The 214446-nt window shown below is 38.0% G+C and overlaps 2 protein-coding genes and 1 non-coding gene across 8 annotated transcripts; 2 read left to right on the top strand and 1 right to left on the bottom strand.

Moving 5' to 3' along the window:
- Positions 1-39102: 39102 nt before the first annotated feature.
- On the top strand, positions 39103-39206 carry LOC117801251. Its single transcript, XR_004623776.1, has one exon. It is a non-coding gene; the product is annotated as a U6 spliceosomal RNA (small nuclear RNA).
- A 30152-nt stretch (positions 39207-69358) lies between these two features.
- Positions 69359-152678, bottom strand: METTL8 (methyltransferase like 8). Of its 4 annotated transcripts, XM_034654727.1 has the most exons (12): positions 152462-152678; positions 122476-122534; positions 115203-115357; positions 97371-97462; positions 88729-88809; positions 87201-87568; positions 85015-85064; positions 80694-80757; positions 78911-79050; positions 74758-74864; positions 74571-74636; positions 69359-73861 (listed from the first exon to the last, which is right to left on the bottom strand). In XM_034654727.1, exons 2-12 carry the CDS (start codon positions 122506-122508, stop codon positions 73671-73673), a joined length of 1347 nt encoding a protein of 448 aa, XP_034510618.1. In that variant the 5' UTR covers positions 122509-122534; positions 152462-152678; the 3' UTR covers positions 69359-73670. The 4 variants fall into 4 exon arrangements, with proteins under 4 accessions (XP_034510618.1, XP_034510619.1, XP_019660071.1 ...); XM_034654728.1 differs by lacking the exon at positions 122476-122534; XM_019804512.2 differs by lacking the exon at positions 88729-88809 and having other exon boundaries at positions 87201-87454.
- Positions 152679-152792: 114 nt separating this feature from the next.
- On the top strand, positions 152793-193070 carry DCAF17 (DDB1 and CUL4 associated factor 17). Of its 3 annotated transcripts, XM_002923913.4 has the most exons (14): positions 152793-153267; positions 153675-153778; positions 161135-161225; positions 164733-164869; positions 166022-166100; positions 167096-167185; positions 169361-169465; positions 169761-169866; positions 176808-176950; positions 180245-180354; positions 183185-183275; positions 183986-184069; positions 185634-185789; positions 186560-193070. In XM_002923913.4, exons 1-14 carry the CDS (start codon positions 153142-153144, stop codon positions 186704-186706), a joined length of 1569 nt encoding a protein of 522 aa, XP_002923959.1. In that variant the 5' UTR covers positions 152793-153141; the 3' UTR covers positions 186707-193070. The 3 variants fall into 3 exon arrangements, with proteins under 3 accessions (XP_002923959.1, XP_019660068.1, XP_034510621.1); XM_034654730.1 differs by lacking the exon at positions 153675-153778 and having other exon boundaries at positions 153131-153267; XM_019804509.2 differs by lacking the exons at positions 169761-169866; positions 176808-176950.
- The last annotated feature ends 21376 nt before the right edge of the window (positions 193071-214446 follow it).

Here is a 214446-nt window from a genome sequence, read left to right on the forward strand (position 1 = left end):
CCTCTCTCTGTCGAATAAATAAATAAAAAATCTTAAAAAAAAAAAAAAAAGAAATAATATTCTTTCATCCAAAATCCCTGCATGACTTAATAACATTATAATTTTAGAATGTGACAAGTTGTAGATAAAAATGTATAAAAGTGAGAGATGCTATTGTGAAAGGACATGTTATTATTCACACTTTATAGGGAAGGAACTGAGGCTCAGAAGTTAAGTAACTTGGGGGGCGCCTGTGTGGCGCAGTCATTAAGCGTCTGCCTTCGGCTCAGGGCGTGATCCCGGAGTTCTGGGATCAAGCCCCACATCAGGCCCCTCTGTTGGAAGCCTGCTTCTTCTTCTCCCACTCCCCCTGCTTGTGTTCCCTCTCTCACTGGCTGTTTCTCTCTCTGTCAAATTAATAAATAAAATCTCTAAAAAAATTTTTTTAAATAAAAAAATTTTTTTAAAAGAAGTTAAACAACTTGGGGCACCTGGCTGGCTCAGTTGGAGGAGCATGTGACTCTTGATCTTGGGGTTGAGAGTTTGAACCCCACATTGGGTACAGAGGTTACTTAAAAATAAAATCTAAAAGAGAGGGGAAAAAAAAAAGAGTGGTACCTGGGTGATTTAAGTAAGTTAAGTGTCTGACCCTTGAACTCAGTTCAGGTCTTGATCTCAGGGTTGTGAGTTCAAGCACCACATTGGGCTCCACGCAGGGTGTGAAGCCTACTTAAAAAAAAAAAAAGAAAAGAAAGAAAGAATTTGTCCAAAGTTACAAGGACTGTAAGTGAAAGAACTGAGATTTTAAGCTATGATTCTGAGACCAAAGCACATACTTTCCCTACTATGTTGCTTTCTAGGAAATAGTAATCTTTATAACAAGAAGGGACGTATTTAAAAGGTAAAAACTAAAGAATCAGAATATATTTAAGGGCTAAAGTGTATAGTACAGAAAAAACTATAAAAGGAAGATATCAATGTGGTGTATCTCTCTCTCTCTCTTTATTCCTTTTGAGAGAAATGAAATAGCTGCACGCCAGTTGAATGCATTCCTCACAGACAGAATTACCTGTTGAGTACAGTTTTGGAGGAACTCACCAGATGGCATTCCAAATGAGAGATGCCCACATGGACTGTGAAGGTATAACGGCTTTCAAACATCTATGTCTGTCTCTCTGCAAATAATATTGCTTTGAAAGGTGGATTTTCCCCCTTTTTGGAGGCTATGTCCACTTGTAAAGAGAGGTACATCTGCCTTATAGTGACTGGATCTGTGTAAACATCAGATTGTGTGTGGTAGTTAAGCCAATGATATTGGGTGATTCTGAGGGCAGAGGTGCTCTAGCCAATTTTATTGCTCCTAATATTCTCATTCTTATTTCTTCATAAAACAAAGGGATATAATTTTGCAAGGAAATATGTTATTTCTTGATGTAAAATTGATGATACCTAATTCTAATGTTTTTGGCTGTATATAACAGAAAACTCAACAAAAGTGCCTTAAACGGTAAGGAATTAATTTTTCCATATAGGAGTTCTGGAGATAGAGCGATTTCCAGGTTGGTTAATTTAAGAGCTCAGCAGTGCCATCAAAGACTCTTTCCATGAAAAATGTGGCCTCTTTCCATGTTTTCTTGCTCCCATCCCCAGTGTGTTGGTTTTCGTCCTCCTGCTTTTCTCATCATGGTTCCAAGATGGCTGCCTCATCTCCAGGCATCTTTCCCTCATACAGCAATGTTGAGATATCAAAAAGGGGCAGTTTTCCCTCACAATGGCAGAAAAACCTTTCCCAGAAGCTGTCGCAGAAAAGTTTCTTTCGAGTTGTGTTTGCTAGAATTATGTTACACATCCATTCCTGAAGAGTCAATGTTGAGAAAAATGGAATTTCCACAATAGACTTACCACTCTTTGGAGCTAGAGAAGGTCTCCTTCACTGAGCACATGGCCATGATAAGGGTGAACCAAGTCAGGATTCTGTTGGTAAGCAATATTGGAGGGACCTGCTGTTGATAGGCAACTAATGGTACTTGCAACATTTAAGCCCTGGTGGACAAGGGAAATGTGCTAACAGTTATTAGCTAGGTCAGTTGTTTGAAGAAGGGGGACTATCATTATTTAACCATCAAAGTGCTATGAATGACATTTTGGTTTTGACTACAAATATGTTAACTTTTTCAGTTCATGAAGCTTGAATCTATAATCTTAAAATAGTTTTGTCTGCTCAAAATATCATTTCCCCTCCTTTCTTTCTTTTCTTAGATCAAATTTTTCACCACTCCAAACAAATGAATCTTTTGGGCACTGCTAATCCCTTTACCTCCTTCCCTAACCATAGAACTGAGCATGTGACTCAGCATGGGCCAAATATACGCATCTCTCTGGACACAGTGATTGGTTTCTGATGGGCACACGTCCCAGACTAGGTCACTGTCTTTCTCAAGATTTATCTAACTGGAGATGAAAGAAAAGAATAATTTTTTGAGTGTTAGGGTAGAATTCAAACACAATTATAAGCCTACACACAAAGGCAGCCATGATTCTAGATGCACAATTATGGCTGGCTTGAAACAATGAGTGCACATGCAGAAAAAAACAAGCGAGATATGGAGTAGTGAGAGGGAGAAAGAAAGGACAGAGACAGAGACATGGTAGCATTTAATTCCCTAAACCCCTCATTTCTGCCCCTCTTAAGACTTCAGGATTTGAACTTATGAATTCTTTTTTGTTTAAGCTAATTTGAATGAGATTACTCTTAATTGCAACAAGAAGAGTCCTAATTGAACAGAGTCTTTAATTACCTAAAGTATAGTTAGTTAAACTATACTTGGGGAGGATCCATTGTACAATGGAGGAACTGTATCAGTCAAGATTCAATGAGGAGGTAGAAACCACACAGTAATTTGAACAGAAGAAGTGTAATATAAAGAAATTTTTTTTTTTATTTTTTTTTTTATTTTTATTTTTTTTTTATNAGCTAATTTGAATGAGATTACTCTTAATTGCAACAAGAAGAGTCCTAATTGAACAGAGTCTTTAATTACCTAAAGTATAGTTAGTTAAACTATACTTGGGGAGGATCCATTGTACAATGGAGGAACTGTATCAGTCAAGATTCAATGAGGAGGTAGAAACCACACAGTAATTTGAACAGAAGAAGTGTAATATAAAGAAATAATTAACCATAACAGAGAATCAGAATAATGAAGGAATGGCTAGTAAGAAGTAAAGGGAGCTCTAAATAATATAGGAATAGCAGCTATCATGGAGGAGCCCCTACCCCAAGGGCCGAGATAGGGTAAATGTGGAAGAATCTCCTAGCCTGTCTAGGTTTAGAGCCAGAACTTGTTGGAGTGGGTGGGGCAGGGAACTCACTGAAGGGCAGAGAAGTCTCTGTGGTGCCATGTTAGTGCAACCTTCTGGAAATATACCCTGCTAAGAAAAGCTGTTAAAGAAGAGGTATCTTGCTGGAAGCATTCCACTACAAAACCACCTGAGTGGGATGCTAAGGGAAGCTGCTGGCTACTAGGTACCACTGACTGCCGTGCCCAGCAGTGGTCTAGTTCTGGAGAAAACTCATGTATTGCTGGTTGCCAAAGTTGCCACCTACACCCCAGGAGCCTGCTGCAAGGCACACAGGAACTTGGAAGGAAAACAGCTTCTTCCTGCAATGTCTCTCCAGCAGTTCCTGCTGTCAAAGCTTGATGTTGTGTCAGTTGGAGATATATATATAGATAGATAGATAGATAGATAGATAGATAGATAGATAAAATATTTGAATATTAAAAATTGAATATTAAAAAGATCAGAGCCTGATAGGAATTTTTATTAGGCTTTCTTCCCTAAGTTAAAATGAAACAAATATTTTAAATATATTTAAAATATTTGAATATTAAAAATTGAATATTAAAAAGATCAGAGCCTGATAGGAATTTTTATTAGGTTTTCTTCCCTAAGTTAAAATGAAACTATGTACCCAGAGGGCAAGAAAAACCTTCCGAAGCCTTTATGGAAGAATTTACTAAAACATTCAAAAGACAAACGGCTCTAAATCCAGAACACAGAAGTCCTTTGATTTCTATCTTACTTGGAAATCATCTACCTGATATAAAGAAGCAAACTGAGGATAATGTAATCGGATGGATGGATCAACGTGTGATGTGATATAAGTAGAAACCAAATTCCTGGAGGAATTGAAATCAACTATCCTTATCTTACAAATCTTTACAGAACCAGAAATTCAGCTCCAGACATTATTCAAATTCTGCCTATCCTTTATACCAAAGCCAAAACCTCTCTTACTTATCTCAAAAGGCTTGTAAAAATTCTGGCCTAGGAAACAAAAATTCTTCCCCCAGGAACTTGCATTCTTTCCCTGTGCCTTTGAGATGTAAATGTTCTACCTGGTCTTCTCCAGCAACTCTTATCTAGGTCATCTCTTTGAAATACTAACTTCAGAGAGATAATCCTTATCAGGAGAAAAACAATTGGGAAGTTGATGCAAATGAAAAATCTAAAGTGTCCTTTTCACAAATAATAGAAAAAGCTTTAGCCATCGAGCAGGTTAACTTATTCCAACTGTTCTTTTATAAGATAGTGAGTTTTGCATTAATTATACATGTCTCAGGGCTAGAATTTCAAAATGAAAACTATAAGGTCTCTTTATCTGTCTGCAAGTTTAAATGTATCTCTATACATGTGTTGCAAATGTGTGGCATTTTCTACTTGGGATTGAACTGTTAAAATTAATTTGTAGAAGAGCTCTGTTTAATTGGCTTAAAGAAAACTAAGTGCTTATATGAAATGAGTATTCAAAAAATTCTCAAGAATATAATAAAAACTAACCCAAATGTTTTTCAGGTTCATGTGATATTGGAAATATTTGGTATTAAAGCTAATTTAAGTTTGTTGGTTTAATTAAAATAAATATGTCTCTGGAATTATTAACATTAAATATAATGGAGATACACAACTTTTCTTCCACCTGGATTTATTAGTCAAATAAGTTCATGTTATCACTTTTATGAAATTTGTCATCAAGAAAAATAACACTGTTTATGATATGCTTAAGTTTAAAAAGTTTCCAAATCTTTTTGGTAACCTAAAACTTCAAAGTTTTCTAAATTAAGTTAAATGACAGATGGCTAATGAATGTCTATATAATGTCCAAGTAAGATAAAATACGGAACCCCTAATTCCTGAACATAGGTTTATCCACTTTTGGTTTTCTTCTACAGACAAAACAAAAAATAATTTATATTAGGAAACATGTCAGGACACCTGGGGGTTCAGTCAGTTAAGTGTCTGCCTTCGGCTCAGGTCATGGCTCCTTGCTCATCGGGGAGCCTGCTGCTCCCTCTGCCTGCCAATCCCCCTGCTTGTGCACGCTCTTTCTGTCTGACAAATAAATAAAATCCTAAAAAAAGAAAGAAAAAAGAAAGAAAGAAAGAAAGAAAGAAAGAAAGAAAGAAAGAAAGAAAAAGAAAGAAAGAAAGACAAAGAAAGAAAGAAAGAAAGAAAGAAAGAAAGAAAGAAAGAAAGAAAAAGAAAGAAAGAAAGGTATCTAACACACCAATACTGGAAAATGTACAGGTGAGTATGCATTTCTAAAAATTATAGAAAGAATTTACAGGTCTGCCAATCCACAGACAGCTAATGTTTAGAGATAGCTCACAGTAGTTTTCTTCTTAATTTCCACTAGAAATCAAGGTTTTTAGGGGTTAAGAATTCTAGTATATGCAATTAAAGCTACTAGAAATATTAGGGGAAACATCTCCATAGGCAAGAATCTGTGTTTTCAGTAAAAGAAATGATGAGGAATGGAGATGTGTCCTTGTCAAGGGAAAAGAGTGTAGATTTGTCCTAAAGTAAAACTGGTTATTTCAGAATGCGAAAGAATAAAATACAATGGTATAGAAAATTAGGAAGAGAAGGGCTCCTGGGTGGCACAATTGATTAAGTGATGGACTCTTGGTTTTGGCTCAGGTCGTGAGTCCTGCATCAGGGTCTGTGCTCAGTGCAGAGTCTGTTTGAGTTTCTCTCTCCCCCTCCCTCTGCTCCCCAAACCCCTCCCCCCGCCATGCTCTCTCTCTAAAGTAAATTAATAAATATTTTTTTTAAAAAAGGAAGAAAATTGGGAAGAGAGAGAATTTTATCTTGTGAAGTCAAATTGGCTAAAAATGGCATTTTATTATAAGGGTTTAAAATATAAGCTTTAATATCAATAGTGTACTTATATAAAACTAAAACTTTATTTTTTCCTTTTTTTTCAAGATTTTATTTTTTTAAGTAATCTCTACACCCAAATGGGGCTCAAATCACAACCCCAAGATCGAGTCGCATGCTCCCCCAACTGAGCCCGCAAGGAGTCCTTAAAACTTGATTTTCTTTAATTTGCAAAAAGGACAGTTTTCTTGGGCAATTGAGCTGTTCCTGATAAGAGATTGCAAAAGGTTTCTCTTTGCCTTTTAAGTAATCTGCCTAGAAAACAAGGAGTTTGTGTTTTGTCAAAATAATTTCCTATACTTTATCAGGTCTCTGGTTAGTTTTGCTCACAAGTGTGTAACCTTCTGTATTTACCTTTGAAGTCTTTTATTGTCACTTCGGTTGAATAGATGATTACATACTGTTTCATAAATCTGTAATCCTAATTAGTCCTATGTCCAAAACCTTTTGATATTTTTGACAAATTTCCCAAATTCAAATTTTAAATGAAGTCCTTTTGACCTCAAACTAACTGGGATTTTAAAGAGCCTGTCCCTGGAACATCTCAAAAGATTTTTTCTCCCTCTTCATAAAAGAGAGATGCTAAACAAATTGGCTTAATTGATATGATAAATTATGTTAAAAGCTTTGTCAATTAAGTAATGCTAATCTTTAGATTCTATTTGTGTAGATATATGTTATGTGTCCCAGAAATTGAATGAAATTCTAGAAACCTGATATGTCCTGGTACAATGTTTTCAGTCATAATTTTAGTACTATCTTATGATGTTGTATGTCACAGAAATAACCAAATGTCTTTGTCAATTGCATTGTAATGAACTCTAATCAGATCTTTAACTGTGGCCATTTTTAAGTCTTTGTCATTTATAGAAGTTAATGTTTTACTCTGATGTTTTTGCGGGTGTGTTTCATCTTCAGAGAGAGATTCCTAGAAAGAACCCTCCTAAGTACAGAATTCTCGTATCTTTAAGATCATCCCATTGAGCTGAGTAAGAATTTACAAAACTCTAAGGGAAAACTTGATTCATGGAACTGCTAGCAGCAGAACAAGAGTTAATAACATGGGATTGAATGGACTGATTTAGGATGATTATAACTTGTTATGACTTTTTGTTTGAAACACTGCTGCTGATCCTTTAATGTTTTGTTTTTCCAGATTTAAGGAAACTTTTTTCTCTTTTCTCTTAACCTATCTATGACCTACAGCAATTTGGTAAAGTATACCTTTGTGAACAAAGATGAAATAATTACTTTTTCCCCACACCTGATCCCCCAGAACTCAGAACTAAGATCTTAATGAGTATTCTTATTTTTCATGTCAACATAGTTATTTGCATAAATCAATAAGAATCTGTTCTCCTTGTAATGGGACACAGTTGGAAACATTGGTTATATTACCAAGGCTTTGGATGGAATGGCAAATTTGAAAATGATGTGCATAAAATCAGATACGATCAGTTTAAATAAACCAAGGTTGACTTTACAGAGCCAATAAAGCCACTTGGAAAAACAGGCTTGTATCTTGCTTACAGAGTTCTCGATAGCCTTACCAGGTGAGTAAGAAAGGTCACTTCCTGGAAGATGCAAGAACCTCAGGATATTTGGGAGACCTTGAGCAGAGAGAAATTCACCCAAATGATAGGTATTGCAGCAAAATCTAATGGCAAGTCCTTGGCTTCCTAACCTCAAGAGACTTTAAAAAGACCAATTTGGGATTCCTTATGAAAAGTTCCAGCAAAGCAGATTTAAAAGACTCTATACAGGGATGCCTGGTTGACTCGGTAGATCATGCAACTTTTGATCTCAGGGTCATGAGTTCAAGTCCCATGTTGGGTGTTAAGCCTACTTAAAAAAGAAAAAGAAAAAGAAAAAGAAAAAGAAAAAGAATCACTATTCTTGCTGCACTCATGTAAGTAATTGGGATAAGTTTATTGAAACTAGACTTCTTTTGTAAACAAATTTGTCTTAATCTGGCTATCTCTGGTAGAAATAAGGGTGGCTTTAAAGAGAAAAATTATGTTTCAGTACAAACTATAATACATACTTGTGGATATTAGATTCCAGTTCTGTTCATTGCCTTCAAGATTTTTTTTCCTGCCTATAAACTGAACTGGATCCTAAATTTTAGTTTCCTCAAATATCAGGCCACAACTCTCCAAACTAGCATTTCCGTTTGCTCCCATCGTTCTGATTTGGAATTGCTACAAACAATGACTGCCCTTCAATCTCCTAGGATGGTGCTATATCAGTTTTCCTCACTACCCAAATGGCGGCTAACCTCAGGGATTTGAACCACGGTTATACATCTCGCAGTTAGAAAAGGGTCCACCTGACATCTAGTCCTGTGTGGACACCAGAGACCTCCAGATCACATTGACTAGGAAGAGAAGTAAGTGACATCAATGTAGCCCTCTTCTACACAAGATGCTGGGTCAAGACTTCATACTTCAACTAAACACAAAACCCTTTCTTTTTCTTTCTTCCCTTTACTCTGGCATTGGCCTGAAAAGATCATGTCATCGTCTGTATCTCCCAGACCATTGCTAAGGGGGGTAACTCAGATTGCTGGATTTGTCTCCAAAAACTCTGATCTGTCCATTAACAGTATCACCTTAGTGGGAGTGGCTTGTGCCCTGACAGGATTTATCTTTGTCTGTGGTGGTTATCATTCTCCTTGGGCCTATAAATGCCTCGATGACTGGTGCATAACTGGGCAATGCCTCCTAGGTTGCCTCACTGTGTCCCTAACCATTTGTAGACAAAGACAGCTCTTTCAACTCCCCTAAATTTACATCGTCAAGTTAGAAAAGACCTACCAGGAGACATTTGTGATTCAGGATTCACTTACTTTGCCAGGGCTCTATTTCCTTTGTTAGGAACAAATGTAAATGAGGCTATGATCAGGAACTTCTCCCAAACTTTTGAAGATATTGCAGCATCTGCTACAAAAGCAATAGCTACCCAATAAAAATCCTTAGACTCTCTGGCCAAAGTTGTTCTTGATAATAGGATAAGTTTTGATTGTCTTTTAGCTGAGCAGAAGGTATCTGTGCTGTGGTGAACACCGCCTGCTTCACCCAGATTAATACTTCTGGGGAAGTTGAGACTCACAGAAGATGACTGAGCAAGCCACGTGGCTTAAAAAGGTGACTCTTTGAGCAAGATCTTTCTTTGACTTCTTAATTCTTTAAAAACAATTATTTTTAAGTACACTCTATACCCAATGTGGGGCTCAAACTTACAACCCTGAGATGAAGAGTCGCAGGCTCCACCAACTGAGCCAGCTAGGCACCCCTGATTTATTTGATTTATGATTGATTTGAGTCTTGGAGACCATGATTCTGAAGTACACTCTAGACATTGTGAATTATCTTTCTTACAACACTCATAGTAGATCCCCTGGTGAGCTGTTTTTTCTTAAAAGTTTTAAATGTGAGATGCCTGGGTGGCTCGGTCTGTTAAGCTTCTGCCTTCAGCTCAGGTCATGATCCCGGGGTCCTAGGATCGAGTCCCACATTGGGATCCTTGCTCAGTAGGGAGCCTGCTTCTCCCTCTGCCTGCAGCACCCCTGCTTATGCTCTCTCTCTCTAACAAGTAAATAAATAAAATCTTTTTTTAAAAAAAGAAAAGTTTTAAATGTATGTTTGTAGCTGCTGATCACCAAGCAAGTGATCTCCCTAAGACTAGAACATCAGAAAAGGAATGAAGAGAACCACTGCCTTAAAAAACATGTGAACATGAAGTCAAACCTTAGACTACCATAGAAATTCAACAAAAAAATGCCGTGACCTGTGAATACCACACAAAGGATCAGCAAAAACTGCAAAAACTTCAGAGTGGTAGCTGAGAATGGTGCTAATGCCTTAAATTTTGGTCACATCTCTCAGTTATGCTGAGAGTTTTATCAAAAGGGGGGAATTATTTAAAAAGAGATAACAGGTCCAAAATGGAGTCACTTGTGCTAAGCCCCCCATGCCAGCAAATCAAGACTTAATACCTGACCTAACTGCAGTTTCAGTGCCCCCCAGGAATATAGTCTTAACTAGTCAATCTGGAATTACCTGGTTAGCACTAGTAAGGTAATCTGCCTGATAGATGGCCTTCTTCCCCCAAAGGAAGGTGACCTTGCCTGAAATAATCCACTGTTTGCTAGAATAACTTCCTTGCTCTACCTCTTTCTGCATATAAAAGTCTATAGAAATTTTGTACAGCTCCTTGGAGCTCCTTTCTATCTGTTAGATGGGATATTGCAGATTCATGAATTGTAGAATAAAGCCAATTAGATCTTCAAATTTACTCAGTTGAACTTTGTTTTTCTTTAACACTATGTAATGGACATTGTGCAGGATCTGGAGTTGGACAGCCTGAGTTTGAATTTTCATTTGGCCCTTTACTAGCTATGCACAATACTCAACCATTCCCTTCCCTATTTCTTTCATCTGTTAACTGATGATAATAGTACCTCCCTCAATGGTTGGTTTGAGGATTGAGTAAATTAATATGCTTAATTGCTTAGAACAATTCCATGCCTCATACTTAGTATGGGGGAGGAAAAAGAATTTTCCCTCTACCCTTCTAGATTCTTGGCTGAGACATCCCTGTGATAAAAAGTCAGATTAACGGGAGAAAAATAAATAAAGGTTTAATAACACACATACCTCCTGTGTATGTAGGATAGAAATCCAGGAAAACTGAGTAACTCTCTGAAATGACCCAGGCCATCACCTTAAATGCCATCTTCAACTGATGACAAAAGAAAGACATTGGGGTTGAGGAGCCACTAATGGGAGTTTACCAGGAAGGCACAGTAAACAAGGGTACGATTGCGAAGCATATTTGTCTCAGTGCCTTCTCCATCACTAAGAGTCTCCAGAGATTTGGTCATCTCCCTATTCCTGGTTCAGACACCCTCACAAATGGAGATTTCCCTTATACATTGTAAATGTCTTTTACAAAAGGGTAACTTCTTGGTTTTCAGAGCTTCTCCCATGACTGTTATTATTTTTTTTTAATAACCAGCTTAAAATAATCAATATGCCAAAGAGGCATATTTTGGCGTGACAAATTCTGCTTCCCTTCAGTTGATTTTATTATGAAAATCAAACCCTGGAAAATACAACCACCAGAGGCCTATAAAAGAAGACAAGGCTGAATTATTTGCAAAACCAAATCCTCATGTGCTCTAATTCTTGACACTTTCCTCTACCAAAAGAGCTTTCCTAAGTGGGTAAAATAAAGAAAGAATAGAGGAGACAAGAGAGACAGTCAGACAGATAAAGAGAGAGACACTGCAGGCCCCATGCATCAAGTGTTTTCTCAGTCCCTCAGCCAAGTGACCAGTTTCTGCTCTATCCTCCCATGCTCCTGATTAGGCTCTACTTGACTGAAGAACCCACCATTCTTTGATTTCTATAGTGAAGCCTGGGTCAGTAGCAAGAAGAGTCCATCCTCTTTGGTTGATGCTTTCTTAGAGAAGCTCTGTTCTGATTTTATTATGTAACAGATGATTGATAAAGCAAACAGTCATCGTGTCAGTTTAAATTACGCCCTCTAGCCTGACCCTAACCAAAAATTTGGAAAAGATCTTCTCTTCAAATTGCTATGATCAGAAGTGCCCTCTCTGTGAGGCTTTCCCTTCTATTCACAGGCACCAAAATGGAGCAATGGGACTGGGGGGTGGGGGACGGGTGGAGGGAAAGAGCCTGGAAAAGCGTAGGCCTGTGGTAGTGGGGGCAGGGCCTATTTGCAGACTGAAACAAGAAAAGGACTGACTGTACAAATTCCAGGTTGCAGAACAAAGACCCAAGAGTAGAAGTGAAGAACAGATTTTGACTGAATATAATGTGAAATTTCCTAGTAGAGTCACTCTAAAACAAGATAAGCCATCACACTAAGTAGTGATTTCTCCAAAGTGGACATGTTCGAGCTCAAGTAATAGATCTTGTAAAGCAGATTCTTGCTGCGGTAAGAAGAATGGACAAGGTGACCTCTAGACTTTCTATGAGTTCATGGCACTTGATGCTACTGAGTTAAGAGACAGCTGGGGCTAGGTAGGGAGAAATAGATAGGGGGCTAGGTGATCAGGCCACAGAAATCCCAAAAATGTGGAGGTGTGGGGAAACCAGAGATAAGGGAATAAACCAGACCACCCTGTCCGAGGCATGTGGGATGGGTGTCTTTTTTTATAAGAGTCACCTGTGACCAACAAAGAATAACCAGACCTTAAAAAGAAGTAAGCCATTAAAGATGTTATCACCAGTCCTTACTCAAGCCAAGACATCACAAGAATGATAAGGCCACAAGCTCCTTGGTCAATTCTAAATAGCAGACTGTCAGTGGAGGCCCTCATCAGCAACCCTGTCCGGACCCCTCTCACTCTTGAGAGCTTTTTCTGTATCCTCACATAATAAAACTCTGCAGCTTTACTCACTCTCCTTTGTCCACAAGATTCATTTTTCAACTCCATGAGACAAGAACCTTGCTCTCCTGCTTCAGATCAAAGGGACAGCTATGCCCTGAGAGTCAAACTTATAGAGAGCTACTTGGCAATGGTCACTTGTTCAAAAGCTAGGCCATAAACCAATTCTCATCTGGGTATCCTGACTCACCTGACATCATCAAGGCTCTCATTATGCCACTTTTACAAAATAAGCAACTGAGGCTCGGAGAATTTAGGTTGCCAATCTCAATTAGAATCCAGTCTTGTCCATCTTTGAAGATTGTGTTCTTAAACACTTTACTAAACTGAAACACTGGTAGCAAAGGTGTAAACATATTTTCGACGCTATACAAAATCAAGCAAACTTGAAAGGTAGTCAAACAAGTTGAGATATTAGACATTGTTACTAACTATGCCCTGAACAGCCACCCTTGAACAAAAATCTTGATTTTTCTCTTCCGCTTTTCAGAAAACCTTCCTGTCCACCGCCCCCAACCCCAGTTTTACAGCTTCCAGGCCTACGGCATGCTTTGAATAAATCACTCTTTAAAGGTCATCATAGACATTACAGGGTTCCTCCTTTTGTGTACGTTAATTTAGAATTATGAATAGTAAGACTTCCGTGTCTTTAATGACATTACTGTTGCTCTTATATCTCCTGTCTTTGCCCCTTCTAGAAGGTTCCTGTTTAGAAAAAATGTCATGTTCTTATCAAACCTTCTAGGCTCTGTGGCTGGTCTAAGAATTAAGTTTGACATAAAGCAGATTAACAGCGGTTGGGGTGAGGTTCTTAATTACAGGCAGGGGAGCCTCCCAAGGATAAAAGACTCAGCAGGCAGCCAGGTGACTGAGACTTGTATACCATCCCCATCCCAAGCTATGAAAAAGGATTAGGGTTTGGGGCTTCTAGGTGGTGGGGGTGTGGGGAGGCAATTTATAGGAAGGTGAGAGGAGGAAATGCAGGGTAAGTAAGATACCTTGTTATGCAGATAATTCTCTCAAGGGGAAAAAAGTTATCTCTGGTAGTAACTCTCTTCCTGGTCCAGGTATCCTTTCTAATGGAAATTTCTTTTATAAATGTAGATTTACCCAACAAATGGGGAATTTTATACATACTTTTCAGCAGTTCAGAGGGAGATAAAAAGCTTCTAAAACTTCTGGATCTTCATTCTCTTCAGTTCAAAATAATCCATAAGCCGGACTGGTATGTTTTGGGGTGGCATGTTCTGGTCACCCTTCCCTTTCCTCATTTTTTTTTTCCTTCTACTACTGTCCAAAGTCTGTCTAACCAATTTGTTTCCTTTAAACCAGGAAAAATTTACTCTAGTAACCAAGTTACTAATTCACTCAATTAACTTCCTCCTTCATCACTTCCCAATTAGCTTAAGTGACTTCTTCGCTAAACCCTGTGGTTTTATAATCTGCTCTGGCCAACCTGAATCTTCAAAGAGACTTTTTTGCTTAATTAAAATACTTTAAATACTTCTCAACAGAATAGAACCATTTAAAAAATAAGTTATGCATGGTAAAGGTATAGGGATAGGTAGATCTATACACCTCACTTGATTTATATTCTCAAAAATGATGCTGTCAGTAAAAATGATGTAAGTTGAATCTGATTTTCCCCTTGGAAGCCATAGGAAGGAGATGAAGCATCTGACTAAGGGCCTGACGCCCATGATTTAATGAACGCTAGGAATTCATTAAAATGAAAGAAGTGAGAAACTAGAAGGAATTTTAAAAATCAACCAGAGACTCCATTTCTTCTATTTTACAAATAAGAATAGCAACCTCACACTCCACAGTCAATAAATCATATATTTAATGCTGAATAGTGTATAGTTTTCAAAAATATATGTAATCCAAATACAAATTCATCACACACAACTTCAATTTTCATGATAATAACATATTAACACACTATAAAGTCTTTTTAAATATTCTTCATAATTTGTTCCTTATTTCTACCATAGCAAAGCAGAAATTGAAGATCCTTACACCTTGAGCCAAGGAACTAAAAACAATTTCTAAAGGAGATGTTGAGAAAGCTTCTTGGGAAGGTAACTTTGGGGAATATTTGGGGGAGAGTTTTAGATACATGGTTTAGGAAAGTTTGTTTCATTGTCTAACTTCGTAGCTTTATAACTGAAATTAATGGTGCTAGACTGACGTACAGTAATAATGTATTTGGTCTTTGCCCTCAGTTCCTGGCACAGATCTCTTAAAACCCTTGGTATTTCCTGAGTGACGGGAGTGTCTTTTGTTGATCATAAGGAGCCCCTTTTAAACATATCAGAGTATATGCTGACGAAATGAACGAAATGAATGCCAGGTGGAAGCCCCTAGAGAGCTTCAGGATGGGGGCTGGTCACCAGAATGAAGATATGTGTGATTAAAGACTTAGAACTTTCAGCGTCCCCTCCTTTCTTGTGAGGGGAGGGGCTGGAGATTGTCACCAATGGCCAGTGATTTAATCAACCACATCTACTTAATGAAACTTCAATAAAAACTCTTTTTTTTTTTAAGATTTTATTTATTTATTTGACAGAGAGAGAGACAGCCAGCGAGAGAGGGAACACAAGCAGGGGGAGTGGGAGAGCAAGAAGCAGGCTCCCAGTGGGGGAGCCTGATGTGGGGCTCAATCCCATGGCGCCAGGATCACGCCCTGAGCCGAAGGCAGACGCCCAACGACTGAGCCACCCAGGCGCCCCGAAACTTCAATAAAAACTCTTGAACAATGAGATTCAGAAAGTTTTGGGTTGGTGACATCGATGTGCGGGGAAGGACAGCATGGGAGCTCTACACTGACACGCATTCACACCTCCGGAACCATTCCATATGTATCTCTTACATTTGGCTGTTCCTGAGTTGCATCCTTTATAATAGACCAGTAAACATAAGTAAAGTTCTTTGCTAGGTTCTATAAGTTGTTCTAGAGAATTATCACACCTGAGGGAGGGTTACAGGAATCCCTAAATTTGTAGCCAAGTTGGACAGAAGTGCAGGTAGCTTGGGGATTTAGGACACTTGACTGGCATCTGAAGTGGGTAGTCTTGTGGGACAGAACACTCTGGGTGATGATGGAATTGAATAGAATTGCAAGACACTGAATTGGCATGAGAAAATTGTAGAATTGGTGTTGGAATAATGCATTTGTTGTTGAAAGAACCCACAGGTTTGGGATCAGAAAAAACACACATGGGTAGACGCAAGGTTAGGATATATTATGGCTAAATGTTTGTGTCCATGCAAAATTCATGTTGAAGTCCTAACACTGCGTGTGATGGTATTTGGAAATGGGGCCTCTGGGAGGTAATTAAGTCATGAGGGTGCTGCCCTCCTCAATGGGGTGGGATTAGTGCCCTTTTAAGATAAAGGGACCAGAATTTTCTCTTTTAGCCATGTGGGGATACAAAGAGAAGTCAGCAGTCTGCAACCTGGAAGAGGGTTCTCACACTGGCACCCTGATCCCAGACTTCCAGCCTTCAAAACTGCGAGAAATCAATTTCTGTTGTTTATAAACCACCTAGTCTATGCTACTTTGTTATAGAACAGATTAAGACAGGTTCCATTTTCTCTCCCAATTGGTCAGATGATGCTACATTGCAGCACTTGTAACACGGTGTTGAACCGCTTGTTTCTTTGTCTGACCTACTACACTCTGAGCACTTGGAAATGCATCTGTGTTCCAAAAGCTGCACACCAGGGGCAAATCTAAGTTCTGTGGACCTAAGGCTTATGTGGTTTGTGGAGGGGAGGATCCTTCAAAAGAATGCAAAATTAGGTGGGAAGAAATCACAACAAACTACAAATATTAAGATCTGATTAAGACCACAAAATTTATAAAAATGAAATATTTTTATGTAACTGCACAACAGCTCTGTAATGCATTTTTTCCCACTTTTTTGACTCATACTTTTTGATTGCCTCTTAGGACAATAATTTAGAAGTTCATCTTCTATATAGGGATTAGATAGTTCATGCTTTTCTCTAGGATAGTTGATCAATAGGTTTTCTATTACTGATCATTTTAAAAAGGTACTTTTGGTTTCCCAACTCATTAATGACAAGTCATATACATTTCTAAGAATGTTGGCTAATTTGAGAAAACCTCTACCAGGTTTCTTTCAGCTATGGGCTGATATTTCAAGCACTTCAAGTTTTGTTGGGCAGTGACTAATCTTAATTATCGTTTGAATTGACCATACTCTCATTTATCAGTGTATGTATCATCAGTGGCCCTGTACCTTCAGGTCACAACAAGTGAGCTGGCATATTAAAGGGGAGGAATATTCCTACAAACCATTCCTAAGCTGGGATGGCCAGCCATAACTGAACTATTCACAGAAATGACTGCCAAGTGCATAAAGGTATCTCACTAAACTCAAACAAAATGTATTCCTAACATAACTTCCCTTAGATGGGTCCCTGAAGTGACCACAGATTCTGTAAGGCCATCAGACACAAGGGGAAATTATGGTATCAGACTGAAAAGAGATAACAACCCTAACCAATTGTGGTTAAACTGTTTTGCAAAAACATATGATCACGTGGATATATTGCTAGGTGCCCCATGAAAGAATGAGTCCCTGAAGATCAAGTTTTTTGGCTTCACATCAAATTCTCCTCTCCCTCACACAGTGCCAGGCACAAAATTGGTACCTAATAAGTACTTGAAAACTGCATCAATGAGAGAGGTCACCTGTGTGCAGCCTGTCTAAGGACAGTAACTACAACATGGGGAAGGGGAGGAGGAAGTAAGTGCTTTGAGTTCATTATTCTAAGTGAGGACTGTCTGAGCTTTCCTTTTAAACATTTGTTCCAATGTAGTAAAAAATATAATAGGTTCCTCTGGTTGAAAACAGTGAAGCGATTAAATCCCAACAGCTCTGAAAATAACTTTTGCAGCACATACCTCATGCTCTTTTCTTGCTGTGTAAAAGCAAAGAGAGGGCTGGCAAGTCCTTTGGGGGATAGGGAGCTCTGCCACATCCCTGCTGCCCTGATTCTGAATATCCCTCTAATCACTTAGCCTCATCGCCCTGGTGAGTATCACCATACTTTGGGGCAAAGTTCTTTAAAAATTTTGATATGATAAGTTCTTCCTCATCTTCAGATCAGGGCTTACAATAAAAATGTGAAAAGAAGTTTTTAAAAATTTAATTGGCACTCAGGCACCATCAGGAAAATGCCTTCACAAACTGTTTAGGGAACATTTCTGATCATGAAAATAGCAAACATTTCCAAAGTTTGAAAGAATAACTTTAAGAGTTTCTATAAAAACATGCCCCATCCTAATCATCTAGGCCACTTATATCCCAGATGGAAAATGAACTACATGCTAATATTATGGAGTATGGCAAAGGTCTATATTACTGTGTAGCTTATTGTTTCTCTTATAGCCTCAATTCTGGGTTGTGCCCCAAGTTGTGACTTATGGGTACGAATAGTTGTGACTTCATTGGGAATCAGACTGGGGTGTCAGACTGGCAAGAACAAGTCCAACGTTGGAGAAAAGTAAAGCTAATAAAAATAGGCTATATAAAGGATAAGAAGTCACAGATAGGAACCCTGGGAACATACCCAGTTAGGGGCCAATCCTGTTGGATGTGTATCTGTAGTTTGTCCAACATTAGGGAGGCAATTCCCCTTAAAAATTCTATGTAGGAGATATTTACTATTGCTGGGCTACTACTCATCATCTGAAACTCCTTCCTGTGTGTGCGGAATGAACGTCACTTTATGAGTTTTGGTGGGAAACGTGCCTACTTCTCACTGTAGAAGCAGGAAATTCCAGGCGCTCATTTCCCAGTTTCCTTGCGGGGAGGTTGTGTCACAAAGTGGGCAAGGCCAATGACAAATACCTGCTTTAGACTTTGAATCAGTGATGGAAAACATACATATTGTAGAGGATCTTTGTGTGTGTGTGTGTGTGTGTGTGTGTGTGTGTGTGTGTGTGTTGGGGGGTGAGGCGTGGAAATATCACCAGCTAGACCGTACAACCTGGCCTTTACCGTCCACCTGCTTGTACTCACCTTTGTCTTACATTTTCCCCTGAGCTCTTCCTAAAGGTTTTCCTCTTAACGCAGGCAAATGAAACCCCAAAACCACCCCCTGGATGATGGCAACTGCCGGGGACAAAATCTCCTGCTGGCCCAGACCACCCAGACAGTTGGACCTGACTCAAACCGGGCCTGCGCAGATGTACCATGGAGTGACCTCTGGAATGACCTACAATTATCTTTACTTCATTATAATACTGGTATCTCCACCTAAGGACCCTCAGCCTCATTTACATAATACACTGTATGTATAGACATTTCCTTAAGGCGCATATGCGACCTTATGCCCATCTCTACATAGGAGGCCTCCCTATCTATTCATCCTAACCCTAAACAAAAGGAACCCATTCTCCCTTTCTCAGGGAGTCACAGCTTTGGAAGCCATTCTCAGCGATCTCCTTATTTGCTGCAAATAAAAGTTTTCTTTGACGACTCAGCCTGATGCAATTTCTGACTCAAGGAGCCAACTCAAGTTGGTTCGGTTACAGCAACAGTAGCAACATCAAGTGGGGGGCAGTGTTCGATGACATGGTTTTGGCCATGGTCCTGGCTGTTAGGTTTTTTCTCGTCGCTAATGAAATCAAGACCGCAAAGGCAAACGTGGTCCAGAGGATGAGCTTTATTGCAAGCACCCTTGGGCGAGGTTCCGCAACTCGGGAGGGGGGAGTTGGGGAAGTCACACCCAGGGCAGGGAACGAGGGTTTTTATTGGGCACCGCTGGGGGTGGGGGAAAGTCTGTCTTGGAGAGTCGTGGCAGGGTTTTATTGGGTACTGCTAGGGGTGAGGAAAGTAGGTAGGACGGGTTTCGGTTTCCCGCTTAGGTTTTGGTTTACTGGGGTTGACGTGGCTGCTGCAGGATTTCTGGCGGGAGATTCGGCCATCTTGGGGGTCGGTTTAAATCTTGGTGGGAGAGTCGGTTATCTTGGCGGGAGAGTCGGCCATCTTGGGTGTCTTGGCCCCTTTTCTCGGCCAGCCCAACAGTGGCAGCTTTGTGCTCTCCTTGTTCTTACTCATTTTTCAAGCCCCGGCAATGGTAGGAGTTATTCAGTATTGTTTCAATTTTTTTTTTCTCTCACACTTCCTTAATTTTTTTTTTTTTACTTAAATCACCCAGAATTACTTTCTGTTGTGTGAAACTTGTGTCCAAATTGTAGCTCTGACACCTTGTTCACAAGTAAACTGCTATTTTAGGGGGCTTAAAGGGCACTTTGAAATTTTGAATAGTTCTCCTTAAGTATTTACATATAACTTTGCTTTGCATTTTAAACTTTAAAAAAATGTTAACATCAATTATGATCACTGACCCTCATAGTAACACCTAAATAATTGGGGCACATATTAAGAATATAACTTTACAGCTTAGGAAACTGAGGCAGAGAGAACCAAAGTGCTCTGCCCAAGTAGTAAAATCCATTTAATGCCAAAGCTGAGAGTGTTGAAATCTGGTCTTAGATCTTTCTTCCTTTTTTAAATAATTTTTATTGTGAAAGCAAAAGAAAAGCGGAGAGAATGGTACAATATCATAACTCAATTCATATAAAGAGCAGAAAGGGAAAGACCAGTATCAAAATAACTTGACTTAGCTCCTTCTGTCAAGACAGCCCCCAAACTCTGAAACTGGGTCCAGAAGTCAGCAGAAAGGGGCTTTCAAGTTCCTCACTTGTTTTACTGCTCAAGACCCAAATCAAGAGATTCCTCTTTTCTCCGTGGCTAGCTCAGACTGTGACCAACAATGGAGGGCAGTCACCAGATAACCCATCATCAACTCTCTCTGTTTAAGAATGACCTCTGTAAGGTTATCTTAAGGGGAGCGATGGCTGCTAAAAACACTGCCATGGAGTAGTCATCAGAAAGGCTTTTTCTAGCACAATTCCCAAAGGAGATATTTGTACCGAGTAACATATTTAAAACAAACCTACACTGAAGAATACATTTCAGTTCCCTCATAAATGCTTCTGCTTTATATAAAACTCAACTCTGTAAAGAGTAACTTGAATAATCACAGCTCCCAGGATATCAACCCCAAACCGGTAATGTGCATTTAATGAGAACTTCAAGGAACGTTCCTTCATTTGGAAGAGATGCTGTCTACAGGCAATGGTTGTGGTTACTGCAGGCAACCACTGAGAGTTCAGCTGTTGTGTTAAAAATAAAAGGTCGGATTCCATCTTGGAGTTTCTCACAGATGATGTTCTATTCACGCTGACAAATAACAGAATGCTTTGCGAAGTTGATGCTTTTGTGTCCGCTGCTTTAATTCTGGTTTTTGTCTAGATTTAGTTTAAAAATGTCTGGCTGCTCATTTATATCGTCTATTAGCTAGCCGCAGAGACTGCACGGCAAATCGACCATAGCGTCCATAGCAACCGCTGCCTCTGCCTGTCGCTGGAGGGCTGGGGGAGAAGTCAAGCAAAAGGGAAAGCCGACTTTTTTCCTTTTGAAGAAGCTTTTTATTTTAAAACAGCTTTAGATTGACAGAGTCATTGTAAATATGGTACAAAGAGTTTCCATATACTCCTAACCTATTGTTAACGTCTCGTATTAGTACCTCTGTTAGAGTTAATAGACCAATATTGATATGACTATAAAACAGGGTCCACAGTTAAGTCAGATTTCCTCTGCGTTCCCCTAAAGTCCTTTTTCTGCTTCAGGATCCCACCTAGGACACCACATATTTAGTTGTTGTGTCTCTGAGGGTCTTGGCTCTGAGAGTTCCTCAGTCCTTCCTTGTTTTTGAGGACCTTTTGAGGAGTACCAATCAGGTATTTTATAGAATGTTCCTCAAATGAGATCTGAGATTTGTCTGATGTTTTTTCTCATGATGAGATTGGGCATATGGGTTTGGGGGAGGAAGAACACAGAAGTAAAGGGACATATCAGGGGTACATACCATCAACATGACTTCTCATGTTAATGTTAGGGTAGGCGCACTCTTTCTCCCACTCCTCAGTACTTTTTTCCAGGTCTCCAAATAACACTGACTCGCTTTCCATTCTGATTACTTAACTATTGTAATTTCTAAAGTAAAATTGAAGATTTAATATTCAAAGGTAGAGAGAGTCCCTAACGCTGGCAGGAAGTCTATAAATTCCAGACCTGCACCCAAGGAGAAGGCAGGGAGAGACCTTTTTGTCTGAGCCTCTGCCTTCTCATTGTTCCCCCGACAAATCAAATCACCCCAGACTGAAGAGACTCTTCTCACGTCAGAATATAAACCAGGTGATACTGTCAGTAAAGGACAAGAGAAATTGCCAATCGTGTCAATCATATTGTCCAGTAGATTTTTATACAGCTTTAGTTTAGCTAAATATAGTTGTAATCCGTTTCTGTTGCTAAGCGTTGTATTTTTATTAGGCAAGTTACTCTATTTGAAAATGCAAACAGAGTCTGGGTTTTGTAGCGAAGTGCCTGGGGGAAAAGGGGACTAAATGTCAATGACTTTGGTCAGTTTGAGCTCCCAGAATAGTGTGGTACAGTTTCCTAAATCCACCTTACAAATGAGTCCAGGGAATGACCTGCTTTCATCTTGCAGCCTACTTTATTTTATTGCCATCTCTGTATGTCTTATTTCACAGATCTTTCCTGTCAGCGACAGAAAGGCTGAGCTACGGCTATGGCTGCTGAGCTCTGTCTATCCACAGTCACATGGTTCAGGTGACAACAAAACAAATGGCTTACTCAGATGAGCAAGGGCTCTCCAGAGCAGAATCATCTATAGGAGAGGGAAACAAAAAGCTATTTAAAATCCTTTCTCATGAGGAGACTCTGGAAATATATTAGACAGTGCAAGGAGTCTATGGGTTGCTAAAATTGCAGCAGGTGACCCAGGAGGTTTATGTAGAAAATTCTTCTCTGGCAGTTGAAGAAAAGCAGAATGGGAATTTGTCTATCTCAGTGCCTTAAGAATAAGCTTCTCTTAAAACAAGCATAGACTAAATGTATTAGTCAGTGTTCTTAGTTGCAAATGAGAAACCAACAGTAGGTTGTTTGAGCAGAGAAGGAATGTTTTTACTGAGGTCAGCAAATGTGACCTGCCATTTATTTCTCAAACTAAAAATAATTTAAAAAATTTGAAGGAGTATTTCATGACCCATGAAAATTATACGAAACTCAAACTTCCACGCCCATAAGTAAAATGTTATTGGAGCACAGGCACACTCATTTGTTTATATATTGTCTATAGCTGCTTTCTTGCAATAGTGGCAAAACTGAATAGTTCAGACAAAGACTATATGTCCTATAGAGCCTACGATATTTGCTAAAGTCTTGGTCAAGTTGGCTGCATAACAAAATACCACAGACTGACTGGCTAAAACAATAGAAATTTATCTTCTCACATTCTGGGCATTAAAAGTCCAAGATCAAGGTGCCAACATGTTTGGTTTCTGGTGAGTGTTTTCTCCCGCAGTCACCGACGGTGGCCTTCTTGCTGGTCCTCACAGAAAGGAAGAAGAGCAAGATCTCTGGTGTCTCTTCTTATAAGGGCACTAATCTGGTTCCCACTCTCGTGACCTCATCTAATCCTAATTACCTCCCAAATTCCAATTTGAAATATCCTCACATTGGGAGTTAGGGTTTCAACATACGGATTTTTTTGGGAGGACACAATTCAGTCCACAGACCATTCTATAAACTACCCCTTTACAGAAAATTTATGCTCATCCCTGTATTAAAAGACATTAGGAGACACACAGATTCTCCAAGAGAGCCAGAGTATCATGCTGTATACACACTGTGGGAGGCAGCACAGCCAGGACACTGGTTCAGGGAGACCCCACTTCCACCACCCCAAGAAGCTGCTAATACATCCAATGCCAGGCACTGGACAGAACTCTAGGAGCCTCAGCACTGCTGCCTCTGTAAACTGGAATGTTGCTCTTTGCACCTCACCAGTATAAATGCAGCCAGTGCTTGCTACTTGCACACGAACGTTTGATTTAAAGTCTGGTGGGGTGGGGGGAGCCTGGCTGGCTCAGTCAGAGGAACATGCGACTCTTGATCTCAGGGTCATGTGGTCAAGCCCTACGTTGGGTGTAGAGATTACTTAAACAAACCAAACAACCAACGACAAACTATAAATAAATAAATATTTGAAGTCTGGTGTGGGTGGATCTGATTAGTGTGTTCCAGATCACATGTCTATTACAAACAGCTGCAAGGGAGACTGAGACAATGAGTAGTCTGGTTTTCGCAGTGATGGGGGTAGGGAATCCATAGTGTGGGAATTCCCAAAATATGTAACAGTACTATCTAATAGCAAGACGCAGTGTTAAAATGACTTGCTTCTGCCTTCTTTTTCCTTCATCATTTCCCCTGACGATTGTTACACAAGCACAAGCACAAACAAATGAAGCACAACAAAACAGAAAGCTATAGTTAATAAGTTAACAAAGGAGATAAAATGGAATCATAAAATATACTCATATAATCCAAAAGAAGACCCCCCCCCAAAAAAAAAAGAGAGAGAGAGAGAAAAGAGGAATCAAGAATATAGGGGTCAAATAGAAAGCAAATAGTGAGACAATAGATTTAAATCTAACTATGGCAATAATTACATTGTATATAATGGACTAAACACCCTAATGAAAAGGCAGAGAGTGTCTGGTTGGATAAAAAAGCAAGACCTTCCTTTATGCTGCCTAAAAGGAATCTGCATTACATATAATGGACACAAATAGGTTAAAAGAAAAAGGAGGGGAAAATATGCACCGTATTAGCATGAGCCAAAGAAAGCCAGAGTGGCTATATAAATAAATGAAATGTAGATTTCAGAACAAAGAATATTGCCAAGGGTAAAGAAGGTTATTTTATAATGATAAAGGGGTCAATTCATCAGTAGGAGAAAATGATGAGCTGCAAGGAGAAATCAACAATTACATCCAGAGATTTCAATAGCACTCTTTCAATAACTGATAGAACAATACTAGCAACCAAGACTTAATTGGCATCAACAAACATCATCAAAATAACATTCTTTTTAATTGCATACAAAATATTTACCAAGGTGGACCTTGGTATAGGTCTATATAACAGGTCTCAATAAGTTTAATAATTTAAATATATTTTCTCTGACCCCAGTGAATTTATATTAGAAATCAAAAAGTTCCCAAATATTTGGAAATTAAATAACATATTTCTGGGGCACCTGGGTGGCTTAGTCATTAAGCAGCTGCCTTCGGTTTGGGTCATGATCTCAGGATCCTGCGATTGAGCCCCACAATCAGCTCCCTGCTCAGTGGGGTGCCTGCTTCTCCCTCTCCCTCTTCCCTTCCCCCTGCTTGTGCGCACACACTTTCTCTCTCTCCCTCTCTCTCTCAAATAAATAAAATCTTTAGAAAAAAAGGAAATTAAATAACATCTTTCTAAGTAACCTATGGGTCAGAAAAAGAGTCAAAAGAGAAATTAGAAAGCTATTTGACTGGGATGTAAATACAATATATCAAAATTTGCACAGTGCTGCTAAAGATGTACTTAAAAGACAATTTATGGCTCCACATGCCTATATTAGAAGGGAATAAAGGACCCAAATTAACAACTTTACTTTCCACCATAAGAAATTAGGAAAAGAAGAGAAAATGACACTCAAAACAGGCAGAAAATCAGGTATGATAAAGATCAGAATGGAAATCAATGAAACAGAACACAGAAAACCAATAGAGAAAAATCAATGAAACCAAAAGCTGCTTATTATACTTACTTGAAAATAGAGTCTTGCAAATGGGATTTGCAAAGCTTATATCTGACAAAGGACTTGCATGTAGAATATATTTTTTAAAAGCCTTCAAAGCTCAATAATCAGAAAATAAGCAGCCCAATTTAAAAAAATGGGCAAGAAATTTGAACAGACATGGATGGCAGATAAACATATTTTAGGGATGCCTAGGCGGCTCAGTCGGTTAAGCATCTGTCTTCAGCTCAGGTCATGATCCCAGGGTTCTGAGATTGAGTCCTGGATTGGGTTCCCTGCTCAGCAGGAAGTCTGCTTCTCCCTCTGCCCCTCCCCCCCATCATGTTCACTTGCTCTGTTCTCTCTGTCAAATAAATAAATAATCTTTAAAAAGCATATTTTAAAAGATGATCAGCATCATTAATTATTAGGAAAATGCAAATTGAAACCACAATTAAATACCACTATACACTTACTGAATGGATAAAATTAAAAGGACCGACCATACCAAGTGTTGACAAGGAGGTAAAGGAACTTGAACTCTTACATACTGCTGGTGGGAATATAAAATAGTAAAACCACTTTGGAAAACAGTTTGTTAATTCCCTAAAAAGTTAAACATATACCTACCATATGATCCAGACATTCACTCCTAAGTATTTACTTAGGAGAAAATAAAGCATACATCTACGTAAAACTTACACATGAATGTTCAAAGCATCTTCGTGTGTGATAGCCCCAAGCTGAAAACAACCCAAATGTCCATCTATAGGTGAGTGGATAAACAAACTGTGGTATATGGACCCAATGGAATACTCCCCAGCAATAAAAAGGAATCAACCACTGATACATTCAACAACAGGGATGAATCCCCAAAGAATTATGCTGAGCTAAAGAAGCAGACAAAAAAGAGTATGTACTGTATGAGTTCTTTTATATAAGAGTCTAGAAAATTCAAACTAATGTATAGTGATAGAAAACAGATTAGTGGTGCCCTGGTGGATGAGATGGGCAGGTACAAGAAGAAGGGATTACAACTGGGCATGAGGAACCTTTTGGGGGTGATGGATATTTAAACAATCTTGATTGTGGTGATGATATTATGGGTATATTCATATGTCAAAACTTATCAAATTGTGCATTTCAACCATATGTTATTTACTGTATGTCAGTTATACATAGTAAAAATAGAGGTTTAAAAATAGTAAATATCAGTTATTAAAAAAAAATCAGTGTTAGGCATCATCCATCCTGTGTCTGATCTCCTCCTGGGATTCTTGAGTCATCACAATGGTTCGTGCCCAGAACTGGTAGTTCTTTTGTGGAATTTGGTCTGTTCTCTTAGAGCCATGTCTTTGCAAACCATCCAAGGTGATAAGAAGAGGTGGGGGCCATACTGTTGAGCTTTTGCATTTCTCTCTTCAAGGCAGAAATTAAGGACCCTTGGGTCCTTCCAATCACAATTCTCTTATCTCATTCGAGTCATTGCAGGCAGGTTTCTTTGTTTTATTTTATAGAAACATAAAGAATGAGCATGATTCCTAAACAAAGTAGGGTATTTGTAGATGTTCTTGTCCCTCAATGCAGATATAAAGCCTGTCTCGTCAGAACGGACACAAAGATTCATATGTGCCTTGCTTGAGAACAATAGACAGATGTCTCAGCTTGTTAATTCCATCTGCCTCCCGCGAGAAAAAAGTAATTTTACAGTGAGGTGTCAGAGGGTCTTCAGGTCCCACGGAAGGGATTTTCCTGAGGGGATCCCTTAACAACCTTCCTGTGTATTTAAGCTAATATGCTCTACCTCATGGGGTACTTTGCCTTATCTCTAACTGCTGAATAAAAGGCTTTGTCTTATCAAGAGAATTTGAGGCATGGGGACAATGGAAAGTATTTTGGTTGGTGGGGGGTGAAGTCACATGGTTGCATTCTTCCTTGGCCATGATGAAATCATTTGTGTAGGGGAGAAACATTCAAGGTAAAGTGCTGTCAACCAGCATATTTCAGATATCATTAGCTTCCCTGAGGCATTCAGTGACTGGAGCAGATAAACTGCTGGCCGAAGATAGTAAGGACCATAAAAAGCAAACGGGTTCAACTGTGTAGGCCATATTTCTCCATTCTTTCTTTTCTGGATTAGTGGGGATATGTTTGCATAGCAAGGGGTACCACCTTTCCCCTTCCCTAGCAAAATTTCCCAAACCTCGGCTGCCTCCCAGGCTGGAGGGCCTCTATCCCAGCAGGCCAAGAGGCAGGCTACTCTGCAATGTGATGTGTGGGTGGCCAAAGGGCTCCCACCCAACAAACCTGCCTTCCTTTAGGATGATTCTGGCATTCTTTCTAGTCTTCTTCACATGTGGAGTGTGTGAGAGGAATCCTCGAGGGAGAACTACTCAGGATTGAAGACTGTACTCCTGGCACGTTTCCCTGACAGGGAACTGGGTTTTGGCCCCAATCAGCTGGATGGGGCTGGAATGCATTTTCATACCCAGGTTCCCAGCATATGGGCTCCTACTTCATGAGAGTAAGGAACCGAGGGTCAGCTCTATGGTTGGGGATATGTGTGAAAAAATTGTGTAGGCATTTTGTATTGTGCCTGAAAATTACTATGCAACTCTAGGGCGACCCTCAAAAATGAATAAAAAGACCACTCGGTCTTTTAGTAAATGTAAGCTCTCCTCATAGGAAGCACCTCAGAGAATATTTTCAAAGGTAAGATCTGAATAAAGTGAGAAGTGTTACTTTATCCCTATTACTTGATGGGCAACATTAAGCTATTCTATTCTTTAAGGCCTAATCATCAGTCCCAGAAATCTTCTGAGTACAGGAAAACTTTGGGTGGACATAAAACATTAAAAAAAACTATATTGATCAACCTTCAGTAAAACCCAACTCTGTATTTTATTGTCCCTCAAAAAGTACCTAGTGAACTAGTTTGAACAAAAATGACCCCCAAATGTAATTCAATTGAAAAATAAATACACAAACATGAAAAAGATTCAACAATAAAAAAGGAGACTATAATAAAAGTAGTTTTTCATCTAATCTCTGTCCCTTTTTCTCCTGTCCCCTCCATGGAGCATTGTTAACAATTACTTTATACATAATCTATGCACGATGTTGATGTATACATTGTGTGTATACATATATACACACACACATACACAGAGCAGATTGAGAAATAGGTATATAGATATCTCTTTTTTATGATTTTATTTATTTATTAGAGAAAGAGTGCGAACAAGTGGGGGGAGGGGCAGAAGGAGAAGGAGAAGCAGACTCCCCACTGAGCAGGGAGCCCAACGCAGGCTCAATCCCAGGACCCCGGGATCATGACCTGAGCTGAAGGCAGATGCTCAACCAACTGAGCCACCCAGGTGTCCCTGTAGATATCTTTTATATCCTTTTTGTTATTGTCAATTTCTTCATACTGACAGAAGAATATAATGTATAAATGATAGACAAAGATTATGACTCACACGAACATTGTTGTATCAGTCATGGTACTGGAAACAGGTGGCATGCTTAAATGGAGAAATTGAGTAGAGTTTCATAAAATAACTATTTACAAAGTTGCAAGCCAATTTAGGGAAACCAATAAAGGATAATGCAGTAGTGAATGGTTTATCCAGGTTTTGTGGGGTCTAAGGCATACTCAATTTTTAAAACCTTCTTCAAGAAAAAGAATGCAGGGGCGCCTGGGTGGCACAGCGGTTAAGCGTCTGCCTTCGGCTCAGGGCGTGATCCTGGCGTTATGGGATCGAGCCACATCAGGCTCCTCTGCTGGGAGCCTGCTTCTTCCTCTCCCACTCCCCCTGCTTGTGGTTCCCTCTCTCGCTGGCTGTCTCTATCTCTGTCGAATAAATAAATAAAATCTTTTAAAAAAAAAAAAAAAGAAAAAGAATGCAAAGTCATTGATATAAAAAAAATTTAGAGGTCAAGATGAGAAGGTATATCAAATCACAAATCTATAAAACTACAAATACTACATGTCACAAAAGCTAGATAATGCCATCCTCATATCATTATTAAATGTATGACATCCTTTTTAAATTAAATGTATCACATCTCTTTCATACTTTTTGCCTACATTTTTGTTTTTGTTTTGTTACAGGCTCTTCAATCACCACTTCATATGGCATTGACATTATCCTCTATGGAAAGAAGAGAAAGCTAATTTAGTCTTTCCTCTAACATAATCTCTGTCTGGATTTTCTACTCTGTTCAATTGGCCCATGAGTTCCTCCCTACAAGAGAATGAAAAGAGTCCAGTGTCACAATTGGAAAAATAATTTATAGCTCATGTCCTGCCAAGCATTGCTGAGACACCTTTTTTTTTCTTTTTAAGTGCAAAGGCCAAGGCATTTTACAAAGCTGAGGAAACTTAGTCCACCTTCCATGCCTAAGAATGGTTTTGCCACTTCCTTGTGCCAGTGGCTCCTTATCACTTCAGGATAAAATCTAAACTTTTCTGCATGAGCAATTAGGCTTTTCTTTTCTTTTCTTTTTCCTTTTCTTTTCTTTTCTTTTCTTTCTTTCTTTCAAAAGATATTTATTTATTTATTTATTTGAGAGAGAGAGAGGGAGAGGGAGAAGGAGAGAGTGAGAGAGAGAGAGCAAGCACAAGCAGGGGAGAAGCAGAGGAAGAAGAAGACTCCCCACTGAGCAGGGAGCCCGATGCAGGGCTCAATCCCAGGACCCCGGGATCATGACCCAAGCCGAAGGCAGATGCTTAACCACCTGAGCCACCCAGGTGCCCCCAAATAAGGCTTTTCATCCTCCCATTCCTTCTTACCAGCCTAGCCTCCTCCCTGAACACCTTTCCACCACCTCCACCTGTTCTGCATAGGTTATACGGTAGTAACTTTCAGCTCTCTATAGTTCCAGAACATACTCCGCTCAGTCCCATCCCTGAGCCTTTGCACATGATGTTCTCTCTGCGCGGAATACCCTCCCCAGCTTGTCCACCTGGCAAACCTCCCCCCTGCCTTCTGGTCACAGACGAAATGCTATTCCCTCAGTACAGCTTTCTTTGACTCCCTCAGACACATTTCAGGTTTTCTTCTCCTTTGTCACAATCCCATTGACACAATGATCTTAACCTCATCCATAGCTTTCTGGAGATCACAGACTGAGACTTCTCATTTTTGTATCCAGGTACCTAGCACAGGGCCTGGCATGCAGCAGGCACTCAATGAGTATGTTTTCAATGAATGAGCACTGAGCAAACTTCTTTATGCCTATCAATGTGTTAAAATGTTATCTCATTTTTTGCTTATAACAATCCAATGGAGAAGTATTAGTATCCTTTTTTATGGATGAAGTAACTGAAGCTCAATGAGTTTAGATAATTTGCCCATAGCTACTTCAACCCAGTTCTAATGCCAAAAATTTATGTTGTTTCCTCCATTATGCTATTCCCCTCACAGGTAAATTGTGCTGTTTGGGTAGCACTTAAGCTAGCTGCATATGGCATGCTGATCCAACTTTTTCTGAAAGAACGTGTTCTTCATCCCTTGAGAGATCAAAACCCCATTATGTTTCTGAACAATTCACCCCCACTGAAATTGTTCCTTTTTCAAGGTCATAAGTGATCTCCTTGCTGCTGAATCCAATGACCACGTTTATCTTTTTGACTCTCAATAGTTTTCTACAAAGTTGACTCTTCATTCTGGAAATAAGTTACTCTCTTAGCTTTTGGGACAAACCATTCTCTCAGTTTTTTTCTTGCCTCACTGGGCACTCTGTCTCAATTCCGTTTTCTCACTCTTTCTCCTCTTACCTACCTCTAAGTACTAGACTTTTTCAGAATGAGGTCTTAAACTAGCCTCTCTTCTCTGCTCACTCATTGCCCTAAGCAGATTCACAGTCCCAGGAAAGTAGATAGGAGCCATATGCTGCTTGCCAGTAGCATATCTCCAGCCCAGTTGTCTGCTCACACCCATATGTCCAACAAACTACCTGACATCTCTACTCAATTGCTTTACGTTATGCCCTCAGTTTTCACTGGCATCTCTTAATTTCTCCCCTCAAAGGTGTTACTCTTCCAGTGGTCCAGTTACTGTTTTCTATGTGACAAACCACTTCAAATCTTCATAGGTCAGGAATTCAGACAGGGCACAGTAGGAATGACTTATCTCTGCATCAAGATATCTTGAGACCTCAGCTGAGAAGACTCAGAGACTTAGAGGTAACTTCACAATGCAGGGCTGGAATTATCTGAGACCATCTTCATTCACACATCTGATTGCAGATCCTGGCTGTCAACTGGGACCTAAGCTGGGGCTGTTGACTGGAACATTTACACATGGCCCCTTCATGTGCATAGGCTCCTTCGTAGCCTACAGAAGCCTCAGGGTAGGTGGACTTCTTACATGGTGAATCAAGCAAAGTTCCAGCAGAGAAGGTATGGACTTTAATGGTCTAAATTCAGAACTTCCAGGGTCAATTCCACTGTTACTCTATTGGTAGAAGTAGTCACAAGCCTGCCCAAACTGAAGGGTTGTAAATCCCACTCCTCAGTGGGATAAATAGATATCCCTAGCACAAGTCACCATTACCTTGCACCTCCTAACTGGTCTCACTGCTTCCATGTTTGTTCCATTCCAATATACTTTCAATATAACAGTAAAGTGATCTTACTAAAATGTCAAATCTTTTTCTCCTGCCTCAAAGCCATCAGTGATTTCCTAGTGCACTCAGAATAAGATCCTAATTTTGTATCTCTCTAACCTCATCTAATGTCATTCTTCCCTTACCTCATCATACCACACTAAATGTACGTTCCTTCTTTTCTTCTTTTTGACCTTTGTACTTGGTATTACTTCTGCCTGAAATATTCTTTCCTTCCCTTCCATATGGGTAGCTCTTTCTCATCTATCAAGACTTGGCTCTACGTGACTTAACCACTAATTATAGTGAACTTTATTCACTTTAGTGACCTCTTTATTCATTCTCTCATCATCCTGTTTATTTTCCTCAGAGCTCATTTACAAACTATAATATTAGTGTACTTGTTTATTTGGGGACTACTCTAGTAAATGTAAACTTCATGAGGGTCTCTTTAACGGCTTTATCTTCAGCACCCACGGTGCCTGGCACATAATAAATGCTGAAAAAATATTTGCTGAATATAATAGATGGATGGATGGATCATCTATTTATCCAATTGGCAGCAAAAGAAGACACATTTCCTCCTGAGTGCTGTTTTAGCCAAGAAGAAAAATAATTTCCTTAAGGAGTCCTCCCCAGAGAGAGGCCAGGTCCAGTTCCCCCCCTTCCTGAGATTCCCAGGCTTCTTGAGATTCTAGACATCAGATCTAGGACCTACAATGTATCTGGCATCTTGGATCACACTCTGCCCCTGAAGGGGAGGTATGCTTGTCAAATGATGATAGCAATATATCACCTGCTCTCTCTTAGAGGCAGTGACATCATTAAACCATGCCAGTTTCTGCAGGTCCGAAAGGTCTATAATGGGTTTCCTAAAATCCCCATTTTCATTCAGGCAGCCATTTGAAGACAGGCCTGACTGCCCACCTTCAGATCATCATCTTTGCAAACATCTTGCAGTTCCAAACATTCACAAACACAGACACAATGGCTTCCAAATACTTTGAACTCATCATAATACCACATCTATGCATTTTAGTCCCTGCTCATCTAAGACCTATAGGCATCTGTTTGATTTTCCCAAACACAGAGAATCAGAATGAAGTAATTTAGAAAGTTTTTTCTTTTCTTTTCTTTTTTTTTTGAAAATTTTGAAAATTTCTTTAAACTTAGTAAATAGCTTCAGGTGTCCAAAGACCAGCACCCCAGATTACCCATCTAAAGTCTTCTTGACAATCACATCAGTACTGAAGGTTGGTTTATCATTTCATTTGGCCTTATCAAGATTTTTCCCCCCTTTTATTCACACTGGATCTCAGCCAAGGAAATGTACTTCCAGTTTCCACTCAAGGAAGATTTTGTTTTTATTGTTTTCACTTCACTTCTTTTTCTTTATTTTTTCTTACGTTATGATAGTTTGCCATGTTCCCTCTATAGTTTACTCTTAAAACAGTATTTAAGCTTTTTGCAACTTGCGACCTTTATTGATAACAAAATGGAAGCTTATTTGTCTCTTCACTTTGAAACTCAGGAAGGATTTGTCAAGTGTGATGTTTAAAAAAAAACCAACAAACCAACTGTATCTGTTTGGCAAAGATTCACTGCTGCATTTGTGATTCTCTTCTCTAGTACTTTTCCTGGGACTGACAGTTTTTTGGTCTATTTCACTGGCTGCTGTTAACATGTTCCCTTACACTGTCTCATTCCCAATGCTTTGGTAGCAAGTCTAGGATGAATGGATCTGGTGAACTGGAAAATAGGATTAACACCTGGAGCCCTCCACACTTTCCCCTCGACCATTGTTAGGCCCCTTCTCATCCTTTACCTGTTGCAAAGAGCCAAGCGAATACTCTAATACCTATTCAACTATCTACAAGTGGAGATTGTGAAGCCTTTATGCGTGCAAAACATGGCTGCCATATGTGGGTTTTTCTCTTCTACGTTTTCCCCTTGGAGAGCTTAAAATTTAACTTTTCTGATATTTAAAGGATAGTTTTATGGTGAGGAAAAAGAGAGAGTGAATGTTAACAAGCAACATTTTTATCAATTCTCTCAGGCTTTCCCCAAACCATTCAACTATCTTTATTTCTAAGAATTCTACAAAGTCTTTTCAGATGGAAATCCTTTGGACTGGTGCCTTATAGACCAACCTTGAGAACCATTTAACGTGACAAGGCTTTTAGTGTTTTCAGTTCCTTCAAAGAAAGGCAAATATTTACTACATTTGATACTTTGTCTCTAGTCAACTGATTTTCTAAAAAGACAGGGTCTTTTTGAGCACTTTATTTTCTTCTAAGTACTCTGAAAAGTATTCTGTTTTTCAGTGCTCTTCGTAATGTTCCATCTGTTCTGATTTTTCAGAGGCTTTTTTTTTTAATCTCCTCAGAAAATTCAATGAAAAAAGGTAAAGGCTTTACTGCCAGTAAATTTTTGTTTCTCTTCTTTCTGGGAAAGAGCCAGTTTGAGTTTAAAAATAGACCTGAGAAATGTCTACAGCTTGAGATTCATTCAATCCACTAATATTTGCTCTAGAATAATAAGGAGATTTGATACATCTGAACTAAAATGATCCCCATATTTGTCACCTTTCCATTTCACATCAAATAAAACACCATAGCAGCCTTCTGTCAAAGCAAATTCCATTATGTTAACCACCCCCTCTCTCTTATTTTTAATTTATCCTGAAAAATGTGAAGTTGGCAGTATAGGTCATTCTAGTGTCCTATTTTAAACATTTATCAATTGATGCTATTTATTATTAATTTCCAATAGCAGTTACTGTGGTCCTAATATCAGATATCCACTGGAATAAAATTATTGGGACAATAAAAAGAATGACTTAATTTTTAAGTTTTTCTTAAAAAATCAGCATTATTGAGGTATAATGGACTACAGCAAAATTCACAAAATTGAAGTGTACAACCAATTAATTCTAAGTGCATATATTTGTTTAACACAACTGGGGGATCTGTGTGGTGCAGTCAGTTGAGCATCCGACTCTTGGTTTTGGCTGGGGTCATGATCTGAAGGTCATGGGATCAAGCCCTGCATGGAGCTCCGCACTCAGTGTGGAGTCTGCTTGGAATTCTCACTCTTTCTCCCTCTACCCCTCCTTCCCCTACCCCCCCNCCCCCCCCCCCCGATTCTCTCTCTCTCTCAAATAAATAAATCTTTAAAAAAGAAAAAAAACCTCTCACAATTATATGGCATAGAACATTTCCACCAAACCTCAAAGATTCCCTCCTGCCCCTTTGCAATTCTCTTCCCATCTCTGGCACCAGGCAACCACTGGCCTGCTTTTAGTAACTCTAGTTTTGACTTTTCCAGTATGTTACATAAATGAAATTACACTGTGTGAATTTTCGTGTCTGCCTTCTTTTTCTTAGCATAACGCTTTTGGGATTCATCCATGTTGTTGTGTGTGTGAGCAGTACGTTCCTTTTTATTTCTAAGTAGTATTCCACTGTATGGACATAGCACACATTGTCCATTCATCAGTTGGTGAACATTTGGGTGATTCCAGTTTTCAATGACAACAAAGTTGATAAACAAAATTGTTAAGAATACTCAAACTTTGAGTGAAGTATGTTTTCATTTCTCTCAGGTGACTATCTATGAGTAGGATTGCTGGATCAGGTGGTAAGTATATGTTTAATTTTGTAAGAAACAGCCATATTGCTTGCCATAGTAAATGTACAATTTTGCATTCCCACCAACAATGTACAAACATTGTGGCCATTCCACATTCTTGCCAACACTTGGTATTGTCAGTGTTCTTTAATTTTAGCCATTTTAGTGCCTGTGTAGTGGTATTTTATAGCCATTTTAATTTACACTTCCCTAATGACTAATGGTATTAAACATCTTTTGATGCATTTATTTGCTATGTTCTTCTTTGGTGGCATGTCCTCATATCTTTTGCCTTTAAAGAAGTCAAATTACCTTCTTATTCCTGAGGTTTAACACTTTTTTATTCTGGATATAAGCCCTTTATCAGATTTATATTTTGGAAATACTTTCTTCCAAAATAATGATGTAGTTAGCTAAAAATCAGAGGATTTCTGATAAGCTGATAAATCTAAAGTTGCGGTTTCTTGAATTTCTAATGTCAAATTAGAGCTCTAGATATTAATACACTGATACTTTGATGTAGACTTAGGAACAATGTCAAAAAACTTCTATAATAAGATGATTTGGATGCTTTGCCCTAGAAGCAGTTCATTTATGCTTATAAAATCAATTCTAAAGTTGCTGTGGGTAAATTCCCATATAAAATGTTTCCAGAGTGAAGTAAATATTCCCCACAGTGGGGATGGATTTAAATTATGGCAACTCTAATGCTTACAGGAAAAGTAGGGTGTACTTTAGGAAGAGAGGCAGATAAAGGACACTTAGGCAAGCTCCTGTATGTCCTCTTCTGGTTTTTGTCTTACTCTCCTGAAAACACATTTTTTCCTCTTTTTCTTGTTAACTTTAAATTTTTATAATTTCAGACTTACAGAAAGTTACAAGAAGGAACTCCTAAATACTCTTTATCCAAATTCACCAATTTTTACTTTTTGTCCTAACTTCAAATAAATTTTACATTTAATTTTTCAAATATTTCATTAAAAAATTAAGGCCTGGTTCTTTTTGAAGCTTTTATTTCCATTTATCTTTAGCCTAAGTGGTAGAAAAAGTAGCAATTAACACTCCAATTTTATATTCTGGCAGACAGAGACACAAAGAATCCTGTCACAGAACTCTGGTGACCCAGCACTTTCTACAGCCACCATAATGAAGCCAACCACCATTCTGCTTTGTAGTCTAGCTTTGCAGCCATTTCCTGACCTCTTTCTGGTATCATTGGCTCCCACCTAAAGCCCTTGTACTTGACTCTTAGTTTTGATAATTGATATTGCTTTTATTAACCTAATCTTTGATGTGTCCTTTACTGTTGGTAATTCTGGGAAACAGACAACCCAATTCAACCCACCAGGGACCTTAACCTGGTACTCTGCGTTGCCTAAGCCCTAATAGCAGGCAACCTGACAAGCAGTAGTATTTTCAAGTATGTAAAACTAATGATACTAGGTATCCCAGCACTGAGAATCAGAGAACCAAGACATATTAGCGCTGAAAGGACCTTGAGATCATTCAGTACAATTCTTTCATCTTCAGTTGAGGACACTGAGACCCCAAGAGATTTTATCCAAGGTTACAAGTAAGTTGGTAGCATAGCAAAGGCATGACTAAAATTCCAGTTTTGTGGGTTTTTTTTTTACAATATAATGCTGCCTCAAAGAGTTATTATTACTAATAATTTTCAGGTGCAAAAATGTATGTATTTGCTCATGGAGTTGACATATATTTATTAAGCATTTATAACATGCTATGCACTATGTATACAAGAGACTTAATCTGCCTTCCCAGAGCTTACTTTCTAGCCAGAGAAATAGAAGATTAAAATGTAAGTACATGGGGTGCCTGGGTGGCTCAGTTGGTTGAGCATCCAACTCTTGATTTGGGCTCAGGTCATGATCTCGAGTCGTGGGATCAACCCCATGTCAGGTTCCACACTCAGTGCAGAGTCTGTCCTCTCTCTGATCCTCCCCCTGCACACACACATTCTCTCTCTCAAATAAATAAATAAATAAATAAATAAATAAATAAATAAATAAATAAAATCTTTTAAAAAATGTAATGATGTGCAGCAGAAAACAGTATAGACGTTCCTCAAAAAATTCAAAGAAGTTCCACTTCTGGAACTGAAAGCAGGGACTCAGAAACCTGTATACTGTATTAGTCAGTTCAAGCTCCCATAACAAAATACCACAGACTGAGTGGTTTAAACAACAGAAACGTAATTTCTCACAGTTTTGGAGAAGTCCAAAACCAGGGTGGTATCAGGGTGTATTTCTGGTGATATCTATCTTTCTAGCTTGTAGACAGTTGCCTTCTTGTCTGCATGCAGACAGATCAATCTCTGATCTGTCTCTTCCTCTTCTCCTAAAGACACCAGTCCCATCAGATTAGGGTCCTAACTCTATGATATCATTTAACTTTAACTACCTCCCTAAAGGCCTTATCCCTAAATATAGTCATATTGGGGGCTAGAGCTTAACATGAAGCTTGTGGAGACACATTCAGTTCATAACATACACCAATGTTCATAGCAGCATTTAGTCATAGCCAAACGGTGGAAACAATCTATCCATTGACAGATGAATGATAATAAAAATGTGGTATATACCCACAATGGAATATTATTCAGCCTTCAAGAAGACAGAAATTCTGGGGTGCCTGCATGGCTCAGTTGGTTAAGCATCTGCCTTCTGCTCAGGTCATGATCTCAGGGTCCTGGGATAAAGCCCTGCATCAGGCTCCCTGCTCAGTGGGGAGTACACTTCTCCTTCTCCATCTCCCCCTCCCTCCCCTTGTGCTTTTTCTCACTCTCTCTCCTGCTCTCTGTCAAATAAATAAATAAAATCTTAAAAAAAGAAGAAGAAGAAAGAAATTCTGACGCGTGCAACAACATGGATGAGCCTTGAGGATATTACACTAAGTGAAACAAGGGGTACCTGGGTGGTACAGTTGGTTAAGCATTCACTTCAGCTCAGGTCATAATCTTGGGGTCCTGGGATTGAGCCCCACCTCAGGCTCCATGCTCAGCTGGGTGTCAGCTTCCCCTCTCCCTCTGCTGCTACCCCCACTCATGTTCTCTCTCTCACTCTCAAATAAATAAAATCTTTGCACTAAGTGAAATAAACCAGACAAAAAGGGACAGATATTATATGGTTCCATATATATAAGGTACCTAGAGTAGTCAAATTAATGGAGACAGAGAACAGAACAGTGGCTTTCAAAAGCTGAGGAGAAGAGGAAATGGGGAATTATTGTTTGATGGGTACCAGGTTTCAGTTTGCAATGATGGAAAAGCTGTGGTGGTAGATGGTGGTGATGATTGCATAACAATGTAAATGCACTTAATGCCACTGAACTGTATGCTTAAAATGGTTAAATGTAAGTTTTATGATATGTATATTTCATCACAATAAAACAAAAAAATAATTTTGACTTCAGTATGTGGCCATAATACTGAGAAACTGGACTTACTCTCTCCACTTAAAATTGAGAAACAAGTGCTCACTTCAGCAACACATATACTAAAATTGGAACAATGAAAAGATTAGTATGGCCCCAGTGCAAGGATGACAGGCAAATTTGTGAAGGGTTCCATTTAAAAAAAGTTGGGAAAAAAGACAAAAATATGAAGTAATGGTTTTCAGACATTGGACACATGAAATCTAAGACAGTAATCTCTCAGAGAAAAGAAATAAATGAGGTGAGTCCTATGATAGCCCTAGTTTAGTGCCTAGAGAGTTTCCAGGCTCTAGCATAGGGAGGAAAATCCCAAACAGAGCCTGGTAATCTCCCTGAGTTGAGTAGCCAGAGCTGTGAGTCTGGAAGAGGCAAGGTAGACAGAATTCACAGGGCAGAGTGCCAGAGAGGAGAGAGTGGCACAGAGAGAGAACAAGGGCTCCATAAAACTGGTTCCTTTTCAGTCTTCGGTAAGTAGCCCCTGGATACATGAATCAGGAATCTACCCAAGTAAGGGAAAAGACCCACTGGAAAGGAGTTCACAATCTTCAGACGTCACACGGGGCCAGGAATAATTTATGTTCCTAGCACTCAGAGTGGAAGAACCTTGTGCTACACTGGTTATCAAGAAAAAGGCTCAGAAGGGTATTGTTTTGGTATGGCCAAACTCATAACCCTAATCTAATCATGAACATGAACCAGATAAAATCCAAAAGAGGGGCATCCTATTATAACCTAACCAGTGCCTCTGAAAACTTCAAAGGTCATCAAAAACAAGGAAATTCTGAGAAACTGTCACAGCCAAGAGGAACCTAAGGAGACATGACAAATAAATGTGATTTGGTATATTAGAAGAATCCTGGGGGAAAAAGTATATTAGGGAAAGATTAAATCTGAATAAACTATGGACTTTAGCTGATAATAATGTATAAATATCGGTTCATTAACTGTAACAAATATACCATACTATTGTAGGATGTTTATAATAGGGGAAACTGGATGTCCAGTGGGGGTGAGTGGGATGGCTAAAATGGGAACTCTCTCAACTATTATATTAGCCTTCTACAGTTGTCAGAACAAATACCACCGATTGGGCAGCTTAAACCACAGAAACTTATTTTCTCATTGTTCTGGAACTGGGAAGTCCAAGATCATGGTGCCTTCAGGGTTGGTTTCTAGTGAGAGCTCTCCTCCTGACTAGTAGACAGCTGCCGTCTCACTGTGTCCTTGCTTGGCCTTTCCTCTGTGCATGCGTGTAGAAACAGTTTGATCTCTGGAGTCTCCTCCTCTTCTTACAAGAACACATGCCAGGGCCTCATCCTTATGATGTCACTGAACCTTAATAACCTTCCTAAATGCCCTATTTCCAAATACAGTCACACGGGGGTTAGAGCTTCAACAATACGAATTTTGAAGGGACACAATTCAGGCCCTAACAGACAGGAAAGAGATGTGAGGACAAAATATTTTGAAGAAAAAATGGCTGAAAATTTTCCACATTTAAGGAAAATCCTAAGCCCAGAGATCTAAGAAGCTCAACAAATGCAAGCATGAGAAACAAGAAGAGAACTACACTGAAGCACACATCAGAATCAAATTGTTCCAAACCAGAGGAAAATCTTACAAACTGCCAGAAAAACAAAGATAAGAATGACAATAAACCAGTGAAGTTCTTGTCTGAAAAAATGCAAACCAGAAGACAATGAAGCAATGTCTTTAATGTACTGACAGAAAAAAACCAAACCAAACCCAACAACAACTGTCATCCTAGAATTTTATACCCAGCAAAAACATCTTTCAAAGTGAAAGGACAAATAAAGCCTCCTTCAGATATACAAAAGTTGAAAAGATTTGCCCTAGCGGATCTGCACTACAAGAAATGCTAAAGGACATTCAGGAAGAAGGAAAATTATACCACATGGAAATCTGGATTGTACAGAGGAAACAAGAACACCAGCAATGGTTAACTTTGTGGGTGGATATAAAAGACGTTTTTTTAGTTATTATTTTTTTTTAAATCTCTTTAAAACATAATTGATTATTTGAAGTAAAAATAATAATACATTGTGGGGTTTTGGTAAATAATTATAATAAAAGTAAGTTCAGAGTGATGCTACGGGAATGACCCAAAGCTGTGAAATAGGGGGTGCTGTAGGAGTTTTAACTAAAACTGCTTGCTTATTCCCTCACACAGCTTACAAAATAAGCCGTTTCGAAGCTCTTCCAGCATTAGTTTGATCACAAAGTAAGATGATTATGTTTCATCTGATCTCTTTACCACTTGTCATACCCTTTGTATAGTGATCGCTAGGCTCACAATTCCTCTGGAAATAAGACGCCATTTTAAATAACATCTGTCTGGGAAAACTGGTGCAGCTCAGAGTCCTTTACTGATTTCAAACAGGAGTCATTTAAAATAAACTTAGGCTTAGCTTCTAGTACAAACGTACTCCTTTTTTAAAAAAATAAATTAGAAAGGTGAGCTAGAAGTATCTCTTTAAAAGTTAGAGGCAGGGGCGCCTGGGTGGCTCAGTTGGTTAAGCATCTGCTTTCAGCTCAGGTCATGATCCCAGGTCCTGGGATTGAGCCCCACCTCAGGCTCCCGGCTCTGCAAGGAGACTGCTTCTCCCTCTCCCTCTGCCTGCTGCTCCCCTGCTTGTTCTCTCTCTCTGTCAAATAAATAAATAAAATCTTAAAAAAAAAAAAAAGTTAGAGGCAGACATTTGGTTAGGGGCATCATACATGGCACAACTAACTACACTCTTTGTCAAGCAACTCGAGGTAATGGAGGGACGGAGGGAAAAATTGGACACAATAGGCTGGGTTAAAGTTGGGACAGTGGGTTTGGATTTGTAAAATGCTCTGCATTTTTCCTTATTCCCACATATGTCCTTATTGGAAGCACCACTCTGGGTCACTTTTTAACAGTCTTATCTTTTTGTCTTTTTCCCAGGAATATGGGTCTTGCTTCCTCACAGAGAAGGCAGACTCCTTGATGGTAGGGATGCCACTTTGGCCTCTGAAAGTACAGCAACTACTCCATGATAGGTGTGGCAAAATGAACAAGGAGAAAAAATGCTTCATATATATGTAAAAATAAATGAGTTAAAAGTGATTTTCTGTATGAATCAGCACTCAGAGTTGGAGAGGGTTGGGAAGAAATCAGTTATATTTGCTATCAGTTTGTTTTTCCAAATTTTTGAGGTGGTATTCACAAATAAAATTGTAAGATATTTCAAGTGTACATTGTGATGATTTGATATATGTATACATTATGAAAGGATATAATATGCTACTTAATAAAATAAGCAGATAACAAGATAGTGTATAATGTCAAAAGATAAATATTCATCAAGTTGAGTGGCGTGATTTTAGACTGTTTTCCCCCTTGTTTGCTCATTTGTATGTTCTACTTTATAAGAATATGTTTTATTTATAAAACTAGGGGAAAATTACACAAAGTTTTTTTTTTACTTGAATGAAATTCTGGACTCTCATTGAGAATTTGTACACCCAAGAGAATTTTCTGAATTATCATCTATTTTCAATCGTCCAGGGGTGTTCTTACCTGGTGAGAGGTATGTGAGTACATTCCCTTCAATAGAAAATAAGCCACCCTTCCAATAGCCCAGGAAGCTCTTGAAAGTGTGAAGCTAAGGAATCCTCAAGAAACCAACAGAGAAGTCTCAGGAACATTGGAAACAACCCAATGGTCCAGTGTTACGAGGTTTTTAAAACTAAATTATGATACCTCCAGATAATTGGAATATTTGCAGTCATTAAAATCTATGTTCAAAAGAACATTTAATAACATGGGAAGCTGCTCAAATTTTAACATTAAATTTAAAAATTTACATGCAATGTTATGCTATTTGAAAAGAATTATATGTGTAATTTAATTTCTAAAAGGAAATAGACCCAAATATTAATAAACCTTATCCCTGGGTGATAAAAATATGAATAATTTCAGCTTCCAGCTTCTTTACTCCTCTGGTTCAAAAATTCCTACCATGACTTACTTTTATAATTAGAACACACACAACATTATTATTATAATTATTTTTAAAGAAGTTGGCTTGTAGAGCTGAAGAGTGGTTCATTGCATGGAGCAGTGTGAATGTATATCCCGGTTCTGCCAAGCAGGCAAGCCACTATCCCTTTCTGTGACTCAATTTCCTTTTTTTTTTTTTTTTTAGATTTATTTATTTGAGAGAGAGAGAGAGCAAGAGCGTGTGCGTGCACATGGCGGGGAGGGGCAGAGGCACAGGGACAGAGAGTCTTAAGCGGACTCTACGCCCAGCACAGCACCCAACACAAGGCTCCATCTCACAGTCCTGAGATCACGACCTGAGCCAAAACCAAGAGTCAGTTGCTCAACTGACTAGGTCACTCAGGCGCCCCATCTGTGCCTCAACTTCCTTATCTTAAAATAGAGATAAATGATAGCACCTACGTTATAGGGTGGTTGTAAGATTAAAAGAGTGAATTCATAATAAACTGCTTAACACAGTACCTGATGTATAGTAAGCACCCTCAAATTAATCTGTTGTTATTGTTGTAGGTTAAAAGTTCTAATCTTCTCCCAATTTACAAGTTCTGTTATTTCAAAAAAGGCTTTTTTCTGAGTATAATCACAGACTTCCAAGCCTCAGTGAGGCCTGAAGACAATATTTATTGCAAAAAACCGTAACAATTTTCTTAAGGATCAGGTATTTAGCTTGCTGAATTAGGCAATGGAGAGCAAACTAATTAGACGCCAGCCTCTGGCTGCTTTTCCTCTTTCTTGATGGCTTTAATGCTGCAGGTGTGATCACTGAGTTACACTTGTTTATTCAAAGAAAAGAAGGTTAAAGGAGCCCTCCCTGAATTTTTCCTTGGTGGGCTCCAAATTTAGAATATATCTCCACTTCTCAGAGTTTGATTTGCTCCCGTGATCCAAATTTGGGAGAAAAGACTCCATGCCCAAGATCACCCAGCTAATAAGGGGCAGATACAGGACTTGAACTTATGTCTATCTGGCTCCACACTTCCGTGTTTAACTTGTAATACTTTCCAACTGAAAGAAGAAAAGCTTAAAGGCCATTTTATCCATCAAAACCCAATAGTGCGGGGCGCCTGGGTGGTGCAGTCCTTAAGTGTCTGCCTTCGGCTCAGGGCGTGATCCCAGCGTTCTGGGATCGAGCCCCACATCAGGCTCTTCCACTGGGAGCCTGCTTCTTCCTCTCCCACTCCCCCTGCTTGTGTTCCCTCTCTCGCTGGCTGTCTCTATCTCTGTCAAATAAATAAATAAAATCTTTAAAAAAAAAACCCAATAGTGGGACATGAAGAAGATCAGTTTGCTTCCCATTTCTTATTCCTAAATGTCATCAACATAAAACAAATCAAGATCCAGCATGGCATCAGTGCAAAGATCAGCTCCTGACTCTAAAACAGAGCACAGAGCAGAAGAGACCTACTTCCTTCATAAAACAGAGCATGAATTATAAAAAAGGCCCCATGTGCACCATGAATTGGGCTAGAAATCTGTGTCCTGATGTCATTATCTCAGGGAAATCAATTTTCTCAGTTGAGGCAACAACTCCAGGTGAATGCATAGGAAGGGAGGGGAACCTGCTCTGAAAGCCTGGGGTTTCTCTAGCTCCTGCAGCACTTATAGTCTGTGCTGTCCACACCTACCTGTCTGCCTGTTGTCTGTATCCCTATTTGCCCGGTAGTATCTCTTTGACATGCCTTTTTCCTGCTTTTAAACTAGAATGCCATCACTTCTGTGAAGCCTGACCCTACTCTCTGGGGATAGCTAACCATTCCCCCTTCTACTGAGTTTACTGTGTATGGTTAACACAGTAACCATATGTTACTGTCCTATGACAGGACAGAAAACAACCTTAACTCTCTGAGTTCAAAGATTACAACTTTACTTTTTAGGGTTGATGGGAGAGTAAATGAAAATGATGTAAGTAAAGTGGTAGTGTCTGGTACATAATAGGTGTTCAATAAATGTTCTGCTTTGTTGGTTCTCCCATTTGAATACCCAGGACCTAGGGCAATTCCTTCAAGGCCATGGTTACTAAACAGATTTTTTTTTCTTTCTTTTTTTTTTTTAAGATTTTATTTATTTATTTGACAGAAAGAGAGAACACAAGCAAAGGGAGCAGCAGGCAGAGGGAGAAGGAGAAGCAGACTCCCCACTGAGCAGGGAGCCCCAGAAAGGGCTGGATCTTAGGACGCCAGGACCGTGACCTGAGCTGAAGGCAGACGTATAACTGACTGTGCCACCCAGGCACCCCTTCTTTTTCCTTTTCTTAAAGATGTATTTATTTGAGGAAGAGAAAGACAGAGATTGAATACATGTGCTGGGGGGAGGGGCAGAGGAGAAAGGAGAGAGAGAATCAGTGGGGAGCCTGATGCAGGGTTTGATCTTATGACCCTGAGATTATGGCCTGAGCCAAAATCAAGAGTTGGGCACTTAACTGACTGAGCCACCCAGGCACCCTAAACAGATTTTTCTTGAATGAATGAATGAGTAAATTAACAAATGCATTCTACCTCCTGCCTCCAAGGCAGGCATCATATCTTACAGTGATCTATATCTCCTCAATATCTTCTTTCTTTTATTCATATCCTCTGAAATATCCATAACAACACTGGTCACATGGCTGGGTACAGTGAAAAATTTGGTTGATTTTCTCTTGTCAAAAAGGATATTGATAGATTGACTATTTACCTCTGGGGCAGCTATAGGCAGCTGTATGTCTCACATTGTCTGTTCCATCTTGAATAGAGTAAAATTGCCAGGGGTCTTATAGACAGAACTTTCAGTCTCTCTAGTAAAACTTTAGCTTAACCTACTTGCCAAGGTCTGTTTTCCTTTGTTTCTTTTTTTTTTTTCTAAACAGTTAATAGCCAATATAAACTCTAGAGGAATAAGCCCTCCAAAGTGAGAACCTGCTGACATTCAAGTATTTATTGTTATGATCCTAAGTAAGGCTTGGAGAGTCTCATTTATTTCTATATCCCCTGTGCCAGCCTAGTATTTAGTACATAGTAGGTACTCAAAAATCACTTCTTTAATAAATGACGACTATGGACTATGAGAAACAAACTGAGGACTTCAGAGGGGAGGGGGGTGGGGGAATGGGATAGACTGGTGATGGGTGGTAAGGAGGGCACGTACTGCATGGTGTACTGGGTGTTATATGCAACCAATGGAGCATCGAACTTTACATCAGAATCCGGGGATGTACTGTATGGTGACTAACATAATATAATAAAAATCATTAAAAAAAATAAAATAAATGACATCCCTTTTAAAGAAATAAAGAGAAGTTACAAACTCTATAGTGCAATTGTGGGTCTGTGGCCTTAAAGCCATACAGTACAGAGGAGAGGTGAAAAAAATAATAATTCACATACCTGGAGCATTATGCACTTGTAAAAGCATTTTCCCACATGTTATATAATATTACTTACACAGCATTAATTGAACTCCTATTGTATAATAGGTGATTTAAATATCATTGTGTCTAATCCTGACAAATCTTAAATTATGATAATGCCCATTTTACAGTTGGAAAAAATAAGCTGCGATGAACTAAATGATTCACCAAGGCCACAGACTAATAGTGATCCCCCTACACCCAATTAAAATGTGAGCTTCACAAGGACAGCCTCTCTAGCACCGAGAATAGTACCTAGCATATAGTAGATGCTAAATATATATTTGTTGAGGAAATGTTGAGGTTGGGTGACTCCAAAGCCTTTGTTCTTTCCATAACATCACCTGTTACTCTGTAAAATGGTCTTTTAAAGCATCCAGAGAAAGCACTACATCTTTTTACACCCGTGAGGAACTGAGGTCCTGGGAGATGAAGTTAATTTGCCTACAGCTCACAAGGGCGGCTGGGCCAGCACTAGAACTCAAGGTTCTGATTTCCTAGCAGGATTTTCTGTTGGCCAGTCTGCATAGAGGCCATAAGGCACAGACAAGTTGTGGCCCAATTCCTTTCCCCAGGAAAAGCCAGGGAGACTGGCCTAGAGTTATATCCAAGACTTTCTGCCTAAAAACCAAAAGGCATCCTGATGCTGGAAGAAAGTTATGTTCCCCAGTAGATGAGTGGACATTTTGGAGTTACTTTTTTATTATACCAGAATCTGATGTTTTGAGATAGGGCTAAGTCTTGTGATGATGTCCAACCAGGCAGCTGCGCCCTGACAGTAGCTACTTCATCACACTATTCTTTCCTCTTAATTGCAAATTTTATTTTATTTTTTAAGATTTTATTTTTAAGTAATCTCTACACCCTGCATGGGGCTTGAACTCACAATTCCAAGATCTGGAGTCACATGCTCTACTGACTAAGCCAGCGAGGTGCCCCAATCACATCATTTTAAATAGGGTGAACTTACCAAGTAAGAGATATGTGTTCAATTAAACATCTTAAGGTTAAACAGACTTCTCATATATATATTTTCTGCCAAATGGACTTTTTCCGGGGCGCCTGGGTGGCACAGTGGTTAAGCGTCTGCCTTCGGCTCAGGGCGTGATCCCGGCGTTGTGGGATCGAGCCCCACATCAGGCTCCTCCGTTAGCAGCCTGCTTCTTCCTCTCCCACTCCCCCTGCTTGTGTTCCCTCTCTCGCTGACTGTCTCTATCTCTGTCGAATAAATAAATAAAATCTTTAAAAAAAAAAATGGACTTTTTCCTTCTCTTTTTTCATTTTATTTTCAATACCAAAGAAAACATCTCTGTACATCCTACTATGGCAACTCTCTTATCTATTTGCAAAGCACTCAACTCATTATGTCCTTATGCTGGGTACAGTACAAAGTATGTAAGTAAACATATACATAAATAAGTAAAAATGTATAATACTCCATATAGCATTAAGGAGGCCACGTAAAACAAACATATACCAAACCTACAGACAATCAAATAAACCTATTATTATCTGATCTAACATACAATGAAGTTTTTATAGCTATAGTCAAGGGACAAGCCCATCTCAATGCCATTTCTCCTTTGCTTTCAGACTGTCTTTCCTCTTTCCTTCTATTGCTTCTTCTCGTTTTAGTCTTCTAATATGTTGCCTATTGATCTTTTCAGAGCATCAAAATCTGTGGAGACAAGCCAAAGTGTATTCTGGTTACATTCACCTCTGCAATCCCCGAACTGAAGTTTCTGGTCACAGCTTGCAGAAGAGCCACACAGACTACTCCCAGTGGGGAAATAAGTCATTGACCTTCCCAGCAGCTCATGTGCTGACAAAGCCACCAAAAGAGAGATTATGTGTGGTTATCATAGCACATGGATATGCCTTTTGTAGCTGACGTATCAGTCCCTGTACTCTCACGCTGTTTCTGTTGTACGCCCTGGCCAAGCTTACTTGGAGGACGCCATGGAGTACTGGAGCCATGTTTTCTTTGGCTATTGTTCCTTTCCTCATCTCCACACTTAATAACACCACATTGTGCACTGAAATACTTGGCAAAGTAAGAAAGAAATCAAGCCTGGATGCCAGAGGCAGCTCTTGTCATCGGAAAGGATCTGTGACTACCTCTTGCCCTTCTGTCTCCTCCTCGGTGCACTTTTGCTCTCCTCTAATTTTTCCATCTTATACATCTTTTATTGTTTTCTAAATATAGACATGCTAAAACCTCAGTGGAAAGACCATCTATTGAAACCAGAGTGATAGCAAGTAATGTGCCCAGCAGGCAAATCGCAAAACAAATAGAGGGTGCACTCAGCACTTTTGCTTCTGCTGCACAAAAGAACCCAAATAAGGCTCCTGGAAACATGGGTTGAGTAATCAAGTCCTTTTCCTGGATGTACAACAGCACAGCTTTGGGAGATAACGAATTCAGCTCGTGTAATTGTACACCCGTCTAGAAGACCAAAAGGAAGCACAAAAAAGAGAAAAAAGGCGAGTGGGCCAAACTTTTAACTGCTTGCCCTCCTTCTGCACCTGCCATGACTTGCAAGCATAATACTGTGTCCCAGCTGGCCACTTGTCCTGAATTCTGAGACCCCAAGACACCCATTGCCCTTGGAATTAAAGAATTACAAATGGAATTTTTGCACCTGCAGATAAAAAAAAAAAGATAGTGAGAGAACTTAGAAAAGATCCTTTGAAACATTTCTATCACCCTTGTCAGGCTGTTTTCTACCCCTGGTGAATACTAACCAGACATATGAGTAAGGACTCCGGAGGACAATTTGGCTGTTTCACTGAAATTAATTTTGGTTCCTACAGATTAACTATAAAGACACGCATAGGCTGCAGGTGTGCCAAAGCCAGCATTGGGAGCAAACCCAGCAAATTTTGCAAAGATGGTTAATGACTCCTGCAAAATTAATTTAAATTGAAATAGGATAAGAACATATGGAAAAAATCAATCATTCCCCACTTTGAGTGAATATTATTTTAGCATTCATAGATTTGATATATTTTTCTTTCTTTCCCTTAAGGGTCAGGATATACTCACACACTAAGTCTTTTTGCAAAAGAGAAGTGTTGTTATTTTTTTTTTTCCCTCCCCAGGAAAGAGGAGATATGTGTTTCATAAATCTTTTTCCTTGTCTGATGCTGAAACATACATCTGTGGCTCCACAGACACTGATAAAAGCCCTTCCAGAAAACATAACTCTGTTCTTTGGGTAATTATGCTTTCCTAGTGTCTGGACACTGGTTCTGGCTTCCATTTGGAATAAGATCTGGGCCCACTTATTATGCATGTCCACATTAACTGGACGGTTTATAGAATTTAAATGTGAAATGAGGAGAAAGCACAGAGGCAATGGCAACAGAATGGAAAATATAAAAGAAAAATATTTTTCAAGTGTTTGGAAGGAAATGACTACATTAACAAAAACCCCGCAGCCACATGTTCACACTCTTATCCTCCCATTTCAAAGCCATCTCCAAAGTTCGACTCCAGTTTCTCTCGAGGGAAAAGAAACAGAAGTAGGCACACCCATTCTAAGGGATGGGTTCCCAGAGCAGGAGTTACACCAATGCGGTCTCTTCTCCACAGACATTCTTCTATTTATAGTCTGTTTACCTAAGCTACTTATACCTTGGTCCAGGAAATAGTCAAAGTAACATTATTGATATAAATCCTCATCTATATCACCCAAAGATAGTTAATCATATTTATTAAATGATATTTATTCATTCTGCATTCAACAATATAAACTAAGATTTGTTCTGTACCAGATACTGTGTGAGGCACAGGGGAGTGGATGATACAAAGAAGGACAAAAACTAGTCCCTATTCTTGAGGACCAGATAATTTTAGGAATAAAACCTATATGTAACCCCCTAAATTTAAATACAGCAACGCTGTTCATGCAAAAATGATCTACCGATCTTTTCCCTCTTTTTTCACTTCAGAATTATTTTCACATACACTTATTGGACATCTATTATATGCCAGGCAGTATGCAAGGAATTGGGGATACAAATTTGGATACATAAATCCAAAGAAGAATTTCAAAACAACATTCCACAATTCTAGGGACAGCAGAAAAGAAGTCAGAAGACATCTATTTGTAAATATCTGTACCAATGGAAGCGGAGCAGAGAACTAAGAAAATACAAAAAAAAAAAAATCATTCCTATGTGGCTTTGGAAGAGATCCTAAATTTTGTGGAGTGGGGGGGGGTGGGAATAGGGAGTGGTGAAGAGCTAATGACTGTCTAATTCAGCTTTCCTCAGGCTAATGTTACCATGAATCCCTGTTCCCCAAGCCTTCGTTAGCTGGGGGCGGGGGCTGGTGAGGAAGATTAAATCCAGATTCCAGTAGTCAGGGTTCAAACATTAACTCTACAAAATCCACAAAAGAGACCATCTCGAATTAGCTGTAATTATTTATAAATCATACAACGTAGGGAAAGAAAGGGGACAAGAGACGGCGAGAAAAGGAAGTCCCCAAGGGAAAAGGAAAGCTGGAGGAGAGTAAACTAAAAGAATCAGATAGTAACAGACCAAAAGAAGAGTAGTCTTCCAGGATTGCTGATTAGAATCCTGGTGTCAGCACTTAACCAATCAGTGTAATCAGTTTATGTGCTCTGTCGGCCTGCTAATCCCCATGGGGCTCTCACTGTGCTCCGGTGGTCCTGTCTCCAAACCTCAGCACAGTACCTGGCCCAGAGTTGGCCTTCAGTAAGAGTTGGTTAAGTAGATACAACAGTGAATCAAGTGAAGACAGAAATAAACATGCACGTGTGTTCTGTACGTAGGAGGCTTTAGCTGCATCCCATAAGTTTCGGTGTGTTGAATCTTTATTTTCATCATCTCATTTCTGATTTCTTCTTTGACCCATTGGTTATGTGTTGTTTAATTTCCACACCTCTGCGAGTTTCCCAGATTTCCCATAGGGAAACGATAATGTTAAACTACATCAGTTTGGGAGGTCCAAGATGAACATGATTTGGAAAGGACATGAGGACCCACAGTAAACACAAGGTTTCCTGGTGACCTCTGCTTAGACAACTCATCCATATAAACTTGCCCTCCAGCTCTCCATCCAGAGAACACAGATGCGGTCAGTAAGTGCATATTCTTCCAAATTACAGACGAGAAATATATGTCCAATTGCACATGGTGCAGGCATGGTGAGGGGGCACATGGCAGAATCAGGATTCCAGGGTGGGCCACAAAGCATCATGACATCAGATTATTCGTCTGTCTGTCTCAGTGTCTTCATCTCTATAAGGGGGTTCAGAAAGACACTCACAAGGACATTATGAGCAGATGAATTAATACAGATAAATGTCTTTACAATAGTGCCCCACCCACAGGAAGCAGGGACCCAATCCCAGCAGTGATGAGATTTAAATTTTGTTAAGGAACCAGACAAGAACCAATGAAGAGACAATGAAACAAAACAGTTACAAATTGTGAAAAGGGCTATGAAAGCAATAAAATAGGGCTGAAATAGAGAATGGGAAGGGGGAACCTAATTAAGATATTAGGTGATGAGGGAAGCCTTTCCTGAAGAGGAAACATTTGAGCTGAGAAACATCCTAATCTCAACCCTGGCAAGAACTGAAGGAATAATCTTCCAGGCATAGGGAAAGGCCAGAAGTGTATTTCAAATGGAATCCCTAACATTATGTACAATTGCATAATTCTTTAGCATAAATATATCATGTTTACAGAAACATGATATAACATGATTAGACATGAGAACACGGGCAGATACACATGCTTGAAACTTGCCAGGCATTTCACTGAGCTATGCACATGTGCTACAGTGGTCTCCTAACACATACAATTTTTTTAAGTGCACATGTATAGACCTGAATTTTCATAAAAGAGTAATACAGATGGAAATCCTCCTAATTAGTGATACATTCAAGACATTCAAATAAAAGTAAAGAAGAGGCAGGGGGACTCTTATTTTTAGGCTTGCACAAAACCAATTTTACCTGGCAGCACAAGTTGATGGTGACTTATTTCCCATGTGCTAAAAATGTTGATGTATAACACAATTGAGTGTACATGTTGTGTTTAGCAGAGAATTTCAATGATTATATACATATACAGATATATGACACAAGAAGAAATGGCTGTGGAACTCCTAATTTCACTAAACTCCTAGTGTCACAGAATAGTTTGAAAAGCACCACTGCAAAAAGATCCCAGGTGGGGAAAATACTATCAGTGTCCCCATCGGTTAGTTTTATCTGATTCAGTCATTTAACTTTTATCGAGCCCCGTGTTGGTTATTCTTTATCCCTTGCCCCCTTCTTGCTGTGATCAATACTCTTCTCTGAACTGCCTAGTGCCTTGGGAGGTGGGAGGTGACCTCTAAGGATGGCATCATTCAGGATCCCTTGCCCTCTGGCTCTTGATTCTCTACAGCCAGTGGGGAGCACAACAGAAGATCAAAGGCAGGTTGTGTCCCTGCTTGGTTCCATGCTTCTGGCAGTGACTGGGTCCCTCTCTAACTTGAGTTCCTGCTACCTGATTCTCTAATGTACCTCCAGGGCTCACCAGCTCTAGTGACGTCATCTCCTCCCATTGTTTAGGCTGAGCTGCTCCCCTCTGTTGCTAGTCTCTTGATGCTGAACCTTTGTGGATTTCCTGCCCACACTTCTGTAAATTGTCCCTTCATTAACATGTCTTCAAAATCCAAAAGTGGAGTAGATTTTCTTTTTGCTGCTAAGACCCTGACTTGAACAAGCCTCTGCTAGGTTCTAAACCAGTCCTGTCCAATAAAAGATATAATGGGAGTCACATATATAATTTTAAGCTTTCCATAGTAAAAGAAACAGATAAATTTGATGTTTTATTTAACTCAATGTATCCAAAATATTTACCATTTTGATGTGTAATCAATATAAAGATTTATTGGGGCGCCTGGGTGGCACAGCGGTTAAGCGTCTGCCTTCGGCTCAGGGCGTGATCCCGGCGTTATGGGATCGAGCCCCACATCAGGCTCCTCCGCTATGAGCCTGCTTCTTCCTCTCCCATTCCCCCTGCTTGTGTTCCCTCTCTCACTGGCTGTCTCTATTTCTGTCAAATAAATAAATAAAATCTTAAAAAAATATATAAAGATTTATTAATAACATATTTTACATTCTCTTACGGATATGTCAAACTGTATTTTGTAGTCGAAGCTTGTCTCAATTTGAATTAGTCACATTTCAAATGCTCCATAGCCACAGTTTTAGCTACTGTGTTAGGGCTGGAGATACAGAGATGAAGGATAATGTCCCTACATCACAGAGTTGATCGTCCAGGAAGAATGATGGACAAGCAAATCATCACAAAACAATATAGTAAATGCATTATTAGTACTACGAAGAAGATCCTTTGGAAATAGAGCCCTTTCTAAAATCCAGTGGTGCTTAGGGGGAGGAGATAATAGGCAATACTTGTGTGGATCCTGAATGCTGATTAGCATTCCACCAAGAAAAAGAGTGAGGGACTCCTGAGTGGCTCAGGTGGTTGGGCGACTGCCTTCTGCTCAGGTCATGATCCCAGAGTCCCGGGATTGAGTCCCATGTCTCTCTCTGGCCCTCCCCCTTCTCTCTCTGGCCCTCCCCCTTATCCTGTGCTCTCTCTCACACACACTCTGTCTCTCAAATAAATAAATAAAATCTTAAAAAAAAAAAAAAAAGAAAGAAAACGAGAGTGAAGAGGGCAATGCAAGCAGATAAAGAAGGCCCGCCTTTGCATCTGCCCTAGCTACATCTGCTCTTCTTTGACCCTACACCTAAGATGGATATGCTAACCACCGAGGATACACTTGGATCTCCCAGTTATTCCCGCCCAGATTTGGGGAGATCTCCACAGTCATTAGCACAGGCTCTGGAATGAGAAGTTTTCAAAGGAAACTCAACCAGGAAGTAAGGGAGAGGGTGCTGGTGAGATATATGTGTGTGAGGAAAATCCTTATAAACAGACAGGTTGAGAAAACCTGGATCCATTTTCCTACGGCAACATAAATCTGGCTGCTGATTGGCTTAGTTGGCTCAGGTTCCTAGGCACTAAAGCTCAGCTTTATTTTCTTCATCTCATCTGTTTCCTTTGCTATTCAATAAGCATTGTCACTGGACTGATATGAAAACTTATTTGTTCCAATCCTTTGGAGATGCTTCTGTTGTTTTTGTTGTTGTTTTTCATCTATTGTCCTTATATAAACCTATTTCTCTAGTGGTTCCGAGTTCTTAAGGACCAAAATCGACATTCCCAAAGTCTGTCTCTCTTATATTAAAATCCTACTGCCTTTAGCCAAATATGTCTGTCTTTTTTCCATTTCAAAACACAGACTCTCAATAGGACAGCTCAAGAAGTTCTTACTTCCTGTCTGAGAGACACTGACAGTTCTCTGCCCTTTGAAGGGAGGATTTAACTTAAGTGACTTTAAGGAATGGTCACATCTTTCCTGCCTCGACTTTCTTTCTCAGTATACTTTGTTAGAAATTTTCAGAAGATTCACTTGACTCTCCTGAATCCTCCAACTTCTGTTTTCCAGCATAAAAGTATTTCACACATATAACATTAATGAAATAGAGCACCCACCTTTCAAGCCTAGGACCTCAAGTGAGGTTCCTTTGATGCTCTTTAGGAAGTAGTACAGTACCCTACTGATCTCTATGGGTGACTCCACAGTGCTTAAAAGCTGGTGATAACAGCTTAATAGATTGATTTTGAAGGATACCCAAACAGTAATGGGAGAGAAAAGGAGGATAAGGTACTATTCTTAGATTCTAAAAAAGAAGTATGCACTTAACTCAGACAAACATTCTGGCGCCTGTCTGTATGAGCAGAGTTCTGATTTCCAGGAGGTTGGAGAGCTATGGCTGTTTACATCCTTTGTCTGCAACAGTCAGATCGTATACACTGTAGCCTTATTTTCCTTGTCTCCTTAAATCAACCATAAATCATTTTCAATGCCGAGCTTTCCACAAAAATTCCCTGTGGTTTCTTTTGGTCTCTCACTCCAACTATCATATTGCGATTCCCATTGGCAATAATGTCAGCATCTGTTCTCCATACCGGCACTATTTGCAAATACTTTGAGACCAAGTCCTTGATTACCACTGAAAAGTTCAACTTCTGTTTTCTCAGAGCCAAAACACATACTGTATTATCCAGTTTAAACAGTTTCCAATCCTCATCTGAGCAGTGGACTTCTTCAGTCCTCCCATTACTCATATTATTATTTTTTTTATTGCTCTTTATCCTTTTCCTTCAATTTGTTCACTGTATAGATGATTAACTTTGGTCTTGAACATCACTAACTTTCCCATTCTCAGCTGTGCTTCCTTCCCTCCCTAAGGATCTCTTCCATCCATGATGTTGTGGAATCTAAGAGGTTCTTTTATTCCCAAAGGCAATTTATTTATTTACTTATTTTAAAATTTATTTAAGTAATCTCTACACCCAACGTGGGCTCCAACTCACGACCCCAAGATCAAGAGTCACATGCTCTTCTTACTGAGCCAAACAGGCACTGCCCCCACCCCCCGGAGGCAATTTCTTGATGCCACCTTTTTGCTTTTCATTTGAGTGGTCTAAGTTAGATCTCAGTATGCCAGGAATCAGGCAACAGTTGCACACAAAGAATCAATTACTCTTAAAGAGAAATTTCCATGGCTTACATCTGCCTTTCTCCCAACTCTCTGGCTTAAAACAGCAACAGTTTTTGTTTGTCATGTGCATGGATGTACATGGTTTGTTTTTGGTTTTGGTTTTGTGAGTGTACGTATGCGTTTGCTTTTGGTTTTGTTTATTTGTTATTTTTCTAAATGACTTGGCTGAACAGTTCTTCAACAGAGCTGGGCATGCCATTCTGAGAATGGACTGCAGTCGGCATTTTTGGGGGCTGACGCTTTTGCCCTGACACTGTATTTCTGGACTTGTGAGAAAACACAAACTCATATGCTCATGTGTGTGTGCATACACACACAGACACACACACAGACACACACACACAACTCATGGAAATTAAAATAATGATCCCAAAGGATCATTGTTTTACCAAACCCAGCAGAACAAAGGAGTCACATCTATATTATATAAAGAGCTCTTTTATAGAAGTTAGTCAAAGATATGTATGCGTTTATACAAGAAAAAGAAGAAATCATTTAAATTATTAAAAAAATGACTACTATCCTGTTTTACAACTAATACCAATGTTATTACCAGCACTAATACTAGCATTTTTTAAGGTTCTCCACATACCAGATACTATTCTATATGCTTTACATTTAGAAATCCATTCAATCCTTACAACAACTCTACAGACAGGAACTATTATTATCCTGTGTACAGATGAGAAAATGGAGCCACAGAGAGGTTAAGTGACTCATCTATGGTTACACAGCCAGATAGATGGCAAAGGGCAAAATAAGACAATTCACAGAAGATAAATTGCAATCACAAATGGAAAAACATTCAAGATTGCCAGTAATCAGAGAAATGTGCATTAAGACATTAAGTATAATTTCATACCTCATCCTTGGTGAGGCTGTGGTTAAGCTGTCACTCTCAAATATGGTGGCAACGATGTAAATCAGTGCAAGCTTTTAGGAAAGCCATTTATTTGTCAATACTTACAAACAACCATAAAGAGGTTCCCTTTAACTCAGTAATCATATACCTAGAAATTTATTCTTAGAAAGTTATTCAAATGAAAGTCACATGAATAGAAAGTTTGCCGCAGCATTCTTTACGTTATCAAATATTGAAAGCAATCTAAATTTCCAAATACAGGAAATACTTAGGCAAACTTTGGTACAGGAATGACATGGAATATCATGCCGCCATTTAAACTATCATTATGGGTGATAATGGTAATATAAGGATGCTATGTAATATCAAGTAAAGTAAGCCAGATATAAAATTTTACCTATTTTATGGTTGCAATTATGTAAAACTATGTATACATAGGTTCAAAGACCAGAATAGAACATAAAATGATACTACTTGAGATGTTAGGATGGCATCTTAAATCTTTTAATCTAATTTTAATTGCCTTTGTTTCTGTTGCTTTCCATATGTTGGCAAAACCAACAGTTGAGAAAAAATAGAAGCCAATGTTTTTGTCCTTTGATAATACATAATTTAGCTGAGAATTCAAAGAATCATTGAATTTTAGACCTGGAAGGGACCTTAGTGAACTCCCAGCACAACTTCCTAATTTTGCAGCTAAACACTCTCAGGCAGAAAAAGACTGACTTTCTCAATGACACGTACTGAATTTAGAGCCAGAACTTACAACCCCAAAATGCAAATCAGCCTTGGGTACATTTAGGGTACACTTCTCAATGAGAAATTAAATTGTTAGGACCCTATCTTCAAATATATCATGTCAATAAAAAAGACTTTTTTATCTAATTCTACTCTCTTACTGCACTCTCAGCTGCCTCATTTCCCTACCTGAAATAAGCTTTATGCCAAAGCAAGAGCCCTGTTTAATTCTTGACTATATAGTACACATCATGCATATTTTTGGCATTTAAGACATGTCAAAATATTTATAAAGAAGATGAGTATTTTAGTAACAATGGGAAAGCTGCTAGTCATTTGCCTGTGATGGTAACAGCAGGAATTCAATTAAGATTTGATAAATCAATTAAATTGAATTTCACTTTGAAACATTTAAAAAAAATGTTTTCCAACACTGACTGACTAAAAAAATCTACTTAAACCTCTTAAAAACTAGTTCCTGGGACAGAAATGAAGAATATGGGTGAATATATAAATGTTTAGTAAGCCTTGCTGAGAGGTCCTCCTCTACTCACCTGTGACCACAGAAGAAAAGCATGCCTTCCGGCAGAGACCCATGTGTCAGGTGAAGCTCTCTACTCTTAAACCCACTTAGATTACGATAGATTTTGGCTGGGCTCTTTGAAAGGACACATGGAAAACAATAAACACAGGGAAAGGCTAAAAACATTATGTAAGTGGCAGATTGGTGTGGGGATACTAAAGTTGTCCCAGTTTGGCAAGGGGGCAGTTTACATCAAGCCTACAAGGCTGATTTGCAAGGAGTATGTAAAAGGACAACTCGAGGCTATTGTATGCTTACTACCAGGATTCAACCCTGCTTGGGCAGAGTGGCATCAACCCAGTAACCCCAGCAGCCAAAGTCATAGCGATGGCTGCTCCCACTAGTACCCTGTACCTGAGCCTTGTCAGCAGCAGGAAGCAGCACCAGCTTTGGGCACTGGGACAGGAGGGAGGCCTTCTCATTGGGCTTGGTGGAAAACCCTGGATGCCATTTAACAGAAGTTAAGAGAGCCGTTGAAACACTTTAAGGACTGAGGAAATAGAAAATAAGACAAAAATAAGGAATAAGAAAGGAAGAATTTAAGGAGACGTTACTTACAATCGTAGTTTCAAGTTAATATTCACATATTTAGGTTAAGAAACCTATTCAAATTAAACAATTTTACTCTACTTTCTTATATCTCTAAACCAGTTTAAAATTCATGGAATTCTCTGGGATACTTTCCTTTAAGTTATACTCTAACTCAGTGATTCTCAGCTCTGGCTAAACAACGACATCTATGAGAGAATAAAAACCAACCAACCAGGGGCACCTGCCTGGCTCAGCCGGTGGAGTGAGCAACTCTTGATCGCTAGGTTGTGAGTTCCAGCCCCATATTGGGTGTAAAGACTACTTAAAAATAAAATCTTAAAACAAACAAACAAACAAAAAGCCAACCAACCAATCAATGCCCAGCCTCCTGGTAGATGGATCAAATCAGAATCTGGTGGTGGGAGCCTGGCATCAGTAATTTTAAGAGCTTCCCAGATGTTTCTAATGAACAGCTAAGGTAGCGATCCATTTGCTCCAGTGGGAGCAGTTAGACATTTTCTAGAACAGTTCTAGATTTAATATGTATATAAATTACCCAGGAGATGTTGTTAAAATGCAGATCCTGATTTGATAGATCTGGGGTAGGGCTTGAGATTCTGTATTTCTTTTTCTTTTCTTTTTTCTTTCTTCTTCTTCTTCTTTTTTTTTTTTAAGATTTATTTATTTGACAGAGTGAGAGAGAGAGAATGCTTGAGCTGGGGGAGGTGCAGAGGGAGAGGCAGAGCAGAGCAGACGCCCCACTGAGCAGGGAGCCCAGTTTGGGGCTTGATCCCAGGACCCTGAGATCATGACCTGAGCTGTAATCAAGAGTCGGATGTTCAATTGACTGAACCAGCCAGGCGCCTGGAGATTCTGAATTTCTAACAACCTCCCCTGGTGATGCTGCCACTGCCAGTTTGCAAACCACCTTAGAGTACATAAAAGATTTAGGAAAATTAAGACTAGTGGTTAATCACAGAATAGAATGGGCAGAGATAAGCAACCAACCAGGGATGGTTCAAAAAAAGTTCAAAATAATGAACTTTTTACAAAAAAGGGCAAACTAAGAAGGATATATGGTCTCCTCTATACAGTCAAAACTTTTAGCTTGATCACCTGATCTAAATATTCTTTAAAGCCAAGGAAATATTAAAATTGGTACCATGGACCTTTTTATATTGCTCCTCCCTCCCAGGTTGGCCATCTATGACTTCTGGTCATGCCCTATCTGTTCAGAAGGGCCTGCTGGGAGTGACACTCTCTGGAACCAAGCTGTCGGCAGCACAGCTGGAGGGGACACTTGGATTGAAATAGGGAAACTGAGGTAAGAGATAAGCATGAACTCTGAAAGGAAATGAAAGGTCAGAAAAAGGAAAATGAATACTCTGGTCAAAAGGTATGAGGCTGGGAGCTGGAAGAAATCTAATGCCTAGAATTCCAAGTTAAGGCCCTCAACAAATGCTAGGGATCTTCTTTTATGTCATGCCAACACACTGTGTGGGGAAAGTCAAATGTAACACCTTTGCTTCTGACCCCCTCCATCACTCCTAGACATGGGGATTTGTGAAAGGGCTGAAACTTTCCCAGGTTTGCTTGGTGAAGGGTTTTGACGATCCATACTTAGGGGTGGAAAGTCCCATGGTGGTGGAAGCCCAGGATCTTCTGTACTTAAGTCCTATCTCCTGGGACCAGGCAATGATTGTGTATGGAAACTGCCTGGCCAAGTCCAACTGGGCTGGGCAAGGTGAGGAATGACAGGAGACAGGCTGGTGTGTGTGGACAGAGGGTGGGAAGAGCAGAGAGCTAGAGATAGAAGGCAGCAAGTTCAAGATTTTGGAAGGCTAATACATAAGGGCTAATACATAAGGGCCAGTTTTCTTTTTCCTTTCTAAAAATTTCGGTAAAGTACACCGAACATAAGATTTGCCATCTTAATCATTTTTAGTGTACAGCTGAGTGACATTAAGTGGATCAGTCACATTGTTCTGCTACCGTCACTATCAGTCATCCACAGAACTCTTTTTATTTTGCAAAACTGAAACTCTTCCCATTAAACAAGAACTCCCCATTTCCCGTACCCCAGCCCCTGGCAACCACAATTCTACTTTGTCTCTATGAATTTGACTATTCCAGGTACCTCAATTGGAGGTGGAGTGGAACCATACTGTGATTGTCCTTTTGTGACTTGCTTATTTAACTAAGCATAATGTCCTCGAGGTTCACCCATGTGTCAGAATGTCCTTCCTTCGTAAGACTGAATAATTTTCCTTTGTATGTACGCACCATGTTTTATTTACCTGTTCATTTGCTGATGGATACTTGGGTTGCTTCCTCCTTTTGGTCATTGTGAATAATGCTGCTATGAACATGGATGTACAAATATCTCTTTCAGTCTCTGCTTTCAACTATTTTGAATATATATCCAGAGGTGGGATTTCTGGATCATATGTAATTCTATTTTAAAGTTTTTGAGGCACTACCATAATGTTTCCATAAATGCTGCACCATTTTACCTTCCCACCAATAGTGTGCTTGCATTCTAATTTCTCCATATCCTTGCCAACAGTTGTTATTTTCTGAGTCTTGGTGATAGTCATTCTAATAGGTGTGAGGTGCTATCCCACTGTGGTTTTAATTAGTCATGTCCTACATCTTTTCATGTGCTTACTGGCCATCTGTGTAACTTCTCTGATGAAATATCTACTTAAATCCTTTGCTCATTTTATAATTGGGTTGTTTGGTTTTTTGTTGTTGAGTTGTAGTTCTTCATATATCCTGGATATTAACCCCTTACCAAATATATAATCTGCAAATATTTTCTCCCATTTTGTGGGCTTTTTCACTATGTTGAGTGTGTGCTTCGATGTACAAAAGTTTTTAATTTTGATGTAGTCTAATCCATCTTTTCGTTGTTGTGCTTTTGGTACCATATTCCAAGGAATCACTGCTAAACTTGTGTTATGAAGCTCTTCTCCCGTGTTTTCTTTTAAGAGTTTTATAGTTTTAGATCTTACATTTAGGTTTTTTAAAATCCATTGAGTTCATTTTTCATGTTTTGTAAAGTAGGGGTCTAACTTCATTATCTTGCAGGTGGATATTCAGTTTTCCTGACACAATTTGTTGAGAAGATTGTCCTTTCCCTATTGAATGGTGTTGGCTTCCCCCTGCCTTTTTTTTTTTTTAAGATTTATTTATCTATCTGAGAGAGGGAGAGTGCATGGGAGCAGGGGGAGGGGCAGAGGAAGAGGGAGAAGGAAAAAAGCAGATTTCCAGTTGAGTGCAGAGCCTGACGCTGGGCTCCACGTGGGGCCTGATCCCATGACCCTGAGATCATGACCCCTAAATTCACAACCTGGGCCAAAATCAAGAGTCAGATGCTCAACTGACTGAGGCACGTAGGTGCCCCAGTGTTGGTACCCTTTCAGAAAGTCTTCTGACTGTATATGCAAGGTTTTTTTTTTCTGGGCTCCACAAGGATAAGTTTTTGAGATAATATGAGGATCGGGTGACAACCGTGACAAGAGACAAGCCAGATCAGGTTCCCAGTTTGAATGACTGACTCAGATGAATGGGGCATGGTGCCAGGAGTAGAGCTTTGTAGCACTTTCAGAGTCTTGTAGATCTTTTGAAGGCAGCCAAGATTTCATCTCAATTGTGACCAGTTAGATGGATTGTGGTGATGTTGAATGGTGCTGAAAGGCATTGTGAGTGAAAGCCCTAAATGCTGTGAAGGGCGTGGTCTGTGTAGAGGTGGCATTATTAGAAGTGACTTTGGACATCAGAGGGCATATGGTGCAGGGGCTACATTTTGAGGACTTGTTTCACGTGCTTTGTCTGGCTTTCACTAGGTAGTACATGACTAGATTTGTTCACGGAAGGCCTTGGAAAGGGTCTCAAAAATGAGGATGCCAATGGATATGGTACAGTAAGGTAGACTGTGGCAGTGCTGACTAATGGAACCAAGCGGTTTAAGTAAGTGGTCAGTTGGAGCCAGGCAATTCAAGCGGGAGATACTTACCACATTTCAGATAAATGGGCATCCATCCTACATTGCAGGCATCTAAGTCTTATTCACTCTAGTACTGTCAGTGTCCAGCACAGTTTCTGGCACACAGTGCATGCTTAATAAATGTTTGAACAGAACTGAACATAAGTAAAGGAAATAGCCATGACTTTTTTTTTTTAAAGATTTTATGTATTTATTTATCATAAAGAGAGAGTACAAGCAGGGGGAGTGGCAGGCAGAGGGAGAAGCAGAATCCCCACTGAGCAAGGAGCCCAACTCAGGAATCAATTCTAGGACCCTGAGATCACGACCTGAGGCAAAGGCAGACACTTAGCCTACTGAGCTACCTAGGCGTCCCCAGCAATGACTTTCTGAAATTAAAAAAACCTCAATTCTTGGGGCGCCTGAGTGGCTCAGTCAGTGGAATTTCCAACTCTTGGTTTCGGCTCAGGTCATGATCTCAGGGTCACGAGATTGAGCCCCGCCTGAGTTAGGCTCTGTACCAAGTGGGACGTCTGCTTGAGATTCTCTCTCTCTATCCCTCTCCCCACTCGTGTAAATGTGCACTCTCTTCAGGTAAGCAATATCATCTTCAATTTATAGTTGAGGACACTGAGGCTCAGAGATGTTAAGTATTTTGCTTAAGGTTACACAAGCAGCAATAGCAAAGCTAGGATTCATATCCAGATGGGTCCCATGTTTCTTCTCTGAGAACCCATTTTGCCTGTTTCTACCTGGGAGCTATCATTCTCATCTTCTGGTGTGCTCTTCTTCTAGAATGAATTAACACATTTTCTTCAGCTTCTAATCATCTATCTCTGGCCTTCCCTGACTTCTCCATGTTCTTTGAGTTCGGCATCAACTCAGTCTTTAAAATACCATTCAATAGGGAAAAAAATCACAAGTTTGACTTTAATAAACGAATAGAATCATCTCCCTTTCCATTTCAAATTAGCTTAGAAACTATTAAGCACCTATTCACAAAAAATCATTTTTAAAAAAGTGAACAAAAGGAAACAATAACTACCAGGAATCCTGGTGAGAGCTGGGTGATGCGTTATGGTTTTGTGTGCTTAACACAGCCACCTGCATGTAAAGGTACCAGGAAGAGCCTGGAGCACCTGGACTAAGCATTTTCTAGGTGGAAGAGCGCGGTCCTGGCAGAAGATGCCCCGTGGTGAAGAAAGACCACAGGGTTCAGGAGATGAGGCCGATCAAACACTGTGATGTGTTGTTTTAGTCTCTCTATGGTCTAGAGTCGGGCAGCTCAAGGGGTGGGCTGTGGGCAGGCGCTGGTCTGTTTCATCTCCAGCCCATGACAAGGTAAGAAGAGTAACCAAATCAATTTACATCTGTTGAATCTAATAAAAATCTTGGGCTTGTCTATTGCCTATCTTTATTTTTTCCTGCTCATCCCTTCACTTCCAAACACTAGAGCAGGGCCTGACATGTAGCTGGTATGCACTGGCTGCCTGGGAGATCATAAGGAGAGATTGTTGGAGAGAGGGCAGAGACCAGAAAACACAATGCCAGCAACTGGAGGACACCCTTTTTTTTCCTCCTAATGATTCATCTTTGTAAAGCATTGGTCTACGACAGGTTGCACATGCGCAAAACAAAACAAAAAGCAACAACTGGTCCTTTACCTCAGGTAATTTGAGAAGTGCTGGTCTACAGCCAGTTATTCGTTTTGCAAGTGAATGTAGAAACGGTGCCTGGCAGAGTTGCTAGACCTCCTGGCCATTTATTTAGCAGTCTGGTAAAGATTTAAGTGTGGTAAGCTTCCCAGAATAAGTCACTGGTAATACCTTTGGAAACTCACTTTGATTTTAGTGCCCCATATACCAACCACTGACATGTGTCAGTGCATACCCTGAAGATTCCATCCATCACTAGGGCAGATGCTGATAGACCACAGGCTTATAGGTAAATGCTGAAGAACTACTGATGGTCTATCTCTCTAAGCAGACTACTCAGCAAGTCTAAAAGGACATAGGAGAGTCCACTCCACATTGCTCTAGCCCTGGTAAACGTGACATAGGTTTTACTCAGCACTTCTAAAAGGTTTAGGTAATTTCACTCCTGTTGTTTCTTGCCATGTGGAGGGACCCACCTGGACTCTTTAATCCTGCTCTCTTCATTCCTGGGAGAGGTGCCTTAGAGAAGTGAGTTTGGGAAATGAATTAGGCATGTTTAACCCAGTCCTCCTCACCCTCTCTTGATAACTGGCTACTCTGGACAAGGCCACACAGGGGCAGACCCCTGTGAACACAGTCCTGCAGCTGTTCAGCTGTGGGTCTCGATTCTTGGATTCAGTAGTAGGAAAGCCATTGTTCCCACGTACCCTGAGACATTTTCTCCAGTACCAGCTTCTCTCAGCTGGTTTACAGTTTGGGCAGGAATACAGAGATATTACTTTGGGGGCTTCCCTCAAACCTCACCAAATGGCAGTGATCGTACACTGAAGCCGTGTCTCATAGGCTATGCTGGCCTATATTCTTCACTTGCTTTTCATTAGTGTTCTCGCACAGGATCACAGATCATGAGTCACTCACTTGGTGACTACGCTATATTGATACCTACTCTGCACCTTCTGCCAAGGAGAAGCCAGACCTTCCTCTGCCACACTGGTGAATGAGGGCAACCTTCTGGCTCAGTCAATGCCCTTTTTGCCTGTACCTTTCTGGGTGTGTTTCTCCTAAAGTTGTGTCTCATCTTTCCAGGTTTTTGAAGATCAATAAACACGTACTTTGTGACATATCATGATGGAAAACACAAGGGCTCTGGAATCAAAAGAAGAATCAGATAAAAGTGAGTCTTTGCTCTTCTAAAAACTATCAAGAACAAAATGTCTTACCAGCCATTTCTATGATACACTTCAGGTAAACAGAAAAAAAGTTCATGGCCTCTGCAGCATTCCCATTTCCAAGGCCCAGTTAGGGCTCTTTCTTTGGCTCTTCCTGAGCTAGGCCAGGGGGCATTAAAGCTTATAGTTCATTTCTCCAAGATTCAGTTACAAGTCGCTCTTGCTACAATTCTCTCTGACCTTCCATTTTTCTTTGGGTCACTAGAGCAGTTTTTGGCTAATCTGCCTGTGAACACTGCCTACCTTCACTAAGCCAGAACGTGGCTTGCTTCTTCTGGTAGCCCTTCCTTGTGGTGACTATGCCTGGCTGACCTGGAGGAATGACTGACCCTAGATTCTTTGTCACCATACTGAGAGCAGTATGCCTCCTCAACTAGACCTTGTCTATGCCAATAGCTTTATCTTTGTATTTTCCCCATCCCCAAATATGTTATTATATTTGTGATATTACTTTATATTACAGATTAAGTCCTTAAAGAAACAGTAACCACCCCCTTGATGTAGTTAAGATCTTTGTCAGTGTTTTTATTTTTATCATTCAACTTTGCTAGTCCAGGGGCACCTGGGTGGCTCAATTGGTTAAGCATCTGGCTTTGGCTCAGGTCATGATCCCAGGGTCCTGGGGATCAAGCGCCACTTCACATTGGGTAGCATGGTATTGGACTCCCTGCTCAGCGGGGAGTCTGCTCCTCTCCCCCTTGCTCTCCCCATCACGCTCGCTCTCTCTCTAATAAATGAATAAAAATCTTAAAAAAAAGGGGGCACCTGGGTGGCACAGCGGTTAAGCGTCTGCCTTCGTCTGCCTTCGGCTCAGGGCGTGATCCTGGTGTTATGGGATCGAGCCCCACATCAGGCTCTTCAGCTATGAGCCTGCTTCTTCCTCTCCCACTCCCCCTGCTTGTGTTCTCTCTCTCTCTGGCTGTCTCTATCTCTGTCAAATAAATAAATAAAATCTTAAAAAAAAAATCTTAAAAAAAAACTGAACAAACTTTGCTAGTCCAAACATATTTTAATGTAAAAATGAATAAATATAAAAAAGTATAGGCTTCCAGTTTAGATAGCCTACCTCTTTGGAAAGTTACTGACCTCATAAGAAACTATGAATAAATTCCCCATGGTAGGACGAACAGAAAGTAACTTATACTCATATATAAACATAATTAAGTATAGATACAATTGCATAACTAGAATGAAATGTAATGTAAATGTGCCAAAGAGAAGAAAGCACAAAAAATTTATAAAACTTACATGAAATAAGAAAATATTCTGGTTTGGGTAATAACCAGAAGTCTTGGGGACCTAGAAAGTGAGGCAGCACAAGCCAAATTCCTTTGGTGTTGCAGGTCCTTCTAGACCCAGGCCAGCAAGTGGCAGTGGAACTGGAGCAGGGGCAAGCCCACCGTGTGGTGCGCAGCACACTGTATTGTAGGTAGAACCCAGCAAACAGGGAATTCATTATTCTTGAGCTTCCCTGTGTACATGATCAGCTTCTCCCAGCACTTGGAGGAGAGACAACCCTATTAAAATGCCTTCTAAAAAGTTAAAGCTAAATGACTAAACATTAACACTTTGAGGAATGGGGGGGGGGGAACCTATAAGGAAAACGTCAGCTTGCTTATCCAGGAATAGCAGAACTTAATTCTCATTCCAGCATGGGGCTGCTGGGCACCCCGCTCCTTCCACTCTGGGTAGAAAACAAATCCCCAAGTTGCTACTGAGCCAAACTTTAAAGGCCAGTCAGGAAATGAGCAGCACTCCCGAACGGGAAAGACTGGATCAGTGTTTTTTTCTAAAGTAAACAAAAGATCTGCAAAAGTGTTTCCTTGCACTATTTGGCAAGAGAAAGAAGCACCTGGAGAGTGAGTTAGGATGAGAAACCATATAAGAAATGGGAGTAAAACAAGGATGGTTGTAATGAAGCTTTGTCTCGCTAATCTCCAGAGCCCAAGTGTTCTATTAGGAAACAAAGCTGCAAATGAAGAGACAATCAGAAAGCCTGGTTGATTAAGAATACATTCATGGAAAGGAAAAATAGAATAAATACTTCTTCTGGATCCTGAATTTCATCTTTCATTTGGATTTTTAAAAAACTTTAAAAATACCTTCTACAGAGTCAAAGTGGAATCTATACATTAAAATAAATGAGGGCTGTGGAGGAAGAAGTATGAGCAACGAGAAAAGCAATTATCCTTGGAGACAGAAATTTCCGTGCTTCAGTGCAGCACGTGATGCAGGCAATTTCAGCCATTCTCTTTCAGGGGATTTTCAGTGCTCGTTCCAAATGCTGCTTGAGGGGACACGGTCTCAGCTCACCTGAGGGACTGGGGCAGAACTAAAGGTGTATGGAGAGCTATCAGATTCTTTACGTCAAACATTCTGTTCAGTAGGACAGCCTCAGGAGGAAGACAAGTCACCCTCAGGAGACAGGTAAGAGAAATGAGGCAGCAACCACATAGTGTTGCCTGTGTTAAATACATAGCATTAACCACCCCCCCCCCAAAAAAACCAATGCAAATGACTCAATGGCATCTTGTCGGTAATTTTATGAAGTCACACAGTTTTAGCTCTTTCTCCCAATGAAAAAAGGCTTAAGGACTTGAAGGGTGAGTGCCATTCCTCAATGGGTTTGAAACAACCAATCATCAATACAGAAAGATTAACTGAGAAAGAAAATTCATTTCTGCTTTTTCTGCAGTGAGCTAGGAAGTATCACATAAAGGAGCAATAGACTGAAAAAACTGCCAAAGAATTTGTATAAGCATAACAAAACTCATAGTTTCCCTAGACCAAACCCATCAGCCCAAGCAGGAGATGATGCTTGGGGGTGCTTGGGGGCTTTTTAGGAGGCGATCAATGGCTCACTTGATTTGGAAGGCAACATCCAATAGAAAGGCATCTATTTTCTGGGGCCCAGGCTCAGCTTAGTGCCTATCTGCTGGAGAAAATCAAAGATAAAGACGCAAATCCCTGGGAAGCCAGGGACACAGCTAACTGGATGCTATTTGTGACTATTTGAAGTCCATGAGTTCCTCAAGTATTGATTTTTTTTTTCCTCCTTATGAAATGTTAACGTGTATTTTTATTCATTCACCTGCCTCTAGCTCTTCCTTACGAAAGGTTAAGTGGTTGTGAAACCCCATGCACTACAGAATCCAAAGCAGCTGTTTTAAACTCTTGAACAAGGAGTAGTGACTCGTAGCTCCAGGGGCAGCTGAGGGTGGGCTCTCTCTGACCATCTGGAGGTCTGAACGTGCTCGGTCCAGCTCATGCCAGCATGGCTGGCCGAGTTGGGGTCACTGTGCTGGAAGACACTTCAGGGGGTGCTCGAGGGGCTGTGCTCTGAAGCCTCCTGGGCCTCTCCAGCAGGTGCACTTGCATTTTCAGTTTGAGGCTGTTTTTCTTACCCTCTGCAGGCACTCATACACAGAGCTGTTATTACTGGTTACTGCATGCTGCTGATTCATACTCAGAGGGAAAAGTAATTTTGTCTTCAACACCTCTTCCCTGTCGTGTAAGGCATATGTTAATGAAAGACAGATTTTGGCATCCATTCTCCTCTGTAGCTTTGCAGCCACAATATAAGATTCATTATAAATGAAGATGCAACTGTTATTTTACTTCTATTTATATTTATAACAACACCAAAGTCATCTTGCAGGTACCTTTGTGCCTCTCAAATCCCAAACCATATTCCAAGAAATGCTCAACATTTTATGCTTGAATTGGCATTAATGTGGCATTAATGTACATACAATGTTTTAAAATAAAGATGTTTTTACTCATATTTTATTACTGACAATCCTTGAATTCACATATTTTAGATTATACTAAAGCTAAATCCCTTGGAAGACATTTTAAGGGCTTTTTCAGACTGCTTTTTTTCTCCCCCTGTAAGTGAGGCGTGTGCAGGCGATGGGTTCTCAGGCTCTCTCCCTCGGAGGGGAGCCAAGTGGAAGCCTGAAGGGGGTGGGGCGGGAGCAGAAGTAAACATACGCAGAATGCTGAAAAGAACTGATTGAAAGCTTTTGCTTTGTCATTCCCCTCGGTTCCTTTCCTTCTTTTCCTTCCTAGTTTGTAACTGTGGACCAGTGCAATGTACTTATTTCATAGAATCACTGGATCTAGAATGAGCTGTCACCTTGCAGATTGTCTCATCCAGACTCCTACCCATTGCTGTAATTCTCCGCTTGATTCAGGAGCTCTCTTTCTTCTCCAGCAGCTTTCCCAGCAGCATGCAAGCTATCGATTAAAAGTGCGCTGATGAGACTACAGGTTTTGGAATCCGACAGTTGTGGGTCCAAACTGTGGCTCTGCCACGGATTGGTGGTGACATCCTGGGCAAGTTACCCCAAATCTCAGAGCCCCAGTCTTATCTATTAAGTGGTCAGAACAGAAATGAATTCATAGGAGTATGAAGATTACATGAAGTAATAATGTAATATATAAAATATGGTATATAAAAGACTCAGCACTGGTTGCTAAATTAAGAGTAGCTAAGTGGTTCAAGAGGAACCAAGACCTATCTTTCTGATTGACTCAGGTAATACTTTTCCACCGCACCTTACTGTCTTTCTCACAAGGTCTCATAAAACCACTGAAAAAGTTTCTGTTGCAGGAGTACTCTGTATGCTGCCTTGTAGACTGTAAATGTTGGTATTAATAACAATACTTCACATATATTCAGTGCTTTAGAATTTACAACACTTTCACAAGTGGGGGGGTGGGGAATACCCACGCCAACTTGCCGTCTGCTGATGACTGATAGAGGCAGAAAGCAGGAGCAGCAGAGGTTCTGAAAGAGGTCTATTAGTGATGCAAATGTGAAGTTATCTGCACTTGTGAGGAGCATAATAGACATTAAAACCAATTAGAAGTAACAAGGAGTGATATATTCAGGCTTCAGAACTTGGCTTTGAGGAACTGGAAAATGATAGGAATACAGCATAGGACTCTGGGGGCAAGAATTTAATTTACCTGAAGTTTAGCAGTCTAAATATGGGTCAGTTTTCACATACAAACTAGAGTACAGTAATTATTTAGACTCCAGAATGGTAGAAACCTCGATGTGTTCGTATTTTAGAGACAAAGCATATGGAACTGAGTCAAGCAAAGCAAATAATTTCTCAGAAGTCAGCATTAACCGGGTGTTCCAATACGATAAATGTGTCATACTGAATGCAAAACTTTTAGTAATAGAAACTGTTACCTTGACTTTCTTAAAAACTTCTGAAACAGTTCTTCATGTGTGAGAGCTTTACATCTGGAAAATGCTCAAAAGTGAATTTTTAGAAGTAGAGAAAAATGGACGGTGCGTTTTTAATATAGAATATTTCATTGTTTCTGTATCGTAAGAAGAGGAAAGAACATCTTTTTCTGCTAGAAAGAAAATGGTCCTTTTGAAATTCAGCTCCCTCAGAAGATGAAGTTTTAAATCTCAAACTCTGCCTAACTGGTCCTAGCTTTATGTTCATAAGGAAAAAATTAGAATTTCATGCAGCTATCAAATATTTTAAACTAATACCCAAGCAGATACATTTGCAATGCTTCATGATTTTTTAGTATCTATAGGCAATATTCCAAATCAGGTCTTTCTCTCTTTTTTCCCGCCTCTGCCAATAATCTGCATTTTGTCTAGCAGCAAACTTTAAGTAGGGGGCTGATTTAAGTGGGCTAAGCAAGAGAAAGACTGACCAGACAAGGAGAAGACACTGGTAGACATGGCCCTACGGAGCAGCCATGTGGCACAGGAGGTCTATGCAAGACAGAGCCCAAAAGAGCCCAGTTTGTGTCTCACAGTCCAAATTTGGTTGATGTATTTTTGAAGTTTCTAAAGGTTAACTACATGCTATAATACGTTATAGAAAGACACAAAGCTGAATTTTACTGTGCCAGTCAAAAGCCTGGCTTGAATCTGCTACTTGGGACTGAAAGAGAGAGAGTACAATTTACATGTGTGAGAATGCGAGAATGATTTTACCTTCTGTTGTTTTTAAAACCACCTTAGGCCATGATTTTTAAATTGAGACACAAGAAGATCTGCTGGGGTTCCCATAGCAACATTAACTTACCTATCTGCCCTTGTTGTATGTAATAGTTTCACAACTAGTTTGGCTTTTAAATGTACACTTTAATTACGAAATACAACAGAGACAAGAGTCTCTGGCACATTTTAACTTCTGCATTTATTGACTGATGCCATGTTTAAACAGACACCTTGATATCGTACTTCTGAGGAATTGCTACCAAGGCAAGTGTATGCAAAAAACCTTTATGTGGTCTTCCTTGCTCTGATATCTGACCTCACTGCATTCCATTCCATATAGGATGCCTCAATCTCTCTACATATATTTATAATATGCCATGGGTATGATAAAACAGAAACAAACAAACCTCAGATTGCTCCAGACTAGAGACTAGAACCCAATGTGCCCTCTATTCAAGGCTGTCTAGAAGCTGACTCCCCACCCCCATCTTTTCTCCATGATTCCTCATCAGGAATGGCTCAGACCAAACACACTTGTCTTATCTCCATCTTTGGAGAGCATATGTTCAAGGACTAACCTGACACCCACCACCCCCCAGAACCCTGATGCTTCCCGCTTCCTTCCCAGCAGCTAATCTTTCTCGCTCTTTGGAACCGCTATTGCTGCTGCTACCACTACTATGTGACACGCTGTTTGTGACCCGGCAGCATCCCTCCTCTTTTTTTTTTTGACAATAGTGTCTTCATTTTCCTTTGAGGAACTTTCCTCCACTCCATAAATTCAGGTGGCACCATCAATGAAACTGCCCTGCCCCAAACTGTCAAGAGATGAATCCATGACCCAAGTTGGACCAATCACATTCTTCCAGAAAAACTAAATTTTAAGTGATTTCAAAAAGGAAAAATAGTGGCAACTGAATTTTTCCAATGGTGGTCCTTTAAGAGATTATCCATTTCTTCTAGATCTCTGTGGCTCATAACAAAGTCTGCTAGCTGATAAGTTCCCTATTTGAGTACCTGTTTATATATTATCTGAGATCGTGATTTAGAGGCTTGGGATGTACACGTTTTGCTTTGCCAGCCAGATCCTATCTATGCTTTCTGAAGACAGGACTGGATCTGTATTTATTAGTCCATGTAATTTAGCATAATGTAAGTACTCAATATATGTTGTGTAACAAATGAAAAACCAATCTTAGAAACTCCATTTTTACAAAGCCCAATTTGCAAGCCAACTTATATCCTTTTTTGGTAAGGTGGTAAATAAATTTTCAATTGCTACAATTTAAGAATTTTTTTGGGTATAACAGTTGTCTAAAGAGAGCTTACAACAACTTGTACACCTAAGAAAAGCCTGAAAATAATGCTAGCATGGGTCATACTTCCCCAATTTTAGGAAAGGAAAGAGAAACTAAAATTCTATTTCAGACATTAGTCTCTGAATTAAAAAAAAAAAAGTTTTGGCAAAAACAGACAACAACAAAACAAAAAATTCACCTAGGTCTTGTGACTTGCCAGGGAAACAAGGAGTGCTGCCTCTCTGCTAATCAGATAAGAGAGGAAGAGAGTTTAACTGTGTCAGACTAATGCATAAACAAATTTTTTTTACACTTCTAAAAAATGGCAGGGCATGGTTTCTCAGAATCATCTGACTGATATCAGTAATTTAGTCAAATGCTTATAAAATTCACAGAACAAATAAAATGGTTAGACATAATAAACCCAAACAAGCTTGTGCATATTAAGTTTTGAAAACACAGAATATGGTACACTCTTCCAAATCATTTACGAGTGCTTAAACAAAAGCGCTTACCCATGATAAACAGCAGGATATACAAATTCTCTTTCCTTCTGATGGTCCTTTCAAAAATGAAAGATCTATAGAAGTCTTTGTACGGTGTAGTCTTCTGATTTGTACCTTAACATGGTACATACTTCAGCCATGAGAAAGGAGTGAAAATACCAATTTGGAGGTTTTTTGAGTCAAGTGTAATGGTTTCTGGAATTTGCCTTGAACCCACACTCGTTGCATTTTTACTTGTTTTTTCCTATTCACTTGTAAGCGACGATCAACCAGATTTTGCTTCTCGTCTAACCCAGCCTTGCAGAACATATTGTGGACTTCCCCTGTGAGACAAAAATGGCAATCAAATGTATATGTGACTGGGGCATGGTGGTGAGGGAGAGCGGGCAGTCAGGAACAATGGAATATTAATGGAATAACTGACCATCTAAATTTCATTTATACCAAGAAACTCCCTAGTACAAATTGGTTAAGGAAACCTGTGAAACCAAGTGGATTTCTTCTACTTCACAGAAATATACCAAGTATAAACAGCTTAACATAGCAGGCATAAACAGGTATACAATACTACTGGTTGCAGATTTCAATATTTTGAAAGGTGCCCTCTGTTCTGAGTTTTTGTTGGTTTGCAGAGACCCCAAATGGCACATTATAAAAGTATTCACATAAGTCTGGAGAAAATCCTTGAAAGTAGAATTCATTTTAAATGCTGCTTTTTTTTTTTTTTTTTTAATGAGAAGTCACAAGAGATTAGTAATTTTCTATGGACTCTTAAAATCAAGTTCCCTCCTCTCACTGTGGCATGCATTTTTTTCATATCTGGGCTAACAGTGCTTCCAAAATGGAACAGACTACACCTTCGTTTGGGTATAAGGATGAAACAAGTGATTCTTTAAAGCAGTTTCAACTGGAAAAAGATTAAAAGACAAAAAGGCCATTTTCAAGCTTTCACACAGAACAGTTACACTGTGGTTACAGAGTAACCAAAGAGAGTTTTTACAGCTAATTCTTTACCCTTAGAGATAAGCGTACCTTTTGTAAAGAAATATGCTCTGGTACCATCTCCTCGAACATAAAAATTTTCAGATAAGCAATGCCCTAAAAAACATAATTGTGATCAGAGAAACTTAGTATTCCTTAAAACAAAACAAAAACTTGACACAAAATATAAACAAGATGTTCTTTAAAACACAGGGAAAGAATTCCAAACTGAATATACCCTTTTTAAAACGAAGCTGAGTCTTATCATATCTTCCATAGTCCCGAAATAATAGCATTCCTCCGGGTTTCAGTAAGTTGGACAGTCGGTTTACAACACCTTGCATCCTTTGAAAACAAAGCAAGATACTGTCTGCAGAAATCTTGTTTTACATGCCACATTTAACCTTCTTAAAGATAAAATAAGGAAAGCTCTATGGGGCCAAAAAAATCTCACCAAAAACAGAAGGACAACAAAACCAAAAATATTTTGTACAGAAAGGAAAAAGGATACCAAAACTTGCTAAAGGATCAGATTCAAAAGACCTGAAGTATTAAGTAATCACCCAAATGCCCAGAGTGGTGACCTCTCAGAGCTGGATATATATGACAAAGCTGCACTGCAGAACTGCATAGATGGTTCCTGGTGTTTCTATCAAGTTAGGGTAGTTTCAAGGCAGATAAACACTGAAGTCGCCTCATCTTCTTGCAGGATAAAAAATACGGTGGAGCCATCCCAAATTGCACATATCTAAAAGAGATCACGTTTCCTCCAAAACTAGCTCTTTCTCCTTTATTTAGTTCAAAGGTACCATCATTCACTGAAGTGTTACATCTCAGAGATATCTTTAACCCCTTTTCTTTTCCTCCTCTTTCACTAGCCTCTCCACAACCATTTGGTCATCCAATTCTAGGTTTTCTTTTTTAAAATGATGCTTTGTCTCCTTTCTGTTTCCCTTTGGTAGTCTTTTAGCACCAGTTGCTACCTCCTTAGGCCTGGAAACAGAATACTTCCTAACATCCTTTATTATCCTCCCCCCCCCCACCCCGTTAATTCTCCTTGCCTATCAGGGAGGATTTATTCTGCTTAAAATGATGGTTTTGTCAAATCATCCCTTTGCTCAGAAATGTTCATGATTTTAATCCATAGGATAAAATCTCAGTTTCTTAGTTGGGCCCTTAAGATCTCCTACAACTGGCCTCAATCTCTCCAACATCTTTCCCACCACGGCCTGATGTGAAGCATCAACTCTGACCAAACTGTTACATGCTTGGCTCTGAAGCAGTCCATGCCTTTGTTCACGTGGTTTCCCCTCAGAGAATTGTCTCGTTCTTACTTTCTGCCTATTTAAATTCTATTCACACTCCAAGCCCCAGCTCAATACTGGGAAGACTTTACTTTCTATTATTTATTCTTTTCATCTGGCTCCCAATCAAATATGACCCCTTGTGACTGCTCTTGACTTAATGTTTTTGGTTAAATGTTCATGGTCTTATGTGTGATTATGGGTCAGAGATGGCAAAGATTTCAGATCTCATATCAATGCCGAGTGACTGACTCTGGCTGCCTACAGAGCTCACTGGGAATGACAATCAGGGTACAAAATCAGTTATGACTGTCTGCCCTGAGCAGAGAACGGTAAATGGCAGCCTGGGTGCTGAGTTCCTGCCATCTCTGCCTTATCCACACTACTTAAAGCTTCTAGATTTTCTTATTTTAAAAATGAGGAGTTTGCATCAGATAATCTGTAAATTCCTTCCAATTAAAACACTGTTCAGTGTAATAAAGGAGTGAAAAGCCAGATTTATGTCAGGTTATGAAGGAAGTAGATAGTGAGAAATGAAAGTAACTATGAAAACAAGATACAAATATAACAGAAAGAGGTGGCATAATTAGATGAAATGCTCTTTTAAAAAACTGGAACATAAGTACACGAAAGGGAAAAAAGAAAAGTATTTTTCCTTGTTTATTTTGTTATTGGTTATTTTCACACTGTGTTTATGGCCTTAGGCTTTGGCAATTAAAGAAAACCATATCTAAACCTTAAAATATTCACTTTCAGGATAAATGCCTTACGTACAGAGAAAAATATCTTTCTGCAATTACTACTAAAACAAGTATGAAACATAAAAGCAGAAAAACAAAGAGCTAAATATTTCAAAATGCAGCCATCTCCCTCTGCAAATCCTTTCTTCCCAACTACGCTTTAACATCTGGGGTTGTGGGTGAAGGCCAGGGTGGGGAGCTGCTTTTCTTCATCAGCCCATCTTGCTTGCCTCAGTGCCAAGTTCCAGAACCAGTTCCTGAGGACTGCAGGTGGGTGTGGGCTGGGGAAGATGGACAAGAATGGGAGAGGACCCCCCCTTTTCTTTCTCTATCTGTCTTGGGCCAACTTTGCTATCCTCATCTACCTCTAGATGGAGGGCGAGGAAAAGGAAAAGAAGAGATTAAAAAAAGGAGTATTTATTGATTGCCTACTCGATGCTTGGATCTGTGGTAAGCATATTGTACTTTCTTTTATTTCGGTGATAAGGACAATTAGCTCTTCTTTTGTACGCTCTTGGGGTTTACTCCCCTTTAAGCTGGGACCCCCAGACTCAAGGTCTAGCAGAACTGCTTGCCATTCATTTGTGCATGGGTTTTCCAAGCTGGCAAGAAGCCACTTTTCTAAAACTTTCATAGGGCTGAATAGATCACCACAGTCCCAAATGACCCTAAAGATACTGTCTTTCCACTTACTATTGCCCTCCTTCTACTCATTCACCTTATTTTTAGATCACTTCCATATAGGTAAGAAAGTGGCTAGGGACATGATACATCTGAATTTATTTTATAATAAATAAATAGAATGAACATACTATAGGATAACAGTAATCTTTCCATGACATCTGCTTCCCCTTCTTCTTAACATTCAGTGCAAATCATGAGAAAATACATTATCTAAACTAATTTCAAGTAGTGTTTTTGTGGTCTTTTTGGAATTTAAACATTTCCTGTTATAGGTGTCAGATAGAAAATCTTGTTCTCTATCCACCTACTCCATCCTTTTAACTATTCATTCTTTTAACTATGAAACACAATACATAGACGACATCTCTCTACCAGTACCTGAATGATGCCTATATTCTAAACAGTTTAGCAGAAAGACACAGATTATAGAAACTGGGAGGAAAAAGTAGCTTCATGGAATGTGATATATCTCACCAGGTGCAAAAATATGTTTCATTCAGATTTAATTTGTCTTTCAACAAGCAATCAAAGTGCTCATCTCTAAATGAGAAGTAAAAGGACTGTAAAGGGTCCTAGTGAGTTTGTAATTGCAAAGGAAAAAGCACACGTTAACTCAGTTTCTTTGGGAAAGGGTCACATTCATCAAAGACTGGTTGATGCCAAATCTGTATCTACCAGCAGAGGAACTTTTCTGGGGCTGAATCTACTACCACAGCAGAAAACCCAATTTTAAGAAAACTTACAAATGCACAATCCTTGATACCACATGTGTGCCTTAATACATGAGGTGGCAGAATTTTAAGAGAAGTGATCATTTTAACGGCTGGTAATATCTCTTTCTGCTTCCTCTCTGGACAAAAGGTATGTTGATTGTTTCAAAACATTGTGTGAACAAAAAATTTAAGTCATAAATATTTAAATGATGGCACTAGCCAATCTTTTTTTTTTTTTTTAAAGATTTTATTTACTTGACAGAAATAGACTGCCAGCGAGAGAAGGAACACAAGCAGGGGGAGTGGGAGAGGAAGAAGCAGGCTCATAGAGGAGGAGCCTGATGTGGGGCTCGATCCCAGAACGCCGGGATCATGCCCTGAGCCGAAGGCAGACGTCCAACAACTGCGCCACCCAGGCGCCCCGGCACTAGCCAATCTTAGACTACAAAGGTCCAAGGTTAATCTGGCAAATCTTGAGTACCCCTAATTCCCTGGAAGACTTCTTTAAAACAAATTTTTTAAAGCCCATTGACAGACCGGTGTGAAACCAAACAGATTCACAGCCCACCTCTTCACGAACATTCAGTAAGATGCTAAATCAAAGATGTTTGTTTCTGATCACCAAGTACAATTTCCCTCTTGGGAGTCTATTAGGCTGTTCTGAATTTGTAATTTCCTTGAAGCACTGTCACTTTTAATAGGTATGTGTCTTGCTGGAATATGCTCACTTCACTCTGACAGTGATAGAAAGCTCACTAATGAAGCAGTTTTACCAGTTTCTTTCTCAAAGTCTGAAGAAAGGAAAAACTGCATTTAAAAGGCTGCATGTTCTACACAGTGTAGTTCTAAATAATAAATTCAAAAATTGTCACTTTTTTTTTGATAGTTCTGAAAACCACGACTGATAAAGGGGCTTTACACGTTTGCTTTGCCCTTTTGTCTTCGGTTACCTGTCAGGATGAATGGAAGAGAGCACAAAGACAAGGAGAATGACGTCCAGGATCCCATCTGGAAAAGGGTAGGGTAAGCCCTCATCACAGACGTCATGAACAAAGGCACAACACTGGGCTGCTCTGTAGGACGAGTGCAACTATCATGATAAAGGAATAAAAAGGAAAAAAGCCGTTAGCAGACTTCAGCATTTTTCTTAAAATAAAAAGGTCAAACTTTATATTTCTCCCTAGTGCCTTTCCTCTGTAAATCTGAATGCACTATATTTCAGATTCAGTATTCTGTTAGTTTATTTCAAGCTGCCATAAAAAACTAAGTCTTGCGCTTGGACTCGATAACAAATATTCTTCACAGTCCCTCTTTAGTTAAAAAGAGTAGGGCAGGCCTTTGAGTCAGTAGGCAGCGCTGTTGGAAGCGTACCCAATGCTATTTCAGAGGCACTGAAATGGTCCTCAGCTCTCTCTCCTACTGCTTGCTCCATGCCTCCTTTGACATAAAATACAAATATCCTCTACTACACAATCAAAAATTAGATAATGGTAATGATTGCACAACTCTGTAAATATACTAAAGTCACTGAATTGTATATTTAAAAATGGTGAATTCCATGGTATGTGAACTGTATCTCAACAAAGCTGTTATTTAAAAAAATTAGAGTACACACACACACACACACACACCTGCCTACAAAACAACACCAGAAGGATATACACCAAAATACTAACCTCAATTCACCACAGGACTCTCAGAAGTGTGATTATAGGTGAATTTTATCTTCCTGTTTAGGCTTTTCAGTATTTTAGAAAATGTCTACCACAAATAACTATTAACGCTTAATATCAGAAATTCAGTTCCATGTACTGGCTACACATTGCTGTTAGGAGACTTTCCATTCCTTTTCCATCTCTAAAAATACTTTTTGCTAAGGTAATGCTTACTAGCTTTTGGGATTGGTGAAACAAGTCCAGGCTCCCCACTGCTTTCCCAACAGTCTAGGACAGTTTACATTTGTATCATATGCCTTCTCAAATTTTTTTAACTTTAAAATTTTTAATTTAATGAGTGCCTCCTATGTGTCAGACTGTGTGTAAGGCTCTAGGGACATAAATATGAATAAGATTACCTTGTAGGGGGCACTTAGGTGGCTCAGTCGGTTAAGCGTCTGACTCTTGGTTTCAGTTCAGGTCATGATCTCAGGATCCTCAGATCAAGCCCCATCCTGAGATCAAGCCCTGGGTTGGGTTCCACACTGGGTGTGGAGCCTGCTTAAGATTCTCTCTCCCGGGGAGACTGGGAGTTGGTTGAGTGTCTGACTCTTAGTTTCAGCTCAGGTCATGATCTCAGGGTTGTGAGACTGAGCCCTGCACTTGGCTTCACACTCAGCGGGAAGTCTGCTTGAGATTCTCTCCCTCTCCCTCTGTCCCTCCTCCAGCTCATGTGCAGGCTCTCTCTCTAAAATAAATAAATAAATCTTAAAAAAAAAAAAAGATTCTTTCTCCCTCTCTCTCTTTCCCTCCACTCTTGAAAAAAAAAAGATCACCTTGTAGGAGCTATTGACCTTTCTAGATGTACCAGTGCCTTCAACTTTATCTTAAATTCAAAACAACTTCTATCATTTTAGGGTGTATCTTAGGCATCAGCTGATGATATGATTCCCAGAAACAGGAAAAGCTCAGTTAAGAATGGGCACAGATAACATGTGAAACATTTCAAAATTATCACATCAGCAGCAAATAAATTAGATCCTTACCTGGCTCTCTTTAAAGAAAATATGAGACATACCTTTACGAGCTCCACAGCTCCAGAAGCAAAATCACAACAGTAAAGAAAGGACTCTGGAGCATTCCTAGGAAAATGGAAGCAATATTTAAATCTAGAGTTCAGCTATGCTCAGGTTACAGAAGAAAGGAAACTGTAGGCTTGAACTTGTTAAAAAAAAGTATTTCTTTAATAGAATTTTGGATGACACCTGGCTTGTTGTTTCTTCTCTTTAGATGTTGTTCGTTCTCTATAATAGTGTATGGGTGCCTTCATGTTGCTTCTAAAACAGTACTGTCTCAAATATTTACCATTAATTACAGGGTAACTTTCAAATTCCTGTCCTGGTTTTGAAATTCTACATTATGTGAGCCTACCTGCCCTTACATTCCATCATACTCTCACATGGGAAACCTCCAAAGCCATCCATCATCATTGCTCCATCTTCCTCCTGATCCCCTCACCTCACCACACTCTTTCCAGGAAGGCCTGTAGCTCCTCATAGCTTAATCAAGTTCTACCCTTGTGCAAGGACTCTCAGACCCTTGTGTCCTTGGTGCTTCAGTCCCCTTTCTATGTATACAACCCATTTGGTTCTTGGGCCTCTCAGAGAGGCTCTGATACCCCTAATGGAATAGAAATATATACATATATATTACGAGCATGTAAATACAACTTCTAAAAAAGAATAAAACACTAATATATTAATTTTTTTCAAAGTATGGTCATTTATTAAGCTTCATGTATGTACCAATCATTAGAATACATGGTAGTAAATGAAATTGTCTAATAAAATAGTAAGAGCATAGATTTTGGAGCCAAATAGACCTGTGTTTAAATCCTGAATTTACCATTTATTAACTCTGTGAATTTGACTTAACTGCTCTAAGACTCAGTTATTTATAAGTAAAATAACTGAGTTACTGTCATTTTTTGGCAGGGGACGTTTATCCATATGAAAGTCTTGAGTAGTTTTAATTGGCCTCCACTGAACTTAGACAAGTTCTATTTGGCCTTTACCTGAAATTCAGTAACAATGTCTGGACCATGGTAACTCACGGGCACACACATACTTTGAATTTTGTGGGCTAATGCCCTTCCTTATTATCCCTCGTATGCTGGTATCAAATAATTCTTGCATCATGTTACTTAATACCATGTCTGAATCACAGAAAGAAATTGGTATATCATTAAACAATAATTATAACTATGGTCCTTGCTCTTGTGGGTTTTATAGCCTACCTGAGGACAGGATTGGTTTTATATAGCTTCTATAACGTTGTGGATAGGGCAGAAGGGTAAATAGTATAAGGGCTTAGAGATGGAAGTCCTATGTCAGGGATGAGAAGCAGAGTTGATTCCGAGAGCTAAAACCAGTATGTAGCAGGATATGCAAGTGGGCCTTAAAACACATAATTAGAACTTCTAATTTAGTTCAGGAGACTTTTCAAGCAAGGAGGACTACTAAATAAATATGAAATAAAGCACAAATATGTATTCCACAAACAAAATCTCACCCAGGCTCACATTATACTCTTAAATGCTACCCATTGATGGATACTACATTCATGTATAACGCATTCATTCTGTGGCATTGGGGATTAACATTCTATTTAAGATCAGTTAAAATATGATGAATAGGATTTGGTTATGACTTGCACTGCTTGCCATTTTCATCTGTCCTATATAAAAAAACAGCGCCTTACTGCAGCTGATACCCCTACCGTTTCCTACGAAATCCATATATTTGTGACCCCCTAACTTGCTGGGTGGTAACATGTGTTCAAAATTTTCTCAGGAAGCACTCAGATGCATATAGCCCTACGTGATAGGATGGCTAAGGGCAAGGGTGGAACCAAACTGCCTGTGGTTTGAATCCTGGCTCTACCACTCAGTTGAGGATCTTGGAATAGTTACTTAATTTCTCTGTAACTCCATTTCCTCATCTATAAAGCAGAGATAAATATGGCATCTAAGGTCATTGTGAGGATTGAAGGGATTCATATAAGTTTCCAGAAAGATGCCTAACTCAGAGTAAGCACCTAATAAATGTTAGTCATTATAATTGTTGTTGCTATTGCCATTATTATTATTATTACCACCATATTATTATTATAGGAAGATCTGCCTCTGTTGTCTAGGAACTTAAAAACTTAAGAACTTATCACAGTTCTATAAAAACTTCCATATAACCCAAAATGCTTCTCTGGATACTAGCACATCTACCTGATTATAAAAAATGCAGTCAACCTTTGGGCAGTGGTTACTAAACACCCACAAGATACAGAATAGTCTAGTAGCTAAAGGAAATCATGTGCCATCTGCCATGTTTCCTACCAGGACGGCAGCATGACCTCTGGGATTGAATTCCCACTGCAACGGCAGCCCAAGTTGAAGTCTTGTGACCACCCAATAACTTTCCAGAGCTTTTCTGTAAAATCAGCTGACTGCCTTGGCCCTTCTCCCAGCAAGCAGGTGTAAATATCACTACTACCACCACACCATTAAGCACTCTCTTGGCAGGGGTTAAGCATTAAATGATCCTTGGAGAATGATATGACCTCTCAATTCCAGAGGTCTAATTATGGTAAAATATTCAGAAAATGTAAAACATTAATCCTATACTCTCCAAAAGTAATAAAATATAATTTCTTAGGTGGGGAAAAAAGTCTAATTCTCCCTTTGGAAGGCTAATAATCACTGGTTGCCTTTTAAAGATGAATTAATTATCTTAGGTTATCAAGCTACAATGATTAAAACAACAACAACAACAACAACACAGAGCCAAGAAGTATCAGGGAGTGAGGAAGTAAGTGCTTGCAACTATCCATTGGATGGAGAAGTAAAGAGGGAAAAATAGAACTAACAAGTGGGAATTCAGAGACATTAGCCAATATATGTTGAGCTCTATCTGTATTACACTATTAGGCTACCTGGAAAATCAGATTAGGGTAAAATATGCTTTCTACTTCAAGGAATATAAATAGTGGTTGGAGAGACAAGACTTAAAGAAATGATATGCTAAATAATACCTTGCGATGAGTCATAAAGTAACACATTATCAATTGCCAAAGTAGTAAATTTATGTATACTGTAAGTTCAGAAATTACTGGGGTGAAGGAAACTGGGTATGTGGTATAAAAGAGCAGGAAATACTGGCCCAGAAATGGGGAAGAGGGAATACAAAGAAAATAAATACAAAGAGAGAAAGGCGATTCAGAACTGCAAATTTGCCACCATCACTTCTGCCTGGCCACTTCAACTGGTAATCTAATGGTATTAGGAAATTACTATTTATTATGTTAGGTTTAGAATAGTAATGAAGAATGTACTGATATTTTTTTGGACCTACATCATAAGTATTTAAAAATAAAGTGTCATGATGTTGGCATTGTGTTAACTGTTAAATTGAGGTGGTGGGTATATGAGAATTCACTGTATTACTCTTTACCTTTCTGAATGCTTTTACATTTTCACAAGGAGAAGCTAAAAAAAATAGCATCATTAAAATGTAAAATACACATAGAGAAAAGACTGAGAGGAATTAAAACAAAAATGCTGACAGCAGCTATGTTAGGATGATGGGGATGATGGGTGATTCCCACCCTCCTTTCCTCTAATGGAAATGTTCTGCAATGTGCTCATGTCAATTTTATAATAGAAAAATAATGTGAAAGCTATTGTGTAAACTTGGAGACAAAAAAAAAAAAAAAAACAACAACAAAGACCAGCCATAGGTAAAAGGTGCTAGAAAAAGCTTTGTGAGGAGTGTCATCTTCATCATGGAAATACCACAACATATACGTGAAGCAGTGAAGAGGAGAACACCTCTGTCCCTACCATCTATGTCTGCTTTTTTGTCTTAGGGTTAGTTGCTGTCACCTCTAAACAATTTCAAGAGTAGACACAATCATTTGACAAAGGGAGGTCTTATACTGGGTGTAGCCCCAGAAGTGATGACAAAATAAAATAAGGGTTAAAGTATAAGCTTTAAATTCAATTCTCTGTGTAAAATGGCACCACCATACCTGGAGGAGCAAACAGATCTCTGAAGTTTAGCAATTCACAGCTTAGTGGAAGAGTCAAATCTCTTGCTCTTTTCTTATTCTCTCATCCACACACACACAAGCTTAAAAAATTACTTCAACCCATAACACTCTTTTCAGAGTAATTCCTAATTCACATAAAATTAGACACTAAGACTAAGACAATTCTTTTGAAATTTGTTTAAGTCATTGTTTATATGCGAACAAGAATACTACTGGCATATACATGACATTTTTCCAGAATTTCTCAACGCCCCATATATATGTAAAATTTTGCAAGAGAAAACTTTAAAACTCACTGTAAAGTGTTCAAAATTGGAAAAACACTATTTCCAGCTCCACAGCCAACCTAAGAAATCAAAAGAATAAACAAATATCATGAAAACCAGGTTAAATTTTCCTCACCAATGTTAGATTGTTTTATTTTCAAAAACTAGGAAAAAATGTACTTGGATCTCTGTGTTGGATGGTTTCCTTCCTTCCTTCCTTCCTCCCTTCCTTCCTTCTTTCCTTCCTCCCTCCCTCCCTCCCTCCCAACCTCTCACCCTCTCTCCCTTTCTCTCTTTCTTTAAAGATTTTATTTATTTGACAGAGAAAGAGAGCACAAGCAGGGGGAGCAGGAGAGGGGAAACCAGGCTTGACACTGAGCAGGGAGGCCAATGTAGGGCTCGATCCCAGAACCCTGGAATCATGACCTGAGCTGAAACAAACGCTTAACCAACTGAGCCACCCAGGTTCCCTATAGGTGTCCGAAGGTTTTCTAAATTCAAAAGCAAGGGCGCCTGGGTAGCTCATGGGGCACCTGGGTGGCTCATGGGGCACCTGGGTGGCTCAGTCATTAAGCCTCTGCCTTTGGCTCAGGGTGTGATCCCGGCCTTCTGGGATGGAGCCCCACATCAGGCTCCTATGCTGGGAGCCTGCTTCTGCCTCTCCCACTCCCCCTGCTTGTGTTCCCTCTCTCGCTGGCTGTCTCTCTCTGTCAAGTAAATAAATAAAATCTTAAAAAAAAAGAAATAAAAATAAACTCAAAAGCAATGGAGTAAGTCACAAGAATAATAATGACAAATTTAACTATGAAAACATTTAAAATTTTTTCACAACAAAACTCAAACCAAATTAAATGGTGACCAACACACTGTAAAAAAAATTGGTAATAAATACAGTAGAATGGTAGAGTTTGCTTAAAAAAATAAAAGATAAATAAGCAAAGAAAATAAATAGAATACAAAAGAAGTGCAAATAGCTCCTAAACATTTGAAGAACTATGTGACCTAGTTAACAATCAAAGAAATGCAAATCAAAACGAGGTACAATGTTCATCTGTCAAAGAGGAAAGCACTTAAAATAAGAATTTTTTAAAAAATATCTTATTTATTTATTTATTTGAGAGAGAGAGAGGGAGAGAGCAAGAGTAGGGGTGAAGGGCAGAGGGAAAGGGAGAAGCAGACTCCCTGCTGAGGAGGGAGCCCAACACGGGACTCAATCCCAGAGCCCTGGGATCATGACCTGAGCTGAAGGTGGACGCCTAACCAATTGAGCCACCCAGGTGCCCCTAAAAATATGAATATTCTATCCCATGAGGGTATGATGAAACAGACATACAATGCCATGAATTGGTATTAATACAACTTCTTAGAAAGTGCTTTGGCAATATATTTAAGGGCATTAAATTTTTAAAATAAATTATGAGCCAGTAAATCTAACCCAAGATAATAAAAGGAAATACAGAAAAATCTATACCCAAAGATATTTTCTGTAGAAAACATGAAAACAATTTAAATGCCTAGTATTGTAAAAACAGATAAGCAGATTAAAGTACTTTCCATAGAAAAACATTTTGCAGCCATGAAAATATTTATAGAGAATTTTTGAGTTAGAAAAAACTGCTTTGGTTGCTTATGTTATAATGTTAAATAGAAACAAAGCAAAACTCCAAAATACAGGTACAGTATAGCTCAACTGTATAAAATAGTATAAACAAAAGGAGAAAAGTCAGTAAAATGTTAAGTGTGGTTAACTCCCTTGTATGTGGGATGGTAGATAATTTTATCTACTCTTTAGCAAACTCTCTAATCAATATATATTACCTTTATAACCAGAAGGAAGAGATTTATTTTTAAAAATAGAAAGTCAAGGTCTATACTGGATTACAGCTAATTATATATCTCACTTATTTCTATTTCACTTAAAAAGGGTTAATAACAGAAAGAGATAGCAATTAAGGCCAAAACTTTATTGGTATTTAAAACTGCCTTCAAGTTAAAAATGAAAACAAATGAAAAAAAAAATTAAAATCCAAACTTAGAACCTGATGATAGACATGAGTCCCTTAAATATTTTTAATGCACAGAAGTATGCTGAACACTTATTTAGTTAGATTTGATCATTTTTCCCCTAAAAAAATCTGGATTATTAATAAAGACATATAGAATATACATTTCAAAGTTATTTGCCACCTCCCATCTTCGCCCCGGCTGGACAGTACCTCTAGGATTCTGAAAGTGGCGTTGCTACCAGGAAACAATTCTGTCTTCAGAGGTCCTTTTCTGTGTTCTTTAGAGTCTAGGTTGGAAAAATGCAATGCTGCTTTGCTTTGACTATCTGAGGAACCACACCTTTCCTCATGATTTTTTTCTTGAGGCATGGTAGGGCGGTGCATTCTTGAGAAACCATCTGCAGCACTAGTTTTTGCATGATCCCAGGATAATTCTCGCAACTTCTGTTCAGTTTTCTGATCAACTGGAATAATTTCAGGAAATTCCCTCAACAGCCAGTTACGATCCTTGAAAAACTTATTCTTATGAATCTTATAAAATGTGTCCCAATATTTACTAGCTTCATCCTCATACTTAACTAAAATAAAGAGGGAAAAAAAGATTTATTTTACTATGAGTTATGTTTACTATTAGTTACTATTTTAATAACTATATTTGATACTATTAAATATATTACAGACGTTATCATTTATAACAATTACATTTATTATTGAATAATTTTAATATTAGAGTTTTTATTAATCTGATTTTTTTTCCTCTTACAGGTTAAAACTAGAGTACTGATTCTCTCAAAATGTGTTAATGTGTGGGGTATTAGGTCCTATCCCCATAAATCTGCTTCTGCCTTAATCGTTTGGCCAATAAATTTTTGTGAGGAATATAATCATTGCAAATTACTTTCTATAGTCTAAATCTTGGATTCTTAATAATCACATTTTCACCAATAACCTGTAGGGCTCTTTATCATCTTAAGGAAAGGACACCTCATTTTTAAATTTCTCTATAAATGCAGTTTCAACACGACGAATATCTTATGCAAATTGATAATCAGAGAGGAAACTGCAGAATTATAAATGACATAAACTTAGAGCCAGAACTGCCCTTTGAAATAATCTATTCCAACTCCCTTGTTTTGCATTTGAACAATGAAAAGCACAGAGCTATGAACCCACTTGTTCCAGGTCCTGGAGCCCTGTCACAACAGAGCCAGGACTCCTGGAATCTAGGGGCCATCCCATTCTTCCCCTACTTCCAGAGGAATCTCTTCCTACTGACATTTCCTAGTATGAAGCCTTAAAGAAATATGCCTTTTTAAAAGACATTTGCATTTTATGATGTCCCTTAGATTTCCCTGGTCCCAGGGTCAGGGTTAGGTCAACAGTCTCAGAACTTCAGACAATTCTTAGTTTTCTGCCTCTTTTTATTGTACCTTAAATTAATAAAATAATTAATTCACTCACTCCTTCACTCAACAAACATTTCTTGGTCACTACTATGCACCAGGCCCAATCCCTGGGTTAAGAATTATTCTCATCCAATATAGACACATGACATTTTTAAAGTGCTTTCAAAGAATAAAAAAGGCCTTCCATTGATATAATTTCAAGATTTAATGATGGGTTAAAAAGCAAAGTGTAGAATAGTATGTCTATGACACAATCATCTGCTAGGAAAAAAAAGAAGATAAAGAACACGTGTGCATATACAGAAACATAATGCATGTATACATATACTTACTTGTATATGTGCAGAATACTTCTGGAAGGAAAATCACATAATCAGTAATACCAGCTGCCTCTAGGAAGGGGAACTCGGTGGCTGGGGGCCAGGGTTTGTAAAAGAATTATTTGAATTTTGATCTGTATGAAATAACTACTCTCCAAATAAATTAAATTACAAATAAAAACAATGGACTCATTTCTTTCATAATTTTAAAGAAATCCCAATCCTCGGATCAAGCAGTTGCCTGAAGTCAGGTTCATTTTTCTTATAGAATCTTGTATAGTTTTCCTTTTCTTTCCGTTTTTATCTTTATGGCCTTGTACATGGATCTCCACCCATCTGGCCACAAGACTTCCTTCCCATCAAGGCTGAATCGTATCTGGCAGCAGCACTGCTATAAAGACAGAAACTCCCTTCTGTATTTAAGGTCTGAGAAATGAAAGTAGATCTCTGTAACAAAAGAATTATGTGAAGTTGAAGTACAAAACATGCTCACATCTGCACTAATGGAAGGAGGCCATTTACGGTTAATCTAAAAATGTTATATATTATCTTTAAAACAGTTCTATCTCTACTTTTAAGAACTGGAGTGTACCTGTTATATACTGTGTGAGAAAATAAAACAACATTCTGAAATCAGATTCAGGAGGAATTAGGAAACTATCAAATTTCCCCAGGGTCTTCTCACACCTTCTTCCTTTTACCTTAAAAACTCTGTTACTCTATGCTGGTAAAAAAAAAAATTTTGTTTAATAAAAAGCAACCACCTAAGAAGAATTACATTTAGTCAAATCTCTAGTATCTGAGTTTTCAATACCAAGCTACTGTGAAGTGAGTTTGAACCTATCACTAACTAGAATGTAGTATTACACCTCGATTAATTTGTGGAAATATTTCCCTAGAAATTAAGTGGGGGGAAGGGCATAAATAGCAGGACCGCAACTTGAAAGAAAAGATGTTCATAGCAGTGCTATTTAAAATAGGAAGAGGGGCGCCTGGGTGGCACAGCGGTTAAGCATCTGCCTTCGGCTCAGGGCGTGATCCCGGCGTTGTGGGATCGAGCCCCACATCAGGCTTCTCTGCTGTGAGCCTGCTTCTTCCTTTCCCACTCCCCCCGCTTGTGTTTCCTCTCTCGCTGGCTGTCTCTATCTCTGTCGAATAAATAAATAAAAAAATCTTTAAAAAAATAAAAATAAAAAATAAAAAAAAAAATAAAATAGGAAGAAGTAGGAAATAACTTAAATACTCAACAACATAGCAATGACCAAGCAAGACACGCAGGTCAAAGCAGAGCAATTTTCCGTAGCAATTAAAATTTAAAGGATAATGGTATTAACAGAAAACATTCACACAGACTGGTCTATACACTGATTGTAACTCTAAAATTTATTTTATACTGATTTATAATAATCAGATGAAAATTTAGAGCGACGATAATAATGTAATGATTATTAGGTAGTTCTTTCTTTTATAAACGTTTATTTGTATATTACACACAAAAACAGAATCTTAGTTGAATGCTTCATTCAACTTGCCTATGGAGTCTCATTTGATGAGGGTTGAATAAGGTTATCTCTATGTTCAATGTCTAAGAAGTCTATGTACTTTCTTATTAAACCCCATGAATTTATGGAGAACACTGAACAGTTTCAGTTCTACAAACAACAAAATCTTGGATCAGATTGCTATCTTAAATATGAGGCTGTGCTACCACCGTTTTAATTTCTACAGCTTATAAAGAAGGTGAATGTGCAGCAAGGTGACTGGAATCTGGTTCAGGTTCCAAATATATAAAGCATCTCTATTCAACCAGATTATGCAATCTTTAGAAAGGATCTGATTACTATGAGAACACCATGGTCAAGGGCTGCTAATATGTACACTCCAAGCCTTTTCCAAGTATTTCCCATTCTTCAGGAATTAAGAGAAAAAAAACAAAAAACAAACATAAATTACTATACGAATAATAACAATAACACATATTGAGCGTTTATTATGTGCCAGGTACTATGTCAAATGCTTTACTTGGATTTTTTTCCCCATTTAATCCTAATAATACCTCAGACATATTATTATTCCAATTTACAGACAAAGAAATTCAAGGTCAGAGGAGACAAAAAATTTTCCAAGGTCAGCTAGCTAAAGCCAGGACCTAGACCATGTCTATTGGGCTTTAAAGCTCATGTTCTTGGGGCGCCTGGCTGGCTTAGTCAGAAAAATGTGACTCTTGATCTTGGGATTGTGAGTTTGTACCCCACACTGGGTGTAGAGATTACTAAAAAAAAAAAAAAACAAACTTCAAAAAAATAAAGCTCATGCTCTTAATCATTACACTACATTGCCAACCTAACACTGAATCAATAGTAGACCCCTTCAAAATATCTCTGAACATAACCTAGTTTTTCTGATTTTGTACTTTCCTCTCATTATGAAGCATCAAATAGAAATTAAAACCCCAGTGTGACATAGTCAGTATAATTAAACTGAAAAATAATGCTAATTGGAGGGAACCTTCATAAAAACAGATCAGAAATACAGAATTCAACACCATTTGATTTATATAAAATATAAACTATGCAAGATTTTACGATGAAATTATGATGAGCAATGGAAACATAAAATGTTCTGTGAGAATAGATTGGTTTGTGGGATAGAAACAAAACAGAAACAGCACCTAGCATGGGTTAGGGTGAAGGCTAGTGGGCTGGACCTTTTTTGTCCTTTGCTTTCTAAGTTGTGCATTCAGCAGTTATCTCAATCAATGCTGGCAACTCATAGTTACCAGTAAGGTGTGACAGCTTCTGAGATGCCACAAAAGCTCAATCAAACTCACAATTATGGTTATGAAACAAGGTAAACACCGTCAGCATATGAGTTGATTTCCTGAACTTTAAAGGTATCTGTGATAACGGGAAGTGGAAGAGCTATTTTCCTGACCATGAGTGAAATATTTAGTTTCGACCTGCTGTTAACTCATCTCAAGTTCAGGCCAATAAAGTTAAATACAGTGTGGAGAAATCTGCCCTGTGTTAATCTTGTCCAAATGATTTTCTATTTATTTATTTACTTATTTGCTTATTTTAAAGTAAAGTCTACCCCCAACATGAGGCTCAAATTCATGACCCTGTGATCAAGAGTCACATGCTCTATCCAACTGAGCCAGCCAGGCGACCCAACCAACTAATTTTTTTTTTTTACCACCTGATTTTCTAAACAGGTATATTAATGATCAATTTTTCTTGGAGAAGCAGTTTTTTCCTTTCATTTTCCTAGGCTGTGGATTCAGAGCTAATTGGTCTATGCCAATGGCAGTAAAGGGATGCAGTAATATATTTAACCACAGACAGATGAAGCAAATTCTCAATTATTCACTTATTAAATTCAATACTGCTGAGGGAAGAGAGAATGTGACATACTAACTATACTTAAATACTCAGAATTCACCCTGAATCACACTGAATATCACAACTAAGAAATTGAATTAAACCATTTATGTATCTGCCATATATATGATTAATATTAATTATGAAAAATTATCCCATTACAATGTAACAAAAAGCAATTTAGAGTTATTTTTGCACACCAATTACGCTCTCAAAGTTGGAAATTTCCATGTATCACTGATAGAAGTTCATTGTCTAGTTAAGAAAAACCTCTTGGGGCACCTGGGTGGCTCAGCTGGTTAAACAACCAACTCTTGGTTCTGGCTTGGGTCATAATCTCAGGGTCATGAGATGGAGCCCCCTGTTGTGCCCCCGCCCCGCCCAGGGCTGAGCGTGTAGTCTGTTTGACATTCTTTCCCTTCCCTCCCTCCCTCACTCTTGTGTATGCACTCGCTCTCAATCTCTCTCTAAAGTAAATAATTAAATAAAACCTTAAACAAATAAGACTATTACGAAAAGGGTGTGCGTGTGTTTGTGTATATAATTTTAAGATTTTAAGTAATCTCTACACCCAACATGGGGCTCAAACTTACAACTCCAAGATCAAGAGTCGCATGCTCCACTGACTGAGCCAGCCAAGTGCCCTGTGAAAAGTATATTTCTAACAATAATGCATGAAATTTTAAACAACCAAAGCTTACTTAAAAACAAGTACTCTAGATTTATTAGTGCACAAAACTTACAACGACTTTTTTTTTTTTTTACATAGGACACTTTGAAGTGGTAAAGGAATTCACAAGGTAAGGTATAATGGAATTCTTTTACCACTTTGGTGGACATAGATAACTCACCCTAGGTAGGTAATTATTCGCAAGAATATTTTAAAGTAAAAATAACAGCTGCTTTCATTATTAAGTTTTAAAAACCCATTACATTTTCTAAATAACCGGCTGAGATATAACACACTGGAGATGTTTTTAGGAAATTATAAAATATAATCATGTTAACTCAAAAACTGCCAAATGTATTTTCCTTATTTCTCTGAATTAACCCGCTTTTAAAAGAAATTTGAGCTATCATAAAATGCAAAAGAAATTACCAAAAGGAAATGTGGAATTAAAATGATTAATCTGGGCATCTAAGTGAAAGAAAAATTGCTAACGAGAGCTTGGATGTTATACATTTTAATCACAGAAATGAAATGTCAACCATCTCACAGCAAAAGACTGTACTACTGGTGATGCTTAAGCTCTTATTTTCAGAACTGTGAGGGTGTTTCCTGACTTCAGTTCTCACAACATCTGAGACAATAGGTGAGAAATGAGAAATGGGAGTGACAGGAGAGAGTGACACACACAGAGACCAAAAGAAGTGTGCTAGAGAGGAGGCCAGCAGGGCAGAACAACCAGTATTTCCTCCCAGTGGCATTACAATTAGTAAGATAAGATCAACAGACAGTGTTTATGCTGTATAATGTCTGCGAATGGAATGCTCTGTGATGGGAGAAAATGCACTCTTTCAAAGACTTAGGACTCTCCTGGATAAGAAGAGATGGTGTTTAACTAACAGGCACAGAAAAAGAACCGGGTCAGAGCTTCCTTTGGGTTTTCACAAAGTTTGTGAGTGGAGCTTTTTCACCGATCCATTCACCTTGACCTGTATTCATCAGAGATGCTAATTATCAAACAGGAAGCCTCGCCTAGGGCGTCTGCAGCCCAGCAGGTCTCTGATCCCCGGCTGAGCCGGCAGGGTGGCTGGGAAGGTATTTACTCTCGCTGTAACGTCCTGTCCCTCAACATAGTTCCTCAGGACAAAAGTTCCCTTTCTTTGCCATCCTCACAGCAGCCTCAGTTGCTGCTCTCTGCATCCTCACTTACACGTGACGACACAGTCACCGCATGGTGGGGTCCTCTCCTTGTGCCAGTTCCCTGACCTGTGTGAAGCCCACTGCACCAAGTCGTGCTCCAGGGCGGGGTGGGGACCCAGCAGAATCCTTCCTCACCTTGAGCTATTTTAAAATGGAATCTTTAGTTCTGTGTCTCCACAGCAGCCAGAAAACTTGCTTAGAAAGTGACTGGACGTGCTAATAAGCAAACCAAATGCTTCAAAGCAGTATCATCAGTCCTCTCCAGCCTGCTTTTCCTGCTTCTGTAGAGAGAGGCCAGTCACCACCTTTCTATTTCAGTCACACTATGGTTCTGTGGGAACTGTCATTTTCCTTTACTGCGGTTTCCAAGGCCCTAAAATAACCTTCTCATTAGCTTCACTCAAGTTCATTGTTAACATAAATAGGCCAAAATAGGCAGCCTCGTACAGCGCACTTTAAGGGAACATTATCAGCACTGCTCATCTATTTATGTCCTAAACAAATATTCAAGAGAGCATGAAAAAAAAATCCTTGGTTTTTCATATCAGGAAATATACTGTAGATAATTTTTAACTTCCCGGAAATGAATTAAGATGACTGATAACTTTTAATTCTGTTTAGGCTTGACGCTCTCTGTCACATCCAGGTGGCCACTAGCAGAAGCTTGAGTAATGTGGAAAATATGTCTGTGCAGCTGCTGGCAAAGAAGCAAAATTATACTTCCTCAGAAACAGTGTGACAGAGTTCCTGCAGAGGAATGCAATGTTGGCTGATTTGTAAGCAGAACTGCCACTGGTATGCACCCTCAAATCCAACCCCAACACTCCCTGGCCATATCCCACTCTGGAACTGCATGGCTGGAGCTCATAAAAATAGAATGGTTCCATTGCGGATCAGGTGCTTGTCTTTGCTGTCCACCCTGCAGGACACATTCATGCTTAGGATAAGGAAGGAGAACTAGCTCTAATGAAGAGCAAACAATGCCAGGGGATAAAGTAAGTCATCGATGGTGGCAGAGGGTAAGATAGGGCAGAAGTGCCCCCTTCACTGCCTGAGAGCTGTCTCATTAGCTCAGTGTCCACAGCTACCTTTGCTTGCAAACCTTAGCCACAAATGTAGACTAAAGTCACTAGAATAATAGTTAACTTTATCAGTGAGATTAGTGATTTTCACTATGCTTGGCTTGCACAGAGGAATTCAAACATCTTTCCCAGGGGAGTTTCAGAACATAGGATCAATCTGGAAATAAAATCCTATCGCAGGGGTTGGCAAAATTTTCTGTAAAGGGCCGGATAGTAAGTAGTCTTTGTGGGTTATGTACAGTCTCTTTTAATCACTACTCGACTATATAGATAGAGCCCAAAAGCAGCCACAGACAATATGTAAACAAATGAGTATGTCTGTGTGCCAATGAAACTTTATTTATAAAAACAGGCAGTAGGCTGGATTTGGGTCCTGGCCATAGTTTCTGGACACTCGCTCTAATAGGTACACTGATACTGCTCCAACAGTGATCAAGAAATCATGATGACCAGAACCAAGCTGTTCTGGTAAAATCAATCTAGGGTATTAGAAGCCAGAATAATAGTTGCTTTTTGTGGGGTCAGAGGGGTTGGGGGAAGTATTGTTGTTGGGACAGAAAATGAGGAAGTTTCTGGGTTAATGGTAATATTGTTTCTTGATGTGGATGTCGGGACAATTCATTGAGTTTTGTGACAATTCATTTAGAAGTTGTGAAAATTTCTGTGTATGTTTGGTACTTCAATAAACTTTTTTTTTTTTTAAAGAAAAAAGAACCAACATGTTTTAAGGGGGAAATCATTTTAAGAAAAACAAGGTAGAAAAGCTTATCTCGAGAGTACATGTGTTGGTCAAAGTGTATATGGGTTCCTAGCTATGGCAGTGAGGACACAGACCAAATTTTTTTTAGTGTTCTTTAAAAAAAAAATGTGGTAAGAAATACACAACATAGGGGCACCCGGGTGGCACAGACGGTTAAGCGTCTGCCTTCGGCTCAGGGCATGATCCCGGCGTTCTGGGATCGAGCCCCACATCAGACTCCTCTGCTGTGAGCCTGCTTCTTCCTCTCCCACTCCCCCTGCTTGTGTTCCCTCTCTCGCTGGCTGTCTCTATCTCTGTCAGATAAATAAATAAANACTCTGTCAGATAAAAAAAAAAAAACTTAAAAAAAAAAAAAAAAAAAAAGAAATACACAACATAAAATTTGCCATCTTAACCATTTTTTAGTATACAGTCCAGTAGTGTTATGTATACTCACTTGGTTATGAAACAGATGTCCACAGCTTTTTCATCTTGCAAATCTGAAACTCTGTATCTGTTAAACAACAACTCTGTGTTTCCTCTTCCCCCCAGCCCCTGGTAACCACCATTCTACTTTCTGTTTCTATGAATCTGACTACTTTAGATACCTCATATAAGTGGAATCATATAGTTTTTGCCTTTTTTGTGACTGGCTTATTTCATTTAGCATAATATTCTCAAGGTTCATCCATGTCATAGAATGTGACAGGATCTTCTTCCTCTTCAAGGCTAATACTCCATTGTGTGTATATGCCACATTTTGTTTATCTATTTATCTGTCAATGGACATCTGGGTTGCTTCTACCTTTTGCCTGTTGTGACTAGTGTTGCTATGAACACAGGTGTATGAATATATCTTCAAGACCCTGTTTTCAATTCTTTTGGCTATATATCGAGGTGGGATTTCTCAATCATATGGTAGATCCATTTATAATTTTCTTAGGAACTTCCATACTGTTTTCCATAGAGGTCGCACCATTTTACAATTTTACCAATTCCACAGCACCTAAGATTTCTCCACATCTTCACCAACGGTTGTTATTTTCTGTTTTTGTGATAGTAGCATTAGCCAATTTTTTTTAGAAGCCAGCTTTGAAGGTTGACAAGGTCTTACCTCAATTAAACTTGCAATATCAAAAAGCCTCCAAGAAAAGTACCTTGAATCCTTATGAAACTTGATGTTTAGCCTAAAAGGCCATAACATTTGGATATGACTTTACCATATTTGCTCAAAGTTTCTGAATTTGTTAAATACTCCTGTTAAATACAATGCACAACAGCAGACTAAAAGATGTATAGCAAGAGGGAAATTTTAAAATTTCCTTATGTGTATCTCCCAGAAAAAGGTAATACTATGGTTACCAAAACGGCAACTAAAGAGTCAATCCATAATTAATTTCACTAACTTTGGTCCCACTACACTAGAATAATGGAATTCTCCCAAATGGAGCAAGTGGATTGGCATGGGTAGAAGCCAAAAACTCTCCAGAGCAATGACACAATTAGGAGGAGAACATGTGAACTGAATCAGTGGAAGGCTGAACAGAAAAACCAGCCTCCAGGAGCTACAACATGCAGTTGCCTACCTTGTTCTTCCAGAAGGACTCGCACAGCTGAGTTTTCCTCTACTTTTTTTCTGGCTGCTGCTTTTTCTTCTTCAGACCATTGCATGTGATCCCTATCAAAAAATGAAAAGGTTGTAAAACCTGCTTCATAATTGAAGGCAGAAGAAGGGTGACAAGGGATACATCTTTCATTCTAAAATAATCAAAGGCAAATGATACAAACTAATTCCATGTTGAATGACTATATTTTGTGTTAGATGTTTCTTCTGATAGTGCTGGTACAACCCTGGAACTCCTACAGTTCTTCTGTTAAAATGTGGCTGTGTGGCAAGCCCCAACCACCTTTTGGAAATAACTGCTTAAGTCATGTCTCAGGAGCACTATGGCGCATGATTATTTGGGTGCTAGTATGGTTTGGTGTATTTTACTCTAAGGCTAAATTTATTTGCCTTTTTGTTCATTTATGAATATGGCATTCTTTAGTAGTTTTTTAATCTTTTATAATACTTATATTCTAATGCTTTACTATCAAAGAGATATGTTTTAAAATATTTTGTACTTACCCTCATTTTTTAAATTACGTTTAGTCAGCCAACATATAGTACATTATTAGTTTTTGATGTGGTGTTCAACAATTCATTAGTTGCGTGTAACACCCAGTGCTTATCACCACAGGTGCCCTCCTTAATACCCATCACCCTGTTACCCCATCCCACCCCCTTCTGTAACCCTCAGTTTGGTTCCCATAGTCCAGAGTCTCTCATGGTTTTGTCTCCCTCTCTGATTTCTTCCCATTCAATTTTCCCTCCCTTCTCCTGTGGTCCTCTGTTCTATTCCTTATGTTTCACATGAGTGAAACCATATGATAATTGTCCTTCTCTGCTTGACTTATTTCACTTAGTATAATCCCCTCCAGTTTCATCCATGTCACGCAAATGGTGGGTATTCAGCCTTTCTGATGGCTGAGTAATATTCCATTGTATATACGAACCACATCTTCTTTATCCGTTCATCTGTTGAAGGACATCTCAGCTCCGTTCACAGTTTGGCTATTGTGGACATTGCTGCTATGAACATTGGGGTGCATGTGCTCCTTCTTTTCACTACATCTGTATCTTTGGGATAAATACCTAGTAATGCAATTGCTGGGTCATAGGGTAGCTCTATTTTTAATGCCTTGAGGAACCTCCATACTGTTTTCCAGAGTGGCTATACCAGCTTGCATTTCCACCAACAGTGTAAGAAGAGGGTTCCCCTTTCCTCCACATCCTCACCAACATTTGTTGTTCCCTGTCTTGTTAATTTTGGCCATTCTGATGGTGTAAGGTGGTGCCTCATTGTGGTTTTGATTTGTATTTCCCTGATGGCTAGTGATGTTGAACATTTTTTCATGTGTCTGTTAGCCATTTGTATGTCTTCTTTGGAGAATTGTCTGCTCATGTCTTCTGTCCATTCCTTGACTGGATTATTTGTTTTTGGTACCCCCAGTCTTTTAAGTAACTTTAGATTTATCTTACTGGTTCCCTTAATTTCTGTAAATGGATTCTTTAACATTTAAATAACAGAATAGTTGATATAGTATATAAGAAGGTCAACTTTCCAAGATCTGGCACTTTCTATAAGTATTTTCAGTTTCAAAATTTATACTTCCTATGTGAGACGATATTATTTTCTGCTGCTAAAATGTCTTCACGGAATAGAAGCAACATCTTCATACAAAAAAGGTGGGGGTTTTGGGGGTTTGTTCTTACAAAATTTGTATTTCCTTTTTTGCAATAGGTAAGGTTATAAATGAGTGATGTAATTTCCTGAATAAACCATTTTCTAAACAACAAAGAAGCCACATATCCAAAATTCAAGCTCCATGTAGCCTACTGATAACTGTAAGAAAAATCTCTCACATTATTATCATATACGTGTAGCTATCTCACTGATGAAAAGAGGGTGAAATATCAAATTCTTGACATGTATCATAATGGTGGTTGACAAACATTAACTGAGCACTTAGTATGATCATAATTATTATGATAATTACTATTATTATTGATTATATTGGTAGGCATTGTGCACATACATATATGTCTTATTTAATCCTTTGAAAAACCCTATGAGGGGTTTATAATCATTCTCATTTTGCATAAGAGGAAACAGAAATTTAGGAACTTATTCAAGGTCATATAGCCATTAAGTGACAGAGCCAGAATTCAAACCCAGTTTTGTCTCACTTCAAAGTCCATCCTCTTGACCAGTAGTCTATTACTGTCTACTAAGACAGTGGGGGATACTGAGAGATTTAAGACTTAATCCTTGGCCATAATGGGGTTTATATGCTCCTGATACAGGCAGATTAACAATGTAATAATAATACATTGATATCATCAATGATAATATGTAAATTATAATACAATGTAGCCCACTTGGTGAGCATCTATTGTATGTAAATGTAGCCAATTAACGACAGCTGGGGCAAATAGGAAGCCTTGAGAAGGAGGTGAGTTTGGGCTCAGGTTAGGGGGAAGGGAGTTGGGGCAATTTATACGTTTCATTATGAAGCTGGCAGCTGCGTAATGGTCAGATTCCAAAGATCTTAAGTGTGAATAGTTTAGTAATGTATAAGATAAAATGAAGTGGGGAAGGATTGGTGGAAGGGAGACAAATGAAAAGTCTGTTGCAGTGGTCTAGGAGTAAGGAATCCCAGGACCAAGGTGGTGGTGACTGCAAACAGAAAGGCAGAGCAGAGGGGGAGCCACTGTGACAAAAACTGGTTTCTGTGACCAGTATCTGTGACCTAGCTGCTGGGAGATAAAGAAGAATAGAGTCAAGAATGATTCTAAGGTCTTAAAACAGAGTACCAAGGGACAGTGTGTGTGTGTGTGTGTGTGTGCGTGTGTGTGTGTGTGTGTGTGTGTGTGTGTGTGTGGCAGGGGGGTAACCAAGACAGAATAAGGAGTTGCTTTGGGTGGAATGATGATAAGCTTGGTACTCTTTTAAGTCATGTTTATGCAATCAGATATGAGAGGGTATATTCCAGTGACCTGGCTATAAATACACCACCTAAAGATAGGAAACTGCTTTCCTTTAAGAAGGATCAAAACTGATATATTGAAATTTCAGGAAAAGTAAATGATAATGTTAAAAAATCAGAGTTCCAAAGATGAAAATTTAACTACCATTATTTCAAGTAAAAATCATTCACAGCCCAAATAATTATTAAGCAGCTTTGTCCACTTGCTTTAATGAGAACAGATTTTTGGGGGTACCTGGTGGCTCAGTCAAGTGGCTGCCTTTGGCTCAGGTCATGATCTCAGGGTCCTGGGATGGAGCCCTGTATCTGTCAGGCTCCCTGCTCAGTGGGGAGTCTGCTTCTCCCTCTGTCCCCCCCCCCACCCCGGCTCATGCTCTCTCTCTCTCAAATAAATAAAATCTTAAAAAAAAAAACCCAGATTTTTGTTTTGACTTATTTTAATATATGTGAGCAATCACATACATAACTTGGAGCTGGCAATTATATTTTATACTCTGTATATATAAATACATACAGAGTGTTATTAAATGATAGTTATGATATTAAAGGCAACAAGTAATTTATTGAAAAAATAGGATTACTAAGGCTGGGTACAAGTTTCTCATCTATAAATTTCTACAGCATATAAGAAAGAAAATAGAACAATCCATTTCCCTGTAAAAAAAAACACCAAGCTTTGAGACATTAAGCATATATATATATGGCCGTTAGCTTACGCATTTGTTTTAAACTGTTAAACTTGCTTCTTCCTTAGTATTTAATAGATTTAGTTATTTCTTAAATTGCTCTCACTTCCGTACACTGTTCTTTATGTTGCTTCATTTTCTTAACTGCTAAGTGAGGGGAATATTATACCTTAAGCCCCTGCAGAACAGATTTTCCACTGTATAGTTACAGAATCCCTACAGAAACCTATAAAACATTCCTACTATATTTATGGAGACTTCCTTTAGACCTGCTGCTTTATGGCATTTCTTTATATTAGAAGAGTCTGATTCACATATACAAAAACCCAACAGACAGCAATAAGAACCATTCGGGTTTGTAAGTAATAAATACAATTTCAATAGAATTTAAGCATAGAGACAAATAACTAACGAACTGAAATAATCAGGTATTTAACAACCACTGCCATTACCACCAAAGGAAAAAAAATGGTTCATACTATTTGACCTATGAGTTGTGCTTCCGGGAATTAGTATAACAAAGTAACTCAAAAGAACAGAGAAATTCTATATAGAGAAGTACCTGTAAAATGATAATCACTAGAATACCAAATATAATAGCAAAAAATTGGAAATAATCTCAGTGATAGGGTAAGGAAAAAATTACGGTAACTTAAAGGAATATTATGCAGATATTTAAAATGATAAATATGAAGCTTATGTGCCAACATGGAAAAGTGTTTATGAAACGTGAGGTTAAAACAGCAGATCCAAAAATTGTATATGTATTATAATCACAACTAAATAAAACTATAGAGACATTGGGTAAAATAAAAACAAGTATGTTAGAATGGTGGAATTAAGAGATAACGGTCTTAAAATTTCCTTAATATTATAAAGCTGCTTCAACTAGAGGTAATTTTTTTTTGGTGGGTGGGTAGAGGGGCAGAGGGAGAGAGAGAATATTAAGCAGGCTTTATGCCCAGCATGGAGCCCAATGCGGGCCTTGACTTCACAACCCTGAGATCATGACCTGAGCCAAATCAAGAGTGGGACACTTAACCAACTGAGCCACCCTGGTGCCCTTCAACTAGAGGTGACTTAAAAAAAACTATATATTAACAACTGTCATTAAAGCTTTATATCATCCTTAAGAGAAAATTCAGCAATCCATATAATAAAAAAGAAGATATGTTTTCTTAAAAAAAGAGAATTGAGTAGAAAATATAAAATATACTTAATATTTTTCCTGAAAACTTGAATTTGAGAAAAAGAAATCTCAAAAATAAAAGACAGGATTTTTGAGCAAGAAATTTTTATAACATGGTTTGTAGAATTTGTCCTATAATTTTATAGTAGTCGTGAGTCTTAATGACCTCAGTTCATGAATGTGCATATGTATTTCCTATTCCTTCTATATGTAAAGTGTAATTGAATGATGATTCCTTGCTTTCCCAGTTGATTGCAATAATAGTCTAAATAACTGTGCATTTGGTTTGGTTTGGAAAAGTTAAAACACACAGACACATACATAGACCCCAATTGTTTAGCTTGGGTACTAACATATTTGAGGATCCTACATATTGAAAATTCTGCCAAATGTGGTGCCGTGTACAATTATAATTTTTAATAATCACATATAAACCAAAGTACCCAGTGCAATCTATATGGATAGAATGTTTTCCTGTCTTTGACATTTACTGTGTATATAAAAGTCTCATTATAAAAAAAAATTTAAAGGCAAATTTAACAAATTTTAGGTAACTAATGAATTAAAAATAAGATATTCTTCCTGGTGGCACAGTTGGCTGGGCGTCCAACTCTTGGTTTCAGCTCAGGTCATGATCTCAGGATCATGGGATTGAGAACTGCATCAGGCTCTATGCTCAGCATAGACTCTCTTGGGACTTGCTTGGGACTCTCTCCCCCTCTCCTTCTGCCCCCATCTATGTTCTCTCTCACTCTCTCAAAAATAAATCTTTAAAAATATATATTCCTAGGTAAAAGGATGAAATGGAGGTTATTAGTTTCAGCTTAAAATTAATTCAATAATCCTTAATTCCATAACAAAATCATATTTATTACACAGTTACATTTATATTACACAGTTACATTTATAATAATGGAAAAATTTAAAAAGTTTTACCTTTCATTTTTAATATCCTAACAGATTAACAGTTCTTAATTTTTCAAGTTCCTTTCCTATATTTGTGTACATATGTGTATATACACAAACATTTTTCTATATAGCTATAAAATCATAATTATTACTTAGAACTGCTGAATAGGACTTGTAATTTTGGCCATGACAGAGTATGTCATAATGGGTTTACCCTCCTACCAAAAACAATGATAAAACTGGAAAAAATATATGAAGGAATTGTTTTAGGCACTGGATTACACTTCAGACAGTGCAGGACTGTGATCCTTAAAAGAAGAGAAAAACAAAAGGTCAGTCCCCACATTCACCCTCGTTTTCTGTCAGGAACATGTTCTAGACTATAGTGCATAGGTAGAGCCCAAGCAGAGAGTGGCTGTCTCACTGAGTGGCACTTTTGTGAGCTGGAAGGCAGAGATCAGGGTTCAGAGTCGCTGAGGTGGTAAGACTTTGTGCATTAGAATACTGAAGAAAAGGGGGCTGGACAGAGGGGTAGGCTCCTAAAATCTGCAAGGGAGTTCTCCTAGTGTTTAACTAGTGCTGGCTATTCACCAACAGGACAGACTCCACAGGTCCTGATGTACAGAGAGGATTCTGGGGGTGAAGGTAGCAAAAAGAGAACTGACCGGACATAGGCAGTGCGTTGCTTGGCAATACATATGAAACTCTTAACTACAGGAAATAAATTGAGGGTGGCTGGAGGGGAGGAGGGTGGCGGGATGGGGTAATTGGGTGATGGGCATTAAGGGGGGGCACTTGATGAAATGAGCACTGCTTGTTCACTAAATTCTACCCCTGAAGCTAATGATACACTATATGTTAACTAGATTGAATTTAAATTAAAAAAATTTAAAAATTATATCTCACCTGACCAAAAAGATTTGGCAGTAATTCAACCACTTGCCAGAAAAAATTCAATGCCTTTAAAGTAAGAAAACATAATCCAGATTCCACATAAGATATCATCCATAATGTCCACCACACAATCAAAACTATTAGCATGTGAAGAAGTAGAAAATGTGATCCCTAATCAAGAGAAAAGGCAGCCATAAATACAGACTAAGAAAACTCAAATGTTAGAATTAGCACACAAATGTTAGAATTAGTACAAAATAGCTTTTTAAAATGTTCAAAGATTTCAAAGATTTAAAGGAAAAGATGGACAGAATGGATGAATAGATGGGGACACCTCTGCAAAGAAATGGAAACTACTAAAAGGAAATTCTAGAACTAACCCATATAAAATATCTGAGATGAAAAAAAGGTCAGTGAACTTAAAGACTTGAAGGTGTAGAAATTATCCAAACTGAGAACAGAGAAAAAAAATTGGAAAAAAAATGTACAAGTCTTTATAATCTATGGGATGATACCAATTGGGTCTAAGAAACATACAAGTTGAAGGCCCAGTAATAGAAGAGACAGAGTGAATAAGAAAACAAAAACAAAAACAAAACCTGAAGAAATAGTGACTAAAGTTTTTCCAAATTTGATTAAAAAAAATAAATCCAGGAAGCAAAGCAAACCCCAGGCATGATAAATACACAGAAAACTGCTAAAAATCAAAGATAAAAAGAAATATTAAGGGGCGCCTGGGTGGCACAGCGGTTAAGCGTCTGCCTTTGGCTCAGGGCGTGGTCCCGGCGTTCTGGGATCGAGCCCCACATCGGGCTCCTGTGCTGTGAGCCTGCTTCTTCCTCTCCCACTCCCCCTGCTTCTGTTCCCTCTCTCTCTGGCTGTCTCTAAATAAATAAAATCTTTAAAAAAAAAATATTAAGAGGAACTATTATAGACAGGCCAAAAGCAATGCAAACACCAGCTGACTTCTCATTAGAAACAATGGAGGCAGAACACAAATGAATGACATCTTTAAAGTACTGAAAGAAAAAAGTCTGTCAATCTAGAATTCTATATGAAGTGAAAATATCTTTCAGAATTTAAAAATAAAAACATTTTTGGATAAACAAAATTTAAAAGAATTTGTTGCCAGCAGAATCGATAATACAAGAAATGTTAAAGAAAGTTCTTTAGGCTAAAGGAAAATGGTACTAGATGGAGACTCAGATGCATAGGGCAGAATAAAGAGACCAGAAATGATAAATATGTGTTAACTATAAAAGACAATGTTTTTATACTTTTTCTTAATTTCTTTAAAAAATTACTAACTATATGTAGCAAAAATGGTAACAATGAATTCTAGAGCTTACAACATATATAGAAGTAAACTATATGGCAACAGTATAACACAGATTGAATGGGTAAGTAGAATCATATTATTGTAATCTTCTTACATTTATATTATGTGGTACAATAGTAATTCTTTTTTAAGATTTATTTATTCTTTAAGAGAGAGAGAGCATGGTGGGGAGGGAGAGAGGCAGAGGGGATCTCAAGCAGACTCCATACTGAGTGCGGAGCCGACATGGGGCTCAATCCTAGGACCTAGAGATCATGACCTGAGCCAAAACCAAGAGTCAGACACTTAACTGTGCCACCCAGGTGCCCCTCACAATATTAATTCTGAGTAGACTGTATCAAGTTGAGGAAGTAACTTAAAATAATTACAGTAACACTGTAATCCTAGGACTATGGTTTCAAAGTTTTGTCCACCCTTTCCAGTGGTTCACTAAGTCAAAACTATTCTATATATGCTATTTGCCTTTTTCACTGTATTGACATTTGCACTGATAGTATAAAAACAATGGTGGTGCAACAAAGTGCAACTGCCCAGTATGAAACAAGACAGTGGCACCAAAATGTACCAGTGGTCATTGATTCTAGACCACCAACCAGTGGGTGGTAAAGAATTCACCAATTTTTGTTTAAAAAGTCTAATTCACTGAAGAAGTGGCTGATAAATCAGTAAAAACTATTTTATAAAATACTGACCCTTGGGTAACATGTTTAATATTCAAACAAAACAGGAGGCACGCATAAAGGACTTTTGCTGCATTCTCAAGTACAATGACTGACTTGTAGAAAAGCATTTGTATAATTGTTTGCACTGTGAACTGAATTATCTGCTTTTTTTGTTTTTTGTTTTTTCGGAGAATGCTATTTTTAGTTGAAAGAGGAACTGTAGACAAATTATAGTTATTCAGACTTGGGTATCTGGCATGTCTTAAAAGTAAGTAAAATGAGGGATGACTGGGTGGCTCAGTCGGTTAAGTGTCAGACTCTTGATTTTGGCTCAGATAATGATCTCAGAGTGGTAGGATTAAGCCCTGCATCAGGTTCTGTGCTGGGGGTACAACAGATGGGATGCACAAGCAAAAACGAGAATCCAGCTTATTCCATTAATCCAGCATTAGAGATGGGGCGCCTGGGTGGCTCAGTTGGTTAAGGAGCTGCCTTTGGCTCAGGTCATGATCCCAGGGTCCTGGGATCAAGCTCTGCCTCGGGCTCCCTGCTCAGCAGGGAACCTGCTTCTTGCTATCCCTCTGCCTGCCCTGCTCCCCCTGCTTGTGCTCTTTCTCTGTCAAATAAATAAAATCTTAAAAAAAAAAAAATGCTACTCTTTTGGGGGAAACAAACAGATATTTTCATTAAAATATGTAATTTATGTGACATGCAATGGATTGATAATTGTTGTTTTATAATGAATTAAATATTTTAATGTCTCAGTTTTAATTTCTAATAAGGAAAAAATCAATAGATACAATTCAGATAAATAAGTTTTTTCAGATCCTCAAAGATTTGCGTGAAAAGGGGTTCTGAGACCAAAATTTTGAAACTATTTTTCTAGAATAATATGTAAAAATAATATAAATATGTATAGCTAAAAAGCTAGTAAATAAAAGAAATGAGACAAATAAAAAAATCTCGAAAGATAACCAGATTATATTAATTTACAATGCTAATCAGGATTGAGTGTTATTTGAAATTTCTCTCTTTTTTTTTTTTTAAGAGAGAAAGATAAAGACAGCAGGGAGGGGCGGAGGGAGAGCGGGGAGAGAAGAGACTCTTAAGCAGGCTCCATGCCCAGGGTGGAGCCCCACAGCTCCATCTCCTGACCCTGACCTCATGACCTGAGCCAAAATCAAGAGTTGGATGCTTAACCGACTGAGCCACCCAGGCCCCCCACCCTCTTTTTCTTTTTGATACTATTTTAATAGATATAAAAGGGAACTTATTGTTTAATTTGTACTCCTTTTACTGTTGTCTATTTCCCCATATGTTCAATGCAACTTTCTCCTGGATCAACTTCCTAAGTCTACTGTCCATTTATCCATATAGCAAAAGGTTTAAATGCTTTTCTGACAATATAACAAATATTACATATGTTAACTTCGATATATGGTAGCGAAAAATCATTTAAATTTTATGTCTCAGTTTTTGTATTAGTAAAATAAGAGTTATAATTCTCAAAATGGTATATAATTAAGTACTTTGAAATTATAATTATTCTATTTCTTCAAATCTAAGATACCACTATTTTCTGTACCAGTAAGAAAGGAAAAAACACTCCAATTACAATTGTAAGATGTATCATGATTTCAGAGATGTTAATCAGTGAAACAAATGTGAGCCTCGGATGCAATACAGTTGTTATAGGTATATCAGCTAATAATTTAACTAATTTCAATTAAATTTGTTCTACTATTGACACTAACTCATACTTATGACTCCTGGCTGCCCACTTCTCTTTTTGGCTATAAAAAATATTTGCATTGATTATTTTTATTAGTATATCAGTTTCTTACTTAGGAATGAATGACTTACAAAAGACACAAAGGTATAATGCCTTCCCATTTCTGCATATAATGGAATAGAGATCACGGCTGCTGGAAGAAACCAGTACCCACTTCCCTCATTAAACATTTATTGAGAACCTATATCTTTCAGGCACTGAGCTGTGAACTGGAGACATAAAGATGAAGAAGATTTGGTAGAACTCAAAATTGTTAATGAGATGAGGAGTTGTAATTGGTTATTAAAGAATAAAGAATTTATCAGGTAGATAGTGAGACAGGAACAGGTACATGGAGGGCATTCTTTAGAAAAAATTCAAACAATACTAATGCATATAAAATATAAAGTTTAATCTCTACTCTCTCTCATCCTCATGCCCATTCCTGAGATAAACACTTATCAGTATGATGTGGACATTTCCAGACTTCTATGCATATAAAAACAAAGATTTATATACACATGTAGCACATGTACAAGAATTCCTTAATAAAAATGAGACCAACTAAAGATACTTTTCTGCAACTTGCTCTGTTTAATGACATATCATAGCCATCTCTTGATATCAAAATACATAGATCTCTCTTATTTTTATTAACTGCTATATTATTTTCCAAAGTATGGATAGAACCATATTTTTCATGATTTTATTGAGGTATAAATGACATACAGTAAACTGCACATATTTAAGTGCACAATTTGGTAAGTTCTGAAATACGGGGACACTCATGAAACCATCACCATAATCAAGATAATGAATACATCCATCACCCTCAAAAGTTTCTCTGTTAGGGGTGCTTGGGTGGCTCAGTGAGTTAAGTGTCTGACTTCAGCTCAGGTCATGATCTCAGGGTTTTGGGATTGAGCTCCGCATTGGGCTCCCTGCTCAGCAGAGGAGTCTGCTTGTCTCTCTCCCTCTACACCCCCCCAGTCGTGCATGCTCTCGCATGTTCTCTCTCTCGCTCAAATAAATAAATACAATCTTAGAAAAAAAAGGTTCCCTGTGCATCTTTATAATTCCTCCTTTCCAGTCCCCTCTTTCATATCACCACCCCCCAACTCCACTGACAACCACTGATCTGCTTCCTGTCTCTACATATTACTTTGCATTTTCTAATATAGTACTAAGAGTATAATATATACTCTATTTTTAGTTTCTTTCACTCGGCATAATTATTTTTAAATTCATCCATATTGTTGTTTATCAATAGCTCATTTCTTTTTTTTTTTTTTAAGATTTTATTTATTTATTGGACAGAGACAGAGACAGCCAGTGAGAGAGGGAACACAAGCAGGGGGAGTGGGAGAGGAAAGCAGGCTCACAGCAGAGGAGCCCGATGTGGGGCTCGATCCCACAACGCCGGGATCACGCCCCGAGCCGAAGGCAGACGCCCAACCGCTGTGCCACCCAGGCGCCCCTAGCTCATTTCTTTTTATTACTTAGTATTCTATATATATAGTACACAGTTTGTCCATTATTTGTTCATGGGCATTTGGGTTATTTCCAAATTTAGCTATTAAAAATAAAGCTGCTATAAATAATCATGTATAAGTATTTGTATGGACATACACGTTCTTTTCTCTTGGGTAAATATCCAGGAATGGAATAGCTGAATCATATTTCACACTTAGGTTTAATTTTTTAAGAAACACTCAAGCTGTTTTCCAACGTGGTTATACCATTTTATATTCCCACCAAAAGTATATAAAAGTTCCAGTTCCTCTACATCCTCTCCAACACTCAGGGCAGTATTTTGAATTTAGCTATTCTAGTAAGTTTGTAGTGGTACTTCATTGTGACTTTCATTTGCATTTCCGAAATGACTAATCCTAATGATCATCCTTTCATATGCTTATTACCTGTGTATCTTCTTTGGTGAAGTGTCTGTTCAAATATTATGCCCATTTTTATTGGGCTGCTTGTTTATTGATTTTGAGAGCTTTTTATATATTCTCATTATAAGTCTTTGTTGACTGAATTTTCAGAGATTTTATATATTCTCATGAGTTTTATATTAACAATAAAAAATGAGCAAATTATTGATAACATGCAACAACACAGATAATCTCAAAATAATTATACTTAGTGAAAAAGGCCAGAGGAAAAAACAAATACATAAGAAACTTAAGTACATGTTAGAAAATAATAATAATATGATAGCTAATTCTTATGCATTGCTTATTTACTATGTGCATACCTTTTATATTTTTTATATTAATTTAATCCTTACAATAGCCTTTTGAGGTAGATAATACTATTATTATCCCATTTTAAAGATGAAGAAACCAAGGCACAGAGTAACTTCCCAAGGTTAACAACTAGTCAGTCAGTGCTCTCAACATTTAGACTACTTCTCATGACAAATGTTATAATGGAGACAGATAAAGAAAATATTTATTAACTGTATTAAAGAACTATGTATGAAACAAGGTAAGAGGAATCAGATAATACATAAGGAAAATTCAGACCATATAATAAGAAAGATATCCTGATAGTTAACTCTATTGGAATTCTGTAAATAGTCTTTTATTTTAAAATAGGAAGTCATGTTGCAGCATACAGGTCCTATGCTGGATCTACAGAGAAAGGTTTAGCTCAGTATTTTTTAAACTAAAGGTCATGATCCTTTTAGTGAGTCATAAAGTCAACTTCATTAATCTAACCAACACTTAAAATGAGAAAGAAACAGAAATGGAGTAGAATAGAACAAATGGAAGCTATTAGTGAATGTCTCACATGGTAAAACTGTACAAGAAGCTTTTGTTCCTGTTTCATATATGTGCAAATGTTATGTTTACATGTTACCTGTCCATGATATAAACTGTACCTCTTACTGTGGATCATGCTAAAAAGCTTAAAGCCACTGGCCTAGGTGATTTAGTCATATAATTATATGTGTTTATTACTTCCTTATAAATTTCCAGGATCTTCTGAAAAATAACTACACACTTAAACCAGGAGCAGTGTAAAATAAGGAATGATTTTTCCAAGTAACTGTAATTTGCTGACTATAGACAGATCTCTGGTAACACGTCTTAAAAGCATTCTGAATATAATTTTACGTTAGTTGCTCCCCCAAATTAAAAATTGTGCTAAGTATAATTAAAAGACTTTAAGCAGAATGTAAAATGTTTCAGTCACTGTGGAAAACAGCTTGGCAAGCCCTCAAAAAGTTAACACAGAATTATCATATGACCCTGAAATTCCATTCCTAGGTATATACCTCAAAGAACTGAAAACAAAGACTCAAACAAGTTCATGTACATGCATGTTCACAGCAGCTCTAATTACAAGAAGCAAAAGGCAGAAATAGCCCAAATGTCTGTCAGTGGATGAATGAATAAACCAGTTGTGGTATATACACAAATGGAATATTATTCAGTCATAAAAAGAAATGAAGTAGAGACAAAGGCTACAATGTGGATGAACCTCCAAGACATTATGCTAAGTGAAAGAAGCCAGACACAAAAGGTCACATATTATAAGATCCTTTTTATATGAAATATCCAGAAGAGGTGAATCCATGGAGCTAGAACACAGACTGGTGATTGCCAGGGGCTTGGGGAACGGTAGCATGAAGATAAACCGCTTAATGGGTAAGGGACTTTACTTGGGATTGATGGAAATGTTTAGAATGAGACACAGGTGCTAGTTACGTAAAATCATGAATTTAATCAGTGCCACTAAACTGTTTACTTTAAAACAGTTACTTTTATGTTATGTGAAATTCACTTCACTAAATTATTAAAAAATAAGACTATAGGGAGATGTAAATACTAGTAACCCAAATATACAGGATCTGGAGGGCAATTCTTTCTCAGTATATTAGAAACTGAATAAAAAATGGGTACCTTTATTTTTTCCTCAAAAAATATTTTTATTAAAAAGAGAGCCATATAGAAATAGTACTAACTAAACTAGAGGCTAAACGGAAAAATAAATTGTAGACAATTCTACATCTCTGAGAGAAAACTGACAGGTATAGTAGTTTTCTAGAAACACCTTTTAAAAATCAAAATTCAGCAAGGGAAGAAACATTATTCTTAAACACAAAGGAGAAAATAAGGAAGTCAGAACTTTTGGACAGAACTGTGGACCTGAAGGAAGGGGAAAGTCAACCACTCTTCTGGTTTTCAGTTTAATTTAAAAATCTTCTCTTTGAAGAAAACAAACAAACAAAACAAAACCAAACCCCCACCCCCCAAAAAAACAAAAACAAAATGCAACAAAACAACAGGTAATTAAGGAGATGACAGGAAGCAAATACTTTCCTCTTCGTTTGGAGGAAATTATTTTTATTATTACAGTATGAATCTGCCTTCGGAGAGAGTTCACTACAAGTATCCTGGCACAGGCTGCATACCCTTTAAGGGGGTATGCTGTGGAGGATAGCTCTCGGGACTAGACAAGGTTTTTCAAACTTTGATCAACAGAACCCTAAAAATCCATGAGGCTGCTACAGTGAGGGGGTGAGGGGAGAAATGGGAGGTGGAGCTGTTGATGCCCCAGGCCTCTATACCTACTTCATTAAGACCAGGTTTGTTTTTACCTTTTAAATATTGGGATTCCATGTTAGGACTTCACTCGGAAAAAAATTCTACTGCTAAAGAGAAGTGTGAAAACCACTGGACTGGATCAAAGATTCCTAAACCTGGCTGCTCAACAGAATTACTAAAAGAGCTTTTTCAAATTATGAATTCCTGGGCGTCTAGACCTAGTGAAATAATAACTTCCCAACGGATTCTTGTGCAGCATCCCAAAGCTAGCCCACAGTGCTTAAGGGGCACTGACCCATAGGACCCTTGCTTCCCCGAGAACCTATGACAAAACAGAACTTAAATGGGTAGGCAGGAACCTTAAACAAAAGAGTTCGTGAAGTAGACAGAAAAAGAGAACACAGACTGCTAACTCACTAAACTCTAACGAAGAACCAAAAATTGGTGAACGAAGAGCTTGCCTAGGACCAGCAGTTCCTGTGGAGGTTTAATTGCCTGGCCATGATCTCACGGCCTACTGTAACTGTCCATATTGGTGATGGCAGGCAAAGTAGTTTAATTCAGCAACTGTCTGAGAAAGTATAACGTCAGTCACAGATGTAATTTAAAATTTTCAAGTATCCATGTTTTAAAAAGCTAAAAGAAATGAAATATTAATAATATATTTTAACTCAATATGTCCAAAATAGTATCATCAACATGCAGTTCAGTATAAAAATAGTTAATGATATATTTTACCCTTTCTTTTTGTACTATCTTTTTTTTTCTTCAGCTAAGACAGAAGAGATGATTTATTGTACATGTGTTATATTCTGCTACAAATGAAAACAGAATTAGTCTTGAAAGTCACAGGTCCAGGGCAAAGGACCAAAAGGGAATGTTTTGGTATAAGCAAGGTGGGTCTCTCAAAGGTAGTCCTTGAGATCAGATGATGGTTGTTCTAGAAAGTAGATACGCAGTTCAACAATTTGTACCAGCGTCTCTGGCCTCTGGCTTTCCTTATTTCTGCTCCTGTGGCTTCCATGGTTGCACAAGCTAGAGGTTTACTTGGACCTCTGCCTTATCTTTCTTCTTTTACACTTCAGCCTGCACATTTGCTTCTTTCTCCACTTGGCTCTCATGGTGCAGAGGTTTCCAAAAAGATGGCGCTAAGGCGGAGAGAGCCTGTACTAAGTCTTCAAAATGTTACAGCACATCTCAATTCAGATTAATCGGGTTTCAAGTGCTCAATAACCACATCTGGCTAGTGGCCACATACTGTATAATGTGGAACTAATTAGTAAGTTTCCATTAGTCATCTAGAGTCAAAACTTCACAGCCAAATGTTTCCTTTTCCTTTCTACAAAAGCATCAAGTTCTATTTATTCTTCCTTCAAAATCTCTCTCATTGGCACCTTCCTGCTTCTAAGTTACACCTGCTGATCTGTCTAGTTAATACACTGTCAACCAAATACATACACAGTACTTAATAGCCCATGTATAATGCCATTTCTCTTTAGTGGCTCTGTAATGCCTTCTGCTTCAGCTGTGAATTCAAGAATTCACACAATCTTGCCCCCACCGCCACACCCGGCCTATATCATTCCAACTTTATCCCTATAAATCTCCTAGAAGAGTATTATTTTAGACAAACTATCCTGTTCACGGTCTTCTGCATATGCCTTATACTTCTTTATCTCTGTGTTTTATGACTTTCTACCCACCAAGAATGCCCTTACTCCAGCCTGAACTATCCAAGTCATTATTTCACAAATATTTGTGTCAGGTACCATACTATGTACTGGAGACAGAATAAATAATCCTGATCTCAATTTCTCCACTTAAAGAAATCTTCCTTTATATATCAATAAAGTGGAAACGGAAAAAAGAAAAAAAAAGAAATCTTCCTATGTCAAAACAGGAGTGGTTTTGCACTGTTTTTTTTGGTTTGTTTGTTTTTGGGTTTTTTTTGGTTTTTTTTTTAAAGATTTTATTTATTTATTCAACAGAGAGAGAGACAGCCAGCGAGAGAGGGAACACAAGCNTGTTTGTTTGTTTTTGGGTTTTTTTTGGTTTTTTTTTTAAAGATTTTATTTATTTATTCAACAGAGATAGAGACAGCCAGCGAGAGAGGGAACACAAGCAGGGGGAGTGGGAGAGGAAGAAGCAGGCTCATAGCAGAGGAGCCCTGATGTGGGGCTCGATCCCATAACGCCGGGATCACGCCCTGAGCCGAAGGCAGACGCTTAACCGATGTGCCACCCAGGCGCCCCGGTTTTGCACTGTTTAATTGTTCTCGTAAGACATACAGAGTATACGCTTTATAAGAACACATTCGGCACGTACAATTTGCTGCCATGTATTGCTAATTATCAATTTTTCCTATAAATAACTATCTTTCCAAATAGAGTACAGATTTCCTGAAAGCACAGACTAGGGTCATACCAGTGTGTTTTCCTTGGTCTCAGTAAGCAGCAGATGCTGAATACATATTTGCTGACGGTCAAGTAGTTGTAAAAGGTGGAAGGGCCTGCAGGGCAGGAGGAGGGCTCTACCTAGAAAAGAGCCTCCCTTCCCACCATATGCTGGCAAATCAGGACCAGAGGTGGGCAGGGAGGGTCTGCAAGAACCCCAAAGCTGAGGAAAACACTTGGGAAACGTCATTTTATCAATTCCATTTGCAAAGAAATTCAGAATTGGCAACACTTAAGTTAGGACCCTGCCTTTTGGACCTTGACAACACTGATCAACTTTAAAAATCCTTTCTTGGCTCTAAATGAAAATAATAACACTGTTAATGTTTAGTATACATATGTAACATCAGACCTGGAAAGATAACTTACCACATGTTATGTTCAAAAACTTTGGCTGGGTCAGTTAAAATCCTTGATCCCAGAGGGACCACTGGGTGATTACCACTTTGGTATCTATGTGGCACATTTCTTATCCTTAGACAGGAAACAGAATTTCTCCAAATCACATTCATCCGAATCAGTACCTGGAAAGTTACAAATGATTAATCAGTCAGTATGGATTACACAGTGTATTATTTACCTAATAGCCAAAAAGTGGTCCAAAAGGTTTACAACCTGAGAGAAGACATGAAAACTAAACATTTTTAAATGAAAGGTGGGCATGACAGCTTCTGTCCTGAAGTATTTTCAGGCCAAGAGAAGGAAAAAGAATATTTAGAGTGTGTACCACTGGCTGACATTCTTCATAAGTCACAACCTTGGCCAACTTTGCTTTGTTTGGTATTTGTTCATTTAATTTTTAGCACACAGCCAAAGCATGTCAGCCTAGGATCTGAATTTTGTGTATTAAAAGTTTTTTTTAAAGTGATTTTATTATTTTGGTTTGGGACTTCTAAGTGAACATGTTTCTTGGGAATATTTTATGACCACTAGAACAAAAACCCAAGTACAGTAGTAGCCAAATAAGAAAACAAGCCTATTAAATCTCCTTCTCTGGGCTGAATTGAACAGGATGAAACTGAGTCAAATAATAAGTAAATACTGAAGATATGATCCAGCAATTCTTAGTTCTAACAACCCTGTACACATATATTTATAAGAAGAGTAATACATTTGTAAAAATAGATTTTTGCGTACGAAAAATATACAGTCTTGGGGCGCCTGGGTGGCACAGCGGTTAACCGTCTGCCTTCGGCTCAGGGCATGATCCCAGCGTTATGGGATCGAGCCCCACCTCAGGCTCCTCCACTATGAGCCTGCTTCTTCTTCTCCCACTCCCCCTGCTTGTGTTCCCTCTCTCGCTGGCTGTCTCTCTCTCTGTCAAATAAATAAATAAAATCTTTTAAAAAAAAAATATACAATCTTGGCTCAAGAGGAGAATCATCAGTTGGTTAGTCAAGTCCATCCCAATTTCTGGAAAAACTTAAATATTTAAAGAGTATGTCATCTTAATTATGTACTGACAAATATGTTGGCTTACAATCCTTATGGAAAAGTATAAAAAGAAGCTCTGAAGAGCTTACTTTTTCTAATGAAAATCCATTGTAAGACTGCTCAGCATTTCATCCCCATTCAGTTGTTCGTCACAACATTCAACCTAACGCCGTAAGCTGCCAGGTAGAAACAGATGCTAAAAGGTGTGTAGATATAATACATATTAGAGACTACCTAAGGTACTATTTTGTGTAAAAATGACATGTATTGCACATCCTTTACCAACTTACTGAAAGGCAATGGATTTTAAGATAGTGATTTCCAAAATGAACTGCAGAATGTCAAAAACATCTCATTGTGCTTTTAAACATAAAATTCAAGATATTCCTTTTGAAAAAAAGTGTTTAGTTATACACCAAAAAGATCGTAATGGTTCCATTCAAATGTAACTAACAGTGATGAAAAAGGAAACACTCAATAGCTAGTGCAGATCTCCTTTCTTGTTTGTTTTTCCTTCTCTGCTAAATGCAAGCTCCTTCGTGGAGGCAGAGATTAAATGCTCTGCCAACCACTACCCTTCCTCTGAGGGGCCTTTGTTCTTATCTCCTGCCTGTGTTCCACGTAAGACTATAACCAAACCTTACCGGCACAATTATTATTATTATTTTTAAAGATTTTATTTATTTATGTGACAGAGAGACAGCCAGCGAGAGAGGGAACACAGCAGGGGGAGTGGGAGAGGAAGAAGCAGGCTCCCAGCGGAGGAGCCCGATGTGGGACTCGATCCCCAAAAGCCGGGATCACGCCCTGAGCCGAAGGCAGACGCTTAACGACTGCGCCACCCAGGCACCCCAGGCACAATTATTTTTAGAGCTCTTTCTGCACTGACTGTTACTCATAAAATCTGTATGCTGAAGAGTAAAAACTGATTATACCTAGGAAGAGACAATTCATGCTCAAAAGTGTAAAATGAGGTAAATGTTTTCCACCCAGGAAAGTCAAATCAAAATAAAATTTTAATCTTCAAATAATCATGTGATACTTAACTATATCTATCTTATATAGAGAAGAGGAAGACAGGGAAAAGAAAGATATGAGTTTCTCTCACTATAAATGATCAAGATCTCCATAGGAAGCTGTTTAGGCAGCTGTTTTTCTAATTAACTACAAAAACACCTTACCTCACTTACGTATTATCTGTAACAGTCACACACAGCCTTGTATTGCTCTTTGTCTTTTTTATTATATAAAAATGATACATTTATATAATAAATACAATACAGAAAAATACATAACAAAATTATATAAATGTCTTCTCAACTAAATCGCAAGCTTCTAAGGGCAGCACCAAGCTGCTTGGGAATTAACTGTTGGGCTGATAATACCAAAATGATATTTGTCCGAGAAATTTAATTAGAAGGAAACTACTTCACATTTTTCAGGGTGGCTCCTAAGATCGTTACAGTGAGGAAGAAGGAAGTGACAGAAGAGTGTGACAGTAAAAAGGCAGCAATCCGGTTACATGGATTACAATGATTTAAAAGTGTGTGATGAGAAACAAAATACTCAATAGCTAGTGCAGATCTCTTTTCTTGTTTGTTTTTCCTTCTCTGCTAAATGCAAGCTCTTTGGTGGAGGCAAATGAGATGTTACAACTATCATGTTAGCTTAATGTCTACTAAGTCATGGTTCCATTTTGTGATGGGAAAAGAAAAGATGGGCAGGGTCAACCCCAAACAGAATTCTGATAGAGAAAGTTGATTTCTGCCACCAGATGGTTCCACTCTCTTTGTGTACCCTCTCTTCACTCTTTTTTGGCATACCCTAACTTGAATATAAGTTTAACTAAGATATTATCTGCATAATGAAAGTGTATGAAGAAGTAGTATTTTTGTTTGAAATAAAACAAATAAGTATAGCTAAAAGTATTCCAATCACCCAAAAGAAGGCAGGAAAGGAGGCACAGAGGAACTAAAAACAAAAGGGACAGTAAGAAAACAAATACTAGGATGGCATATTTAAACCCAACTATATCAATAATTACATTAAATGTAAATGGAGTCCAATTAAAAGACATAGTTGGTCAATTTGTATGAAAAAGCAAGATTCAACCATACACTGTCTATAAGAGAAGCACTTTATTTATTTTTTTTTAAAGATTTTATTTATTTATTTGACAGAGATAGAGAGAGCCAGCGAGAGAGGGAACACAAGCAGGGGGAGTGGGAGGAAGAAGCAGGCTCATAGCGGAGGAGCCTGATGTGGGGCTCGATCCCATAACGCCAGGATCACACCCTGAGCCGAAGGCAGACGCTTAACTGCTGTGCCACCCAGGCGCCCCGAGAAGCACTTTAAATATAAAGACACAAATTTTTTAAAATAAAAAGAGATACTATACAAATGCCACATGAGAAAACTGGTGGAGCTATATTAATAATATTACAAACAGGGACGCCTGGGTGGCTCAGTCAGTTGGGCATCTGCCTTCAGCTAGGGTCGTGATCCCAGGGTCCTGGGATTGAGTCCCACATCAGGCTCATTGCTCAGCAGTGAGCCTGCTTCTCCCTCTGCCTGCTGCTCCCCACTGTCTATACTCTCTCTCTCTGTCTCTGACAAATAAATAAACATAAATGTTTTTTAAAAAAAGAAGTAGGTATTAAAATAATAATAACAATAGTAATAATAATGTTAAAAACAAAACCACAGGCCCAAAATGGCATCATTTAGGTTGAGGCCCCAAGTCAGTAAAACAAGACTTAAAACCTAACACATCTGCTGTTTTAAAACCCCAGAAATGTAACCTTTAACCAGTTAACATGAGAATGTCCTGGTCAGCATTAAGGACTTTATTGAGAGGCCCCTTCAGTTCCCCTTAGGAGAGCAACCTTGCCTAAAATAATGGATTCTTTGCTAATAATTTCCTTTTTCTGCTCCCTCGTTACCTTTATTTATTTATTTAAAAGATTTTATTTATTTATTTGACAGAGAGACAGCCAGCAAGAGAGGGAACCCAAGCAGGGGGAGTGGGAGAGGAAGAAGCAGGCTCCCAGTGGAGCAGGAAGCCTGATGCGGGGTTCGATACCAGGACCCTGGGATCACACCCTGAGCCAAAGGCAGATGCTTAACGACTGAGCCACCCAGGCACCCCCCACCCTTGTTACCTTTAAAAACCTTTTCCTTTCTCTAGCCCTTTGGAGCTCCTCTCTACTTGCTAGATGGGATACTGCCCAATTCGTGAATTGGTTAATAAAGTCAACTAGATCTTGAAAATTTACTGTTGAATTTTTGTTATTTAATAACAAAATAGACTTAAAAAAAACAAAAAGACTGTTACAGAGATAAAAGGGAATATTTACTGATGATGAGCCAATTTATCAAGACATACAATCCTAAATGTGCATGTACATAATAACAGAGCTTCAAAATACATGAAGCAAAAATGGACAGAACTTTTTAAAAGGAGAAATTAACAAATGCCCAGTAATTCTTGGAGATTTTAATACCTCTCTCTCAGTAATAAATAGAACAACATTAAGAAAGCAAACCATCAGAAAATCAATAAGGATACGGAAGAATTAAACATTATCAACTTGACCTAAATGACATACAGAAAGAACACTGCACCTAATAACAGCCGAATGCACATTTTTTTCAAGTGCACGTGAAACATTTGCCAAGGCACACCATATATGCAGGGCTATAAGAGAAGTCTCAGTAAATTCCACAGTATTAAAATCATAGAGTATGCTTTCTGGCCATAACAATATTTAATGTTAGTATTTTTGATGAATTGACTCATTAATAGATATTCTTCCTTATATCTGGTAATAGCTATTTTCTTGAAGTCTACTTTGTCTAATATTAATATAACTCTACCAGCTGTCTTATGCAGTGTTTTATATGTTATATATGCATTTTAAATGCATTTGTGTGTTTACATTTAAAGTGCTTCTCTTTTAAAAAAATACATAAAGTGTTTCTCTTATAGGAGCATAATGTTGATTCTTGCTTTTTTATCCAAACTTTAAATAAAAAGATATCCAGAAAGTTCCCACATATTTGGAAATTAAGCAGCACACTTTTTTCTTTTTTAATATTTTATTTATTTATTTGAGAGAGAAAGACAGAGATAGCAAGAAAGAGGATGAGCGGGGAGGAAAGCGAAAAGCAGGCTCCCCGCTGAGCAGGCAGCCCAATGTGGGGCTTGATCCCAGGACCCCGGGATCATGACCTGAGCCAAAGGCAGATGCCCAAACAACTGAGCCACCACCCAGGTGCCCCAAGCGACACACTTCTAAATAACCTATAGGTCAGACTTACATGAGTAAGTCTTAAGGTAAGTTAGAAAATATGTTGAACTAAATAACAATGAAATCTTAAAATATCAAAATTCATGGGATGCAGCTGGAGCAATGTTTAGAGGAAAACTGATAGTTTTAAATTTCTATTAGAAAGAAAGATCTCAAATCAATGATCCAGTTTCAATCTTAAAAAGCTAGAAAAATAGTAAATGGGATGCAAAGTAAGTAGAAAGAAGGAAATAACAGAAACTAAAGGCAGAAATCAATGAAAGAGAAAATGGACAAAACAGGGAAAATCAAAGTCAAAGCTGATTCTTTAAGAAGACTAATAAAACGAATAAGCCTCCGGCAAGACTGATCTCAAACACTTGTGTTTCAGAAAACACAGATTTCTAATAACAGATATAAAAGAGGTGACGTCACCACAGACCCCACAGACACTGAAAAGGTAATAAGGAGGTATTATGAAAAATTTATTCCATTTATTAGATGGGATAAATGCCATCAAAACCACAATTTACCAATAATTACCTACCAAAGCAGCACAAGAAAAAAAATTTAAATAGCCCTAAATGTGTTAAATAAATTAAATTTGTAATTAAAGGCAAAATTAATATCATGCCCATTAGGATGGCTATTACTCAAAAAAATGTATTTGTGAGGATATGGAGAAATTAGAACCTTTGTGTGTTGCTGGATGGAATGTAAAATGATGCAGGTGCTGTGGAAAACAGTACAGCAATTCCTCAAAATATTAAGCATGGAATTACCATGCGATCCAGCAATTCTACTTCTGGATATATACACAAAATAAGTGAAATAAGGGACCTGAAGAGATATTTGTATATCATGTTTACAGCAACATTATTCACAATCGACAAAAGGTAGAAACCACCAGTGTTCACCAAAAGATGAACAGATAAACAAAATGACATACATGTAAAATGGAGTACTATTCAGCCTTTAAAAAGAAGGGAATTTTGACACATGCTACAACACGGATGAGTCTTGAAGACATTACGCTAAGTGAAATAAGCCAATCATCATAAAAGGAGAAATGTTGTATCATTCCTCCTATACGAAGTTCCTAGAGTAGTCAAAAATTCACAGAGGTCGAAAGTAGAATGGTGGTAGGCTGCCAGGAGGGGAGAATGGGAAATTTAATGTTTAATGGGTATAGGGCTTCAGTTGGGGAAAATGAAAAAGTTCTAGAGATGGATAGTTGTGATATTTACATAACAATATGAATATACTTAAAGCCACTGAACTGTACACTTGAAAAAGATTAAAATGGTAAATTTTATGTATATTTTACCACAATAAAAACCAAATAAACAAAAAACCTGCCTACAAAGAAAACTACAAGCCCCAATGGCTTCACTAGTGAGTATCAAACACTTAAGGAAGAAATAACACCAATCTTACACTGAGTCTTTCAGAAAATAGAAGAGAGAATACTTATTTTGTTTCATGAGGCCAACATAACCCGGATAAGTAGTACAATTGTATGAAGTAAAGGTCTGAATATTGGCCAGATAGTTACAATGCAGTTTTTCTCACAGACTTAGTGTTTCTCATTATAGTTTCAAGTTATCAAGGGTTTGTCAGAAATAAAACTTGAGGATATCTAAAAGGGAGAAACCTAGGTAAGAGTTTTCTAGGCATGCTTTAGTGTGCTTTAAATGCTAAGGCTGATACTAAGTTTGAGTTCTTCGAGTTCAGAGCAGAGAAAAATGAAGGTAACAAAAATCTTCACAGATCCTTGTTTGGTGTTTGAAAAGGTTTTATGTACTATTGGAAGCACCTGAAGAATTTTGTGATCCTCATCCTTCATTTAACTTAGCTCAAACTAATTCCACTATATCAAATTCTAGTCCATACAATCAAATGGTATTTCTTTTACTTACTTTGCCTATAGGTTCCCAATTGCAGCTCACCATCTTTTAGTGGTTCTTCCTATCAACTCCTGTCAAGGTCAAAATGAAACAGAAATGAACATGACTTTAGGGCAACGGATCTCTAAGATTTCAATGCTGCGACTCAGTCATGAGTAGTTAACTGGCTGGAGAAATCCCAAAGGAACAGATCAAGAAGGGAACTGAAGCTCATACAAATGCCAGAGTGACAAAATTTCATTATCAATAACATTTACTATACTTATTAGTTATAATTATACAGAAATATGCCATGAAATGCTGACAGACTTCCTGCTACTTAGATATAGCTAAGGGTGCACTTATTTTAGAATGCAAGGAAAAGCACAAATATACAAAATGATTCAGATTCCACATACAGTATGACAAGCCAAGGAGAAGATGATTTTAATATTACTTTTCTGGCCTCATCACTGCTACCACATTGTGCGTAGCAAAAGCAGCAGCCTTGGTATAGGAAGACTTAGGAGGAAGAGATCTCTGTCCTACCTCCAAATTTTGGCTAGATGCTTTGCTTTCTACTAAAATGGAGCCCTTTTCACAATGATTTTACCTATCTGTCTTACCATACCAACAAACGATACCATTTCCTATCAGAATATGTAAGGTGTACAAGGATATTTCACATTACAAACATGAAAAAGTGTTTCTTAAGTAACTGCAAATTTAATTTTCGTAGAATAATAGTTTTGAGTACTTTTTAAATAAAAAGGATAATTTCAGTTGAAGGAAATACTCCATACTAAATTTTGAAAACTGAAAAAGTCTTTGAGGAAGTAAAAGCCCAATCCCAATTTATCTTTCATGTAAATCTCAATTAATAAAAAAGTCAAGTATTTGCCATGTGTGAGGCCCTGTTCTTTTTAAGAGAGAGAGAGTACATGCAGGGGGTGGGGCAGAGGGTGAGGGAGAGAGAAAATCCTAAGCAGGCTCCACGCTCAATGCAGAGCACCACATGGGGCTTCATCTCACAACCCTGAGATCATGACCTGAGCTGAAATCAACAGTCCGATGCTTAAACGACTGAGCCATCCAGGTGCCCCTGTGAGGCCCTATTATAAGCACTTTACAGTATTATCTTTTGGGTTTTTTTTTTTTTAAGATTTTATTTATTTATTTATTTATTTGACAGAGAGAGAGAGCACAAGCAGAGAGAGTGGCAGGCAGAGGGAGAGGGAGAGTGGCAGGCAGAAGGAGAGGGAGAAATAGGCTTCCCACTGAGCAGAGCCCAAGGTAGGGCTCCATTCCAACCTGAGCCAAAGGCAGCCGCTTAACCAACTGAGCCACCCAGGCGCCCCTACATGTATTATCTTATTTAACCATCATTTCCCTATCAAGGGGTATTATTTTTATACCCACATTACAGAGGAAAAATCCATACAGGATGACATAAAATAATATGCTTAAGGTCACCCAACCCATAACTGATGACACTTCAATTTGAACCCAATCAGTCTAACTGGAGAGTTCATGCTCTATCTTTCCTCGTTTTGTTTTTTTTTTACATCTTTGTTATTCACATACATATAGTTCACCTATTTGCTTTCTACTTTTGTACACCACACATGCAAGAAGGATCACAGCAGTGATTCTTCAGTCTTTACTGGAGTTGTTAATTTGTTGTAACTGATTTAAGGAGACGCAGAATTCCTTCTCTCCCTTTACCCCCTTCACCTTTTGGGATTCTGTTTCTTCTCTTTTGCCTTAATTAAACAGTAAGTAATGCCAATGGGAGACACTAGTGCTCAGATCTAGGAAAGCATAGTTATTCTTTTTCCAGTATTCAAATTTCAAGATAGAGACAAAATGCTCTTGCATCACCTAAACAATGGAACATTTTAATAGTGGTCTTCTACTTTAACACAGCTGAGGAGCAGAGGCAAAGAAGGACTTACTTCCCCTCTATCTAAGCTTGATCCTAGGACTGCTTTTTCACACAGCTCACTACTACTAGAAGAGCACCAAAGAACTAGAGCAAATAGTACTGCTGTTTGTGTGAGTCTGTAACAATTACCCTTGAAGCAGTCAGCTGGCTCCGAGCAAAAACTATTTGTTAGGCTCCCCAAGAATGACTCCCAGTTGTCTCAGCTCACTGAAATCTCAGGAAAAGAAACCACTGTTAATCACACACTAAATGCTTGCCCTCCATTTAAAAGTTAACTCTCCTTTGATGTTTCCTGGGTTCTGAGCATCTTTTAAATAAATAAATTAGTGAGACATTTGTGTTTTCTCTTTGTAACTGTTTAGCTTTTCTTCTCAGCTGGGAAGCTGGTACAAAGGTTTCATTCAGAGGAACAAACATCATCTAGATAAAACTGCACTAACATTACCTGAGAGGCTAGCATTAATGAGAGCAAATTAAAGTGCTATTGTTGTACTGTTTTTGGATAGTGAAAGCCTACAGGTAAGAAACACTTAAGTATCAACTACACTGCAGTGAAGACTGAAGCTTCAATTAACCCTGGCAATTTCGGAGAACTCCAAGGGTGACCATCTGTGAGGCAAACAGCTCAGAAAACTCATACATCTTGTTTTCATCTTTGTTTGGATGATTATAATTTCAGGGTATAAATAAGGCTATTAGCAAGAACAGAACAACAACAATAATTACAGTAAGTATTTGCAGAGCACTTTGATCACACTATGACATCAGTCACTCTGCAGCTTCAAAATGGAAAGCTCACACTCGGTGTTTGCTCACCATGACCACCCTTAAAGGTGGCCACACCATGTACTAACTAGAGGCTAGTGGGATTCATAAGTTTTCTTTAATGGATTTCATGTCAACCCATCTCAAAGCAGCCTCAATCCTAATTATCTGAAGGATATACCATTCTAATTACTCTGGAAGTTGTTTCCAAAATCATGATGCTGGATCAGAATGATATCTGTTTTAACTCATCCACTTAGCATTTCACATTTGTGTGCACTGTAGTAACTTCTGGAGACATTAATCAGATTTGGTGGGCTGAGAAAGGATATTAAGTTACATGCATACTTTATGTGTATCAGTCCTTATAAATTCTAGTAAAAAAATGTGCATGGATGAGATTAATGTAGTTCATCCCTTAACGAGACTTCCGCTTTCCTGTTCATTGCAAAGGTCTCTATCCCTAGGTATACTAGATGGCAGGCAGGATTTACCCACTCATGTTTTGGACTAATGTATCAATAAGGCTGCCCTGTTATAAAATGGAATATTATAAAAAATCCAAATCATAAATGATTAAGATATAAAAAATCTGAAATATAGAATCAGTGAATAAAGGTGTCCAAATGACTGTATTTCCATAATTTCAAAACAAACACGGAATTTAGGTAGGTAGAAGCTATAGCACTGTGTAAATTCTATTTTAAAGAAACACAACCAGTTATAACTCGCAAAAAAGCAAGACAAACTGCACCACGGACTATCAGGAAAAATTCTGACTGCAAAACCATAGGAGGCATGATAGTTAGAAAAGGGGCCAAAGAACAAAAAGTAAAATTCACAGGAACGGTAAAATTTCTACATAAGAAGACAAGCTGAAAGTTTCCAGAGCAATACAGAATTCTCTAGGATTTTAGAGTGGGTGACCAGAGTAAGTTAGATTCCTCAACAGATGAACCTGCGCTTTCCACCTATAACGGTCAGGTGCTGCTCCCACTGGGATCACTCATTTTCTCCTCTTGTCTTGAAGAGCCTTCTCGGACTGGTCTTGAAGGCCTTCTATCCTTAGGTCTTTTATCCAATAGGAAACAGATCCCTGATTTCCTTGTGGTCTTGTGATTACTTGGAACATCTGTGATTATTCCAACATCTTGTTCTCATTCAAAGGATTAGTCTTCCTAAAAACTCAGCTTTCCAGTTTCTCTTGCAGTTGGAGGAGACACAGTACCAAGTTCTGGATGATAGAAGTCTGCTAAGGGACTAAAGTCTTTGCTTCCCTATGGAGGGAAAGGGGCCAGAAGATAGCTTGCTGGTACAAACTCACCCTATCTCTTTCCTGAACTTAGATGTAATGCTGTGTGCAGAGGAGAAAGGGGGTCTGATTCTTGATGCACCACTGAACAGGTAAACCAATGTCAGTTACCACCCTCCCTCTGGACTTCTTTGTAGGTAAGAAATATAGATCCTTATATACTTTAGCCACTCTTAGATTTTCTGTTACTTTTCATCGAAGAGGATTCTAACATACAATATGCACTCCTGTTAAGTCCTGGGAATCCAGAGAAAAATCCATTTGGTTTCTGCCCTCAAGAAACTTATCATCAAGTGAAGAAGAATGAAATGCAAATAAAGAGTCCTGATACAGGTATGGTAGAGGTGGGTATAAGGTGCTATTAGACCACAGAGGAATGAATGATTACAGTCCACTGGCAGTGGCCAGGGAAAGTTACCTGATGGAGGCAAAATCTGTGCTGGGTCTAGAAGAATGAGTGGCAATATTTCAAGGAGATAAGGACAAAAACCAGGGCATCTCGGACAGAGGGACTAGATCAATTAAAGACAAAGAAGTGTGAAAGCATATGCTACATTCAGTAAATAAAAAGTAATTTGGAAAAAGATGGTAAAGTAACTTTGAAAATGAGTTGGGGTCTTTAAGACTAAAGGCAAGAAGAAGTACAATAAGCACTGTATTCCAGCTGAAAGGGGGTTAACAATTCTGAAACCACTATAAAAATATACCAGAATTGAACAATTAAGAAATAGATAGTGGATGGTGGGAACCAGGTTTCTCACTGGGAATGGAAGGTTACAAACAAATGAGGGGAGAAGGTTGAAATGATCCATGCGGTAATGGATAAGAATTGCAATCATCAGTATGAACTTATGTTTAGCTTAATATAAATACACATATTATATGTAGAAATATTTGTAGCTATATATATACACAAGTTAGTATACACACATATATTTCCTTACTCTGCTAGAAGCAACCACATCCCAGTACCAACAAGCATATGAAGCACCCAGATCTTGGTTTCTAACACCATTCTCAAATAAAAGGAACTAGGGCTCCTTGGAAAAATGACTGATGCTAGCTAGGACTGGTGCAGGGAATATACAAGATGAGCCTGTAGCATCTTTTAGTGCCAGAAAGTAAGGAAGTGCTCAAAAATAAAACAAACAAAACCCCAAACCCCACAATGATAGAGGTATGTCAAAGGGACATGTGAGCCAACTGAAAGTGCTCTTAATGCCAAAAGCTGAAACACTTGGAGCAACAAAACAGTTTTGGGTTATAATCTCCCCAATAAAATAAATATCTGTATGTCCATATGGATATAAATGATTGATTGAATAAGTAATAAATGAAGAAAAGGAGACAAATCTTCCATTCAGAAGAATTCCTAATAATTTATGTAAATACTTTACCCTCAAGGAGGTGGACCATAACTTCTCACTCCTTAAGTGTGGGCTACACACAGTGACTTCCTTCTAAAGAGTACAGTATGAAAGAGGGGGGGAACTTAACTCTGAAGTAGAGAAACTTGACCAATACTACTCAGTCAGGTGATCAAAGTTAAGTCAACAATGGATGTCATGTTGACAGCATGTATTCTTTTTTTTTTTTTTAAAGATTTTATTTATTTATTCGATAGAGATAGAGACAGCCAGCGAGAGAAGGAACACAAGCAGGGGGAGTGGGAGAGGAAGAAGCAGGGCTCATAGCGGAAGAGCCTGATGTGGGGCTCGATCCCATAACGCCGGGATCACGCCCTGAGCTGAAGGCAGATGCTTAACCCCTGTGCCACCCAGGCGCCCCGACAGCATGTATTCTTGATAAGATGTAATGAGAATGGCACTTTGCCTCTCTGTGTTCTTCTTCCTCCCTCAAACACATAACCCCAGTCTAATCATAAGAAAAACATCAGACAAACCCCAATTTAGTACCATTCTATAAAATACCTGACAGTACTCCTCAAAACTGTCAAAGTCATCAAAAAGCAAGTTAATCTGAGAAACTGTCAGGGCCAAGAGGAACCTAAGGAGACATGATGATTAAATGCAATGTGGTGTTGGGGCACCTGGGTGGTGCAGCCGGTTGAGTGTCCTTTGGCTCAGGTCGCGATCTCAGGGTTCTGGGATCGAGGCCCCCTACCCCCTGTCAGGCTCCACACTCAGCACAGAGTCTGCTTGGGATTCTCTCTCCCTCTCTCTCTGCCCCTCCACTCCGTGCTCATGCTCTCTCTCCCTCTCTCTCTCAAATAAATAAATAAATCTTTAAAAGAAAAAAAAATGCAATGTGGTATCCTGAGATCCTAGAACAGAAAAAGGATATTAGGTGAAAACTAAGGAAATCTGAGTAACCTATGTACTTTAGTTAACAGATAACACAAATGTATCAATATTGGTTCATTAATTGTGACAAATACACCATACTAATGTAAGATGTTAATAATAGGAGAAACTCAGTATGGAGTATATGGTAGTTACATGATTTTCACAATTTTTCTATAAAGCTAAAACTGTTCTGAAATTGAAAGTTTATATAAAAAAATTAACTTTGTATGCTTACAGCCTATGACGTGAGGGGCAGGTGGGGGTGGGGATGGTGAGGTGTTTATAAGGCTGGAAATTCACACTGGAGCCAGATAGTGAGGAATCTTCATATCACATTAAGCAGTTTGAATGTCCTTCCTCCCTCCCTCCCTTCCTTCCTTTCCTTCCTTCCTCCCTCCCTCCCTCCCCCCTTCCTTTCTTTTTTAAAAAGATTTATTTATTTACTTAAGAGATAGATTGAGAGAGCACATGGGAGGGAAGGGCAGAGGGAGAGGAAGAGAGAGAGAGTCTCTGGCAGCCTCCATGCTGAGCCCAGAGTCCAAGGTGGGCTCAATCCCATGACCCTGAGATCACGACCCAGCCAAAAAACTAAGAGTTGGAAGCTCAGCCGACTACACTACCCACATACCCTTAGGCAATTTCTACAGGCATTGACAACAACTGAAGAATTTTAAACAGGTGAGCAACATGATCAGATCTGTATTTTATAAAGATTGTTACGATGGTTTTATACCACCAAACACGGGGTCCTATACCAGACTAGTGAATCAAAGCTCTGGGACTGTGCATGTATAACTTTTTAAATCTTCACATGTGATCCTGGTGCACATCAATGACTGAGAACCACTCCTATACAGAATTAATTAAAGGAGAGCTCCAAATAATAAGAATTTGTCAGAGATCATGGGAGCCAGAGAAGACAATAGCACAAGAATCAAGGAAGGGGCCAAGTTAAGGCACACTTTAGAGGCAGAATCAATAGATCTTTTGAAATGACTAGATATGAAAGCAGGATGAAGCCAAATACACAGGATGAAGCCAAACATGGAACAAGATCTCTGGCTTGGGTAGCTGGGTAAAGGATGAGACTATTAAGACAGAGTTCAGAAAAAAGATAGATAATGTGGGATGGTGGTAGGAAAGAGAAGATAAAAAGTTCAGTTTGCACATGACAAATTTTAAGGATCCCACAATATATTTACATGGATATTGCCCACAGGTAGTTGGAAATGAATTTAGGTAATTGGTAGGCATTGGTACAGATGTCACTTTGGGAGACAAGTCACTGGTTTACAGGTGGTGGATGAAGTCATGATGAATTGATTGAGAAAAAAAAAGAGACAGAGGGAACTCATGGTAATACAACACTTAGGAGACAGGAAGAGGAAGAGAAGCCAGCTTATGTGATCAAATACTAAAGAATGCTAAAAGAGAGAAATTAAAAATAAATAATAGGTTTTGATCTTTATCAAAGTGTTTTGATCCTGGTTGTGCCAGCAGAGGGAGAGGTGTCTTGCAGAAGGCAGAGCTGAGGAATAAGTAGGTCAATGGGGTAGGGGAGGTAGCGAATGTAGATGACTGTGATGAGCAGTAGAAAGGAAAAGAGAAGTTGGATCACATCTTGAGGTGTAACCTGATCAAAGAAGAGTATTTGTTAAGATGCAAAGAATCTTGAGTATCTTTGTAGAATGACAGACAACCCACTGTTGTTGAAAAATAGACTGAAAATACTGGAAAGAGATAAACTGTTGACAAGTTTTAAGAAGTGGGAGGAAGGGAGGGGACACCAAAAATGTGTCAGTCATGTAAGGTGTCAAGAACAATCTCATCCTCTCATGAGTGAGAACAGGTGACTTTGTAGTTGAAAGGAAGATTGTTCAATTGTTCAGTGAGCCCTTTGCCAATGTTATATTCCTTGAGAAAAGAAGAGGCTGCAAGGTAGGGAACTTGAGAAAAGGAGGAACAGAGAAAAAAATGGAAAGGAAACTAACAACATTTGAGTAAAGGAATGTTAACAGCTAATTGGCCCATCTGAAGTTGCAACTCAAGTAGCAATCACTTATTGGTTGCCTCCTGAGCACTCACTCCCCATTAAAAGCTCACGGATTTGAGATCATTGAATTTGTACAGACATGGAGACATGACTGAAACCAGAAGTGGACTGCTTAGCCTGTGGTAAACCAATCAGCTCATTCCAAACTGATGGGCATAGTGATTGGTTTAGAATAGACTACTAAACCTGTCCAACAGAGTGCATCTTAAGTCTAGAGATTTGGGGACGAAGGTGGTTTCTTGTACTTCCTATGCATGAAGGAGGAAGCATGAAGCCCTGACGCTGCTGAAAGCTGTTACTAGTTAGCTCAGGCTGCCTAGACGGTTTAAACAATAGATTTTATTTTCTCACAGTACTGGAAGCCAAAGTTCAAGATCAAAGTGGTATCAAAGTTAGCTTCTGGTGAGGTATCACTTGCTGGCTTGTAGACAACTGTGTCCTCACATGGCCTTCCCTCTTGCATGCTGTGGACAGAGGTATCTCTCTGGTGTCTCTTTTCTTACAAGGACACAGTTTTATTGGATTAGGGACCCACCATTATGATCTCACTTAACTTTTATTACCTTCATAAAGGCCCTATCTCCAAAAAACTGTCACACTGGGGGCTGAGGCTTCAACATATGAATTGGGGTGGGGGCAGGGTCACAGTTTAGTACATAGCAAAAGCCATCTTAGAGACTTGAGTGGCCCTGGCCTCGGGGTGGTACAACTTTAGGATGAAACTAACTCTGAGGAAGGAAAACTGGAAAGATAAAAGGAAGTTAGGTGCCATTGTTAAGTAGCTGGATCACGTTTCATTTGAAGCCCACCTCTGGCTTTTTCAGCCATTAAGCCAATACATTCCCTCAATTATTTAAGCCAATCTAAGTTTTCTGTTATCTGCAAACAAAAGTAACCTAATAGACCCATTATATTATTTCCTCTACCACCTGGCAGGGGGCAATATATCTGTTTTTATCTACATTAGGCCTGCCCAGGCTGGTAGTACAAAAAGTAGTGGCGATATAGAACAGTGGAATTTAGGGACAATATAACTGATGACCACGAAGTAAGCCCAAAATGACCAAAAATAAAATATAAAGAGGACAGAGGAAAAGGAGGGATGAGGGTGGGGTGCAGCTGATGGACCTGATGTGGCTTAAGTCTGGGTTAAATAGAAATAAGGGAAGGAGGGGGGCTGGCTGGCTCAGTTGGTGGAACATACAACTCTTGATCTCAAGATTGGAAGCACAATTTTGGGTGTAGAGATTACTTAAAAACAAAATCTTAAAAAAGAAAAGAAATAAGGGGAAGAGAAGAGAGATAGAACATACTGGTTAGCAATTAGGCCTCCTGAGTTTGTTAACCCATGTCACCTAGTAACAAAAACTGTGACACTATAACAATGAGAAGGAAATCCTGCTTTGAATGAGAAGCTCTTAAGTGTGGCTAGAAAGAACCACAAGGTTATAACCACCTATGAAAGAAAAACACTTTAGAGCAGACAAAAGCTAAAACATGGACTGCCACTTACCACCTCACTTTAACCTTCTTAAGATCATTATAATAGATCTCCATCCCTCGCTCTTCAGTAACAATCTTCCACTGGACACATCTATTAAAAAAGGGTTTGGGGCACCTGGCTGGCTCAATCAGTAGAGCATGCAACTCTTGATCTCGGGGCTGTGAGTTCGAGCCCCGTGTTGGATGTAGAGAATACTTAAAAAAAAAAAATAACCAAAAAACCACGTACACATTAAAAAAAACAAAAACAAACAGGGTTTGTTAAACTAAGGTCCTAAACTGACAATTTTTTAAAAACGTGTTTTTATTATGATAATGATCTAAAAATAAAATCAAAAGGAGCAAACGTATCTCTGCTACTTGATTTCAGTGCCTACGTTTGCATTTATGATCTTGTTGGCAACAAGCAGCACAGATATGTAATATGGAAATGGTGCATCTGAGTATACTGTAAAAGATTCTGCAGTATTTTGACCTGAGATAAAGCAAAAAAGACACACAGCACACAAAAGTAAAGCTGGGCTAAAGTCAAAAGAACCTGTGTGGTGGAGGTCAGCACTTGTTAATAATGAGAGCTGCAACTGAGTTTTGGTAACACATCAGCAGTCACATTATGCTGTTAATTTGAATTTTATTGGCTTTACGGTTATATTTGTACTTATTTTGATTTTATAGTTGAATAAGAGCTCTGTGCACAAGGAGCTTTTACCTAGATTTGTGTAACAATATAAGTCAATTTAAGTCAACCCAGGGGTCTGAGAATTTTTTTTCCCTTTAAATGGAGGTTTATATATTTTTCAATATTGAGAAATACTACATTAGGAGATTCTGTTTCAGAGAATTCTCCTCTTATTTCTCCTTAATAGCTGAAATACCCCCAAAGTAGGGCAGAATCACCTCAAGTCTTCTTGGAAGGCAATTTCAGGTGAAGAGGCAAAGGGTTTGGACTAGTTGAACCCAGGCTCTGCCACTTGCTACCACACAACCTCTGATATGATATTTAACTTTGTTAATTTCAATTTCCTCAAAATGTGGCTAATAAGATTATTTTAAGATTTAGGAAGGTCAGAGAAGGTGATCTGCGTAACATATATATGTAACATAGTGCTGGGTATGTGGTAAGTGCTCAACAAACTTTAGCTGATATTACTGTTGTTACCGTTAGTCTGGTTCTTCTACCAACTTCCACAGTACTTCATGAACAGCACAGCGTCAAGCCTTCCACTGTGCTGCTTAGTTTAAACAGCCTTAAAGTAGACCCAACTTCCCAAGAAGGTGAAAGACTAATTTACCAGTGAAGTGTGGAAGTAGAGTAGAAAGTGCTGAATCAAGAATATATTAACCTCAAGTTCAAGTCCTGGTCCAAGTATTATCATGACTTTTAGAAAAGCCACTTACTTTGCCTGAACCTATTGGCTCATTTGTAAAATGGAGATTATTCTTAAGTTACAAAGTTCTTGCACAGAACATTACAAACTACATAGTAACAAATGTAAAGTCAAGTTATTATTCAGTTAATTCCAAAAACATTTCTAAGTGGCACCCCTTAAAGCTTGAAAAGGAAAAAATATATACCACACAAAAAATTCCCAATCAAGTATTGAGGTGGTAAATGAGGACAACAAGCCAAACCGAAAGTAANAGTTATTATTCAGTTAATTCCAAAAACATTTCTAAGTGGCACCCCTTAAAGCTTGAAAAGGAAAAAAAATATACCACACAAAAAATTCCCAATCAAGTATTGAGGTGGTAAATGAGGACAACAAGCCAAACCGAAAGTAACAGTGCAAGCAAGAGGCAAAGAGAAGCACCAGCTCTCCAGTGTTCCATTTTCCCCTGTGGAATGGCACTGGGTGAGGATCACAGAGATGTAGCACCGATGGGTGGGGGGACTGTCTCCTGCCTTTCTATGGATCCATGAGCAGAAGGGGGTTGGAGGAGGGGGAAGAAGAGCAAGGAGTAGAATGATACGGAGCCAAAGTGGAGAAAGTATCTCAGCAGTCCTCATTATTGAGCATGACTGCCCAGGGGAGCCTTAACTGTAATCCCTCCAGAAAACTGCAGTGCCCGGGCTGTGGAAATGGCAGCTTCTTCCTATGAGGCCTTCCAGGAAAAGTCTTCTAATTGCCTGTGGTCAGGCCTGAAACATCACACAGAGGATTCTGATCTGGAGCCAGACTCTTCACTCAAAGAAATAAAGAATACATACGTTCTTTACCCAAACATATAATAAACCTTATTTCAAGAAATCACATAAACTAAAAAAATCAATAAAGAATGATTTTATAAAGCCCATGAATAATNTTAAAGAACGATTTTATAAAGCCCATGAATAATAATGCTACAGCAAGTTAAGAATAATTGAGAATATTATATTCTTTTTTTTTAAAAGACTTTATTTTTTAGTAATCTCTACACCTAACATGGGACTTGAACTCACAACCCTGAGATCAAGAGTTGCATGCTCTACTGACTGAGCCAGCCAGGCATCACAAGAGAATATTATATTCTTTTTTTTTTTTTATTTATTTATTTGACAGAGATAGAGACAGCCAGCGAGAGAGGGAACACAAGCAGGGGGAGTGGGAGAGGAAGAAGCAGGCTCCCAGCGGAGGAGCCTGATGTGGGGCTCGATCCCGTGACGCCGGGATCACGCCCTGAGCCAAAGGCAGAAGCTTAACCGCTGTGCCACCCATGTGCCCCAAGAGAATATTATATTCTTAACCTCCAAGGATCACATCATGTAGAGAAACCTTAGTAATCTTCAAACTATAAAAGGTCTTATTTCTAAGGTTATCTGTAACTCAGTTGTTAAGAGCTCAGCACCACATTTTCTATAGAAACATTTTAAATGGTGATTAAGATACAAGGTTAGCCCACACATGCTTTTTAAATCCATAATGTGGATGAAAATAAATTTGTTTGTTTATTTTAAATGATCTTAGAAAACTGGCAAATTCCATTTTCCCAAAAGTTGAAACACTGCCAATCCATACTGCCTGGGGCAACTTGAATCTTATTTAATATGAAAACAGTATGATTAAATGATGATTCTTTTAAAACAACAACAACAACAAAAAAACCACATAAAACCTGTCAGCCATTTCTTTGCCACCTGGTAACATAAGGTGTGTCTATAAAGTGATGCTGTTTAACTAAAAGTAGATCTGTGCACCAAAATAAATGTTGACCCTTCAAGTAAGTCACTTTGAGAGATTACTATTTATTACAATAATAAACATCTTTGAAATCCCATTTTCAGATAATGTCCTCATAGCAGCCTTATTGATTCTTTTTTTTATTTTTATTTTTTTAAATTTAAACTCAATTAGCCAACATATAGTACATCATTAGTTTCAAGTGTAGAGTTCAGCAATTCATCAGTTGCATGTAACACCCAGTGCTTCATCATATCACGTGCCCTCCTTAATGCCCATCACTCAGTTACACCGTCCCCCAGCCCCCCTCCCTTCCAGCAACCCTCAGTTTGTTTCCTATGATTAAGAGTCTCTTATGGTTTGTTTCCGCCTCTGATTTCTTCCCATTATGTTTTCCTTCCCTTCCCCTATGATCCTCTGTGCTGTTTCTTTTATTCCTCATATGAATGGAACCATGTGATAATTGTCTTTCTCTGATTGGGGCTTATTGATTCCTTTTCATATCCTCAGTGGTAGCAAACCCTTTGCTTTAGGATAATACCATTTATTTTTTATTTTTTAGAGTAAGTTGTTGCTCTTTTAGCCATAACTATATAGACTCCCAATATAACCAGCTTGGAAAGATCATATTCATTGAGATATAGTTTCTGGTATGTTCTGTTTCCTTAAACAGCCCGAAACAGTCATACCTCATAAATCAGGTTCACACAGTACACACTGTACCACCACAAATGATAGTATCCTTTGTGTTTATTCTTTTTTAAGAAGCCAAAACTATCTGGAAAAATGAGCTGAATTTTTAAAAAGTTTAAAAAAAAATATCAATAGCAAAAATAGAAAATATACAGGGGAAAAGATTCCTCTTATGACTGCAACAAAAATAATATGAAATATGTAGGAAAAAGCTTAGCCAGAAATATACAGGACTGGTATGAAGAAAGCTATACAATCCTACAGAGAGGCATGGAAGACAATTTTAATAAAAAGGAAGACAGCACACGGTTTTCTGAAGCTGAAGATTCGATATTGTAAAAATGCAAATTCTCACCAAAATCATCCATAAAATTAAAGAAATCCCACTCAAAATTCCAAAAATGTTTTTGAGGAACTTGAACAAATAAAAGTTCATCTGGAAGGATAAACATGCAGGAAGTGCCAGGAAAATACTGGAAAAGAAAGAGTGATGCTACTTGCGGTGGGGTTGGGTTGAGGGGAGTAGGGAAGTGCTTATCCTTCCAGACATTATAGTACACTATAAAGCAAGTATATCTTAGCCAGGATATACAGTCAAAGCAGTGAAACAGGATAGATAGTCTAGACACTAGTCAAAATGTATGTAAGAATTCCATTTGCAATAAAGCTACTATTTCAAATCAGTGGGTTAAAGCTGGACTGTTCAAAAAAGTGTATTTAGAAAATGGGCTACCTTGGGGCGCCTGGGTGGCACAGTCGTTAAGCGGCTGCCTTCGGCTCAGGGCGTGATCCCTGCGTTCTGGGATCGAGCCCCACATCAGGCTTCTCTGGTAGGAGCCTGCTTCTTCCTCTCCCACTCCCCCTGCTTGTGTTCCCTCTCTCGCTGGCTTGTCTCTCTCTGTCAAAATAAATAAATAAAATCTTTAGGGGCGCCTGGGTGGCCCAGCAGTTGGGCGTCTGCCTTCAGCTCAGGGCATGATCCCGGCGTTGTGGGATCGAGCCCCACATCAGGCTCTTCCACTATGAGCCTGTTTCTTTCTCTCCCACTCCCCCTTGCTTGTGTTCCGTCTCTCGCTGGCTGTCTCTATCTCTACCGAATAAATAAATAAAATCTTTAAAAAAAAATAAAATAAAATCTTTAAAAGAAAGAAAGAAAGCAAGAAAGAAAGAAAGAAAAAGAAAATGGGCTACCAGGGAGCCTGGCTGGCTCAGTCGGGGGAGCATGTGACTCCAGGATCATCTTGGGATTGTGGATTTGAGCCTCACCTTAAGTGCAGAACTCAAGGAAGGAAGGAAAGGAGGGAGGGAGAAAGAAAGGGGCACTTGGATGGGCTCAGTCGGTGGAACATGCGACTCTTGCTCTTGGGGTTGTAGGTTTGAGCCCCATGTTGGGTGTAGAGATTACTTAAAAAAATAAAACAAAATCTTAAAAAAAAAAAAAGAAAAGAAAAAGGGCTACCTATTTGGAAAGAATAAAGTTATATGCCTATGTTATATCTAACACCAAAATAAATTCCAGATAAGTTAAAGCTTTTAATGTAAAAAATACTCCTTAATAGACCTAAAAATATATAGGTGAATACTAACTAAAAAGCGGAGTAGAAAAGACTCTTTTGGACATGATACCAAAGCTATAAAGTAAAAAAGGAAAGAAAAAGACTAATAGATTGCTTATAAAAATGTATGGGAAGATATGCTATAAAAGACTCTGGTAGAGGGGGCGCTTAGGTGGCTCAGTCGTTAAGCATCTGCCTTCGGCGCAGGGCGTGATCTCGGGGTTCTGGGATCGAGCCCCACATCGGGCTCCATGCTCTTCAGGGAGCCTGCTTCTTCCTCTCCCACTTCCCCTGCTTGTGTTCCCTCCCTCACTGGCTGTCTCTCTCTCTGTCAAATAAATAAATAAAATCTTAAAAAAAAAAAAAAAGACTCTGGTAGAGATACTTGCAAAACACCGCAATGTAATACTGATATGTAAGGAATGGTTAAAAAACACTAAGGAATCTTTAGAAAATACTTAGAAATGACCTCAGTACAAAATGTGCCACTGCCATCAACAAACATTCACAAAAGAAATGCAAATGGCCACCAGAAACTTAAAAATATTCATCACACTAATAAAAAAATGTCTTTGGGGGATGCTTTCAACTGCCAGTAATGGAAGACCTAATCCAAACTGGCTTAAATAATAAGACAATATCTTTCATAACTGCAAGTCCAGAGGCCGGGCAAATTCTAGGTATGGTTTCATCTTTAGTTCTATAATGTCACCAAGGACCCGGGTTCCTGCCATTTCTCCATCCTGCTCTTCACAGCATCACCTTCATCCTAAGGCTGGTTCCCTTTGCCAGTTACAAAATGGCTGCAGCAGTTCCAGGTATCACAACAGACATGGTAACATCCAGAGGAAGAAAAGGACCATTTCTTATGTCTCTTTTAGGGATGGGGAAATTTTCTCACAAGCTTCTCAACACGTTTGCTCTCAGATTTCACTGCCAGAACTGGAGGTCACAAACTATCACTACATTGCTCTCTGGTAAGAGAATGGGTTCCTATGATTAGCTTAGGGTTCTCTGAGTGTGTTCCAGGGATCCCTAGGGGCCTAAAACACTTTAAGGGGGTCTGCAAAAGGTCAGAATTGTTTTCATAATTACGTCAACATATTATCTGTCCTTTTTACAGTGGTGGCTGTTGCACTGATGGTGCACAGGCAATGGTAGCTAAAGCTGCTGGCATCTTCGTCTGAATCAAGGCAGTTGCACCAAACTGTACTGCAGGTGACTATTTTCTTCACCAACCATGCAATGACAGAAGGGGGGAAAAAAGCCAGTTTCACTTAAGCATATCCTTGACGAAGCAATAAAAATTGTTTTCATGGAACACCATTTCTATTTTGGCATTTTCTCAAAAACCAAGTAAGCCTGTCAGGAAAACAACTGACACTATTTGATGCCATTAATAAAATTCAAGCTTTTAAGCAAAAAATTAGAATTCTAGAAAACTTGTGCCTACCATGTTGAGTTTAACAGCTTTCTGACACTTAAACACTGTTCCGATGAGAATACGGTATTTTTGATATGGTATAATGAAATATGTCAACATTTGGAAGACCTGCACAGCTCAGTGAACCAATATTTTCCAGATGACACACATGATATCACAGAATCATGCCTGGATAAAATATCTATTCAAAGTGCAAGACAGCCAATGGATTTTAATGTTACAGAGTTCACTGACATGGTTTCAAATATTATATTGCAGTTAACCTTTAAGAAACTACTGCCTATTGGAATTTGGTATACTATCTAAGAATATTCATTCACATTCACCCTAAGAGATTCTTAAAGTACTCCTCCTCTTTCTAACTACTTACATTTCTTTTTTTTTTAATTTTATTTTTTAAAGTTCTTATTTATTTGAGAGAGAGTGAGAGCAAGAGCACACGAGTAAGGGAGAAGGGCAGAGGGACAGGAAGAAGCAGACTCCCTGTTGAGCAGGGAGCCCGATGTGGGACTTGATCCCAGGATCCTGGATCATGACCTGAGCGGAAGGCAGACACTTAACTGACTGAGCCACCCAGGTGCCCCTAACTACTTACATTTCTGCATGAGATCAGATTTTCTTCACATATATATAAACCAGAACAACATATCATAACAGACTCAATGCAGAAGCAAACGTAAGAATCCAGTGAAAGAGGTAGGAGAATTAAAAGGTGCAAACTCCCAGTCATAAAATAAGTCTCAGAGACAAAAAGTACAGCATAAAAAATATAGTCAATAATATCATAATAACACTGCATGGTGACAGACGGTGACTACACTTAACACCGTGAGCACTGAGTAACGTTAAATCAATATGTTGTACATCCGCAACTAATATAACATATGTTAAATAAACTAAAAAAAAAAAGAAAAAGAAAAAGAATCCGGTCATCTTCTCTTAGGCCAAATATTAAGGAGATTTGCAAAAATGTAAAACTATGCCACTCTTCTCATTAATTTTTTTCTTTTGGAGAATATTTTTAATAAAAATGGTATTCATGCTGATATGCAATGGATTTATTATTGTTATTTTTAAATGACTTCATTAATATTTACATTTTTTCTTAGGTTTAACTTTTAATACCATAAATATTGATAACTATGATACATATAAACAAAAGCTCTCAGGGCTATAATATTTCAGTGTCAAGGGGTCCTGAGACCAAAAAGTTGGAAAACCACTGCCTTAGATTAATTTTCTGGGGCGACATGGGGAATGGAAAGTCCACTAATTCTTTTAAAAAAGAGTATGATGGCTTACTTAAGTATTTGACTTATCATTTTGGCAAAGTAAAATGTTGTGATCGGTGATGTGCAAAAACAAGCATCCTCACACATTGTCAGGGGAGACACACTGAGAGACCTTTCCTGAGGAAACTTTGGCAATACCTACGAGAATTCTTTTTTTGGGGGGAGGGGCAGAGGGAGAGAGAAAGAATCTTAAGCAGGCTCCACACCCTGCATGGAGCCCCATGCGGGGCTCGATCTCACAACCCTGAGATCATGACCTGAGCTGAAATCAAGACTCCAATGCTTAACTGACTGAGCCACTCAGACACCCACTTCTATGCAAATTCTTAAAGAATAAATTTGATGGAAAATTCAATTTCTAGAACTATAGCCTAAGAATATAATCAGAAGGATATAAGGATTTGTTACAGCATTGTTGTACATTATCCTGAAAACCTGCAAACCATCTAAATAGTCATCTTTAGAAAACTGACTAAATTAAGGGAAATTATGTAGCTACTTAAAAATGTTGCTTTTAAACCTAAATTTATTGATATGGAAAGAAGTCAATTATTTATTGAGGAAAAAATCAGGTACAGAATAGTACCTACAGTAAGATCTCATTTTTAAAAATTAATTTATATAACAACAAATATACATATGCATAAAAAAGTCTGGAAGAATTTATAGTTTTCTCTGATTAAAAGGCTCAAGGAGAGCCTCTTTTTTATTAATACGTCTCAAAATGTTCTTTTCTTTTTCTCTGTAAGTAAACTCAAATAACCTTTACACTCAGGAAACATAAAAATATTTTTACAATCACTAAGTATATAAACTCTACACACTATCTATGGGTAGAGGATTCATGCTTGGAAAGGAAGGGAAAAAAAAGATGGTATGGGCAGTAGTGATAGTAACACTCGAAAAAGTGTCAAAATTTCTTTTTTAGCGGTCACCCATTTACATGGAGGAAAAGATGCCATGGAATCTGTGGGAGCCTGGTAAGGGGACCCAGACAGGGGACTGCGGCCAGTTGGATCCAGGACCCTAATACCCTAGGGCCCAAAAAGTTTAGAGAAAGACTAGTTTTAAAAACTCCGATCTGTTAGACCACATAAGGCTGACAACTGCAGATGCTCAGAAGGTGGGGGACAAAGAACCCCGAAAAGGGAAAGAAATTACTGGAAAAGGCAAAGAGTAGTAGGAGGAGGTAGAAAACAAATTTTAACTCACTGTAGAATACCAAATTCCAGTCATCTAGAAACTTCCTATTCACCAACTATGGCAGGTACTTGCCACATTGTTGTCTGACATATGGCTGCTCTCTCTTTCCATTTGGTAACTGTGTTTTTGGTGTGCCAGAACCTTTTCATTTATAGTACTTGTTAATCATCACACAACAAACACAGATGACACACCAGTCAGGTCTGCCCAGCCTGGTCTCTGAGGCCAGCTCCTGGGAAAGCTCGTGCACCCTCTGCTGGTCAGCTCCACTCCAGGACAAGAGGATCTATGTCCTAAGGAGACAACAAATCAGAGGGATACACTTTTGTGTTCTCTATACAGCTAATTTCAGTGAAGAGTTTGGAAACTATTTCCTCAAACTGCCACCTGAAGGAAACAATTCCAGATAAAAAACAATGCCTTCCTTTGTTACACCAAAGAAAAACATCATAAAAACTAAAGTGCTATAAGAAAATACACCATCAAAGGCATGTTAAATTCAAATGATTTCATCTTATTACATAATTAAATAAGTAAAGGTGTGCAACACCTAATCTGACTATAAAGCTTCATTAGAGTCTCATTCTGGTTGAAAGCCTGAGAATTACTATAACAATAATATTTGTATACGTTTTACAATTTACAAAAAGCTCTCACATTCATTTTCACATCTTATCCTTACAACAGTCCTATAAGTAAGGGAGGAAGGCAGGACAAGCATTTTTGTTATCACCATTTTACAGATGTGGGACATGAGGCTCAAAGAGGTTACATGAGTTGCCTTGTTCACACAGCTATAAGACCCCATAGTCCAAGCAGACTTCCTGACTCCAAATTCTTTGTTCTACTCAGTACACTATTATACCTGAGCTGCTAATGTATAAGGAGTTTCCTATTAGAGTCGGTATGTATTTCAGGCAGAGAAGTAAAAGGCCTAAAACATGTTTTTATATACATTTTTTAATAATACATTCCATTTTGTTTCAAAGGTCACAAAAATTTTAGATGCTGACCCCTACATCTGAGGGATTTGTCCCGTAGGCTGTACTTTGTCCTAAAAAAAAATCCATTCAACAAGGGGAGTAGACATTTTAATAAGAAATCTACTGAAAACCAAATAAAGTTAACTTCAGAATTTCTATATGTGGCATGTCTATGCCCATAAAAAGTAGATACTGCCAGGCTTTGTAACTTCCGCATTAACTCCGTCAATACTATTTATACAACATGAAACGGGGTGGCAAATCCACCAGTTCTGGCCCTGATTCCTCTTGAATCTTTATAATCTTAATAATTTCCCCCTTATGAAAAAAGTATTATGGATACTGTACTGTTGGAGTGCCAAACTAAAAATCAGTATGCTGATGAAGAGAGATTCAGTAAAATTCAGCTATAAACACAGAGCTCCCCAAAACTAAAGATCAAAATAAAGTAGTAATGATAAATGGAATCACATATAGTATTTGCTATATGCCAGGCATTACTTTAAGTGCTTTACATATGATAACTCATTTAGACCTCCCAAGAACCCATTTAACAGGTAAGTAAATAAGGCACAGGGAAATTAAAGTAATTCTAGTTACTTAGCATCCCTAGGTTGGCACAGCTAGCATGTTGTGAGGCTGAGATCTGAATTCAGGCAGGTTGGTAATCGAGTTCATCTTAACCACTAAAGCTATGCTGCCTCTATACAGTGGGGTCTACCATATTCTTACTGCATTTTTAAAGCAAACTTTTAATTTTAGAACAGTTTTAGATTTACAGAAAAGTTGCAGATGGTACAGAGAGCTCCCAAATTCTAACATGGTTTCGTTTCTTTTTCTTTCTTTCCTTCCTTCCTTCCTTCCTTCCTTCCTTCCTTCCTTCCTTCCTTCCAAGAGAAAGCATACATGCCCAATTCGGGGTGGGGGAGAGGGAGAGACATAATCTTAAGCAGGGTCCAGACCCAGCCCAGCCCATCGCGGNAGGGTCCAGACCCAGCACCCAGCCCATCGCGGGGCTTGATCTCATCACCCTGAGATCATGACCAGGCACCCCTCTAACATAGTTTCTACCATATTATTAAAATCTTACATTATTAGCATGGTAATTTGTTACAATTAAGAAGGTAATACTACTACATTATTATAAACCTAAGTCCATACTTTGTTCAAATTCCCTTCATTTTCATCCAATGTGTTTTTCTCATAGAATTCCATCCAGGGCACCACATTATATTTAGTGATTAGGTCTCCTTAGGCTACTCTTTGGCTCTAATAGTTTCTGAGTTTCTTTGTTTTTGAAGACCTTGACAATTTTGAGTAATACTGATCAGGTATCTTGTAGAATGCCCTTCAATAAATACTTTTGAGATATTTTTCTCATGATTAGATTGGGGTTTGGATTTTAGGGGGGAAAACCCCACAGAAGTAAAGTGACACTCTTATCACATCATATCAGGGGTATTCATGACATGAACATGACTTATCATGGGTTGATGTTAATATTGATCACCTGGCTGAGGTGGTGACTGACAAGTTTCTCCACTGTGAAGTTATTCCCTCCCCTCTTTCCACAGTGTATTCTTTAGAAAGAAGTCACTATGCACAGCCCACACTTGGGGAGTAGGGAGTTACGCTCCATCTCTTTAAGGGCAATAACATACGTTATTTGGAATTCTTTTGCGTGGGAGCTTTGTCTCTTCTCCCCCACTTATTTATTTAATCATTTGTTTCTATCACTATGGACTCATATTTATTTTAAACTGTGGACTATAACCCCATGCTATTTATTGCTCAAACTCTTTGTTTTGGCCATGAAGAGCTCTTTCTTCTGTAGTTTCTTTCTACAGTTAGCTCCGGTATCCTTTTGACATACTCCCATCATTGTGTTTCTGTTTTGGGGCACTTTTTTACTTTCTGGTACTATAAGATGTTCCTTGACCCAGTCCTAGAATCAGCTATTTCTCCAAAGAGTGTTTGTTCCTTTTACTGGGGAACAGACTGGGTATTGGGTGTGCTCCTTGCTACGAGGCTCCTTACAGGCCCTCTCAACTGACAAAAGAAGGAAATAGATGTAGGTATACTAAACCCTGTATAAACACATGTCTTTATAAATGTTTCGATATGTATCCATCTCTATCTATAGCAAGCCAGAGTTCATACTTTATCAACTAGAGTACAGTGCTTATGTACAGTTCCTATTGCCTTTAGTTTTAGTCTTATTTTCAAAGTTACTTAGGTCAGCACCTTTTCCTTGGCCCCTTTCAGTGAGGTTATTATATACATTTGTAATATGGTTAGATTCTTTTATATGTCTGCCTTCCATTCTGAACCTTATTTCCCCTTATTTATTTTTAAAATTTTGCCTATGTCAAGACTTACTCTTTGTGCTGCAGAACTCTATGGATTTTAACAAATACACAGTATCATGTATCCACCATTCCAAAACCATGAAATAGTTTCACCACCCTAGAAAAATCCTCTGTGCTACCAAATCAACCCTCTCCCTTCCCTAAACTCCCTGTTTCAGTTACATTTCCCTAACAGAGAATGTACTCAACATCACTGCTTCTCGTCCTTTCCCCTGACAACATGTTCACGTTTATAAACTCATGTAATTCTCACTTCAATCCTGAGTATTTCCTCTCAGTGGATGGTTGAATGAAACTCAGGAAGAATAAGTAGCTTGGTTAAGATCTCACTAAGTGCTGGTGCTGGCACTACACTTGTGCCTTTTGACTCCTGGTATGATGCTCTTTCTACTACACAACACTGCTTCCTTGTTTCCAGCTGGAATGGGGACGGTTACGCAGAGAAACAAGAAGAGAAGACAGAAATGGTGGTAGTGATCATATCTTACATTAATGGAAGCTTCTACACTAAAAATATTGAAGTGGAATTCTAGTTTTGGTAATTTGGTGAACTGACACCCCGAAAACCTTTCTGTTATAAAATACTCCCAAAGGCAGAATAAATAGATTAAAAAAATACATCTTGTTAAAATACATCACTGAGCCAAAAAGAAAGAAAAATCCTTGGAAATCAAAAGCTAGCAAAGGTCCAGAAAGCTGAGTGAGAACTGAAGTGACCAGCTGCCCAAATCCCACAATGTATAAAAAACAAACATATCACAAAAATTTATCAAAATAAACTCAATCTCGTTTTAACATTAAAAAATATATTTAGGTAATTCACCACATTATCAGATTAAAGGAAAAAATTATATTATTACCTCAGCAGATACAGAGAAAATAGTTGATTAAATTCAACACCCATTCATGATTAAAAAATCAAATATACAAGACTTTTAGCACATATGGAATGGAAGAGAATTTCATTAATCTGCTAAAGGGTAGTTACCAAAATATACTATTGGTGAAATATTAGAAGTATTCTGTTTATAAACATGAATAAAACAAGAAAGTCCATGATCACTGGTTTTATTCAACACTGCATTTGAGGTTCTAGCCAGCACAGTAAGAAAAGTGTAATAAATGGTAATATTTGAGAAGGAAGCAATAAAACTCTCAGTTTCCTAAGGACATGATTATCTACATAGAAAAATCCCTCAAACCTTACAAATGAAATTTTTTTTTTTAACAAATGACAATTATTACTACTAAAGATAAAGTCTGGCAAGGTTGCTAAATAAAAGACCAATATACAAGAAGAAAATTTGCATTTTTACGCACTAGCAAAAATATAGTTAGAAAATCTAATTTAAAAATTTACCATTTATAACACTGACCAAAAATATAATGTATTTAGGAAGTTTGAAATATGCAAATCCTTTAAAAAAATTATAGAACTTCATTGAAAGACACTACAGATCTAAATAAATGGAGAGACATATGGTCTTCATAAGTAGGATAATTTGATATGGTAAAGATGTTAGTTCTCTTCAAGTTGATATACAGATTTAATGCTATACCAATAAAAATTCCAATAAGGTTTTTTGGGGAACTGAAGATGATTTAAAAAGGTATATGAAAATGCAAATGGCAAAAAAGAAATAAGACACTCCTGAGAAAAAGGAATAAGGTAGAGAAGTGGCCCTACCAGCTCTCAAGCCTTACTACAAATGCAGTCAGGTATTAGCCCAGGAATAGAAATAGAACAAGAGAACAGAAAACAGAGCCTAGAAATAGACCTAATTATGAATGTAAACTTGATATACAACAGAGTTAGCACTGCAGATCTGTGCAGAAATGAGGGCCCTTCAAAAAGTGGTTCTTGGACAAAGTGATTATTTATGTAGGAAAAAAAAAACTAGGGATAATAAATGGGTGTTTGTTTAAGCTGCTAAATTTGTGGTAATTTGTTACACAGCAATAGAAATATACTCTTTAACATGTATAAGGATGTCTATAGCAATACCTTTCTAGGAATAAAAAAACTTGAAAGACACAAAAGCCCAGCCAATAGAAAATGGATAAATTATAGTAAATTCAAACAACGAAATACTATATAGCAGTAAAAAGAAATGAAATGAACTATAAGTACTTTGTCAAGTGTTGAAGAAACGATGAAGAAAAAATAGGCAAGTTGTAGAAGAGTACATATCTATAGTATGATTCAATTTATACGATGTTCAATAACACTCAAAACTTAACAATATATTTTTTTAATCTTTTAAAAAATATTTTATTTATTTATTTGAGAGAGAGAGTAAGAGAGCACAAGCCAGGGGAGGGGCAGAGGGAGAAGGAGGAGCAGACTCCCTGCTGAGCAGGGAGCCTGATGTGGGACTAGTTCCCAGGAACCTGGGATCATGACTTGAGCTGAAGGCAGATGCTTAACGGACTGAGCCACCCAGGTGCCCAACAATATTTTATTTTAAAGAGGAAAGAGGGATCTGGGAACTAGAAGAGGCACAAAGGAGATGTCAAAGTTGTAGGTAATGTTCTGGGTTTTTCTTATAAGTTGATGATAAATATATGGGTATTCATTTTATAATTATTATTTATAAATTATGCTATGTTATCAATACATGATTTTTAAATAATAAAATAATTTTAAAATAAGAATAGTTTACAAACTTTACTATCAACCTTTAAATCTAAATCTTTCTGGATGTTATATATGCATGAATGTACTTCATGTTCAAACAAATATGAAAATATACAGAGGAAAGGAAACATAAGAACCAAACTTGTGGTCAAAAGCCTCAATAATTTAAAAATAAATTTACGAAAGTGATTCTCATCTAAACTATACCAATTACCTGTTAAATAGCCTACTTCACTCTTGTTCTTAAAGGGAATGTCCTCTCACTAGTGATTTCTCCATCAAATTACCATGGTCCAACATGCTCTGACTCCTGAACCTCTGGGACCTGATTTTATTTCCCTCTTCCCACATGTCCCAACCACAGAACAGATCCTAACATTCCTTAGCATTAATGTCTAAAAAGCTGACGTGTACATTTAATAAAATGCAGGTATTGCTTCCTAGACATCGCATCATAAGTAGTTCCCTGCTTTCCATTTGTTCCGGGGAATTTAGGTATGCTTATTTGTGGTTCTGCCTAACATGATTTCACTTGAATCTTTTCTTTTCTTCATTGTTAATATCCACTACATTAGAAGTCTTATCAACTCTACTTCCAAAATACATCCTGAATCTGTTCATTTCTTTCCATTTCTGCTGCTACCACCCATTCCAGTCCAAACACTATCATCGCTTACCTAGACCAAATGAACAGCCACCTGTCTCCTTGCTTCCATTCTTGTCTCCCCACAGTACATTCTCCACACTATAGGCATAAAGATTTTAGTATAACACATATGAGATCATGTCACTCTTTTTCTTCAAATCCTCCTTTGGCTTCCTATTACAACAGAATAAAATCCAAAATTCCTTCCAGCCTACCTCTCCAAGTTCATCTCCCTCGTGCACACTGAAAAGCCACACTGGCCTGACAGTTTTAGAAAAAAACAAGGCTATTATTGCCTTGCAGACCTTGCATTCAAGCATTTTTCTGCCTGGACTACTCTAACCTCAGTTCTTTGCAGACTGACTCATCCTCATCATTCAGGGCTTAGCTCAAAAGTCCAAACACTAAAAAAAAAAAAAAAAAGTCCAATTTCCAAGAGGCCTTCTCTGACCACTTTGGCAAAAGCAGGGCTTCCAACCACACTCTATCAAGCATACCACCCTGTTTTATTTTCTTTACAGCCCTTATCACTACCTGAAATCTTATTTTAAAAATCTATTTATTTATTGTCTCTCTCCCTCCACATGTACGGACCTTGTCAATCCCATTCACTGCTATACCCTATGCCAAAATAGTTCCCACCATAATGTACATGTATATAATTACGTGCTGACTGAATGACCTCTTGTGGTTTTGGTTCAAATTTGTCTCTGAACAAGCGCTCAAGTTTAATAACGTGAATGCTTTATTTGGTTATACTATGCTTCTTTAAACAAAGTATATAAACAAAAAGCATTTTTATTAACTTCTAAATTCATATCTCTTCTTCTTTGTCTTTAAAATATCAGGGTAGGGGCGCCTGGCTGGCTCAGTCAGTATAACATATGACTCTTGATCTTGGGGTCATGAGTTCGAGCCCCACGTTGCAAGTAGAGATTACTTGAAAAAATAAATTTAGGGGTACCTGGGTGGCACAGCAGTTAAGCGTCTGTCTTCGGCTCAGGGCGTGATCCCGGCGTTATGGGATCGAGCCCCGCATCAGGCTCCTCCGCTATGAGCCTGCTTCTTCCTCTTCCACTCCCCCTGCTTGTGTTCCCTCTCTAGCTGGCTGTCTCTATCTCTGTCGAATAAATAAATAAAATCTTAAAAAAAAAAAAAGAAAAAAGAAATTTAAAAATATATTTAAAAAAAATATCATGGTAAAGATAGTTAAGTATTCTGTAAACACATAGGCACAGACTGAAAAAGAAAAAAAAACAAAAAAACAATGTTTGTTTTATGGCCCAAATTGAGAAGTTATTTTCAAATTCTAAGCTAGGGATATCTGTGCATGCCATTTACCTTCAACAAATGGAAAAAATATCTGCTTCATAGGTAGAACTGCTGGGGATTTAAGTTTTTAAAAAAGTTATTTCCTCTTATGAATATTGTAGCTTCCTACTGATTTAAAAATAAAGAGAGAATAAATCTGCATGTATGTTAAAGGTCTTAGTTGTCAATAATAGATTCCATACATTGTCCTTAGACTAGGCCACTTATTCAACACACATATGCGTCCTTAGTATACTGCCTAAAATGTGGTCAATGCATATGTATGTTGAATGAATAAATGGACTACTATAAAAACAATATGTTGGGGGGCACCTGGCCAGCTCAGTCAGTAGAACATGCAATTCTTGATCTTGGGGTTGTGAATTAAGCCCCACGTTGGGAATAGAGCCTACTTAAAAAAAAAAAAAAAGAGGGGCGCCTGGGTGGCTCAGTTATTACGTGTCTGCCTTCGGCCCAGGGCGTGATCCCGGCGTTAAGGAATCGAGCCCCACATCAGGCTCCTCCGCTGGGAGCCTGCTTCTTACTCTCCCACTCCCCCTGCCTGCGTTCCCTCTCTCGGTGGCTGTCTCTCTCTCTGTCAAATAAATAAATAAAATCTTTTTTTAAAAAAAGAATAAAAACAATATTTTGGGAAGACAAACAACAATTCTAATATAGTGCTGCAACCAATGTATGCAGAGTAACATGTTAGAAGAGGCAAGACTGTAACTAAAGTGAAGGGGTCAGGAAAAGTGTCTGAGTGGAGCTGTGATACCTGGGATGAGTCGTGAGGTAAACAGGTAAGAGAAAGAAAGGAAGAGAGCTCCAAAGAAAATATGAGATGCAAAGATACATTGGCTTCAGCAAGTGAGCAACACGTCAGAACCGCAAGAGCAAATGTTAAGGATGGACAAAGAAATAAGGCTGAAAGTGTGGGCAAGATGCAGATAACAGTGCCTTGTATACTACATTAAGGGATTCAGATTTTGTCTTATAAGGCACCTACACAGACCCCTAGGGATTTGTAGATGTAGCCCCAAGGCTATGTTTCTCTTAGAGAAACCTTTTATTTTCCACTTGATACAAATAAAAAACAAATATTTTTTTAAAAGGATAATCTGGACAATCTGAATGGCCACCTTTTAATTGATTACTGTCAAATAAGATTTCAGTTCACATGTTTGTGTTTAGCAGTGCGCTGGCAAACAACTGGTACCATTTGTCATTGGCACAGGTTAATGAGAAAGAAATGGGAACTACTTTATGTAAATGATGGTGTTTGACAAGTGAAGGTCAAATGAAATCATGACACATTGAACAAAGGAAAGCTTTGCAGTGGTTTAAATAAAGAAAAGAGGTGAAGGCATAATCTCAACACAAGTACAAAACGGACAGGGCTTTTGTAAATTAATTATACTACAGAGGACAGTGAACATTTGCTTTTGAAACATATTAGGTCCAGCAAAAACAGTCTCATTGGTAACAAAGAATAAGTATTCATTTGAATTTGTTTTATAATTGTGCTTCATTTAACTTATAACTGGGAGTTATAGTTGTGTAAGATATACAACATAAGGAGTTTATATATAGTTTTATATTTGCATATATTTAACATACTGAAACTATTTTAAGTTGACAATAGAGAATCCCGGGTATCTACTCAGGCTTGAGAAATTTTGTTCTGGGGATCGGGAGCCACTGAAAGATTTTAATAAGGAAACGACAAATTTGTGCTTTAGAAAAATCACTCTGGCAGCAGTATGGAGGGTTGGAATTGAAAGTACTGAAGCAAGGCAGGAAGGAGGCTACCTAATATAATAATGTGATAAAACGGTGAGGCCCTAAATTACTTAGGTGATATAAACAGGCAATGGATAGGAGTTAGAATCAAAAGGACTTGGCTGTGGATGAGGAAAGGAGGGTATCCAGGAGGACTGCCCTCTGTGTGAGTTGGTGGTGAGATAAAGACCACAGGAAGACAAACAAGTGAGGGTGAAGGAGAATGAGAAAAGAGAGATGATGAATTTAAGTCAGCAATGATTTGAATTTCATTTCATCCAAAGAAAATCCAGTTCTCTTTTCTGGGTCCCAGTTTTCTCAGTGACAGCTGCATTCATGAATTAACAAATTAACTATTATAGCGCGCTCTAAAAATATACATAGCACTCCACAGTATGCTGTAAATAAGTCATGAAAAATCAGCAAAAGCCCAGGCCCTGAAGGAAATTCAGCAGAGTTAAAAAGAGATGTGACAAATGTCTACTAAACACTTGAATTGTGACCCAACGCACTCTCCCAGTACTGTACTCTGCTCTGTCAGTCAGAAGCAATCACTCCCTTGCCCACGTAGGAACAAGAGGTAGCATGCCAAGCCCACGTGGGAGATGCAAAGACACCACCCTCAAGGGACGTGCAAAGCAACGGGGCACACCTAGTGCATGATTACTGAAAATAAGGTAGGGGTAGTTGACCAAGTTACCTTTACTTTACCCCCTACAGGCAGGGGTAGTTGACCAAGTTACCTTTCACTTAGAGGAATCAACGTGTAATATCTTAGTCCGATAAAAATGTAAACATTTCACGTTTTATTACAAAAAGAAGAAAAAAGAGGCGAGAGGAAGGAAAATACAGCAGTTATCGTGAAACCAGACTGTGTCTCCGCAGGCCACAGAAGGGCGAGCTCTGGAAAAGAGTAATTCAACCCTAGTTTGGTGGGAATGCCAGCATCTTCCACTACTAACTCATAATACAATAGCATAATGTTTACAGACCCCAAATGTTTAACCGTCAACCTCATCCACGACGTCCAACATGCGACTGAGGGGAAAGCCGCGGGGCGTACCTTTAGCACGGACGCTGCTTTTGGGGGAAGGGTCGCAATCGACACAGCGCCCCTCTCGGCACCCGGCCAGGGCCTCCCAGAACAAAAGTCGGGGAGTGAGGGCACCGGAGCGGCACGGTTCGCACAGTAAACCGACACCAGGAGGCGGCAGCACAGCGCCCCCGGGGCTCGGCCCCGCGCCGCGTGCAAAGCAGGAAAGGGGTGTCTGTCGCACAGCGCAGCCTCCACAGGACCGGGCCGGGCGGGGCCACGGCTGGTTGGAGGCGGGGCCGGCGCAAGAGCTCTCTTCTCGCTGCCTGATGGGAATTGTAGTTCTGGGAACTAGCTAGGCTCCCTCAAAGGGCTCTGGGAACTACACTTCCCGTTGAGGGAACCGCGCCAGCAGGCCGCGCGTTACGGGGGCGTCACGCTGCCCGCAACCAGGGTCCAGAGCTGTAGAGTGTTTGAGGAGCAGGCTGGAAGGGGGTGTCTTTTCCTCTACTCTGCGCTCAGGCGGTGCCGATTCCGCCTTATCTCGCCCCACTGCGGTGCGCTCCTTGCCCGGCTACCCGTGTCAGCTTTTCCTGGGCCCGTCAAGGAATTGGGGCCTGGAGGTTCGGAGGTAACGGCCGCTGCCTGGCGCGGGAGCGAGGGGCGCTCCCCTCTTCAGCCCAGCCAATCCCGCACCCAGCCTTTGCCTCATGGGCCCAACTCAGAAACCCAACGTGTGCCGCCAGCTGAGTCGCCGGGCGCTGGGCTTCTTCTCGCGGGATGCAGGCGTGGTGCAGAGGACGAACCTGGGCATCCTGAGGGCGTTGGTGTGCCAGGTGATCGCCGGCGGCTGGGAATGGGGCCAAGGGCAGCGGGGCGACTAGCGGCTAAGCCTCCTGTCGGGGTGCAGTTTTTACGCGTTAGAGCCCCTTTTTAAGAAGATCACATGTGATGAGCAGGGGAATCCAGGCACTGAACCTGGGGAATTAGTAAATAGCTATTAATAGAACAGCCAGATGCTTTCAGTTTTAAGCTTCTTAGGTCTTCCTGCAAACGAGCTTCCTAAAATTTGGTCACCTCGCTTAACACGTGAGGGCAGAGTGAGGAAGATAGGAATGTAATGTTTTAAATAACGTGCGTGAGATTACTTTGAAAACTGTAGATTTAATTATCCCACTTAAAATTGGTGCACGGTAGAAACTTAAGAGTTATTCCCTAAACCAAAATAACTTGTGTCTTTCAGGAAAGTACTAAGTTTAAGAATGTGTGGACAACTCATTCCAAGTCACCTATAGCCTATGAGAGAGGAAGAATATATTTTGACAATTATCGGTGCTGTGTCAGCAGGTATCTTTTTGATGAACATTTTTGCTGTAATTCACCTCACTGTTAATCTGAACTAATTTTTATAGAACCACATGCTGTATCAGCGCTTAATGAAATAGGAAGAATGGAAAAATGAGCCCAAAATAAGAGTAGGTGGTAAAATGGGTTGTAATTTAATAATCTTGCTAAATCCAAAGTTAGAGATTTCATCTTTGCAAATATCAATTTAAAACGAATTTACTTTATAGTGCAGGCAAAATGATGGGTTGCTCAGGGTATGGTATAGTGTTTTATTGTGCTTAGAAGATATCAGAGTCAAGGGAGCCAGGTATCTAATATTTAGATGCTGCTTTAGAGAAGAATTTCTTTTTTTTTTTTTTTAAGATTTTTATTTATTTATTTGAGAGAGGGACACAGAGATAGCAAGAGAGAGCACGAGCTGGGAGGAGAGGGAGAAACAGGCTCCCCGTGAGCAGGGAACCCTATGTGATGCTGGATGCTCAATCCCATGACCCTGGGATCATGACCTGAGCCACCCAGGCACCCTTCAAGAGTTTCTATGTTTTGTTTTGGAAGTATTTGCCTTTTTTTCAGTTTGTTTTAAGAGAAAATTTTCAAACTTGCTTCAAAGAGAATAGTATAGTGAACTTCCATCTACTCATTACCTAGATTCAAAAGGAATCCAGATTTTGCTGCATTTGCTTATCTATCCCATTGCCCCCTTTTCCTTGACCTTTTTACTAAGTATTTTAAAGCATATTTGAAACACCATGCCACACTTAAGTTTGCTTCTCTAAAATATATGGAATTTTTCTTTCTCTTAATAGCTTTTATTAAGATATAATTCACATACTAAACAGTTCACCCATTTAAAGTATACAATTTAATGGTTTTTAGTTTATTGAAATTCAATGATAGGAATTTTGGTGAACCATTGTGGTTCATATAGGCAACCATCACTACAGTTAACATTTTCATCACCTCAAAAAGAAACCCTATTCCATTTAGCTATAGCCCCATCAACCTTAGCCATAAGCAACTGCTAGTATACTTTCTGTCTCTGTAGATGCACCTGTTCTGAACATTTCATATAAATTGAATCACATAGTATGTGGTCTCTTTTGTGATTGACTTCTTAGTAGATTACCACTTTATTATAAAAGGATATATATAATTCAAGAACAGCCAGATAGAAGAGATTTGTTGGTATGTGGGAAGGGGTACAGAATATCCATACTCTTTGAGCATACTACGGTCCCTAAATCTCTATGTGTTCACCAACCCAGAAGTTTCTCTCCTTTGGCAATATATACATTTAGTGCTATTCATTTCCTTCAAGCACTGGTTTTTGCTGCATCCCACAAATGTTGATATATTTTATTCATCTTCATTTCGTTAAAAATATTTTAAAATTTCTCTTGAGACTTCTTTGACCCATGTGTTAATTAGAAGTGTGTTGTTTAATTTCCAAATCTTCTGGGATTTTTCAGCTTTCTGTTATTGACTTCTAATTTATTTCCATTGTGGTCTGAAAGCATACTTTGTATTACTTCTACTCTTTTAAATTTGTAAAGGTGTGTTTTATGGCCCAGATTGTGGTCTCTCTTGGTGAATTTCATGTAAGCCTGAGAAGAATGCGTATTCTGCTATTATTGGATGAAGTATTCTCTAGATGTTAGTCAGATCCAGTTGATTGATAATACTGTTCAGTTCAACTATATCCTTACTGACTTTCTGCTTGCTAGACCCACCAGTTACTGACAGACATGTTGAAGTCTCCAACTATAACAGTAGATTTGTTTCTTCTTGTGTTCTGTCAGTTTGTCTTACATGTTTTGACATTGTGTTGTTAGATGCATACATATTAAGGATTCTTATGTCTTCTTGGAGAAGTGACCCCTTTATCGTTATGTAAGGCGACTGTTTATCCCTGATAATTTTTATTGTGGAAGTCAACTTTGTCTAAAATTATATAGCTATTCCAGCTTTCCTTTGATTAGTATCTGCATGGTGTGTCTTTCTCTATTCCTTTACTATAATCTGCGTCTTTATATTTGAAATGGGTTTCTTGTAGACAACATGTGTTTTAAGTTCTGTTTTGTTTTTTTTTTAAGATTTATTTATTTATTTATTTATTTATTTGACAGAGCGAGAGAGCCAGCAAGCATAAGCAGGGGGAGTGGCAGGCAGAGGGAGAGGGAGAAGCAGACTCCCCCACTGAGCAGGGAGCCAGATAAGGGGCTCAAACCCAGGACTCTGAGATCATGACCCGCCCTGAAGGCAGACGCTTAACTTACTGAGCCACCCAGGAGCCCCTAAGTCCTGTTTTCTTATCCAATCTGACAGTCTTTCCCTTTAATGGGTATATTTAGACCATTCACATTTAAAGTGATTATTGATATAGTTGGTTTAATACACTTCCATATTTACAACTATTTTCTCTTCATTGCCTCTTGTTCTTTTTTTGTCTTTCATTCTTTTTTTGTCTTCTCTGCTTTTAATTGAGCATTTTATATGATTCTACTTTCTACTTTAGCATATTAATTATACTTCTTTTTAAAAAGTTTTAATGGTTGCCTTAGAACTTGAAATACATATTTACAACTAATCTAAATCACCTTCAAGTAGCACTATACCTCTACGTGGGTAGTGTAGTTACCTTATAATAGAGTATTTCTGATTGCTCCCTCCTGCCTTTTATAACGTTGCTGCCATTCTTTTTATCCATAAGCCATATTCACTGAGTACCTTGTTGCTGTTATTATTATGAACAAATTTTTATCTGTTAAATCATTTAAGAATAAGAAAAGTAAAGGATTTTATTTTACCTTTATTTATTCCTTTTATTTATTTATTTGAGAGAGAGAGAGCGAGCACATGCACATGAGCAGGGGGAAGGGCAGAGGGAGAGGGAGAGAATCTCAAGCAGACTCCCTACTGAGTGTGGAGCTGGATTCCGGGCATCATCCTGAGATCACGACCTGAGCCACTTAACTTACTGAGCCAACTAACATTCTTTCTTTTTTAAGGTAGATCTGAGTTTCTGACCTATGTAATTTTTCTTCTCTTTGAAGAACTTTTTTGAACATTTCTTGTAAGGCATATCCACTGGCAGCACATTCCCTCAATTTTTGTTTGTCTGAGAAAACCCTATTTCTTTTTGACTTTTGAAGGATAACTTCTTAGGATACAAAATTCTAGATTGGTTGGGTGCAATATAATGATTTATAAGAAATATATATTTGGAAGTGATGTGATGAGCACTGGGTGTTATATACAATTAATGAATCATTGAACATTATATCAAAAATTAATGATGTACTATATGTTGGCCAATTGAATTTAAATTAAAAAAAAAAAGAAATCTATATTTGGTCATTCAGATGACCAAAATATATTTCTCTGATATATTTGCTCTTCATCTATGGTTCCTGAAAATCTTTAGACCCATAAAGGTGAAGTAGGTGTCTTGTTATTAATGAAGCTAATTTTCAGACCCCACCCAAGTGTAAAGGCTTGTTGCCTAGAGGACCAGCCATGTGATTAGAGGGTTGGAATTTTTGGTCCCAACGTCTGACCTCCAGGCAACAGGGGAGCTGGAGATTGAATCAACCAGTGGCCAATGACTTAGTCAATCACAACTGTACAGTGAAGCCTCCATAAAACCTCAAGAGGACTGGGTTTGAAGAGCTCTGGGTTGGTGAACACTTGGAGATGCAGATAGCGTAGGAATTGAGTTGACACTCTACTGGTGTCCGAGAATTGCTTGGTGTTGCGTGTAGGAGAACCCCCTCCCCCCATATTGGAATTGGGTCCAGGAATCTTAAAAGACTGTAGGTGGGGATTGTTTCATCACTTTAAATATTTTACTTCACTCTCCACTTGCTTGCATGTTTTCTGAAGAGAAGTCCAGTGTAATTCATATCCTGTTCTTCTTAGATAAGGTGCTTTTTTCTTCTGACTTCTTTCAAGATGTTCTCTTTGTTTTTGATTTTCTCTAGTTAGAATAATATATACCTAGGTATAGATTTTTTGGTATTTATCCCCCTTGGTGTTCTGTAAGCTTTTTGGATTTATGATTTGGTGCTTGTGATTAATTTTGGAAAATTCTCAGCCATTATTATTTCAAGTATTTCTTCCGTTCTCTTTTTCTTATCTTTTTAGTATTCCCATCATGTGTACATTACGCCTTTTCTAATTGTCCCTCAGTTCTAGGATATTGTGTTCTTGTTTTATCATTTTTTTTGTTCTAGTTTGGGACGTTTCTGTTGACATATCTTCAAGTTTACCAGTCTTTCCTTGGCTGTGTCCAGTCTACTGATGAGCCCATCAAAGACATTCTTATTTGTATGGAGTTTTGGTTTTTAGCGTTTCCTTTTGATTTTGTTTTTAGGTTTTTTTGTTTTGTTTTGTTTTTGTTTTTTAAAGATTTTGTTTATTTATTTGACAGAGAGAGAGAGAGCACAAGCAGGGAGAGTGGCAAGCAAAGGGAGAAGAAGCAGGCTCCCCACTGAGCAAGGAGGTTCTGATGTTTGCTTCCTCTCTTCAATCTTTGCATTTTAGCATCCCTTGTAATTTTTGGTTGGAAGTTGTATGTGATGTAAAAGGAATTGTGGTAAATGGGTCTTTGGAGTGAGTTTTTATGTTTATTTGGCTAGGGATTAGGCTGTGTTTGTTGTTTCCTGAGGCAGTAGGTGTAAAGTCTAAAATTTCCTCCAGTGTCCTTGTTTTTGTTTGCGTGGTACTGATTCCAGTGGCTTACTCCTGCTAAGCTGTGATTTTTGGTATTCACCTCTCTTTCTAGTTTTGGGGGCAGCAGTTTGCTCTGTGACCTTAATTCTCTGATCAAACTAAAAACAGTTGTTGATTGTGTTTGTTCAGCTTTTTTTCTTGTGAGGACAGGAGTGATGACTTCTAAGCTCTTTACATGTAGGATCAGAAACCGGAAGTTAGGGAAGATAGTTTGAGATTTGTCCTGAAGAGGGATCCTGCCAACAATCTTTTTCTGATTTGAGATTTGTTCTGAGGAGGGATCCTACCAACAATCTTTTTCTGATTCTCTCTGACAATTTAGCCAGCCTACAATTCAGCCTGTATGGCCAGTGAATCTACAAATTTCTTCCCATTTGCCTTTTACCACAAATTCCACTGATTTTGAGAGTGCTCTTAGGCTAGGACTTCTCCATACTCTGCTGCAAATGAAGTCAGTTCCTCTGGGAAGAGAATAGGGCTATCTGCTCTAAGGCCTGCTTCTTCCCCCCAGGCAAAATCTTTAAGCCCAGGCTTCAAAGTTGGTAGTGGGGTGTGTGTGTGTGTGTGTGTGTGTGTGTGTAATCAATGGCATTCTTCTCTCTGAGTGACTCCCCTACTCTAAAAGCTGAACATTTGGAGTTGAGGCAAACATTTGCCTCAGCTTTTCTTGCCTTTCTTAACGTGGAACCACTGCTTTATGAGGTGGGCTAAGGGTAATCACAGCCTCTGTATACTTAGGCATGCCATGCCCAAGATAGAGTTGGGGCTAGGTGGGAGAAGGAAGCCCCACTTTTTAACTGCACTCACCCAGGACTCAGCCCCAGCAACAAGCAGCTGGGAGCTACATGAGAAATGCTGTCATCCTGGTCCCCCAAGAAGGTGGCCCTCTGGGAGCTGGGGGTAGAGGGAGTCCTTTGCTCTCAGCTATACCAGTCTGGAGTAGTTTTCATCTTGCTGAGCTAAGAAGAGTATGGAGGGACCACATCCTATTTCGAACATCATATACTCTCTTTATGCTTACTGAACTCTAGTAGATGTTTTTGAATAAATGCCTCTTTGTTTGCTGTATGCCCCTAGGACCATTTCCAGAGACTTTAAATAGTTGTCCTTTTACAGTTTTCACCAGTGTTCCTGGAGAGGATGCCCATAAAGCTCCTCATGCAATCATGTTGGAAGTGGATATCTGGACATTTCTTTATATGATCATAATGTCATTACCACACCTAATGAAATTCATAATAATTCTTTGGTATTTAATTTCATAACTTAACCAATTTAGAGGTGTCTGCTTTAATTAAAATAAATTTAAATCTGAGTAGGTCGCATTGGTTGGTGATCTAATAATAAATAGTTGTAGTTCTTTACTATGGCATTCAGGGGTGTTTTACCCATAGTTTAGAATCACCCACAGTTTAGAAGTTTGAGCTTGCTTTATTCCTGTGAAATTCTGTTTGGTTTAAACCTTTGAATCAGAGAACATCAAAGGTGGATAAAATTGTCACTCTGAAAATTGTTTCTTATTTTTTTTTAAAGATATTTATTTATTTATTTATTTGAGAGAGAGAGAGAGAAAACACAAGCAGGGGGAGTTGGCGGAGGGAGAGGGAGAAGCAGGCTCCCTGCTGAGCAGGAAGCCTGACATGGGGCTCGATCCCAGGACCCTGGGATCATGACCTGAGATGAAAGCAGACGCTTAACCAACTGAGCCACGCAGGTGCCCCTGAAAATTGTTTCTAAACAGTAATTTAATTTTAAAGTTAATCAGTTAAAAAAAAGAAAAATGTCTATGATCACATCACGGTAGTAATCAGGGAAGTATAAACTAAAGTTAAGGGACTATTTTTCACATAAAAAATGTAGTGTTCAGTACTGGTAGAGGTACAAACTTCTTCAGCCTTTCTGAAAGGGAATTTGGGGGGCGCCTGGGTTGCTCAGTCGTTAACCGTCTGGCTTCGGCTCAGGGCGTGATCCTGGCGTTCTGGGATCGAGCCCCGCATCAGGCTCTTCTGCTGGGAGCCTGCTTCTTCTTCTCCCGCTCCCCCTGCTTGTGGTCCCTCTCTCGCTGGCTGTCTCTCTGTCAAATAAATAAATAAAATCTTTTAAAAAAACGGGGGGGGGTGGAATTTGGGACTTAAAAAAACCCTAAAGGTATTTCCTTTTTTACCCACTAATTTTCATTCTAAAATAAATAGACTCTTTATCAAATTTTCATTTTATAATATTAGAATAACAGTTTATGAACCCCATGGAATTCAGCAGAGATATTCACAGTACATGTCCAAGAGTAAAGAAAGAATTCAATATGATCCAATTTTAGAAAAAAATATGCAGGTAAGTATATGTATATAAAGAAAAACCAGAAGGAAATGAACCAAAATGTCAATAATGGTTATTTTTGTAATCTTTAGTGTTATAATCTTTTTTATTTTTCAGATTTTCTGTGAATTTTATTGTGAATTTTGTGATCAGAAAAAAAAATGTTAACATTTAGTTAAGAAAAGGAAAGCAAAATAGCAAGTTATATCTTGGTATTCCAAATCTCTGAAAGAAAAAAGTCACTCAGAGCTGAGCAAACACTGTCTCAGTTATCAAGAAGAATAATCGTTCATTTTTCTTTTCTCCCAGCATTGCATCAGAGCCAAGAAAACTTTATGAAATGCCAAAATGTTCCAAGTCAGAAAAAATAGAGGATGCATTATTATGGGAATGCCCAGTGGTAAGATTTGTTTTTAGCGTATTTGTTTCCAACACATTTTTAGCCTAAAAGAACTGATTATCGTTAATATATATAAAAAGGAATAAAGCTTAAATATCATAGTAATTCCTTACTCTTGAAAGGAGTCAAGAAGAGAGTATATCCTTTGCTTATTTTTCCTCATGAAATAGTTTCTATTTTTAAAAATTATACATTAATATCATGAAGGTATTTTAAAACTTTGATGCCATTTGTAAATCTTGAAAACTGAAAAAAGTTATGAACTGGTTAAAAGTTTTATAAGCAATGTAAGCTAGTTTAGGGTTATTCTCAATGTTTAAGAGATCATTCCACTGATTTAAGAGATCATTCTATCAAACAAAATATTAATTTAGGTGACAGCTATGTTACATGGCTCTTTGAAAGTAGATTCTCATGTGTTTCTTCCATAAATCTTGTTAGGAAAATAATAAGTCAAAAATAAAAAATCATAAAAATACTTTAAAAATAAAATAAAATAATAGGTTAAACTCATTCCATGAGACAGACCAGCATTTCCCTCGTGTGTATTTTTCAGAAGACTGTTTTAATAAAATGATAACATCTTATACTTGCTAAAGGAGCTGGGAGAATTGAGTTGTAGACAAAGTAAGTGGGATATTCTGAACTTAAAAGGTGAAAAACTTTATTTATATAATTACTTCTTAGAGCCTTTAATGATAGTGTACAATAATACTAATGTTCATGGTGATTTTGACAACCATTTTCCAAAATTCTCTTGATCATAGGATTCCTTTTTTGAGGTGTATTTCTACATATTGATTTTCCATGGGAACAGTGCTTTAAGAACAGCACTTAGGAAATGCTGCAGCAAATTAATCAGGTCTTTGAATCTGGCTGGTGGTTTTTTTTAGGAAAAATAGAATTTACAATATGGGACCAAAAATAATGTTTAAAGGATAAGAGGCTATGCTTTGAATTTACTGTTAAAATTCTTTCTCTCTTTTTTTAAATACTGTTGTTTTTACATAAAATTATAGTTTTCCAGAGCTGCTGCTTTCTTTTTCCCTAGACACTTAAGCACTTTAAAAAGAGACACCTTTTTAAAAATCAGAAAGCTTTAAAACTATGTTTTCTTACCTAATTTCTTATTGAAAGCTGAAAATAACTGTTGTGCCTCCAACATTTAAAGCCTTTTATTTTTTTTTTTAAAGATTTTATTTATTTATTTAATTAATTTATTTATTTAAGAGAGAGAGAAGAACATGAGCCAGGGGAGGGGCAGAGAAGCAGACTCTCGCTGAGCAGTGAGCCAGACATGGTACTCCATCCCAGGACTCTGGGTTCATGACTTCAGCCAAAGGCAGATACTTAACCCACTGAGCCACCTGTAAAGCCTTTTAATCCATTTTCATTTGTCGGGGAAGGAGGATGACAGATTTCTTAATTGAGAAAAGTTTTGAAGACACCAGTAAAAAAACACCAAAAATTTAGAGCAATCCTTGCAAAAATAAAGTTTCTAGTAACCTAATTCCTCTTTTTTTCTTAAATAGATTTTATTTAGGGGTGCCTGGGTGGCTCAGTCATTAAGCTTCTGCCTTCGGCTCAGGTCATGGTCCCAGCCTTCTGAGATCGACCCTGCATCGGGGTCCCTGCTCAGCAGAAAGCCTGCTTCTCCCTCTCCCACTCCCCCTGCTTGTGTTCCCTCTCTCGCTGCCTCTCTGTCAAATAAATAAAATCTTAAAAAAAAATAAAGATTTTATTTATTTATTTGAGAGAGAGAGATAGCGAGAGTGAGAGAGAGCACGAGCGGGGAAGAGAGGGAGAGGCAGGCTCCCCATGAGCAGGGAACCCAATGCAGGGCTCGATCCTAGGACCCTGAGAACATGACCTGAGCCAAAGGCAGGTGCTTTATGGACTGAGCCACCCAGGTGCACCCTAGTAACCTAATTCCTATTCTCACTTCTCTTCTACCGTTTTCTTCTCATTTGAAGTTAAGCAAGATTTTCCATTAAGAAAAACTAAGAAGCATACCATATTGTTGTTAACATACTGATGTGAAACCACCTTTAAATCAGCACCCTTGTTTTTCTGAGACAATGTGTGAAATACAACTTTTGGTTTAGGAAAATAGCTCAAACCTATTACATATGCTATTTCAAATTCTTCTTTTGGAGATGATACTTACATAAGACACCATAGAATAAAAATATTTATATCATTGCATGTGATTTTAATGTAAGACTTCTAGTAGTTAGTAAGCTTCCACTCATACACACAACCAAGAAGCAAACACAAGAACCTTGATTCTTTCCCTAACATTTGAAAGGGAAGACAAATCTTTAAAAGCATGTATAAAATAACTATGCCTTCATTCTTTTCTATTCACTTTTCAGCCTAAGTGAATACTAGATTAATTCCAACTTTCCTATCTTTAACTGTCCTCTTAGAACATCCTTTTTAGGGGCACCTGGGTGGCTCAGTCGGTTGAGCATCTGACTCTCGATTTCAGCTCAGGTCATGATCTTGGGGTCCTGAGATCAAGTTCTGAGTGGGTCTCTGTGCTCAGTGAGGGGTCTCCTTGGGATTCTCCCTCTGCCTCTCCCTTCACTGCTCTCACTCTCTCTCTCAAATAATTTTTTTTAAAAAAGAGAACTTCCTTTTTATTTTACAAATCAGAGTAGAATACCTTGCTTCTCTTTCTTTTCCTGCCTTAGACTTCCACCTTGTGGCAGCTGCTCAGTGGCAGGGATGCCTAAGTAGCTGTTCTCTCCCTTTTTGGGGGGTAATTCATTGGCGACAGAGAACATCTTTAAAACCTGGCCCATCTTCTGTTTTTCTTTGGCTGCCTTGATTCTGCATTCTAGCTTTTCATTTGGAGTTATAGTAGAGCCACAGTGAATCATGGAACAATTTGTCCTCTTGCCATTTTGTCTTCTATCAAAAGGAAAACAAGTCTTAGAATAAAGAAACATCTATTCCTTGGGGAGGGGGGCAGAGAGAGAGGGAGAATCTTGAGTAGAGCACCATGCAGGGCTTGATCTCACCACCCGAGATCATGACCTGAGCTGAAATCAAGAGTTGGACACTTAACTGACTGTGCCACCCAGGTGCCCCAAGAAACATCTATTCCAGCAGATGACTTAGGCTTATGCTATTACACATGGTTTTAGGAACTGTTAGTATCATTGTTATCACAGCAGCAGTAGTAACACTCCTACTGTTGTTATGATGATGCTTGGCTCACATTTGTTGAATTATTTAATGATAAATAATAAGTAATAAATTATTTGAGGTACTGTTTAAGCACTTTATGTGAATAAACTCACTTAATAAGTTAATGATGAAAATAATTACCTACAGTTTCATCTTTCCTTCTCCCAATTCTCTATTTGTACATTTATTATTTCCTCTTTGGTTTACTTATCTGACTATTTCTCTAAGGTTTTAGCTGTTTTCTTTGGACATGGATTTCTGCAGATTTGTTCATGACCAACCAGTTTCATTTTTACACCTTGTATTTTTTAGGGGGAAATACTTCCCAATCCATCAGATTATAAATCTTCACTCATTGCACTGACTGCTCATAATTGGCTATTTCGCATATCAGCAACTACTGGAAAAGTCCTTGAGAAAATATATCTTGCTTCATATTGCAAATTCAGGTATTAACTGTGACTTTATTACTCAAAATTTTATTAAAATATATAAAATATAAATATATATACAAATTTGAGACTTGTGGCCCAGGAAATTTCAAGTTTTGGGTTTTTTTTTAAGTTTCCCATTGTATATCTGGATTTCAGTTTATAAACCTTTTCTCTTTTTCTCTCCTTATGACTGCATTTGAAGATCTGAAGATACAGACCCTTTATCATTCATTTTTGTATCACTCATAAGTAACTAACCTTGGCAGATATCTCTCCCCACCCTTTTCAGATTTCCCTCCTACAAGTAGTATTTTATATGTTCTGCAAGTAGTATTTTATATGTAGGGTTGCATTTCATGATAGGTTTTCCTGAAGGCTATTCTGTTTCAGTTAAATCCCCTGCCTAGTACAGTCTAAGAACTGTTGTTTTTTTTTTTTTAAAGTGGTCTCTACACCCAGTGTGGGGCTCAAACTCATGACCCCAAGATGAAGAGTCCCATTCCGGCTGAGCCAGCTGTGTGTCCCTGTAAACTGTTATTTTAACTTAGTAGTTTTATATATTATATATAGGCATATTGGGAGTGAATATATGCATGTAGAATGTGAAAGTAACATTTTTAATGCTTTTTGTAATGTTAATGTCCATTTTAAAGTAGGAATGGCCTTTTGTTTTCTAAGTTTTGAATATTGTTTGATCAAACACAATTTTTATTTATTGACACTAGAAGGATTAAAATTAAATATATATATATTTACTTTTTATTTATTTATTTACTTATTTTTTAAAGATTTTATTTATTTATTTGACAGAGAGAGAGACAGCCAGCGAGAGAGGGAACACAGCAGGGGGAGTGGAAGAGGAAGAAGCAGGGTCCCAGCAGAGCAGGGAGCTCAATGCAGGGCTCGACCCCAGGACCCTGGGATCAGGCCCTGAGCCAAAGGCACACATTTAATGACTGAGCCACCCAGGCATGCCATATATATATATTTTTAATAGGAATATATCCATGTAAGGATGTAGAGGGAATTTTTAAGTTATTTGTTTTTTAAAATAAATTACTTTGTTTTTATAATTTAAATGAAGAAATGTCTATTTATGAAATATCTATATTTTGATTATAAGGAAACTTACCCAAATGAATAACCTTGTCTTCATTCTTTTATAAGATACCTGAGCTGGGACACTCCTCAAGAAGTCATTGCAGTCAAGTCAGCTCAAAACAAAGGCACAGTATTGGCCCGGCAGGTAGACATCTTTAAATATCAATAAATAAATCTTTAAACTCAGTAAGATGAGGAATTTGTTTCCAGAGAAAATTGTCTGCAAATTTGTTAGGAAAGAATTAATGATCTTGGATTTCTGAAGAATAGTATAAAAGTATAAATAAAAAAAGAATGGTATAAGAAATGGTATAAACTTAAGAAATACCCTTTGAGCCGCTTTGGGGAAGTACAACAGATTATTTTACATTCCATAGTGGAAAGAAATTGACAGAACCTTGTTCTTCAAAGTAAGGGAGCTATATTTTTCAAGCAGAGAAATCACTCCAGCTTTATTGATAGTTTTTTCTCATTTCATATAGACATGTCAGTGTAATTCTACTTTCAGATGATGTGACTATGATAACTCAGATGATGTGATTATGATAACTATGATTAGGCTCTTTATTATTAGAATTCCAATTTATGATATAATTTATATTACATTAATATAATATATGTATAACAATGACAACATAATTATATATGATATATATCAGAAATATATATTAATTTAAAGTATATAGAAAATGTTTTATTATGCATATAAAATGTTTTTGTTTACAGTATATAAAATATGTTTTGTTGCTAAGAAATGTTTACTGTTAATGTTTATTTTTATTTTTTATTTTTTTATTTTTATTATAATGCGGGGCTTAAACTCATGACCCCGAGATCAAGACCTGAGCTGAGATCAGGAGTCAGACACTTACCTGACTGAACCACCCAGGCAGCCCTGTCTTTACTTTTATAGATTTTTGTGTGTATGTGCCTCTATGTTAAAGGGCTGAAGGTTTAATGGACATATTTTGTACACGTATGCTTTCCTGTTTAAGTAACTTTGCAATGTAGATAGATGTTTTCAATTCATGAAAACATCCACATAACTGTATGCTAGGACAGATGGATGTTTTCAATTCATGAAAACAGTGTTTCTGAAATTCTTTTGAGAGCTGCCTGTAATTTAATCTTTCCTTTTAGGCAGGCATTCAACAGCCTGTTTTGCTATACCTTGCAGTGTTCCATGTTTTACCTTTTTCACTCATAGGGATTCTGGAGATCAACAAGAAGGTAAGGACTTACTTCTTATTTAATTGTAATGTTAATTTTTTGTCAAAAGATGTGATGTCAATGTATGTTTGTTTATTAGGTGTTTTGATTGCAGATGTTCCTCTGACTGTAAAAAGCTTTCTGATCTTGTTTGTTTCATGTCAGAATACATGAGAATGTTTCATTTAGGGAGAAAGCCTAATCATCCTTTCATCTTTCTGCATGTTCTTATGCCTTTCAAGTGGATAGTGTTGAATACCTTTGGTGTCATTAACAAACCACTACTTTATAAAATTATGAAATGAGTGAGGTGTTTTTTTTCAGAGGGATATTCCAAAACTTGTTAAAATGACCATGAGGAAGATGAAAAGCTACAACAAAATGAATCATTTTAATTGCAAGGTATAAATCTAGAATTTGTTTTATGATACATAAACAAGGCCTATAATTAAATAGGTGAGTTTTCCAGCTCATTCAGTTATAGGTTTTATTCTTGTCATTTTTCTTGATTTATGGTTTGTTATATGGGAGGAAAGAAAGGACATAGTTTCTTTGAGTAAAAGAATCAATAGCCTCCTACTTTCCATTAAAAAATTGTTACTTAGTCTGGGTGGGTAGTTATTTATTGGTCTATTCTACTAGTCTTTAAGCACCTCAGGTAGTACTGGGGTCAGATCTTCAGGGTCCACTAAGAGTCATTAGCAAATAAGATGAACATATTAAAAAATTTTTATATAAGCATAGTATACTAACCTACATAATGTGAATGAGTAGTATAGTATCAGTTACTTATTTATTGTTTTGTGCCAGGCACTTTGAGTAGTTTCTAACTTTGTAACATATAGTGGGTTCAACTAGGAAGTTAAGCAGCTACCCAAATTGTAAGTAAATGGAGAAGCTGAAATTAGAACCTAGATTTGACTCCAAAGTATGAACCAAATTTTAAAATAGAGTGGCTACTTTATTAGTGTACTCATTAATTGAAAACATGTTTGAATTACACAAGTCCTCCTTTCAAAGTGGGAAATAAGGATCACCAAATAAAAAATCATGAGCTAGTCAAGATTGAAGCAAAGCATAATTATCTCTCTAAGAGATGACAAGAAACACAATTTAGGAATTTAACTATTTTCTTTGTGCTTGTGGATTAAGTAGTTGTGTGTGCTTATTACAGTCTACAATAGGAATGAACACTTAACTAAACCGTGAATTGTTTCTATTTATTCTTAGATGCCTATGATAATCATTGGAGGGATTTGGTTTTGATTAGGGTTAGTTGGAATTGAAGCATATCTTCCACTTACCATGTATAAAAGACTACCCAGGGACCAAGCTCAAAATGTACTTTAAGCTAGTTATTGGGGTAGTAAATCTTCACTAAGTAATTTGTCTTGAATAGAAACAGAAACAGATTTTCACTTAATTTCCACTCGTTCTTTCATTGCTATGAATATTTGTCTATGTTGGCTTTTGTTAAATATTAAAATAGGCACAGAATCAAGTTATTTTATCAGAGCTCTGTGGAGGATTATGACAGGATCCAGTGCATAGAACAAAAACAGAAGGGAACAAAGAGCCAAACAAAGCCTTACTCAAGGTTAGCCAGGTTAAATGTCTGTATAGGTGCTTGCTTGATTTTTAATACATTAGGTTTTTATATGACTAAAAAATCAAGCAGTATTAGATATTTAAGGAACAAAGTAATGATAAAATTCTGGAGTTGGTAGTTTTTCTTTAGAAGTGCTTTTTTAGAGCCAATCTTTTCACTTTCAGCTAAAAAATCAGTCTCTTTATTACATCTTAGCATAAAGAATAGGTCCCTATATTTATTCTACTACACATATCCTGCATGGTAGAATTAGATCATCTCAGTGTATGCCTATGTCCACGACGAATAGGTTGTGTTATTAAAAGATATTGACAAAACTGTAAAGCGATTGGATGAAGCAAATGAATGCTGCTGAATCATTTTGAGGGTTAAGTGCTGCACTCCCATTAGTGCTCCTGTTCGAGACTGTAGTGGCCTACTACCCTAATGACACTTTAACTTCAAGTCTCTAAATTATAATTAAGTTATAATGGTAGGCAGCAGTGTTGTAGTGGTGACCGCTATTAAGCAAATGCACAAACCACTGTGAACACTCAGAGGATTGGCCTTCTGGTCTTTTCTCAGGTGATATCTACCTTTCCCCTCAGATTTTTGGGAACGTTACAGATGCTACCTTGTCTCATGGAATACTGATTGTGATGTACAGCTCAGGACTGGTCAGACTCTACAGCTTCCAAGCCATCACTGAACAGGTAAAGAAGACTGAAATTTGCCATATTATAATAACTCGAGGTTTGGACTAAGGTATGATTTTTTTTTTAAATGCTTTTAGAGTAAGACACTTGTGTAGATTTCAACTCTACAAAACTGTACAAATGCAGAAAGACAAAGTAACCTTTAAAAGAGGGGAGGGAAGATAAACAGAAAGGCCTTTGAGTCAATAAAGATATTTTCTCTGTCATATACATGTGAATTTGACTTTTTCTCTCTTCAGACAGCAAATAAGTAGGTGCTAAAGCCACCGTTTTTGTTTTGTTTTGTTTTTAGTTCATGCAACAGAAACTTGACTTAGGGTGTGCATGCAGATGGGGTGGGACTGCTGGAACTGTAGGAGAGGCTCCTTTTGGCATTCCTTGTAATATTAAAATCACAGGTATGGCTACTATATAGCATTTTTTTCACCTTAAAAAATAAGTGGTCATATAAATATTTATTGTAATCATCCAGATGTTTTCTCATAATTTAATTATAAACTCAATTCATTCTACTTCTATACAGCATATTCCTTGCTATTGAATAGATAATAACAAAATCTATCAGTTATTCATTGAACTGAAGGCCTGGGGATACTGAGTCTTGTTTGGCTTTTAATTAGGGGAAGGTGAAACCCAACATCACTGGTAAGAGAAATGCAAATTAAAATTATCATAAGATATAGCTTTTCAGATTCTCAAGTATCAAAAGGTTACATAACAGGGTTATTAAAAGTATAGAAGTATATAAGAATATAACAGTATATTCATTTATTGTTGGGGTCCTTTGCAGAGGACAGTTTGTCATTTTGTGTCAAAGCTTTAAGGTGTATACACCTTGCACAATTCCATGTCCAGGAATTTATGCCAGATATATTCACATGTGTACAAAATGACAGATGTACAAGTACAACATTGTTTCTAGTAGCAAATGATTGGAAATAACATGTACATTGGTAGGTGACACTAATATTATTTCATTGTTTGGCTGTATCATAAATTTAATTGTTAAAAAGAATTTTTTTTGCATTTATCGAGCAATTCCCAATATATATTACTACGTGATAAAAAGGAGTATAAAATTGTATATAAAAAGCTTCATTTGTATAAAGAGTTCATATTCACATGTTAAAAGTGGACGTATAAGCATATGCTTTTAGATTTGCTTGGAATATATGGAAGGACACCCAAAAACCTGATAAATAGTAGTTACCTCTGAGGGATACGGATGAAAGGAAGACTTAGTTTTCATTATATATCTTATGATACTTTTTGAACGTGGTGCTTACATTGTGGTTCCTTGTGTATGGATGTGCACACGCAGCTCCTTGAAATTTTAAGAACTTGACATATACCGTTTTATTGATGAACTCTAAATTTGTTGAACCAATTCACTAGTTTGGACATGTAGGTTGTTTTTAATTTTCTGTGATTACAAACAACATAAGAATATTCCTGTAACTATTAATGATTCTTCCCCGAGTCATTTATGTCATTTGGGGTGGCAGAATGGCCATTTGAAGGATTCGGTCATTCCTTCTACCCTTAATAACTGACATTTTTCTATAAATAAAAACTTTCACTTGTCACCTAGGGATGAACTATAATTCCTCCTAAAAAGTCAAAGTAAATACTTATTCCTTCTCTTTAATTATCAATATTTGAGCAAGGAGTTGGTGTAATAGTTACTTCCAATGGTGGCAAAATATTTTAGAGATCAGCACACATGTATAATCACAATAGACTCAAGGATTTTTATTTATTAAAAATTATACAGTTACAGTCATTATTCTTAATGATGTTCAAATTGCCCCAAATTTGGCCAGCGAGACCTCCATTTTGACATACCCCAACAGTCTTGGAGAATTTCCTTGCTTTCTGGAACAATAATATATTCCAGGTTTATCTTTTACTTTCCTTATCCTAGATCCGACAAGGAGCATTTTAGTAGAGAATATCATCATAGACTATTCGTTTCCTAGGGGGCTGTGACAGCACAGACTGGTAGCTTTCGAAAACAGAAATTTAATCTCTTACACTTTTGGAGGCTAGTCTGAAATTAAGGTGTTGGCGGAGACAGCCTCCCTATGAAGACTAGGAAAGAATCCTTCCTTCCTCTTTAGCTTCTGGTTGCTGCTGACAATCCTTGGCATTTCTTGGTTTGTGGCGGGATAACTCACATTTAGGCCTGTCTTCACATGGCCTTCTTTACTCTGGGATTTGGTACCCACCCTTATCCAGTTTGACCTCTGCAAAGACCCTGTTTCCCAATAAGGTCACATTCACAGATACTAGCAGTTAGGACTTTGACTTATCTTTTTGAGAGACACAGTTCAACCCACAACACAGACCAAGATCTAGTTGTGCTCAATGCAATTGGTTGTCTTTATTTTTTGGTGAACAGAGCTGGGAAATACATTAAAACAAAACTTCTTTAGTTCATTCTCATATTTCCAATTTAATTGTTCCTTGATTTTATATTTGTATTTCTTTTGGCCCACTGAACTTCTCGATTCCTAATAAAATTTTATCCTATTGTATATGTGATAATCTTAAAGTTGCCGTATCAGTGCTACTACTAAAAACTATAGTGTGAAGGTTAAGATTTCTCTACAGTTCCTTTTGTCCTTATTGTAGAGCCCAGTAAGTGTACTACAGAGTAATGTGTTCAAAGATTATTTGAAATTATTTTTCTATATGATTAGGTTACCAATTTTATGTAATTAGATTCATTTGTTTTAGTCTTTCAATTTTAGGTTTGTTTTTCCCTTTTAACTTTATTCTTGAAGTTGTAAAATGTGTATATTTCAAAGATCAAAACTATATAAAAAGATGGTGTCTGAGAAATTTTGCTTCCATACATAGGCCTTTTATTCGTTACTTCCCTTCCCCCTACCCCACCCTACCCTGCCCCTATAAGTAATCATTATTTTTAGTTTCAAGGTTATCCCTCTGTTGTTTGTTTTTATAAAAATAAGAAAACGTGTGTATGTATTCTTTAAATATTACCTTCTTTCTTATACCAAGTATAGTATATCATATACTCTGTTCTGTACCTTGTATTTTCACTTAATGTGAATCTAAATTTTTTAAACATTTATTTAACAGAAGAAATATATTAGATTAACTACCTATTTTTCTTATTGAGATAAAATTGATATGTATATATAACATTAGATTTGTTTCAGGTGTACAGCATAATAATTTGATTTTTCCCAGGACAAGTCATCTCCACTTGCCAGTGATTCTTCATAATTAGGATCTCACCTAGGCTAGACACTAGGCAAAGAGGGATTCTTGATGGTTTTAACCCTTAGCCATATTTGTCCCAGGAGCTTCCTCTATAACTGTAAAATGACAAATAGAGGCTTTAGTGAAGTATACAGTGGCCACCTTTAACCAAACCCAACATGCAGTCAACCACAAATTTGAAAGGTGGCCCTCCAAAACCAAATGGTCCTTGACATCCTGACTGTAGCTCAAGAAGAAACTTAACGCTAACATTGAGACTGAATATTTTGTATATATCCCTGATGAGTCTAATGTATTCAAAGTTTTAGCAGACATGCACGCACAAATTAAAGCAATGCCTGACTCCTTTAATTCTCCCAGTGATTGGATTTCTTCCTGGTTTAGCGGAAATGGATAGTCTTGATGCAAAACTCTTCTTTTACTAGCTGTGATAATAATTATGCTAGGTCTTTTCCTTTATCGAGGGAGCTACTGTTATTATATGCTCTGCATAAATATGTCAGATAAATTATCTCAATGGAAACTGAGGAAGCATCTTATTCTTATGAGGCCTCATGAGTGTCTCTACCACAGTCTGCCACTAGGGGCCGTTCATTTAATGAGATAGCTCAGGAATTTTATGCCTCTCGATATGTAGGACCTATAATCTCTTTCAGCCTGAAGAGCTACAGAAGATGAGACCTTCACCCTTCAACACCCCTTAAGAATTAGGATAAAAATCTCATAGTAGGAAATGGGAGGGAAACTGAAGGGAACCCCATGTGAGAAAAAGCTGTTTTTTTGCCTTTGCTTCTTTTCCAGTTTCTAATCTTGCTAGGACCTACACCCCTACCCCGCTTTACACATGCCTTATAATGCAAATAGTACATGTCCTTCTAAGGGACAAATACTTAATGATTTTCTAGAATAAATAACATCCAAGGAAGGACTAGGTGAGAATGACTGGACGAAGCTATCATAGGTGCATTCCAGACCACTGGAGCTAAACATCTCCATGCCAAGACCCCGTGGCTCCAAGGAATAACACCTGAACCCTCGTCTTTGTTTTAAACAGTTTCTGGATCCCTGAGAGTACATGTATACCAGACAACCATCCTCAACAAAAAACACCAGACCCCAAACAAAGATGAGATTCATGTTCCTTTCCTTTCCAAGTCCCGTGGAGTGTTTGTCTGTACCTGCTTGCTCCATATTTTCAAAAAACTCTGCTTTCACCTCAAAAAAATATATATATTTTTGGGGCGCCTGGGTGGCACAGCGGTTAAGCGTCTGCCTTCAGCTCAGGGCGTGATCCCGGTGTTATGGGTTCGAGCCCCACATCAGGCTCCTTGCTGTGAGCCTGCTTCTTCCTCTCCCACTCCCCCTGGCTTGTGTTCCCTCTCTCGCTGGCTGTCTCTCTCTGTCAAATAAAGAAATAAAATCTTTAAAATATATATATATATATATATATTTTTGTATACACAACTAGTGTAAATCTACGTAAATCCACAGTAAATCTAGTTACCATTTTTCACCATACAGTTGACCCCCTTCACCCATTTCACACACCCTTCAGCCCCTTCCCCTCTGATAACCGCCAGTCTGTTCTCTGTCTCTATGAACTCCTGTAAATAATGCCGCAATGAACATAGGGGTGCATATTATCTTTCCAAATTAGTGTTTTCATTTTCTTTGGGTAAATACCCAGTAGTGGAATTGCTAGATTATATGGTAGTTCTATTTTTAATTTTTTTGGAAAGATTTTATTTATTTATTTGACAGAGAGAGAAAGAGAGAGTGCACAAGCAGGGGGAGTGGCAGGCAGAGGCAGAAGCAGGCTCCCTGCTGAGCAAGGAGCCTGATGTGGCACTCAATCCCAGGGCCCTGGGATCATGACCTGAGCCAAAGGCAGATGCTTAACCGACAGCCACCCAGGCGTCCCCCATTTTTAATTTTTTGAGGACCTTCCATAGTGCCTGCACCAATTTACATTCCTAACAGTGGTACATGAGAGTTCCCTTTCCTCTACATCCTGTTGTTGTTCTTTATCTTTTTGATAATAGACATTCTAATAGGTGTGAGGCAATATCTCATTGTGGTTTTAATCTGCATTTGCTTGATATATTCCCTATATTTTAAAGTTACAGCAAAATCATATCCTATTATAGCCATTCTTTTATAAACCGTACAACATTTTGTACAATTTATATTAAAACTCTGAAGTATCATTGCTTGACCTTTCACAGACTCAGAGCATTATAATAATTATTCTTTTTAGTGCCTCTCTTTCCACAGTCTAGCCAGTAGGAGCCCCTTTTGCTGGTTCTCTTATTCTTTTAACACTACACTGACATCCTTGTAAATAGTCTTGATAGCAATAACTGGATGGTTCAGACCTATCCTAAAATCTCTTCACCATAAGACATGGAATCAGCTACTCTCAGAATTTCTAGGACTCTTTAATTGAAAATAGAGATCAAAATTCAGGCTCTTGAGGTTAGTGGGGACCCATCAGAGTTGTGATGATCAGAGCCTTGCTGCTACTTTGGGGCCATTTTTAGCAATGCTGAGAAAGCATTTCTTTTTAAATACATCTTTTTTGGATTGACTTTTTTTTTCCTGTTGTTCATACCTATTTTATATTCTCTGTGACATACCTACTTGAAATTTTAACCCCAAATTCAAACTCTATTTTTTCTTTTTATATTTTTTTCCTCATTCACCATCATTTGATAGCTACCATATTATCACATATGATGTTTGTACTTTTTTCATAATTTACTTAGTGATTTTTTCCCCTCAGTTTTCTGTTGGGTTCATATTTTTCTTAGTAAAAAGACTTCTTTATATATTAAGAATATTACTCTTTTCCTAAAAGTTTTCTTTAAAGCACTTTAAGTATATTTAATATGTTTATACTTGTCTCTTTCTCAGGATTGTCAGTTTGTGAATTCACTTTTCATTATTTTTCTCCTATGTATAGCACCAAGTAGTAAATTGTCCTTATGAAGAAGCCTAATAGAGCATATACTTCACTTCTATATGTAACATGTGACTCTTGAGTGAATGGTCTTCCTATGGCAAGCCCCTTCACTGACAGTGATGGCCTCATAACCAAAGAGTATACTTTTAAGGTAGAGGGGTAAAAAAAAAGGAGTCATGGGGCGCCTGGGTGGCTCAGTCGTTAAGCGTCTGCCTTCGGCTCAGGGCATGATCCTGGAGTTCTGGGATTGAGCCCCACGTCAGGCTCTTCCACTGGGAGCCTGCTTCTTTCTCTCCCACTCCTCCTGCTTGTGTTCCCTCTGTCACTGGCTGTCTCTCTGTCTGTCAAATGAATAAATAAAATCTTTAAAAAAATAAAAAAAGGAGTCATAGATTAACCACCTGCTGAAACAGACTGTGTGATTTGCGGTGTTTCCCAAGAACTGCCCAAATGCTATTCTGGTCTTCTAAAGCTATAGTACCTTCCACTTATGACTAGATGTATCTAAACTAGTTAACTTGTCTAAAGATGATACTAGTAGTAGTGGCTACCCTTTAATAAAGCTTTCACTGTGATAGGACCTATCCTAAGTGGTTACATTCGTTATGACTAATATCACTTCTACACTGGAAATCTTAAGACTCCTCTGATAAAGTTTGCTAAGTATAACCTGTTAGTCTGGAATATGGAAGATCTCTTCCTCACATCTGAAGGAATTATTAAGCTTAATTACCTATTAGGATTGTTATGAGTGTTGGAAATAGTATCTAACCCGGAGTCAGATATACATGTCTAGTAAATGGCAGCTGCTTTTATTAGGTGTACTTTGCCATTTTTTCCCGTCATAAGCACCTTCACCCCACTTTTTATCTCCACTCACCTGCAGGTCACACATACCCTGAAAACAGATGTCTGGAAAGTTGACCTCATAACAACATTTGTTTCCTACCAGCTTTCTCTTTTCTTAGCAATCAGCCTCTTTCCTGATTATATTTCCTGAACATAGTAATTTTTCATTAATGGAAATTCATAGATGGTGCATGCAAAGAAGGGTTGAATTCAGTTCATGAATGTTCCAAGGCTACCGGAACAGAGAAAATAATAAATTCCTTTTGCCCATCTCTGCAGACACACCACCACTGCTCTTTGAGGTGTCCTCCCTGGAGAATGCTTTTCAGATTGGAGGCCATCCTTGGCACTACATCATCACACCTAATAAGAAGAAACAGAAAGGAGTTTTCCATATTTGTGCCCTGAAAGATAATTCCTTGGTAAATCATGAGTGATCAGACTTTTTAGTAGTAAATTTGTTTCAGAAATTCTTCATTTTCTACTTCTATAATAAGAATTCCTAAGAATTAGTTTTTATTTGTATTAATAATTTGTAAACAATGTTAGGTACAGAAGAATACAAAGAATATAACAAACACTTGGGTGTACTACCAAGAATTTAAAAGCATTAAGATTTGAAAATTTTTAGAAACCAAAGATTTCTCATGGGATCTCTGCAAAACATCTCTGAAGCTCCATAGTGGAAATTATTGATGGAATATGTTCAGGCTGCCTCTGAAATTGCTGGTGCAATGTGTAGTTGGTTCTGTTTTTTTATGGTTTGCTGCTATTGGCTTTCCAGAGCAGAACCAGGTACTACTCTGTTGGTCACAATATAACCATCAAAACACTTCGAATTTTCAAGAACTATGTTAAGTAACTTATGGCAGAATAGGAAAAAATGTACATGGTAAGACAATAGAAATTTCTACCCCTTGAATTAATTTTCTTTATTTTCTTTTTGAAAATTATTTAGGCATGATTTATCAATTTAATTTAATTTAATTTAATTTAATTTAATTTAATTTAATTCATTGAAGGCCTAATATGTGCCAGGCATGGCTGGGGACATATTCCCTTCCCTCAAGTTGCTTACACTCTTGAAAACACACGTGTAGATAAGTAAGATGCAGTCTGTTAAGCACAGTGATTAAGGTAAGTGCAAAGAGCAAGCGCACAGGGATTGGTGGAGGGGTTCCCCTTTGCTTTGTATTGCTGAGTTAGTGTAATTTATTTCTGTAACCTATGTATTTGATATATAAAATATATAGGTTCAGCTAATTCCACACCCATTTCTTCCAGGATTGTGCTCAATCAGTCACTGTTGGACTCAGTGGCTTTTAGTCATAGGCCACCTTTCACCACACCAAAGATCAACACAATCTTGGTTCCAGTTATCTATTTCCTTTGATGTCACTTCCAAGGAACACTATGTATAGTGTCTTCTAGTTTTCTTTTGTGGGGACATTGTCCCCTTTCATTTTTTCATTTACCTATCACATGTGACTGCTCCTGTTTGGCCCAGCCCAGTGACATCTTCTTTTAGAGTGGCCTCTCTAGGGGCTGTTTCCTGTCATGACAAGTCTGTGATTTGATTGTTCACCTCTCAGCCAGTGAACGTTCTTCAGCCACCAGGACCTGTCACATCTCTCTTTCACTTAACTTTTCCATCCAGTCAAACCCTGTATGATTTACATTCTGGATATTTAGTACATATTCTTTTTATATAAGAATTGGTAATACATATTAGTGTGTGTATGTGTATAAAATGGCCTCCAACATCCATATCAAGCGTGTCTGTCAAGTACTCCCCTTCTATAATAACTGATTATAACATCTAGTCATATCTATATTTCAACATATTCATAAATAATTGCCGAATCCAGGGGAAGTTTTAAATCCCTTTGCCAGACAGCTTTGCTGTAGTGACATTAACTTCAGGATGCATTTGCCTGTTACTTTGCCACCTGTCAGAAGAGTAGATAACCCAAAAACACATGCAGCCAAACTGAAGAATTCAGAAAATGTTTCGTAACTTTCTATTAAAATGAGCTTTAAAATCTAGCATTCAAGCACATAACAAAACTACAGAAGCTGGTAATAATGCTGCCTTATATTTAACACAAAAAGAGATAATATTTCTTTTGCATGTTATAGGAATTGTAATAAAGGGAATTGTTTAAAGAAAGATGCATGTACATGTTTTATTTTAAACAAAGGAACATCCAGAGCTAATGTATTCTTGGACGTATTAATTTCAGTAGTTGCAGCCAAGGTGTTTGAATGGATTTCCTTATATGTACAATGTAATAATACCACCATTCCTATTAGAAATTATTAGAATACTTATAAAAATTTCTGAAAAATTAAAACATTCACTAACACAGAAAATGTGTTAAATTCCATTTTTTTTAAAAAGCATGGCATACAAACACTTGTGACATAGCCCCCACCTACTTCTCTAGTCATTATATTACTTTTGTAGGAGCCAAAATTAAAATTTTTATTCATGTGTATACATGTACATGCTATATGGATTAAAATTTCTGTGTTTTGTGTTTTGCCATCTCTTCTTTTTCACCATTTTGTGCTCATCCTTTAAGGCTTAGTTTAAGCTTTGTTTTTTCTTCTAATATTCTGCTCATGTGGGTTGGATGCTTGATAACATCCTGTGCATGGTTTGATTACTTTGTTTTCTACGCTTTTTGTTTGTTTTTGTTTTTGTTTTCTGCACTGTCTTATTTCTGTTTATGTTTCTGCCTCCCTTCTTGATTATGAGTTTTTGATGGCAAGAGTTATGTTTAGTTCATGTGAGGTACAAACACCTAGTGTGATACTTAAAACATAGTGTCCTGTCAGTATATGCTAATGAAATTGGTAATTAATATTTAAAAAACTTTTGTAAGTATCTAATAGGAAAGGTAGTATCACTTCATTTTACATTGGAGAAATTAAATGAAATCAATGTATCCATGCTGGTATTAGTCCCCAGTGCTCCCGTGTATAAGGTAAAACATTTATGTACATATGTGATCATATATCATGGAGGTATCTTTTTCTTTATTTTAATGTCTAAATGTCCTACCATGAAATAAATCTCTACATGCCTAAAAGGCTAAGCAGTATTAGACCATTTCTTCATTATTAGAGGTTTACATCTGACTTATCCAAGGAGATTATATGACCTGTTTCTGAGATTTTGGGTTGGGTTGCTTGTTTATCTTTGTGCTAACCACTCCTTTTGCCAGTTTATTGGGGATAGGCAAGGGAGGAAGAAGTTATAGGGAGCTGTGTGTGCATGATTGTACAAAGTTATGTCATGGTACAAGTCCTTGAACCTCAGAATCAGAGCAGGTGTTTAGCACGTGTAAAACATTGAGCCAATGATTTATCCTTTTTATACATCTGTTTCCTCATCAAAGTGGGGATGATAATATATGCTTTGAGTGTTGTTAAATGAAATGACTCTAAAACACCTACTGACACAATTAGATGCTTGAGATATGGTAACTGTTAAGTTATTATTTGTCAGGTAAATTGTATGGTACAGGGTGAATGTTCTGGATTTCTCAAGTATGAGTGTCCTAATTCAATTCTTACACATATCCCAGTTCAACTATTGATATTTTCTCTTCCCTGTACCTTTGATTTACTGATCTATGACTGATGTTAGATTTGAAACCTTATTTTATTTTCCCTTAATCTTTATTTTCAATATTTTTACCCAACTTCAGGCAAAAAATGGGATCCAAGAAATGGAATGTTGTTCTCTAGAATCTGACTGGATCTATTTTCATCCCGATGCTTCTGGTAGAATAATACATGTTGGCCCAAATCAGGTCAAGTGAGTATTTTTGTGAGTTACTTTAAAGTGAAAAGTAGCTTTTGGAAGCATTTATCGGCAAGTTTATTTTTGCCAGCTACCTATTGATTCAATTATAGAAATAATTAGCTTGTTACAGGTTGCTTCCTCAGAGACTGGCATCTAGAAAACTTTATTTTTCAGCCTCATCATTGTATATATCAACCACTCTCTATAGATACTACATAAATTCTTTGATGGATGATATATGGGTAAAAGGAGATTCAGATTGGCTTGTCCTCATCATGTTTTAATTCTTCAGGGTTAAGGAGAGAAATGATTTGTCTTTGTTCTAAAAGACAGGTTTAGAGTAGGAGTTGTTTGAGGTAAACCTTGTTTTGCTTTGTTGACCCACATCTTCCATCCAGTTGACCTTTCCTTCCTTGAAACACTTCATTTGGCTTCCCTGACACCACAGTTCTGAATATTTTCCTCCCTCTTTGATGTGTCTTTCGTAGTATCCTTTCACGTTCTTTCTCTTCTACCCAGACTTTAATTATTGGATGTCGTCAGGATTTAGACCCTGTTTTCTTCTCATTCTTCATTCCTTTCTGCATGATTCTATTTATTGATTCTTTTTATTACCTTGGGTTCATAGATCATGTATACACCAAAACTCCAGAATTTATATCCTGACCCAAATCTTTTAACTAAACTCATACGAGAAATCTGGAATTATTCTGAACACTTTGTTACCTTTTTGTCTTTCATCAGTACATTGCACTCGTGTGCATTTTCTCTCTCACACAAACACACCCTCCCACCCATATATCCTGTTAGTCCTTTTTCTTTTCTTTCTTTTTTTTTTTTTTTTTGGTTACTAAATATTTCTTANTGAGAGTGATTTTTAGAACCATTAACAAACCAAAAACCTAACTAAGTGGACTCTCCTTTAACCTTTTTTTTTTTTTTAAAGATTTTATTTATTATTATTTATTTTACAGAGATAGAGACAGCCAGCGAGAGAGGGAACGCAAGCAGGGGGAGTGGGAGAGGAAGAAGCAGGCTCATAGCGGAAGAGCCTGATGTGGGGCTCGATCCCACAACACCGGGATCACGCCCTGAGCCGAAGGCAGACGCTAAACCGCTGTGCCACCCAGGCGCCCCTCTCCTTTAACCTTTTTATAGCTTCTTGTTCCTGAGATAAAAACCATCATTCACTTAGCATGGTCTGAAAGACCCTCCGCCCCCTCAGTTTATTTCAGTAATGCTGTCTTTTCAGACCTGTTTCCTCTGTTTGGAGTGTGTTTCCCCTCCTGTTCTCTTGCTGAATTTCTATTCATATTTCGTCACCAGGTTAAATATCCCCTTTTCACAGAGTCCTTCCCTGATACGTCTCATTAGATGAGCTCCCCCATCATATTTTCTTCCTCTAACACAGCAATTTTAATTAATTATTTGTTTGATTATCTGTTTAAATATCTAGCTTTGGAGTCATCAACTTAATAATGGCAGGGAAAGAGTCTGTTTTGCTGACTGTAACCCCAGCACTGAGCATAGTGCTTAGCACAGAGTAGGTGCTCAGTAAGTTTGTTGATAAGAAAGATGTTGTCTGCCTTCTGTATTCCTCATGCTTCATGTTAGTTAGTTTACTTTTCTGGATTGATTATAAAGAAGATAAAGGGACTTAAGTAAGATTATGAACTTTCATAAAAAGTCTTAAAAACTGTAGTTCAGCTTTAGTAAACGTTGGTTTTAATGTTGGTTGCTACCTACCTTTTCTTTTCTTTTTTTTTTTTTTAGAGAGGGAGGAAGGGATGGGCAGAGGGAGAGTGAGGATCTTAAGCAGGGTCCACTCCCAGTGCAGAGCCCAACTTGGGGATCTCACAACCCCGAGATTGTGACTGGAGCCGAAATCAAGCGTTGGATGCTTAACTGACTGAACCACCCAGGCACACCATTGCCCACCTTTTAATAGTAGTTCGAGCTTAAGAAAATAAGGTCCACAAAGGTGTGTGCCTTTTTACCAGGTTCTAGAAGATAGGCATTTTTAAATATTGGCACTAACTAAAATAACAAATTGAGTAATTTAAAATATAATCTGATTTCTTTGCCTCTGGCAAACTGTAAGGCTTCTGGCTCTCCCTGGCCACAGTAGCTGCTTCTCCCTGCTACTCTCTTTGCCTGCGTTTGAGACTTTAAGCTTTGAGAACATTGTGCTTTTGAAGCTTGTTAATACTGTGAACAGATTTGTGGGGGCAGTGAGCAAATTGTTTTCTTTTCTCTTGCTTAGTAAGCTTCATTAGGCCATTTGCACTCAGAAAACCCAAATCTTTAAATATAACCCTACGATAAAAGTATTAAGTAAATTTCAGTTTTTAAATATTACTCTTTTATGAAAACATTTAGTTTAGGTTTAGTTGTTAATCTGGTCTGCCTTATAGTTAACTCTGAGTGTTGTTCATTGATATCTCATTCTATCTTCAGAAGCAAAAAATGCCAATATCTACTATAATGCTACTGTTAAAGCTGAAACGTTTAAGACCTATTGCAGGATGACAAAAATGAGGTTCTTTAGAGTAACTTCCATTAAGCCAGTTTGGAAGATGGCTTAAGCCTGAGGAAGCTGCTTCATTACCTACTTAGGAGTACCTGTTGTCACAGGTTTTTCTGTTTAACAAAGTCTCTGAATTTGAAGGAGTTTGTGGACACTAAAGTGATCAAACATTAATATTTCAGACTCCACAGGAGGCGAGGAGAACTGACTTAGTGTTATTCCTGTAATTCCTGTAATTTTCATTTGTTGAATTTCATTTCAACTTTGGCACTTTAATGATGTTTTGAGGTCTTTGGTTCTTTTTTCCCTTTTCAGAGTCTTAAAGCTAAATGAAGTAGAAAATGATAGTGCCCAGCATCAGATCTCTGAAGATTTTGTCATTTTGGCCAACAGGGAGAAGAACAAAGTAAGCCAGAAGTACTTTAAAATTCTTCCTAGCACTGTCTTTCTATTTGAGAATATAGTATACAAATGTGTTTGTCTTTTAGTGTGGCTGAAAAGAACAGCACAATAAAAGTCTGGGTTTTTTCGTCTACATAGGTAACTGGTCTTAACCCCAAGCACAGGTGAGATTTGAAAAGAGTTGATTATATTGAGCTTATCTTTTGCTGATTTCTGTTTCCTTTCTGGGTTTCTCCTTAAGTTTTTATTAATGAATTTTCAACCTTTGCGTTTAATTAGCTGTGCAAACTTAGAGTAGGTTGGGGTAGATATGAATCTGTAAAAATCACATACCATGCTTTAACTCCAAATAGTTCTTTTCCTTTAGTGTACAAATTAAGAACATGAAGAAAATTATGCAGAGAGAAATTTCCAAAAGCAGACCCACTGTAGCATTGCTGTGCTTATACTAAAGCAAAAAGGGCAAGTGAAGTAGCAAATCTGTAACCTTTGTATTTATTGTTTGCCTATTTTGGTATTTTATCCATTAATTTATTACAGTAAAGTATTTTTACTAATCGGAGGATCGGAAATCTGATTCAGAATTTTCTCAGTAGAGGAAAGAGTTGTGGATGTTGGATAAGGGTTGGTGGTTTAACGAAATTTAGTGCAGTTTTGCTATTTATTGCACATAAAAGGACTCATCATATCTTTTTATTTCTCTCCATATGATAGAATGAAAACTTACCCACTGTTACAGCTTCTGGACGGGTGGTGAAAAAAAATTTCAACCTTCTGGATGATGACCCAGAACAAGAGGTATTACTTTAGCTAGAGATAACAAACCAAACTAGTGTGTACCAGCCCTGGGGTTTTTAAATTATACTTCCCGGATTCTGGGGTAGAGGTTGGGGGTGACTAGTTCCATGCAGACTTCATTGGTGGGATTGTACGTGGTATTTCAACCAGTGCATCCCCATCATCCTCTCTTCTCATACTGGAATAGCCATTGCATGTATTCTAAATCTGTTTAGACCAGAAAACTGTTTGATTGTGTGGCCATTTCTAGGTAGAAACATTAGAGTAGCCTTCTAAAGATAGTTTTGAAAAATCTTTTAAAAATGTTGAAGGTGACCCAGTATGTGGCTCCTCTCAAAAAGAGAGTGTATATACACATATACACACATTTGAGAAGAAAGGAGAAAGCTCCGTGTATATAAAACTATATTCAAGAAAGACATACTAAAATCACTAAAAGGTAGCAAAAATAATAAACAAGGAGAAATTGGTAGCAAAGAGAGAGATACTGTACATCAAGAGATTAGAAAACAAAAACTTTTAGCCTGTAAAGGAGAAGCTTAAAGGGGTCAAGACTAAATGCTGTAAAATCACTACACTCAGGCAAGAAGTCTACTCTTTGAAGTTTGACCAAGGTAATATTAAGGCAAAAAAGTAAATAAAAAGGAACCATGTGTAATAAATCTCTATACATTTTTATGTCATGGGTAGTAAAGGCAGAAAATATAAATAGATGAAAAAGCAGTTTGACCAAATGTGAGTGAAGGATTAGTATATGGTGGTTCAAAGAAACTTGCTGTGCCTGCCAAAGTGTCCCTTCCTGTGGTCCATCCCTGGATGGCTGACATGGATCTGCTTCCCCTGTGAGGCTGTTAGAGTCCCAGGTTTACTTCCTTAAACAGAGTTTGAGGTTAGATTTTTCTCTCTTAAGACTTTACCATCATTAATCATTTCTAGCTAATATCACTCATCCCAGGCCTGTTCTATGGGTTGAATTTCAGTTCCTAATTATTAGTATTCTCCCTCAAGTATAAGCAGCCATTTTTGCTTTCTTTAGGGAACAAAAAGCATTCAAAAAGAGAAAAAAAAAAAAAGATGGCAAATAGAGTCATAAATAGTATGTGATAGGCTATCAGTTCTTCTTGAAATGACTTGTGTTTTTCTGAGGTAAAACCCTTCTGACAAAGTGGGTAATTTTTAGGTTTCAGAAATGAGCTTCATATATTTAGTCCTATCTGGAAGCCAGTGAACACACGTGTCAGAGGCAGCAGTTGAATACCTCTTTTGAATTTGGAGAAGTTCTAGTGTGCTGTCATAATAGAGAATTTCAGTAATACTTTGGCTGAGATCTACATAGACTTGGTTCTGTTAGAATCTGTAGGGTACTGCTGCAGTCTTCAGAATCTTGGGACTTTATTGGCATAAAAGTAGAGATCTGTTTCTACCTATGCTCTCACCCATTCATTCCTCTTTCTACATTTTAAAAATAAGTAATAGAATAGTTAAACCACAAATAGAAATAATCCTAACTGGATAACTGGATTTTGCCCTTCTTTTCCTCTGCCTTATCCATGTATTCCCTGAGACTTTTAAAATTGTGGACTATGAAGATGAGCTGGATTTGCTTTCCGTGGTAGCTGTTACCCAAATAGATGCTGAAGGAAAAGCTCACCTGGATTTCCACTGTAATGAATATGGAACTTTACTTAAAAGCATTCCACTGGTGGAGTCATGGGATGTGGTGAGTAGAGTCCATGGAATACAAAGTTGTAAGAATTTTCTTTGTAGTTGACATTTAATGGAACAGATGTTACTGTGTTCATATCTGTCCAGGGTCACCTATACCAGTGACCACATCAAAGAGGATATCATCCTACAGGACAAAATGAGTACTTCTTAAGCCTTCCTCCCCTAGGAACTAGAAGGCCTTCTTTCTAGAGGCCTTAAAGATGAAGTTTTATGTTTTCTTCTGAGACATCCTATTTCCTTACCATAGTCTTTGGTTTTCTCACATTTTATAGGTTTGGTAACATTTTTAAAAATGGAAGTATACTGTATTGCATCTCCCCAGTTATTTCATAGAGATGATATCCAAGCATGCAGGGTTTCCAGGCACTCTCGGAAATATTTGTCTACTTTTTTGATTATTATGGAATATAAAAACTGTAAGGAAAAGTAGCTATTATTTTATCCAGTCCTTTTGTTTCATCAGTGGAATACCTAAGAGGTTTAGCAACTTGACCACTGTCACACAGTGAAATAGCAGTATAAGCAATAGAATCTGGGTGTTCAGACTCCTACGACCAGGGCTCTTTTCATTTTCAACATTTTGTGCAATGCTTTTCTATCTGCATATTCATAAATAATGAAAATAAACTATTTCTAGCAACTGTTTTGCTTCCAAGTATATATTTGAAGATCCCTAGCATAGGTGCTATTACATTTTAGTGAGGTAATTGCGAACATGGTTGTGTGAAGAGGAGATTTCATTTGACTGTGTTTTCATTACAGACATACAGCCATGAAGTCTACTTTGACAGAGACTTGGTACTACACATAGAACAGAAACCAAGCAGGGTCTTCAGCTGCTATGTTTACCAGATGGTATGTGACCCTGGCGAAGAAGAAACAACAAACAGAAGTTGTGAAAAAGAGTGAGATAATTTTAAATTTTGAGATGTAACGTATAAGACTTTTAGCCACATACCTGAGCAGCTATGTTCAGTCCTCCTTTTTGTTATCTGCGTAGAAAGTTCTCCAATATTTTCCAGAAAAGGTCTTGTGTTGACTTAAGGTGACGGTGACTTCTTTTTTAAATTCTTGCCATACAGGGGGTGGTAAGGACTTCATTTTGTGAAAAGATTTTTTAGAATGACATCCCAGGAAGTCTAGCATTTTAGAGCTTTTTGCTGGGTGGTGATGCAAATATAAAGTGTTGGGAAGTACAGAAGACAAGTTAATTTCAGTTGTTGGGAGAGGTTTATTGATGGAGAAGTATTTAACATGGTTCTAAAGGATGGTATGGAATTTTGATAGGTAGGACTAAGCAGGAAAGACAAAAAGAAAGATGTAGAAGACAGAAAGAAATCCTCTGTCCTCTATACCAAACTTTGCCTAAGGGTGAGAAAGGAGATCTGTAGTGTGAAAGAATATTTTTGAGCCATAAATGTATCATCAAATTTTTTTAAATCATCTATATGTATATATGTTTTGTATTTATACATAGCATTAGGAATTGGCTCTAGTTCTCAGATTATCTTTTCTTCCATGGTTTTATTCTCTTGGCTTGGTGTTCCCATTGATTATTTATGTTTCTATCGTAGACTAATGTAAAAGACTCCAAGCGAACTTTAAGTGAAATTTTTTTCTGATATGTAGCCTGTTCAGCTCTTAATACATCTAAGAATGTTGTACTCATTTCACCATTCTATTTATTTGGTGAATTTTCCAGTTCTGCTTAGGCAATATTTTCATACCTATGCAATAAGATAAAGGTATCCTGGATCCCACCAGTTCTGCTCATCATAGAAGAGTAGATAAAGTTTCAGTTCCTACTGGCTTGGGAATTGACTGATTAGCTAGAAAGGGCTTTTGGCTCTGTCTTAGTTGTGAAACAAGTATTTTTTTCTTCTTTGTTAGGACCATTCTAAATATAACCCTTAAACTCAGATAGTCATTCCTCAGATTGTTAAATAAAAGCAACCTAAGGGAGAAAATTGTTTCTTTTTGCTTCCTGTTTGAGAAATTCAGTTGCTGCAATCCACATGTTCAGCACATTTCTCTGATTCAGCCTCAAAAGAATAGTAAAAATAGAAGGGGAGGAAACAGCAGTAAAAATCATTGCTGATTCAAATTTAAGGTTAAAATATGGGATTCTAGCTTGGATAATTTACATTAAAATCATTTGGTTTGGGGACACCTGGGTGGCTCAGGTGCTTAAGCATCCAACTCTTGATCTCAGCTCAGGTCTTCATCTCAGGGTCATGAATTTAAGCCCCATGTTGGGCTCCATGGTGCACATGGAGCCTGCTTAAAAAAAAAAAATTAAAATCCTTCAGTTTTTCCTTCAGTTTTGGCTTGATCCCATGTTAAGAATGATGTGAATTCTGCCTTTTTCTGCCATTAAAGTTTGCAGATAAATTTCAAGCATGATTGACAGGGCTGAAGAGAAAAGGTGTTAACCTATTCCAGACATCAAGAAATTAGTAGCAGAGTTCCTAAATTTAAAAGAAATAAAGGGAGCAAACCTGAAACTGTCTTTTGCGCAATAGAAAAGAAGACTGCTAATGTTTTAGAATAAAAGAAAATATTTATATGTGAGCTAAAGATAAATCTTTCTGAGTCTGATCCTAAGTGTAATAATAACCATTTGGGAAAGTAGAAGTGATGATTACCTCATGAGCAAGATAATAAAACTATCTTCATGTATTAAATTCTAATACTTTTATACTAATTGAAAAATCCATTCTTGTTTTATGCATCATTAGTAGTACTATTTAATATAATATTTGAAGCTTTCAGAGCATTTTAGAGACTTGTTTGTGGTTACAGCAGTTGAATAGTTATAATGTGCTGGCGACTGCCCCAAACTCCCAATTAGACACTTCCTGTATCTAAACAGTCATACCCAGTGAATTTACATCTTGAAGAACAAGTCTGGTAAGAGGTAATAGATTAAAAATACCAGAGAAAAGAAAGAAACCGGTGTTGTACGGGTTTCAAAGCAGATTCAGTGCTATATAAAAGCAGAAAGCCTACTCTCCAAGAGTGTTTCAGAAAAGGATGTCCTAAGACTTCAGTCCTGTCTGGTTTTTTAAAAAAACGTTTATTGAGTTTCCCCTTCTCCTTTAAGTCATTATCTTCTTTTGATGAAATGATAGTAACTCATCTGCTCAGAAGGGCATCTGAAAACGAGCTGAGATTCTTAGCTGCTTTTTAGGCTGGGGGCAGATATGAGTGGGTGGGTCAAATACTTCGAGTCTAGGTATGTACTGACCACTGAGAAACTCCTAATGTTTCACCACTGCCAAAATCCTGATCCTAGACCAGGATCCAGGCAGGAAATATACTTTAGTGTGAAAGACCAAAGGGAGTTGTGGGCAGTTTAACAAACAGAAGGGTTATGCCCCAATTAAAAGGACAACTGCTCCTTCATAGTTTCAGCCAATTGTGACATTATGTGGGAATGTGGGGTACGTGATTGTTAACAGAGTGGTTGATAAAAAGATGCCAAAGGTAGTAAAAAATGTGGGAAATTTATGGATAACACACATAGCAGGAGACATTACAGCATGCTTCCCAAAATGTATGGGCTTCCCAGCTTCCCATAGGAGCATTGCAGCTGTTCATTCTGCCACCTGTTAGGCATGACACTGCCATTCTCTTGGGATGGAGGGAAGTGGCCATTAATATCCTCCTGGTCCCACCTTAACCCCCACTGTCTGCCTGACTGTTTAGAGTCTTCAACTGTGTGCCCACCTACCTAACAAGCACTAGTGATAGGAATAAAACACTGTGGGTAACATTTCTGGGTGTTCAATGCAAAACCAAGCGAAGGTTGTATAGCTTCTTTCAGCAGGTCTAGATAATATGCTGATAAGAAGTACGTTTCTGCATCTAATTGTGATTCTGTATTCTCACAGAATCAGTGCAGCAAGGTTATCATTCTTCGACTTTTTAAAACTTTTCTCAGAGTTTGGGGGGGTTGAACTACCTAGTGAGGAGATGATGTTCTCTTTAAACAAATTAAGGTACTCTTCCACCAATTCTTCCACCAATTGAATGTTTTGTTTCTTGTACGTACTTTTTTAAAAAAATGATAACTTACATTTATTGAGTGCTTTCTATCTACCAATCACTGTGATACATGTAAAATGAATTGGCTCACTCAACATTGAGAATAATCATATGAAGTATGTACTACCATTATCCTTCCACATTTTGTAAATGAGGAAAGTGAGGCTCATAGAAGCTAATTTGCTTAAGGTCCTACAACTAATAAGTGCAGAGACAGGAAACATCCAGATTTGTTTGACACATTCTTATGCTACATTTCCCCCAGAGCTCTCAAAAAGCAAATGATGTTATTTTATCTCAAATATAGCATGCTGATAATGATAATACTGGGTATAGGAAAATGCTTAATAAGTGTTTTTTAAATGATGATTGGCTATCCAAATTTTAGACAAAGTTTGAATGAGATACAGTTGGCCTATTCACATATGTAACCTGATATAAAAGATGATTCTTCTATTCAGTGGTAGTTAAAAGTAATTTTTTTGAAAAGATACAAAATATGGTACTCTCATCCTGTTTGTGGGTGACAATAAACACCAGTATTAGTAATTGCTCTTAAGGTAACTTGGCTTCGTTTTCAATAATTTTTATAGTTTCTTACCTTTCTTACCATGTTTACATATGTCATCTAACTTTTAGAATTTCAGGGAAAATTCTGGGACTAATTTCTGGTCCCTATGTTGCTATAGAACCTACCTCTATCTTACAGGAGGAATAATTTATTACAGGCATAGGATGTATATTAGAAAGATAAGACCAACTGAGGGCTTCTCCTGTCATTTTATTATGAAATTTTTCAAATATACAGCAAAGTTGATGGAATTTTATAGTACATACCCAATTACCAACTTCATGGATTCTAAATTTTACTCTATGTGTTTTATTACTCATCTATCCACGTTACTTTTATGATGCATTTCAAAGTAAATTGCAGACATCAGTATGCTTCCCCCTAATACTTCAACATGCATGTAAGTAAGTAGAGTTTAATGTTTAGTTCTTAAAATTTTTGATGTACGCTTACATGCAATGAATTGCACAAATGTTAAATATAAACTCACTGAGTTTTTGCAAATGCATTTATCTGTGTAACTCAAACCCTTTTCAAAATTTAGAACACAGCAGTCATTCCAGAAAGTTTCCTCATGTTCCTTCCCAGTCAATCCCCATCCCACCTATTGGGTGTTAACTACTATTCTGATTATTTTGCCTCACAGATTAAATTTGCCCATTCTAAAACTTTTTATGAAAGAAATCCTACAAAGCATAATGCTTCCTTCATGTTTTTGAAGTTAATTCATGTCGCATGTACCAGTGATTCAGTCCTTTTTATTGCTGAGTAGTCTTTTATATGAATGTGTCAGGTTTTTTTCCATTTTCCTGTTGATGGATACCTGGGCTGTTTCTGCTTTTTCTTTCTCTCATTCTCTCTCTCTCTTTTTTTTTTTTTTTTTGGTATTATGAATAAAGTACTCTGAATGTCTTGTACACACTTTTTGTGAACATATGTCTTTATTCCTCTTGGGTAAACATCTAAGGATAGAATTCTTGGGTTCTAGGGTAGGTGTATGTTTAGTTTAATAAAGAACTGCCAGACCTTTTTTCCAAAGGATTGTACCATTTTACATGCCTGTGACAATGTATGAAACTTCCAGTTGCTCCACATTTTCTCCAGTACTTGTGGTTGTTAGTCTTTTTTATCTTGCATTTATGGTGGGTGTAAAATCTTTTCTAGTTGTTGCCTAGATTGTTTCTACTTGCCCCTAGCAGCCCTCTCATCAGGTTACCCTCTTTATCTTTTTTAACCCCACCCCACCAGGAAATGCTGAAAACATTCTTTCTTTGTGATAATAATTAAGATAACTCAAAACTCAGCTTGAGTTATTCTTTCTCAAACATAGGATACATTGTCACCAAGGAATCCTGTTTCCTTTAGTGGAGAATAACTGAGAACAAACCTGGGTTGCTAATGGTACATATTAGACTGTTCTACTTGACTGCTGGAGCTGGACAGGATGACACCAGAGCAGGGGCTCCATAACATTGTAATAAAGCAGAAAATGACCTTTTCCTTTAAAGATTAGGAGTTCATGTTATTTGTAAACCAGATGAATTTTTTTTAAAGATGTATTTATTTGAGAGAGAGAGACAGCGTGCACGCACGTGCTCGAGAAAGGGTATTGAGTGGGGACAGAGGGAGAGAATCCTCAAGCAGACTCCACACTGAATGTGGAGACATGGGCTCAGTCCCAGGACCCTGAGATCATGACCTGAGCTGAAACCAAGAGTCAGATACTTAACCAACTGAGCCACCCAGGCGCCCCAATCAGATGAATTTTTGCTATAATATGGAACCATATTAATATTAAGCAAGCTTTATCCTTTCCCCAATAACTAGTGGATCTCAATGTGGTTTTAATTTATATTTCCTTATTAACTAATGATGATAAGCACATTTGCATGTGTTTATATACTGTGTGTAAATTTTACTTTATTTTATTATTTTATTTTTTAGTTGTAAAGACTGTGTTCATCCTGCAAAAAATATGTGCTGTGTTCTGGGGAGGGGTGGGGTGGGGAGCTATAGCACAGGCCTCCTCTGAACTGGTAATGTGTAAATTTTAAATTTTCTTAACAGATTTTTTGAGGTATAATGGACATAAAATAAACTGCACATATTTAAATTGTACAATTTGATAAGTTTTGACATGTATACATCCATGAAACCATCACCACAATTAAGATATTAAACATATCCATCACCCCAAAAAGTTTCCTCTTGGTTCTCTGTAATACCCCTTGCTTCTCTTTCCCGTCTTTCCAAAGCAGCCACTAATTTGTTCCTGTTGCTTTAGATTAGTTTGCATTTTCTAGAATTTTATATAAATGGAGTCACACAGTAAGTACTCTTTTTTTTTTCCTGGCTTCTTTAACTCTGTATAGTTATTTTGAGATCCATCTGTATTACATGTATCATAGTTCATTCCCTTTTATTGCTTAATAGTACTCCATTGTGTGGTTATAAGCCACAATTTATTTATGCATTTACCTGCTACTATACATTTGGGTAGTTTCCAATTTTTGGCTACTACAAACAAAGCTACTATGAACATGTAGTATAAATTCTTTATATGGTCATATGCTTTATTTCTGTTGGAAAATACCAAGGTGGAAATGGCTGGATCATATGTTAAATATTTTATTTAGTGATTGATTGATTGATTGATTGATTGATTTGAGAGAGAGAGAGAGGGTGCATGAGCAGGGGGAGGGTCAGGGGGAGGAGAGGCAGAGAATCTGAAGCAGACCCTGCAATGAGCATGGAGCCTGACACAGGGCTCAATCCCATGACCCATGAGATCGTGACATGAACCAAAACCAAAAGTCAGACACTTAACCAATTGAGCCACCCAGGCACCCCTATGCTTAACTTTTTAAGAAGCTTCCAAACTGTTTTTCTAAAATGGCTGTGCCATTTTATTTTCCCATCATTCCCTCATCAGTATATGAGAGTTCCAGGTGCTCCATATCCTAGCTAACACTTGTTATGGTCAGTGTTTTTAATTTTAGACATTTAGCTTAGGTCTTATGTTTAGATCTATTATCCAATTTTTGTTTGTTTTTGTATATGGTGCAAGATATGGATCAAAGTTCTTCCTTTCTATATGGATATCCAATGCATAGGGGATAGCATTCTGTCTTTTACCATTAAGTATGATATTAACTGTAGGTTGTTCATAGACACTCCTTATCAATTTGAAGAAGTTCCCTACTATTACTAGTTTTCTGAGGTTTTTATTGGATATAGATGTTGGAGTCTGTCAAATAATCATTCTGCATCTCTTAAGACGATCATATGGTTTTTAGTCTGTTAATATGGTAAGTTACATTGATTGATTTTTTTAATGTTAAACCAATCTTTAATTCTTGGGGTAAATCCACCTGATACCTCTAAATTTTTTTTTTTAAGATTTTATTTATTCACTTGACAGAGAGAGAGCACAAGCAGGGGGAGAGGGAGAAGCAAGCTCCCCACTGAGCAAGGAGCCTGATGCGGGACCCCAGGATCATGACCTGGGCCAAAGGCAGATGCTTAACCAACTGAGCCACCAGCACCCTGATATCTCTAAATTTCTAATCATATTTTAAGTCAGACAGTTTCTGCATTTCCACTTTTTCACATGTGTCATTTCCGCAGTAATGAACTCATACAATTTACATTACATTTGTACTGTAGTACACGTTAATCATTTCAAGCTCATTACATTCATATGACTTTCTTCCTATACGAATAATTTCCAGACATTTTTGGACCCTTTGCCAAATATTTCATTCTCAAATAAACAGAATTTAGCAAGTTAGGACTTATAACCTTGGAGGAGCTCTGGGCATGTTGCCAGCCTCTCCCTGTCTTATCACAGCCCAGAGAGTTCATATACTAAATAAAATTATATCTGAAGTAGAAAAATCAGTTTATATCTGCTGTGACCCCAGTGAATGCTTTGAACACATTTTAGTTTAGTACGCTTTGAAACCTTGGACTGCTGCGGAAGTGATGAAACTTAGCAGTTAACTAAATTCATAAAGATGACAACCAGTGCAATGAGTTGTATGGAGGACACTCTACCTGCTCAGGTAATATGCATCCATAAATTGATCTCTCAAATGAAATTTTCAAAAGAAAATGATTTACCAGTAAATTCTTTATCAATTCTTTTTTCCAGTAAAAGTTTTAAGGCTCGATTAAAGATTTTTAATTTTCTTTTAGGAGAGCTCAAATAGACAATCATTTCTGAAGCCTATTTTGAACATCATTTTTTCTTTGAAAAATCACATGCTCCAAGGGCACAGCTTTTCAAGCTTTATCTGTAAGAGTAACAAGACTGGTTAAAGTATGTTAACAGAAATAAAATTTAAAAGCCATTCTAACACTTAATTTTTCCTGTCTGTAATCTATCTTTCTCTCTTTAGAGATCAAATTCAGTGAGAGTTAAAGCATTTCCAGCTCCAACCTCTCCCACATCTAAAACCTCAGTTATTATACAATATCTGCTTGAAGATATGCTGACTGACACTGTATCATGAACTTAAAGAGGTCCTTGAGACCACTACCACATCTAATATAAAGTCCCAAACATCACTTTTCTAGAGTTTGTCTTACCAGCTGGACTCCTGATCCAATGGTTCCATTTCAATTTCTGCCAGAAAGCCTTGGTTGCCTCTGCCACTTTGGCTAGAGTTATAGTGATCTTATCATTTATTGTGCATATACAGGCACCTTTTTTTTATTTATTTAAATTCAAGTTAGCTAACATATAGTGTATTATTAATTTGGGGGTAGAATTTAATTCATCAGTTGCATATAACACCAAGTGCTCATTACATCAAGTGCCCTCCTTAATGCCCATCACGCTATTACCGCATCTCTCCAACCCCCTCCCCTCCAGCAACCTTCAGTTCATTTTCTATAGTTAAGAATCTCTTATGGTTTGTCTCCCTCTCTGTTTTTATCTGATTTTATTTTTCCTTCCCTTCCCTTATGTTCATGAGCTTTCATTTCTTAAATTCCACATATGAGTGAAATCATATGGTATTTGTCTTTCTCTGACTGACTGACTTTGCTTAGCATAACACACTCTAGTTCCATGCATGTCATTGCAAATGGCACAATTTCGTTCTTTTTGATGGCTGAGTAATATTCCATTGTGTGTGTGCATATATATACCACATCTTCTTTCTCCATTCATCCATTGATGGACATCTTGTCTCTTTCCATAGTTTGGCTATTGTGGACATTGCTACTATAAATATTGGGGTGCATGTGCCCTTTGAATCACTATTTTTGTATCCTTTGGATAAATACCTAACTAGAGCAATTGCTGGGTCATGGGGTAATTCTATTTTTAACTTTCTGAGGAACCTCCATACTGTTTTCCAGAATAGCTATACCAGTTTGCATTCCCACCAGCAGTGTAAGAAGGTTCCCCTTTCTCCACATCCTTGCCAACATCCGTTTTTTTCCTGAGTTGTTAATTTTAGTCATTCTGACCAGTGTGAGGTGGTATCTCATTGTTGTTTTGATTTATATTTCCCTGATGCTGAGTGATGTTGAGCATTTTTTCATGTGTCTGTTGTCCATTTGTATGTCTTCTCTGGAGAAACGTTCATGTCTTCTGCCCATTTCTTGACTGGGTTTTTTGTTTTTCAGGCATTGAGTTTGATAAGTTCTTTACAGGTTTTGGATACTGGCCCTTTATCTGATAAGACACTTGCAAATATCTTCTCCCATTCTGTAGGTTGCCTTTTAGTCTTGTTGATTGTTTCCTTTGCTGTGCGAAAGCTTTTTATCCTGATGAAGTCCCAATAGTTTATTTTGCTTTTGTTTTCTTTGCTTCTGGAGACATGTCTAGCAAGAAGTCTCTGTGGCCAAGGTCAAGGAGGTTGCTGCCTATGTTCTCCTGTAGGATTTGGATGGATCCTGTCTCACATTCAGGTCTTTCATCCATTTTGAGTCTAGTTTTGTGTACGGTGTAAGAAAGTGGTCCAGTTTCATTCTTCAGCATGTGGCTGTCCAATTTCCCCAACACCATTTGTTGAAGAGACTGTCTTTTTTCCATTGGATATTCTTTCCTGCTTTGTTGAAGATTAGTTGACCGTAGAGTTGAGGATCCATTTCTGAGTTCCTATTCTGTTCCATTGGTTTATGTGTCTGTTTTTTGCCAGTACCATACTGTCTTGATGATTATGGCTTTGTAATACAGCTTGAAGTCTACAACTGTGATGCCTCCAGCTTTGGTTTTCTTTTTCAACATTCCTTTGGCTATTTGGGGTCTTTTCTGGTTCCATACAATTTTTAGAATTGTTTGTTCCATCTCTGTGAAAAATGCTGGTGTTATTTTGATAGAGATTGCATTAAATGTTTAGATTGCTTTGGGTAATATAGACATTTTAACAATATTTGTTCTTCCAATCCATGAGAATGGAACATTTTTCCATTTCTTTGTGTCCTCCTCAATTTCTTTCAGAAATGTTCTATAGTTTTCAGAGTACATACAGATCTTTTACTACTTTGGTTAGATTTATTCCTAGGTATCTTAGGTTTTTGGTGCAATTGTAAACAGGATTGATTCCTCGATTTCTCTTCTGCTGCTTTGTTGTTACTGTATAGAAATGTAACAGACTTTTTTGCATTTATTTTATATCCTGTGGCTTTGCTGAATTCCTGTATCGGTTCTAGCAATTTTTTGGTAGAGTCTTTTGGGTATTCTACGTAGAGTATCATGTCTATACAGACACTTTTGATAATGAAAGGAAACATTACTAATCATTATACCTGGATCACTAAGTACAACTAAATACTCAGTCTCAGGGACCAGCATCTGAGAAGCCACATAAACTGCCCCACAGGGTAGTATGGCAGGGACAGGTTAGGGAGAAAGGGGGAAGAATTTATCCCCCAGCTCTAATCTGCCTCTCTTTAAAGGTTCAAACATACCTCCCCAGAATTTCCAAATTGCTTGAGCCAGAATTCACTTTGACATCAATGGGCAGGAAGCAAAGGGAACTCAGCAACGTGACATGAATTGAGGTCCTAGCATTGGCAGGTTGTGCGGGCATGAAGTTTACAGAGTCCACACAGAGCAGTGTTGGTAGCAGTAGCTGGAACAAGAGATGGGTAAGGCCAAGAGAATTTGAATTTGTGCAGGATGTCTGATAAAAGGGAGAATTGGCAAAAATTTGGAAAGAATTAGATTTCTTCCTATGTGTCTGAGTTCTGGTCTACTTTATATCCAGGGAGTATGGCTTATGACAGAAAGATGACAGAGGGCACTAATCAACAAACTCAAACCTAAAGAAAAAGACCTTGGCTTTATATCAAAGATAGTTAAATGAATGTACCCTTTGATGTTTTAAGTTGGAATAAAATGTTTACAGATTATATATATCTTTATACAATGGATTATTTTTTAATTAACTATTTAACTGTCCAGCCTTCTTCAATAACATCAGATAATAGAGTTTCTTTATTCTTTTTAAAACAATAAGCCTTATTGATTTTTAAAATAATTTTCTGATTTTAATAGTGGGGGGATATTGATTTTTTATGGCGGCTTTATTGGCTGTAATTCACATTCTGTGAAGTTCACCTTTTCAAAGTGTAGAATTCAGTGATTTTTAGTATATTCACAAAGTTGTACAGTCATCAGCACTATCAAATTTCTAGAACATTTTCATCATCCCAAAGAGAAACCCTGTGTACATTAATAGTCATTCCCATTTCCCTCCCCACCAACTCCTGGCAACCACTAATCTGCTCTATGGATTTGCCTGTTCTGTACATTTCACGAAAATGGAATCATGCAAAATGTGGCCTTTTGTGTCTGGTTTCTTTCAGCATAATGTTTTCAAAATTTAATCCATGCTGTAGCATGTGTCAGTACCTCATTCCTTTTTATAGCCAAGTAATAATCCATTGTGTAAATGTAACACATTTTGTTTATTCATCTGTTGGTGGACATCAGGTTGATTCCAATTTTTAGCTATTATCAGTAATGCTGCTATAAGCATTTGTATACACATTTGCAAAGAGTTTACAAAGAGTTCTCTTTTTTTAGCAAAGCAGTCCAGACTTATGAGGAGCAGGAAGATATCCTTAATGCGGTAGGCACCCAAGGTGTTGGAAGCAGATGGAAATGACCCATTTGGGATTGGATTATGTCAGGGTATGACTGAGGACAGTAAGCCTGGGAGGCACAGCTCAGTGGAGCTTCTTGTTCTCATGGTCCTTATCATAGATGGAACTTAATTTGAAATGGTTTTTTACAGTGTCTCTGCCAGATTTGGATCTGAATTTTGAGAATGGGGTCTAGGGGCCCCTGGGTGGCTCCATTGTTAGGCGTCTGCCTTTGGCTCAGGTCATGATCCCAGTGTCCTGGGATCGAGCCCCACGTCAGGCTCCCTGCTCAGCGGAGCCTGCTTCTCCCTTTCCAGCTCCCCCCTCCTTGTGTTCCCTCTCTCGCTGTCTCCTTCTGTCAGATAAATAAATATAAATTCTTAAAAAAAGGGGGGGGGGATCTGGATCTCTTCAAAGAACCGGTTACTGTAGCTACCATGTCTCAGTGTCCCTTGGATATGTCATAACAGGGTACCTCATGGCTCCATTGCAGGCACAGAATTCAAAATGTTTGAAGGTGAAAAGTGATCTCTCTCTCCCTCTTTTTGGGTCTGTTTCTGGGCTTTCTCTTTTGCATTCAGAGCTACAGTCCACCTAGAATTGATTTTTGTTTACGTATGAGATGGGGGCTAACTCTCTTCTCCCTTTTTGTAAAAAAAAAATCCAGTCAATTTGGCACCATAAATTCCACCTTTGTAGTGACATCTTTATCATAAATTATGTGTCTATATATGGACTGTACTCTGTTCCATTGGTCTGTTTGTCATTATTTTCACCAGTATCACACTGTATTGGTTACTGTGGATTTATACTGTATCTTAATATCCAGTTGAGTATGTCCTCACACATTTTTCTTTCTCGGGAGTGTCATGGTTATTCTTTACCCTGTGCTTTACACTCTAGAATCTACTTGTCAATTCCACAAAAATAATTCACTGCAATTATAATTGGGATTAAATTAACTATAGATAAACTTAAGGAGAAATGACATCTTTACTTATTTTGAGTCTTTTAATACATTGACCTAGTATATCCTTCCATTTATTTTTGTCATTTTCAGTTTCTCTAAAAATGTTTTTAAGTTTTCTCTATAGAAGTATCACACATCTTTTTTTGTTGCTAGGTATTTGATACGCTTTGATGCTATTGTAGATTATATTATTTTTAAATTTCCCCTTTTTAATGGTTTGATGCTCAACCTGGGAAATTCCATTGATTTCTGCATACTAATCTGTCCTGTAAACTTATTAAATTCACCTAATAATTCTAATACTAATAAGTAGATTTTATTTTCTAAGAATCCAAAGAATTCAATTCTCTTGTTTTCTCTATCTTTAATACTGTTATTTATTTATTTTTTTGCCTTATTATATTGGCAGGGTCCTCCAGTATATTCCTGATTTCAGAGTAAAAAATTTTAACATTTCACCACCAAGTACTGTTTCCTGTGGGGTTTTTTTTCATCAATACCCTTTAAGAAGTAAAGAAACTTTTTTCTATCCCTAGTTTGCTAAGAGTTATTTTAATAATTACATGTAGAATTTTATCAGTTTACATCTGTTAAGATAATCATAATTTTTTCATTTCTTCTGATAATGTGGTGAATTACATTGTTTGGTTTTTTTATGTTAAAACGATCATATATTCCTGAAATAAAGTCAACTTGGTTATAATGTATCCTTTTATATTTTGCTATATTCAGTTTGCTATTACTTTGTTTAATGAAGACCTTACCTTCTAAGTAAAATATATTAATTAACGGTAGTCCGATGCTGCAACAACTAGAAAATGAAATGGATGAATTGCAAAATTAAATTTGTGAAGATATCAGAGAGTTTTGGAAGACGGAGGAATAGGCAAACTACAATTCCAGGGCAGTAAGAACTCTTCCTAAGTAAGTCAGTGATTGTCTTTCCTGATGGACTTGACTTAGCAAAGAGATTCTACTAGAAGGAAAAAACCAGCATAATTTTTGACAGTCACACTGGGCTGGTGTGAACTATTAGAAACTGGAAGAGCCCATGCAAGGCAGGTTTTCCCCATGAGACATATTCTGAGTTTTAAGGTAATGTATGAGGCTGGAGGCTGGGCCAGAAAGGCAGATTGTAATCTATTGTTATGTGGTCCTTAAGGGGATATCCTATTAGGGGAGAGGAGCCTTTCATGAATTCACAACTAGTCTCTCCCTCAGGCATATATGTACAGGGGCGTATTACTTTGCTAGGGCTGCCATAACAAAGTACCGTAGGTGGGTAGCCTAAGCAAAAGAAGTTTCTTTTCTCACAGTTCTGGAGGCTAGCAGTCTAAGATCAAGATGTCAGTAGGGTTAGTTTCTTCTGAGGCCTCTCTCCTTGGCTTGAGAATGACGGTCTTCTCTCTTGTCTTCATATGGTCTTCCCTCTATGTGTGTGTCCTGATCTCTTTTTAAGGACACCAGTCATATTGGATTAGGGTCTACACTAATGAACTCATTTTAGCTTAATTACCCCTTTAAAGATTCTGTCTCTAAATATAGTCACATTCTGAGATACTTAGGGTTAGGACTTCAACAAATGAATTTTGGGGGATACAATTTAGCCCATAATAACGGGGTTGGAGGCTAAAGAGCGAAGCCCAAACCTCTTCTGAAGGACTACTATGATAGTTTCAGGGCTGAAGAAACAGAGACTTTACAAACTCTCAGTTAAGACCACTGAGTTCAGTCACTAGCTGGATTGAGGTGATCCTTCAGTCTGCCTAACTGAGGAAAAAGGGACCCTTCACTAATGAAAGATATCAGTTGGAGCCTTCTTTTACACATAAGTTCTGTCATATAATAAAAAATTATTAGACGTGTGAAGAAGCAGGAAAGAAATGGCCAATGACCAAGAGAAAAATACTAATAATAGAAGCAAACCCTTCCCTTTGTTGAGAATGTTTTAAATTACAGATTCAATGTATTTATTTATTAATCTGATGTTCTCTTTCTTCTTGTATCAATCTTGGACAATTGGGTCTTGCTAAAAACCTATCCCTTTCATCAAATTTTCAAAGCTATAATCCTGAAGTTGTTTATACTATCATTTTGACATCTTTTATTTATTTATTTTTAAAGATTTTATTTATGTATTTGAAAGACAGTGAGTGAGAGAGCATGAGCAGGGGGATGGGGAGAAGCAGACTCCCCTGCAAAGCAGGGAGCCCCGATGCAGGGCTTGATCCCAGGACCCTGGCTTAACCAACTAAGCCACCCAGGAGCCCCCCTTTTGACATCTTTTAATAGCTAAAGGACTTGTAATAGTGGTAAACAGTTGCAAAGCACCTGAAAGCTCGGTTTGCGGCTGACCTAGGTATTCTTTTTTTCCTTGGTCAGTCTCATAGGACATTTATTATGCTCTTTAGGCTTTGAGAAACTGGGGGCGCCTGGATGGCTCAGATGGTTAAGCAGCGGCCTTCAGCTCTAATCATGATCTCAGGGTCCTGGGATGGAGCCCCACATTGGGCTCCCTGCTCAACAGGGAGTCTGCCTCTCCCTCTCCTGCTCACCCTGCTTGTGCTTTCTCATGCTGTCTCTCAAATAAATAAAATCTTTAAACAAACAAAAAAGAAACTGTCTTTCAGCTGTGTTGATTTTCTCCATCATGTGTATTTTTCTGCTACTTCTCTAATTTCATGAGATAGACAGTTAGATCATTCAGTTTTCAGTTTTCCTTCTTTTCTAATCTATGTACTTTATATGCTAAAAATTTCCTTCTCAGTATGGCTTTTACTACTATCTCACAAGTTATGGCAGGATGTATTTTTAATATTAATCAGTCTAAAATATATTCTGACATCCTTAATGATTTCTTGTTTGCACAATGGACTCTTTAAAAGTGTATTTCTTGGGGCGCCTGGATAGCGCAGTTGTTAAGCGTCTGCCTTCGGCTCAGGGCGCCATCCCGGCGTTGTGGGATCGAGTCCCACATCGGGCTCCTCCACTGGGAGCCTGCTTCCTTTCTCACTCCCCCTGCTGTGTTCCCTCTCTCGCTGGCTGTCTCTCTGTCACATAAATACATAAAATCTTTTAAAAAGATAAATAAATAAAAGTGTATTTCTTAATTTATAAAAAACTGAATTTTCAACTTTATAATCTTGTTACTAATTTCTAGCTTAATTCTATTGTGGTCAGAGAATATACTCAATATCGTTTCAGTTCTTTGAAATTTGTCAAGAGTTGCTTTGTGGTCCGCATTTGGTCAGTTTTGCTTAATTTTGCATAAGCACTTGAAAAATTCTACTTTTCCCCAAATTTGCCTGTTCATTTCTGGTATTTTGTGGCTTATTTATCTTAGTGGTGGTTTCCTTTATTTCCTCTTAAAAAAATTAAACTGTAAAATATAACATGCATCCTGAAAAAAGCATAATTCAAAAAATAGCCACAAAACACATAACCACATAACTCACCCTCCAGGTCAAGAAATAGAGTATTATCAGCATCCTAAAGGCCACATATGTGTGCCTTTCTGATTACAGTTTTATCCTTCCTCTAAGATTACCATTATCTTGATTTTTGGTAATTTTCCTGTTTTTCTTCATAAATGTACTACTTCTGCCTGCATCTCTAAACTAAAGGGTTTCTGTGGGGTTTTTTTGCCTCTTTGAACTTCAAGTATATGTATTGTTTTGTGTCCTGCTTTTTTACTCGACATTAGGTACGTAAGGTTCATTTATGTTGTTTTATGTATTTCCAGCTACTCTATAACATTCAATTGTATAAAAATTTATTTACCAATCCTACTGTTGGTGGGCATTTGAGTTGTTTCCAGTTTGAGCCCATTATTAACAATACCACCATGAACATTCTTGTACATACATCCAGATGCACATATGCATGTATTTCTCTAAGATACATACCTTGGACTAAAATTCTTGGATCAGGGGGTATGTGTCTGTTCAACTTTATTGGATGCCACATGGTTTTTTCAGAAAGATTATGCCAGTTTACAGTCCCACCAGCAGTGTTTGAGGGTGACTATTGATCCATTTTCTCTCCAAAACTTAATAGTATCAGACTTTTAATTTTCTTCCAGTCTCATAGCTATGTATCCCATTGTAGTTTTAATTTGTACTTCCCTAATTACAAAAGGTAGAGCTCCTTTTTATCTACTTATTGATCATTTGGCTACCAACTCTTGAATAGTATCTATTAAAATATTGTACCCATTTTTCTTTTTGGCTCTTTGTCCCATCAGTTTGTAATAGTAATGCTTACTGGATTTTGCTGATTATATGTATTGTAGATATCTTTCCTATCCATTTTTCTTTTTTTACTCTAATAATACCTGATAATAATGGAGTCTTTTGAAGAACAGAAGTTCTTCATTTTCACATGGCTAAATTTATCAGTCTTTTATTTTATGGTTGATATAATTTTCATCTTCTTTTATAGATTCTTTACTGTCCTGGACCATGAAGATACTCTCTTACATTCTTTCCTAAAAGCATTATAGTTTTTACTTTCTTATCTAGATCTACCTAAAATGGATTTTTGTTTCTTTATTTCTTAAACATTTTATTCATTGCTCTTCCATAATTTATTATTTATGATGATTCTCACTAATGATGGCTTGCCTTGCTTTCTCCGGGGCGTGATAGTCTTTGTGTACTTATCTTAATCTGTGAGATTCCCATAGCCCCAGACTGGGATCCCAGCTCTCCTCCAGAGAGGATTTGTTTCTTCTTCTGTCTGTAGCTAAAGTTGCCACCATCCTGGGACCACTTCAGGATCTTAGCTCAGTTCATCCTTCCCAACCTTGTGTTGGTCAAAGCGTCCGTATCCTGATAGCAGTTTCATTACTAACATCATTTCCCTCATGACTCTGGTTTTGTTTTTGCTTTTGGAGGGGAAAGGTCTGCAGAAACCTCCTCGGCCTCTTGAGAGACCAACAATGTCTCAAAGAAATGGGTTCTAATCAAGGTCTACTTGTTCCTTAGCAGATGGGTGCCTCTGTGCACCTAATCAGCCGTGACACCATACTTGGAAGTCCTTAATAATATATTTTACATAGTGTTCCAGAGCAGTACATACAGAGCCTCATCATTCTTTTATAAGACTGTGAAATGATGTGTTGTATAAAATTGTTTAACCAGTTCCCCAATGATGAACCTGTGGAGTCTGTCCAATCATTTACTATTACAAAGTTGCAGTGTCATTTCACACCTACATGAGTATTTCTGTATGATAAATTCCTGGAGATAGAATTACTGGATCATACCCCCCCATATAAGTTGTATCAATTTCTATTCCCACCAGAAATGTAGGAGCATGCCTATATTCTCACCAGATGTATTTTAAAACTGTTTGATATTTATCCATCTAATGGGTAAAAATGATATTTCATAATTTTGATTTGCATCTTGTACTGTGGGTAAGATTGAGTATTTTTTACACATCTAAGAGAAATTTTTATTTCCTTTTCTGTGAACTCTTATGTTTCTAGTCTGCCTTTTTTTCTGTTGTGTTTACCAGGTAATTCTTAAGAATCATAAAGTTTGTGAGGTCTTGTTGCTTTACTGCTGTGTTTCTATTCAAAAGAACATTGCTTAAAAATACTAAAATATACGTAGATTATTTGCTTTATGCAATTTTAGAGAAATATACCACAATGCCTTTTGACAAAGCATATATGTAGTGTTGCAATTTCAATATTTCATTGAACTCATTAAAAAGGAGATTTTATGGGATTTGGAGAAAAAATAGAACTTTCAAAGTACTCATGGAATATTAAGCAAAACTGATCAATTTCTGGACCATAAAGCAATTCTCAAGTGTTCCAAGTGTTATTCTTTACATATGGAAGAATATCTTTTGTTTCTTTTTCTACCTAGAACCAAGCTTACAAAGATTTACTACTGCTGAACTTTTAATCTAGTCAATTAAGTTGTGCATCATTTATCTGACATTTAAATAAGCATGTAAGTCTAAAGTCCTATAATAGATAAGGTATCATGGAATTGAAGGTACACAGCTAAAATGGGCAACAGATTCTCGTATCTTAATTCCTTTGTACTTAAAGCTAAAGCACCTTCCAATGATATTTTTATGGTAGGAAATTACCCAGCTTCTTCTGTACTAATAAACTTAAATATAGCTAAACCTTAAGAATATAAACACTAATCAGTAACTTAGTACTTTGTTAATTGAACTGAACTCTATATCTTGTTTTTAAATTATAGTAGTAAATTCCTTTGGAAGTCTGGGTGGCTTTGTCAGTTAAGTGTCTGACTGTTGATTTTGGCTCAGGTCATGATCTCAGGGTCATGAGATCGGGCCCCATGTCATGACTCTGCATTCAGCAGGGAGTCTGCTTCTCTCCCTCTCTCTCTGCTCCTCCCCCCACTCACCCTCTCTCTCCCAATCAATCTATAAAATAAATAAATAAATCTTTTTAAAAAATTCCTTTGGAAGTAAACAAAGGAAAGAATTTTCGTGTCCAGGTTTTCCAGTTTAGGACACTGGGATATCTAATGAAGAATATCTTCAAAGTAAAGCAAATTCATACTCACATTACCTTCAAGGCTTTTGATGTCTTTGGAGACACAATAACTTATATGTATTTGACTAGCAGAATATATTTTTATACTTTCTATGCTTGAGCCATAATTATATTTTATTAAGCTGCACAAGGATTTGACAATTCACCTTCAGAATATATCCAATCTAAGTATATAGCCTTAACACTATGGTTAGAAAAGCTGAGAGTTCATCCAAATTGTTAATTTTGCAATGCATGTACTCTTTAGCACTTGCCCTTGGAAAACTCTGACATTTTAAACTTTTGGGCCATAGGATAAATACTATTTTTTAAAGATCAAATTGTTTTAGGATTGAAAGAATTGTAAAGAATACCTGGATTATTCCCCTACTTAATCGTAGGTGGAAAGTGACACACAGAGAGAGTGTAGCTTGCCCAACAGATAAAAGCAATTCGAATACAGATTTTCTCTGTCAGTCTGCTTCCAGCATGTTAATAGAATTATTCTGTTTTAAATTTCAATTTTGATGCACAGTAGATACCAGTTATGGAGACTATCGAAGGAAAATAATCTCTCATTCTTTGGAGCTGGATTTTAGTAATAAAGAGGACATAGTTATTCTAGTGCTTATAGAGAATCAGCACTTAAAAGGCTCCCACCAAAAATGTAAAGATGATGGCAAATATCCTTATGCCCCAAATCATACCACTCCACATGTAAAGTGTTCTAAATTTAATCTTAAAAAATATTTAAGGTCAGGGGCGCCTGGGTGGCACAGCGGTTAAGCGTCTGCCTTCGGCTCAGGGCGTGATCCCGGCGTTGTGGGATCGAGCCCCACATCGGGCTCTTCCGCTGTGAGCCTGCTTCTTCCTCTCCTACTCCCCCTGCTTGTGTTCCCTCTCTCGCTGACTGTCTCTATCTCTGTCAGTTAAATAAATAAAATCTTTAAAAAANGTTAAATAAATAAAATCTTAAAAAAAAAAAAAATTTAAGGTCAGAGTATATGAATATATTCTTCTTGGTTTTAATGTCTATGCCAAACCACAGAGCTAAGGCCGGACTTCCAGAATCATTATACATTTCCATAAAAGGNTTTTAAGGTCAGAGTATATGAATATATTCTTCTTGGTTTTAATGTCTATGCCAAACCACAGAGCTAAGGCCGGACTTCCAGAATCATTATACATTTCCATAAAAGGCCTTCCTGTGAGTTTAACATGGGTGAGTCATGCAAATTCTCTGACAGAATAAATTCTAAAGTTAACTCTTCTGAAGGATATCAAAATTGTATTTTGATTATATGCACTCATTGTACTCATCCAGTGTACATTTGCTCAAGTAATGGAGAATTTATTTTGAGGACATGACTTACTGTATGCACAGACACATATCAAAAAAGTGTCTGGAAAAATATGTGGCAAAATGATGTTAGTAGTTATTTATGGAGGGTGGGGTTATAGGTGAATGTTTTGTTTATTGGCCATCTTAATTTCCCAGGTTTATTTGTTTCCCAAAATAAATATTACTTGAGCAATTTTAAAAATTAAAAATACAGAAAGCAAGCAAGGAAAAAAAAAAATCACCCAGGTTTATACGATAGTGATCCTAACTATCTTATCATCTGGATTCACACACCTTGTCCCATATTATGTCCTGTCAGAGAGCCTGAGCCAAGAATATGAACATAACTTACTGGGAAGCTGGCCCAGAGTCCTCACTCTCTAGCCTTTAGTCTACCTGCATATGGAGAATGCTATCTTGTGATCCGCTGAATGGGAGTTGAACTCCAACATGATATCTTTGAATATGTCATTGACTGCTTGGGACTGCCTTACAACTCCAACCCTGGGTTCCATCCTGAGGGACTGACCTCCTTTCCAGGTATTTGGCAGGAATTTGGAGATTAACGTGGCATTTTACTCTTCAGGCAAAGCCTGCATTCCCTCAACCCCATTCACTAGGTGCTCTGTATGGATAGATGTTTTTGTGATTTGTCCTGTAGAACTGACCACCTGGACCTGCATGTACACAGGCAGGCTAAGGAATGTTGTTTGTAAGACTCATGCTCTGTGAATAACCTTAAAAGCCTAATTGTTTAAAATATATTATTTGGGGCACCTGGGTGGCTCAGTCGGTTAAACGTCTGTCTTTGGCTCAGGTCATGATCCCAGAGTCTTGGATAGAGCCCCTGCTTTGGGTCCGATCTCAGTGGGGAGTTTGCTTGAGATTCTGTCTCTCCCTCTCCCTCTGCCCCTACCCCCACTTGTGCTCTCGCAAATAAATAAATAAAATCTTAAAAAACAATAAAATATAGTATCTGGCCTGCGGGTTAGAACTGGCCCTTCTGTTGTGGACGCCAAAGGCTACAAATTTGTCTCATGCCCCTTCCTGCTCCAGGCTGGCCTGTCCCCCCCTCACCCCCCTGGAATGGAATCCAGAAGGGGAGGCAGACACACATAGCCCAGGCTCCTTGAAAATATAGAAACACAATAACATGGAAATGCAAATCCCTCCAAACTGCACATAGGCAAACAAACGTTTGATTTCAAAACCTTTACTTGCCCTATAAATATGGCCCTTACGGGGATGGTCAGTTGGAAGTCTGACCTGAGGGGAGGGCGCTCCACCTAAGCCTCTCAGCTGGGACTCCAGCCTGGCTGTTTCCACAGGGCTTCCTTAGCTAATGAGGTTGGATGTTGTAAGTACCCAAGTTGATGTAACTTTTGCTGTATTCTCATTTATTGCCGACTGTTACCTTCATCTGTGTGTAGATTCCTTTCCTCTTCTGTTTCTATTAGTTTGCTATAATAATAATAAAATTTTCTTTCCTTTTCGAAACCAAAGCACAGTTGTTGTGAATCTTTTGCAGAGCACTAGGATGGAAGCTTTGAGAGCGCACTGGTCTTTGTTTTGTTCACTGCTGTGTCCCAAGAGCCTAGAAGAATGCCTGGCACATAATAGATTCTCAATACATTGAAATAATTTCTTCTGTATAGGAGGAAATGCCTTAGTCTTTTATAGACCACACAAAGTAATAATATCTTTATATTCTAGGACAAGGATATCTCCTTTGCTCTCTCCCTCATTCTCCACCCACCCACATCACATCTTCTGGAAGAGGAATGCTGATTAGTTACTCAGAAACTTGGACAATGACTGAGTTTTCTAGGGATAGAGTGTTCAAAGAAGTTAAAGCTCAGTAAATGGTCAGTTCTTGAGTGAAAGGCCTCCCCTCAAGTATCTTCCTTCCACATTCTCTCTCATCCTGTGGCTCCATTCCACTGCTGCTAGAAGTAGGTACTAGATCTACTTTTCCTCATATCTGAACTGACTGCAGGTCCAGGACTCAGGTTTAGTATTTGGAGGGGACTGGGAGTTCTGTGAGGACAGAGACCTTGTCAATTTCTGCTCTCAAGTATGTTCTCAGCAGCTAGCATATAGCCTGCCCTCTCTCTCTCTTTCTTTATTTCTCTGTCTCTCTGTCTCATCTTCCTACAGAGAGAGGTTGTTTTAAATGAATGGATGTGGTTGCGGCGCCTGGGGGCTCAGTTGTTAAGTGTCTACCTTAAGCTCAGGTCATGATCCCAGGGTCCTGGGGTCAGACTCCCTGCTCTGCAGGAGGCCTGCTTCTCCCTCTCCCACTCCCCCTGCTTGTGTTCCCTCTCTCACTGTCTCTCTGTCAAATAAATAAAATCTTTAAAAATAAATAAATTANTAAATTAATTAATGAATGTGGAAAGATAGAGCTCAAACCATACTTTGGATAATTTAGGAGAAAGGAGACTTCCACATGATCTAGCTTATTAGCATATCAGATTGCTACTTTGAGGTATGGGGTCAAAATCAGCTCATTGTTAAATCCCACTTTACATTTCCATCAAGTTTTACTGGGTCCTCTGATCATAATATCATTTAAGTGCCTCAAATCTCATCCTATTTTCCAACACAAGTCAATTTTTTTAAAAAGTTGCAGCATTTACACAAGAATTATGGTCAGGCTTCTTAAAGGAGACCTATCAGGATAGATTCTAGCCTTTGAAAAAGCTTATTGATTTGAGATATGGAGCCTTAGAAAATTACAGACCCCTGTCCCTGGCAGTAGCTAAGCATCTGAAAGGGTCATGGCTGACCAGGCTCTGGTTGTTAAGTTGTGATTGCCAGGTCCTAGGCTCCTTGAGGTGGAGCTTCTCAATTTTTAATGTGCTAATTAATCCCCTATGAGTTTATTAAAATGCAAATTCTGATTTAGTAGGACTGCAGTGGAGCCTGAGGTCCTGCATTTCTAACAAGCTGGTCCATAGACCACCTTTTGAGTAGCAAGCACCTAGGACACTGACTCCCTCTTCTTCCCATACGCAGGAGTTGCTTTTGCCCCATATGAGTAGAGCAAAAATAGTTTTTGAAAGTGGCAAGCTATTTACGTTTGTGTCTCTGTTTAATTACTTTTTTTGATAAAACTAATATCCAGGTAAAGTCCTTTTCTTCAGTATATTTTAAGCAACCACCCAGGAACAGAATGAATTTTTGTTTATTTATTTTTTTAAAAGATTTATTTTATTTTAGAGAAAGAGAACATGTGAGAGCATGAGCAAGAGGAGCAGAGGGAGAGGGGAGGGAGACTCTCAAGCAGACTCATCACTGAGCACAGAGCCTGGGATGGGGCTCAATCCCAGGACCCTGAGATCATGACCTGAGCCAAAACCAAGAATTGTATGCTTAACTGACTGAGCCACCTAGGTGACCCCAGAGTGAATTAAAAAAAAAAATCATCTGTCCTTTCTTCTGCAGAGGCTTGATTTTTAAATCTTAATCTACTTAAATATTCCACATTTTTATCAGTGTAAATATAACAGAATCCAAACCTGTGAGAAGCTGGAATATTATTTCTTTGTTTACAGCATAGCTTAGGGTGAACACATTGCATATTAAGCAAGGAATCTGCTCTGAGATTAAAGGACTCCTTTCTTGGCACAATTTTTATCATGTCTATCAATACTCTCTTTTTTCTCAGCATTATCTCATCATTCTTATGATTTTTTTATTTTGCTATATCAAATGGACTGCTATTTTGCCCCCAAAAAAATCTTATAATTCATTTCAGAGTCTTTTCCTTAGTTATTGTACTATAGGCCTGAGAACTGTATAACTATTCAGAGTGGTAATAAGCATGATTATATTTGCAAAAGGACCAATGCATCAATTTTAGTTGCTTCTTCTGATTTGTAACTACTTAATCAGACTGGAAGGAGTCATCAGGCAGAAGAGGGCTCATGCGGCCACCAGATTCTAACCTGCAACAACAGCATGTGCAAAGAAAAGGTCAGAAATAAGAGCATGCCATTTGGGGGGACACTACAAACAATTCAAGATGTCGGCATCCAAGATTGCTGGAGGAGAGCGGAGAGAGATGAGGTTCATTCAAAAAGGACTTGGATGCCATGCCAAGGAAGTTTTCTTTAAACCTGAGGCCACTGAAAGATTTAATCAAGGGAATGTCCTCAGGTTTGTATTTTTGGACTGTCTTTCAATGTAGCGTGGGGAATTCGTGGCCTGGGGAAGGAGTGGCAAGAATAGAAGCAAGAAAACCTGTTGGATGGTTGTTTGCTAATCTGGGTTTGGTAATAGGGTTGCTGAAATTAAAGTAGCAGAAAAGATGGAGATAAATGAGTGGATTTCTCAGGGGGTAGAATGGACCCATTAACTGCACGTAGGGGCTAACAAGGGGAGGCAACCTCAAAAGACACATAAGTATCCCTCTCCCTAGTAATTTGTGAAGAACATGGGAAATAGAACTTCATGGTGTGCAAATTTGAGGTACTGAGGAAGAGTAATTTAAGGTAGTTTGGGTAATAGTAATCAGTATTTGTGCTAAAAAAGTGACATCAGTAAAGGAGGGTTGAGAGGAGAAATGTGCTTAGTAGGGAATTGTTTTAGGATACAATTTTTTGAAAAGCAGCTTGAGAATCTCAAGAATTAGATATGGGAAAAGAAAGTGATCTCTTGTCCAAACCAAGGCGTTGCTGACTTTAAGCAACCCAAATAAATCCCCAGGTCTCATGACACTGGAATATTGTAGGACATTGTGAAATCTCAGTCTTCTCATGCTCAGCGAAGAACTAACATTTATAATTTCCTGTTAAATCTTTCCAAAGCTCTATGTTAAGAATTTATTAGGAAGTAAAGATTATACAAAATTTTATTTATTTATTTTAAAGATTTATTTATTTATTTTAGAGAGAGAGTGTGCAAGAGGGGGAGGAGCAGAGGGAGAGGGACAAGCAGGCTCCTTGCTGAGCACAGAGCCCGCCGCAGGGCTCGATTGCAGGAACCTGAGATCACTACCCAGGCTGAAACCAAGAGTCAGAGGCTTAACCAACTGAGCCACCCAGGTGCCCCTACACGAAATTTTATTTAAATGGTCAAAAGAGAGGAATAAGTAATCACAAAAAAAGAAATAAAATGACTAATTAATACATGAGAAATGCTACATTGTATAACGCAAATTATAATGAGATATCATGTGATGCCCATCAGACTGGCAAACATTTGGCGGAGAGGGGCAGAGGGAGATGAAGAGAGAGAATATCCTAGGCAGGCTCCATGCCCATGCGGAGCCCCATGCAGGGCTCAATCTCACGACCCTGAGATCATGACCTGAGCCGAAATCAAGAGTCAGACACTTAACTGACTGAGACACCCAAACACCCCCCAAATATTTTTAAAATACAGAACAATAATACCCTTTATTGGCAATGATGTGAAGGGACATGATCATACAGTTCTGGTCAAATCGCTACAATCTTTTATAGGGTAATTAAACAATTTGGTTAAAAATTTTTAACCTGGCAGTTTCACTTTTAGGAATTTGCCCTGAAGAAACAACCAGGAGTGTAAAATTATTTATGTATAAAGATATTCATGAAGACATTTTTCTAGTAGTGAAAAACCGTAAACAACATAAATGTCAATTCAAAAAACAGGGAATTTGTTAAATAAATCATGGCAGTTTAGCATAGTATCTGCAAGTGTAGGAATGGAGTCAAACTACTTGAGTTTGAATCCCAGTCCCACTACCTCCTTGCTGTGGGAACTTGCCAAGTTGACTACCTTCTGTGTGGCTCAGTTTCCCCATCTATAGAACGGGGTTGTTGTAAGAATCAAATTATTTAATACATGGAGAATTTATAGAACTGTGCTTGGGGCATACTAAATTGTCAGTAAGCATTAGTAATGCTCATGGTGTTAGTATGACCGTCAATACTCAGCATGAAAGAGACGTCCAATCACTCCATATTAATAGATGGTAAAAGAAGGTTAAGTCTCCATCTGGGGAACTTGATAGTGGTAGGAAGGTCTGAATGTTGGGGGTTCTTGTACAAAATGTGGGTGCTGGGAAGAACAGCCAAGAGAAGGGGAGAAAGGTATTGAAAGGGGGGGGCGCCTGGGTGGCACAGCGGTTAAGCGTCTGCCTTCGGCTCAGGGCGTGATCCCGGCATTGTGGGATCAAGCCCCACATCAGGCTCCTCCGCTATGAGCCTGCTTCTTCCTCTTCCACTCCCCCTGCTTGTGTTCCCTCTATTGCTGGCTGTCTCTATCTCTGTCAAATAAATAAATAAAATCTTTAAAAAAAAAAGAAAGAAAGAAAGAAAGAAAGGAAGGAAGGAAGGAAGGAAGGAAGAAAGAAAGAAAGAAAGAAAGAAAGAAAGAAAGAAAGAAAGAAAGAAAGAAAGAAAGAAAGAAAGAGGGGGCAACAGGATACCCATGACAAGCAAGGTCTGTCTGACACTCTTGCCTGGTCTGACTATGCTTATAGAACATATCTACCAGATCATCAGTAAATAAAGATTAAGCAATCAAGGGACAGGCTTTTATTCTTGAGGAACTATGACACTCAGGACAACTCAGCATTTAACAATAGCTCTGGATTAAGAGGATACAAGGTTTTTCTAGGTTGGCTTTTCAAGAGATGTATCAAGCTCTTCAAGTATTGTTTTTTTACATTCCTATTACAGTAGGATGGTGACTGTACTTTGTAAGATGTGAGTTGGATTTAGTTGATAGCCTTCCCCTGGATTTCTGGGTAAAAAAAGCAAAAATAAGCCTCAGAGGTCATTTAACTCAGGGAGTTCTCAGCCTTTTGTGTGCCACGGACTCCTTTGGCAGACTAAATAAAACCTACGGGCTTCTCCTCTGAGTACTGTTTTAAGATGCATACAATTTAAAAAAATAGGATTACAAAGAAAACCAACTACATTTGAAAAGAAGTTATCATGGCTTAAAAGAAAATTGTGATATACAGTATATGTGATTTGTTATTGATGCATTAATCACATCTGCTGCAGGTCTAATAACTGCAGTGACTCTGAAAAATGCTGAGCATAAATGATAGAGATATCTGTAACAACTCTTAATGAGACATAAAAATATTAGT

Source organism: Ailuropoda melanoleuca, chromosome 2 (assembly GCF_002007445.2).
Source record: "Ailuropoda melanoleuca isolate Jingjing chromosome 2, ASM200744v2, whole genome shotgun sequence".
NCBI lineage: Eukaryota > Metazoa > Chordata > Mammalia > Carnivora > Ursidae > Ailuropoda > Ailuropoda melanoleuca.

Coding starts and splice junctions, on each gene's coding strand:
- METTL8 (XM_034654727.1), bottom strand. CDS start 122,508: ATGGTGAGCTGCAATTGGGAACCTATAGGCAAA. Junction 87,569..88,728: donor AGTATTCTGCACATATACAA/GTAAGTATATGT, acceptor TCTTTATTTTAG/TTAAGTATGAGGATGAAGCT. Junction 74,865..78,910: donor TCTTCCATTCATCCTGACAG/GTAACCGAAGAC, acceptor TTGTTTTCAAAG/GATGCAAGGTGTTGTAAACC.
- DCAF17 (XM_002923913.4), top strand. CDS start 153,142: ATGGGCCCAACTCAGAAACCCAACGTGTGCCGCCAGCTGAGTCGCCGG. Junction 153,779..161,134: donor TATCGGTGCTGTGTCAGCAG/GTATCTTTTTGA, acceptor CTTTTCTCCCAG/CATTGCATCAGAGCCAAGAA. Junction 183,276..183,985: donor CCAACAGGGAGAAGAACAAA/GTAAGCCAGAAG, acceptor TCCATATGATAG/AATGAAAACTTACCCACTGT.